The sequence below is a fragment of the Urocampus carinirostris genome, chromosome 12, assembly GCF_059441175.1.
Source record: "Urocampus carinirostris isolate Australia breed hairy pipefish chromosome 12, RoL_Ucar_1.0, whole genome shotgun sequence".
Taxonomy (NCBI): Eukaryota; Metazoa; Chordata; class Actinopteri; order Syngnathiformes; family Syngnathidae; genus Urocampus; species Urocampus carinirostris.
The window spans coordinates 39,031,255-39,319,612 of NC_142360.1; the positions used below are offsets into that span (position 1 = coordinate 39,031,255).

Sequence of the window (288,358 nt, forward strand, 5' to 3'; positions counted from 1 at the left end):
GAGACACAGAGTGAGAGAAAAAGGGAGGAAAAGAGAGAGAAAGAGACACCAAAAGTGAAAGAGAAACCCAGAGAGTGAGAGAAAAGGGAGGATAATACTAAGAATGTCTATTTTCTGCTTTTGTATATGAGAGAGAGAGAGAGATTGAAAGAAAGAGAGACAGAGTGGGAGAAAAGGGGTTGAAAGGAGAGAGAGAGAGAGAGAGAGAGAGAGAGAGTGAAAGAGACAGAGTGGGAGAAAAGAGGTGGAAAAGAGAGAGAGAGAGATTGAAAGAAAGAGAGACAGAGTGGGAGAAAAGGGGTTGAAAGGAGAGAGAAAGAGAGAGAGAGAGAGTGAAAGAGACAGAGTGGGAGAAAAGGGGTGGAAAGGAGAGAGAGAGAGATTGAAAGAGAGGGAGACAGAGTGGGAGAAAAGGGGTTGAAAGGGAGAGAGAGAGAGAGAGAGTGAAAGAGACAGAGTGGGAGAAAAGGGGTGGAAAAGAGAGAGAGAGAGAGAGAGAGAGAGAGATCTGGCCCGCGGGCCGCATGTTTGACACCTCTGCCCTAAATCAATTAAAAAGTGGCATCCAGCATCCTTTGACTTGGTTTACTTTGTCATTTATGTCTCATGGCAGTCGACCATTTCCCCCCTGATTGGCTTTCAGGGTTTTAGGGTTTCAATTAGGGTTTGGGTCGGAGTTGGGTTAGGCTTTTCCATGTTTCCCATTGCAATTGGTAATGTACCTCGATTCTGCACTTAGGGTTGCGGGTTCAATCCCAGGTCGAGTCTGTCGAAATTCTAGAGGGAAACCAATCAGTCAAACCAGCACACATTTTTGGGAGGTTATTGTTGGAGCTGTGGTTTTGGCGGTTAGGGTTGCAGCTCAGTAAGGCTGGTAGCTCAATTGGCATGCAGCCTGATTGTTGTGGGTTTGATCCCCAGTCAAAGCATTCCAAATTACCAATAGCTCAACCACAGTAGCAAGAGTCAAGTCGAGTCATGTTTATTTGTGACGCCATTTATCACAAGAAGCCTCAAAGAGCTACACAAACCACAGACTATTGCAAACCACAGACGATTATGACACCATCCCCTGATCTAAAACCGACATGAGGGCAAGGAAAAACTCAAAATCATGTCAAGTCATGTTCATTTGTGACGCCCTTTATCATAAAGAGTCTCAAAGGGCTGCACAGATCAAAGACTATTGCAAACTACAGCCTATTCTGACACCATCCCCTGATCTAAAACCTACATGAGGGCAAGGAAAAACTCAAAAACCTCAAGTCAAATCAAGTCATGTTTATTTCTCAAAAACATGTTAAATCAAGTCAAGTCATGTCTATTTGTGAGGCCCTTAATCACAAAGAGTCTCAAAGGGCTGAACAGACCACAGATGATTGCAAACCACGAACTATTATGACTCCATCCCCTGATCTAAAACCGACATGAGGGCAAGGGAAAACTCAAAAACTTGTCAAGTCCAGTCATGTTAAAATTGTATAGCCCTTAATCACGTGTCTCAAAAGGTTGCACAGACCACATATTATTGCAAACCACAAACTATTATGACATCATCCCCTGATCTAAAACCGACATGAGGGCAAATAATACACAAAAGGCTTCCAATTGGCCGAAAGTTGTGTCAATCAAAAGTTCACAGGTTAACAGCCTATAGCAAATAATTATACAAGTCTGTTTTTTGCAAACAAGAATTATGGGGCTAAACAGACAGCTAGCAACAAAGAACATCCATGGATGCCGAGATGCTTTTAGGCGGATTTTTTTTTTTTAAATCTGTCAGCATTATCGTGGTTTTTGGAGTAAATATTTTACACGGGTGGATTCACTAGAATATCGCGGATATAAGAGGCCTGCTTTCCACAAACAGGACTCTGGGTTTGATCCCAATATAAACCCTAGGGGCAGGGTTTTCGGTTTGGGGCCGTGGTTACTGGGTGAGTGAGGTTTCAGGTTTTGGTTGGAGCTTGGATTAGGGTTTTTGGTTGGAGCTGGCCTTAGCATTGAGTTGTGAGATTAGGGTTGTGGCGGTAATGCACTAAAGTGATGGATGCCGACAGCGGTTAAACTCCAAAAAGGAGAAGGGTAGGGTTTTGGTTGGAATTTTAGGTCGGAATGAGAAAAAACAAACCCCCTAAATCAATTAAAAAGTGGGTCGGCGTTAGCATCTAGCATCCTTTGATTTGGTTTACTTTCTCATTTATGTTTCATGACACATACAGGGTTGTGGGTTCTAGGGTTATGGTTTTGGTTGGGTTGGGGTTACATTTTTGGCTAGAAAGTGTAACAGCACTGTTAGCCTAAAATGCCTGCATTACCAGGATTCAATCCCCGGTCAAGGCTGTAAAAATTCTAGGATTAGCAATAAAAACCCTAACCCTAGCTCGAAACAAAACAGCAAAATTTGTACTGACTTGACTTGGGATGGAAACAAACGACCCTGTAAGTGTAATACAAGCATTTTACCAAACTCTAGTCCTAAACCTTGGGTGAACCAAATCCAGTTAGTCAAAACCCTAACCTAAGTTCCAACCTAAACCCTTACCCTGTCTTTGATTCATCCGTTGCACTGCCCAGACTGCAAACAATAGTGCCTGTGCAAACTACACACCGTTTTTATTCAAACACAGACTTCGTTCTTCGTAATAACACACAAAACCCCCCCAAACGTTTTCTCTCCGGATCTACACAATTCACACAGGTGGCCCATTTTGACTTCAAAACAACCCATTTTGACGAAAGGAGAGAGATTTTCATGCCTGTACTATACTGTATTTTTTGTATTGTGTTTATCCGCTAAGGGTTGCAGTCATGCTAAATGGAGAAGCAGAAACATGATAACCATGGAAACGAAGCTTGCGATGATCATAATAAACAAATGGAAGCACACGAATGGCTACCCTTGCTAAGTTGCATGACTTAATAAAAATATGGGGATGATTCTCACAAGTGGCCCTTTTAAAAACAGTTATCATTTGAATCTGCACCTTCATGCATCCTCCCACGACTCCAATGTGCCAGCTCAAATGAAGTCAAACCTAAGGTAAATTTGCTTTTTTCTATTCATTTAATCATATTACACATAAGTAGTACTTCATATTGTATATACTATTGTTTTAATGTGGGGTACCAAGGGTTCAGAGCTAATTACCCCATTTCACTTTGAATTTATGCCGTATCCAGAGGGTCTACTGTGGGGGTCAGCAACCTTTGGCTCCAGGGCCACTTGTGGCTCTTTATGGCTTCCTTCGTGGCTCCTTGGGCCTTTTTCAAAAATGCTTAGAAATGGAAAAAGGGAAAGGTAATGATCTCATCTCATTAGCTGCACCGCTTATCCTCAGTAGGGTCGCGGGGGTGCTGGATCCCATCCCAGCAATCACTGTGCAGTGGGCAGGAGACACCCTGAACTGGTTGCCAGCCAGTTGCAGGGCACATTGGGACAGACAACTCACTCGCTCAGTCACACCTAGGGACAATTCGGACCGGCCGATTCACCTGAAATGCATGTCTTTGGAATGTGGGAGGAAACCGGAGTGCCCGAAGGAAACCCACGCAAGCACGGGGAGAACATACAAACTCCGCACAGGAAGTCTGGAGCTGGATTTGAACCCACGACCTCAGAACTGTGCCGCACACGCGCTAACCACTGCGCCGCCGTGCTGCCCAGATAATGATATAAAAGCAAAAAATAAACATTCATAGTATTTTTCAAAGTTGTAAAAATGTTAAGAATATTCAATGAGTAACTTGTGTACGAATCCCCTTTTGAGGTGTGCGCTTGGAGCCGGCCTGGCAAAATTAGAGTGCCTTGTTGTCTTTGAAAGGAAAAGCCGAGCGATGAGCCATTCAAGCGCAACATGTTATGCCTCCGCTTAAATTTGATCACAAAATTTTTAAGTGTTAAAGCCCCAGTGTGTAATATTTGACCACTAGATAGAACTGTCTGGGGCGAACAAAGACCAAGATGCCAGACAAACATGGCGGCAACTTCTTTCCAAGAAAGAAATCCAGCGCCGATCAAAAGAACGATTCTGTCGACTTGAACTAAAATTAAGTGGCTATCTCGCTGCTAGCACATACATTGTGCTATTTTCAGCTGTTCCTATCTATTTGTGTCAATGGGCTGCTATAAACTGACATGAATTCCGCCATCCTGCCTCGACAATGCTTGCACAGCTTTACAAACACGGGAAGGGTTCTAGAGGTGTCGGGTAAAATGGAGGTGAATACAGAAGACATAAAAGAAAGTACTGTATGGAATAAAACTGAAAAATGAGCAAAACTTGGACTCATTTTAATGATATTGATTACTGTATTTTCCGCATTATAGGGCGCACCCCCAAAAACTAGTTTTTGGTCCTATATTTTCCATACATAAGGCGCACCGGATTATAAGGCGCTACAACGGGAACGTGGACAAAACAGTCAGATGATTCAGTCCAACTGATAACCCCCTCAACATTCCGGAAGCTTGCAAAGAAGCAAATACGTGTCGTAGACACGTGCGGATGCGGTGTCCGTACGATGTCACTCAAATGCATCGTTCCAAATATCATTCGGAAGGTTAAAGTCTTGGGATTCAAGAATTGCCAACCATTCCTTAGTTTCTATTTTCTTTTCTGCTGGCAACTGTGTGGACAGCAAAGTAAGAATTTGATTGTGCAGGGAAACGGGGTTCTTTACTGTGCATATGACAATAAACACAATTGAATTGAATTGAATTCACCTCAGAAACATCAGGATCGTTCTAAAACAAGATACCGGGAAAATATAAAGCCGCATCGCTCACCTAAGTTCTCTTGCAGCCATCACGTTCAATAATGATACGTAACCATGGTCTTCTTACAACCGTGAGTGTAGTAAATCCAGGAGAGTCAAATATTTACAAATACAGAATAGTAAAAAATGTTTTCTCTATGCCTTAGTGCAACCCAACTGTGATTCACATTCATCTTTTTCGGCCAATCGCAGGCTTTGTTTCGCCCCTTTAGCCTATGCCAGCCTGTAAATGATAAAAAGGATCCGCCCCCCTTTACCTCCGAATAACTTTAGCCAATAGTGACTGATTCAAATGATGATTGACACATTGGTTAGGAAATGAAATGTCGGTATATAAATCCCAGCATAGGGAAAATCGAGTCGGCGGCTGCTTGCTTTAGTTGCAAGACTTTGCGACTTAATATTGATCCATATATAAGGCGCACTGTATTATAAGGCGCATGGTCAGCTTTTGAAAAAAATAAAGGCTTTTAGGTGCGCCTTATAGTGCGGAAAATTCGGTACATTCAATCTTTCTTAGACACTTCTGATCTTTTGCCTTTTGTTTCAATTATAATTTATATTTTTTGGGATGAGCTTCTTCATTGGTTGAAATACAATTGTAAATAGTTCATTTTCTTTTCATTTGATCATTTATGTATAACACTAAAGAGTTCATATTGAAATATTTAATTGTTTTGAATTGAAGGGATTTGGTGCTGTTGTTCCACTTTAAATCGGTTCAGTGTAAAAAGCTAAAATCGTTTCGCATCGTAAAATGATTTTTGTAGATCTGTGAATATTTTCATTTCTATTCCATGTGTCCCTGCAAAACATATGTAATTACTGAATAATATGGTGCATTATGTTTTATTATTGGCGAAATATAATTCAAAACATGGAATATCTGAAGCTTGTTTGGAAGCTGAGCCAAAAGAGCTGGTTTTCTAAATAGAGCTGTCCTTCACCTTGCAATGCCGTAATGACAGGCCACTAGAGCAAGTGTCATTTTCACGCAGTTCTCGAATTTTTCATCATTTTTTGTGTGGTTTATAAAATCAGACTGCCAGGAAACACGGCAATGGCAACAATGTCAAGCATTTTCAAGCACTTGGCGCAAAATCCCAGCATTTCCCTGACCTCAAAAACACATTAAAACTCAAGCCTTTTTAAGGTTTTCAAGCCCCCGTCCGAACCCTGCATAGCGCACAAAATAAACAGACGCATGGTCTTTCCAGAACTTTATTTACATCCATTTAGAAGCCGGCAAACATCAAGTCACCTTAAACATGAAGCAGCAAATGTCGCCCGGTCGTCTCGTCTGGTAGAATCGCCGAGTCAGCTTTTCCCAAAAAATAATCCAGAAAAAAAGGCAACATTTCACAATCGGTTACACAGCTGGAACTCGGCCCGACTGGACTCAATTTGTCCACAAGGGGCGCTGTTCGGTCTCCGGTCCACGATGTTAAAAAAAAAAAAAAAGGAAGAAGCTAAAAAAAAATGGTTACGTTGCAATAGTCCACTACAGAGGTTTTATTTTGTTAAAAGGAAAAAGAAATCTTTGGAGGAATCCCGCACTTGCCCAGTTCTCCGCTCTAAAACCCCCGTTTCGGGGTCTCCTTCGTTCATTTCTCCGAAAAAAAAAGTAGTCGACTCTCTGGTTTCGGGCAGGAAAGTTCAGTAGATGACTTCGTAGACGGTGGCTTTTTTGTCTCCCGATCCCGTCACGATGAATTGGTCGTCGGGCGAAATGTCGCAGCTCAGCACGGACGACGACTCCTTGGACTGGAGGCAGACAGGAAGCGAAGGCGTTTCACAATAAAAGAAGGGGCGTGTCCAGGAAGTGTGACGCGAGCGGACATTTCACAATAAAAGAGGGGCGTGTCCGAGGAGGCTTACCTGGAATATGCTGGAGCCGTAAGGCGTCCGCCACGCGTTCAGCAAGTTGTCTTTGCCCGTGCTCACGAACCATTTGCCTGCAGGGGGCGCCAAAGAGTCTATTATTGTGGAGATCGCAATGAAACTGCTTCAAATAAATACCCTATTATCCGCTTCCATCTCTTTTCACATGTTTATCACATTGGGATTCATTTTATCTACCGTACTTTTTCATGCATAACAGATTTTTTTTTAGCTCAATAGAAGTCAAAATTTGGGTGCACTTTATACACAAGTTTTACGGTAATGTATTACCAAATTTGCGCGAAAATCAGTTGAAAACTGACCGCAAACCATTGAATGCAAAGAGATTCGAACCAAGGGCAGCGGCAGCACCAAATCCTAACCCCGAGATAACCAGTTATATTGATAACATAAGAATAGGCACACATTTTATGTCATTTTCACACTATTCTTATTCACAGTACCAGAGAGGAATGTTAGAGAATGGAGGAAGTTTGTTACGTCATAGTTTGGGTCCACGTTATACACAAGTTTTACGGTAGTATATTACCGAATTTGCGCAAAAATCAGTTGAAAATTATGACGGCAAACCATTGAATGCAAGGGGATTTGAACCCGGGCAGCTGCAGCGGGGGAACCAAATACTAACTCCGAGATAACCAGTTACATAGGTGACATAAGAATAGGCACAAGATTTTATGTAATTTCCACACTATTCTTATTCACAGTACCAAAGACGAATGTTAGAGAATGGAGAAAGTTTGTTACGTCAAAGTTTGGGTGCGCATTATACACAAGTTTAACAGTAGTATATTACCAAATTTGCGCAAAAATCAGTTAAAAATTATGACCGCAAACCATTGAATGCAACGAGATTCGAACCCGGGCAGCGGCAGTGGGAGCACCAAATCCTAACCCCGAGATAACCAGTTATATTGATGACATAAGAATAGGCACAAGATTTTATGTCCATTTTCACACTATTCTTATTCACAATACGAGAGACAAATGTTAGAGAATGAAGGAAGTTCGTTACGTCAAAGTTTGGGTGCGCGTTATACACAAGTTTTACGGTAGTATATTACCAAATTTGCGCAAAAATCAGTTGAAAACTGAACGCAAACCATTGATTGCAAAGGGATTCGAACCCGGGCAGCGGCAGTGGGAGCACCAAATCCTAACCCCTAGATAACCAGTTATATTGATGACATAAGAATAGGCACAAGATTTTATGTCCATTTACACACTATTCTTATTCACAGTACCAGAAACAAATGTTAAAGAATGGAGAAAGAAAGCAGGACGAGGGGTGTATCAGGTGATGAGTCAGACTTTGAAGGACATTGAACAAATACATTGTAAAATTTCAGGGTTCTTACTTTTTTTATGGCCTACTTCAAGCACTTTCAAGGCCAATTTTTCCAGTACCTTCAAAGGAAGGAATCCAGCGCTGATCAAAAGAATGTGGTTTTTTTTTTTTGCTGACTTTGATGACTACAATAAAGTCGCCATCTTGCTGCTAGCACATACTTTGTGCTTTTTTTGTGCTGTTCCTATTTATGATCTACAATCTTTTTGTGTCGATGGGCTGCTATAAACTGACATGAATTCTGCCATTCTGCTTCAATAATGACTGCACAATATGTTACATTTGTTTTTAAACACGAGTAAGGCTTTTATACGTTTTGGGAGTTGAATACGGATGACCAAAAAAAAAGTACCGTATGTATGAAAAGCAGAAAAATTGGGACTCATTTTGTGTTTGACTCTCCTCTTGAATTTGGATTATAAACCAGGGCTGGTTTCTGATTGTGGTTTCAAAAGGGGCTTAAACAAAAGGTCATTTTAAAGTTAGAATTAAGGTTTTAAACTCAAGTTTGGCTTTGAGGATAAGGTTTAAAATTAGCATTAAGGTTTAAAAATAGGGTTCATACTCAAATTAGGGTTTCAAAGCAGGACTCTCATCTTGAATTTGGATTAAAATTTTGGATTGTGTCAGTGTCAAATGAGAAGTCAGGTTTTAAACTTGGACATTTGGTAATAAGGTTTCAAGTTGGGTTTCATACTCAAATTCAGGTTTCAAAGCATGACTCTCATTTTGAATTTGGATTAAAAACTAGGCTGGGGTGTATTTGTGGTTTAAAAAATGTGCTAGAGGTGATTTGGTGTATAAACTAGGTTAGGGTTTCTGATGTGGTTTTATAAAGGCCTTCAACTGCTTTTATTTCAAGTCAGTTTATAATTAAAAGTAGGGTTTTAAACTCAAGTTTGGCTTTTGGGGAAGGGTTTCAAATTAGCATTAATGTTTCAAATTAGGATTGCAAAGCAGGACTGTAGGGTTGGGGCGTCTAATTGGGGTTCCTTAAAGGGCTGGGAGAGCTTTTATTTTGAAGCCTGTCTCAAGTTAGTTGGGTTTCAAACTGAAGTTGAACATCAAACTAGGTTTAAGGTTTCAAATTGGGTTTCAAAGCTGGTCTTATAGCTTGGATTTGGAGAATAAACTAGGGTTAGGGTTTCTGATGTGGTTTTATGAAGGCCTTCAACTGCTTTTATTTCAAGTCATTTTACAATTAGAAGTAGGGTTTTAAACTCAAGTTTGGCTTTTAGCATAAGGTTTCAAATTAGCATTCATGTTTCAAATTAGGATTGCAAAGCAGGACTGTGTGGTTGGGGCGTCTAATTGGGGTTCCTTAAAGGGCTGGGAGAGCTTTTATTTTGAAGCCTGTCTCAAGTTAGTTGGGTTTCAAACTGAAGTTGAACATCAAACTAGGTTTAAGGTTTCAAATTGGGTTTTAAAGCTGGTCTTATAGCTTGGATTTGGAGAATAAAGTAGGGTTAGGGTTTCTGATTGTGGTTTTAAAAAAAAATGCTTTTATTTTTCAAGGTCAGTTTATACTTAAAAGTAGGTTTTTAAACTCAAGTCGGACTTTAAGGATAGGGTTTGAAATGACGGTCGGCGTCTCAAAGGCCGGTTGGGACTCGGAGCGGGGTTTTCGGATCTCACCGCAATAGGCAAACTTGAGGGAGAGGACGCAGCTTTCGTGCAGATGCAGTTGGTACTTGTCGGGTTTGGAGACGTGAAGAACTTCCACGTTGCTGCTCTCCATGCCCACCGCCAGCCACTCGCCCGTCGGGCAGTAGCCCAAAGAGAAGATCTAGAAAGAGGAAGCGGGCGGGTGAAAACTCCAACTCTCGATTTCCCGCCCGGCCACGGGCCGTCCAATCACCTGCGAGGTGAAGTCGTGCTGCTGCAGCTGCCGGCCTTCCCTCAGGTCCCAGCATCGGACCGTGTTGTCCAGGCCGCCCGTCCACAATTTGGTGCCGTCGTTGGAGATGTCGATGCAGCTGGCCCCGTCCGTGTGGCCCTGGAACTGCCTAGAGAGGGGGGGCCCCGGGGTCGCTCGCTGTTATTAAACTCGTTATATATACGGGAGTCGGGCGATAAGAAAAAAAAAATCTCGCGAGTAGGTTTCAGAGGAAGAGAGAGAAAGAGAAGGTCAAAAGAACAAAAGCCCAAGAGAGAGAGAAAGGGAGTAAAAAGAGAAAGAAAGAGAGGAGGAGAGAAATAAAGTGAGACAGAAAAAAACAAAAGAATGAGACAATAGAAAAAGAGAGAGAAAAAATCAGCATGGGAAAGAGAGAAAGATGGAGAGAAAGTGATATAAAAAAGGAGGGAGAGAGGGTAAGAAAGAAAAAGAAAGAAAAAAGAATGTTACAAAGAGAAATACATAGAGAAAGGGAGAAAGAGAAAACGAATGAGAGAAGGAGAGATGCTTTTCCTGGCTTGGGTGACATCAAGTGGATATTATCAAAACTGCAGGTGAAAACCTTCGGTGGGCTCGATCCGGCCGGCGAACCCCCCCCCGTTTGACACCCCCCTCCCTTTCATGCCGGGAGCCCCGGGGGCCCTTTTACCTGACGAGGGTCTGGTTGTGCAGGTCCCAGACCACGATGTTGCCGTCGCTGCAGCAGGAGAAGCAGACCTTGTTGTCGGGCGAGATGGCCAGGGCGTAGCAGGCGGGGGCGGAGGAAGTTAGCTCCGCCTTAATTCGGGGGGTGGGCGTGGCCAAGTCCCAGATGGACAGCGTGCTGGCTTCGCCGCCCACGATCAGCGTCCGGCCGTCCGACAGCAGCTTGCACGAACGGATGTAGTTGTCCCGGTTCTGTTCCGGACCCAAACGCGTATCGGCAATTTATACCTTTACTAAGGAACGCTAAATACTACTATGCTACTAATTAGCGATAGCATTGGTCGGAAAAACACTCAGAGGGGGCAGTATTACCCTAGTCATATTTCTGTCACAATAATTACGGAGAAGTGTGACAGTAAATGTAGTATTTATATCGTGGTAAATATCTAGTATTTCTGTCATATTATTTCTTCAGTAGTATACTTTAGTCGTATTTTTGTCATATTTCCGTTGTATTTTTTTCTTCTTACATGATAGGAAAATAACATGTTTTAAGCACTAAATTTGATATTTTGTTTTGTAGCAATCTTGTAGTATTTTTGCAGTATTTAGTGGTAGTATTTTAGTCAGGCTAAAGAATGATAAATACTACTATGCTACTAATTAGCGATAGCATTGCCCACAGGGTCGAAAAACACTCAGAGGGGGCAGAATTACCGTAGTCATATTTTGATCATATTTCTGTCACAATATTTATGGAGAAGTGTGACGGTAAATGTAGTATTTTTGAAGTATTTATATCGTGGTAAATATGTAGTATTTCTGTCATATTATTTCATCAGTAGCATATTAGTATTTTATTTATATTTCCATTGTATTTTTTTCTTCTTACATGATAGGAAAATAATATGTTTTAAGCACTAAATTTGATATTTTGTTTGGTAGCAATCTTGTAGTATTTTTGCAGTATTTAGTGGTAGTATTTTAGTCAGGCTAAAGAATAATAAATACAACTATGGTACTAATTAGCGATAGCATTGCCCACATGGTAGAAAAACACTTTCAGAGGGGGCAGAATTACTGTAGTCATATTTTGATCATATTTCTGTCACAATATTTATGGACAGCAAATGTAGTATTTTTGAAGTATTTCTATAGTGGTAAAGATGTAGTATTTCTGTCATATTATTTCTTCAGGAGTATATTAGCATTACTTGAGAAGTATTTTTGTCATATTTCCATTGTATTTCTTTCTTGTTGCATGAAGAGAAAATAATATGTTTTAAGCACTAAATTTGATATTTTGTTTTGTAGCTATCTTGTAGTATTTTTGCAGTATTTATATCGTGATAAATATGTAGTATTTCTGTCATATTATTTCTTCAATAGTATACTTTAGTAGTATTTTTGTCATATTTCCATTGCATTTTTTTCTTCTTACATGAAAAGAAAAAAATATGTTTTAAGCACTAAATTTGATTTTTTTTTTGTAGCAATCTTGTAGTATTTTTGCAGTATTTACGCATTAGTATTTTAGTGAGACACACAGAAGGATAACGCGGACGCCCCAAGAACCTTTTTTCCGTTAGTAGTACTTTATTGTCTATCGTCATTATATTTTGACCATTTTCGTTTGCCGGGCCGCACGTGGCCCGCCGGCCGCGGTTTGAGAAACCTAGCAAGAAACGGGTACTTGCCAGACAGTCGAGCTGGGCCATGGGGCTTTTGACTCCGGTCTGCGCCACGTCCCAGACTTTGACGCATCCTTTCCCGCCGGTGTAGACGTGTCGCGTGGAGGCGCTGATGGTGACCGCGCAAACTACCTCGCCGTGGCTCAGGCTGTGGATTTGCCGGGCGTGGCGCGGGATGCCCGGGCCCACCAGGGCGTCCGGAGGGAAAGGCACCGGCTGCATCTGGCCGTCCGCGCTCACGTGGAAGGAGTACGCCCTGGTTCGGAGCGAAAGTGGATTTCGTCTCGGAAGGTTTCGAAATTGGCCGACCGGGGGAATCGCGACTTACGGTTTTCCGGAAGCGGCCGACTGCAAGCTAGCGGGCAAACCGGGCACTCTCATGTGGGGGTGCGGAGATTCATAACCCACCTGTGGGAGGCGCCAAAGGGATTTTAAACAAGGGGGGCTACTTTGATAGCGTTTGGCCATTTTGGGGCTATTTCTGGATTTTGAGGCGGGTGGAGTTGCTTTACTTGATAGTAGCAGTGGTTTGCTGCTATCTGGTGGTAGGGCTGGGTAAAGACAATCACATCTCCGTTTGATCAGTCAAATTAGTTTTGGGATGTACAGAGACCCCTCGCCATTTCACGCTTCACTTCTTCACTTCGTAGTGGATTTTGAAAAGAATCGATTTTATATCCGAGAACAATCTTTTTGAATCTATGCAATCGGGATTCAGGGCTAAGCGCTCTACTGAGACAGCACTGATTAAGGTAACCAATGATCTACTACTGGCAAAGGACTCCGGCGCTTCATCACTCTTGCTGCTGCTGGTTTTTAGTACTGCCTTTGACACTGTGGAGCATAATCAGGGTTGGGTAGGGTTACTTTAACTGAATTACTTTCAATTACTTTTGGATTACTCCAAACCAAATATGCTAATAAAAGACAAAAGAAACTAAATATGAATAAAATGACTCCATTTTGTGCAGGCTTTGGGAGTAACGGAATACATGGAAGGGCAAAAAGCTGTTTAGATTTCTTTTCATTTTGTTTCTGTGGCATTTGATGTTCGTTTTGCCGGAGATCAAAGAGATCAAAGCCAGGAGAGAAAGCTTACCACGTGTTGTGAGTCATCATTTTATTCCTATTTAGTTTCTTTTGTCTTTTAGTAGCATATTTGGTATTGGAGTCATCCAAAAGTAATTGAAAGTAATCCAGTTAAAGTAACCCTACCCAACCCTGACCATAATATCTTACTAGAACAGTTGGATTGGTCTCTCAGGAACCGTTCTCTTATGGTTCAGATCCTACCTCTCAGATAGGACGCACTGTGTTAAATATGGTGAAATGACATCTGAGCTCTTTAATGTTACCTGTGGTGTTCCGCAGGGTTCAGTACTTGGCCCCCTAAATGTTTAAATCCAAGCTTAAAACACACTTCTATTCTATATCATATGAATAACCTATAGTTTATGTTGATAATATGTGTCTTATTTGCCCTCATGTAGGTTTTAGATTAGGGAATGGTGTCATAATTAGTCTGTGGTTTGCAATAATCTGGTCTGTGCAGCCCTTTGAGACTCTTTGTGATTAAGGGTGTCACAAATGAATATGACTTGAGGTTTTTGAGTTTTTCCTTGCCCTCATGTAGGTTTTAGATCAGGGGATGGTGTCATAATAGTCTGTGATTTGCAATAATCTGTGGTCCGTGCAGCCCTTTGAGACTCTTTGTGATTAAGGGTGTCACAAATAAACAGGACTTGACTTGACGTGTTTTTGAGTTTTCCCTTGCCCTCATGTAGGTTTTAGATCAGGGGATGGTGTCATAATAGTCCGTAGTTTGCAATAATCTGTGGTCTGTGCAGCCCTTTGAGATCAAGGGCATCACAAATAAACATGACTTGAAAAACGTGACTTATCTCTAGATCATTGATTTCATTGTATTGTGCGTCGTTAAACAACAGAGGCAATTTAGGGAGGGGGCTCTGTTTGGGTGGGTGGGACTGTCTATGTCCCCGACTATGATAGGCTAGTGTGGCTGTTTGTGGCCGTGATTGGCTAATGTAACAAACTGTGTATACAACTGTGATAGGTTGCTTTGGCTGTCTATGTCCACGACTGTGATAGGCTAACAAACTGTGTGTCCGCAACTGTGATATCCTGGTATAACGTCTATGTGCGCAAGTGTGATAGGCTGACTAACTGTGTCCGCAGCCGCGATAGGCTGATAGGACTGTCAGTCAAACAGCAGGCGGGCGCTGCCTCCGTAAACAATCTCGGAAGCATAGCAACCGCTAGCTTTTAGCAGCTTGTTACATTGAAAATGAATTAATTAAATCAGACACTGAGGTAAGACAGAAGAGCGCAGGCGAATTGTGATCACCAGCAGGTGCTTCGTGGATTATTATCGGGTTCCAGAAGCACCTCGGGCGGCGTCTGCGAGAAAGCAATAATGGAACTGCTGATCCGTCCTACTGCTAACTGCTAGGCTAACAACACTCCGAAGCCAGCAGTGTTGACCCTGTATCTTGCCAGTTCCAGGTCCATTGGCCATGAAACTGATGACTTGGAGCTGCAACTCGTGGGAAACTGCTACAGTCGGGACAATTTTACTTTAATCATCACAGGATCCATTTAAGGACACTTGATGGTAGCACACAGCTCGCCAGCTGCTCTCTAAATTGCTTTCTTACACTGAATTTAGTTTGACATTCGTATCATGACAATAAAACCATCCTTTCAACTGCAATTATGTTTTGTGTATCATTATTTACGACAGTTCTGGTCCTCATTAACCGCGAAAACCGAGGGATCTCTGTATTTCCTAAAATTATCCTCACCAAACACAAATTTTGACAAAAGCTATTGGATTCAAAAATACAGCAAGTGTCAAATTCTCATCAAATAGTCATTCTTGCACAACACACACACACATCTATATGTATATGACTTATTAGCGGTACACTGCAAAAACCCCAATGGCAAAAAAAGCTTTATTGTACGTAGAATTTATTTGTGTTGCTCTTCTAGAAAAGACAATATTTTAAATAAACCAACCTTTTTCATCTCATTTTAGGTATTTTTTTGTCTAATGTGAGTGAAAAATTATTCTTAAAACAAGGAAACTCATGTAAAATCTTCTTGAAGGTGGGAGCTCCTTTTAGAGATAGAGATAGATAGTCTAGATAGATAGATAGATGTCTAGATAGATAGATGTCTAGATAGATAGATGTCTAGATAGATGTCTAGATATAGAGATGTCTAGATAGAGAGATGTCTAGATAGAGAGATGTCTAGATAGAGAGATGTCTAGATAGAGAGATGTCTAGATAGATAGATGTCTAGATAGATAGATAGATGTCTAGATAAATGTCTAGATAGAGGGATGTCTAGCTGATGTCTAGATAGAGGGATGTCTAGATAGATGTCTAGATAGATAGATGTCTGGATAGATGTCTGGATAGAGAGATGTCTAGATAGAGGGATGTCTAGATAGAGAGATGTCTAGATAGAGGGATGTCTAGATAGAGGGATGTCTAGATAGAGAGATGTCTGGATAGATGGATAGATGTCTGGATAGATAGATGTCTAGATAGATGTCTAGATAGAGAGATGTCTGGATAGATGTCTAGATATAGATGTCTAGATAGAGAGATGTCTAGATAGAGAGATGTCTAGATAGAGAGATGTCTAGATAGAGAGATGTCTAGATAGAGAGATGTCTAGATAGATGTCTAGATGGATAGATGTCTGGATAGATAGATGTCTGGATAGATAGATGTCTAGATAGATGTCTAGATAGATGTCTAGATAGAGAGATGTCTGGATAGATGTCTAGATATAGATGTCTAGATATAGATGTCTAGATAGAGAGATGTCTAGATAGAGAGATGTCTAGATAGAGAGATGTCTAGATAGAGAGATGTCTGGATAGATGTCTAGATAGATAGATGTCTAGATAGATACTTTATTCATCCCCGTAGGGAAATTCACACTTCCAGCAGTATCCTTGAATTAAAAGATAAAAGATATAGAATACAAAAATACCCAATATAACATGTTGAAATAGAGTATTTAAATAGTGCTACATGAAATACACACTGTAATAAAATAGAGCAAAATATGCAAATGTGGGGGTGAGGTTCAATGTGGGCTTTTACTCCGCCGGGTGGAGTTAAAGAGCCTCATGGCATGAGGAAGAAATGATCTCCTCAGTCTGTCTGTGGATTACTGATGAGTAAAAAATAACTACCAGTTTGATATGCATTTGTAAGATACTATATTATTATTATTACTGTTATTACCAGGTTAGAATTATTAGATGCATTCAAATAGGCTCAGTCATCCCCCCAAATCATTATATTCTATTAATAACTGAAAGATGAAATACATAAACTATAAGCTCATTTAAAAACTACTTTTTCTGTATTTAAAGACACTGATAAGGTCAATGATTTCTTCTAACGGTTAGAAATATACATTTCCTAGAAAATCACAATGAAACACTTTTCAGGCTACTGCGCTGTTTTACATAATTACTTATTGAATTTAGGAAGAAAGATCGCTTGGTTTTGAAAATGAGCAATGTTTTCTGCCAATGAGGTACATTTTTGCTGTTGCAGTGCAGTAACTACTGTTTGACGGACTTTCCATGCCGGACTTGAACTCACCACCGGGGAGCGCCCGTATCCCGCCGCCGCCGCCGCCGCAGCAGCAGCGGCCGCCGCCGCCGCTCCATTCATCTGCGGGGACACCAAATGGAGGCCGGCACCGTAGGCCGCAGCCCCCGGTAGGTCCCCGTTGACGCCTGGAGGGGGCAGACCGAAAGCACCCGGGGGGTAGGCCCCTTGCACCACCAAGGGGTTCCTCAGACCGAGAGCTGCGGGGAAGAGAATTGCGGTCATTGGATTCGACTGTGCTGGAACACGAGTGCCCCCTGGTGGCCGATGTGAATACACGACCTTTATTTTTATGATCCAATTAAAACACAATTTAGTGCAACAAAATAAAAAGGTAACCGGGTGCTAAAAGGATAAAAACATTTAAAAAAATATATATTGAGTATATATAAGAAATATGTGCATATTCATGTGTGGGTTTCCTCACCGAGCGGGTCGACGCCGGGCTTGCCGGGGATGGGTCTGAATTGTGGGGGTACACTCGGTCCGGGGGTGTTGGACTCTTGAGACATGGGGGTGCCTGGCTTCATGCCAGGGGTGCTTGATTTCTCCCTCTGCGTGGAAAAAAACATCAGAATTGTAGCAACTCTGAATGCATCTGCTGTATCTTGTGTGCTTGGATGTGGTAAGAAAAAAACAGACTTACACTATATATGGATGAATACAACTGTAGCTTACAGTAGATTAAGAGATAAATAAGAGAAGATAGCGTAACTGAGGGAGCGTGAGAACAACAGAGCAAAAGAAGAGGAGATAGAGCATAGGTGCAAAGGAAAATAGAGCAATAGAGCGCAAAGAGAGAAGATGGAGTGAGAAAACATTGGAGAGTATGAAAAGAAAATAGAGCAAGAGAGCAAAAGAAAAGCGAAAGAAGAGAAGGTAGAGTGAAAGAGAGCAAAAAGAAGAGAAGACAGAAGAGATTGAGTGACAGAGCAATAGAGCAAAACAAGAGATGATGGAGCGATGGAGCAAGAGAAAAAAAAGCGATAGAGCGAAAGAAGAGAAAGTAGAGGGAAAGAAGAGAAGATAGAGTGACGGAGGGAGCGTGAGAACAACAGAGCAAAAGAAGAGAAGATGGAGCAAGGGAAAATAGAGCAACAGAGCAATACAACGCAAAGAAAGAAGATACTGTGAGAAAACATTGGAGTGTGTGCAAAGAAAATAGAGCAAAAGAGCGAGAGAAGAGAAGGTAGAGCAAGAGAAAACATGACAGAAGAGAAAAAAGAGTGAGAGCGAGAGAGCAATAGATCAAAAGAAGAGAAGATAGAGGGTTGGAGCCAAAGAGAAAATAAAGCGAAAGAGCGATAGAACGCAAGTAGAGAAGATGGAGAGAGCGAGCGAGAGAAGAAGAGATAGAGGGAGAGAGCAATGGAGTGCATGGAAAGAAAACAATTAAGGGAGGGAGCAAAGAGAAGAAAGAGAGAGAAAAGAAAATATGGAGCGTGATAGAACGAGATAAAAAGCTAGAGCGATTGAGAGAGGGAGCAAGGAAAAGAAAGAGCGAGAAAAGAAAATATAGAGCTAAGCTAAGAAAAGCTAGAGCGCAGGAGAAAAGATTGAGTGAAAGAGAGCAAATGTAGAGAAGACAGAAGAGAATAGAGCAAAATAAGAGATGATGGAGCAAGAGAAAAAAAGCAACAGAGCGATAGAGCAAGAGAAGAGAAAGTAGAGGAAAAGAAGAGAAGACGGAAGAGAAGTACAAGTGAGAGTGCCAGAGAGCAAAAGAAGACAATATAGAGCGATGGAGCAAGAGGAAAAAGAAAAAAAAGCGATAGAGTGCAAAAAGAAAAGATGGAGTGAGAAAACAATGGAGTGAATGAAAAGAAAATAGAGCAAGAGCGAAAGAAGAGAAAGTAGAGCAAAAGAAGAGAAGATGGAAGAGAAGAACAAGTGAGAGAGCCAGAGAGCAAAAAAAGAAGATCGAGCGATGGAGCAAAAAAGAAAATAAATTGAAAGAGTGATAGAACGCAAAGAGAGAAGATGAAGAGAGCGAAAAGAAAAAATAGAGGGAGAGAGCAGGGGTAAGAAAAAGTGAGAGAAGAAATATAGAGGGAACGAAAGAAGATAGTGTGTGAGCAATAGAGCGGAGGAGAGAAAATTGAGTGAAAGAGAGCAAGAGAAAATGGAGCGAAGGAGAGAGATGAGAGAGAATGAAAGAAGAAGAGAGAGAATGAAAGAGAATGAGAGAGAGGTAGTGTCGACCGACCGCCCCGTGGCAAGTAACCCAGAGTTTGTGTACATCATTTGCCTCTGCACTACACTTCCCACAATGCTTTGGGGCATGAAAATATCCCAAATGAGGGGAAACCGCGCGTCTGCACAAGCAATCCGATCATTCGAGCGGGTATACGTGAGCACTACCTGCGAGGGCTCCTTGCCCCTAGAGGGCGATGCGGCGCTGCTGGAGGACGCCAGCGAGGTGGGGCTGGCCTGCGGGGGGACGTCTTTGCGGCAGGGCGCCATCTTGTCCAGGCCGTTTTCCCTGGACGAATACGACTGAACGCTGCGGGGCGAAGACGGGTCCTGTTTCGGCACAAATCCCGGACATTTAGGTGGCGGGGGTTACTCCGGATGAGAAAACATCGCGTGAATTGGAAGAAGGGGGGCTTCTACATAACAGCAGTATCCATAGCAATAGCACCCCCGCGACCCTACTGAGGATAAGTGGTGCAGATAATGGACGGATGGAAGTTTATGAAGCGGACATTTTTCCTGGATTTGGGTTGCAGCCTATAAATAGGGTAAGATGGTGGGAAGAAGTCAGAGCAGTTGAGAACCACTGATCCAAAGAACACAGAATATAAAGTTGAATTCAACTGTGCTGGAACACGAGTGCCCCCTGGTGGCCGATGTGTGGCAGATAAACGAGTTCACCCGAAGATGTCATGAGAAAAAAGAATACTTAAGACGATCAAACGATGTCCAATGGAGCATTATACTCGATTGACTACATTCTCTCCCTGAATTTTCCAACTCGTTAGTGCTACAAGTTACATACAGGGTTGGTTAGGGTTACTTTAACTTGATTACCTTCAATTACTTTTAGATTACTCCAATACCAAATATGCTAATAAAAGACAAAAGAAACTCAATGTGAATAAAATGACTAACTTTTGTGCAGGCTTGGGGAGTAACGGAATACATGGAACGGCAAAAAGCTGTTTGGATTTATTTTCGTTTTGTTTCTGTCGCATTTGATGTTCGTTTTGCCGGAGATCAAAGAGATCAAAGCCAGGAGAGAAAGCTTACCACCTGTTGTGAGTCATCATTTTATTCATATTGAGTTTCTCTTGTCTTTTCTTAGCATATTTGCTATTGGAGTCATCCAAAAGTCATTGGAAGTAATCCAGTTAAAGTAACCCTACCCAACCCTGGTTACAAACCGTGTGCTAAGAGTGACTTTCTATAAACGACATTTGTAACCTTCAAATAAGACCAAATTTAAAACTAAGAAATATACAAACCTCGTCCACCACCAAATTATCGTCACTTTTGTCTGCATCGCTTCCCTGGGAAAGGAAAAACATTTGTATTATTTTCTACGGATTTAAAACAAATCTCCGGTGGCGTTACTAATTCAATCCACGAGAATTGCAGTAGCGTTTCATACTTTGAATAGCAAAAATATTTGTGTAACATTACAAATAAAAAAGATACAGAGAAATATACTGTAGATCGATTTAGAGATAGACATATGTATATAGAAAGACATATTGATATAGATAGAGATAGATAGATATATGTGTGTATATATGTAGAGAGAGAAATGGATAGACATATGTATACAGATAGAGATAGATATATATTTATATATAGAGAGACAGATAGAGATAAGTAGAAAGATAAAGAGATAGATAGATGTATGTATATAGCTAGAGAGATAGGTAGACATATGTATATGATAGAGAGATAGATAGACATATGTATATAGATAGAGATAGGCATATGTGTATAGATAGAGAGATAGACATATGTGTATAGATAGAGAGATAGATAGACATATGTATATAGCTAGAGAGATAGATCGACATATGTATATAGCTAGAGAGATAGATCGACATATGTATATGATAGAGAGATAGATAGACATTTGTATATGATAGAGAGATAGATAGACATATGTGTATGATAGAGAGATAGATAGACATATGTGTATGGACAGAGAGGGATAGATGGACTTATGTATAAAGATAGAGAGATAGATCGACATATGGATAAAGATAGAGAGATAGACATATGTATATAGCTAGAGAGATAGCTAGACATATGTATATAGCTAGAGAGATAGCTAGACATATGTATACAGATAGAGTGATATATAGACATATATAGCTAGAGAGAGAGATATATGTGTATAGATAGAGAGATAGACATATGTATAAAGATAGATAGATGGATCAACATATGTATATGATAGAGAGATAGATAGACATGTATATAGATAGAGAGATAGATAGACATATGTGTATGGACAGAGAGGGATAGATGGACTTATGTATAAAGATAGAGAGATAGATCGACATATGTATATAGCTAGAGAGATAGCTAGACATATGTATAAGATAGAAAGACATATGCATATAGATAGACATGTGTATATAGAGATAGATATATGTGTATAGACAGACAGATAAAGCCATAGCTTGATAGAAAGATTATATACAGATATTGACAACAATCCTATATACATTTTTATATCGTCTGCTAGAAAGGTTTAGGGGTAAAAAGCTAAAAGGGTGCTAGATAGCTAGCTAAAAGAGTAAAAAGCCAACTGAATAGCCAGATAGAAAGCTTAAAAAAGCTAGATAGCTAGCTAGAACGAAAGCAAAAATTTAGTCGGACAACTAGAAAAAAAAGTTCAAGTTCAAGCTATATAGCAAGCAAAAAAATGTAAAAAGCGAGCTAGATAGCTTGCTTGATAGATAAAAAGGTACTTTGATAGCTAGAAAGGTTAAGAGGTAAAGAACTTAAAGGTAGATAGCTAGCTAAATGAGTAAAATTCCAATTAAATAGAACGCTAAAAACTAGATAGCTCGCTAGAAAGGAGGCCGAAATTAGCGAAATAGCATACAAAATATGTAAAAAGCTAGCTAGATAGCTTAGTTAATAGCTAAAAAGGTAGCTTCATGGTGGGCTAGAAGGCTAAACGGGTAAAAAACTTAAAGGGAGCTAGATAGGTAGCTAAAATAGTAAAAAGCCAGCTAAATAGCTAAAAAAATGCCAGATAGCTAGCTAGAATGAAAGCCAAAATTTAGCTTGATAACTAGCAAAAAAGGTCAAGTTCAAGCTAAATAGCAAGCAAAAAATATGTAAAAACCTAGCTAGATAGCTTGCTTGATAGATAAAAAAGGTACTTTGATAGCTAGAAAGGTTAAAAGGTAAAAAACTTAAAAGGTGGATAGCTAGCTAAATAATAATAATAATAATAATAATAATAATTTCCTTGTATTGTCATTCTGTGTAACAATGTACACAGAACGAAATGTCGTTTGCACCTGACCCGTTGTAGCGAGCCGATGCAGCCGCAGCCAACAGAGGGCGCCGCCGACCACTTTTTTTTTAAGTCTTAGGAATGACTCGACCGGGGCGCGAACCACCGACCTCCCAGTCTCAAAGCGGGCGCCTTACCATCTAGGCTAAATGAATACAAAGCTAACTAAATAGCCGGATAGAAAACTAAAAACTAGATGGTTCGCTAGAAAGGAGGCCAAAATTAGCTAGATAGCATGCAAAACATGTAAAAAGCTATCTAGATAGCTAGATACAAAGCTAAAAAGTTAGCCAGGTAGCTAGCTAAAAACCCTGCACATTTTTTTGCTGATTCGCTTTTGAAAACCCTAAATTGTAATTCAGTTTTTTGTATTTCCTATAAAGTCATGTCAAATAAAGCAATAAAATGATGAATACCATCATGTATTCCTTGTGTTTAATATGCAGATATATTCTCATTTTACTCTCTTAATTGCTAAAAAAAATGATTAATACTTCAAAAGATTGTTTTTGTACATGAAGCCCATAAATTGGAATGTATATATTTGAATTTCTAAATTATAAACTTATGTTATTACTATGTTATTACCAGGTTCATTTTTAGGAATGGGGTTAAATAGACTCAGTCAACCAATTGAAAACATTTTACTAGAAAATTACAATGACCCAGCACTGGCGAGCTAGGGCACCTCAGCTATCCTTAGAGACCCCTGCCAGACATATATATTTAAATTTTAAAATAATAACATTTCGTTACTATGTTATTACCAGTTTCATTTTTAAGAATGGGGTTAAATAGACTCATTCAACCAATTGCAAACATTTGACTAGAAAATTACAATGACCCAGCTGCAAAAAATATATCTCGCGTCCCCGAATGAACCCGGGCGAAGCGCAACTCACATAGTCGGTCATGAACTCCTTCTCGTCGGCTTTCCTCTTCTTGCCGTTGCTGAGGTAGTCCGCGGGCCGGCCTTTGTCCCCATTGGACAGCGAGCTCTGCAGGAGGCGGAGTCACGAGGACGACGAATTAAAGGACTCAAACCGCAGACCTTTACGAAAATAGTAACTCCCGAGTAGATAACGTATTCATGAATGTCTTTTTGCGCGACTCGCCAAACTATTTAAAACTGTAAACTTACTCGAAAATAAAGCGCCAGTGCGCTTATCAAGTGTGAAATTTAAGAAGCTAGTCGATCTTTAAGAAGAGGTGCCGAGCATAACGGTGGGACGTTTGCATAACGCTGACTCCAGACTGAATTGCTCCACTGGTCAAGATCCGGTCGTTTTAGTCTGTTGAGGTTTTTGAGTTTTTCCTTGCCCTCATGTAGGTTTTAGATCAGGGGATGGTGTAACAATAGTCTGTGGTTGGCAATAATCTGTGGTCTGTGTAGCTCTTTGAGACTGCTTGTGATTAAGGGTGCCACAAATAAACATGACTTGACATGATTTTGAGTTTTTCCTAGCCCTCATGTCGGTTTTAGATCAGGGGAGGCTGTCATAATAGTCTGTAGTTTGCAATAGTCTGTGCAGCCCTTGGAGACTGCTTGTGATTAAGGGTGTCACAATTTTAACAAGATTGGACTTGACTTGACATGTTTTTGAGCTTTTCCTTGACCTCATGAAGGTTTTAGATCAGGGGATGCTGTCATAATAGTCTGTAGTTTGCATTAGTCTGTGGTCTGTGCAACTCCTTGTGAATAAGGGCCAAACAGATAAACAGGACTTGACTTGACTTGTTTTTGAGTTTTTCCTTGCCCTCATGTCGGTTTTAGATCAGGGGATTGTGTCATAATAGTCTGTAGTTTGCAATGATCTGTGGTCTTTGCAGCCCTTTGAGACTCCTTGTGATTAAGGGTGTCACAATTTTAACAAGACTGGACTTGACGACATGTTTTTTGAGTTTTTCCTTGCCTTCACGAAGGTTTTAGATCAGGGGATGGTGTAACAATAGTCTGTAACAGTCTGTGGTCTATGCAGCCTTTAAGACTCCTTGTGATTAAGGGCCATCCAACTAAACATGACTATTTGATTTGTACATGTTTATGAGTTTTTCCGTGCCCTCATGTCGGTTTTAGATCAGGGGATGGTGTCATAATAGTCTGTAGTTTACAATAATCTGTGCAGCCCTTTGAGACTCCTTGAGAAATAAGGGCTATAGAAATATGACTTGACTTTATGTACTAAGGCTTAATAATTCACCACTAGAGGTCGCTGTAGCTTAAAACAGAGCTGAAGTGTTAGCGTTTGACGAAAGCACACCAAGGAAGCCTGAAGGATACAACAACAAGGATACACAATTCAGAGGGCTAATATGAGTGGCTAAAGGATGAAACAGTGGACATTAAGGTGACTATCACATGTAGGGGAAGGCGAGTGGCTCATAAATGCTAAAAGCACCAAAGAGACAAGCTACACAAAACACTCATCCGGGCTTCCGTAGTATCAAGATGGCGGACAATTTCTAAACCCAATAGTTAAGCTTATGAGTTTTTGCGTATTATTTTAATAAATATCGTTTTACTTAAATGAATAAGGTATTTTTTACACCACTAGAGGTTGCTAAAAATACATATTAGGGCTTTAAAATAATAAAGGCGTGCTTACATATAATACATGGCTAAATTGTGAAATGTTGTATACTCACAGGTCCTGCTTCACGGTCTGGTTCCAGCCAAAGTTGTTCATAGGTCCATAACGAAACAGACAAAAGGACAGATCCAAAATATTAAAAAACAGCGCATCCAAAGCCAACATTTGTATTCCTTCACTGCTTTGTTTAAAATGTGAGTATCAAACTGTTCATTTGACAAAGGAGGGTGCGCCCTTTAAAACTGCGCGCGCGATAGGTGTGAAAATACGCTGCTTGTCGTGTGAAGGACATGAAGTAGAATGAAGACAATTGTTTTAGTGTAAAAATGAGACCACCCCAAGTGTCCTCATTTTAGAACACTCGATGTCCACAATTTTTCATCCCCCCAGTCACTTCAGGTTCAAATCAAGTCACACGAAAAGGGTTTTTTTCCCCAAATTTCTGCTCGGACTGTCGAAGGGCCACGCGGCACAGAAAGTGACTCGAAAAATGAAGCTTGGGCGGAGCTTTTGATGTCCGAGACGGAGGATGAAGAGTTTCAAAAGGTTTGTTTAAAATGTGAGTACCAAACTGTTCATTTGACAAAGGAGGGTGCGCCCTTTAAAACTGCGCGCGCGATAGGTGTGAAAATACCCTGCTTGTCGTGTGAAGGAAATTAAGTAGAAGACACTACATTAGGGACCCCTGCTCCGAATCAAGTCATAAAAAAAGGGTTTTTTCCCAAAAATTTCTGCTCGGACTGTCGTTCGATCGTTTTCAAAATCCGGCACAATTCCCGAAGGACCACGCGGCACCGAAAGTGACTCGGAAAATGAAGCTTGGGTGCGGCTTTTAATTTCCAAGACAGAGAATGAAGCGTTTCGAGGAGTTTGTTTAAAACGTGAGTACCAAACTGGAAGGTGCGCCCTTTAAAACTGCGCGCGTGATAGGTGTGAAAATACCCTGCTTGTCGTGTGATGGAAATTACCGTAAATTCCGGACTATAAGCCGCTCCTTTTCCCCCAAACTTTTAACCCTGCGGCTTATTCAGTAATGCGGCCAATTTATGTAATTTTTTTAACAGCCGTCAGTGGCGCTGGAGTACAAAAGGTAAGATTTAGACCGGTGGAATATATGCACCGAGGAAGACCGCAACTTCTTAGCTTGTGCACAAATTAAATTAGCGTAGACATATCCTCACCATGCAAACTGCAAAAAGAAAAGCACAAGCTAAACGCAATCGAGCAGTCCGATAAAGAAGGAAACAGAGCTACTGCACGTAAACTTTAATTTGCGAGCGTGTGGCTAGTAGCGTGTTGCTACCCTTCACAGGCACGGTTTGGGATGAAAGTTATAATATTATTATTAAAGCTTTGAAAACTCTCTCGGTGTACCGTCTTTCTTTGTAAATATGTGTAACCATGTATAATATGTATTTGCAACTGTATATTTTTGTAATGTGTTTATTTTAGAGACTTATTCTGATATGTTTTGCACGAGCAAATGAGAAAGAAGGGGCGGGGCAAACGCGGGCTGACGGGAAGTGGAGTAAAGGTGAGATGTGTTTGTGGACGCGGCCGACAATATTGGGTATATATTCTTCCCACCCTTACCTTTGGAAATATACACTTTTTTCCTTGGATTACTTTCAACGGGCACCCGGACTCTGCAGGTCTGCATCAAACATTAAGTGCCGATATCATTTTCCGTTCATTATGCCGGCTGTGATTTTTGGACTGTGTCGGGTATGGGTTAATTTTGTGTTTGTGCTGCATTTTTTCAAGGTGGGCGCATGCGGCTAATATACAGGTGCGGCTTGTATATGTACAAAATCGGTTTTCCTCCCGAAATGTGGTGGGTGCGGCTTATAATCAGGTGCGCTCTATAGTCCGGAATTTACGGTAAGTAGAAGACACTACATTAGGGACCCCTGCTCCAAATCAATTCATACGAAAAGGGTTTTTTCCTTCACCTCTGTGATGTTCGGCGGCGGCGGCAGCGGCGGCGACGGCCTCTAAGTGAGCCCGCTCGTCCTTAGCGGCCAGCTGGGCCCCCAGGGCCCCCGATAGGGCCAACAACCCAGAACCCCCGCCCAGCGCCAGCCCCGGGTGGGGCAGTCCCGACGGGTGGGGGCCCAGTAGTTGGCCCTGCGCGTGCTGGGAGAGATGCTGCGCCTGGAGCTGCTGCTGCAGGGGTCGGGGGTGAGGCGGGGGGGGAAGAAAACAGGGGTGACTCACAGGAGCCAAACGGGGGAGGGGGTCGGCGGCGGGAAGAAAAGCAGGAAGTGAACCGGGAGAAATGCGCGAGTCGGGGTCGTGGGCCTAACTGGGATGTGATCTTTTTAAGTCCAATCGCAGCACTTTAGGACTGCCAATCATTGTGCTGGGAGCATCATCAATCATTTTTGAACGGGGGAGGGAAAAGGGGTGAGAAAAATAAACGTGAGGCAGAGGGGGGAGCCCACGTACCCCAATGGATGCATTTAACTCCCCCATGGTCACCTGTTTGGCGCGCTCCATCGCTTGGACCACCTGTTGCTGGTGCTGGAAAACGGGGGAGGAGGAAGGGGGGAGAAAAAGGGAGAGGTCACTCAGAGGACAAACGGTGCTCTCATTAAAATTCATTGCATGGAAAGTGGATTGATTAGCATGAAGAGCTAGTCGACATGTATGACGGGAACGTGACCGGATAGTCGGGGACGGCAAGGTTTGTACACTTTTCATGGCCAAAATCAAGCACTTCCAAGGCCAATTTTTCAGTCCTTCAAAGGAAAAAAATCCAGCGTCGATCAAAAGAATGTTTTTGTTGATTTTGACCAGAAAAAGTCTGCATCTTGCTGCTATCGCACATGCGTAAACAAGTGTGGATGCCGGTGTTTCGAGGTCCTACCTCCCGGCAATGTCTATGGGTTGCTGTAAACTGACATGAATTCTGCCAATCTGCTTCGAAAATGCATGCTCACACTTGTTAACAAACGCGGAAAAGGCTCGATAAGTGAACGGAAGACAAAAAGGATGTACTGTATGTGTAATACCCCAAAAATGAGCCAAAATTGGACTCATTTCAACGCTCTTAAGCAGAGCGCACTAAATCTTTTAATGTTAGGGACTGCCGATTGTGTTTTACTTATTTCCCATTTTCTGGTATGTTTTTCAGAGGATCTGTGTCTAAATTGGTTATAATATAATTGTAGATAAAGAGCCAGCTCTTCTTAGTAAGCCACACCAAAAGAGCCAGTTTTCTAAATAGAGCTGTCTTGGGTACAACCAGTAGGAGGCGCTTCACATGACAACGCATTAATGGAAAGCCACCACAGCAACGATTCACCAAAGCATTTTCCTGACCTTGAAAACACATCATTAAAATTCAAGCGTTTTTAAGGATTTTAGGCACCCGTACAAACACTGCATTCTTTTGCATTTACACATTACTAAAACACTTTTATTTTGAGGACATTCATTTTTAGAATATTTTGTCTTCCAACAAAAACTTTTGGACTAACCTTTCCCAAATTAGTGTATTTTTGCAAACTGTCAAACATTGTATGAATCTAATACAAATCAGAAAATCACCCAAAAAATATGAATAAAACTTGATAAATCAATGAGAGTAGAAAAAGAGAAATAGTGAAAAAGGGGGAAGAAAAAAAGAAGGAGACAGAGAGAAGGAATGACAAACGTGAAAGAGAAGAGAGAAAAGGGTGAAAGAGGAAAACAGGAGGGAAATAAAGACAAGATAAAAGAGAATAAGTGAAATGAGATTGTAAAGAGAAAGGAGATAATTGGAGAAAAGGTGAAAAGGAGTTCAAATGAAAAGGGAAAAGAAAAAAGGGGAAGAGAGAAAGCCAGCAAAAGAGAGAAAAAGAAAGGAACATCATAAAAGTAGGTAAGAGAGACAGGAAGAAAGCAAAAGGTCGATAAAGAAAGAGAAAAATAGAAATTAAGAGAAAATGAAGGTGACATTAAGAGTGAAAACAGGGGAAGAGAAAATGAGAGGAAACAAGAGAAAGGAGGGAAACACGGGTGAATATGGAAAAAAGGGAGGTAAAGAAAGAGAAAAGAAAAAACAGAAAATGGTGAAAGAGGGAAAAGGAGGGAAAGACACAATAAAAAGGATAAATAAAGGAAATGAGATTGAGAAAAGGTGAAAAGGAGTTAAAATAAAAAGAAAGGGAACGAAAAAAAGGGAAGAGAGAAAGCAAGCAAAAGAGAGAAAAAGAAAGGAACATCATAGTAGGTAAATGAGAGAGAGGAAGAAAGCAAAAGGTCGATAAGGAAAGAGATAAATGGAAAGTAAAAAAGAGAGGGGAGAGAGAAAAAAAGAGAAAATAAAAGAAAATAAAAGTGGCATTGAGAGTGAAAAGAGAAAAATTAAAATGAGAGGAAATGAGAGAAAAGAGGAAAACCTGGGTGAAAATGGAAAAAAGAAAGGTAAAGAAAGAGAAAAGAAAAAATGGGGAAAAAGAAAAGCAAAAGGTCGATAAGGAAAGAGAAAAATAGAAAGTAAGAAAGAGAGGGGAGAGGAAAAAAAGAGAAAATGAAAGTGACATTGAGAGTGAAAAGAGAAAAAAGAAAAAGAGAGAAAGAGGAAAACACGGGTGAAAATGGAAAACGGAGGTTAAGAAAGAGAAAAGAAAAAAGAAAAAGGGAGAGCAAAAGACAGAGAGGAAGCTAGCAAAAGAGAGACAGAGGAAATGAGCAACAGAGTGTGAAAGACTAAAAATAGAAAAAAAAGAGAAACAAGGAGAAAAAAAGAGAGAAAAAATAAACCGAATTGATTGAAATTGGTCAAATACGCGACAAAAAAACCCACAGAACAACACGAGCCCAAAAGGAGAAAAAGCTGAGTACCCCCCCGCATCCCCCATTTTCAGTCAACACTCGTGCACGTGCCTGCGTGTACACACGTGTGGGGTGCCGGTGTTTGAAGGTCCTACCTCCTGTGACAGGAACGGAATGAGTTGAGCGCAGATCACGTTTAGCCGTTTGGCAATCTCCGTCTGAGAGTAGGGAAAAGATAGGGGCCGGGGGAGGGGAGAGGGACACATTCCATGAATAAAGTGAAAGGAATACACCACACGCCGTGGCCGCGGCCCGCTTCTCCCCGGACCCGGGTGCTAAATATTTCAGCCGCTTACATCTGCTCCATGCAAATGGAATCTTTGCCGGGGTGTCGGACTGAAATATTCATGGAGAGCATCTGCTCTGCCCACACAAAACACACAAAAACCTTCACAATCAAAAAAAAAAAAAATCGATTTATGGTGTGTGTGCCCCCTCAAATGCTTGAACTGGACAGTAGATGCATTCTGTAGGATTTTCCATCCTTCTCTATAAAATCATAGGTACTGCATATACTAGGGGTTTTTATTGGTCGACTGTGTCTATCCATCCATCCATGATCTGCACCGCTTATCCTCAGTAGGGTCGCGGGGGTGCTGGAGCCCATCCCAGCTGTCTTCGGGCAGTGGGCAGGGGACACACAGAGACCGACGACTCACTCGCTCATTCACACCTAGGGACAATTGGTTAGGCCAATTAACCTGGCAGGCATGTTTTTGGAATGGGGAGAACATGCAAACTCCGCACAGGAAGGTTCGATCTCATGACCTCAGAACTGTGCCACACACGCGCTAAACACTGCGCCGCCCGATTGCCCTTGACTGTGTCTATTTAACCCAGGGGTGTCAAACTCATTTTAACTCTTGGGCCACACGATAGAACAAACATTCTGTCGTGGGCCGGACTAGTAGATTTAAGAGAAAGAAAAAGAGAGATAAATAAAAGAGAAAGAGGGAGGGAAAAGGAGAGAGGGCGGGACAAAGAAAGAGAAAGAGAGCGAGGGAGAGAGCGTGAGAAACAAAAGATAAAAAGTCGTGAGAGGGGCAAAAGAAAGGGAGAGGAGTAAAGAAATCCAAAGGGGAATAGAAAGACAGAAGGAGAGAAAAGAGAAAAGAAAGCGTGAAGGGTAGGAAGAGAGAAAGAGAGAAAAGGAAAAAAGTTAGAGCAAAAGAGGTTAAAAGAGACACAGAGAGAAAGAGACAAAGAGCAACGAAGGAAGGGAAAAAGAGACACAGAGAGTGAAAGAGACAGAGACAGAAAGTGGGAAAAAAAAGAGAGAGAAAGAGAGAGAAAGAGAAAGTGGGAAAAAAAAAAAGAGAGAGAGAGAGAGAGAGAGAGAGAGAAAGAGAGAGAGAGAGAAAGAGAGAGAAAGAGAGAAAGAGAGAGAGAGAGAAAGAGAGAAAGAGAGAAAGAGAGAGAAAGAGAGAAAGAGAGAAAGAGAGAAAGAGAGAGAAAGAGAGAAAGAGAGAAAGAGAGAAAGAGAGAAAGAGAGAGAGAGAAAGAGAGAAAGAGAGAAAGAGAGAAAGAGAGAAAGAGAGAAAGAGAGAGAGAGAGAGAGAGAGAGAGAGAGAGAGAGAGAGAGAGAAAAATAAATACATGTACAGTGTCTTTGTTCGAGGCACCTGGCTTTGGCAACATCAAGTTGACATATTTCAACCTGCAGCTTGTTTTTCTCTTGCGCTTCTCTGAGTGTTGTCTCGCGGCCTCCTTTCTAGATAGCTATCTAGCTTGGTTTTTAGCTTTCTATCTAGCTTTTTACTCTTTTAACTCGCTAACTAGCTCCCTATTCGTTTTTTACTCCTTTCTAGCTAACAAGTTACCTTTTAGCTGTTTAGCAAGCCAACGAGCTAAGTTGCTAATTGAAAAAATGGATATCAAACTGGGTGCCTTTTGCACTATTTAGTAACAAAAAGGAACTCGACTCTTGAAAAAGGTTGGACACCCCTGATCTATACTCATCAAATTTAAGATTCAAGAAGGATTTTAAAGATAGGGAAAGAAGAAAAGAAAAGAAAGAGGAAAGGAAGAAAGGGGGTATGACAAAGGGAGTAAGGAGGAAGTTAAAGAGGGATTGAAAAAAAAAAAGATGGAGGTAACAAAGGAGATCACAAAGAGATGAAATAAGGAATCGGGGAAGAAAAGAAATCAGGGAAAGAAGAAGTGAAGGAAGGAAGGGAGAAAGGATGGAGGGCACCAATACCAGGCAATTATTATGTGAGGGAATGAGAGAAGAAAGAAAGAGGAAAGACAGGAGGAAGAAATCAAGAAAAAGGGGAGCAAGGAAGTATGGAAACGAGAAAAGAAGAAGGAAAGAAGGATAGGAAGGAAAAATGGAATAAAGATGAAGGGAAAAGAAAAGAAGAAATGAAGGAGGGAAGGAGGGAAAAACGAGGTGTTGAAGAAAAGAGGGAAGGAAGAAAGGCGAGTAGAGAGAAGAAATAAGGAATCGGGGAAGAAAAACAGGAAGAAAGGAAGGAACAAGAAGGGAGGGAAGGATGAAAGGAAGGAAGGAAAGAAAGAGGTAAGGAAGGAGGGAAAGGAAGCAAGGAAAAGGGGAGGGAAGGAAAGAAAGCAAATAAGAATGAAGGAAGAAAAGAAACAATAAATGAGGAAAGGAAGAAAGGAAGGAGGGAAAGAAGTACGGAAATAGGGAGGGAGGGAAGGATGGTAAATAAATAAAATGTAAGAAATAAAGGAGGGAAGGCAAAAAAGAAGGAAGGACAAAAGGCAGTAGGAAGAAAGGAGGGAAAGGAAAAAAAAAGTCTCTTTTGTAGATGACAAAGCAAATGTAATAGAAATAAAGGCTGTTCGGGGCGGAACACATCAAGTAGGAGGAATGGGGGGGGTTATTTGCTGGATAGTTACATCATGCAAAAGGTGGACGTTACCTGGCTTTTAACGTAGCTGTTCGGGGCGGAAGACATTCCTACCTAATGTGTTCCGCCCCGAACAGCTTTGTTTCAATTGAGAAGCACCTCCAACATGTGCTATTTAGGTTATAGACTGTTGTTTCCAGCCTTTCCCCACAAACTGCGTTGCCACGGTAACGCCCCAACAAAACAGCCATCGGATTCGAACCAAAACCGTCCGAAAAACAATCCGGGCGGGGCCCCTTTCCCATTCTATCGATTAGCGATGCGGGCTAATGAAATGCACGCAGAGATCATGCTAACATCATTACGCCTGCAGGCTGTTTGTCTCGTTGACGGCCAGCCTGTGCAAGTATGAGCGCGCAAGCCCATTCCCTCCTAAGTGATTTATTGACGCCGGACTGAACTCGCAACCCTCTCCCTTTTCTTCTCTTCTCTGTCTCTCTCTCTCTCGCCCAACTACACCCCCCTCCTCCCCCCAATCCATCAGCCTCTCCGTCCCTCGGCCGCGCCTGCCCAGGAGAGACACAATGATTTCTTGTTAGAGAACTTCAACCGCTAAATGACATCTTCGGGGAAGGGAAGGGGGGGGAAGAAGCAGTGGATGATGAAGGAGGAGAAGAAGAGATGGAGGGGGCGATGAAATGCAAGCGGAGGGGATGGGGTGAAGCGGAGGTGTGACAATGAGGCGGGGGAGGAGGAATAGAGCGGGGCGGGCGGCGCAGAATCGACAGTGCAGGGACCTGTGACAAGTCGAGAATGAATAAATGAATGAGTGAATGGTCTTCATTGTCATCATGTCATGATTGCTGATTCGCCGACAGCCCCGGTCGCTGATTGGCTGCCTGACTCTTTTTAAACCCCCGCCTTCCAAGAGGAAGCTGTCGGGCCGTCTGCAAACCTATGCTCTCAGCTAGGCAAGCTTTTGTACTCTCCGACATTATCCTGTTTCTTCCTGCCTGATACCTGTCGCCGACCTGTTTCTGGACCCGTTCCTGCTTTGCTCCTCCGCCCCGGCCATCGACCCGTTTTGTCCTGTTTCCTGCCTGATACGTGTCGCCGACCTGTTTCTGGACCCGCTACTGCTTTGCACCTCCTTCCCGGCCATCGACCTGTTTTGCCCTGTTTCCTGCCTGATATCTGTCGCCGACCTGTTTCTGGACCCGTTTCTGCTTTGCTCCTCCGTCCCGGCCATCGTCCCGTTTTGTCCTGTTTACTGCCTGATACCTGTTGCCGACCTGTTTCTGGACCCGTTTCTGCTTTGCTCCTCCGTCCCGGCCCTCTACCTGTTTTCTCGCTGTCTACGACGACCCTCGCTCGACACGGAAGTGCCACTTTCGCTTTTCTGACATCAACTACCCGTGACCGACGATCATCTGATCGTGGAAACAAGCACTGCTCTCTTTCTCAATAAAACGGAGTAAGAACGTTACGCTATTGGGTCCCGTCTCCGTTTCTGACTTGTGACACATTATACAAGTATCCCAAAAATGGAGGGCTTATCCTTTCATTGCAAGCAATTTAAAAGGGTAAAACATTTGCAAAAGGATACAAATAATATATTAATAAGCAAATGAGTACACAGCAAGAGAGAAGTAAAAGATAGTAATACACAGAGTATGTGTTAACAATGCCACACTTTCCTTACTTTTCGTTATTTTCATGCTACACAAAAAAAATAACACTGGGGCGAGCATGAAAAACTATCCAGCAAGTTGTCCAGCCATATTTCTTTGTGACGCTTGTTCTTGTGAGAGATGAGGAAGCGGGTTTTTAATGTATGAAAATGATGGGTGGGTTGGAGATGTTACAATAAGCGAGAGAGAAGATCTGCCTGACCTGAGCGAAAATTTTAGGCCCGATCTGGACCAAAATATAAATCATGTCGGGGTTAGGGTCTGATGTAAGAATTTACTTGTAGGCTGAAAGTGGTGGACAAAACCTTTTCTCGCTTGTGAAAGGCCCACTCACTTTGGAGTTGTCCAGCCATATTTCTTTGTGACGCTTGTTCTTGTGAGAGATGAGGAAGCGGGTTTTTAATGTATGAAAATGATGGGTGGGTTGGAGATGTTACAATAAGCGAGAGAGAAGATCTGCCTGACCTGAGCGAAAATTTTAGGCCCGATCTGGACCAAGATTTAAATCATGTCGGGGTTAGGGTCTGATGTAAGAATTTACTTGTAGGCTGAAAATGGTGGACAAAACCTTTTCTCGCTTGTGAAAGGCCCACTCACTTTGGAGTTGTCCAGCCATATTTCTTTGTGACGCTTGTTCTTGTGAGAGATGAGGAAGCGGGTTTTTAATGTATGAAAATGATGGGTGGGTTGGAGATGTTACAATAAGCGAGAGAGAAGATCTGCCTGACCTGAGCGAAAATTTTAGGCCCGATCTGGACCAAGATTTAAATCATGTCGGGTTTAGGGTCTGGCGTAAGAATTTACTTGTAGGCTGAAAGTGGTGGACAAAACCTTTTCTCGCTTGTGAAAGGCCCACTCACTTTGGAGTTGTCCAGCCATATTTCTTTGTGAGGCTTGTTCTTGTGAGAGATGAGGAAGCGGGTGGGCAAGGAGGAAAAAAAGGAGGAAGATAGGGAGAAAAATCAACATCAGAGCGAAGAGTGTGGAGGGATTGGTGGTGTAGGGTGGGGGGTTGTGTCAAAAGTGAAACGATGGAGAAGGCGAAATGAACGAAGGAGTGGGAGAGAAAACGAGTAAGCAGCAGGAAGGCAGTGACCTGATTTCAAGTGAAATCCAGCATGGACTTTCCAAGTCTGCCAGGAGGAGCAAGGAGAGTGAAGATAAAGAGAAAAATCGCAAGAGGGAACCGAATTAAAAGCAGAAGAAGAAAAAAAACCGAGACAAAAAGAAATAGTAGAAGAAGCCGTGACAGACAGACAGACGGGGGCCAGAGTGATTAGAAAGGAAATTTTTTCGCCCGTGGGGAGCCCGTTTAACCGATATTTGAGGGAGGGCGGACCGACAACAGGGGAAGAGCTTGGAAAGTCTACGCAGAGGAGAAAGAACGGGAAGCTTACCTGTTTGTGCATTTCGATGTTAAGGCCGTAGGACATCTCGTAATACTGAAACACAAAAGGTGAAATCAAAGGAATGCTATTAGGGTTTGATGAATTATTGATTTCAAAATCGATATACTGTCAGGCAGGGATTTATGGAACCTAAATTAGGACCCCTGATCTATACTGCTTTACTACACAGTTTACTACCAATTTGTTCCACTTTCCATCGGACCCGTCCTTAAATTATTTCGACCATGCTAACACCGGGTGGCTAACATTAGCATGATTTTGCTTAAACATTGCTGAAGCAGATAAGCTATGGTTGCCAAGAACCCTAGAGCAAATGTTTTTGTTCCTCATGTCAGGACCAGGACGGAGACAGGACCCACTAGAGCAGGGGCGTCAAACTCATTTTGACTCGGGGGCCACACGATAGAGCAAACATTCTGTCGGGGGCCGGACTAGTAGATTAAAGGGAAAGAAAAGGAGAGATAAGGAAATAATAGAAAGAGGGAGGGGAAAAGGAGAGAGGGCGGGACAAAGAAAGAGAGAGAGAGCGTGAGAAACAAAAGAGATAAAAAGAGAAGTTGTGAGAGAGGGGGGAAAGAAATGGAGCGGAAGAAAGAAATCCAAAGAGAAAAAGAAAGACAGAAGGAGAGAAAAGAGAAAATAAAGCGCGAGAGGTAGGAAGAGAGAAAAGGAAAAAAGAAAGTTAGAGCAAAATAAGTTAAAAAGACACAGAGAGAGAGAGAGAGACACACAGAGAGAGAGAGAGCGAGAGACACAGAGAGAGAGAGAAAGAGAGACATAGAGAGAGAGAAAGAGAGACACAGAGAGAGAGAGAGAGACACACAGAGAGAGAGAAAGAGAGACATAGAGAGAGAGAGAAAGAGAGACACACACACAGAGAGAAAGAAAGAGAAAGAAAGAGAAAGAAAGAGAAAGAGAGAGAAAGAAAGAGAAAGAAAGAGAGAGAAAGAGAGAGAAAGAAAGAGAAAGAGAGAAAGAGAAAGAGAGAAAGAGAAAGAGAGAAAGAGAAAGAGAGAAAGAGAAAGAGAGAAAGAGACACACAGAAAGAGAGACAGAGAGAGACACACAGAGAGAGACAGAGAGAGAGACAGAGACAGAGACAGAGACAGAGAGAGAGACAGAGAAAGAGAGATGAATAAATACAAGTACAGTGTCTTTGTTTGAGGCACCTTTCTTTGGCAACATCAAGTGGACATATTTCAACCTGCAGCTTGTTTTTCTCTCGCGCTTCTCTGTGTGTTACCTCACGGGCCGGATTCAATCCCTTAGCGGGCCTAATCTGGCCCGCGGGCCGCCTGTTTGACACCTGTGCACTAGAGTTACGTTTCTCTCAGTTTTATTGGGAAAAAAGGAAAGGGTTGCACCCACGATCAGGTGAACGCCGGAAGCAGGTTGCTCAGACGCGGAAATGGGACTTCTGTGGCGAGTGATGTCAGGAACGGAAAAAACGGGTCAGTAGCCGGAACAGGAGAGCAAAAATCGTAGTCATGGTTGGAAACGAGTCGAAAGCCAGGAGAGGAGAGTGGTCAGGATCAAAAAAACGGGTCGAAGCCAGGGAACAGACGGGAGCAAAAAACAGGTGGGAGTCAGGATTGAAAAAGGCTTGCCTAGAGTAAACTGAGGTTCCCAGATGGACTGACAAAAGGGGACAGAAATTTTCAAGCACTTTCGAGACTGATTTTGTCATTTTTCCAGCGCCTTAAAAAGAAGAAATCAAGCGCTGATCAAAAAAATTCTGTTGTTGACTTTGATGACTTAAAAGTCGCTCTCTTGCTGCTAGCGCATACTTTGTGCTATTTTGAGCTGTTCCTAACTATGATCCACAATGTTTTTTGTGTGAATAGGCTGCTGTAAACTGACATGAATTCCTCCATTCTGCAGCTTCAATACATCACACTTAGTTACCAGTACCATAAGGGTTTTATAGTTGTTCAGTTCAATAGGAAGACAAAAAAGGTTGCACTGTACTGAAAGAAAGTACTGTTTAAAAAAAAAAAAAGTGGAAAATGAGACGAATTTGGACTCAGTTTAGTGTTTAAATTGGTCAAATACTTAATTGTTTTGCATGTTATCATTTATTCATAGCACTAAAAAGTTAATATTTTAAATTCATTATTGTGTTGTTGGACTTTAAAAGTATTCAGTGTGCGTTTTTTTGTAGATCTGTGAATATTTTAATCTGTATGTCATTTGTTTTTCAGGCATCCCCTGCAAAACATATGAAATTACTACCGGTGATTACGAAATAAAATGGCGCATAATGATTTATTACAATTGATAATAAATCATTACAATTGATAATAAATCATTAAAAAGAATAATAATCTGAGGAGTCGTTTTGGGGCCGAAAGAGCTGGCTCTTAGTGAGCAGAGCCAAAAGAGCCGGTATTCTAAATAGAGCTGTCCTTTTAGCTGCGACCAGTAGGAGCAGTGTCTGAAACTGATGAGAAAAGGTTGGCGGACACCAGAGCGGACAACTCTGAAAGGTTGCCGGCCCAGCCATAAAGTTGCCTGCCCCATTTTTCACAACTTGAAACACAATAAGAAGACTAATCATTTAAAAAAAAATACAAAAACAACATTGTTGCATCTGCCATCAGTATGCACCTGTTTTGACCCATCTTCATTCGTGCAATGTTTGCGTTGCGTCGTTTGCTACAAGCCACGTGAACTCCTCTTTCCACCATGCTTTTCATGCACGTTTTGGAGCTTCATCAGTTTTGTTAGCTTCTTTTGAATCTTTCTCCTGGGGCTGAGGTTTTGGCTCGATTCCTAACCATCATTTTTCTTGTGTTTTCTTGTGTTATAAGTCCGGGCGCCCGAAGTTATTCGATGCAGGCTTCTGATCGGCTGCCGAATATGCAAATTGCCAAACGAACCGAAATTTCCAAACCGAACCAAGATTTCGAAATCGGAATAAAGCAAACATTTGTAACAAGCTACCATTCCATCCTGTCTCAACAAAAAAAAAAGTGTTTGCATTGCGTCGTCTGCTTCAAGCCACGTGAACTCCTCTTTCCGTGATGCTTTTAATGTACATTTACGTTTTGGAGCTTCATCAGTTTTGTTAGCTTCTTTTGAATCTTTCTCCTGGGGCTGAGGTTTTGGCTCGATTCCTAACCACTTTACCATTTTTCTTGTGTTCTCTTGTGTTCTAAGTCTGGAAGCACAAAGTTATTCGATGCAGGCTTCTGATCTGCTGCCGAATATGCAAATTGCCAAACGAACCGGAATTTCCAAACCGAACCAAGATTTCGAAATCGGAATAAAGCAAACATTTGTAACAAGCTACCATTCCATCCTGTCTCAAGAAAAAAAAAATGTGTTTGCATTGCGTCGTCTGCTAGAAGCCACGTGAACTCCTCTTTCCGTGATGCTTTTAATGTACATTTACGTTTTGGAGCTTCATCAGTTTTGTTAGCTTCTTTTGAATCTTTCTCCTGGGGCTGAGGTTTTGGCTCGATTCCTAACCACTTGACCATTTTTCTTGTGTTCTCTTGTGTTCTAAGTCCGGAAGCACAAAGTTATTCGATGCAGGCTTCTGATCGGCTGCCGAATATGCAAATTGCTCAACGAACCAAAATTTCCAAACCGAACGAAGATTTCGAAATTGGAATAAAGCAAACGTTTGTCACAAGCTCCCATTCCATCCTGCCCGACGTGAAAGATGCACAACCCGGGCTACCGGACAACGCCACAATAACAAGCCACCAGAGCAGCAAGTCGGCATCCTTTCCACACACTTTTCTTAGTCGGTTTTTCAATAATTGCGTGGTCTATAGAGTCAGACTGCCAAGAAACATGGCGATGGCAACAATTTCAAGCATTTTCAATCACTTCCTGATCTCGAAAACACATTTTCAAGGAATTCAGGCACCCGTACGAACCCTGGTCAGTCCATCACACCACCTTGGCCGCTAAAAGTCACAAGCACTCGAAAGCGGGGGCCGAAGGGCGTTTGGAGAACCCGGCGTGGAATATTGTCGTACTGCTGCAATAATCACGTCTAATTTGAGCTATTTGAACCTTTCGACTCCTAAGAGGAGCGCGGTAAAGAGTAAAGGGAAAGCGTTTTGGAGTCGGGCGCCTCGGAAAGTGACAGGCTGACATTTGCTTTTCGGAGAGGAGATTGGCGAGTCGGAGAGCTGGAACGTTCTGGCAGGAGGAGACGGCCAGGGGTTGGCTCTCGGCAGACATATCTCTTGGCACGCGGCAGGCTTTTTTCGAGGGTTGTTGTGAGTCCACGCGCAGGTGTGTGTTGCGCCTCCATAAAAGATGCCTTTCCTGGCAGCTGGTAGCGCCGTTTGACAGTTAGCGTGCCAAGTTTCGCCTGTTGCTTAGCAACAGCCAAACTCTCCCAAATCGTCTGCCAAGAGAGGAGACCCTGCCTATACCCCCGCACACCCCGCCCCCCGTATTCTTCGATAGAGCCAAGACTTCCACCCCCGTCCCTCTTCCACCCATCTATACACAATTCCCGACACAGTGCCAGAAACGAGACTTAACGCTTTATTTACCGAGTTTCATGCACCTTTTCAAGGCCAAATTCAAGCACTTATCGGTTTGTTTGGCAATTTGCATACTCGGCAGCCAATCAGAAGCCTGCATCGAATAACTTCGTGCTTCCGGACTTTCCCGAGCGTTCTAAGGTCGCTCATTTGCATATCCTGTTCCAAAGTAGACGCACAGAGAACACAAGAACAATGGAGAAGTGGTTAGGAATCAAGGCAAAATCTCAGCCCCAGAAGAAAGGTTCAAAAGAAGCTGACAAAAATATATGACGCTACGAAACGTAAGCGTACATTAAAAGCAAAAAGCAAGAGAGAGAGAAAAGCAAGGGGGAGAGAGAGAAAAAAGCAAAAGAGAGAAAAAGAGAAAGGCGAGCGAGTGAGAGGAAGAGAGTGAGAGTAAGAGAGTGAGACAGAGAGAGGGAGCGAGAGCAAGAGAGAAGGGGAACGCGAAAGCGAGAGAGGCAACCGAGAGAAATAGAGAAAATCGAGAGAGAGAGCGAAAAGCAAGTGAGACAGAGAGAAAGCAAAAAGCAAGAGAGAGGGAGAGAGAGAGAGAAAAGCAAGGAGAGAGAGAGAGAGAGAAAAAAGCAAGAGAGACAAAAAGATAGAAAGACGAGCGAGTGAGAGTAAGAAAGTGAGAGTGAGAGTAAGAGAGTGAGAGTGAGACTGGGAGAGAGAGAGAGAGAGAGAGCAAGAGAAAGAGAGAAGGGGAACGCGAGAGCGTGATGAGGCAACTGAAAGAAAGAAAAAAGCGAGAGAGAGAGAGAGAGAGAGAGAGAGAGAGAGAGCGAAAAGCAAGTGAGAGAGAGAGAGAAAGCAAAAAGCAAGAGAGAGAGAAGCAAGGATAGAGAGAGAAAGAAGCAAAAGAGAGAAAAGGAGAGAAAGACGAGCGAGTGAGAGTAAGAGAGTAAGAGTGAGAGTGAGAGATATAAAGTGAGAGAAATAGGGAGGAACAGAGAGAGAGAAAGAAATACAAGTAAAGCTTCTTTGTGAGAGGCACCTGGCTTTGGCATCACCAAGCGGACACATTTCAACCTGCAGCTCGTTTTTCTCTTGCACTTCTCAGCGTTGTCTCGCGGGTCAGATCCAATCCCTTAACAAGCCTGATCTGGCCCGCGGGCCGCCTGTTTCACTTCCCTGGCATACACAATTCCCAGCTCAGTGCCAAAAAAAAAAAACACTTAAAGCTTTATTTATTTATTTAGTTTTCTGGCAGGGCCCAAGTAGGCTTCTTGGCAGCCGTCACGGTTTGATACGGTGGCGAGGGGTTCAGATGGCAGGCTCAATTCCCGCCGCACCGATCGGACTCAAACATTCAAAGGGCGCTACGCTAATGGTACTGCCGCGGCAACATTTGCATACTTTTCAAGTTCTCGGAGCCTTTATGGGTACGACCTCGAAGTTATGTTTAAAAAAACGAGGAAAAAACATTCCATTTTGCCTCAGGCGCCTCATAGAGAAACCTCCTGTGTTGTGTTTTGGATAACACTATACATCGCTGGCATAGATAGCAGAACAAATGCTGATTTTATGGACTACAAAACTGTATTTTCAGCCTAATTAAACGACGGCTTTGCTCTTTATAAATTACAGTTTTGCTTTACTATGAACTATTCTTAAAACAAATCATGTTCCAATAATTATATTTTGTTATTTAAAAAAAATCAAAATGATCATTAAAACAAGGAAAATGATCTCCAAGGGCCATATCAGATGACTTCATAATGTACTAGATAGATAGTTGGAGATAGTCAGACAGACAGAGAGTTAGAGCTAAATAGATATAGATAGAGAGTTAGAGATAGATAAATAGATAGATAGAGACAGATATAGATAGATAGATAGATAGATAGATAGAGACAGATATAGATAGATAGATAGAGACAGATATAGATAGATAGATACAGATATAGATAGATAGATAGATAGATACAGATAAAGATAGATAGAGACAGATATAGATAGATAGATAGAGACAGATATAGATAGATAGATAGAGATAAATAGATAGAGATATAAATAGATGTCTAGATAGATATACTGGACTGTCTCAGAAAATTAGAATATTGTGATAAAGTTCTTTATTTTCTGTAATGCAATTAAAAAAACAAAAATGTCATACATTCTGGATTCATTACACATCAACTGAACTATTTCAAGCCTTTTATTATTTTAATATTGCTGAATTTGGCTTACAGCTTAAGAAAACTCAAAAATCCTATCTCAAAATATTAGAATATCATGAAAAAGTATACAAGTAGGCTATTCAACTAATCACCTTAATCATCTAATTAACTCGAAACACCTTGCGAGGGTTTCCTGAGCCTTAAAAACACTCAGCTTGGTTCAGTAAACTAAATCACTGCTGATCTGACTGCTGTCCAGAGGACCATCATTGATACCCTCCATCAGGAGGGTAAGACACAAAAAGAAATTTCTCAAAGAGCAGGCTGTTCACAGAGTGCAGTTTCAAAGCATATCCACAAAAAGTCTGTTGGAAGGGAAAAATGTGGCCGGAAACGCTGCACAACCAAGAGAGATGACCGCAGCCTTAACAAAATTGTGAAGAAGAGCCGCTTCTAGAATTTGAGGGAGCTTCAAAGACAGTGGGCTGAAGCTGGAGTCCAGGTATCAAAAGCCACAGTTCACAGACGTGTCCGGGAAATGGGTTACAATAGCCGTATTCCCATGGTCAAGCTACTTCTGAACTCAAGACAACGGAAGAAGCGTCTGACTTGGGCTATGGAGAAGAAGCACTGGACAGTTGCAGAGTGGTCCAAAGTCCTCTTTTCAGACGAAAGCAAGTTTTGCATTTCATTTGGAAGTCAAGGCGCCAGAGTCTGGAGAAAGGCTGGAGAGGAGCAAAATCCAAGTTGCTTGAAATCCAGTGTGAAGTTCCCACAGTCAGCAATGGTTTGGGGAGCCATGTCAGCTGCTGGTGTTGGTCCACTGTGTTTCATCAAGTCCAGAGTAAATGCAACTGTGTACCAAGAGATTTTAGAGCACTACATGCTTCCATCTGCTGAAAAGCTCTATGGAGATGAGGATTTCATTTTCCAGCATGATCTGGCACCTGCCCACAGTGCCAAAACCACCAGTAACTGGTGCACTGACCATGGCATCACTGTCCTTGATTGGCCTGCTAATTCCCCTGCCCTGAACCCCATCGAGAATTTGTGGGGTATAGTTAAGAAGAAGATGAAAGACACCAGACCTACAAATGCAAATGAGCTGAAGGCCGCTATCGAAGCATCCTGGGAATCAATAACACCTCAGCAATGCCACAGGCTGATTGCCTCCATGCCACGCCGGATTGATGCAGTAATCCGTGCAAAAGGATTCCCAACCAAGTACTGAGTGCATCAATGGACATTTTCAAATGTTTGATTTAGTTTTGCTGTTATAAAATTATTTTTTTACTTGGTCTGAGGAAGTATTCTAATATTTTGAGATAGGATTTTTGAGTTTTTTTCAGCTGTAAGCCAAAATCAGCAATATTCAAATAATAAAAGGCTTGAAATAGTTCAGTTGATGTGTAATGAATTCAGAATGTATGACATTTTTGTTTTTTTAATTGCATTACAGAAAATAAAGAACTTTATCACAATATTCTAATTTTCTGAGACAGTCCAGTAGATGGATGTCTAAATTGATATCTAAATAGATAGATGGATAGATAGGACTGGATTATGAGGACTGGGACCACCATCTGCGTCATTTTTACGTTTTTTTTTCTTTTATTCGGTAGTGCGGTCTATTGGGTCGGACTGCCAGGAAACACGGCAATGGAATAAGTGCGAGCCTTTTCAAGCGCACCCAAAATTCAAGCATTTTCCTGACTTTGAAAACACAATATTACAATTAAAGCATTCTCAAGGATTTCAAGCACCCGTGAACCCTGTCAAGATGACTAGACTTTCCTCGAATAGTTGGTGTATTTTCCCAAACTATTCAACATACAGTGGTTTGCAAAACCATTTGTCCCCCTTGATGCTGCCACCGCCATGTTTGACGGTGCGGATGGTGTGTTGAGGGTGATGAGCTGTGCTGCTTTTAAGCCAAACATAACGTCTTCGATTTTGGTCTCATCTGACCAGAGCACCTTCTTTCACGTTAGATGTGTCTCCCAGGTGGCTTGTGGCAAACTTTAAACGACACTTTTTATGGATATCTTGAAGAAATGGCTTACTTTTTGCCACTCTTCCATAAAGGCCAGATTTGTGCAGTATACGACATAGATTCTCCCACCTCAGCTGTAGACCTCTGCAGTTCCTCCAGAGTGATCATGGGCCTCTTGGCTGCATCTCTGATCAGTTTTTTCATTGTATGAGCTGAAAGTTTAGGGGGACGGCCCTATCTTGGTAGATTTGCAGTGGGCGGATACTCCTTCCATTTCAATATTAATGATTGCACAGTGGTCCTTGGGAAATCTTTTTGTCTCCAAATCCATCTTTAAACTTCTCCACTCGGACCTGCCCGGTGTGTTCCTCGTTCTTCATGATTCTCTCTGCGCTTTAAACAGACCTCTGAGACTAGCACAGTGTAGGTGCATTTATACAGAGACTTGATGACACACAGGTGGATTCCATTTATCATGGTTATTCATTTAGATCAACATTGAATCATTCAGAGATCCTCACTGAACCTCTGGACAGAGTTTGCTGCATTGAAAGTAAAGGGGTTGAATCATTTTGCACGTCCACTTTTTCGGTTTTTATTTGTGAAAAAAGTTGAAAATATCCACCCACTTATTGTTGATGCTTCACAAGAAATGACAGTTTTATATCTTGATGTTTGAAGTCTGAAATGTGGCAAAAGGGCACAAAGTTCCAGGGGGCCAAATAGTTTCGCAAGCCACTGACTATAAAGATAGATCGATAGATTGAACCTCTTGACAAAAAATTACACATTGAAAAAAAAAAACGGATGATTGAAAAAGAAAATCTGGCGATGTTTTGCTAAGGATGACGGCATATCCGCAATTAGAAGTTCCTAAGTTCAGAGAGAAGACGCAAAAGCGTTTAAGTGCCATTAATTCCCTGACGCAACATTGTGTGTGGTCTCGCGTGCGATTCCCTGTGGGTGTTTAGCAGCTGGGAGCGAATGAAAGGGACCCAAACGACCCGTCTCACCATAACGTAGTGTCTCTGGATCTCCGTCTTCTCCGTGGCCAGTTTCTCGCATTCCAGCTTCAGACTGCGAACAGAGAGAAAGACAAAAAGGAAGCAGTTAACTTCAAGTCGAGTCATGTTTATTTGTGACGCCCTTAATCAAAAAGAGTCTCTAAGGGCTGCACAGACCACAGATTATTGCAAACCACGGACTATTATGACAACATCCCCTGATCTATAACCAACATGAAGGCAAGGAAAAACTCATAAATATGTCAAGTCAAGTCATGTATATTTGTGACACCCTTAATCACAAGAGGTCTCAAAGGGCTGCACAGACCACAGATTATTGCAAATCACAGACTATTATGACAACATCCCCTGATCTATAACCAACATGAAGGCAAGGAAAAACTCATAAATATGTCAAGTCATGTATATTTGTGACGCCCTTAATCACAAGAGGTCTCAAAGGGCTGCACAGACCACAGATTATTGCAAATCACAGACTATTATGACAACATCCCCTGATCTATAACCAACATGAAGGCAAGGAAAAACTCATAAATATGTCAAGTCATGTATATTTGTGACGCCCTTAATCACAAGAGGTCTCAAAGGGCTGCACAGACCACAGATTATTGCAAATCACAGACTATTAATCAACATCCCTCGATCTAAAACCTACATGAAGGCAAGGAAAAACTCAAAAATCCCAGCAAGAAGTCATGTCAAGTCATGTTTACTTGTATAGCCCTTTATCACAAAGAGTCTATTAAATAAATTGGTGCGCAATTTTCTTAATATAAATATTGAAAGAAATAAAGAATCTCAGGAGCCGTTTTAAACCGAAAGAACCAAACGGCTCTTTTCAGTGAGCAGAGCCAAAAGGGCCAGGTTTCCAAATAGAGCTATCCACTCGGGTGCGACCAGTAGGGGTCAGTGACGCTTCGCATAACAACGCCATAATGTCAAGCCACCAGAGCAGACGAGTGTCCGTCATTTTTAACACACTTTTTACAAAATGTTCTTCATTTATTACATGGTCTGTAGCGTCGAGACTGCAACATGGCAACAATTCCAAGCATTTTCAAGCACATCACCCCAAAATCAAACGTTTTCTTGACCGGGAAAAAAACAACAATAAAATCCAAGCATTTGAGGATTTCAAGCACCTGTACGAATCCATGAAAAAAATAAAAAGAAGGTGACAGAGGACTCTGTTACCCTTTCATCGTTGGGATTTAAAGGAGAGGTGATGACAGGCCATTAGCGCCTCCGAGAAGAGGAGAAATAGACGAGTGGCACTTAGCTCCGGGCAAAGTATCAGTCTTTTTTTATTTGATTTTTCTCCAAAGTGACCTGTTTGTCCTTGACTTTTTTTTTTTGCCAACCATTGAAGATTGAAAAAAAAAACTGAAAAAAAACATGAACACAACCTGTTGATACTGCACTGCAACAGCGTAGTATTTTCAGATGGTTTCATGTTACTGTGTTATGGGATTTATTCGTTTTTGAGAGAAATAACATGCAAGGCATTTATTTCTTATATCAACACTTTTGATATACAGACGCTGCCCTACTTATGAATGAGTTCCAGACGATCGTATGTAAGTTGAATTTGTTCGTAAGTTGATTCAGTGCTATATTTTGTATGTTTAAGGTTTGTATAAGTAACCTGTATTGTTTTGTACTAAAAGATAAACACTTCATAAAATAATGTGCTCTATAAAAATAAATAAAGTTCAACTCACTTTTGGAAGATGAGCTTCAAGAGTTAGGCGACTTCCTTCTCCGTGGTGCAAAGTGGACGAAAAAAAAAGCAATCCTAACATTTTCTCAACCGCATCAAGCTTTCTTATTCCACTTTTGTTTCGAAAGAAACGGCTCGCCTCTTTACACTTTACGCCAACCATATTCAGATTCAGATATACTTTATTGTCATTCTAGTACACGTGTATACAGAACGAAATGTCGATACATCTGACCCGCACAGTTTCCTTGAATGTACAGATATAGATAAAATGTTGTATTGAGTTGGAGTATTGAAGTACTAATAATATACTAAATAATTATGGCTATGTATAGTATTTTACAGTAGTGCAAAGAGTGCAAGAGGAGCAGCTAACCAGATATTGAAGGCAAATACGAAAAACAGAGAGTAATCAACTCAGCCAAGAAGATCACCGTCTCTCTGCCCAGTCTGGACGACATAGCAAGCTGACTGCAGCAGGGACATCAACATTATAAAGGTCTGGTCCCACACTTGCTACGACCTCTCGCGGGCCGGATACAATTCCTTAGCAGGCCTGATCTGGCCCGCGGGCCGCCTGTTTGACATCTGTGCTCTAGCAGATGCTACTACTCCCCTTAAAACAAGAGGGCACTATATAGAGAAATATTGTGTATTGATATTCTTATTTTGGAATGGTGCTACCGCACCATTTTTCCTTGCGATATTCTTCTGATGATCTTAAAATATAACTTAAAATAACATATAACATATGAAACATAACATCATAGGCAGCCTTTCCAGCAGCTCCGTGTTATTCCGCTCTTTTTGTGATTTATTGTTTTAAGTGTTTGCTTCTATCTTCGGTGTTTTTCGTCCCGTTTGACAACAACACTTTGGATGACTTTCTATCCTATGGTTATGGGTTTTAACGCACAAAATGCGTTTATTCGAGGAATCAACTCCTTGCCCTGAAGAATTCTAGTGCCGGCGTGATGAGGGGGGCCCTATCGTGGATGCAGAGCCGGAGCTAGCGAAGCGGCTAGCGGCGTTATAAGTCTTTGGTATCGTCCGTAATCATGGTAAATGTGAACTTTCTACCAAATAAGACCGACGAATTGGCTGCGCTGGTGAAACATGGCAAACGTCTAGCATTCGGGCGCTAACGTGGAGCTAACGTGGAGCTACCCGGCTTCAGCGCTGTTAAGGACAGAGACACAAAAGCCTGCGGGAAGCGGAGAGGGGGCGTACTCGCTATCTACGTGAACACGAGGCGGTGTAACCCTGGACAAGATTTCCATCTGCTGCAGGGACGTCCAACTTTTGGCCTAGCGTGTGACGTCACCCACTCCGCTGTTGCTAAACTACAACACAGCACCCCGAGGCCATCCTTTTAATCTGTTAATAAACAACAAAAGGATACTGCTGGAAGTGTGAATTTCCCCACGGGGATGAATAAAGTATCTATCTAAAATGTAGGCCAGTCTCCACACACAGTACCATGTAAAGATTTTTGATGTTTATCCTGGAATGCCCCGGTCTACTTCCTACCTATAAGCCTATTAAGGTACATAGACTAAACAATCATTTATCAAATACAGCCTTCATCATATATTAGAGAACAATATGCAATCGCTATCCCCCTCCAAATTGGCGCCCGTGTCTCTATTGACCCCTTTTCTGTTTATGACCTGGCCCAGAATGGACAAACAAAAACGCAAACAGAAACGCACAGAAACGAAGAGGCGGCCAACACATCTCCCGTGTGTCCCGTATCTTTCTGTATCTATCTCGCCGCACGGCCCAACAGTTCCCTCTTGTCTCCTAAAATCGGATAATGCTTTCGGTTGCGTTGGGACACGCTTGATTCTCTGCTGTGTCCTCAGATCGGGGGTGGGCAACGACAGCCAGAGGGGCCAATGCGGCCCCGTCAGGCTTTTGCATTGGGACTGCCAAAGAAAGCATATGATGACGATATGTATAATAGCACATTAAGTACTATCCATCCAGTCATGATTTGCACCGCTTATCCTCAGTAGGGTCGCGGGGGTGCTGGAGCCCATCCCAGCTATATTCGGGCAGTGGGCAGGGGACACCATGAACTGGTTGCCAGCCAGTCGCAGGGCACACAGAGACGGACAAATCACTTGCCAATTAATCTAACATGCATGTTTTTGGATTGTGGAAGGAAACCGGAGTGTAATACTCTATAGTTTGCAATAGTCTGTGGCATTTATATTCCTTTATTATATATATTATATATATATATATATACATATATATATATATATATATATATAGGGCAGCACGGCGGCGCAGTGGTTAGCGCATGTGCGGCACAGTTCATGTCATGGGAACCTCCTGCGTGGGTTCAAATCCAGCTCCAGACTTCCTGTGCGGAGTTTGTATGTTCTCCCCGTGCTTGCGTGGGTTTCCTCCGGGCACTCCGGTTTCCTCCAACATTCCAAAAACATGCATTTCAGGTGGATTGGCCGGTCTAAATTGTCCCTAGGTGTGAATGAGCGAGTGAGTTGTCTGTCCCCGCGTGCCCTGTGATTGGCTGGCAACCAGTTCAGGGTGTCCCCTGCCCACTGCCGGGAGATGGCTGGGATGGGCTCCAGCCCCCCCGCGACCCTAATGAGGATAAGCGGTACGGCTAATGAGATGAGATGAGAGATATATATATATATATATATATGTATATATATATATATATATATATATATATATGGCAGCACGGCGGCGCAGTGGTTAGCGCATGAGCGGCACAGTTCAAGTCATGGGAACCTTCTGCATGGGTTCAAATCCAGCCCCAGACTTCCTGTGTGGAGTTTGTACGTTCTCCCCATGCTTGCGTGGGTTTCCTCCAGGCACTCCGGTTTCCTTCCCACATTCCAAAAACATGCATTTCAGGTGAATTGGCCGGTCCAAATTGTCCCTAGGTGTGAATGAGCAAGTGAGTTGTCTGTCCCCGTGTGCCCTGCGATTGGCTGGCAACCAGTTCAGGGTGTCCCTTGCCCACTGCCTGATGATTGCTGGGATGGGCTCCAGCACCCCCGCGACCCTACTGAGGATAAGCGGTGCAGCTAATGAGATGAGATATATATATATATATATATATATATATACCACAGCCATATCCCCCTAGTGGGAGGTGGCTAGAGTCTTTTTGGGAGATTGATTTAGAGGAGGGGATTCCCAGCCCCCTCGCTCAACCCAACTGAGGTGTTCGGAGTATTATTGTTATTATTATTATGAAATGATCTGCATTTATATAGCGCTTTTCAAGTCAATGACTTCCCAAAGCACTTTACAGTGTGCTTCACATTTCCCAATAGCGGCCTTGTATTACAGCCATGTAAGACGCTAACCTGCTTATTGATGGTATTAGGGGTTCAGTGTCTTACCCAAGGACACTTCGACATGTAACACAGACAAGCCCGGGATTCGAACTGGGATCCCTTGATCCCAAGACGAGCGCTCTACCTCCTGAGCTACTGCCGCCCAAATTATTATTATTGTTATTATTATTGGGATATTCCTTTATAATGAAAACAAATTGGATAGGTCTCCAGGATTGGCCCCTCGGCCAAATTCTTTAACTTCATACGGCCTCAGACTCCAAAAAGTTGCCCACCCCTGCCCCAGGGAGTTCCACGTTTCTGGCTTTGCATTTACTCCCATTTGCTTGCAGGCGACAACTATATTGATCGGGAGGAGGAGAGGGAGGGGGGTACAGGAGTTGATGACGCGTGACTGGTGGGAGGCTTGCGTGGAAAATTAGAATATGATTAATACGGCAACATTAGCCCCTCGGCCGCAACAGGTAATAACAGCCCCATCAGCTCCCGTTTCACGCACACGCGCATAATTGACTCATTTATCATCGCCGGCTCGGTGGGAAAGGGGCACGAGGGGGAGGAAGTAAGGGGGAAGTCGGGGGGAAGGAAGAGGCGGCGGGCGAAAGGTGGAGGGGGAAAAGTGAGGATTAAATCCCTCCGACGCCATTCCCCCCCTTCACCTTATAGATTTTATTACAGTGAGATTGCCTCTTGCCTCAAGTGTGCAGGGTGTGAACCAGAAATCACATTTTGGATTGGATGCTTAAAAAAAATCAATTTTTTAAAGAGAAAGATCTCATCCCTCATCTCATTAGCTGCAGCGCTTATCCTCAGTAGGGTCACGGGGGTGCTGGAGCCCATTCCAGCAATCATCGGGCAGTGGGCAGGGGACACCCTGAACTAGTTGCCAGGAAGCACAGGGACTGTCTCACTCGCTCATTCACACATAGAGACATTTTGGACCTGACGATTAACCTGACATGCTTTTGGAATGTGAGAAGAAAACCCACGCAAGCATGGGGAGAACATGCAAACTCCACACAAGAAGGTTCGATCTCATGACCTCAGAACTGTGCCGCAAACGTGCTAACCACTGCACCGCCGTGCTGCCTGAATGTAACTTCTCATCTCATAAGCTGCACTGCTTATCCTCAGTAGGGTCGCGGGGGTGCTGGAGCCCATCCCAGCAATCATCGGGCAGTGGGCAGGGGACACCCTGAACTAGTTGCCAGTAAGCACAGGGACTGTCTCACTCGCTCATTCACACATAGAGACATTTTGGACCTGACGATTAACCTGACATGCTTTTGGAATGTGAGAAGAAAACCCACGCAAGCATGGGGAGAACATGCAAACTCCACACAAGAAGGTTCGATCTCATGACCTCAGAACTGTGCCGCAAACGTGCTAACCACTGCACCGCCGTGCTGCCTGAATGTAACTTCTCATCTCATAAGCTGCACTGCTTATCCTCAGTAGGGTCGCGGGGGTGCTGGAGCCCATCCCAGCAATCATCGGTCGCTACTTTGTGGATTTTCACTTTTCGCGGGTGGTTTTGGTCTCAATTAACCGGGTCTAAAAAATAATAATAATAAAATAAAAAAAATTTAAAAAATAAAAATATTTATTTATTTACTTTTTTAAGCATTTTTAAAGGGGCGTCGCTACTTTGCGGATTTTCACTTTTCGCGGGTGGTTTTGGTCCCCATTAACCGGGTCTAAAAAAATAATACTAATAAAGTAAAAATATACAAAAAAAATAATAACATTTATTTATTTTTTTAAGCATTTTTGAAGGGGCGTCGCTACTTCGCGGATTCATACAATCATTACACATCAAAGCGGCGCTGCCACGAGCGGCTGCCTTTTCCAGCAGCTGCCCTATTCTTTTATTGTCTGCTCCTATCTTCGGTGTTTTTTCTTCCCGTTTCGACAACTACACTATGGATTACTTCTATCCTATGGACATGGGTTTTAGCGCACAAAAATGCGTGTATTCAAGGAATTTCAACTCCTTGCCCTGAAGAATTCTCGTGCCGGCGTGATGAAGGGGCCTATCGTGGAGGAAAAGCCGGAGCTAGCGAAGCGGCTAGCGGCGTTATAAGTCTTCGGAACCATCCGTAATCTTGGTAAATGCGAACTCACGACCAAATAAGATCATCGAGTGCTGGTGGAAAACATCGAAGCGCACAGGGAGCGCAGTTGCTGTGTTTTGCGGAAACGTGGCTCACGTTTAGCGTTCCGGACGCTAACGTGTAGCCGCCCGGAGCTACCCGGAGCAATCCGGCTTCAACGCCGCTAAACAGAGACACGAAAGCCGGGGGAATCGGAGAGGAGGCGGACTTGCTAACACGAGGTGGTGTATCCCTGGATTTTCACAAAGAAAAGCTTTCCATCTGCCGCAGGGATGTCGAATTTTTGGACTAGCGTGACGTCATCCGCTCTGCTACAAGCACCCCTAGGGCATCATGTTCATCTGTTAATAGACAACGGGGTAGACTGCTGGAAGTGTGAATTTCCCTACGGGGATGAATAAACTATCTATCTATCTATCTATTTTCACTTTTCGCGGGTGGTTTAGGTCCCCATTAACCGCGATAACCGAGGGATTACTGTATCTATCTATCTACTTGATGAGTGTAGTGTGTGTTTGACCATAACGGCACGTAGATTGTGCTCCTGCGTGTTGATTTTTCTTGCACACATACCACAAAAAATGGCTTTTAAGATGGAAAATGAGTGTGCGCTCCTTTAGAGCTAGAAGAAGGGATGCGTGGAAAACGGAAAACGGTTGATAATTGGTGGGCAGGAAGCGAGGAGTGATTGGCTGTCATAATTGGACTTTAACTGGGCGCCATGTAGATGCTAAGAGAAGCATGAAAGAAGGGAAACCTGTATGTCACGTCATTCCCCGGCGGTGACAGAAGATAAGGCGATCGGCCGAATGTACGACAAATCTGCAGCCTGTCGCTTTTTCAGACAGCTGCGTTTGCGTTGCCGACGAACGCACACACAAAATCAATCAAACCCGAGAAGCGTGCAAAGCCGTATATTTTATCCCATTTCGTCAGCAACACGCCCACGTCTAAGCACCGACCTGCTGAAGGACCGCACAAAAACCCAAAGCGGGTCAAAGGGAAGCATCTCATTAAGATGCTGCACTTTAAGAAATGTCCCAGGTGTCATTTCATTCACCATCCTTTGTTGCCCTTACCTTTGAGTTCATTTGCGCGGCTTTTTAAAAGCATTTCCATGCCGCGTCCAGACGGTTCCTTTTATTATAAAAGGCGCGTGACTGGGTAGGAGCCAAGAAAAGCCCAGAAGAATTAGCAGTTTTGGCTGGGTTGCTTCAAAAACTAAAGTATTAAAATTACTCATCTGATATATATACATATATATATATATCTTGATATTTATCTCTATCTTTATACCTCTATCTTTACATCCATATCTCTATCTTGCTAAAATTCAACATTGCTAAAATGCGTCCTATGCTGTCTTAGTCGGATGTGGAGATTATAATTCACGCGTTTGTGACCTCCAGTCTCGATGACTGTAACGCACTACTCTCCGGTCTCCCGAAGTCCAGAATCAAGAGTCTTCAGCTGGTACAAAATGCTGCAGCGAGGCTTTAAACTAAGAGAAGAAAGTTTGATCACATGACCCCGATTTTAGCTAACTTGCATTGGCTCCCTGTTAGCTTAATATGTGATTTCAAGGTTCTCTTGGTATTATACAAAATCATACATGGACTTGCTCCCTAATATCTTTCCGATTTAATTTCCCCCTATGTTCCGGTCCGAAGCCTTTGTTCTGAAAGCGCCAGTCTACTGGTGATCCCAAGAGCCAAGAAGAAATCAGTAGATTCGAAAACGTTCCATATTCCGGCCCCGGTGCTGTGGAATGCTCTTCCCCCTGAGATCGGATCTGCAACCTCAGTGGAAATGTTTAAATCTAAGCTTAAAACACACTTATACTCTATAGCATATGAATAACCTATACTTTTTGTTGACAATATCTGTGTATTATTTGTCATCCTGACAGGGGGATTACCACATGTGCGGTCCCTTCTCAAGGTTACTTCATTTTCCTCATGTTGAGGTTTTTGAGTTTTTCCTTGCCCTCATGTTGGTTTCAGATCAGGGGATGGTGTAATAATAGTCTGAAATAATAGTCTGTGCAATAATTTGTGCAGCCCTTTGAGACTCTTTGTAATTAAGGGCTATACAAATAAAAATGACTTGACTTGACAATCTTTATATCTATCCATATATATATATATATATATATATATATATATATCTATATCCATTATCTGCACTGCTTATCCTCTATAGGGTCTATCCCCTGTTGTCAGTCCGTCTGTGAACCTCAGTGTATACTAGGCAAGCCTTTTTCGACACTGACTCCCACCTGTCCCGTTTTTACTCTCATCTGTCTCCGGCTACAACCTGTTTTGATCCTGACCACGTCCCGTCCCGACTTATGACCCGTTTCTGACCCCGACCACGTTTTTGCTCTCTGTCCCGTCTACTGACCTGTTTTTTCCGTCCCCGACTCCGCCATCGCTCGCCACGGAAGATCCACTTCCGCGATCGGAGTGCAATCCGAGTATCAGAGCGACCTGCTATCCGCGTCCAGCAATCACCGGATCGTGGGCACAACCCTTTCCCTTTCTTCCAATAAAACTTGTGAGAATGCAACGCAAGTGGGTCCTGTCTCCGTTCTGGTTTTGACACCTAGGACCCTAGGGCTTAGGGGAACCAGACTCGCAAATATGTAGATATACACGGTTTGCTATCATGTAAAAAAAATGGTCTCCATTTCTTTTCCCTTCTTTTTTTGCCCATATTTTACCGTTTATATTTACAATTTAACCATTCCAAGAGCTACACAAATGGAGGCACTCTTCCACATTAACAAGATTTCTTTTCCCTCGTTATAATTTTTATCTGCACAATTTGTGGCACCATCCAACCAGTGTTCCCTCTAAACTGCGCGTGTGCGCAATTGTGCACTGCTCGCACATTCTCGGCGCACAAGAAAATCTATCCAGCGCACAAAAACGAGGGCTCAAAATTACTTATTAAGAAGCGACTTAAGTCAAAGTTACAGTTCATTATGGTAAAAATACACGGGTTCCCCTGACGTTGTGTCCTAAATGCGGTATTTTGAAGTCGAGTAAAGTTGAGTAAAGTTAGTAGAGTTTGTCGAGAACCGGCCTCTTCGGCTCGGCTCACTAAAAGGAACCGGCTCCTTCTGGTCCTAAACGGCTCTTCAGGTTGTTTTTGCTTCTTTAATCCCAACATGACCAAATATTATGTAAAACTATGCACAAAATGACTTATAAGAAGGGGGGAATAGAACAAAAAAGAAAAAAATACCAAAATGAAAAAGTAATGAAAAGCTGAGAAAAAAAAGAAACAAAAGGAAGAGAAAAAAAGAAGGATTTTTTTTTAAAAAGCCAGAAAAAAAAGAAAGAAATGTAGGAAAAAAGTAAACAGAACAAAAACAAAAAAGTAAGAGCTGGGGAAAAAATAAACACAATAAGATTTTTTTTTAAAGGAATTTTTAAAAAAGTAGAGAAAAACACGAAAAAAAAAGAAGAAAAAGTTTGTGTTGCATTCAAATAATTTCCAATGATATCAAGTGAATCTTGTTGCCAACATTCCACTAAAAAATGTGATTAAGTACAGTTCTGTATCTTACAACCGACTCAATAAACCCCCAAAAATGTTAATATTATGCGACAAAATATATCAGGAAATAAAAAGAAATGGATATCTTGTGAAAGAATTGTAAGAACTAATGACATTTGTAGGCCATCGTACACGAGTCAATTCATTCAAAAGAGAAAAATCATTTTGCATAGCCGGAAACTCCGCAAAATGTAAGGTGATGTCAAGTTTTGGACATGATTGATCATGACTTAGTTGCCACACTAGGGATCGCTGTTGCTCACTGTTGTTTCAAGCGTTGCTCACCGACTTTGTGTGAACGCTCAGACCCCTAAAGAAAATTATAGGGAACATTGCATCCAACCAACCTCGTGCTAAAACCCCAATTTTGCAACATTTAGCCCTCGTTTCACTTAAAATATGGTCCTTGAGTGTTGGGAGGATCCGGGAGGTTCCTTCAAGAGTGTAATGACTTCAAAGTGGACAGCCCTTCAACTCATGTTTCGTCTCTTGACTAAATCATTCTCAATTAGGTACGTGAATTCTCATCACCTGGCAACCGCACAAAGATGATGATTTACAAATAATCCTCGTCTCGTTTTATTTTATAATTACTGAAATGACGGGCTTGTCGGTTCAGTGCGACCGGCTTTCAGGTGGCGCTAAGTGCTCTTAGACGGTAAGTGGTGGCAAGTTTAAGAAGGATGTAAACTGTTTTTGCGGGGGAAAAAGATATCAGTTGGCACTAAATCTTATTGATTGTGACATCACCGTAATCACAGAAGCGTTTAGGCCGTCGGCCTCGGGCCCTGTGAATGTTCGCTTTACATCTCATTAAGTATTGATCGCTCGCTTTCTGGCAAATCCACTGGAAAGTGAAATAAATCAAACGGCTCTCTAGCCCCCACAGTGAGAATGAGAGCCCACCAGAGTTGCTTGTGTACACTTTCATCGTCTTTCAGAAGAGTGTCACAGAGGAGCACAGGTAGGTGGAGTAGCCGAAATTTTTACTCAAGTAGAAGTACTGTTCATAGGAATGAGTGGAGAGGTGTTGTAAAAGCATGGAGGGATGTTTGGACGCATTCTAAGGGATGGGTGGCGCACCGCTATAATGCAGCAGGGGTAAACCAGTGAAAGCTGTCGAACCCTGCTGTTGAACAAAAGAGTGTGTTGTGTCACCCTGACCCATGTGACACGGCTGCTTTCTTGTGTCCCGTTTCATCTGGAAGGACGAAAGCATGACCGACTTGGGTGCCCACATTGTTTGGGTGTTTGGGCATTTGGGTTGGCCATGGTCCAAAAATGTTTGTGTGTGTTTTTTTTGCTATTTCTTCCCCCTTTTTTATTTTCTTTGTTATTGTATGTGTTTGTCTTGCTGTCAGTCACCCCTCTTGAGGGATATGACCAAGGTAGATAGATAGAAAAGTACTGTTACATGAGAATGAATGCGCCTTAGCGGAGACAGACAAACGCGTACTTACGTAGAGGGGTTTTGCCTGTCACATGACCTTTTTGAAACGCAACCCCTACAAAAACAAAGGATTGCTGTACTGTCTTCTTATACACATTGGCTATTGCCCTACAGTAAGAATCTTATATTGGCTCGTGCCTCGATAGAATCAAAACTGCTATAAGCTTGGCTATGCAGTGGAACCTCGCTAGTTCGCAGTTCCACTTTTGCGGGTTCAGAGCTTCGCGGGTCTAAAAAATATACCTTACCTTCTCAATAAAAGCATGTATTGACTTGACGCCATTGAGCGCGAGCTTATGTCAACGGAGGATACGGTGTGGACACTCTTATTGTGAAGGGGAGGGGGAGGCCATGACACAATGCTTAGTCATGGTGAGTTACCGCTTCGCTCACCTTTAACCCCTCCCACCTCACGCCCTTCTTATGTGGCGCTCAGTTTATCAAGGAGAGAACTCGGCGACGCGACATAAGTATATTCTCTTCTGTCACATTTCATCTCAAGTTTGACTTTATTTTACCAAAAGCGAGCGGTTGTTTGTTCGACCTAAACACGGCTAGCTGTGTGTGGTTTCGTGTATTTGTTTTAAAAGCCGTTCGATGGCGCTAGCTAAAGTATGTTGTTATTGTCAGAAGGTAGCTCTTTCACTTTCATTAAAATGAACACAGACCATTTTTTTAACTGTCGTTTCCCAAAACACTTCACAAACACTCATCAAATATCACATTTTCACAGTTTTCATTTTCAATATGTAACCTGTAGTGTTAACAAGCGAAAAAAACTGCGATGGCTGCATGTGGTTGAGAGCGATTAATAAAATCATACTGAATGGTTCGTAGTGGTTTCGCCGCAGTCCTATTCCGTGCACATACAACATATTTTACAGTTGTTTTTATTTTTGTTATAACATGAATTTCACTCTTTCTCTTCCCGTATTCTATATGGTGTACTGTATACAGGGGGGTATACTGTTTCCCGGTATACGTTTTTTGAAGGGGCGCCGCTACTTCGCGGATTTTCAGTTTTCGCGGGTAGTCTTGGTCCCCATTAACCGCAAAAACCGAGGGATTACTGTATCTCCGAGTGTGACAGCCAGTCAAATCCTATCAAAATCTCTCAAGATTAGAGAAATCTTTGTGAGCAAAGGCCTTTACTTTGATTTGTTGGCAAAGCCAGTCAAGAGTGTTAGTTTTCTTCCCGACTACAGTTCAATTAGCATTGAGAATCATAACCCTGGACAAAGTGGCGTTGTAATTCCGAGAATAGGCATTTATCCGTGATACTTGTTAACAGAAAATAAATCTAGTACGCGAAAGTCAAACTGCAATATGGGGAAGGAAAATTGTTCTTTTTTACCGGTTGCTTATTGCTCTTAGAGTTAGTATGTTGGCTTATACAGTGGTTCTCGACCATAATCTGTTCCAGAACCCTGTTCGAAAACCGATTTGGTCGATCATCGAAAATCGTTTTTGCCATTAAAAGTAATGTAAAATCATTTGAATCCGTTCCAACACCCTGAACGCTTACCATGCACGTAAACATGAAGCTAACCCAGGCTAATCGTACGTTCACGTTAGCGTAATCTTTTGTACGGAAGATTACGCTAACATGAACGTGTACAACTAAAAAAATCAGGTCGTTTACACGTCATTTAGCACCCGGGTCTCCACAAAAAGTGGTGAGCGGTTAAAGGATAAAGAAAAGAATTATGAATAGGATTTCTTACCTTTGTGGTGCTCAGCAGAAGCCATGCTGTATGTATAGCAAGATCGGAAACTCGCACACCTTCTTCATATTTTGCTATTATTTCTTTCTTAAATGCAATAGTTGTACGCACTACTCTTCTTTTTTCACCTGTAGCAACTTCTTCCGAGGCATAATTAGGGGCTAAAACACTCCGTTCACCGATATCTAAAGCGAAAGCAAAAAGAAGTGCGCGGTCACATGACAACAGTTCTTCACGAGGGGTGGGGGCAATCTACACCCGTACGCCGCTCAGCATCGTGCCTAGCGTACCGGCGTTCAAACTCCGATCTTTTGAACGAAAAGCGAAGCAAGAATTTCTCGAAATTTTTGGTCGAAAACCGATTTGTTCAAACACCGAGGTTCCACTGTACCTTGATAGAATAAAAAATGCTAAAAGATAGACTTTATCGTCATGTGTGGAGCTAGTCATCCAACCATCCATTATCTGCACCGCTTATCGTCAGTAGGGTCACGGGGGTGCTGGAGCCCGTCCCCTCTATCAGGCGGTGGGCAGGGGATACCCCGAACTGGTCTGTTTCGTCCCTGACTACAATTCAATTAGCATTGAGAATCATAACCCTGGACAAAGTGACCTTGTAATTCCGAGACTACGCATTTATCTGTGAAACTTCCATCCATCCATCCATTATCTGCACCGCTTATCGCCAGTAAGGTCACGGGGGTGCTGGAGCCCATCCCAACTATCTTTGGGCAGGGGACACCCTGAACTGGTTGCCAGCCAGTCGCAGGGCACACAAAGACTCATTCCCACCTAGGGACAATTTGGAACGGCCAATTAACCTAACATGCAAGATTTTGGAATGTGGGAGGAAACCGGAGTGCCCGAAAGAAACCCACGCAAGCACAGGGAGAACATGCAAACTCCACACCGGAGGTTCGATCTTGTGAAAATTAAGTACTACTAATATATATTAAAAAAACTTATTTTTTGGGGTGCAAACTTTAACCCCATTTTCCCATTGTATGTCTACAGCAAAAATACGGACGCTTACGATTTTTCGACTAACGAAATGAAATGATCTGCATTTTCTATAGCGCTTTTCAAGTCAATGACTTCCCAAAGCGCTTTACAATGTGCTCCACATTTCCCAATAGCGGCCTTGCAGCCATGTACCTGCTTATTGGGGGTATTAGGGGTTCAGTGTCTTACCCAAGGACACGACGACATGTAACACGGACGAGCTGGGATTTGAACTGGGATCCCTTGATCCCAAGACGAGCGCTCTACCTCCTGAGCTAGATACGAACATTCTTTCGGGATGTCAAAAAATATCCAGACCATGCTGTAAGTTAGATTTTGTATTGTGCACCTTTTTCCTTGACACTGGAGTACATGGAGGAAACCCATGCAAGCACGGGGAGAACATGCAAACTCCACACAGGATTCAATCTCATGACCTCAACTGTGCCGCCGTGCCACGTGGATCCAATCAAATCCTTATGAGTGCAGGTTTTTACTTTGCATTTGAATTCCGTGCAAGCCAGTCAAGTCTGTCCGTTCCGTCCCTGACTACAGTTGTTGTTGTTGTTGTTGAGACACTAAAGGCGCCTAAGGTAATCCTTAGTATGGCTAGACTCGCTCGTGGGAGGCTCCGTAGTTCTCCGAAGGAGAGGGGGCTGCGACTGTCCTGTGCCGCCAGGCCTGACGGGGTGCGACCCAAGCAAACCAAGCCTCTGAAGTCCTTAGTACGTTCGGACAGGCCGGTGCATGATTTATAGAAGCCCCGTGGGCAGGTAGTAAAGGTGATTGGGGTGTGGTCGCAGCAAATGGTTCGAAAGCACCACTGGCATTTGGACTTGGGGCCAGGGTTGCTCTCGAAGTCGCCCGCCCTAAGAAGAACAGAGAGAGGAGAGTAGAAAAGAGAAAGAGAGGGACAGATAGAAAGAGAGAAAGACAGACAGAGTAAAATGCAAAAAAGGCGAAGAGAGTTAGAGAGGTGGGTAGAGAGTAGAAAAGAGAGGATAGAGAAAATGAGAGACAAGAGTGTAAAGGGGGAAGAGAGAAAAGGAGAGACAAAGAAGGAGAGAGGACCAAGAAAGATAGAAAGAGCAAGTCTGAGTGGATTGAGTTGGATTCGTAAGGCTCCCCCGGGAGAGAGCCCTTCGCAGGACACCACGGGAAGGTTCCTAGTCTTTGTCCTGCCCTGACTACAGTTCAATAAGCATTGAAAATCATAACCCTGGACAGAGGTTTCAGGCACAAAGGCAATCTCCCCACCCCTCTTTCACTTGACATCAATTGTCAAGGTCGCGTGACACACTTCTGCAGAATGCCTGCGTTATAACATCGGTCTAGTATGCCCGCAACCGAGAGTAGGGAGGCTTCGACATGAGTGCTAGCATGTTAGTGGCGGCTGAAGAGCTTCCATGCAGACCACACACACATACCACATTCCCTGCAAACGCGAGTGGAAAGAACTGAGGTCATCAAAGCTCCCTTGCCTCGGTCGGTTGATTACAGGCTGTTTTGTTAACGTACATGAGCTCAGACAAACACACCCCCAAAAAAAAATCGGACCCACCAAAGACTTTAATTAGCCCTTCTCTCCTTTTAGTTTCCTTCTAATCTTCCCGGTCGCTACACACCTAGCGCGCCGGTGGAACCCGGCAAACATTTGTCGTCGCGGCGCACAAACCCGCCACACACGCGGTGTTAGCTCGTCGGTGCTAATCCCTTCCATTCGCTCTCGTTCCCGCTGTCTAATCCAACATCTATCGGAATACGGCTACCGTCTTGGAAGCCAAAATACACAAGTAAGCTCTGCTATTTCCAGGCATCTTCTATTTGTGTGTGCAGATAATTGGGGAGCCCTGCACATGTGTATATTCCAAGCACATGCATAATCAGCCTAGCTGGTGTCTGCAGGCAAACACAGCAGCACTAAAGAAATCCACAAGTGTGTTTTTTTCCTGCATGCGGATTTGTGGTCGAAAGACAATAGCAGAGCATTTTTTTTCACTGAGAATTGTCTTTAGAATCGTTCTCAATTACATTGTAATCAAAGGAATCACAATAATTGCAGTGTGAAACTCTGAAAATAGAACTGAAATTGAAGCTACATTTATATGTCAAGTCAAGTTTATTTGTGACGCCCTAAATCACAAGGAGTCTCAAAGGACTTCACAGACTGTTAGGACACAATCCCCTGATTTAAAACCTACATGAAGGCAAGGAAAAACTAAAAAACATGTCAAGCCAAGTCCTGTTTATTTGTGACGCCCTTAATCACAATGAGTCTCAAAAGGCTGCACAGACCACAGACTATTGCAAACTACTGACTATTATGACACCATCCCCTGATCTAAAACCTACATGAGGGCAAGGAAAAACTCAAAAACATGTCAGATCAAGTCAAGTTATGTTTATTTGTGATACCCTTAATCCCAAGGAGTCTCAAAGGGCTGCACAGACCACAGATTACTGCAAACTACGGACTATTATGACACCAACCCCTGATCTAAAACCTACATAAGGGCAAGGAAAAACTAAAAAACATGTCAAGTCCTGTTTATTTGCGGCGCCCATAATCACAAGGAGTCTCAAAGGGCCGCACAGACAACGGATTTATGCAAACTACAGACTATTATGACACCAACCCCTGATCTAAAACCTACATAAGGGCAATTAAAAACTAAAAACCATGTCAAGTCCTGTTTATTTGTGACGCCCATAATCACAAGGAGTCTCAAAGGGCCGCACAGACCACAGACTATTGCAAACTACTGCCTATTATCACACCATCCCCTGATATAAAACCTACATGAGGGCAAGGGAAAACTCAAAAACCTCAACATGATGGATGGAGTTTGTTGTTTGATTGAAGAAACCTAAAGGGACCGCACATGAGGTCATCCCCCTTCCATTCCATCTTTCAATTTAAGACATTGCTGATCTTTAGCTTTTTGTTTTGCTTATTTAACTTTCTATTTGTTGAGTGTTTTTTGAGATTTTAATAGAATTGAATAATTTCAAGTATTTCCCTGATCATGGAAACACAACATTAAAATGTAAGCATATTCAAGAAGCTTAAGCCCCCGTACGCACCCTGTTTTTACAGCGAGATCGAAAAAATACACAAAAAAGGAAAAATATTTGGAAATAATAAAAAATTTTTACATGACAGCAACGAATTGTTATACGAACAAAACCAGAAATTGGCCAAATCTGTGAAGTCGTCACATTTTTTTTTCAATTACACAATTAATTACTATTTTACATGTTGAAAGAAAAAAGAAACGTTTACAGGCACAAATAAAAGTACTGTATAAATGTTTTTTCCTGGTACAAATAATAACTGTCAAAATAATAAGTGAAAATAGCCAATCAGAATGCAGAACACAATGCACAATGTACAGGGTTGGGTAGGGTTACTTTAACTGGATTACTTTCAATTACTTTTGGATGACTCCAATACCAAATATGCTAATATAAGACAAAAGAAACTAAATATGAATAAAATTATGACTCACAACACGTGGCAAGCTTTCTCTCCTGGCTTTGATCTCTTTGATCTCCGGCAAAACGAACATAAAATGCGACAGAAACAAAATGAAAATAAATCCAAACAGCTTGCCAACATCATTTTTGCCGTTCCATTTATTCCGTTACTCCCCAAGCCTGCACAAAATGTAGTCATTTTATTCATATTTAGTTTCTTTTGTCTTTTATTAGCATATTTGGTATTGGAGTCATACAAAAGTAATTGAAAGTAATCCAGTTAAAGTAACCCTACCCAACCCTGAGTCAATGCATATCAGTAAGGTAGGGAGACTTCAAAAGGTGAACCACTTTATAGCAGGGTTCAACCATAAATATCAGATATTCATCTTTGGGGGAAGAATAGTGTTTTTTGTACTCCTCAAACAAAATAATTTTGGAAACAAATGTATTTTAGTGAAATCCACAAACTGCTATATATAACCATCCATCCATCCATCCGTTATCTGCACCGCTTATCCTCAGTAGGGTCGCGGGGGTGTTGGAGCCCATCCCAGCTTTCTTCAGGCAGTGGAGTCCACAAACTGCGATACATAACCATCCATCCATCCATTATGTGCACCGCTTATCCTCAGTAGGGTCGCGGGGGTGCTGGAGCCCATCCCAGCCTTCTTCAGGGTACACCCTCAACTGGTTGCCAGCCAGTCGCAGGGCACACAGGGACAGACAACTCACCCGCGCATTCATACCTAGGGTCAATTTGGACTGGCCAATGAACCTGACATGCATGTTTTTGGAATGTGGGAAGAAAACCCACGCAAGCACGGGGAGAACATGCAAACTCCACACAGGAGATTCGATCTCATGACCTCAGAACTGTGCCACACACGCGCTAACCACTGCGCCGCCGTGCTGCCGCTATATATAACCAAGTCAAATATATGCAGACGTCAGTTGGGTGTCAAAAGAGATCATACTGACCAGAGAAGTTGTTCCAGTCCTGCCAGAAGGAAAGTCAATAATATTTGACATCAACGTGGCTTTTCAGATATTAATGACAACCTCTATTTTTTTACAGTACACAATTAGGAATATTTAATACATAAATCATAATAGCATAGTAATAGAGCATGTCTTCGGGTGCCAACGTTTTCTCAAGCCTCTGCCCAAACCACTAAATCAATACCAATATGGCGCACTCAAAGGACCACCGTCCATGATTAAAGCGGGTTTTCGGTTTACGGTACAGCCTTGCGGGGTTGCGAATGGCATGTCATCAACTAATTCGCACAGCAGGAAAATTATATGTCGTTTCAATCATAGCTAAAAAGTATTTTGTTCAAATATAATGTCAGTGTCTGAAACTCATGTCAAAAAGTTAGCGGATACCAAAGCAGACATGTCAAGAAACGGAAAGGGAAGCAGGAAGTCGGAACTCATTTGCGTAGCCGATCTGTCACTTAGCCTAGATGGTAGTGTGCCCGCTTTGAGACTGGGAGGTCGCTGGTTCGCGCCTCGGCCGAGACATACCTAATTGGTATAATGGCGGCGCCCTCTGTTGGCTGCGGCTGCATCGACTCGCTACAACGGGTCAGGTGTATCGACATTTCGTTCTGTGTACATTGTTACAAAGAATGACAATACAAAGGAAATTATTATTATTATTAATTGAGAAATAAAAGTTGTCCAACACACAAACGGACCAAAAACAAAACAAAGCAGGTTCAAAGGCAGGCAAAATTACAATCTAGGCATTACTCAGATCAAACAGGCATGAACAGGTCTTCAACAAGGTAAAGCAATACTCGCAACGGGCAGTCCCAAAAGGAGCGTTTAAGTACTCCAAAAGCAATCAGTCCAATGCGTCTCAGCCGGTGTCAAGGGGCGGGGCCAGCTGGGCGCCATGACAACCGTGCAGTACATGACAAGACAACTCTGAAAATTTGCCTGCCCAGCCATAAGGTTGCCTGCCCCATTTTTTACAACTTGAAACACAATAAGACGACTCATTGTAAAAAACCTGTTGTTGCAAAGTTAAGGATTGATCATCAGAATATATAACAGAACAACACTTTAAAATGAAGTTTATCATAAATCTACTTATAACATTCATTGCATGAATAGGACATGGCGGTTTTCCATCTGCCATCAGTATAAACCTGTATTTACTCATCTTCATTCATGCAATATTTGCTCCAAGCCACGTGAACTCCTCTTTCCACAATGCTTTTAATGTACGTTTACGTTTTGTAGCGTCATCAATTTTGTTAAGCTTCTTTTGAATCTTTCTTCTGGGGCTAAGGTTTTGAGAAAAACGAGCTGCAGGTTGAAATGTGTCCGCTTGGTGTTGCCAAAGCCAGGTACCTCGAACAAAGAAGCTTTACTTGTATTTATTTTTCTCTCTCTGTTCCTCCCTATTTCTCTCACTTTATATCTCTCACTCTCACTCTCTCTTTCACTCTCACTCGCTCATCTTTCTCTCTTTTTCTCTTTCTTGCTTTTTTTTCTCTTTCTCTCTCTTTGCTCCTCTCTCTCTCTTGCTTTTTGCTTTCTCTCACTTGTTTTTCGCTCTCTCTTTTCTCTCTTTCTTTCTCTCAGTTGCCTCTCTCTCTCTCGCTCTCGCGTTCCCCTTCTCTCTTTCTCTCTCTCTCTCTCACTCCCACTCTCTTACTCTCACTCTCAGTCTCTTCCTCTCACTCGCTCATCTTTCTCTTTTTCTCTCTCTTGCTTTTTTCTCTCTCTCTCCTTGCTTCCCTCTCTCTCTCTCTCTCTCTCTCTCTGTCTCTCTCTCTCTCTTGCTTTTTGCTTTCTCTCTCTCTCTCGCTTTTCTCTCTTTCTTTCTCTCGGTTGCCTCTCTCGCGTTCGCGTTCCCCTTCTCTCTTTCTCTCGCTCTCTCTCAGTCTCTCTCTTACTCTCACTCTCACGCTCGCCTTGCTTTTTTCTCTCTCTCTCTCCTTCCTTTTATCTCTTTTGCTTTTTGCTTTCTCCTCTTCTTTCCACCATGCTTTTAATGTACGTTTACATTTCGTAGCGTCATATATTTTGTCAGCTTCTTTTGAACCTTTCTTCTGGGGCTGAAATTTTTCCTTGATTTCTAACCACTTATCCATTTTTTCTTGTGTTCTTGCACGACCTTATAACGCTCGGAAACGTCCAGAAGCACAAAGTTATTCGATGCAGGCTTCTGATTGGCTACCGAGTATGCAAATTGCCAAACAAACAGAAATTTCCAACCGAACGAGGATTTTGAAATCAGAATAAAGCAAACGTTTGATTTGAAAAAAAATCTTTAGCTTTTTTTTTTCTTGAAAAAGTTGTCGTCCACCTGGGCGGAGACGTTTTATAAGTTGTACGCCCGACGTAAAAAATGCACGCAGACGTTACTTCAGACACTGATTATGTTTACCGTAATTGTGAGGTAATGATACACAACGGCAACTTCCGACTCGAAATTCAGATTGTCGGAAAACGAACAAAGCTTCCTGGTAAACAAAGAGACTACTTTGTTTGTAAAAATGATTTCTATACATAAAGAGAAGGACGTCAAAATGATGAAAACCCCGCGTTTCATCGCTAGCTCATCAGCCAGCCAAAGAAACAGGTTCCTAGCCACCTGCCAGATTAAACAACCGATCCATCATCGTAAGGAATTTGCCCGTCGACCGCAAATATGCTTCAAGTCGGACCGGCTTTCGATTTTTTTTCCCTGTTTGCGCATTTTCCTGGAAAACCTGCTTAAAATGGAACGGGCATCTCGCTCTTCTATTCAATGATTGTGTATTTAGCGAGGCGTGCTTGTTTTGCAACACAAGAGGGAGGGTGCTGAAACGCTGCCAGGAGAGCAATCAACGCTGGTGACTCACTCCTCCAAGAAGGCCTTGATTTGCCAAGATCAATCCGACGGGTGCTTCGCGCATTCCCGGCAAATATTTTTTCTACTTGACATAAAAGACGTGGCCCTAACCTGAACTGCCGGCTCTGTTTGTCTGAGTAAATATTATTCCGACGTTCACCAAAGAGAGTACGCACGACCGAGTGACAATATTTGTGAAAACTGGGGAGTAAAAATCCACACAGGGAGAAGTCTATCCATCCATCCATCCATTATCTGCACCGCTTATCCTCAGTAGGGTCGCGGGGGTGCTGGAGCCCATCCCAGGCACACAGGGACAGACAATTCGCTCGCTCATTCACACCTAGCGACAATTTAGACCGGCCAATTAACCTGACCGCCATGTTTTTGAAATGTGGGAGGACACCGGAGTACATGGAGGAAACCCACGCAAGCACGGGGAGAATATGCAAACTCCACACAGGATTCAATCTTTTTTTTGCACTATGATGACTATGATGACTTTTTGCACTATGATGACTTTGCACCAAATGCAATATTGCACAACCGTTACAATACCAACGTTATCACGACAACCCTGTATGTAACATCCCACATGCCGACATTTCTTGTGTAAATACCATGTAAATTATAACTATAGCCTTATCCCCCTTGTCTTATAACATTATCTTCTCTGTTCCTTTATCTTCTTGCTCATACCTCACTATGAATGTGTAAAACTGGAGTGTCATGCCCAATTTCGTTGTCACAATATGTTAGCCCATTTGTAGCAATGACAATAAAGGTATATTCTATTCTATTCTATATTCTAATCTCATGACCTCAGAACTGTGCCACCGTGCCATGCCACGTGGATCCAGTCAAATCCTTGTGAGTGCAGGGACCATTTGGACCGGCCAATTCACCTAACATGCATGTCTTTGGAACCTCCTGTGTGTAGTTTGCATGTTCTACCCGTGCTTCCATGGGTTTCGTCCGGGCACTCCTGTTTCCTCCCAGATTCCAAAGACAGGGAGAAGTCTTCTACGAAATACAGTAGACCCACAGGATACGCCGTCCCCACCTTATAACATATTTACATCACAGAGTGGAATAAGAATTTTGGGACGCGGCACAGTTCTGAGGTCATGAGATCGAACCTCCTGTGTGGAGTTTGCATGTTCTCCCCGTGCTTGCGTGGGTTTCCTCCGGGCACTCTGGTTTCCTCCCACATTCCAAAAACATGCATGTCAGGTTCATTGGCAACCAGTTAAGGGTGTTCCCTGCCCACTGCCCGAAGATAGCTGAGATGGGCTCCATCCTCCCCGCGACCCTACTGAGGATAAGCGGTGCAGATAATGGATGGATAGTAATGAGCAGAACCATCAACTACAGATGTTAACTAAATCCATATTATTTTCGGTCCCTACTAAAAGCATGTTTTGTTACTTTCCTTTAGATTGCTCATTACATGAAACTGCATCTTCAGCAGTTTTGTCTATTCCAATCCATCAATACTTATTGATCAATCGATTGGCTACTAGACCATTAGGGCCGTTCTGGGGACAGATCCTAAAAGCCCTCATTCTCACAGGATCTTTACGCCATGGAAAAAAAACAAAGACAGCTGCAGAAGAACAGTCCGCCTCACATGCAAGGTTCAGAGGGAGGCTGCAGTAGCCACAGGGGTTAGAGGACTGTAGATGGGAGGGTGTACAAAAGAAGTTTGAAGTGGGGCAGAAAATAAAAAAAAAAGGCCGGGCGGGGATGGGATGCTGGCCAACAAAATCAAAGCAGGATGAGAGGAGGATAAGAATGGGGGAGGAAAAAGGGGGTATATGAAGGTGTGCCAAGTGGAGGGGGGTGTAACAGCTAAGCCAAAATCCCTCATTCAAAGTCCCCGGCGGACAAAACATCCAATAACCTACAAAAAGTCAAATTACCTTTTTGTGTGTGCCGACACTATTTCAGTGCGGCTGCAGCGATTAGTCGACAAAAAAAACACAATAGAAATAGTCGACAATGAATTAATTAATTAATGATTACATTATAAAATAAAAACAGGACAAAAACAATGACTCAACAACAAAAATAATTTTAACAAAACGTGTTCGAAAAGGGATAGTAACAACAGTAGCAATAATAACAGTTATGATGTAATAATAGTCACAATAACGACAAGGTTAACTATAGTTGTAAATGCAGTATTTCCAATCTCTAGTATCACTCATACCCCATTTTCTTCATCTCCGTATTCTCCCAGTCATGTTTTTTGTATTTAAATTTGAACACGTGAATAGTCGGGACATTGGTTGATCTCGTCTTGTAAATTGTTCCAAAGTTTGACTCCACACACAGACACACACATACTTTTCCTGGTGGTTCTCACCTCTGGGATTATGAATTCACTACAGCCCCTTACGTTAAAATTTCCTTCTTTCCGAATAAATAATTTATGGATGTTTTCTGGCACTGAATTCTATTGTTGACTATTATCACCGGACATGTTTTTCCAACAGAGTGAGGCATCTCTGCATGAATATAATTTTTGCTGAGAGTGGCTAATGTGCAACAGCGTCTATGGAGCGGTAATATAAACATATAGAAATGGTGGTGTCAACATCAGGTAAGTCACTCTAGATACAGCCATTAAAAAGACTGTTTGGAAAGCAGACCTTGCGTATCATGGCAGTAGCTTGGTGACACATGAATATTTAAAGAGCATATAGGGACAGTTGAACGAAACAGAGAGGACTCGCCATGGTAAGATTCAAGTAACATTCAAAGCAACCCTTTTCTCCCACTCTCTGTCTCTCTCTCTTTCACTCTCCGTGTCTTTCTTTTTCTCTTCCTTTGTTGCTCTTTGTCTTTCTCTCTGTGTCTTTTTAACTTATTTTGCTCTAATTTCCTTTTTTCCTTTTCTGTCTTTCCTCTTTCTCTCCTTCTGTCTTTCTATTTCTCTTTGGATTTCTTTCTTCCTCTCCCTTTCTTTCCCCCTCTCTTATGACTACTCTTTTTATCTCTTTTGTTTCTCACACTCTCTCTCTCTTTCCTTGTCCTGCCCTCTCTCCTTTTCCCTACCTCTTTCTCTTATTTCTTTATCTCTCTTCTTCTTTCTCTTTAATCTACTAGTCCGGCCCCCGACAAAATGTGTCGTGTGGCCCCCCGAGTTAAAATAAGTTTGACACCCCTGCTTTAAATGAACACATACACAAACAGTTTTAAAGTACAAATTGATGTGGTCATGAGCAGGCTCTAGTGGTAACCTCTGGGACTGCTCATTTCATATAAAAATTCTTGTTTTTAGAGGTACCACTGTACATGTAAAATTTCACCTGTGATACTGCGTCTGCAGGAACTGGAACTCTTCCTTGATGCGGTCCAAAGTCTCGGGGTACGTCAGTTTCAGCGACTGGGGGGTCCCCGATGCCGCGGCAGCTGCCGCCGCTGCCGCCACCACTGATGCGGAGGACCCCGGGGGTGGCTGAAGAGGTGCCTGCGGAAAACGGAGACATTAACATGCGACACGGACTCGGAAAGAGATGGCAAAGAGGCATGATGGGGGCAACCGCAAGGCGGGTGGCAAGGCCGTCTGTTCCAGAGTGTGATGGGCCAATGCTGCCAGATGTGAATGGGTCACAAAGACTGGAGAAAGGGTAAGGGGGTGAGGGGCGCTTGAGATTCTTAGCCAAATGAGCACTCATTGTTTCATTGCAGGTCCCAAAAAAGGGTGAACGAGAAAAAAAAAAGACAGGCATTGCGGGTGGGGAGAGAGGACCCCATAAAGCTGAAGAGGCTTTGGAAGTCTTTTGGCTCGCTTCCCTGCAGGGTCCGGAGCAATTAGGAGGCTACAAGCATAAGTGTAATGCTGGGGGACAAGCGGACAAAAGAAGGCTGAGCGCCGGACTGCCAAGGTAGCGAGGGTAGGGCGCGGCGGGGGCTCCCCCGTCTGTCTGTCTATCTGACTTTGTGTCAACATCACAGAGCTTCTCTAACCCGCGGGGACGGAGAGTTCTCAAGCTACCGTGCGGGGAGAGCTACAGCAAAGTTAGCACTCCACTATTTAAAGAAGAAGAATAGAATTTACTTTTATTGTCATTCTTGTGCCCATGGACACAGGACAAAATGTCAATACACCTGACCTGACAGTTCAACTGTAGCGAGCCGGTGCAGCCGCAGCCAAAGAGGGCGCCGCCATTTTAGACCCAACTGCTGTGTTGGGAGTCATTAGGTGAGCAAACCCCCCAATTCCAACCCTTAATGCCGAGCGCCAAGCAGGGAGGCAATGAGTACCAATGTCTTAGGGCTTGAACCAGCGACCTCTCAGTCTCGCAGCGGGTAGATAATTCAACTGGAGGAATGTGGTCAGGTTCTTTATTACCCACAAAAATAAGAAGGTTTTTTTGGGGGCTTTTGCAACCATACTGGAAAGCATCATGAGAGGTAGATGACCACATGCATATATTTTGTCTTTCTAAGAGATCACAGGATAACTGCAGTGTTCTGGTTTTCCCGCGTCCCTGCGTCCTAGACGCATCATTTTTGCTAGGGACGTATCGTCTCAAATCAACGTGCGTCCCCGGGACGCAACTTTTTTGACACAAAATTGTCATTATTACCCGATTACATTTTTTTTTTTTAAAAACAAAGATTTACACTATTGGCTAAAGTTATTCGGAGGTCAAGGGGCGGATCCTTTTTATCATTTACAGGCTGGCATTGGCTGAAGCGGCAAAACAAAGCCTGCAATTGGCCGAAAAAGATGAATGCGTATAGCACGTGGTTGACTGCATACAGAAAGCATTTTTTTACTATTCCGTATTTGTAAATATTTCATTCTCCTGGATTTACTAAACTCACGGATATAAGAGGACCATGGCTGCACATTATTATTGAACACAACGACTTCAGTAAGCTACTCTGGCTATATATTTTCCCTGTATCTTGTTTCAGACTGAACTCGATGTTTCTGTGATAAGCGGTGCAGATAATGGATGGAATGGAGTGTCTATTTTTAAATTAAACTCAATTCCAAGTGTTTATTGTCATATGCACAGTAAAGTTGCTAGTGAAAAAGAAAATAGAAATTAAGGAATGGTTGGCATTTCTTGAATCCCAAGACTTTAACCTTCCGAATGATATTTGGAACGATGCATTTGAGTGACATCGTACGGACACCGCATGCGCACGTGTTCTCGACACGTATTTGCCTCTTTGCAAGCTTTGGGAATGTTAAGGGGGTAATCAGTTGGACTGAACTATCTGACTGTTTTGTCCACGTTCCCATTGTAGCGCCTTATAATCCGGTGCGTCTTATGTATGTCAAATATAGGACCAAAAACTATTTTTTCGGGGTGCGCCCTATAACCCGGTGCGCCTTATAGTGCGGAAAATACGGTAATACAAGAGACCCAAATCATGGACAAATTTGGAGAGCTCAGAGGAAAACCCACACTCATATACAAACTCCGCAAGAGGAGGCTGCGGTAGCTGGAATTAAACCCTAGACCTTCGCACCGTGGAACACAATACCAACATAAAATGGACTATTTATTTATTTAATGTCCTCCAAAAACACCAAAGAGTTGTTTTCCTGGTTGTGCTCTTATGTGTTTTTTATATCTTTCAGGACAATTCCCTGTTTTCTCCATTCCACAACAAACGACTCTGGTACCATGACAACAAATGGTGTAATTATGCGCTAAAACCGGTCGCCTTTTCATACGTCATCTATATTGCTGCCGCAAGTCAGATTTAATACCCATAGCACTCAATGTTTTGCGTTGGTGGTCAGCGATCATTTATGACTAATCCAAAAAAATGCAAAAATACGGTGCAAAAATATGTTGCGCGTTTGATAAGTTTATTCCGTTTATACTATTGGACAAATGCAAACGATGGGATGCCAGTTTGTCAAAGTGGCCGTTATGGATGTGAAATCTCTCAGAAATTCAGTCTAGTGAAAATAACTTGTTTTGATATTCCTAAATACAAAAACAATCTTTCTCACACACACACACACACACATGAAACAACGTTTCAATAATCAGTCTAATTATATCTCTTGTACGTTTATCAATCTTAAATTCTTTTATTGTGAAGTCGTGCTCATGTGTGTGGTGTTTCCACTGACGCATAATAAACCACGCCCGCCCTGGGGGCGTTCTCGTTTTCTCTTTCAACCAACATGGAAGCTGCGAGTACTTTTGCTCCTGGTATCACGATTTAGTTTTTAACAATATACGTATTTTATCTGTGTAAATACAGCCACCAAAGAGTCTTAATAATGACTATCTCTGACAGAGTTCCTTATTTTGACTCACTGTTTGTTTTTTTGACTATTGCATCATTGTTGCTATCGGCCAATCATGTTGCTGTTCTTTGACCCACACACCCTTTAGGGCTGATCTGTTTTCGTAACCTTGAAGATTTAACATAGAGAGGGGACTCGGAGAAGGGCTTTAGGAAGAGATGGAATTTTCTTATCCGAGTGGCCATTACCTAGTATCTCTTAGCAAGGTCAAAATCCATTGATGTCTTCTTACCTTATTCTGTGTTTCTACTAAAGTTTTACATTATTAGCGTTATACACGAATAAATATAGTAAACTGCTAGTATTATATTGTTGTTTTACCGCTGTTGAGGGTTAGTTTAGCCCTTTTGGGGATTTATTTTACACCGATATGGTGTTACTCCAACACTGCACGACGTGGACGATCGAAACCAGGAGTCACCAAACCTTTTGAGGCCGAGTGATACTCATTTCTTACGGATTAGTGCAAAAGACCACTAGTTTGATAAGCATTTCTGAAGTAACAAGTTATCATGCTATTAACATGTTATTATTTTGTTATTGCCAGGTTTTTATGATTAGAAGTAGGGTTAAAGTAGGTCCAGCTAACCAATAAAACATCTGCTTTGTATAAGGGCATACTGTGATTTACATACTGCATATATAAGCTAGTTTTAAAAATAATTTCGAAAGAATTGATCATGTATTTGAAGACGGTGTGTAGCTTACTACCAATGGATCAGCACATTGGTGATCTCTGATCTAAACTCTTCTGATATTTGAAAAAAGAAAGACTGAAAAGTGTCATGGGTCTGATCATTTAACATTGCTGTATTATTATTATAATGCTGGCCAATTTGTTATTTGCCTAGGATAAATACAATTTCTTGTAAAACTGAGATTACCGTATTTTCCGCACTATAAGGCGCACCTAAAAGTCTTACATTTTTTCAAAAGCTGACCATGCGCCTTATAATACAGTGCGCCTTATATATGGCTCAATATTAAATCGCAAGGTCTCGCAACTTACGCAACAGCCGCCGACTCGATTTTCCCCCGAACGTAGAGTAGTCCGCGGTGTATGCTGGGATTTATATACCGGCGTTTCATTAGCTAACCAATGTGTCAATCATCATTTGAATTGTTCGCTATTGGCTGAAGTTATTCGGAGCCTCTGATAGGCTAGAGGGCCAAAACAAACCCTGCAATTGGCCGAAAAAGATGCGTCAATCATCCGTTAACTCGATCTCTATTGGCTGAAGTTATTCGGAGCCTCGGATAGGCTTAGAGGGCCAAAACAAACCCTGCAATTGGCCGAAAAAGATGACTGAATAGCAAGCTTGCTAAACTACGCCATAAAGAAACATGTTTCATTAGTCTGTATTTGTAAATATTTGACTCTCCTGGATTTACTACACTCACGGTTGTAAGAAGACCATGATTGCGTATCATTATTGAACGTGAGAACTTAGGTGAGCTATGCGGCTTTATATTTTCCCGGTATCTTGTTTTAGAACGATCTTGATGTTGCTGTGATGAGTTGAGTGAATTCAACTCAATTCCAAGTGTTTATTGTCAGATGCACAGTAAAGTTGCGAGCGAAAAAGAAAATAGAAACTAAGGAATGGTTGGCATTTCTTGAATCCCAAGACTTTAACCTTCTGAATGATATTTGAAACGATGCATTTGAGTGACATCGTACGGACACCGCATCGGCACGTGTCTACGACACGTATTTGCTTCTTTGCAAGCTTTGGGAATGATAAGGGGGTAATCAGTTGGACTGAATCATCTGTTTTGTCGACGTTCCCATCGTAGCGCCTTATAATTCGGTGCGCCTTATCTATGGAAGATATAGGACCAAAAACTATTTTTTGGGGGTGCGCCCTATAACCCGGTGCGCCCTATAGTGCGGAAAACACGGTATTCAGAATTCAAAAGAACTTTTCCTTAATTGGTTGAAAAGTATTATAACATCACATTCTTTTTAATTATCATTGATCATTTTATGATAAATGCTTTGTTTCACTCAAGGCTAACACATTAACCTTCCTTTTAATCGTCATCCTTCCTCCTTCTTCCACTCAGTCGCTTTACTTCCACATCCTCTCACATTTAGTGACCCTATAACTAGGGTTTGCGAGACCTTTCGGTCTCCCGCCCCCTTTCTTTGCCTTGCTGTAGAAGACAGCAGGAAGGAAGGAGACCGCCATTGACGTGGATGGATGGTGTTTTGAGTGCACTGCAGGAAAGATGTCTAAATAGGAAGCTCGAGCTCTTGTTGGTAATAGGAATGAGTAGAGAGGTGTTGTAAAAGGATAGTGGGGTGTGTGGACGCGTTCTAAGGGATGGGCAGGGAACCCCTAAGATGCGGCAGGGGTAAACCAGTGAAAGTTGTCAAACAGAAGAGTGTGTTGTGTCACCCTGACCCGAGTGACACGGCCGCTTTCTTGTGTCCCATTTCATCTGGAGGGACGAAAGAATGACCGACTTAGGTGTCGAGGTGCCTAACTTGTTTGGGTGTTTGGGCATTTGGGTCGGCCATGATCCAAAAATGTTTTTGGGAGTTTTTTGCAATTTTTTCCCCCTTTTTTATTTCCTTTGTTATTGTATGTGTTTGTCTTGCTGTCGGTCACCCCTCTTGAGGGATATGAACAAGATAGATCGATTATGATAAATTCTATGCTTCTCCACTAGCCTCAACATAAAACATATTTTTGAATTCGTGCTTACAAACTTCGGCTTCAAACTAAACATCAATTGGTTGTAAAAATAAATATATTCCACCCAAATGCCTGCAAAATTCATCCTTCAACGTAGATGAATCCCAAAATCATTTTGTCTCAATCCCTGTGATGCCACACACCGTCCCTATGTTTTTCCTCTCACGTTTATCTTGAAGGTCACTCACTTTAGCGCTTTTATCCGCTATGCCGGCCCCGCCCACCCTGCAGGCATTTGTTCAACGTACTTAGCGTCCTTATGAAACATGAATCATCGAGTCGGCGTGTTTGTCCAGTCGCATGAAGAGATCTTTGTGAGGATCCCTGGAAAATTTCTCCCACATGTGGCCAACAGGAACACTCTAACCCACATGTGTCAAACTCCCGGCCCACGGGCCACGTCCGGCCCGCCGTGTAATCATATCCGGCCCGCAAGACCATTTTACATTATTGTTATTAATGGCCCGTCAATATGAACACGCCATCTTATCCCTGGATATCATATTCTGACGTTTTAGTCTCTGTACCTATTCCTTCATTTATGACGTATACTATACTATATACCAGGGGTCGGGAACCTATGGCTCGCGAGCCATATATGGCTCTTTCTATGAGTACCTATGGCTCAGAGACAAATTTAAATGCATGCAAATTTTCTCCATCTCGTTCAAAACTTGAGCCATTAATCATGTTCAAAGCCAAACCAAAGCGAAATTACAAAGCAGTACTTTTCAGAATATATAGGGCACGTTTTCACTACAATTTACAGTCAGGGTGTCATTCGTTTTGGCTGTACAACGCTAAAGAATCCTTTATATAAAATCTCACTATATAACCTGTGTTCAGTGTTCAGATACTTTTTGATGAATCTGCGGAACAAATTGTAAATACGCCAAAACACCAGAAGAGAACTTCAAGTTATTTGATTGGGTGAGTGGGAGGGATGGGCGGAGCTATGCAAAAAGTGCAAGCACTCCCTCCCATCTCTCGCCCTACTCAGTCTGCGCCAAAGGTAAGCACATCAGGCTCCCTGTTCTCAGAATGTTGTGACGTTTTTACAAAATAATTTGTGAAGCATTTTCATATTACTACTTTTGACAGGAGATATATTAAGGAGAGCAAAATCTTTTGGGATATTTAAGTTTTTTTTTTAATATATACATTGACATAGGAGCAAAGGAATTTGAATGTTATTTTAATGTTAAGTTGTTTAAGTTCTAAATTGTATAATTTAACAAGATATTTTTATTCAGAGCAAAATAATAAGTACTGTATTTTCCACACTATAAGGCGCACCTAAAAGCCTTTATTTTTTTCAAAAGCTGACCATGCGCCTTATAATACAGTGCGCCTTATATATGGATCAATATTAAGTCGCAAAGTCTTGCAACTAAGGCAAGCAGCCGCCGACTCGATTTTCCCCCAAAAGCGAAGTAGTCTGCGGCGTATGCTGGGATTTATATACCGGCGTTTCATTTCCTAACCAATGTGTCAATCATCATTTGAATCAGTCACTTTTGGCTAAAGTTATTCGGAAGTTATCATTTACAGGCTTGCATAGGCTAAAGGAGCCAAACAAAGCCTGCAATTGGCCGAAAAAGATGAATGTGAATCACACGTCGGGTTGCACTACGGCATAGAGAAAACATTTTTTACTATTCTGTATTTGTAAATATTTGACTCTCCAGGATTTACTACACTCACGGTTGTAAGAAGACCATGGTTACGTATCATTATTGAACGTGATGGCTGCAAGAGAACTTAGGTGAGCTATGCGGCTTTATATTTTCCCGGTATCTTGTTTTCGAACGATCTTGATGTTTCTGTGATGAGTCTATTTTTAAACTCAATTCAATTCAAAGTGTTTATTGTCATATGCACAGTAAAGAACCCCGTTTCCCTGCACAATCAAATTCTTACTTTACTGTCCACACAGTTGCCAGCAAAAAATAAAATGGAAACTAAAAAATGTTTGGCATTTCTTGAATCCCAAGACTTTAACCTTCCGAATGATATTTGGAACGATGCATTTGAGTGATTGGTGACATCGTACAGACACTGTTTCCGTACATGTGTGAGACACGTATTTGCTTCTTTGCAAGCTTTCAGACTGTTAAGGGGGTAATAAGTTTGACTGAACTATCTGACTGTTTTGTCCACGTTCCCATTGTAGCGCCTTATAATCCGGTGCGCCTTATGTATGGAAAATATAGGACCAAAAACTAGTTTTTGGGGGTGAGCCCTATAACCCAGTGCGCCTTATAGTGCGGAAAATACGGTACTGTGTAAGTGATTTAAGGTTTAAATATAATATTCTTGTCCGTTTTTATTTATATTTATGTTCCAAAAACATTCAGTTTAAGTGTGTTCAATAAATGTTTATCCTGGTTGGCCCGCGACCTAAAGTGTGTTTTGAATTTTGGCCCCTTGTGCAATTGACTTTGACATCCCTGCTCTAACCCGTCTGACGATGAGGACGGAATATCGACGGCAAGTCGGGTTGTCATAACGGCGGCGGCTCCTTTGAAAATGTCTTCGTCTCACGTCTGAGTGTGGCGCGCATCAGCAACACATTAGCTTTAATTAACGGCAACATCGCTCAGCTAGCATGCCAAAAAAGCACGCGGTAGCTTGGGGAAAGAGCGATGGGGGAGGGATGGAAGCTGTGAAAATCGAACTTGCGCGTCGACATGACGGCATACACATATTACAGGGTTGGGTAGGGTTACTTTAACTTGATTACTTTCAATGACTTTTGTATGACTCCAATACCAAATATGCTAACAAAAGACAAAAGAAACTAAACATGAATAAAATGACTCCATTTTGTGCAGGTTTGGGGAGTAACGGAATACATGGAACGGCAAAAATTATGTTGGCAAGCTGTTTGGATTCCTTTCATTTTGTTTCTGTCGCATTTTATGTTAGTTTTGCCGGAGATCAAAGAGATCAAAGCCAGGAGAGAAAGCTTACCACGTGTTGTGAGTCATCATTTTATTCCTATTTAGTTTCTTTTGTCTTTTATTAGCATATTTGGTATTGGAGTCATCCAAAAGTAATTGAAAGTAATCAAGTTCAAGTAAAGCTACCCAACCCTGCGCATATACAGTATGATGTTAAAAGTACACACCTCTGATCTAGCTTTCTTTACGATTAATGAGACCAAAATCCACGGCTACATAATCAGAACTAGGAGTGGTGCTATTGTTTGAACAATAGTCTGATTCAAACCCTTGTAGCCAATGTTCCCTGTCATTTTCCTTACGGGTCCGAGCGTTCACACAAAGTCGGTGAGCAACGCTTGAAACAACAGTGAGCAACAGCAATCCCAAGTGTGGCAACTAAGTCATTATCAAACATGTCCAAAACTTGACATCAAGTTACATTTTGCTGAGTTTCCAGCAATGCAAACAAAATTTTCACTTTTGAATGAATTGACTCATGTACTATTGCAAAGGTTGTACGGCCTACAAACGTCATGTTTTTACAACAATTCCTTCACAAGATTTTCTTTTTTTTTTCCTGGTATCTTTTGTCGCATCATACTAACATTATGGGGGGCTTATGTCGTCGGTTGCACGATACACAACTGTATTTAATTACAGTTTTTAGTGGAAGTACAATGATGGCAACAAGATTGACTTGCTATAATTGGAAATTATTTGAATGCAACACACTTTTTCTTCGTTTTCCCAGTTTTTTTTTCAATCCCTTTTTAAAAAACCTCATTGTGTTTATTTTTTCCTAGCTGTTATTTTTATTTTTGTTCTCTATTTACTTTTTTTTCCTTTGTCTATTTTTCTTTTTTTCTGGCTTTTTCTGAATTATTCCTTCTTTTTTCTCTTCCTTTTGTTTTTTTTCTCAGCTTTTCACTACTTTTTCATTTTGGTATTTTTTTCTTTTTTGTTCTATTCCCCCCTTCCTTTAAGTCATGTTGTGCATAATTGTACATAATATTTGGTCATATAGGGATGAAAGAAGCAAAAACAACCTGAAGAGCCGTTTAGGACCTGAAAGAGCCGGTTTCTTTTAGTAAGCCGAGCCGAAGAAGCCGGTTCTCGAAAAACTCTAAAAACTCACACACGCAGTTTAGAGGGAACATTGCGCTGGCTAGATTTTCTTGTGTGCTGAATTTGTGCGGGCATAGGCATATAGGGATGAAAGAAGCAAAAACAACCCGAAGAGCCGTTTAGGACCTGAAAGAGCCGGTTTCTTTTAGTAAGCCGAGCCGAAGAAGCCGGTTCTCGAAAAACTCTAAAAACTCACACACGCAGTTTAGAGGGAACATTGCGCTGGCTAGATTTTCTTGTGTGCTGAATTTGTGCGGGCATAGGCATATAGGGATGAAAGAAGCAAAAACAACCCGAAGAGCCGTTTAGGACCTGAAAGAGCCGGTTCCTTTTAGTAAGCCGAGCCGAAGAAGCCGGTTCTCGAAAAACTCTAAAAACTCACGCGCGCAGAGGACTGGACTGTTTGTAGCTGGTTCAAAATGTTGCGGTGAGACTTTTGAATAGGACCAGGAAGTCTGATTATCAATCCGATTTTAGATAACTTGCAGTGGCTACCATTCAAGTTACGAAAAACGGTAAATGCGAACATTTTTTCGGGATGCCGAAAAATATCCGGACATTGCTGTAGATTTTGTATTGTGTGCACCTTTTTACGAGTACAGGACAGTAGTGTAGTGCTTCTTTCCGCCACTACCGGTGTGTGGCGCTGTTAGAGGTCACCCAGCATTCACCCCGAAGAAGAAATCAGGCTTCCTCTTCCTAGTTCGTGTGTAAACGTTCTGTACTGTATCTCCAGCGCGGCAAGAACATTTTTATTGTTTAATATTTCGTGCAACCATTTGATATGGACAACTATGAAGTTGCCTGCCCAGCTATAAAGTTGCCTGCCCCATTTTTTTTTACAACTTGAAACACAATAAGACGACTCATCGCAAAAAAAAACATTGTTGCAAAGTATTAAGGATTGATCATCAGAATATATAACAGAACAAAACTTTAAATTTAAGTTTATTATAAATCTCCTTCATAACATTCATTGCATGTGTATGACATCGCTGTTCTCCAACTGCAATGTTTGCGTTGCGTCGTCTGCTACAAGCCACGTGAACTCCTATTTCCTTGATGCTTTTAATGTACGTTTACGTTTTGGAGCGTCATCCATTTTGTTAGCTTCTTTTGAACTTTCCTTCTGGGGATGAGGTTTTGGCTTGATTCCTAAACACTTATACATTTTTCTTGTCTTCTCTGACTGTCTACTTTGGAAATGCACGACCCTATACACTCGGGAGAGTCCGGAAGCAGAGTATGCAAATTGCTAAACGAGCCGAAATACAGACATTTCCAAACCGAACGAAGATTTCGAAATCGGAATAAAGCAAACGTTTGATTTTTTTTTTTTTTTAAAGTTGTCGGCCACCCAGGCGGAGATGTTTTGTAAGTTGTACGCCCGACGTGAAAGATGCACGCCCCGGGTGTCCGGCCAGACGTTATTCCAGACACTGGTAAAGTGTAAAGAAGAAGCCAGCCGTTGCTTTTGAAATGAAAGTGAAATAAGGAAAGCTTGATGCGGTTGAGAAAACGGTCGGATCGCTTTTTTTCACCCACTTTTTACCCCGGAGGAGGAAGTCGCCTAACTCTTGAAGCTCATCTTCCAAAATGAAGTTAAACTTAATTTTATTCATCTTTATATGGCATATTTTTCTACTAAAGGTTTATTTTTTACGACAAAACAATACAGGTTACCTATACAAGCCTTAAACATGCTTATACAAACTACTCTCTTATAAGGGGCTGCTTGTGAGACGTCATCTCAGCAATGCTCCCCAATAGCACCTTTTTCAATTTAAGTTTATTTACGTGAAAGTTCTTTTACCGCATTTAAGTACAGTGCGAAAAAAGTTTCAGAAGTACACATAGCTTCTACAGAAGGAACAAGATGCCAGAAAAGCAACATCTCCAAGAACTGACTCTAACCCCACTTACTAAGCTCTCTGATTTATTTTATAAAATGACAAATTTATAAAAGTGCCGATAACCTGGCATCATAGACGATGATGACATGAAAGCAAAGGAGATAACAGATCCGAGGGGTGATGACCCACAAAATTGAAAGAGTGTTGGAAAAAAAAGGAACCTACAGTATCTCGACGCATAGAAACGGACGCCAATTAACCTGGAGAGGAAAGTTAATTCCAAGTTAAATCCAAGATGGCGGCACGCGCAAGTGCAGCGGCTTCACGGGCTTTAGTTCGTCTTTTGTTTTTCAGTGTTCTTTTATCCCTCATATTTTCCCTTCGACTCCTTTCGCAACTACAATAACATCAACAACATCCCGAGGGATATACAGAGACCACCGGATCTCCCTGGGTGATCTGGCTGCCGACAACGACGGAGCAAAAGAAAAAGGCTGCTAAGAAGGCGACCACACAGACCAGCGCTCCCATGTTCCTAGCCAACGCCAGATCCATCGTTCACAAAATGAGTGTATTTGAGCTGCGGATCGCCACCAACAGCTTCGTCCGAAATTGGAGTATTTTTGTCATCACGGAGTCTTGGCTTCCCCGACGCCGCAGTCCAACTAGCACGACGCACACTGCACCGGCACAAACGAGACGGAGACGCCGGTAAAAACAGGGGTGGGGGACTATGCGCTGCAATAACAGCCGAATCATTGACACACACTGCTCACTCATTATAGAGTTTCTAGCAGTATCGTGTAGACCCTTCTATCTACCGAGAGAGCCAACTGTGGTCATTGTGATTGCTGTTTACGTTCCACCAGATGCTAACGTTAGCATAGCGCTAAATCTCCTGCCTGCTGCTATCAATAAACAGCAGCTTGCACACCCCAACGGAGCTTTTATCGTCGCCGGCGACTTTAATCGGGCATGTTTATGTACTTCCCAAATCCATTTAATATGTGGACTGAGCCATTAGGGAAAAAACACTGGACCATGTGTACAGTAAGATCAATCATCTAGTTGGATCCGCCCATCTCTGTCTGTCCCTCACCACCTCATACTCCCCCCCACCGGAGGAAAACAAAGCTTATACAACAAGGACAGTACAAACATCTTCTTTGTTCCTTTATCTCTTTGTTTTCCTTATATCCTCACTGTAAAATGTGGACCTGGAGTGCCACGTCCAATATCGTTGTCACAATATATCCCATTCTGTAACAATGACAATAAAGGTATATTCTATTCTATTCTAATTCAGGCTTTTCAAGGGAGGATCCGTCGTAGGTGAACGTGCAGAACCTACTCATACTCTCGTTTAGAAAACTACCTTCCTTCCTTTCTACATTTGTCTTTTGAGAGAGACTGCAACATTGTCCTTGACACGGTGAAGGCAAAAAAACACATTTTTTAATGACGTCATCCGGCGATGTTATTTTGATTCCTCACCCCAATACTTGCGGCACAAAATTTGTCCTTGGAGTCTTGTGTGTCGCATTTTCCCGGTCATATTCTACAAAGTAGCTCTTTCTGTGTGCCGGTGTGTTATAAATGAGCTGTTATAGTTTATTTTTCACGTATCAGCACGGTTCGTAAATCTGGCTAACAGCATTTTTCTCAATTTTGGGGTGGCTGAATCATCAAATGCCAACTCAGTTAAATACAAAAACAACCTCTGTTTAGCTAGCCATGCTACCAATTCCAAACATGTATCATAGTATAATTACTCAGTAATTCTTATAGTCGGATTGTGGATTTCTCGGCGGATTTTTTTCTTTTGACGGCATTATTGCATGTTTTGGAGTGTGTAAAAATTTTCACAGTTGGATTTACTACACTCACTGACATAAGAAGACCGTGGTTGCGTATTATTATTGAATGTGATGGCTGCAAGACGACTTTGGTGAGCAACCCCGACTTTATATTTTCTCAGTATCTTGTTTCAGACTGATCTTGAAATTTCTGTGATGAATTAAATTCAATTCAATTTGTCATATGCACAGTTAAGAACCATGTTTCCTTGCACAATGAAATTCTGAAAGTCCGGTGCGCCTCATGTATGGAAAATATAGGACAAAACACTATTTTTCCATATTTTTCAAAATGTATCCTTCCAAAATGAGCAGTTTAATGCTAGACTTGTTACAGTCTCAGCTGTGTTGGCCTTTTTTCTATGTTTAATTAGAAACACCTAAACATCTGTCCTCGGATCATGGTTATTATTGGACCCTCTAAGAGGCACAAAAAAATTGCATGAGCTCACTAGTCTATTTTCTTTTGCAAAAAACAAAAGGACTACTGAATAAAAATAATGTTTTATAAATGCTAAATTGGAGGTCAGCAGGGATTAAATACAATAAAACATAGAAATGAATCAGAAATTGCTGGTTCTTAGGAATGAGCATTTTTTTCTGTACAGGGGAATTTCCCCAAATTGACTAGCATTATAGCGGGAAACTTTTTTGCACTAGTGACTTCCAGACGTGCAGCTGTCGAAAACTCCCATATTCTGCGGCGCCTTCCCCTCCCTTTTGTCCCCTGATTGTTAATTCTCTGTGTTAATAAATTGTGTGTGTGTTATTTCAATCGGCCTGGTTCATTGAATCAATTTTCTTGGGATTAGTAATTCATATCAGAACTCAAAAGACTCAAATTAATAACGTTTTTTTTATATCAGTTTAGGAAAAAAATATTTATGGTGGAGCAGCAGCAACACCTAGAGGCGAACTCGTTTACTGATTGCAGTAAAGAATAGTTCGTAAGTGAAATATCTAATACCGTAAATTCCGGACAATAAGCCGCTACTTTTTTCCCAAATTTTCAACACTGCGGCTTATTCAGGGATGCGGCCAATTTATGTAATTTTTTTTACGGGCCGCCAGCGGCGCTCGAGTATGAGAGGTAAGATTTAGACCCGTGGAATATATGTGCCGAGGAAGATGACAACTTATGAGCGTAAACATACCCTCATCGTGCAAATTGCACAAATAAAGGCTCATGACGCAACCACCATGTTAAAAGCAAACGGGCATATTGCTGGGGTGTATTGAAGTAAGGGAGCGTGGAACGACGTCATCATGATAAAGTTTCTTTCCGACATTGAGAAAGACTACTTGGACGCCTTAACAAATTAATTTGCAGGTATGCGAGCGTCTTGTTAGTAGCGTGAGGCTACCTCCCAAAGGCACGGTTTAGGATGAAAGTTATATTATTATTATTATTATAGCTTTGAAAACTCTCTCGAAGTACCGTCTTTCTTTATAAATATGTGTAATATGTATTTTTAACTGTATATTTTTGTCATGTATTTATTTGTATTTATTTGAGACACTTATTCTGCACGAGCAAATTAAAAAAGAGGGGCGGAGCAAACGCCAACGCTAATGGGAAAGTGGGGACCGGTAAAGGTGAGTTTTTGTGGACACGGCGGACAATAATGGATATATATTTTTCCCACCCTTACCTTTGGAAGTATACACTTTTTTTCCTTGGATTACTATCAACGGGCACCTAGAATCTGCAGGTCTGCAACAAATTTTAAGTACCTATATCATTTCACGTTCATTTTGGCGGCTGTGATTTTCAGACTGTGTGCTTCAATGAAGGACCTTTAGTTTCAATCGCGGGACTTGAAGTTTGGCTTGGATTAAATTCGTGTTTGTTTGATGTGGGTGCATGAGGCTTATATACAGGTGCGGCTTGTGTATGGACCAAATCAGTTTTCCCCATAAAATGCGATGGGTGCGGCTTATAATCAGGTGCGCTCTATAGTCCGGAATTTACGGTATTTTAATTATGATACCATCTACTTTACCATTGACTGAGGCTAAGGGTCCATGTCATTTAGCGAAATATTCGCAAGCAGAAAATGCAAACATAATCGCATCGCTTCAACTCTTAAGCTCCTAAGACAAAAAGAGCGGACCTTAAAACGAAAGTACTTGTTGCCAACAGTGTGGCCTTGGTTTTCATTTCAGTGAGCTCCGTACGCCGCCGGCAACAAAACCACAATGACCTCACATCCTTGCTCGCCAGCATCGCACATCCACAAAAACACGCCCGTGCAAAAACGGGAACGCGAAAACACGCAGACGATTACACGTACGTAAAAAAAAACACGTAGACGACACGCCCACACAAGACTCCTTAGATAGCGGATGCATACGAGATGCCGATGCCCGCAAGTATTTACGAGCACACGTGCGCTTTATTGCTTTTCACGTGGAGATTCGTTGCATCCACCAAATGAAAATCCGTAATCGTGCATCTCTGTTGCCAAAACTCGACGTGTGCATTGCTCTTATCACGCTGGGTGTGATGGCTTCATCATGATGTGAGGAAAATCCTTTACAGCAGGCCTGTCAGACATACAACCCGCGGGCCGCAGCCATGATAGAAAAATATGTCCCAGGGACTCGCATGCTCAAAAATCTATGGGTCCCAACAGAGATCTATGGCTCCCCAAAATTTTGTGTGCTCCATGCCCTTACAAACTGTAGTATTTTCACTCACAAAATCCCCCCAAATCTTTTTGTATGAGGGGGTGAGGGACAGACAGAGATGGGCGGATCCAACTAGATGTTTGATCTTACTGTACACACGGTCCAGTGTTTTTTCCCTGATTGCTCAGTCCACGTGTTGAATGGATTTGGGAAGTACAGTCCTTAAACATGTCCGATTAAAGTCGCCGGCGACGATAAAATCTCTGTCGGGGTGTGCAAGCAGCTATTTATTGATAGCAGCGGGCAGGAGATTTAGCACTATGCTAACGTTAGCATCCGGTGGAACGTAAACAGCAAGCACAATGACCACAGTTAGGCTTGATTCCTCACCACTTCTCCATTTTTTCTTGTGTTCTCCTAGCGTCTACTTTGGAAAATGATATGCAAATGCACGACCGTATAACGCTCAGGAAAGTCCGGAAGCACAAAGTTATTGGATGCAGGCTTCTGATTGGCCACTGAGTATGCAAATTGCCAACCGAACCGAAATTTCTCAACTGAACGAAGATTTTGAAATCAGAATAAAGTAAACATTTGGCTGTTGATTTTTTTTTCTTCTTCTTTCTTAAAAAAGTTGTCGGCCACCCAGGCAGAGACGTTTTGTAAATTGTACGCCTGACATAAAAGATGCACACCCCGGGTAGACGTTATTTGAGTAACTGATATATATTAAGACAAAATTGAGAAAAACTGGACAAAAGCAGATTTTTCAGCACATTTCTCTGTGTGTTTTTAGATGATTTGATATATGTATGAAATAATAAAAATGCCAGATGCTGTGTCCCAGATCAAGAAATAAATCACTTTAAAATTTCTCTCCCTCCCACAGTTGTTTAAGATCATTGAGGCTCATTTTTCATAAATAATGGTTTCCAAACAAGGTGCAAGCAGAGTTTTTTCGTAAATATGTCCCAAAAAACTGCAAACAAAAATGTATAGATGTATATCCCTTCAGCATGTGTGATAGAGAGGGAGTTTGTTGTGTTTTATAGCTCCGACCACTCCTACCGCTCACCACATCAAATTGTTCTGTGAGCTTGGCTAGTGTTTGTGGGTAATTACAGTTTGTTGTGTGCCCTTTATATATATTGGACCGAACGGCACGGATGATTGGAGTAGCTTTGGCTAAGCACGCACAAAACTCGACACTGAGCTTACCAGAATTGGAAAGCTGCCACGGAATTTGCATAAGTAGCATTTTATCACTGAGGCATATGTACTCATGAAAAGAGGCATATACCGTATTTTCCGCACTATAAGGCGCACCTAAAAGCCTTTATTTTTTTCAAAAGCTGACCATGCGCCTTATAATACAGTGCGCCTTATTTATGGATCAATTTTAAAATTGCAAAGTTTTCCAACTAACTTGCAGCCGCCGACTCGATTTTCCCCCGAACGCCAAGTAGTACGCGGTGTATGCTGGGATTTATTTACCGGCGTTTCATTGGCTAACCAATGTGTCAATCATCATTTGAATCGATCACTATTGGCTAAAGTGATTCGGAGGTCAAGGGGCGGATCCTTTTTATCATTTACAGGCTGGCATTGGCTTAAACGGCAACACAAAGCCTGCAATTGGCCAAAACAACGGTGTATGCTGGGATTTATTTACCGGCGTTTCATTGGCTAACCAATGTGTCAATCATCATTTGAATTGATCACTATTGGCTAAAGTTATTCGGAGGTCAAGGGGCGGATCCTTTTTATCATTTACAGGCTGGCATTGGCTTAAACGGCAACACAAAGCCTGCAATTGGCCAAAACAACGGTGTATGCTGGGATTTATTTACCGGCGTTTCATTGGCTAACCAATGTGTCAATCATCAGTTGAATCGATCACTATTGGCTAAAGTTATTCGGAGGTCAAGAGGCGGATCCTTTTTATCATTTACAGGCTGGCATTGGCTTAAACGGCAACACAAAGCCTGCAATTGGCCAAAAAAGATGAATGTTTATGGCACGTGGCTGACGGCATAGAGAAAGCATTTTTTTCTATTCTGTATTTGAAATTATTTTATTCTCCTGGATTTACTACCCTCACGGATATAAGAGGACATTGGCTGCACATTATTATGAACACAACGACTTCGGTGAGCTACTCCGGCTATATATTATCCCTGTATCTGGTTTCAGACTGAATTCGATGTTTCTGTGATAAGCGGTGCAGATAATGGATGGAATGGAGTGTCTATTTTTAAATTAAACTCAATTCCAAGTGTTTATTGTCATATGCACAGTAAAGTTGCGAGCGAAAAAGAAAATAGAAACTCAGGAATGGTTGGCATTTCTTGAATCCCAAGACTTTAACCTTCCGAATGATGGAACGATGCATTTGAGTGACATCGTACGGACACCGCATCCGCACGTGTTCTCGACACGTATTTGCGTCTTTGCAAGCTTTGGGAATGTTAAGGGGGTAATAAGTTGGACTGAACCATCTGACTGTTTTGTCCACGTTCCCATTGTAGCGCCTTATAATCCGGTGCGTCTTATCTATGTCAAAAATTGGACCAAAAAATTTTTTTTCCGGGGTGCGCCCTATAACCCGGTGCGCCTTATAGTGCGGAAAATACGGTATATTTTGCAAGTCTCATGTTCTTATACCCAGCCTAATAGTTTGAGCTGTTGTAGTCTAATCCTATTGCCCATGCACTGCTAAAACTTTTATTTTGTACAAAGTTTGCATTCATCTGAAACCAGTAAGACAATTGGATTTTTTCATAGCTCCCACTTGAGTTTGCATTGTGTAGTGAGTAGGTGCAGGTGTAAAACGGCATTTACTCAACTGTTTAAATAATCCAGGTAACGCATTCAATGCCAAACGTAAAAAAAAAAAAACATTGTTTGTGAATAAATGTGTTAGGCTTAGAATATATCCGTTGTCATCCGTGATAATACAGACGCTCCCCTACTTACGACCATTCGATTTACGAAAAGTGGTATGTACGAACATTTTTTTCGGGATGTGGAAAAATATCGGGAAATTAGATTTTGTATCGTGTGCACCTTGCCAAGTACAGGACATTACTGTAAGGCTTTTTTCCGCCGCTACCGGCGTGTGGTGGTGCTGTGAAAGCTCACCCAGCATCCACCCCGAAGAAGAAATCCGCCTTCCTCTTCCCAGTTCGTGTGTAAACATACTATACTGTATCTCCAGCGGGCTAAGACTTTGACATTGGTTTGGTGTAAAGTGTAAAGAAGAGGCGAACCCTTTCATTTGAAATAAAAAAGGAATAAGAAAGCTTGATGCGGTTGAGAAAATGATGGGATCGCTTTTTTGCCCACTTTTTACCCCGGAGGAGGAAGTCGCCCAACTCTTGAAGCTCATCTTCCAAAAGTAAATTAAACTTCACTTTATTTATCTTCATAAAACATATTATTTTGTGAAATATTTATTTTTTTAGCACAAAACAATACAGGTTACTTATACAAGCCTTAAACGTACAAAATATCGCACCGAATCAACTAACAAACAAATAAAACTTACGAACGATCGTCCGGAACGTATCTCGTTCGTAAGCAGGGGAGCGTCTGTGCTGTGTAACACAGTAAAATTGCTACGGAATTCATTATTAAAAATCTTATTTAGCACATCAAATATTCCCTTCACATTTTTTCTCTGGCAGGAAATGGAGTTAAAAGACCTTTTGCATATCCATTGTGACCCTCCCTAACCCCCCCCCCCCATTAAGCACATCTAATCTCGCATCTTTCCAAATGATTATCCCTCCGTCTAGTTATATTTCCAACCGCCCTTTCCTCCATTTGACATTTGGTTGGTGTAAAGTGTAAAGAAGAGGTGAGCTGTTTTTTTTTTTATGAAAGTGTAATAAGAAAGCTTGATGCGGTTGAGAAAATGGTTGGGTTGTTTTTTTCGGCCACTCTCAGACATGGTGGATGACGTCGCCTAACTCTTGAAGCTTATCTTCCAAAAGTAAGTTAAACTTAACTTAATTTATCTTCATATAGCATATTATTTTATGAAATGTTTATTTTTCAGTACAAAACAATACAGGTTACTTGTACAAGCCTTAAACATACAAAATATAGCACTGAAGCAACTTACGAACAAATTCAACATACAAACAATTGTAAGTAGGGCAGCGTCTGTAATATGTATGGTAGGCTACTAAGGTAGTCTGAATGCTAAAGCATAATACTGAATAATGAAGCTTAAAAAATTGGATTTTAATTATTTCATGACCCGTCAGAACATAAAGTCTGAATCCGGTCCCAGATCCAAAATGAGGTTAGCATCCCTGCTTTATAGTGAAGAATTTTATACATTTGACTATAAGGGATTTTATACGATTGAATACAAGTTACATTGATTGAGTGCAATGAAAATTTTCATTGAGTGGGCTTCAGGTCACGCTGTTCCAAATGCGGAATGTTTTGGCTGGGGAATTTTAATAACAGGACTCTTGACGGAGGACGGCAGGCGATGTTTTGAGAACAAGGCCCTGACGTGGAAACGCTCTGTGTTGTTTTGGTTAATTCCTGACATTGAGGCGCTCTTCTCCGTGATGGTGGGGCCCACGTGGGGGCTTTCCTGGCACGCCCATGGGGGGAGCCGGCACACCAGCTTGCGGAAAAACGTGGGGCGAGAGAAGGAAGCAGAAGATCGAGAGAGCAGGCTGGACAGAGACTCGAGCGACACTATCAGCTAATTCAGCCATATTCGATGGAGTTCACTTCGTTAAATTGTTTAAGAAATGAAATCTGCCCCCGCGTGGAAATGCCGGTCTCTTGTCCATCTTTTCCATCAAGAAACAAGCGCGCATTGTTAGGTGAATGTAGGTTGTGTTTGGTTAATGGAGTCAGATAACTCATTCGAACAATTTGGTAAACGCTACATTTTCATATTAAATTCCTAACAACAGTAATCCCGTTGTATCCCGAAAAGGGTCAGCGATAGTAAAAACAAAGTAGAAACCATTTATTGATTTATTTTTAATAGGGAGAGAATTCTTGTAAAAATGCCTCCCATTATTTCCACAGATGCAATATGCAAGCGCCAGAAAAACACCCGGCCACAAGAAAAACGATCAAAGATTATCCTGAGCCGCAAAACATCTTTGACGATCTTTTTTGCAGCGTGCTCGGCGTTCCCAATATTTTACGACACCGCGCACCGCAGATTTTAATCTCGCCTTCTTTTGCGCCAAGCTTTCTTTCCACAGCTTTTGGCCCATTCCTCAGGCCACTAATTACACTCCTTCACCCACAAAACAACCTAAAAACCTGCAAAATTCACTCAAAACCGGTTTCTATATGTGCCGCTTTCCCATATTGGTTTTGGTCAATTCTATAATGTAATGGCACCGAAAAAAACATGGCTCCGCTGCTTTAAAAAAACATAACGATAAAAAGTCATATTTAAGAAACTAGGTCTTAAAACACACTTCTTCATTTTCCCCATGTTGAGGTTTTTGAGTTTTTCCTTGCCCTCCTGTAGGTTTTAGATCAGGGGATGGTGTCATAATAGTCTGTAGTTTGGAATAACCTGTGGTCTGTGCAGCCTTTAAGACTCTTTGTGAGGAAGGAATATCCAAATAAACAGGACTTGACATGTTTTGGGGTTTTTCCCTTACCCTCATGTAGGTTTTAGATCAGGGGATGGTGTCATAATAGTCTGTAGTTTGCAGTAATCTGTGGTCTTTGCAGACCTTTGAGACTCCTTGTGATTAAGGGTGTCAAAAATAAACAGGACTTGACCTGATGTGTTTTTGAGTTTTTCCTTGCCCTCGTGTAGGTTTTAGATCAGGGGATGGTGTCATAATAGTCTGTAGTTTGGAATAACCTGTGGTCTGCGCAGCCTTTAAGACTCTTTGTGAGGAAAAAATATACAAATAAACAGGACTTGAAATGTTTTTGGGTTTTTCCTTGCCCTAATGTAGGTTTTAGATCAGGGGATGGTGTCATAATAGTCTGTGGTTTGGAATAAAACTGTGGTCTTTGCAGCCATTTGAGACTCCTTGTGATTAAGGACATCACAAATAAACAGGACTTGACAGGTTTTTGAGTTTTTCCTTGCCCTCATGTAGGTTGCAAATCAGGGGATGGTGTCATAATAGTCTGTAGTTTGCAATAATCTGTGGTCTGTGAAGTCATTTGAGATTCCTTGTGATTAAGGGTGTCAAAAATAAACATGACTTGATTTGACATGACTGAGTGCAAAACAGCAAAGATTTACATAAATGCTTAATCAATGATTCTCTGTGACAAGCTCATCTGGATTTACTAATTCAGTTTGACAATGATGTACTCAACATAATATATACTCCGTGTTTCATTTTCATTTATCAGTACATCAACAAGATATAGAGGCAAGCAAGCTATAATGAGTTCCTGTAGATAAGGATATTAATCACTGATTTGTTGGGGTACTGAATTCGTGACAGAAGTGCAGACGCAGCCAAAGATTCAAAACAAAAATGGTATTTAGCCGTTATCCAGAATAAAATATATAGCCCTTAAAGTTCTAAAAGTCTGTACGGACTACAGACTCTTAAGACACCATCCCCTGATCTAAAACCTAAATGAAGGCAAGGAAAAACTCAAAGACCTCAAGTCAAGTCATGTTTATTTGTGATGCCCTTAATCACAAAGACTCTCAAAGGGCTGCACAGACCACAGACTATTGCAAGCTACAGACTATTATGACACCATCACCTGATCTAAAACCTACATGAGGGCAAGAAAAAACTCCAAAACATGTCAAGTCATGTTAAAATTGTATAGCCCTTGATCTCAAGGAGTCTCAAAGGGCTGCACAGACCACAAAATATTGCAAACCACAGACTATTATGACACCATCACCTGATCTAAAACCTACATGAGGCAAGGAAAAACTCAAAAACATGTCAAGTCATGTTTATTTGTGACGCCATTAATCACAAAGAGTCTCAAAGGGCTGCACAGATCAAAGACTATTGCAAACTACAGACTATTCAAGTCCTGTTTATTTGTGACACCATTAATCACAAGGAGTCTCAAAGGGCTGCACAGACCACAGATTATTGCAAACTACGGACTATTAGGACACCATCCCCTGATCTAAAACCCACATGGGGCAAGGAAAAACTCGAAGACCTCAAGTCAAGTCATGTTTATTTACGACACTCTAAATCACTAGGAGTCTCAAAGGGCTGCACAGACCACAGAATATTGCAAACCACAGACTATTATGACACCATCCCCTGATCTAAAACCTACATGAGGGCAAGGAAAAACTCAAAAATATGTCAAGTCATGTTTATTTGTATAGTCCTTAATCACTAGGAGTCACCAAGGGCTGCACAGACCACAGATGTTTGCAAACCACAGACTATTAGTACTTCACCCCCTGATCCAAAACCTACATGGGGGCAAGGATAACCTCAAAAACCTCAACGTGAGGAAAATGAAGAAACCATGAGAAGGGACCGCACATAAGGTCATCCCCCTTCCAGGATGACCAGGCTGCAACGGATGTTACAATAACAAATAATACACAGATATAATCAACGTGAACTAGAAGTCCTTCTTCAAACTCCTAGACATCGGCTACTTTGCCCATGTGACAAACAAAACGTTTGAACACCATCAGGGGGCACATTGGACTCTTCCAAGAACCGGTGTCAACTCTGCGCAGTGGGAAACTTCAGTGGTATGGCCAGGTCAAAAGATCAGGACTGACCAAGATAATTCTCTAGGGCACAGTCCAAGGGGGCAGGAGGAGAGGAAGACCGAAAAAGAACTGGGCCCACAACATTAAGGACTGGACTGGTGCCAACTTTGCCACGAAAACAGGCCAGGAACCGTCAACAGGGAGAAAGCTGTCCAGAGTTGGGCCCTTATTAGTGCCACGACGGCCTATGCTCTTAAGGGATCCGTGAACCATCATATATATATGTATATATATATATATATATATATATATATTTATACGTTCAAGTATATAAATATTGTCTGGCTGAGCTGAGACGAAAGACAGTACCAATTACCATTTATTAAACACAAAGCGAGATAACAGCGTCCATGTTATTTTTCTGGTATTTCAGTTATGCGAGGTGGTATCAGATTTTTACATTTCTGACTCTGCACCTAAGCTGACAAGGTTGGAAAATGTTGCCCTAGGCCTAGAGTATGCTTGTTGACATTTCTCATTTGGTTGCTGAATACACTCAATTAATGAGTAGCCCAAAATGTAGAATGTCACCCAAAGGACACGGATTCATTAGAACCACAGCAAAATAGGTACTAAGAATAGAAGCTTAAGAACAAGGCAGGCAATGCGGCATAACTGGTTAGCACGCTCTACAATGTCACAGTTTAGTCAAGTCAAGTCATGTTTATATGAATAGCCCTTAATCACAAAGAGTCTCAAAGGGCTGCACAGATCAAAGACTATTGCAAACTATTATTACAGACTATTAAGACACCGTCCCCTCACCTTAAACCTACATCTGCGTCACAATGGAAACTGATATAATACTTGCAAATAATATCACCTCATGGAAGCATGTAAATGCTGAAAAGAAGGGGGCCAAGTACTGAGCCCTGCGGAACACCACAGGTAACACTAAAGAGCTCAGATGTCATTTTGCCATATTTAACACAGTGCGTCCTATCTGAGAGGTAGAATCTGAACCATATGAGGACGGTTCCTGAGAGACCAATCCATTTTTCCAACCGTTCTAGTAAGATATTATGGTCCACAGTTTACAAAACTACTATACTGCATTCATTATCAAGTAGAGTATTTCGGAATTTCCTGGAATTTACTGTATTACAATGTATTTGAATAACAGCATTCGGTTTTAGACACTTGAATTCTAAACATCTACCCAACACATTCACGCCAAGTAGGATTACAGTGGACCCCCGGGATACGGTGTCCGCTGCTTTAAGACTAATCACTTTGCAGTGTAGATGTTTTCGTCTGCCATTTGTCTATGTCATTTAATACGCTGGTCTGCCATTGGTTTACGTCACGGCATCATAAAATTCAGAGATACAATTGGCTAAATTACCTCCCACAATGCCTCTATGTTCAGAATCTCATGTACTTTGCACCTTGGCAATACACTGCATTTTCTGTATTCAGATTCAGATTCAGATATAGTTTATTGTCATTCTTGTACACATGTATACAGAACGAAATGTCGATACATCTGACCCGCAAAGTTTCCTTGAATGAACAGATATAAATATGTAGTATTGAGTTGGAGTATTGAAATACTAAATAATATACTAAATAATTATAGCTATGAGTACTATACAGTAGTGCAAAGAGTGCAAGAGGAGCAGCTGAACAGATGTGCAAAATGGGCAGTCAGGTAAACAAGTCACTCCAAAACTGTAGCGAGCCGATGTAGCCGCAGCCGAACAGGCCGTCGCGATCTTGAAATTTTATTTTTTGTTGCGAGTCGCAAGATTTACAGTGACGCTAAAGGGCTAGCCAACCAATCGACAGTCATGGCTATTATTAAATATGAGACAACACATAACGAGACAAATCTAAGACATCTGCTAATGGCAGGACAATCCTCGAAAGTGGAAGTTATAAATTAAATTTTTAATCTGTCTGCCCACTAACTCTACTCTTTGATCTCAGTACTATTTAAAGTAGTAGTACTATTCTCTTATTTTGATGTTTTTTATCCGGAGCACCGGGGGTGCAGTGCTAATTACCATAGTTTTCTATCCCCAGCTATATGCCGATTTCACTTTGTGATCCCTACCTCAGAACAGATTCATTTTGTATTCTGAAGGGTCTACTGCATTACAATTTCCTTTCTATCCTCCAAAAACGTGCAATAAGAACTATACACAGGGTAGGATATCGGGATCATACTCATATTTTATTCCTGCAGTCCAAATGATTCAAATTAGATGATTTAGTCAAATTTTTCACTTCACAACTTCTATTTAAGGTCAACAAAAACATGGTGCCAGAAAACATCTATAAATTATTCATAAAAAAGAAGGAAATTATAACTTCAGGGGCTGTAGTAAATTCATAATCCTGAAGGTGAGAACCACCAGGAAAAGTATGTGTGTGTCTGTGTGTGGAGTCAAACTTTGGAATAATTTACAAGACGAGAACAATGTCCAACTATTCACTTGTTTAAATTTAAATACAAAAAAACATTCCTGGCGGAATACAGAGATGAAGAAAATGGGTGATACGAGAGATTGGGAATAGTGCGTCTAGAACTATGGTTAACTTTGGGTTATTGTTGCTATTGTTATATCATAACTGTTGTTATTGATATTATTACAATTGTTTTTATATCATTGGTGTATTTCATAGGGAAGATGAAGGGGTAGGGAATATAAGCATCTGCTTCTTACTACCCTTTTTGTACATATTATGTAACATTATTAACTGCTGTTAAAAGTGTCGATAAAAATTGTTAGAATATGATATAATGAAATTGTGAATGTATTTAATTGCTGTTAAAAGTGTCGATTAAAAACTCATATTGCTGGGATATGATAGAATGAAATTGTGAATGTGTTTAATAGAGTGCTTCGAGGTCCTAAGATTACCCACAATGCATTGCTGGCGGGCATTTTGGAAGTCAACAAACTTCACTTCATTGTTATTGTTCAGCGAACCAGTTAGATTCTACATTGTAAGGCCGAATACGTGCGTTATTGTTGGCTGTTGGAGCCAAGGGGAAAGGGGTGGGAAGGGCTTCTTTAGACTTCCGAAGTGTGTTTACGATCAGGGGATTGAAGCTCAGGAGAAAAGTGAACGGCGAAGACAAATGTGGCTAGCAGCTATCAACCGGTCGAATTTGCCAAAGCTTGACTGTGTTCGTGTTTGTTCTGACCACTTTCTGACTGGTAAGTTGAATTATTTATGATGTAGAAATACATATTATAAAGGTTATGGGACATGTGTACTTCATGACAACAGCTCGACAACCCCAAACTACTTTTATAACATATATGTGAGGTATTTCGCCGAAAACGACATTTAAAAACCGAACAAAACTCCGTTTCTCATTCGTACACTAATTTGGTGGAGAAATTCAACGCGGTTTCAGGGAAAGAGAGTCTCCTTTCCTCAGTCAACTCGCGTCAATAGAGGATTTAAAGCCCCCGAAAGCTAAGCTAACTTAGCCACCGGTGCGCCGTTCGGAGAAGCGTTGCCTTTCCCGGGTTGTTCTCTGTCGTAGGCTTCCATACTTTTGTAATTTTGAAAATCCTTCAGTTCACAAAAGGGACTTGGGTGGAAAATAAGATGTAAGTCACACACGGCAACAAATCGGGATCAGACTTCCAGTCCTTGTTTTTAATTTTGTAGGGATCCAATTTTCCAATAAAATGCAACTTCGCAGCGTACCGCTCGCGTGCTTGCTTGTCTAAACTCTCCATGTAGTTTTCCATAGTGTTGATGGACAAAATTCGTACACAAATGAAGCTAGTTGAGGAAATAAATAGACAAACTGAGTAAATATTTGCTCCTCTCGCTATCACCGCTTGTAATCGACTGACTTCCGAAATGGCGGCACGAAGCCGTGTTACTATTTTTAGCACAAAGCTCGGAACCCTCTATTGCTGTTAAAAATGTCGACATAAATTGTTCAAACGTCATATTGTTAGATATAACGAAATTGTGAATATGCTTAATTGCTGTTAAGTGTCAATAGAATTCTTCAAACCAAAAACCCAAAAAATGTTGTTGAGTTATTGTTTTTGTTCTGTTTTTATTTTAATGTTTGAATAAAGTTTTCATTCATTCATTCAAAATCATTTCTTTGAATAGCAGCAGGTGGTTTCAGAAACCAGCACAACCAAAGTCTCAAAACCCATCCTATACATTCACTCTCCATCAAAATGTTCTCGAACCCAGAGTATGTTCCATCCCATTAGCATTAGCAAAAAAGCCCAAAAGTCAAACTCATCCCAGCAGCATCCCTTTGCTTTTCCGGTATCTGCAGAAACATGCTAATAACCTCTGGGGACTCCTTAAAAGGGAGGTGCTGGGAGCCAGTTACCTGTTTTCATTAGCGCCATACATCCCGACCGACCCCCCGCCAACTCCATTCTATGCCCGACTACTCCCGCAAGCCTACTTATTCAAATTTCCCTGCTGTCAACCCGCATTAGCAGATAGCCACAGTTTGCCCGTCAGCCGCCTTAATTGCTGGAGGTGGCTTCTTCTAAGAAGTAACCCCTTTTTCCTCCCCGACGCCTCGTTTGCCAATTCCACCGAGACGCACCTCCGTGCGGGGGGTCCCTGCGTAAACCAGAGACCCTTTCGGACTCTTCATTTTCTGACGCTCGCTTTCCTTCTCCTCGAACCGCCAGCTGAGAAAAAGGAGGTGAGATGCTGATCCATGGCCATGTGGGAAGCCGCCATGATAAAAGGCTGCAGTCGGCATAGCCGGTAAACGGTGCATTAGTGGTGAGGGAACTAACCTACTACTAACCAGCTCAATGCAGGGGTCAGGAATGAACAGTTCGCGAGCTAAGTGTGGCTTTATTCATGAGTACCGTATTTTCCGCACTATAAGGCACACCGGGTTATAGGGCGCACCCCGAAAAAATAGTTTTTGGTCCTATATTTGACATACATAAAACGCATCGGATTATAAGGCGCTACAATGGGAACGTGGACAAAACAGTCAGATGGTTCAGTCCAACTTATTACCCCCTTAACATTCCCAAAGCTTGCAAATACGTGTCAAGAACGCGTGCGGATGCGGTGTCCGTACGATGTCACTCAAATGCATCGTTCCACCGTTCGGAAGGTTAAAGTCTTGGGATTCAAGAAATGCCAACCGTTCCTTAGTTTCTATTTTCTTTTTCGCTCGCAACTTTACTGTGCATATGACAATAAACACTTGGAATTGAGTTTAATTTAAAAATAGACACTCCGTTCCATCCATTATCTGCACCGCTTATCACAGAAACATCGAGTTCAGTCTGAAACAAGATACAGGGAAAATATATAGCCGGAGTAGCTCACCGAAGTCGTTGTGTTCAATAATAATGTGCAGCCATGGTCCTCTTATATCCGTGAGTTTAGTAAATCCAGGAGAATAAACTACAAATACAGAATAGTAAAAAATGCTCTCTGTATGCCGTCAACCACGTGCTATACACATTCATCTTTTTCGGCAAATTGCAGTCTTTGTTTTGCCGCTTCAGCCTATGCCAGCCTGTAAATGATAAAAAGGATCCGCCCCTTGACCTCCCAATAACTTTAGCCAATAGTGATCGATCCAACTGATGATTGACACATCTTTTTGGGCCAATTGCAGGCTTTGTTTTGCAGCTTAAGCCTATGCCAGCCTGTAAATGATAAAAAGGTTCCGCCCCTTGACCTCCGAAAAACTTTAGCCAATAGTGATCGATTCAAATGATGATTGACACATTGGTTAGCCGATGAAACGCCGGTAAATAAATCCCAGCATACACCGCGGACTACTTGGCGTTCGGGGGAAAATCTAGTCGGCGGATGCAAGTTAGTTGGAAGACTTCAATTTAATATTGATCCATAAATAAGGCGCACTGTATTATAAGGCGCATGGTCAGCTTTTGAAAAAAATAAAGGCTTTTAGGTGCGCCTTATAGTGCGGAAAATACGGTACATCTAACACAAGGAGGTGGAGAGGTGTTGTAAAAGGATAGTGGGATGTTTGGACGCGGTCTACGGGATGGGCAGGGCACCTGTATGATGCGGCAGGGGTAAACCAGCAAAAGCTGTCAATGGAAGAGTGTGTTGTGTCACCCTGACCCGAGTGTCATGGCCGCTTTCTTGTGTCCCGTTTCATCTGGAGGGACGAAAGCATGACCGACCTAGGTGCCGAGGTGCCTAACTGGTTTGGGTGTTTGAGAATTTGGGTTGGCTATGGTCAAAAAATGTTTGTGTGGGGTTTTCTTTGCTATTTTTCCCTTTTTTATTTTCTTTGTTATTGTATGTGTTTGTCTTGCTGTCGGTCACCCTTCTTGAGGGATATGATGTTGTATGATATTGTGATGTGGCCAAGTGCGATAGTATAATCGCAAGGAATGGCGTTTTTTTTCAAGGATTTATAGTTCCAGTTTGTTAATTGAGGGATTGAGTGTTTGGCCAACAAGAATTGTCACAGTTTGGGTTTTAACTGCTCTGACCAATCAGAGGCAAGTTTTAAAGGCACTAGCCAATAGGGGCGAAATTTGCAAGCAGTGTGTGCATGACTGTGATAGGCTGGTGTAAGTTCAGTCTGCCCTTGCGCCGCCATGCTGCCCTGCTCAGGTTACATTTAATTCAATTTTTTTTTTAATCTTAATTTTTTATTTTTTTGTGCGGCACAGTTCATGTCATGGGAACCTCCTGCGTGGGTTCAAATCCAGCTCCAGACTTCCTGTGCGGAGTTTGTATGTTCTCCCCGTGTTGCGTGGGTTTCCTCCGGGCACTCCGGTTTCCTCCCACGTTCCAAAAACATGCATTTCAGGTGAATTGGCCGGTCCAAATTGTCCCTTGGTGCGAATGAGCGAGTGAGTTGTCTGTCCCCGTGTGCCCTGCGATTGGCTGGCAACCAGTTCAGGGTGTCCCCAGCCCACTGCCTGATGATTGCTGGGATGGGCTCCAGCACCCCCGCGACCCTACTGAGGATAAGCAGTGTAGCTAGAATAGAATAGAATATACCTGTATTGTCATTGTTACAAAATGGGTTAACATATTGTGACAACGAAATTGGGCATGACACTCCAGTTTTACACATTCACAGTGAGGCATGAGCCAAGAAGATAAAGGAACAGAGAAGATAAGGTTATAAAAATGAGATGAGATGAGATATTTTTTTTATTTATTATTTTGTTAGACCCGGTTTTTGGGTACCAAAACCACCTGCAAAAAGTGAAAATCTGCCAAGTAGCAACGCCTCTTCAAAAAATGTATTTATTTATTATTATTTTATTTTTATTTTAATTTTTTTAACTATTACAGGCCGCGAAGCTCTGAAGCCGCGGACGTCGAAGCGCGAAGTAGCGAGGTCCCGCTGTATTTCAATAGAACGCAAACAAAAACCACAGCTGATCTAGACAAAAGCTGGCCCGATATTTCTAAATTTGAGTGAGGGGACTGAAAACCTTACAGTTTTTGGTGACCCCGACCAAATGAAAGGATTACCTCGTCGCGGCTGATGGGTTTTAAAAAAGCTTTCACCGCATCCAAACGTAGGGAAAAATGACCTTTCCCGAGGGAACAAAGAGTTTGCGCGTAAAAACGGATGCTCTTGAGCAAGGCCGAAGCTCCAACCAAACGGGTACTCGCATTAGTGGCCATTAGCAAACATCCCCGCAACCCCCAAACGGGGCATTGTCCTGCGGAAAATTGAGGAAAGGGCGGTTGGGAATATAACAAGATGGAGGGATAGTCATTCGGAAAGATGAGAGATTAGATGTACTTAATGGGGGGGAGGGGACAAAGGCAGTGTTCTGGTTTGCCCGCGTCCCTGCGTCCTAGACGCATCATTTTTGCTGGGGACGCATTGTGTCAAATCAACATGCGTCCCCGGGACGCATCTTTTTTGACACCAAATTGTCATTATTACCCGATTCTTTTTTTTAACAAAGATTTACCGCACTCCAAACTTTTCTTCAGGCAGATCCGCCATTGTTGTTTTGGTCTCGCGGTTCGAGTTTTCGTCTGCACGCCGATCTCGGCCAACGAGATCTCGTTGTGTAGTGAAAGGAAGTCAGTCTTTTTTTAGAGAACTGGCGTTTTTGGCTCAACTCATTAAAAAGAGCCGGCTCTTAAACGGCTCACTTGCTTTGATGATTGATATTACGAATTATGTTGTATAAAGAAGTTAAGAAAAAAAAGGAAGTATAAAAGGAGAAAATAAAAAAAGATAGGTTTGTGGTTATCCCATTAATCCAGGGGTGTCAAACTCATTTTAACACGGGGGCCAGACGATAGAACAAACATTCTGTCGGGGGCCGGACTAGCAGATTAAAGAGAAGGAAAAAAAGAGATAAAGAAATAAGAGAAAGAGGGAGGGGAAAGGAGAGAGAGTGGGACAAAGAAAGAAAAAGAAAGAGAGGGAGAGAGCGTGAGAAACAAAAGATAAAATGTCGTGAGAGAGGGGGAAAAGAAAGGGAGAGGAAGAAAGAAATCCAAAGAGAATTACAAAGACAGAAGGAGAGAAAAGAAAAAAGAAAGCGCAGAGGCTAGGAAGAGAGAAAGACAAGAGAGAAAAGGAAAAAAGGAAGTTAGAGCCAAAGAGATTAAAAGACACGGAGAGAGAAAGAGACAAAGGGCAACAAAAGAAGAGAAAAAGACACAGAGAGTGAAAGAGACAGAGACAGAGTGGGATAAAAGGGGTGGAAAAGAAAGAGAAAGAGAGCGAGAGAAATAAATACAAGTATGGTGTCTTTGTTCGAGGCATCTTTCTTTGGCAACATCAAGTGGACATATTTCAACCTGCAGCTTGTTTTTCTCTTGTGCTTCTCTGACTGTTGTCTCGCGCGCCGGATTCAATCCCTTAGCGGGCCTGTTGTGGCCCGCAGGCCACCTCTTTGACACCTGTGCTTTAATCGGTATATTACCAACAATAATTTGATGCAGAAAATGAATTAGTAATTTGATGATTAAAACGGAATGAATATATAGATTTTTATTATATATTTGTCGCCGATTTACGATTTCAACCTGGATAAGACTAAATTTTGGGGAGCCATAGATCTCTGTTGGGACCCGTAGATTTTTGAGGTCAAATGAACACTGAGGGCCCCTCACTCATAGGTGAGAACCGAAGCGATGGCCCGGCTTTAAAAGCGTGCGTGCGCTGAAAAAGAAAGCGGGTCACGGCTTTTCGCCGCAGACTGCCTCCCCATACATTAAGATGCGGTTTGGAACCTCTGGCAGGAACACAGCCAGGAAAAGCCGAGATGAGAGGGATCGGGTTTTACTGCGCAAACCGCAGAGCCGCAGTCTACATACACAACTGCCGGTGGTCACCGGATCGCGCCAAAGGAAGTGCGAGGCGGCTAAAAGGCCGATAAAGACGCAGGATGCCGCTTCAGAACCGTCCGGCAATTAGCCCGGGAGGGTGGGGGGACTACAGTAATCCCTCGGTTATCGCGGTTAATGGGGACCAAGACCACCCGCGAAGTAGCGACGCCCCTTCAAAAATGCTTAAAAAAAACAAAAACAAAAACGTATACCCCCTGTATACAGTACACCATATAGAATACGGGTATATATATATATATATATATATATATATATATATAAAAAAGAAGAAAAAAAAGAAAAAGAAAAAGAAAGAAAGAAAAAGAGAAAGAAATAAAGAAAGAAAAAAAGAAAGAAAAAAAAGAAAGAAAAAAAAGAAAGAAAAAAAAGAAAGAAAAAAAAAAGAAAGAAAAAAAAAGAAAGAAAGAAAAAAGAAAGAAAGAAAGAAAAAAGAAAGAAAGAAAGAAAAAAGAAAGAAAGAAAAAAAGAAAGAAAGAAAGAAAAAAAGAAAGGAAAAAAGAAAGAAAAAAAGAAAGAGAAAGAGAAAGAGAGATTCATGTTATAACAAAAATTTAAAAAACCTGTAAAATATGTTGTACTGCAGCGAAACCACTACGAACCATTCAGTATGATTTTATTAATCGTTCTCAACCACATGCAGCCATCGCAGTTTTTTTCGCTTGTTAACACTACCGGTTACCTATTGAAAATAAAAACAGTGAAAATGAGATATTTGATGAGTGTTTGTGAAGCGTTTTGGGAAACGACAGTTCAAAAAATGGTCTGTGTTCATTTGAATGAAGGTGAAAGAGCTACCTTCTGACAATAACAACATACTTTAGCTAGCGGCATCGAACGGCTTTTACAACAAATACACGAAACCGCACACAATTAGCCGTGTTTAGGTAGTACAAACAACCGCTCGCTTTTGGTGTAATAAAGTCAAACTTGAGATGAAATGTGACAGAAGAGAATATACTTACATCGCCAAGTTCCTACATGATAAACTGAGCGCCACATAAGAAGAGGGTGAGGTGGGAGGAGTTAAAGGAAGGGGGGTGAGCGAAGCGGTAACTCACCATTACTAAGCATTGTGTCATGGCCTCCCCCTCCCCTTCACAATAAGAGTGTCCACACTGTGTCCTCCGTTGACATAAGCTCGCGCTCAATGGCGTCAAGTCAATAAATGCTTTCATTGAGAAGGTATATTTTTTAGACCCGCGAAGCTCTGAACCCGCAAAAGTGGAACCGCAAACTAGCGAGGTTCCATGTAGTTCCACCTGAATAGCTTAGAACAGGGGTGTCCAAAAATTTTCGGATTTGGTAAGCTGAAAATGTATGAGGGCCGACTATTCAGCCTGGAATTCCCTGAACAATCTTTGATAAATCCACCCTCCGTGAAAGGTTTGTAATGCTTGACGATCAGCGTTGCAACTTTGTAGCATTTTCATTTGACTTGTAAGGTCTGGTGAAAACAGTTAAAACAGCTTCCAGTTGCTTTACCTTTTCACAGCATTCGTTTCCAGTTAAATTTTTGTATGTTTCGCCTGGGAGTGCCTCTTGATCTTATATTCCTTGAAAACAGCTTCAGTCCATTGACGAACTAGGCCAGGGGTCGGCAACTTATGACACGCGTGCAAGCAGTGGCACGCGAAGGGTTAACCAGTGGCACGCGAGCGCACGGCAAAATAATAATGGTTATTTTTAAAGAATGCGCATTTTCACCTGAAATTTAGACATTTGCACTTGCGCACCGTGTTGTTTAGAGGCTTTACGATAGAGCCCCTCTTCTGCTCTGTGTGCGAGCGTGTGTCTGCACAGCGACTCGCAGAAGAGGAGAAATCTGTGTTTTGACACAGCCACAGAAACACCGGTGCGCGATAAACGAATGAATAAATACAGCTCCTTCAGCGACAAAATCTCGTTCCTTGACTGACGACTGGGGGGTGGTGCAAAAAATGACTGCGCTGTTTGTGCATTATGCCTCAAGCGTGTTGTACCTCGCACATCAAGTGTTAAATGTCATGACGAGACGAAACATGAATTCAAGGCATTAAAATTAAAACGCGCCGTGTCCAGGTACGGTAAACTAACACAGACCCTAAAAACCTTTGTCACTGCTAAGAACGCCACCACTGTAGCAAGTTATCACATTGCTCACTGCATAGCAAAGCACGGAAAACCATTTATATCTGCGCCCAAATGAGCTGTTATTTCTGTTGCACTTATTTTCAGGTAGCCTTCTGCCTTGTTTTGATATTTTCTGCAATAAGATTTCATTGATAAATGGTATGGTAGCTGTCCATATCAATTGTTTTTGATTGGAGTTCATTGTTGATGGGGAATGGATTATTCTTGTGGTAAAAAGTTGAAGTCTACAGGTCTCTCCACATGTTGCTCACATCATGTTTTAGTTTATTGATGAACAAGAATAGTGGAGGATAAATTGGTCAGTTATACTATTTCAATGTAAATCCATGTTGTATATTCGTACTGGTGTAAAATGACAGCTCTTTAGGATATTAAAAAAAATGTTGTGCGAGTCATTGATCTTGGTGTGGCACACTGATTTACGAGGACATTTGAAAATGGCACTCCACACCGAAAAAGGTTGCCGACCCCTGAACTAGGCAGACAAAACTGTTACAGATTTTGGTTAAAAAAAAAAACTCCAATTTTCACTTCTCGCGCCAGCCCTCACAATCAACTTTCCTTTTTTTATTTAAAGTCACCATGTGGGAAATGGAGTTGGATAAAATTCTCAGAGAAAGCCGATAGAAAATCTGGTAAAATATTTTTAGTTTTATACCGTGGTCATTATTCCAGGCGGGCCACATATATATTTTATGACAGAGGCAGCGGGCCAGTAAAATTTTCATCATGGGCCGTAATTGGCCCCCGGGCCGGACTTTGGACCACCCTGGCTTCGAAGAATCGAGAGTAAATTTCCATTTGCATGTCTAATCTTCCTGAACGCGGGACGGGAATGTCAAAACAGCGTCGGGGGATGGCGTGGCGGAGGCATGGAGAGGGGGGTTAGGCAAATGAGGGGGTTTTAATTGATACTTCACGCTGCTAGAGGACTCCTGTTTATGGATTTCCGTCGGCTGAAAAGCACTTTACCTAACTTGATTGACGCAAATGAAAAATCGCTCGGAGGACACACACACAAACAATGGCTCACCGGGACTTGTTTGTTTGATACCACCGAAGAAGAAGAAGTATTCGCTCAATGACATCTCAAATTTCCGAAAAATATAATTGCACAAGGCAGCACGGCGGAGCAGTGGTTATCGCACGTGCGGCACAGTTCTGAGGTCATGATATTAAACTTCCTGTGTGGAGTTTGCATGTTCTCCCCGTTGAGGGATTTTATACATTTGACTATAAAGGATTTTATACGATTGAATACAAGTTACATTTATTGAGTGCAATGAAGATTTTCATTGAGTAGGCTTAGGTTCAATGAGCAGGCAGCACGGCGGCGCAGTGGTTAGTTCTAAGGTCTTGGGAACCTCCTGTGTGGGTTCAAATCCAGCTACCGGACTTACTGTGCGGAGTTTGTATGTTCTCCCCGTGCTTGCGTGGGTTTCCTCTGGGCACTCCGGTTTCCTCCCACATTCCAAAGACATGCATTTCAGGTTCATTACTGGTCCAAATTGTCCCAGTGAGCCCTGCAACTGGCTGGCAACCAGTTCAGGGTGTCCCCTGCCCACTGCCTGAAGATAGCTGGGATGGGCTCCAGTGCCCCCGTGACCCTACTGAGGATAAGCGGTGCAGATAATGGATAATTGCACAAAACGCCAGACGAAATAAATTTGACGCAGGATAGCACCGCCTACTACAGAAAAAAAATGACCTCCACCAGGAGTCGCTATCCCTTTTGAAGCTGGGAGCTACTTTTTGGTTACATATTAGCGCAAAGGGCTACCAGTTTCTATGCATATTTCGGAGTCACCTTTAATATTATTGCATTTCTACAATAAGATTACGGTTGCACTCCGGTAGGCAAAAAAATATCCAATACAGCCCCCCCCCCCTACTTAGAGTAGACTCAACAAAAAAAAACTCTGAATGACAACAGATTATTGCAAACTACAGACTATTATGATACCATCCCCTGATCTAAAACCTACATGAGGGCAAGGAAAAACTCAAAAACATGTCAAGTCAGGTCATGTTTATTTGTTTGACCCTTAATCTCAAGGTGTCTCAAAGGGCTGTAGAGACCACAGACTATTAAAAAACACAGACTATTATTACACCATCCCCTGATCTAAAAACTACATGAGGGCAAGGGAAATCTCAAAAACAAGTCAAGTCCTGTTTATTTGTGACACCCTTAATCGCAAAGAGTCTCAAAGGGCTGCACAGACCACAGATTATTGCAAACCAGAGACTATTAATCAACATCCCCTGATCTAAAACCTACATGAGGGCAAGGGAAAACTCAAAAACATATCAAGTCAAGTCCTCGTCATTTGTATAGCCCTTAATCAAAAAGAGTCTGAAAGAGCTGCACATACAACAGATGATTGCAAACCACAGACTATTATGACACCATCCCCTGATCTAAAACAGACATAAAGGCAAGGGAAAACTCAAAAACATGTCAAGTCCTGTTTATTTGTGACACCCTTGATCAAAAAGAGTCTCAAAGGGCTGCACCGACAACAGATTTTTGCAAATTACAGACTATTATGACACAATCCCCTGATCTAAAACCTACATGAAGGCAAGGGAAAACTCAAAAACCTCAACATGAGGAAAATGAAGATACCTTGAGAAGGGACCACACATGAGGTCATCCCCCTTCCTGGATGACCAGGCTGCAACGAATGTTGCAATAACAATTAATACACAGATAGCGTCAACACGAAATATAGGTAATTCATAATCTATAGAACAGAAGTGTGTTTTAAGCCTCGATTAAAACAATTCCGTAGGTCAGATATCAATAATTATAATAATAACAGTCAGATATTTTATACACTAATCATCGTAGTACCCATCTATTAACGTTATAATGCTACTGGTCACTAAACATCATTGTGACACCAATGATGATAACAACAATAGCAATAATAACAGTTATGATATAATATTCGTAGCAATAACAACAAGGTTAACTATAGTTGTAAACGCAGTATTTCCAATCTCTAGTATCACTCATACCCTGTGTTTTTGTTGACCTTAAATAACAGTTGTGAAGTGAAAAAAAATGACTACCGTAAATTCCGGACTATAAGCCGCTACTTTTTTCCCAAATGTTCAAATGTAAGGTTTATTGTTCTATATTCTTTATCAATTATCCATTATCCGTTATCTGTTAAACCATAATACACTGCAAAGCCAAGAGGCCGAGACACTTGTTCCCAGCCAAGAGGCTGAGTCAAGGTCCGGGGGCTTTTACAAACACGTGATGCTTTTTTTTAACAGACCCGTTTACTGTTTTGCGAGCGTGTTGCTAGTAGCGTGTTGCTACCTGTCACAGTCACTGTTTGGGATGAAAGTTATATTAGTATTATTAAAGCTTTGAAAACTCTCTCGGTGTACCGTCTTTCTTCGTAAATATGTGTAACCATGTATAATATGTATTTGCAACTGTATATTTTTGTAATGTATTTACTTTGGAGATTTATTCTGTTATGTGTTCTACGGACGAATCAAAAAGAAGGGGCGGAGCAAACGCGGGCTGATGGGAATTGGGGTAAAGCTGAGTTACCGGTAGATCTGTATGTTGTCGCAGCGGACAATAGTGGATATACATTTTTCCCACCCTTAACTTTGGAAATATACATTTTGTTTCCTTGGATTACTTTCAACGGGACCCGGACTTTACAAGTCTGCATCATACGTTGATTACGGGTATCATTGTGGTTCCAGAATTGCGTACTATCTATGTAGTTATAATTGTACAACTTACAGCCTGGCTGGATTAAACTTGTTATTGTGTCACAAGTATTAATACGGGCGCGCGCGGCTTATACATGGGTGCGGCTTGTGTAAGTACAAAAGTGGCAAATCACCTAAAAAGTGGTGGGTGCGGCTTATAATCAGGTGCGCTCTACGGTCCGGAATCTACGGTAAATCATCCAATTTTAATCATTTGGATTGCAGGAATAAAATATGAGTATGATCCCGATATCCTACCCTGTGTATGGTTCTTATTTCACGTTTTTGGAGGATTTTGGCTTTATTATTTATTGAAATACTTTTAGATACCTTAGTTTGTATGTGTCTGATGTGTGTTTTCCAGCTTAATTTTTTTGTCAATTATGACCCCTAAAAACTTAATTTCTGATACAGTTATCAAAAAAAAACTGGGCCGATATCGGACTGATATCAATATCAAACCCAAATATTTTAAGTTACCGTAAATTCTGGACTATAAGCCGCTACTTTTTCCCCCTAACTTTCAACCCTGCGGCCAATTTATGTAATTTTTCTAACGTCCGCTAGCGGCGCTCGAGTGTTGCTACCATTAACTGCTCTGTCAAAGCTATATTATTATTATTAAAGCTTTGAAAACTCTCTCGGTGTACCGTCTCTTTTTGTAAATATGTGTAACCCATGTATAATATGTATTTGCAACTGTATATTTTTGTAATGTATTTACTTGTATTTATTTTAGACACTTATTCTGATATGTTTTGCACGGGTAAATGAAAAAGGAGGGGCGGAACAAACGCGGGGTGCCGTGTTTAAGTGGGGACCGCTAAAGGTGAGGGACAGACAAGGAAAGAAGAGGGGGTAAATAGTTGGTTAAAGAAAAAGGAGTTGCGTGAGTAAATGTGTCCATCTGATAAATTTTTCCCACCCTTACCTTTGGAAATATACACTTTTTTCCTTGGATTACTTTCAACGGGATCCGGACTCTGCAGGTCTGCATCAAACCTTAAGTACCGGTATCATTTTCCGTTTATTTTGCCGGCTGTGAATTTTGGACTGTGGACTTTAATGAAGGAAATTCAGTTTCAATCGCGAGACTTGAAGTCGGGTTTGGGTTAATTTTGTGTTTGTGTTACATTTTTTAATGTGGGCGCATGCGGCTTATATACAGGTGCGGCTTGTGTATGTACAAAATCGGTTTTCCTCTTAAAATGTGGTGGGTGCGGCTTATAATCAGGTGCGCTCTATAGTCCGGAATTTACGGTAAATAAAGCGATTGAAAATCTTATGGCAGCTGTGTCCTTGACCAGTGAGTGGGCGACACAGTGGGTTGCAAATAGCGCTAGCAAGCTATACTCATTTAGCTAATGTTCCAGCTCGTCCGTGCAATGTCACTGGATCATTCCCCGTCTTTTTTGCTTCCTCTCTCTGAATATTTCACTTTTTTAATTAGAGCAAATGAATTTAGGTATATGCGAGTATCGATACAAACCTTTATTAAATGATCGGATACTAGTAGCAACTGATTTCTAGCTTTTAGGATAGTTGCCATTAAACAATTAAAAATTACTGTATTGTTTTTTTAGGATTCCAATTATTAGTTAGTCTTGGTGAAAAGAACAGAAATTTTATGCACTAATGGTACCAGTACTTGGTATTGTTATCGATAACCATTCAAGATTTGGGAATTGTATTTGTATTACAGACGCTGCACTACTTACGGACAAGATAGATTCCAGACAATCGTTCTTAAGTTGAATTTGTTTGTAAGTTGGGTCAATGCTATATTTTGTAGGTTTAAGGTTGATAAGTATGTTTAAGGCTTGTAGAAGTAACCTGTATTGTTTTGTACTAAAAAATAAATTTAATAAAATAATATGCTCTGTAAAGATAATTAAAGTTGAGTTCAACTTACTTTTGGAAGATGCGCTTCAAGAGTTAGGCGACTTCCCCCTCCGTGGTAAAAAGTGGGCAAAAATAACTGATCCAACCGTTTTCCCAACCGCATCAAGCTTTCTTATTTTACTTTTATTTCTAAAGAAACGGCTCGCCTTTTCTTTACACCAACCATATTGAATGGATGCAAGAGATATTAAGCAATAAAAATGTCAGTTCTTAGCGTGCCGGAGATACAGTATAGAAATAGTATATAGGCAGTATTTAATAAGTAACCTGCATTGTTTTGTACTCAAAAATAAACTTTTCATAAAATAATATGCTCGAAAAAGACAAATAAAGTTGAGTTTAACTTACTATTGGAAGATGAGCTTCAAGAGTTAGGCACCTTCCTCCTCCATGGTAAAAATTGGGCGAAAAGAAGCGAAACAACCATTTTCTCAACCGCATCAGGCTTTCTTATTCCACTTTTATTTCAAAAGAAACAGCTCACCTCTTTACACTTTACACCAACCATATTAAATGGATGCATGAGATATTTAACAATAAAAATGTCAGTTCTCAGTGCGCTGGAGATACAGTATAGTATGTTTATACACGAACTAGGAAGAGGAAGCTGATTTTTTTCTTTTGGGGTGGATGCTAGGTGAGATCTCACAGCGCCACACGCCGGTAGTGGCAGAAAGAAGCACTACAGTAATGTCCTCTACTTGGAAAACGGTGCACACAATACAAAATCTAACATACAACAATGTCCGGAATGTTTTTGACATCCCGAAAATTTTTTTCGTATCTACGTTTTTTTCGTAACTCGAATGTTTATAAGTAGGGGAGCGTCTATCTATATCGATGACTATTCAACATGAGTATTAGTTGCAATATTAATTTGAAAAAACGGTTCGAAAAGTCAAATTGGTTCATTATCTGTGTATAGATCTATATAAAGTGCGACCATCTTGGCTCTTATAAGAGAAAATACCAGAATATAGAGCGTACCTGATTACTCCATCGACAAGTTTTTTAAAAAAAGCCGCATTTAAGTGATAAATCCAGTATTTTTGCTTATTATTTCGATTTGAAATGGTTCTCTCTTGGCCACTCTGCATCCACCCGCAACTCCACTCGACCAGCTCAAATCGCATCACACTGAGGGTAAATCCATACTATGCATTTCTCATACGATAATGTGGGTATCATTTTTGTGTACTGATACTATCGTACTGTAGGTAAATTTGTGAGTACCGAGGCATCACGGTACCCATTAAAGAAGCAGTGTGTATTAATCGACCACTACACATTGCTGTAACTGAAAAATAAATGCTACAACGCACAAGGAAGAATCCAAACTATAGAGACACAAAGTGACCAAACATTTTTACTTCTCATATTTTTTCCCGGTATTTTTGCTTATTATTTCAACCAATCTAAAATGGCTCTCTCTTCCCTACTGTGCATCCACCCGCAACTCCACTCGACCAGCACAGATCACATCACACCGAAGGTAAATCCATACTATCTATTTCTCATACGATAACGTGGGTATCATTTTTGCAGAGGGCGGACTCCGTGTACTGATATTACTGGTATTACCGTCTCTTTGCCACTCTGCATCCACCCGCAACTCCACTCGACCAGCACAGATCACATCACACCGAAGGTAAATCCATACTATCTATTTCTCATACGATAACGTGGGTATCATTTTTGCAGAAGGCGGACTCCGTGTACTGATATTACTGGTATTACGGTCTCTTTGCCACTTTGCATCCACCCGCAACTCCACTCGACCAGCTCAAGTCACACCAAGGGTAAATCAAATTATTTTTGCTTCCCTTGAATTTAATTGTAAACAGAAATTGTATACACCGAATGAATAATGACTACATACTAATTTCTTACTAAACTTTAAAATGTACATCCAATTTTTATGTTTTTACGTTGAGGACCAGGGTTTTTGAAAGGAACTTGCTATTTAGCATAGCTTACTATCCCTTTCTGTATGGCAATTCCACGCTACAATTTATACCTCAAAAGGGATTCATATTGTATCCTAAGGGTCTTATGTAGGAGAATATTTATGGAAGAATATAAAAACAATATAAAGAAATGTCTACAAAAACGAATGAATTAAAAATCATAAAAATATCTGTGTGTGTGTATATATATATATATATATATATATATACATATATATGCAGCAATTTTGAGTTCAATTTCAGTGTGTTGTATTTGAATACATTTTCATGAAGGAATATTGTGTTCACCACTGGGGGGCGCTAAATAATGCACACTGTCCCTTTAGCACAAATCCCTAAATGCACCGCGATGTGGCGAGGGATTACTTCACTATCCTTGCTAAACGTTTGTGTGGATATTTACGATTTTGGCTCACTATAAACACGTTTATGACGATATTTCATGTAAAAAGAAGCGTCAAATATCGAAATACTTGACAAAAATAAGAGTTAAATGACTTTAAATCGGAGTAAATAGGAGCGACACACGCTCCTCATCCCCATCAGCACTCTAGAAAACCAATTAAAGCGGGTTTTTTTTTTCAGGGTGAGGCAGAAAAGAAGTTGCCTCACCTTGTTTAAGATAAAAGCGTTTTAATGGAGGAATTCAGTTAAGAAGACTTTAAAACGAGTACCCGGAAATGGTGCAACGGAGCCGCTACTCACCGGTGCGCGGTTCTGAGGGAACATTCTCGCCGTCCTTCTCGTCCCCCCCACCGGCTTGTCGGGAAAGCTAGCTCGGGGAACACGAAGTAAGCCTTTTTAGAGTAGATTTATCAAGATTTTAAATGGCGTCTCCCGAGGTTTTGCTCATTCCTCGCCTTCCTTTGTTCCTTCGGACACGTGATAAGGGGGACCGAAGAATCCGGTGTCCGGAGCCCAAAGTCGCCCGGAACTTGAAGACGGGTTCCCGGTTGTGGGTGCGATATCCTTCGCTTCTCTCTCTCCTTTTTAAATATTCTTTCTTTCTTTTCTATCTTGGAAGAGGAGGAGCGGCTTGTAGACGACCACACAAGACAAGCAAGCCGCAGCCTCTTTTGTCTCCCTCGCTTTTCACACAAGGCAATCTCGCCCCCCTCCTCCCTCCGTGGGACATAACATATGAGTTTTTCGAGAAGGGGGGTGCTGGGTTCGAATCCCTCCCCCCACGACGCTCACACGCATGTTTTGATTGAAATATGTTCGTTAAACTACCGCTTTTCTCCTCTTATAGCTTAAAGCAGAGGATGTTCTACTCAAATTGAGAAACATGGTGGAAAAAACACTGGTGGGGGGTTTGGGTGGGCTGGGGGCAACAGTAGATTAAAGAGAAAGAGAGGGTGAGAAAAGAAAGAAAGAGAAAAAATAAACAGAAAGGATGAGAAAAGGTACACAGAAAGAAAGAGGGAGACAAGTAAAGGGGAAAAAGAGACTGAAAAGATAAACAGATAGAATATAAGTGGGGAGAGAGAATGGGAGAATGATCAAAGGAAAGAACAAAAGAGAGAAGAGAAAGGAAAGAGAGAAACAGAACGAATCAAATTCGTAATTTAGAAAGAAAGAATGAGAGAAAAAGAGAGGAGAGAAAAGGAGAAAGAGAAACTGAGAGACACAGAAAGAAAAAGAGAGGGATAAGAGGGCGAGAAACAGAAAGAAAAGAGATGAATATGAGAGAGAGTGGGTGATATAGAGAGAAGAAAAGAAAAAGAAATGGAAAGAGAAGGAAATCGGGAGAAAGGTAAAATAGGCTAGAAGGAAAGAGGCTGAAAGGGGGAAAAGAGAGAGAAAAGGTAAATAGATAAAATAAGTGAGGAGAGAAAGAAATAGAGAGAGAGAGAATGATGGAAGAAAAGACAGAGAGTAAGGGAAAGAACCAAAGAGAGAAGTGAAAGGAAAGAGAGAAACAGAGAAAAAAATTAGATTCGTCATTTAGAAAGAAAGAATAAGAGAAAGAGCGAAGCGAAAAGGAGAAAGAAAGAGAAACAGAGAAAGAGACACAGAAAGAAAAAGAGAAAGATAGGAGAGCGAGAAACAGAGAGAAGAGAGAGGAAGAGAAATAGAAAAAAAAGGTAGAGAGAGAGAGAGAGAGAAATGGAAGAAGAGACAAGAGAATGAGAGAGACAGAGAGAGTGAACGAAAGAGAAAAAAGAGAGAGGACAACTGTAGAAAAAGAAAAAAGGAAGACTGGAGAGAGGCAGGTCAAGGAAGAGAGAAGGGCAAGAGAGAGACAGAAATAGAGCGAGAGGGCGAGATAAGATATAATATTAGCATGGAAAAACGAAGAAGAAAGACAAAGCAAAGAGGAACACATGAAAAAGAAACATAAAAAAGGGAAAAAAAATAATAAAGAGGAAAGAAAGAAAAAAGAAGGTAAAAATAAATAAGGAAAAGGGGAAAAAGAAAAGGAAGCCAAAGGGAATATATTAAAGAAGTTTGGAAAATAGTGTCAGCTTCCTCTCGGTAAGCCTCATCTTATGTCAAAAAAATATTTTTTTTCCACTCACCAGCATTTTAAAAAAGCACCTTTTTATAATAGTTCATGTATTTCTGCTTTTCCATCAAATCGATTTTTTTTAAGTAGCAAAGCATTTTACCACTATACGGCACCAAATATTACACACTGTCCCTTTAATATTCCGTTGACGAATCGTTTCGAGCTTATAAATATAACGCGGTTTCATCTACCATTTTACCGCTCTAAATGTCAAAAATCCCACCCAAAATATCATCCAAAAATGTCTATTTGTGTTCGTTTGACCAACTATAATTCGATTTTAATCGAAAAGTTTCATTAAATTAAAATAAAAGGTTTTTAAACACCAACCTTCGTGGAATAATTCCCACTACTTGATTGAATGAAAATCTCCACGTGGGGCTCTCAGTGTACAAGCCAATCGGTGTGAAGTCACCCCACGTGGGTAACCGGTTGTCCGTTCTCTGATTGGTGAAGCACAGTCTCTCACGTCAATCAGACACAGGAAAGGAGGTGGAGGCGCTTGAGTTAACCCCTTGTTGGCAATAGAGGGGCGGTGCTTAGCGGTGCGGCGGCTTGTATATTACGATTTAGTGGTTTTCCGCTTTCCTCGCCACAAACTCGACGCTGCTTTGTTGAACATCTTTGAGTTTGTCCTCGTTGGCGTGGAAATAAGCGAAAGATGCGCATCGTCGTCACCATGTTTTCCGCGCCCCTCCCCTCCTCTTATTTTTCTTGTGTTTCGCTAATCACCACCTCGAGGGAAGGGATTGGACGGGCCCACTGGTGATAATGTAGCGAGCGCACACGAGCATCGGTGATGTCTTCATTCTATCGCGAGAAAGGGAACGTTAGAAAAGGAGAGAGAGAGAGATAGAGAGAGGGGAAAAAAGATGGAGGGAGAGAGGGGCTGAGAGAGAGAGGGAGAGAGAGAAAAAGAGAGGGGGAGGGAGTAAGCGAGAGAGGAAGAAAGGAATAGAGAGAAAGAGAGAGAGAAAGAAAGGGGTATAGAGAAAGAAAGGCATAGAGAGAAAGTGAGAGGAATAACGAAAGAAAGAAATAATAAGAGAAAGTAAGAGAGAGAAAGAAAGGGGTATAGAGACATAGAAGACAGAGAAAGAGAAAGAACAAAAGAGCCGAAAAAAGAGAAAAGAGGACAGAAAGTGACAGAGAAAAGAGACAGAGAAAAAAGAGACCAGAAGGAGAAAAGAGATATGGTGTAGAAAGCGAGAGAGGGGGGAGAAAGAGAGCAAAAAGAGAGCAAGAAAGAGAGAAGAGAGATATACAGAGCAAGAGAGAGATAAGACAAACAGATATGAGAGAAAGAGAGTGAGAGAGAAAGAGAGAGTGTACGTGTGTGTGTGTGAGAGAGAGAACAAAAGAGTGAAAGAAAAGAGAAGCGAGAGATAGGACAGAAAGTGCTGGAGTAAAGAGACAGAAAAAAAGGAGATTGGAAGGAGAATAGAGAGAGGGGGTAGAAAGAGAGAGAGAGGGTAAGGGAGAAAAAGAGAGAGCAAGGAAAGAGAAGAAAAAGAGATATACAGAGCAAGAGAGAGAGAGAGAGATAAGACAAACAGATATAAGAGAAAAAGGAGAGTGAGAGAAGAGATGCAAACAGAGAAATGGAATGAAAAAAGAGAAGAGAGTGAGTGAGCGAGAGAGAGAGAGAGAGAGAGAGAGAGAGAGAATGAAAGAGGTACAGAGAGAAAGAGAGAGGGGGATCAAGTAAGTGAGAGAGAATGAAAGGGATAGAGAGAAAGAGACCAGTTGTCTGGCATCTTGCTGCTACGCCGTGCTGATTTGGCACTTAGCATCAGTGCCACCTGGTGGTCAAGTATTACACCGTGTACCTTTAAGAATGTCCTTATAGGAAAGTCAAGGCAAGTCATGTTTATTTGTGACGCCCTTAATCACAAAGAGTCTCAAAGGGCTGCACAGATTATTACAAACCACATCCCCTGATCTGAAACCTACATGAGGGCAAGGAAAAACAGAAAAACATGTCAAGTCGTGTTTATTTGTTTGGCCTTTAATCTCAAGGAGTCTCAAAGGACTTCACAGACCACAGACTATTGGAAACGAGAGACTATTCTGACACATCCCCTGATCTGCAACCTACATGAGGGCAAGGGAAAACTCAAAAACCTGTCAAGTCAAGTCATGTTTATTTGTGAGGCCCCTGATCACAAAGAGTCTCAAAGGGCTGCACAGACCACAGATTATTGCTAACCACAAACTATTATGACACCATCCCCTGATCTAAAACCTACATGAGGGCAAGAAAAAACTCAAAAACATGTCAAGTTAGGTCATCTATGTTTGTGACGTCCTTAATCACAAAGAGTCTCAAAGGGCTGCACAGACCACAGATTATTGCAAATCACAGACTATTCTGACACCATCCCCTGATCTGCAACCTACACGAGGGCAAGGAAGAACTCAAAAACATGTCAAGTTAGGTCATCTATGTTTGTGACGTCCTTAATCACAAAGAGTCTCAAAGGGCTGCACAGACCACAGATTATTGCAAATCACAGACTATTCTGACACCATCCCCTGATCTGCAACCTACACGAGGGCAAGGAAAAACTCAAAAACATGTCAAGTTAGGTCATCTATGTTTGTGACGTCCTTAATCACAAAGAGTCTCAAAGGGCTGCACAGACCACAGATTATTGCAAATCACAGACTATTCTGACACCATCCCCTGATCTGCAACCTACACGAGGGCAAGGAAAAACTCAAAAACCTCAACATGAGGCAAATAAAGAAACCTTGAGACGTAAGGTGCTCAATGAGCCCGCGAGCCTGGGCGACGTCTCCATTGTAGGGCGAGAATTATCGCAGGAGAGGAGGAAATAAATTGTGCCGAAATTGCTATTCCGGTGGCGAGACCCCTTTAGCGGCGCTCATAATTAGAGAAAGGCAGATATTGAAAAAGCAATTTCTGACAGTGGAAATCACAAGCTGCCAGGGGTGGACTCGGAAAATAGAGATGGTGTGTGTGCGCTTGTTTTTTTTGCGTGTGGCGGAAAATATGTGGGTGAGAAAGAGAGGGGGAGGAAGGGGAGAATAAAGGATGAAGGACAGCAGGGGGGATGCTGAGAAAGACGAGTCGGAAGGGGGGAGGGAAGGAGAGAGGTTTAGTGATTGAAAAAAAAAAAGCCAGGAAGGAAAAGATGGAGAAAAGGACAGGTTTTATCGCCATTTTTTTTCGAGACCCCTGCTGAATTTTAATGCGCAGCATCTCTGATGGTGCAGAAACATTTATTAACATAAAGCTTAATGGAAAGGATGTGACCAATGGGGAGTTCCATAAGGGGACCCGCGTGGTGTCTCCGAGATCAAATTCACTTCCTTAAAGGGACAGTGTGTATTTGGAAACGGCGTTATGTCATGATTACGATCCCCGATCATTTGGCACCAACCAACGCGGGTTCTGATTGGCTCCCTGTCACTATTTTAAGAAGAAAGAAGAAGAATTTACTTTTATTGTCATTCTTTGTAACCATGCACACAGAACGAAATGTCGTCACGCCCAGTGTTCTGGTTTGCCCGCGTCCCTGCGTCCTAGACGCATCATTTTCGCTAAGGACACCAAATTGTCATTATTACCCGATTATTATTTTTTTTTTTAAACAAAGATTTACCGCACTCCAAACTTTTCGCCAGGCAGATCCTGCAGATGTTGTTTTGGTCTCGCGGTTCGAGTTTTCGTCTGCACGCCGATCTCGAGTCGTGTGGTGAAAAGTCCGTCTCTTTTTAGAGAACCGGCTTTTTCGGCTCAACTCATTCAAGAGAGCCGGCTCTCCAACGGCTCACTTGCTTTGATGCATTATATTACGAATGATGATGTTGTATAAAGAAGTTAAGAAAAAAAGGAAGTATAAAAGGAGAAAATAAAAAAGACAGGTTTGTGGTTATCGCTTTAATCGGTATACAGTAATCCCTCGGGGCGGCAGTAGCTCAGGAGGTAAAACGCTCGTCTTGGGATCAAGGGATCCCAGTTCGAATCCCGGCTCGTCCGTGTTACATGTCGAAGTGTCCTTGGGTAAGACACTGAACCCCTAATACCCCCAATAAGCAGGTTAGCGCCTCACATGGCTGCACTCTCGCTATTGGGAAATGTGGAGCACATTGTAAAGCGCTTTGGGAAGTCTTTTACTTGAAAAGCGCTATAGAAATGCAGATCATTTCATTTTATTGCGGTTAATGGGGACCAAAACCACCCGCGAAAAGTGAAAAACTGCAAAGTAGCGACGCCCCTACAAAAATGCTTAATTTTTTTTATTTTTTTTAAATTATTTTATTTTATTATTATTATTTTTGGGGACCAAAATCTCCCGCGAAAAGTGAAAATCTGTTTGAGTATGCTTTAAAAAAAAAAAAAAAAAAAAAAAAAAATATATATATATATATATATATATATATATAATTTTATTTTCTTCTTATTATTTTTTAGACCCGCGAAGCTCTGAACCCGCGAACGTGGAACCGCGAAGTAGCGAGGTCCCACTGTATTACCAACAAGAATTTGATGCAGAAATGAATTAATAATTTGATGATTAAAACTGAGTGAATATATAGATTTATATATTTATATATTTGTCGCCGATTTACGATTTCAACCTCGATAAAATTAAATTTTGGGGAGCCACAGATCTTTGTTGGGACCCATAGATTTTTGAGCATGCGAGTCCCCGGGGACACATCACTTTTCACAGCTAAAATGAACTCTGTATACCTGACCCGTACAGTTAAACTGTAGCAAGCCGATGCAGCTGCAGCCAAACAGGGCGCCGCCATTTTAGACCCAACTGCTGTGTTGGGAGTCATTAGGTGACCAAACCCCCCAATTCCAACCCCTAATGCCGAGTGCCAAAAAGGGAGGCAATGAGTACCAATGTTGTAAGTCTTAGGTATGACTCGGCCGAGGCTTGAACCGGCGACCTCCCAGTCTCGGAGCGGGCGCCCTACCATCTATGCTACCGAGCTATTTGAACCCAGTCCTGTCCGTCCCCTTTTGTCAGTCCGTCTGCAAACCTCAGTGTAGGCAAGCCTTTTTTGACCTTGACTCCCACCTCTCCCGTTTCTGCTCCCGTCTGTCTCCGGCTACGACCCGTTTTGATCCCGACCACGTCTGCTCTCCCGTCCCGGCTTACGACCCGTTTCTAACCCCAACCACATTTTTGCTCTGCCTGTCCCGTCTACCGACCTCTTTTTTTCCGTCCCTGACACCGCCATCGCTCTCGACGGAAGATTCTCTTCCGTATTCAGGTCACAATCTGAGTGTGAGAGCGACTTGCTTCCTACGTCCAGCGAACATCGGATCGTGGGCGCAACGCTTCCTCTTTCTTTCAATAAAACTGGTGGTAAACGTTACGCTATTGGGTCCTGATTCCATCCTGGTCCTGACAATAACTAATTACTTTTTTAACGTGCCCGACTCTGGTCATATTTGACCACTAGATGTCAATGTATAGTAAAATGCAACCGAAAATGGGTGCTAAAAAGCACAAAGAAGAATATAAACTACAGAGACTCAAAGAGACTCAAAACACACAATTTTTTTATTTTTCTTTTGGGGTTTTTGGGAGTACCTGTAGTAGCAAGATAGAACATATTTAAGCAGTACTCCTTAAAAGGAAATACATTTGTTATACAGGGTTGGGTAGGGTTACTTTAACTTGATTACTTTCAATGACTTTTGGATTACTCCAATACCAAATATGCTAATACAAGACAAAAGAAACTCAATATGAATAAAATTACAAAATTTTGTGCAGGCTTGGGAGTAACGGAATACATGGAACAGCAAAAATCTGTTTGGATTTATTTTCATTTTGTTTCTGTCGCATTTTATGTTAGTTTTGCCGGAGATCAAAGAGATCAAAGCCAGGAGAGAAAGCTTACCACGTGTTGTGAGTCATCATTTTATTCATATTTAGTTTCTTTTGTCTTTTATTAGCATATTTGGTATTGAAGTCATCCAAAAGTAATTGAAAGTAATCAAGTTAAAGTAACCCTACCCAACCCTGTATATATATATATATATATATATATATATATATATATATATATATATATATACATACACACAACATGAGGTTGACTTAGAAGAAGCTGAGATGATTGTCCGTCAACTCACTCATTCACCAACCCTAACCCTCACTCTCCAAAACAAAAGCTCATGCCGAGATAAAAGAAAAAAAAATCTACCTAAAAACATTCCCGCATCATTTGACGATACTCGTTGTAATCAGTTTATTTCGCTCCATAATTCCCCATTAAAAATAAGCAGACTCGTCAGATAATTTCCTATATGGCCATTAACCGCTGCACATTTGATTGACCCAATTACAAGGTTTTTTTAATGGTCCTTAGCCTGCGATAGATTATATTGAAAGAGGAAAATACATGTTTGTCTTACACATCTTTAGCCATTAGTGACTGATTCAAATTATAATGGACAGATTGGTGCACAAATGCAACCCGGGATCCATTTTGCCGCGCAATTATTACTCGCAATCCCGTTTACTTTTGCTATAGAGCAGGGGTGTCCAACTCATTTTAACTCGGGGCCCACACGATAGAACAAACATTATGTCGGGGGCCGGACGAGTAGATTAAAGAGAAAGAAAAAGAGATAAAGAAATAAGAGAAAGAGGGAAGGAAAAGGAGAGAGGGCGGGAAAAGAAATAAAAAGAGAGAGAGGGAGAGAGCGTGAGAAACAAAAGATAAAAATTTGTGAGAGAGGGGGAAAAGAAATAGAGAGGAAGAAAGAAATCCAAAGAGAAATAGAAAGACGGAAGGAGAGAAAAGAGAAAAGAAAGCGCAACGGGTATGAAGAGAGAAAGAGACAAAAGAGCAACAAAGGAGGAGAAAAAGAGAGACACAGAGAGTGAGAGACAGAGACAGAGTGGGAGAAAAGGGGTGGAAAAGAAAGTGAGAGAGAAATAAATACAAGTACAGTGTCTTTGTTCGAGGCACCTGGCTTTGGCAACATCAAGTTGACATATTTCAACCCGCAGCTTGTTTGTCTCTTGCGCTTCTCTGATTGTTGTCTTGCGGTCCGGATTCAATCCCTTAGCGGGCCTGGTCTGGCCCGCGCGCCGCCTGTTTGACACCTGTGCTATAGAGTGAGGAATCCCATCGAAATTTCATACATATCAGAATTGACTTTCAAAGTTTTACCTCCTCCGGAGCGAGGCTGTTGCAGGTCTTTCAAACTTGAGGCTTCAGCGCTGTTAGACAGAGATACGAAAGCCCAGAAGCGGACAGGAGGCGGACTCTCTAGCTACGTGAACTTGAGGTGGTGTATCCCTGGGCACAAAGATTTCCATCTGCTGCAGGGACGTCGAACTTTTGGCCGAGCGTGTGACGTCATCCACTCCGCTGTTGCTAAACTACAACACAGCACCCTGAGGCCATCCTGTTAATCTGTTGATAAACAACAAAAGGATACTGCTGGAAGTGTGAATTTCCCTACGGGGATGAATAAAGTATCTATCTATCTATAGTGGGCGGGGGCGCGGACTTGGATTGTCGTCATTGTCGACCAATGAGACGCGCCGGATTCTGAGCAATTTTGCGTACCGCTGTTACTCCTTTTTACTCGAGTTACACTGTGAAATAGTGATGGGAATTCCAGGTCGTTTTTGAGCGGGCGATACTGGGACTTTTGGTATCGATCCGATCCAAGTAAATGAATACTACCATGTAGTATTGATTTAGTCATAATTATTGAGGGCAGCGGTGCAGTGGTTAGCGCAGGTGCAACACAGTTCTGAGGTCATGAGATCGAACCTCCTGTGTGGAGTTTGCATGTTCTCTCCGTGCTCGAGTGGGTTTCCTCCCACATTCCAAAAACATGCATTTTAGGTTGATTGGCCGGTCCAAATTGTCCCTAGGAGTGAGTTGTCTGTCTCTGTGTGCCCTGTGACTGGCTGGCAACCAGTTTAGGGTGTCCCCCGCCCACTGCCCAAAGATAACTGGGATGGGCTCCAGCACCCCCGCGACCCTACTGAGGATAAGCGGTGCAGATAATGGATGGATGGATGGATGATCATTGAATAATTGAAGCCTTCCTCCCTTGAGTAAGTTTCAGGCATGAGCATCTCTCACCTTGAGGACAAATTTACCGTTTTAAAGGTAAAAAGGGTGACCTACTATGTGATTTGTATACCTGTAGACCCGAGGAGAAAATATTTTGAGGCGGGGCGGGAGGATTGTGAGATTTTTCAGAGTGAATCGGTTGTTGAGGTGGTCTGTTCGAATTAAAATCGATGTCGATTGCGCGGGTAGGATTACTGTGTTGATTCAGGCGTAACGCAAATTTGATTTGATCACATTATCACACTTTTTTTATTCGTGGTACCAGAGACCAATGTTAGAAAACAGAGAGTTGTCCTGAAAGATATGGACGCCAAAATAAAGCACAACGAGGGAAACATGCTAATTATTTGCCCTCATGTAAGTTTTAGATCAGGGGATGATGTCATAATAGTCTGTAGTTTGCAATAATCTGTTGTCTGTCCAGCCCTTTGAGACTCCTTGTGATAAAGGGCGTCACAAATCTAGATGACTTGACATGTTTTTGAGTTTTTCCTTGCCCTCATGTAGGTTTTAGATCAGGGAATGGTGTCATAATAGTCTGTAGTTTGCAATAGTATTTAATCTGTGCAGCCCTTTGAGACTCCTTGTGATTAAGGGTGTCACAATTTCAACAAGCCTGGACTTGACTTGACATGTTTTTGAGTTTTTCCCTTGCCCTCATGTTGGTTTTAGATCAGGGGATGGCATCATAATAGTCTGGAGTTTGCAATAGTCTGTGGTGTGTGCAGCCCTTTGAGACTCTTTGTGACTATTTGTGTCATAAATAAACATGACTTGACATGTTTTTGAGTTTTTCTTTGCCCTCATGTCAGTTTTAGATCAGGGGATGGAGTACTCATAGTCTGTGGTTAGCAATAGTCTGGTGTCTGTGCAGCCCTTTGAGACTATTTGTGATTAAGGGTGTCACAAATAAACATGACTTGACTTGACTTGACATGTTTTTGAGTTTTTCCTTGCCCTCATGTAGCTTTTAGATCAGGAGATGGTGTCATAATAATCTGTGGTTTGCAATAATCTATGGTCTGTGCAGCCCTTTGAGACTGTTTGTGGTTAAGGGTGTCACAAATAAACATGACTTGACTTGACATGTTTTTCTTTGCCCTCATGTTGGTTTTAGATCAGGGGATGGTGTCATAATAGTCTGTAGTTTGCAATAATCTGTTGTCTGTCCAGCCCTTTGAGACTCCTTGTGATAAAGGGTGTCACAAATCTAGATGACTTGACATGTTTTTGAGTTTTTCCTTGCCCTCATGTAGGTCTTAGATCAGGGGATGGTGTGATAACAGTCTGTGGTTTGCAACATGACTTGACTATAGGCTCTTTCAAAAATATTGATGACCTCATGACTAGCCCTCAGTGGCATTTATTTATGGTACAGTATTCGTTTTTTAATTGAAGGTAAAGAAATAACTCTGCAGCTTGTAAGGGCACCACATCCTGTGGTGTGTCTTGGGCAAGAACAGCCTGGTGGTTGCTTGCCGTTACTTACACGCGTCATTTTCCCTTTCTTCAATATAACAATTTTTACACTATTTTTTAAATACATATATATACTTTTTTAAAACTATTGTTTTCTCATTAGGTACTCCTCTCTGCTCTTTTATTCCTCTCAATATATTTTCTTACACAAAACAGATTTATTTTGTACATACAATTACTTTCTTTTTTTCTTATTTATTTCTTATTTGGAATAAATCAGGGGGGGTGCTAAGGACTCATAGTGTCTGTCTAAAAACATTGTATTTTTAATTTAATTAAAAAAAAATAATTTAAAAATTGCTGCAGGCTTTTCATTTTTTATTTTTTAAATCATTTGAGTGTTCATTTAAAGGCTGTTCATACTAATTGTTTTAAAGGGACATTGTGTTATACTTAGTGCCTCCTAGTGGTACAAACAACTTTCATTCAATTAAAAGAAAAAAACATTGATTTGGATACTAGACAAAAATACACGAACTATCATACAAATGTTAATTTTTCTATAAGAAATAATCGGTAGGGACATTTTTATTTACTTTACAAAGTGGAATCCCTACCGAGGTCGCCGCCATGTTTGTCTGCCATGTTCTTGGGTGTGTGTGTTTGCATTAGACAACAGTACCATCTAGTGGGCAAATATGTTACACTGGGCTTTGAGGGCGTTTTTAATACTTGCATGTTCCTTTTTTAAAATTGAATCATGGCACTCTTGTCCTTCCATAAAACCACTCACTGGAATACACCGGAGCCCCCACAGACTCTGCCGCTATGCCGCAAGTGACACGGGCCGAGCCAAAGAAGGACAAGAGCGGTGCTAATAATCAAATGGACGGAATCATTTCAAGGCAGTGGGGTATTTCCAGACCGGTGTTGTGCCAACGTGTGTTTTGTTTGACTTTTTTATAGATTTCATCTTGGGTTTTTCACATTATATTTAAGCCTGTCCTGTCCTTTATTAGGGAATAGAGAATTTCCAAAATGCTATAATTTTTGGGGGTGCTTGGGTGGAATTTGGGATGCTTAAAGACAGCCTGGTTACGCCCATGAAACAAATTAATTGAATTAAGGGTTGAAAAGAAGAGCATTTACTTGAGACACGGTTGATTGTGGTTTTATTTGCGACGTTTTACAATAACATATGTAACTTTACGGCAGCATTTCCTTTGCGGCAGCAAACTGTACTAGCGCAAAAACGCCACACGTCGTCACTAAAGTTTCATCTATGCAAGAGTCACTTAAAATAGTGGCAGTTTGATTTATGTTTTTAATACTTTGTTTAAAAAGTAACATATTGATAAAAGTGCATAAGTGTGTGCTTTTGAGCGGGGGAAAAGAGGAAAAAGAAGGTAAGTGTGTCACGTGATCATCAAACAAACATGAACACACGCGTCAAGTCTCGAAAGGCTGCGTGGTTTTTAAAATAGCCCCGCAATTATGGCCGTAAAAGCAAATTAGAACTTGGCTCACACCTTCACTACAGTCCAGGGAATTCTAATGAAGGATAGAATGAATAAAAACGCCATATTTGAAGAAGGTGTGTTTTCTGAGCCGCTCCACATCAACTCACAACATACACACACAGCTAGCACAGTTCTTTATGATTACTATAACGCGGCGTATTATATACTTCTTTTTTTGTTTTTGTGTGTTACATGTTTTATTTTACAATAATAAATCACTTTTTTTGTTGCGCCAGTTAATTATAATTGACATCAGTGGCGGCCATTTTGCCAGTTGCTGTTGACGTCATAGTCAGGGTTGGGTAGGGTTACTTTAACTTGATTACTTTCAATGACTTTTGGATTACTCCAATACCAAATATGGTAATAAAACACAAAAGAAACTAAATATGAATAAATTAAATTTTGTGCAGGCTTGGGGAGTAACGGAATACATGGAACGGTAAAAATGATGTTGGCAAGCTGTTTGGATTTATTTTCATTTTGTTTCTGTCGCATTTTATGTTCGTTTTGCCGGATATCAAAGAGATCAAAGCCAGGAGAGAAAGCTTACCACGTGTTGTGAGTCATCATTTGATTCATATTTAGTTTCTTTTGTCTTTTATTAGCATATTTGGTATTGGAGTCATCCAAAAGTCATTGAAAGCAATCCAGTTAAAGTAACCCTACCCAACCCTGGTCATAGTTAAAGGTGAGGTGCGGTATTTGAAAGTTTAAGGCTGCGGATATTATTTTAAGCCAGGAGATGGCGGCAGAGTAACACATGATTTGCGTCAATACTTTTCCTTTTTTTGTCTTTTGGGGGGTTTGTTCTGCCCCAAACAGGCCTGATTAAAGTGAGATAAAGGCGGAAAGCGTACAGACTTTTTGAACTTACACATACTCAATAGATAAAAAATTTAACTTTCCACTTTTTAAAATACCATAGAAAAGGGCCCGAAAAACATCTTAATCCACACCGTAACATGAAAACTTCATAAGGCGGGGTCGCCGTACCCAGGGGGGTCTACTGTCATTAGTAATTAAAAGTAATCATAACCCTTAGTCATAAAAGAAAGTCGAAAATCTCGTTTACCTTTCAAAGTACGCTTCCTTTATTCTCTTCTGGTCAACATTTTTTGGTGTGGTTTGCGGTTCCAGGTTGATTACCTTTCTCCTTGAAGACTTGCCAGATGTCGAAGCAGCCGCATGAAGAAGTCTGACTCATTTTGGCCTTTTTAGAAGACACCGGATCGCTCACCGGGTGTGCACACCAGACGCATTTACACAGTGTAAGTACACAAGTGGCCCCTCCCTGATCGTTACAAGTACATCTGACTCTGCAAGAATTACAAACAGTGGAGTTATTCACATATTAGGGCAAAAAGCCCAAAAGTTGCACTAGGGGCACTTTTGAAGAGGATCCAGGTTGGAATTGATGACTAAAATAAAGTCGCTATCTTGCTGCTAGCACATACAGTGGAACCTCGGTTTTCGAACGCCTCTCAGTTCGAACAAATCGGTGTTCGACCAAAAATTTCGAAAAATTCTTGCTTCGCTGTTCGATCAAAAATTCGGAGTTTGAATGCCGGTAATGCGTGAGTGCGTACGCTAGGGTGCGATGCTGAGCGGCGTACGGGTGTAGATCGTGTAGATCGCCCCCACCCCTCGTGACCAACTGTTATCACATGCACGCTTGCCTCTTTTTGCTTTCGCTTTTAATATCGGTGAACGGAGTGTTTTAGCCCCTAACTATGCCTCCGAAGAAGGTCGGTGCAAACAGGACAGGTGAAAAAAGAAAAGTTGTCCGTACAACTATTGCCTTTAAGAAAGACATAATAGCTAAATATGAAAGAGGTGTGCGAGTTTCCGATCTTGCTAGGGAATATAGCATGCGCCTTCTGCTGACTACCACAAAGGTAAGAAATCCTATTCAGAATTCTTTTCTTTGTTTTTTTTTACACGTTCGCGTTAGCGTAATCTTTCGTACGGAAGATTACGATAACGCGAACGTACGATTAGCCTGGGTTAGCTCTATGATTACGTTGAACATTCAGGTAAACATACAGGGTGTTGGAACTGAGCCCAAAATTCAGGGTGTTGTAATGGAGCCCCCTTTCGAATGAAGCGCTAGCCACTTGTGGTGCTAAATGACTTGTAAACGACCTGATTATTTTTACACGTTCATGTTAGCGTAATCTTTCGTACGAAAGATTACGATAACGCGAACGTACGATTAGCCTGGGTTAGCTTCATGTTTACGTTAAACATTCATGGTAAACATTCATGGTGTTGGAACGGATTAAAACGATTTACATTATTTTTAAAATGATTTCGGTGATCGAACAAATCGGTTCTCGAACAGGGTTCTGGAACGGATTATGGTCGAGAACCCAGGTTCCACTGTACTTAGAAAACAGCACAAAATAGCACTATCTACGATATTTTTGTGTCCGGTTTATTTGTGATGCCCTTATCACAAGGAATCTCAAAGGGCTACACAGACTATAGACTATTAGGACACCATCCCCTGAACTAATATGCTCTATGAAGATAAATTAAGAGAAGTTTAACTTACTTTTGGAAGATAAGCTTCAAGAGTTTAGGCGACTTCATCCTTTGTGTAAGAGTGGCCGAAAAAAACGATCCAACCATTTTCTCAACCGCATCAAGCTTTCTTAATCCACTTTCATTAAAAAAAACCGTCTCACCTCTTCTTTACACTTTAAACCAACCATATTGAATGGATGCACAAGATATTGTCACGTCAAGTTTATTTGTGACGCCCTTAATCACAAAGTCAAGTCAAATTTATTTATATAGCCTTTAATCACAAAAATGTCTCAAAGGACTGCACATGATTACAATGACACAATGACCTGATCTTAAACCAACATGCAGGCAAGGAACAACTCAAAACCTCAGCGTGAGGAAAAAGAGAAACCTTGAGAAGGGACCTCACAAGTGGTATCAAAGAGTCTCAAAGGACTGCACAGACCACAGACTATAGAGTATTATTACTCCATTCCCTGATCTAAAACCTTCAAGAGGGCAAGGAAAAACTCAAAAACATGTCAAGTCATGTGTATTTGTATAGCCCCTAATCACAAGGAGTCTCAAAGGGCTGCACAGACCACAGCTTATTGCAAACCACAGACCAATTATTACACCATCCCCTGATCTAAAACCTACATGAGGGCATGGGAAAACTCAAAAACCTCAACATGAGGAAAATGAAGAAACCTTGAGAAGGGACCGCAGATGAGCTCATCCCCCTTCCAGGATGACTAGGCTGCAATGGATGTTGCATTAACAAACAATGAAACTAAATATAAAATATAAAACAATAAGTATAATATAATGTAGAATAAAAAATAAAGTACTAAGCATGACCAGGTTGCAATGAATGTAGCATTAACAAACAATACACAGACTTTGTCATAATGGGCTGCTATAAACTGACATGAATTCTGCTTCAAAAGTTATACAACCGGTATATTGCATTTAAATCTGTAGCAGTCAACGTGACAACTGAAAAAGATTTATTTTTCAAAAAGTTATGGAAATGAGGTTAAGTGTAAATAAACAAACGATAGAAAATAAAGTCAATCACTTTTCTGCAAATGAGATACTTTCTCTGCATCTGTTTTCAGGGTTGGGTAGGGTTACTTTAATTGGATTACTTCCAATGACTTTTGGATGACTCCAATACCAAAAATGCTAATAAAAGACAAAATAAACTAAATATGAATAAAATTACTAAATTTTGTGCAGGCTCAAAGAGATCAAAGAGATCAAAGCCAGGAGAGAAAGCCTACCACGTGTTGTGAGTCATCATTTTATTCATATTTAGTTTATTTTGTCTTTTATTAGCATATTTGGTATTTGAGTCATCCAAAAGTCATTGAAAGTAATCCAGTTCAAGTAACCCTACCCAACCCTGTCTGTTTTATAATTAAGTCAATTGCACTTAAAGTAAAAACTGTACGTCGCCGGGATATTGCGCTCAAAAACTGGGGGTATTGCACTTAGAACAGGGGCCTTGCACTTTAAACTGCGGTTCGACACGAAGAGATATACAATATTCGGAAAGGTTTTAAAGGCCTTCACTTTAACTCGACTCTTCCTTTTCGTACGTCGTCTGGCATTCTTTCTCTCCCTCTCTGAGGTCCTCTACAATCCAAGTCTAAGTGAATTTCCCTTCGGGGATGAATAAAGTATCTATCTATCTATCTATCTATCTATCTAATTCAGGGCACTCGGAATCAAATTTAAGTGCAGACTGGAAGACAATAGGGTGCCAAAACGGAAGTTTCAAGTGGGTACAGGGAACAATGAGTCTTAGATTGGAAAGAAGAAGAGTCAAGTCTTGTTTATTTGTGACGCTGATAATCACAGAGTCTCAAAGTGCTGCACTGACTTATTTTTTTTCTGTTTTTTTTCCGTTTCATTTTCTGTTTTTTTTTTTTCCCGTTTTCTCTCTTCTTTTCTGTCTCGCTTTCTTTCCCTTTTCTCTCTCTCATTTTTCCTTCTCTTTTGCTTTCTCACTCTTTCCTTCTCTTTTTTCTAAAAAATGAAACGACAGTAGTACGACAAAATACTCCAGTAATATTACAAAAATACCACAAAATACAATACAGTAATGCTACAGAAATACTACAGAAAAGAAACAACATTAATATGACAAAAACTCTTCAAAAATGAAACTGAGGTAATACTACAGTAATACTACAAAAATACTACAAAATACAATACAGTCGTGTTACAGAAATACAACACTATTACTGCAGTAATACTAATATTCTTCATTCTTCCGGACTTTCCCGTGCTTTATAAGGTCGTGCATTTGCATATCATTTTCCAAAGTAGACGCACAGAGAACACAAGAAAAATGGAGAAGTCGTTAGAAATCAAGCCAAAACCTCAGCCCCAGAAGAAAGATTCAAAAGAAGCTAACAAAATGGATGACGCTCCGAAACGTAAACGTACATTAAAAGCATCGTGGAAAGAGGAGTTCACGTGGCTTGTAGCAGACGACGCAACGCAAACATTGCATGAATGAAGATGAGTCAATACGGGTACATACTGATGATATATACATGCAATGAATGTTATAAGTAGATTTATAATAAACTTAATTTTAAAGTGTTGTTATATATTCTGATTATCAATCCTTAATACTTTTTTTGCAAGGAGTCGTCTTATTGGGTTTCAAGTTTGCTAAAAATGGGGCAGGCGACTTCATGGCTGGGCAGGCAACTTTTTTTGGTGTCCACTAACTTTATGTCACGAGTTTCAGACACTGACTTTAGCCAATCAGAATACAGAACATAATGCATGACTGCAAACCATTTAGGTAGCAAAACCGTGAAAAGTGAACCTTGAGTAAGGGAGGGTATACTGTAGTAGTTTAAGGAGGTCACTAGAATCAATTTCAGAAGCGTCTTTGATCTCTAGGAAACATGTTAATAGCATTCGAACCAGAACTTCGTAAAATAAGCGCATTGCATATGATACATTATACATTTTAATATTATTAGACAAAAAGTAAGACTTTTACCATTGCAATGTCATACTGTATTGTGTATAAAACATTTAAAACTGGAGCAGGGCTGTATTGTAAGTCATGTGAAAAAAGTCAGCAAGAAAAAATAGATTATCAACTTACAAAAACGTCAGACCTATTATTTAAAAACAACCTCAAACCAGAGGTGGCCAGATTTTCCTCTAGTAAAAGTAATCAACCCTTTTACCTGTCTGCAAGACATTGTTGAAATTGAACGTTCTTCTCTGGAAGAGTGGAATGTCTTTCTGGGGAAAAATGATGAGTCCATTTTTTCTGGTGGCATTTTCACCTCTAGAGCGATCTACCTGTTTGCATGTGAAAAATAGTGATCACAAGGAGCACAGGACCTAACTTGGTATGGGAGAGTCGAATGTCTTTTTTGGAAAGCTGCTGAGTCAGCAAAACCTAAAATGCCATGTTTTTTATGGTGGTTTTCACATCCACGGTAACCTACCTGCCCGTGAAAGATGGTGTTGATTTTCAACGTTGCTCTGTCCTGGGAGAGCGGAATGTTTTTGTGGGAAAATGCTGGGTCAACAAAACCAAAAGTGCTAAATCAGCTTTTAGGCATTTTTCACATCTAGGGTAACCTGCCCGACAGCCTGTGAGGGATAGTGGTCATATTCAAACTTTTGTAGTATTACTCGAGAAGAATTTTTGTAGTATTATTGTAGTTTTATTGTTGTAGTATTTCTGCAGTTGTATTTTTCTGAAGTATTTTTCTAGTTATATTTTTGTGGCTTTTGTTGTCTTTTTCTAGGGTTATTGTATCTTGTAGTATTTCTACAGTACCTTATTTTTTAATAGTATCATTTTTGTAGTATCTGTAATATGTTTGTAATACAGTGTTATTGTACCGGTAGTTGTATTTCAGTCATAATACTTCTGTAATAGTATTTTTGTAGTATTTATGTTGGAGTATCTATGTTGCAGTATTGTGTATTAAAGTCTGACTACTGTTTTGTTTTAAGATTTCTGTAGAAGTATTTTTAAAGTATTTCCATCCTAGAATCTTTGTAGTATTTTTTTTTTCACATTACTGTAGTTGTATTTTTGTAGTATTCCTGTTGTAGTATTTCTGTGATAGTATATTTTTTTTAATCATAGTATTACTATAGTTGTACTTTTGTAGTGTTTCTATATTATTTTTTATGATCAGAATGTAGACAAAATGTATTAGGTCCCTGTTTTTAAGTCCTGAATTTGATAGTTTTGTAGTCATTTATTGGTAGTAAAACATTGCTTTTATGAGTAGTACTACTTTTACTACGACATATATTGTCATTATATTCGAAGCGTTCTTTTTTTGCTGGGCCACGTGCAACCTGCGAGCCGCAGTTTGATCTGAACCTAAAACCGCCCCCGCTTCCCACCATTGAGGAATAAAACATTTGAATGCAGATGACCATTTATTACAAACTCCACACGAAAACAACACAAAGCTCGCATTTATAAGGCACACTCGTAGCACCTCGTTGAAGGCGCTTGCTAATAAAAAACAGTTGCTGAGAACACGTAGGGTTCGAAGGGCACCGGAGGGGGAGGGGCCAATGGGGGGAGGGGCCAATGGGGGGCGGGGTCTCGCCAGTCCCTTCATCCGGCCCAATTACATTTCGGGTCCCCATCCGACCCGTCGTCGAATGCCGAGTCAGCCCTGCCGTTTTTCTGCGGCGGCGGCCATTTTGTCCAGTCGGAACACATGCGGGTGGGCAAAATGCGGGCCGGGGCCCGCAAAGGGCCGATGTCAGTCGTTTAAACCCTTTCGGAATCGTCATTTGAGAAGCTGACACAAATTAAACCTCTATAAATAAAATAATTGTATTTACCTTCTAGCCTTCTAGTCGTAAAATTCATCAAAAAATGTACATATTCATTTAAATCAAGGGTCTCAAACTGATCAACCCGGGGGCCATTGGAAAAAGTTAAAGGGACAGCGTGTATTATTTAAATGTTGTAGTATTCTGTCGTGCAACCAAAAACAAAGGCCAGGCGAGGTTCATATTAGGAAAAAGAACAGGACATTTTTAATTTTTAATTCCTTTTATTCACCACTAGGAGGCACCAAATAACACACACTGTCACTTTAGGTGCAACACTAGTTGATATGGGTTCATTTATTACTGATGGATTTATTTTCAATATCAATTCTTGATGTTTTTCTTATTTTGAGACCTCAATAGTTTGTATTCCTGCTTTTGCTTTGGAACGCTCGTTTTCAGTTGCACTACACGACACAGTGACATCTCGTGGTCAAATACTACACACTGTGCCTTTAAGCATTTGACTGATCTGTTATCGCCTTTTATTTTCGTTAGTATCAAATTGGGCTTGAATATACTGTATATATATAATATATATATATATAACATTTCGGCCTTTTCAAAACTTTAATTTAGACAACTTTAATCTAGACATTTTTTAAATGACCTGAAAATGTATTTAATAGAGCCTGGCGCCAACTTGTGGTATTTTTGTGCATAGCAAATTCATTCGTCAATACCCATGACAAGGTCTCAAACTCACGGCCTGGGGGTCAATTGTGGCCCTAAGGATCATAGTTTGAGCACCCATAAAAAAGGAAAGATGAAAGAGAGGAAAAATAAAGAAAGAAAAAGGAAAAGAGGGAAAAAGGAAAGACAAAAAGAGAAGAAAAAGGGAAAAATCTAAATGATAAAAAGAGAAGGAAAAAAGGAAGAAAAAAATAAAGGAAGAAAAGAGGGAAAAAGGGAAAGATAAAATGAAAAGAAAGGGAGGGAAAAGGAAGGAAGACGATGAATAAAAAAAGAAAAAGAAAAAAAAAAGAGTACTTTATTACTGATTTTATTTTCATTTTTAGATCTTACTCAGTGTAGGGAATTAAAAAAACGATATTTAAGAGCAGTGGAATGTTTTTATAAAAATTTTTTTTTTGCGATTTGGCATAGACCCTAGCTCTGTCAGCCCCCAGGTAAACGGCGTTTAAGACCCCTCCTCAGTTTGTTTTTCCAGAACCTTTACAATACAGAAAAAAGTACTTTTTCGCCATCTTCTCCTATAATATTATTCAGCCCCCTGGTGGCCAAAATGTGAGTAGCACAATGACTGTCTATTTTATTTACCACCCAATACATAAAAGAATCACTTCATTGCGGTAAATAAAACAAAAAAATAAGGTAAAATGTTATTTCGATTAATATCCTGGCGCGACCTAAAATGAATCATGAATTCGGCCGATCAAAAAAAAAATCCGGCCGATCGAGCACGATTTGGCCCATCTACAAAAAACACGAATACAAAATATTATCAAACAATATATATATTTTCTACATTAATGTCTAAAGACACACATCCTTCGCAGCATCCTTAAGATTGAGCACGTGTGGCTCAAAGTGGCAAGCAGGGTGATTGCACTAGCAAAGTCAAAACATACAATAAATTACAATTTTTTTTTTCCTTTTTGATAAAAGGTCTTTTTTACATTCGACTATACAAAAAGTGAAAAAAAAAAGAAAAATTGAGCTACAAGCTAGTGGTATATGCACAGAGCTTTACAAATCCACATTGCAGTCTTTTGTCACTCGCCAAACGACTGAAATCTCGTTAGGAAATAAACGAGAAAATCTCCGTGTCGGGAAAGAGCGTCAAGCGTCGGAAAATCGTGCAAAATCTCTGGTTTTAAGGCAGGTTTCACGAAATGGAGGAGTCCTTTGTGTACATAAATGATTAAGAACTTCAACTTCGAAGTAAAAAATCTGTCTTTTATTATTATTCCTGTTTTTAAAATACTAGCCTTTTACTGTACTTATATTAAAGTGACTGCCATTTACGTCACAGTATGTTTAAGAGCCAATGCATATTGTGTTAAAGTGTTTTCTTAAGTAGAATAAACCAATTTTGAAAATGACCCAATTTACACTGTAAACTGTTTTCGCAAGACTGGTACAATATGTTCATTTAAAACGAGTCATCGCTGCCATCTACTGGTGGCACTGCATTATTAATGTTGTTCCCCGGTTTATATTTTACAACGGAACAGACTACAAATCAAGGTTGCATACCTTTATGGAATGTTGATGACCCAATATCAGAGATTTTTAATAGAATGACTTTTTTAGAGTCGTCGCAAATTAAATGGTAAATGGTCTGCATTTATATAACGCTTTTCAAGTCAATGAAGACCTCCCAAAGCGCTTTACAATGTGCTTCACACTTACCCGTTCACACACACACTCACACACCAATAGGGAGTCAGCCATGCAAGGCGCCTACCTGCTTATCGGGGGCATTAGGGATTCAGTGTCTTGCCCAAGGACACTCCGACATATAACACGGAGGAACTGGGAATCGAACCTACGACCTCTTGATCCCAAGACGAGCGCTCTATCTTTACTTTTAAATGTTTATATAACATGAACCGATTTACATTGTTAAAATTCTCAAAAGGCAAAAAAATAAAGAATGACAGAGGACAGTATGCTAATTCAAAACAGGTGATCGCTGCCATCTACTGGTCGCTTTGCATTGCTAATGTTGTTCCTTAGTTTAAATGATACAATGGGACGGTATTAAACGCTGCTCCGCCCAATACCAGTTATGAGAAAAACAGAATCGACTATTATTCTCGTCGATGGTTACAAAAAGAAATAAGGTTGTGGATTTTCCTTTTTTTTTTTTTTAAAGAATGACCTGTTTTTTTGTTTTATTTTGCCGGGCGCTTCTAAAATATAAATTAATTTTGTCCATGACTCGATTTATAAAGTAAACACTCAAAAAAAGGTATAAAAAAAGAGAAAAAGCGAGATTTTTCCACATGAAAGTGACTATATGCTGAATCAAAATGGGTCATCGCTGACATCTACTGGTGGCTTTGCATTAGTGAAGTTGATCCAGAGTTTAAATTTGACAATGGAATCATCCATCCCTGTTTAAAAACAGAATGAACTATGCAAAATCTGACGTGTAACTTGATTTCCTTTGTCCCCTAACATACAAATTGCCTTTTAATTCTTGTCTTGTGTTTTCCAAAAAGCATACAAGTATACAAAACGTTTGTTTTTTTTCCTTTGTATTTTGTCGTAAAGAATAAATTTGTTCAAAATGCTGTCGCTCCCTTGCCTCTTAAACAGAATCCATGAGAGGGTGCAGACATTGTCACCGTTTCGGTTAAAAATGGCCTCGTCCACCGCAATATCGTGTCCCGTACGAGATTGCGAACATATTTCCCACTATGACTCATTCCATTGTTGGGCACCTTCAGGAAAACGGGACATCAGTGGTAGCTGAATATGGCCTGAATGTCCAGCAGGGGGCGCAGCTCGCGTCCGGATCACACCGGGTGGCAGATGTAATGGTTTCCGTGTTCCGAATCCAGGAACTGGAGGCTTGCCTTCCTTTCCGATTCCTGGCCGTCGGCATCGGCTTGCTCAGGTATGGCGCGACGGGGGGGACGCTTCTTGAAAAAGTCCGACACGAAGCGGACCTGAAGGGGGCGACAAAGACACACGCTCGGTTGGGGGGTGACAACAACAGCAAAATGAAATAGCAATCGTTTTTGCCGTTTTGGTTTTAAGTATCAAGTCAAAATTTTCTTCACTTCTGTATTCTATTTTTGTATTTAAATCTGAACAAGTGAATAGTCGGACATTGTTTGATCTCGTCTTGTAAATTGTTCCAAAGTTTGACTCCGCACACAGACACACACATACTTTTCCTGGTGGTTCCCACCTTTGGGATTATGAATTTACTACAGCCCCTTAAGTTATAATTTCCCTCTTTCCGAGTGAATCATTTTTGGATGTTTTCTGGCACTGTGTTTTTGAGATAACACTGGTCCCCATTAGGTGTGATAAACAAGGGATTAGAGTAGTTGAATGTACTTGTTGTCATTAACTTCCTTGTAATTTTGTGTATTCAGTTCAATTTTTTTTTGCATCAATTGAAGTTTGCTTCCCTTGACCATTAAAAACACATGAAAACTACTTTATACAGCGCAACAGAGCTTGCATTATATATATACACAACTCTTTTGTTGTTTTCTAGTCATATTGTTGTTTATCCCTCCGTGTTATTCTTACATCTGTTTCCAGTATGGAGTGTGAAGCACATTGTAAAGCGCTTTGGGAGGTCTTCAGTGACTTGAAAAGCGCCATATAAATGCAACCCATTTACAGTGGCTTGCGAAAGTATTTGGCCCCGTTGAATGATGTGACCTTTTGCCACATTTCTGACTTCAAACATCAAGATATAAAACTAATTTCTCGTGAAGCATCAACAATAAGTGGGACACCATCATGAATTGGAGCACACTTTATTGGATATTTTAAACTTTTTTAACATATAAAAAACAAAAAAGTAGGTGTGCAAAACGATTCAGCCCCTTTACTTTCAGTGCAGCAAACTCAGTCCAAAGGTTCAGTGAGAATCTCTGAATGATTCAATGTTGATCTAAATGACTAACGATGATAAATGGAATCCTCCTGTGTGTAATCAAGTCTCTGTGTAAATGCACCTGCACTGTGATGGTCTCAGAGGTCTGTTAAAGCTCAGAGAGCATCATGAAGAACGAGGAACACACCAGGCAGGTCCGAGATACTGTTTAAAGCTGGATTTGGATACAAAATGATTTCCCAAGCTTTAAACATCCCAAGGAGCACTGCAAGCAATATTATTGAAATGGAAGGAGTATCAAACCACTGCAAATCTACCAAGTTCGGGCCGTCCCCCTAAACCTTTAGCTCATACAAGGAGAAAAGTGACAGATGCAGCCAAGAGGCCCATGATCACTCTAGATGAACTGCAGAGGTCTACAGCTGAGGTGGGAGAATCTGTCCATCAGACAACAATCAGTTGTATACTGCACAAATCTGGTCTTTATGGAAGAGTAGCAAGAAGGAAGCCATTTCTTCAAGATATCCATAAAAAAATGTCGTTTAAAGTTTGCCACAAGCCAACTGGGAGACACACCAAACATGTGGAAGAAGGTGCTCTGGTCAGATGAGACCAAAATCAAACTTTTTGGCAACAATGCAAGATGTTATGTTTGGCGTAAAAAAGCAGCACAGCTCATCACCCTCAACACACCATGCCCAGAGTCAAACATGGTGGTGGCAGCATTATGGTTTGGGCCTGCTTTTCTTCAGCAGGAACAGGGACGATGGTTAAAATTGATGGGAAGATGGATGAAGCCAAATACAGGCCCATTCTGGAAGAAAACCTGATGGAGACTGGGCCGGAGATTTGTTTTCCAACAAGACATAACGCAAAAGCGACAATGGAATGTTCACCCAAAAAACATATCAAGGTGTTAGAATGGCCAAGTCAAAGTCCAGACCACAATCCAAATGAGAATCTGTGGAAAGAACTGAAAACTGCTGTTCACAAACGCTTTCATTCCAACCTCACTGAGCTTGAGCCGTTTTGCAAGGAGGAATGGGCCAAAATATCCGTTTCTCAATGTGCAAAACTGATAGAGACATACTCCAAGTGACTTGCAGCTGTCATCGCAGCAAAAGCTGGCGCTACAAAGTATAAATTCAATGAGGCTGAATCATTTCACACTTTTTCGTTTTTTATTTGTTAAAAAGGTTTAACGTATCCAATAAAGTGTGTTCCACTTCATGATGGTGTCCCACTTATTGTTGATGCTTCACAAGAAATTACCGTTTTATATCTTGATGTTTGAAGTCTGAAATGTGGCAAAATGTCACATAATTTACTTTCGCAAGCCACTGTGCTTATATTAACATTTTAGTTTGGCAAGCCTTTCCTTTTAGTCAATGCACTCGAGTTGGATTCTTATAAAACATACAACATTGTGTGCTACATCAAATCTGGGCTATCAAAGAGGAAACAATGAGCCAAAAAGGGGGAAAAAAAGACTGCATTGTTTTTCCCCATGTCTTGCCAAATAATTTCCCCGTGGCCTTTTTTTCATTTTCAAATATTCAGTCGGGACCGGTTTCTATCACGCGAGGTGGTTATTGGTAATAAAGTGTGATCAAGTAGGCCTGTCGCTCTGCGTTTGTTTGTATAAAGACTCCCGAGGGGAAGACGCATGCACGGGAAAGCAGAGGTGCTTGAGCGAAGGGCCCCGAAGAGAAAATCGAATCGCATGCAGCGCCGCCGAGGCCAAAGGTGGCCTCTCATTTACAAAGCATTTACCTTCAGGTCCGCATTCCTGTGAAATGACTCATTTATTGTTTGTTTTTTTTGTTCCTACGAGTACCGTATTTTCCGCACTATAAGGCGCACCTAAAAGCCTTTACTTTTTTCAAAAGCTGACCATGCACCTTATAATACAGCGCGCCTTATATGTGGATCAATATTAAGTCGCAAAGTCTTGCAACTAAGGCAAGCAGCCGCCGACGAGATTTTCCCCCGAAGGCGAAGTCGTCCGCGGTGTATGCTGGGATTTATATACCGGCGTTTCATTTCCTAACCAATGTGTCAATCATCATTTGAATCAGTCACTATTGGCTAAAGTTATTCGGAGGTAAAGGGGGCGGATCCTTTTCATCATTTACAGGCTCGCATAGGCTAAAGGCGCAAAACAAAGCCTGCAATTGGCCGAAAAAGACGTGTCAATCATCAGTTGAATTGATCACTATTGGCTAAAGTTATTCGGAGGTAAAGGGGGCGGATCCTTTTTATCATTTACAGGCTTGCATAGGCTAAAGGGACAAAACAAAGCCTGCAATTGGCCGAAAAAGATGAATGTGAATAGCATGTTAGGTAGAACTACGGCATAGAGTAAACAGTATTTTACTATTCTGTACTGTATTTGTAAATATTTTACTCTCCTGGATTTACTACACTCACGGATATAAGAGGACCATGGTTGCACATTATTATTGAACTCAACGACTTCGGTGAGCTACTCCGGCTCTATATTTTCCCAGTATCTTGTTTCAGACTGATATCGATGTTTCTGTGATACCTATTTTTAAATTAAACTCAATTACAAGTGTTTATTGTCATATGCACAGTAAAGTTGCGAGCGAAAAAGAAAATAGAAACTAAGGAGTGGTTGGCATTTCTTGAATCCCAAGACTTTAACCTTCCGCATGATAATTGGAACGATGCATTTGAGTGACATCGTACGGACGCCGCATCCGCACGTGTCCACGACAAGTATTTGCTTCTTTGCAAGCTTTGGGAATGTTAAGGGGGTAATAAGTTTGACTGAATCATCTGACTGTTTTTTTGACGTTCCCATTGTAGCGCCTTATAATCCAGTGAGTCTTATGTATGTCAAAAATAGGACCAAAAACTATTTTTTCGGGGTGCGCCTTATAACCCGGTGTGCACTATAGTGCGGAAAATACGGTAACCTCAATTTTGATCTTGCAGTTTTGCATACTCGCAATACTTGATTTAATATTATTGTCTCATTTAGTCTTTTGAAGTCCCAAAATGTATACGGAAAAAGTTGTGTGTGTAAGATGTAAGGCTCAGAGGCGTGAAGTTCGAGTGTACCGTATTTTCACGCCCATAAAAAGTCTCAGTTTCCATTCAAAACGAAGGGCGCCCCCTATCGCCCTATCCCTATAGCCCTAAACATCATAGGCGCCGCCGCGAGCGGCAGACTTTCCAGCAGCTCAGTGTTATTTCGCTCTTTTTGTGATTTATTGTTTTAAGTGTCTGCTTCTATCTTCGGGGTTTTTCATCCGTTTGACAACTACACTTTGGATTACTTTTTATCCTATCCTTATGGCTTTGAATGCACAAAAATGCGTTTATTCGAGGAATCAACTCCTTGCCCTGAAGATGAGAGGGCAAGTGGATGCAGAGCCGTAGCTAAGGCTAAGCGGCTAGCGGGGTTATAAGTCTTCGGTACCGTCCGTAATCATGGGAAATGTGAACTCTCTACCAAATAAGACCGACGAACCGGCTGCGCTGGTGAAAAACATCAAAGCGTACAGGGTTGCTGTGTTTTACGGAAACATGGCTCACGTTTAGCATCCCGGACGCTAACGTGGAGCTAGCGCTGTTAGGGCAGACAAAGACACAAAAGCCTGCGGGAAGCGGAGAGGAGGCGGACTCGCTATCTACGTGAACACGAGGTGGTGTAACCCTGGGCACAAAGATTTCCATCTGCCGCAGGGACGTCGAACTTTTGGCCTAGCGTGTGACGTCGAACTTTTGGCCTAGCGTGTGACGTCATCCACTCCGCTGTTGCTAAACTACAACAAAGCACCCGAGGCCATCCTGTTAATCTGTTAATAAACAACAAAAGGATACTGCTGGAAGTGTAAATTTCCCTACTGGGATGAAAAAAGTATTGAAGGATTTTATACATTTGACTATATGTTTTGTACGATCAAATACAAATTACATTTAAATGCAAAAGATATTCACTGGCTGAGCTGTGGGGTGAAGTCAATGCAACCTAGTTGAGAATGATGTTTACAGGAACGGCGTGGAACTGGGACAACAAAGGGCTGATAAGATAATCAGCACTTCTCGACGCAGAGGGGCCCTGGTGACGAAGAAACGCTCGGATATGTTTTGACGATTTCAGACATCGAGGCGAGGGGGCTTTCCTGGCACGCCCATGGGAGGAGCCAGCACACCAATTTACGGAGAGATGTGGGTGGAGAGAAGAAAGGAAGAAGATAGAGGAGGCTTGTCGGAGACTCAAGCGACTAATTCGGCTAATTCGATGGAGTTCACTTAGTTACATTGTTTAAGAAATTAAATCTGCCCCCGTGTGGAAATGCCGGTCTCTTGTCCATATTTTCCCATCAAGAAACGAGCGCGCATTGTTAGGTGAATGCAGATTGTTTTTGGTTAATGGAGTCAGATAACTACTTCGAACAATTTGGTAAACAGTATATTTTAATATTTAATTCCTAACAGTATCTATCTATCTATTATTTCACAGCAATAAAAGGGAAAAAAACAAAAGTCGCAAGAAAGGGTTTCACAGTTTTGTGCAATTGTTTAGGGTGTTGATGGCCATGGGGAAGTTTTCTTTTGTCATGTAAATGATGAACTTTACCCACTATGGAAGCCCAAGAGTGCCAAATTTGGTTAAAAAAATAACATTTTGATTATATATATATATATATATATATATATATTATATTTAATGAATAACAGTCAATTAAGTAATGTTGCAATTTATTCGAAAAACTATAAAATACATATTTACTATTTTTTAAACCTGTTATTTAAATGTTAGTTTATCGTTTTAAAAGAAATAGTTTTTCAATTGAACAAAAAATATTTTCCATAAAGTCTAAAAGGTCGTTTATTTATTTAATTTTGTCCCCCTTGGGCTTCCATAACCCAAACACTCTGTAATTGCCACAAGATGGTGCAGAGTGTCATTCCAAACAATAAAGACTTCCAGCTGCACAAAGTGAGAAGAGCAGTTTCAGGTCCAGTTGAGGGAGCGAGCATGTAGGTATCAGGTCACGTTCTTTCCGTCTAGATCGCAGGTGTCGAACAGGCGGCCCGCGGGCCAGATCAGGCCCGCTAAGGGATTGAATCCGGCCCGCGAGACAACACTCAGAGAAGCGCAGGAGAAAAACGAGCTGCAGGTTGAAATAGGTCAACTTCATGTTGCCAAAGCCAGGTGCCTCTCACAAAGACACTACTTGTATTTATCTCACTCTCTTCCACCCCTTTTCTCCCACTCTGTCTCTTTCTCTCTCTGTGTCTTTTAACCTCTTTTGCTCTAACTTTCTTTTTTCCTTTTCTCTTTCTCTCTTCATACCCTTTGCGCTTTCTTTTCTCTTTCCTCTCCTTCCGTCTTTCTATTTCTCTTTCGATTTCTTTCTTCATCTCCCTTTCTTTCCCCCCTCTCTCACAACTTTTTATCTTTTGTTTCTCACGCTCTCTCCCTCTCTTTTTCTTTCTTTGTCCCATCCTTTCTCCTTTTCCCTCCCTCTTTCTCTTATTTCTTTATCTCTTTTTCTTTCTCTTTAATCTACTAGTCCTGCCCCCGACAGAATGTTTGTTCTATCGTGTGGCCCCCGAGTTAAAATGAGTTTGACACCCCTGGTCTAGATGTAAAATGTAACCCTGTTAAGCACACTCTGATATGGCCGATCCCCGCCCAGTATCGCTTCTCTTAGAGCAGAGTAAGCATGAAATATCTTTGCTTCGTCTCAAAAATAAAATAGGGAGCAATGGCGTTTGGTTTATATCTAGCATCGGTGCTTTGCACATAGCACAGTGGATGAAGTGCACAGGTGGGTAGAAAAATGGTACTCAAGTAAAAGTACTGTTACTTCAGAATAATACGACATCCAAATAAATACTTGTGAGGCCCCTTCTCAAGGTTTTTTTTTTCCCTCATGCTGAGGATTTGAGTTTTTCCTTGCCCGCATGTTGGTTTAAGATCAGGGGATGGTATCATTGTAATTCTGTGCAGTCCTTTGAGAAATCTTGTGTTTAAGGGTGGGATTTGACTTGAGTCATGGTAAGAAAATACTCAAGTACTGAGTAACTATAGCAACGTCTTAGTTTTTGTTTTGTTTTTTCGACAATTTTCCAATCAGATCATCAATAAGTTCCTCCGAACAACAATAAATTACTTTTAATTTAATGTACTTTAATGATAATAATATAACTCATAGTATTAAATTACAAGTAGCACATTTAAAGCCCCAGTACTTTTTCAACAGGCTCTGCAGACAGAACAACAAGCTAGCCCAGGGGTCGGCAACCCAAAATGTTGAAAGAGCCATACTGGAGCAAAAAACTGTTTTCAAATAATTTTTTTTCTGAATCCCTACACAAAATAAGATCTAAAGATTAAAAAAAGATCATGTGAAAATCCATCAATCAGTAATAAATTAATCCATAATATACTAGGGCTGTACTTAAAGGGACAGTGTGTATAATTCAGTGCCTCTTAGGGGTAAACATGTCACTCTTAAATCACAATTTTGATTTAAATAATGCGAACAATTACATGAATAATCATAAAAATGTGCATTTTTAAAATACTGTTAAACTGAGATATTGGCCCTCATTTTATATAACATGAGCATCACCAACAGGGAGCTGACATAATTGTTCAACATCTTGCTGCTCTTGATACCCCCCAAAAAATCTGGCGAAAGGCTGGGCAAAAAAAAAAAAAGAAAAGAAAAATGTTTTACTTACTTGTAACTTCTAATACTTATTTCAGGTTGCACAACTGACAGAGTTGGGTAGGGTTACTTTAACTTGATTACTTTCAATTACTTTTGGATTACTCAAATATCAAATATGCTAATAAAAGACAAAAGAAACTAAATATGAATAAAATGACTCCATTTTGTGCAGGCTTGGGGAGTAACGGAACACACGGAACAGCAAAAATGATGTTGGCAAGCTGTTTGAATTTATTTTCATTTTGTTTCTGTCGCATTTTATGTTAGTTTTGCCGGAGATCAAAGAGATCAAAGCCAGGAGAGAAAGCTTACTGCGTGTTGTGAGTCATCATTTTATTCATATTTAGTTTCTTTTGTCTTTTATTAGCATATTTGGTATTGGAGTCATCCAAAAGTCATTGAAAGTAATCCAGTTAAAGTAACCCTACCCAACCCTGACAACTGAATACTACAACATGTAGCGGTCAAATAACACACACTGTCCCTTTAACTTTCTCTCTAAGGCGGGGGCATCAAACTATCATCCTGACTGTACCACGTTGTAATAATTAGAAGAAGGTTGAAAATAGCCTCAGTCAATCACTAATAAATCTCTCATGAGAGTGATTTCAAAATATTAATTATTGGCTAATAGTATTTTGAAAAAAAAAGATCTATTTAAGACACTGATCATGCAGTTAGAAATGAAATTCCCAAGAAAATATCACAATAACCCATCATCCGTGAGCTATGATCAGAACCGGTCGGTGAGCTCCTCCGGTGTTCTTAAAGGGGGTGCCTGCGAGCCCCACGTTGGCGGTCCACGGTATGCTAGCATTACTCACGTTGAGCACAGCCACTAGCGCCCCCTGCAGCAGCCCCACCAGCACGTCGCTCCAATGGTGCTTGTAATCCGAAACGCGCGTGTAGCCCACGTAGACGGCGAAGGCCACCAGGAAAAACTGCACGGTGGGTCGCAGAAGTCGGGCCCACTTGGCCACCAGCCGGGCCTGCACGTACAGCTGCAGGCAGAGGGAGGGCGCCGTTATTTGGACTGACGCTATTGGCTAATAGGAGCAATCAATTGCTGGTAAAATACTTTATCTTCAGCATTGCATCATAAAGAATCCACATAGAATTCAAACTACAGTGAGACCAACCGTAGCCACGGTATGATACTGCAGACGGTAACTGTTCCGCCTTTGAGAAACATATAGAGTGTACCATCATGTGGTTAACATGATACCTGTTAATTGCTCAAATTAATTTCACTGGGAAAAACAAATGGCATGATGGTAATTTATGTTCTATGAACTGATTTATGGATTTAAATGTCTCATCTCATCAGCTGGCTGCACCGCTTATCCTCAGTAGGGTCGCGGGGGTGCTGGAGCCCATCCCAGCAATCATCGGGCAGTGGGCAGGGGACACCCTCAATTGGTTGCCAGCCAATCGCAGGACAAACAGGGACAGACGACTCGCTCGCTCATTCACTCCTAGGGACAATTTGGACCGGCCAATCCACCTGAAATGCATGTCTTTGGAATGTGGGAGGAAACCCACGCAAGCACGGGGAGAACATACAAACTCCGCACAGGAAGTCCGGTAGCTGGATTTGAACCCACACAGGAGATTCCCAAGACCTTAGAACTTTTTTTTTTTTTTTAATTTTATGCAACCCTAGCTTTTACTGTAGTTTGAATTCCATGAGGCTTATAGTCCAGTGTGTTTATACAAGAAAAATATATGCCAAAAGACTATTTTTTGGGCGTGCGCCTTTATGGCGTGAAAAATACAATACAGACGCTCCCCCACTTACGCAAAACGGTAGGTACGAACATTTTTTTTCGGGGGCGTCGAAAAATATCCGGAGATTTCTATAAGTTAGATTTTGTATTGTGTGCACCTTTTTCCGAGTACAGGACGGTACTGTAGTACTCCTTTCCGCCTCTACTGGTGTGTGGCGCTGTGAGAGCTCACCCGGCATCCACCCCGAAGAAGAAATCCGCCTTCCTCTTCCCAGTTCGTGTGTAAACATACTATACTGTATCTCCAGCGCGCTAAGAACTTTGACATTTTTATTATTTTATATCTTGTGCATCCGTTCAGTCTGGTTGGTGTAAAGCAGTGGTTTTCAACCAGTGTGCCGGGGCACACTAGAGTGCCGTGAGACCTTGTCTAGTGTGCTGCTGGAATTTGCCCAACTTTATCTTTCCAAAAAATCAGGCCATTATTCAGTATTTTTGCTATCTTCAGACGAGGAACTGTAATAATTATCCATATCAGTAGGTGGCAGTATATACTTTTTAATATACTAGCTATCTGCTCATGAGGTAGCACAGTACATTTAATAACTTAATTTGTTTAACAAAGTGGTTTAAGATTGCACTGTAAAACATAAAAAACAAATAAAGCACACCATTCTTTTTTATTTGAAGTATTATTTTAATTCTTTTTATATACTAATTATCTGTTTATAAGGTAGTATAGTAAAATACTTCACATAACTTCATTTTCGACGAATGGTCTGCCTTGCAACCTTTTATAATGTGTTAAATATGGTGAAATGACATCTGAGCCCTTTAATGTTACCTGCGGTGTTCCGCAGGGTTCAGTGCTTGGCCCCCTTCTTTTCAGCATTTACATGCTTCCATTAGGTGATATTATTCGCAAGTACAATATCAGCTTCCACTGCTACGCAGACGACACTCAACTATATCTTCCGTTGGAGGAATCTCCCACACTAAACTGTGGAAATTTGGAGGCCTGCCTCATTGAGATAAAAGAGTGGATGTCACTCAATTTCTTGCGTCTTAACTCTGAAAAGACCGAAATGTTAGTCATTGGTCCATCTAAATGCCGTGACTTATTCTCAAAAACTGCTGTGAACATTGACAAATGTCACATCACACAGAGTGACTCAGTTAAAAATTTAGGTGTCATATTTGACCCTGATCTATCCTTAGAAATGCATGTCAAGAAAATGACTAGAACCGCTTTCTTCCATCTTCGTAACATTGCTAAAATCCGTTCAATACTGTCTCAGTCTGATGCGGAAATTATAATTCATGCATTTGTTACCTCCCGTCTCGATGACTGTAATGCACTACTCTCTGGTCTCCCGAAGTCTAGAATCGGGTCACTTCAGCTGGTACAAAATGCCGCAGCGAGGCTTTTAACTAGGACAAAAAAGTACGATCACATCACACCGATTTTGGCTAACCTGCATTGGCTCCCAGTTAGCCATAGATGTGATTTCAAGGTTCTCTTAGTATTGTACAAAATCATACATGGACTTGCTCCCTCTTATCTTTTAGATCTGATTTGCCCCTACGTCCCGGTCCGAAGCCTACGATCTGAGAGTGCCGGTCTTCTGGTGGTCCCAAGAGCAAAGAAGTGTTCCACTGGTTCGAGAGTGTTCTCCATCCGGGCACCGGTGCTGTGGAATGCTCTTCCCCCTGAGATCTGATCTGCAACCTCAGTGGAAATGTTTAAATCTAAGCTTAAAACTCACTTCTACTCTATAGCATATGAATAACCTACTCTTTTCGTCGGCTCCAGAGCAGGGCAATTTATAATAATATTCTGAAAAATAGTCTGTGTAACATAGTGTAATAATCTGTGAAGCCCTTTGAGACTCTTCATGATTTAGGGCGTCACAAATAAAAATGACTTGACTTATCCTCAGTAGGGTCGCGGGGGTGCTGGAGCCCATCCCAGCAATCATCGGGCAGTGGGCAGGGGACACCCTGAACTGGTTGCCAGCCAATCGCAGGGCATAAATTGACTTGAGTAAATAGTACGACACAGACAGTGCAGACACACAAGTTATAAATTGCGGAATCACAATTCATTTGTCTTTTTTTCTCTTTATTTTCTTTCCTTCTTTCTTTTACTCCATTTTCCTTTTTTGCTTTCTTTTGTCTTAATTTTCTTTGTATTACAGTTTTCCTTTTTTATCTCTTTTTCTTATTTTTTCCTACCTATTTTTTTCCTTTTAAAACCCTTTTCCCCTTCTTTTTGTCTTTCTTTGAAAAAGGCTGGGTAAAAATTGAAAGTAAAATGTTGCCTTTTGCTTATTTTCAGTTTCCGTAGTATGTAGTCTACCTTGGCTGCACTACGCATGGCAACATCGAGTGGACGGATATAAAACACTGTCCCTTTAAGAACGGCGGAATCTTTTTAGCAGCGCTGGTTTTGCAGAAAAGCCCATTTGGCCCAATGACTCTTGGACACTGGCTTCAGCGGCCCCTGACTCAATTGACTTTGAGTCTCCTGGTCTAGACTGAATAGGGCTGTTGGCGAAGGTGCAAAAGTTGGCACGACACCTACTCATGCCAATAAAAAAAACTAGCCTCATTATTGATAAACAACACTAGCCACTTATTAAACCGGACCGAAGCTTTTTGAATCGCTCTTGCTGCTTCGTCCGAGAGTGTGTTCTCGTCAGTCTGCTCGACTATGTTTTTTGTTTTTGCGCAAAGGGATAAAGCCAAGGCCGATGGAGCGGAACGTCTCGTCTCTGCCGGGAAGGAAGCGGCAACGGACACATTTTTCCACTCGACTTATCGGCATGTCGGGGGAAAACAAACAAAAGCAAAAAAAAAAAATGTCTGTACGTGGACACCAGTGCGAAGGTAGTCTCTTGTGATACAGGGACACAAAGTTGTGAGTACGGGGTTCCTACAGGTTAAGGCAAGTTTTTAATACCATTTTGAAACGACTGTTAAATGGTCAATCAAACACATAGTAAGTCTAAACTGCTGCTAATCTGTACATCTGTTGGTTTTGTTTGACTTTTTTGCACTACTGGCAGTTCTTATAGCTAGCCACTCCTTGCACATCTGTTCTCCTCTGCACTATCGTACTACAGTGTTATTGTTACTGTTTACCTGACTTGTTTACCTGACTGCCCATTTTGCACATCTGGTTAGCTGCTCCTCTTGCACTCTTTGCACTACTGTAAAATACTATACATAGCCATAATTATTTAGTATATTATTAGTACTTCAATACTCCAACTCAATACAACATTTTATTTATATCTGTACATTCAAGGAAACTGTGCGGGTCAGATGAATCGACATTTCGTTCTGTATACACGTGTACTAGAATGACAATAAAGTAGATCTGAATCTGATCTGAATCTGAAATCAAATTGAAGTCCACAAATGTTTTTGAAACAAAACAGAAAACACCATATGAATTAGAAGCCATTTAAAAGAAAATGTTTATATATTTGAATCAGATTTTGGTCCGGTTGAAAACATTCCATTTGAAAAACTCAAGTTTCGGATATGGAAAACAATAAAAAGGATGTTTACAGTATATCATGGATCCTCAGTCAAAACGGGCCAAAAAAATACGCATTCATTTTTATTGTGATGCATTCAATATTTTTAGTTCAAACAGTGTCTGAAACTCGTGACAAAAAGTTACAGGACACCAGGGCAGACAACTCTGAAAAGTCGCCTGCCCCATTTTTCACAACTTGAAACTCAATAAGACGACTCATCGCAAAAAAAAAAAAACATCGTTGCAAAGTGTTAAGGATTGATAAACAGAATATATAACAGAACAACACTTTAAAATTAGGTTTATTGTAAATTTACTGATAACATTCATTGCATGGATATGACATGGCTGTTTTCCATCTGCCATCGGTATGTACCTGTATTTCCTCATCTTCGTTCGTGCAATGTTTGCGTTGCGTCGTCTGCTACAAGCCACGTGAACTCCTCTTTCCACGGTGCTTTTAATGTACGTTTACGTTTTGTAGCGTCATCAATTTTGTTCGCTTCTTTTGATACGTTCTTCCGGGACTGAGGTTTTGGCTTGATTCCTAACCACTTCTCTATTTTTCTCGTCTTCTCTGTGCGTCTACTTTGGAAAATGATATGCAAATCAATCATATGCAAAGTATCTATCTATCTATCTACCTTATAACGCTCGGGAAAGTCCGGAAGCACAAAGTTATTCGATGCGGGCTTCTGATCGGCTACCGAGTATGCAAATTGCCAAACAAATCGATCGAAGATTTCGAAATCAGAATAAAGTTAACGTTTGATTTGAAAAACAAAAACAAAAACAAAAAAACGAAAGATTTTATCATTTTTCTTTCTTGGAAAAGTTATCAGCCACCCAGGCGGAGACGTTTTGTAAATTGTACCCCCGACGTAAAAGATGCACGCCTCGGGCAGACGTTATTTCAGACGCAGTTTCAAACAAATGTAAATATCAATAATGGGTTCTCATTTCTAAGAATTTCGAATATTGGATTCAAGACATTTTAATGCTGATGAAGGGCTCATTTTTAGAATAGCGAATTGAATGCCTTTTTAAGGATTCGCGGGAATCCTGCACATCACCGTTTTGATAGTTCCATTATTTCGGTTGTTATACTGCCAGGGAAGCAAATCGGTGATTTGCTAAAAAAGACATGATAAATGTGATCATATACAATACAAATCTCATTAATGTGCTCACATTTTTAATACTTTCGAAAATTGGATGTAATGCCAAATATTTACAGTAATTAATGCAATGACTTTTAAGACTTTAAGGACCCGCAGGAACCCTAGAGTACCTAAAACCACTTTTTAAAGGGGGGGTCTTCCAAAGTTACATGAGACAGGACGCTTCTCATATTTAACTCGAGTACCGACTATAAGTCGCCGTTTTTTTATAGCTTGGTGACGTATTTGTGAAATTATTAACACATTACCTGTATATTATTTCACATGTTATTTTCACTTTGAACCGCAAGAAGGCGCTCTAGGCCTACATTGATGTAATGTAAAGATCTTCTGCTTTTACATGCCCACACTTTGTGCACGTATATATCCAAATTCTTTTTTATCATTTGATCATTTTATCTTATTACTTTTCCTTTTTGTTTTTTTTATCTTTTATCTTACACAGGCTATATGTGCAAATGGAGCGCTGCGTCTAATTTTGTTAAAACAATATTTTCATCTCATTTTTTAACAATGATAATAAAGGTATATTCTATTCTATGTATAAGGCGCACTGAACTATAAGGCACATGTATTCAAAACTACAGTAAGAGCGACTCATTGTTCGGAAAATACAGTACTGTATTTTTTAAACTTTAAAGGCACACCAGATTATAAGGCACACATCCAAAAAATAGCTTTTGGTCATATATTTATCATGTATAAGGCGCACTGAACTATAAGGCACATGTAATCAAAACTACAGTAAGAGCGACTCATAGTCCGGAAAATACCATACTGTATTTTTTAAACTTTAAAGGCACACCAGATTATAAGGCGCACACCCAAAAAATAGCTTTTGGTCATATATTTATCATGTATAAGGCGCACTGAACTATAAGGCGGATGTAATTCAAACTACAGTAAGAGTGACTCATAGTCCGGAAAATACAGTACTGTATTTTTTAAACTTTAAAGGCACACCAGATTATAAGACACACACCCCAAAAATAGCTTTTGGTCAAATATGTTTCATGTATAAGGGGCACTGGACTATAAGCCTTCAACCCGTCATCCATTTTTTTTCTTGTCAGGTGATTTGTTCATTTTGTGATGTTTGTTGTGACACGATTGAAAAGGAAAAATCAAAAGGAGATGAGCATAAACGTTGCTTACCGCCAGGAAGAGCATGCAGTACATGCCGAAAGACGAGTGACCCGAGTAGAAGGACAACCTGGAACCACAAAAAAAAAGGAAAATCACAATCATCACTCCATCAAAATGGTGTACGAAAGGTAAATACAATTTAGTTTTTCCTTTACATCTACATTTATTTCCATCCATCCATTATCTACACAGCTTATCCTCAGTAGGGTCACGGGGGTGCTGGAGCCCATCCCAGCTATCTCTGGGCAGAGGGCAGGGGACACCCTGAACTGGTTGCCAATAAACTTGACATGCATGTTTTTGGAATGTGGGAGGAAACCGGAGTGTCCGGAGGAACCCACGCAAGCACTGGGAGAACATGCAAACTCCACACAGGAGGTTCGATCTCATGACCTCAGAACGGTGCCGCACAAGCGCTAACCACTGCGCCGCCGTGCTGCCATTTATTCTCAATATTATTTAAATGTGGGGCGCGTGGTTTGAGGTGCTGATAAAACCCTTGAAAGTTCAATGTGTTCTCCATGAAGTATGTGTTAAGATGCCCAAGTGAGTTCAAAGAGCCCTTGTGCTTTATTTTCCACTTTGCTGATCTGCTTTTGTCTCTGTTTGGGGCGGAACACATTGGAATGGAGGAATAGGGTTAGGGCGGGGTTTTCTATTCTATTTGTTAGTGTAGTGTGAAAATGGTGAAAGTACAAAAAGTAGAGTCCAAACTTCAACCCAAAAGCCTAAAAAAAGAAAGAAGAGTTCATTGGAGCGTGTCAAAGAAATGCACATACTTGCACGCGCATCGTGAACGAGCTTACTGAGGCTACAACACGGGTCTCAAACTCAAACGACCTGCCGGAGTTAGGGTCCGGGTGAGGTAGGGCCGATTTGGGTTTTCCACAAGAAAACTTATTAAAAAAAAAAAAAATCTACAGTTCTCCAATATCTTTAAAAAATGGTCCACAAAATAAGATCTAAAAAATAAAGAATTAATGTGAAAATAAATCAATGCGTAATAAATTAATCAACCATTTGCAAGGGCTGCCCTTGTATTAAAGGGACAGGGTGTCTTATTTGACCGCTGGATGTCGCCTTTATTGTGCCGTACAACTGAAAACGAGTGCTAAAAAGAAATATTGCAAACTACATAGACTTCAAGTGACCATACAAAAGCATGTTTCTTTTTTTTGCCCAGCCTCTTACAAAGAATTAGTAAAAAAGGAAATAAAAAAGACAAACAGGGGGAAAAGAAAAAAGAAAAAAAAAAAGAAAGGAAAATTACAAAGAAAAAAAGAAAAGAAAATATGACAAAAAAGAAAGGAAGAAGTTTGCATTTTTAAATACACACACTTGCTTGTCTGTGTTGTTGTAACGGGGCCGGAGCAGAGGGCACCCGCTCCCGATAGTGCGGTGCGCCATGTATTGTGTTAAATACAAAAATCGAACCACTGCTCCACACTGTACATTTTTATACTCAACCTATTTAAGTCAACAACACAGAATCCCTGGCTGCACGGTTTCTCATTGTTGGTAAATACACAGGATGGTTTTACCTGGACTCGGTGACGTCCTGAGGATTGCCCGTACAGTTGATGGTCTGCATGTATCCCGTGCAGACTTTGGGCGCGCACACGGCCATGAAGTTTGGCCTGGGCCGGCCGATGGTGTATTTGGCCAAGTCGGTGAGCGATTGGCTGACGGCGGCGCCAAACAGGAAGGTACCCACCACCTTATAAAGGGCGGCCACGTACTGGTTGAAGTCGGAATTGGAGTAGATCCGTTTGCTGTACACCAGATACGCTTCTCCCGATGAAATCTGGATAAAGACAACAGAGTTCATGGCCAAATTCAAGCACTTCCAAGGCCAGTTTCTCAATTTTTCCTCTTTCTTTCAAGGAAGGAATCCAGCGCTGATCTAAAGAACGTTTTTTTGTTGATGACTAAATCCAAGTTGCTATGTGGCTGCTGAAATGAAATGAAACGATCTGCATTTCTATAGCGCTTTTCAAGTCAATGACTTCCCAAAGCGCTTTACAATGTGCTCCACATTTCCCAATAGCGGCCTTGCAGCCATGTAAGGCGCTAACCTGCTTATTGGGGGTATTAGGGGTTCAGTGTCTTACCCAAGGACACTTCGACATGTAACACGGACGAGCCGGGATTCGAACTGGGATCCCTTGATCCCAAGACGAGCGCTTTACCTCCTGAGCTACTGCTGCCCCCGCTGCTAGCACATACTCTGTGTTATTTTGAGCTGTACCTATTTATGATCTACAGTCTTTACGCTGCTATAAACTGACATGAATTCTGCCATTCTGCTTCAACAATAGTTAGTCTCACTTGTTTACAAACACGGAAAGGGCTTTATAGGTTTTGGGTAATAATAGATTTCAATATGGAAGACAGATAAAAGAAAGTACTGTATGTGTAAAATGCAGAAAAATGAGACAAATTTGAACTTGGGATCCCAGTTCGAATCCCAGCTCGTCTGTGTTACATGTCGAAGTGTCCTTGGGTAAGACACTGAACCCCTAATACCCCCAATAAGCAGGTTAGCGCCTTACATGGCTGCAAGGCCGCTATTGGGAAATGTGGAGCACATTGTTAAGCGCTTTGGGAAGTCATTGACTTGAAAACCGCGATAGAAATGCAGATTATTTCATACGGGTGGATGCTAACGAGTACATGCTGATAGATGCCAGCTAACGACTTTCTCAAGGTTTCTTCATTATCCTCATGTTGAGGTTTTGAGTTTTTCCTTGCTCTCATGTAGGTTCTAGATCAGGGGATGGTGTCATAAATCAGGGTTGGTTAGGGTTACTTTAACTTGATTACTTTCAATTACTTTTGGATGACTCCAATACCAAATATGCTGATAAAAGACAAAAGAAACTAAATATGAATAAAATTACTAAATTTTGTGCAGGCTCGGGGAGTAACGGAATACATGGAACGGCAAAAATGATGTTGGCAAGCTTTTTGGATTTCTTTTCATTTTGTTTCCGTCGCATTTTATGTTCGTTTTGCCGGAGATCAAAGAGATCAAAGCCAGGAGAGAAAGCTTACCGCGTGTTGTGAGTCATCATTTGATTCATATTTAGTTTATTTTGTCTTTTATTAGCATATTTGGTATTGGAGTCCTCCAAAAGTCATTGAAAGTAATCCAGTTAAAGTAACACTACCCAACCCTGGTCATAATAGTCTGTCGTTTGCAACAGTCTGTGCAGCCCTTTGAGACTCCTCGTGATTAAGGGCTATACAAATAAACATGACTTGACTTGTTACAGGAAGACGAGCAGAAAACGTACAATGACGACGGTGCAGGAGATGGTGACGGCGGCCAGCATGGCGTGGCTGATGGTGTCGGTTTTCAGCGGGTATTGGATGCTTTCGTCGTCGCAGTAAACGCCCCTCTGGTAAGGTTTGTAGACGATGGTCATGATGATGAAGGGCAGTGCCGCTGCAGTTGAGAAAAAAAAAAGGAGTATTCATCTCATCTCATTAGCCGTACCGCTTATCCTCAGTAGGGTCGCGGGGGTGCTGGAGCCCATCCCAGCAATCATCGGGCAGTGGGCAGGGGACACCCTGAACTGGTTGCCAGCCAATCGCAGGGCACACAGGGACAGACAACTCACTCATTCACACCTAAGGACAATTTGGACCGGCCAATTCACCTGAAATGCATGTTTTTGGAACGTGGGAGGAAACCGGAGTGCCCGGAGGAAACCCACGCAAGCACAGGGAGAACATACAAACTCCGCACAGGAAGTCTGGAGCTGGATTTGAACCCACGCAGGAGGTTCCCATAACATGAACTGTGCCGCACAAGCGCTAACCACTGCGCCGCCGTGCTGCCCCAGGAGTATTCATATTTTTGGAAATCCAATTTGAGAGTAATCATCGCAATGAAGGAGACAAATACATCAAATATTGTAGTGAAAATCAAGTGCACGTAACTCAAAATCATAATAAAATGTTTTGAGTACCAATCAACTCAGAATTGATCAAATATGTATTTTAATGACAATATCCTTATCAGTGTGAAAACTATATTTGCGGTTTTTGCGGTTAATGGGGACCAAGACTACCCGCAAAAACTAAAAATCCGCGAAATAGCGGCGCCCCTTCAAAAATGCTTAAAAAAACCTATACAGTATACCCCCCCCTGTATACAGTACACCATATATAATACGGGTAGAGAGAGAGAGAGAGTGAAATTCATGTTATAAAAAAAAAAAAGTAAAATATGTTGTATGTACACTGAATAGGACTGCGGCGAAACCACTACGAACCATTCAGTATGATTGCATTAACCGCTCTCAACCACATCGCAGTTTATTTCGCTTGTTAACACTACCGCTTACATATTGAAAATAAAAACAGTCAAAATGTGATATTTGATGAGTGTTTGCGAAGCGTTTTGGGAAACAACAGTTAAAAAACTGGTCTGTGTTCATTTTAATGAAAATGAAAGAGCTACCTTCTGACAATAACAACATACTTTAGCTAGCGGCATTGAACGGCTTTTACAACAAATACACGAAACCGCACACAATTAGCCGTGTTTAGGTCGTACAAATAACCGCTCGCTTTTGGTATAATAAAGTCAAACTTGAGATGAAACGTGACAGAATAGAATATACTTAGGTCGCGTCGCCGAGTTCCTCCTTGATAAACTAAGCGCCACATAAGAAGGGGGTGAGGTGGGAGGAGTTGAAGGAGGGGGGGGGGCGGCAATGACTAAGCATTGTGTCAGGGCCTCCCCCTCCCCTTCACAATAAGAGTGTCCACACTGTTTCCTCAGTTGACATAAGCTCGCGCTTAATGGCGTCAAGTCAATAAATGCTTTTATTGAGAAGGTAAGGCATATTTTTTAGACCCGCGAAGCTCTGAACCCGCAAAAGTGGAACCGCAAACTAGCAAGGTTCCACTGTAATTAGTTTTTAACCAGAGTCTTGAAATATATACTAAAAAAATACTACAATGAAGTCTTGATAAAAGAAAAACCTTTTTTTCTTAACAGATTTCGAAGCGGAGAAACAATATGTACACATATACAATAGAATTCAATCCATCCATGATCTGCACCATTTATCCTCAGTAGGGCTGCGGGGGTGCTGGAGCCCATCCCAGCTATCTTCAGGCAGTGGACAGGGGACACCCCGAACTCGTCGCAGGGTACACAGGGACAGACAATTCCTTCGCCCATTTCCATCTATTTATGTCAGTTTATAGCAGCCCATCGACACAAAAAGATCAAAAATAATGGATGGGAATAGTTCAAACGTGCACAAAGTATATGCAAGCAGCAAGATAGCGACTTAAAAAAAAAATGTTCTTTTGCATTTCTTCCTTTGTGGGTACTGGAAAACTTGACAGTGCTCGACTTAGGTCATGGAAAAGGTGTGCAAACAATGTGTAAAACAATTTCAATTCAATTTCTGCTGGGAGCTGCTCAAAAATGATCAGTGGACTGAAAACGGCCCTAAGGTCATAAGTTGGACTATTTTACACCGTCTTACTTGCGTTGCCAATATATTTTTATAATATCAATTTAGCTGTGAAAAGTGATGGGTCCCTGGGACTCGCATGCTCAAAAATTTATGGGTCCCAACAGAGATCGATGGCTCCCCAAAATTTAGTCTTATCCAGGTTGAAATTGTAAATCGGCGACAAATATATAATAAAAATCTATATATTCATTCAGTTTTAATCATCACAGTTTATTGGTAATACAAATCAGTTATCACTTCAAGATGTTTCAGTTCACAACAATATTGTACATTATACAAAATATTATTGCTGAAATCATTATATGAATCTATATTTTCATTCAGTTTTATCCATCACACTTAATTGGTAATAGAAAGCATTTATCACTTCAGATTTTTCAGTTCACAATATTGTACACTATACAAAATAATATTGCTGAAATATTTATATATTCATGCAGTTTTAATCATCACAGTTAATTGGTAATACAAAGCAGTTATCACTTCAAATTTTTCAGTTCATATATTCTTTGTGGTTTGCTGTCCCGCCATAGTTGTAATGCCTTCTCAAAGTCCAATCCATTATCATCCTCCTCATAGCGTCACCAGGAATAGAATTGAGTCCATTTGGGCAGTAAAGTCCTTTTCTTGCTCGGAGTATTCTTTTGTTTATTTTCTTTGGTCGAATCGTTCGCTTCAACACGCGTGTTTTCCTTGCCTTCGCGGTCATCTGATGAATTTCTCCACTGTTTTTTTGTGCCGGAATTATTGCCGTTGTTACCACTTTCTGTGTTATGTTTCGACTTATTACCGACACTGAAGAAATTACCAATTATTTGTTGATTTGCACCTAATACCAACGTTTTTTTCGGAGGCATACTTCTCTTTCCCTCGACAACCGCCACAACAATGACGTCATCTCGAAGATGGGTGCGAGACCAAAACAACAATGGCGGATCTGCCTGACGAAAAGTTTGGAGTGCGGTAAATCTTTGTTTAAAAAAATGTTATCGGATAATGAGGACAATTTTGTGTCAAAAAAGTTGCGTCCCGGGGACGCACGTTGATTTGACCCAATGCGTCCCCAGCAAAAATGATGCGTCTAGGACAGGAGAACACTGTAATATACGCATGAACTTTTCTTGAAGAAGTGGTTCAAATGATGCATAGCTGTTTTGACTAAAAGACTTATTGTCTGTTGAGCGTGACCTATCCGAGCAAAGCCGAAGTGCATCGCCGCAAGGTTTCCCCCGTGACACCATCAAACCCCATAAAGGACTCATTGTTTGCTCTCCTTGAGCTCCTGTTTTGCTCTTTTGGTCTCGATAGCGTCTGAGGGACGCTCGTGCTTTGTCCCTAATCAAATGTCAGCAGACAAACACAGAACAGACGTTTATTTTCAGGGCCATTTTTTTTTTAAGATTATGATGATCTCTCTGAAAGGATATTATAGTAGACCTGAGGAATAAGACATCCACCTGTTCTGGGGTGGCGATTGTAAGATGAAAGTCCTGTATTGAAACTAGCTAATGCGTTTGAAAATCCTTTGATGTACCGTATTTTCCGCACTATAAGGCGCACCGAGTTATGGGGCGAACCCCGAAAAAATAGTTTTTGGTCTTATATTTGACATACATAAGACGCACCGGATTATAAGGCGCTACAATGGGAACGTGGACAAAACAGTCAGATAGTTCAGTCCAACTTATTACCCCCTTAACATTCCCAAAGCTTGCAAAGAAGCAAATACGTGTCTCCGACATGTACGGAAACAGTGTCTGTACGATGTCACCAATCACTCAAATGCATCGTTCCAAATATCATTCAGATGGTTAAAGTCTTGGGATTCAAGAAATGCCAACCATTCCTTAGTTTCTATTTTCTTTTTCGCTCGCAACTTTACTGTGCATATGACAATAAACACTTGGAATTGAGTTGAATTTCAAAATAGACACTCCATTCCATCAATTATCTGCACCGCTTATCACAGAAACATCAAGTTCAGTCTGAAACAAGATACAGGGAAAATATATAGCCGGAGTAGCTCACCGAAGTCGTTGTGTTCAATAATAATGTGGAAACATGGTCCTCATATCCGTGAGTGTAGTAAATCCAGGAGAGTATTTAGAAATACAGTACAGAATAGTAAAATACTGTTTTCTCTATGCCGTCAACCCAACTTGCTATTCACATTCATCTTTTCGGCCAATTGCAGGCTTTGTTTTGCGCCTTTAGCCTATGCGAGCCTGTAAATGATAAAAAGGATCCGCCCCCTTAACCTCCGAATAACTTTAGCCAATAGTGATCGATTCAAATGATGATTGACACATTGGTTAGCCAATGAAAGGCCGGTAAATAAATCCCAGCATACACCGCGGACTACTTTGCGTTCAGGGGAGAATCTAGTCGGCGGCTACTGCATTAGTTGCAAGACTTTGCGACTTAAGATTGATCCATAAATAAGGCGCACTGTATTACAAGGCACATGGTCAGCTTTTGAAAACAAATAAAGGCTTTTAGGTGCGCCTTATAGTGCGGAAAATACGGTAACTTGCTTTTGAGCTGGTCCAGTGGAGTTAGCGAGTGAATGAAGAGAGAGGAGGAAAAGGAGGATTCAAATGAATATGCCCTTCAAAGATTTTGTTGGTTAAATTGCTCTCTTATGTTTAATAATCGACCCGACTGTTGATTGGTTACATACTTTAGCAAAGGTAACCATTTGTGTGCTCTCTTCATATTTATTGATATTAGCAAGCCGTTTCCACAATTAGCATGTTTTTGCTTCTCTCCTTAGCATCACTCTGAGACCTGGGTCCCATTGAGAAAAAATACAGTACAAAAAGTTAGGGATCTCACGAGTTTCTTTTACTTTTAAAAGGAAATTTTGAGACATATGCATATGAATAACCTATACTTTTTGTGGACAAATTTCTCTGTATTATTTGTAATTGCAACATCCTTTGCCTGGTAATCCTGAAAGGGGGATTACCACATGTGTGGTCCCTTCTCAAGGTTTCTTCATTTTCCTCATGTTGAGGTTTTTGAGTTTTTCCTTGCCCTCATGTTGTTTCCAGATCAGGGGATGGTGTCATAATAGTCTGAAATAATAGTCTGTGCAATAACCTGTGCAGCCCTTTGAGACTCTTTGTGATTAAGGGCTATACAAATAAAAATGACTTGACTTGACTAGACAAAACAGACTGATTACAACTTCAAACTATGCAGAAATGCTTTTAGGCGTATTTGATTGTCTGGTGACACCGTAAAGACACGGGTTTATCAACAGTCTGACGGGTCGCCGTCGTAACGTTAAGGGGTTAAAAGCTCGAATGCTTTTTGTCCAGTAAAGGACTTGGCGTTTTGTATATTTTTGTATTCCAATTATTTATGCGTTGAAATAAACCAATAGAACTGTATTACAATTCTTAACATGCTACCCCACCATGTTTTTTTTCCTTATCACATCTTATGTTTTGTGTCCGGTCAGCACGGCGGCGCAGTGGTTAGCATGTGTGTGGCACAGATCTAAGGTCTTGGGAACCTCCTGTGTGGGTTCAAATCCAGCTACCGGACTTCCTGTGCTGAGTTTGTATGTTCTCCCCGTGCTTGCGTGGGTTTCCTCCGGGCACTCCGGTTTCCTCCCACATTCCAAAAACATGCATTTCAGGTGGATTGCCCGGTCCCAATTGTCCCTAGGTGTGAATGAGCGAGCGAGTTGTCTGTCCCTGTGTGCCCTGCGATTGGCTGGCAACCAGTTCAGGGTGTCCCCTGCCCACTGCCCGATGATTGCTGGGATGGGCTCCAGCACCCCCCGTGACCCTACTGAGGGTAAGCGGTGCAGCTAGTGAGATGAGATGAGATGTTTTGTGTCCTAAAATCTTTAGTACTGTATGTTAAAAGTTCTGAGTTCTAAAGCTTCACCATACGGATTGGTGCGAGGGTGGAGTTCCTAGAAGCCGGGATGTTTATTTTTCTTTGCTCTTGGCGGTGTTTTAATCAATGCATTCTTTCCCCCTTTCCTTCCCCTTTTCATCGCGTCAGCCGCACAGCAGTTGCGGAAAGAATGGGAGGGCTCCGTTTCATAGAGGAATTCAGATTGGAGGGTCACGCCGAGTTGCTTTTCTTGCTCTGGCATTTCCTGTCAGCTCTCGTGATGGTTTCCATTTTCGAGCTTCCTTTGGACTTTTATCGGGAATAACGGCACAAATACACTATGATTGGCGGTGTTTTCTGTCTGTCAGACAGTTTAGGGGGGGTCCGGGTGGCTTGCCCCCGCAATCTTTAACCTCTCATACAAAAATTATTATGCAGCGCACACGAATTGAAATGATCAAAAAACGTATCAAATATAGTCAAGTCATTTTTATTTGTATAGCCCTTAATCACAAAGATTCTCAAAGGGCTTCACAGGTTATTACACAGACTATTTTTTCAGACTATTATTACACCATCCCCTGATCTGGAACCAACATGAGGGCAAGGAAAAAAACTCAAAAACCTCAAAATGAGGAAAATGAAGAAACCTTGAGAATATAGGAAAACGTATCCATCAAAAGACAGGTCTGTTATTGTAGAGCGCGACAGATTAGTGTTTACAAACACGAAAAGGGCTCTAAAGGCGATGGGTAATAATTGAGTTCAATACGATGGGCAAAAAAAAGTACTGATGCATATAAATTGGCCTCATTTTAATGATATTAATTGCACCGAAGCAGAGTGCATTCGATCTTTCAAGCATAGAGACTGCTCAGGTGTTGTTCCAGCAGCTTTTAAGTCCGCTGTTGTTAAACCTACTCTTGATCAACCCAACCTTGACCCAGAAAACTTAGGTCATAACAGACCTGAGTCACACCTAACGTTTCTTTCTAAAGTACTTGAAAAGGTTGTGGCACAGCAGCTGAATGATTTTAAGAATAATCTTTTTGAATCCATGCAATCTGGATACAGAGCTAACCGCTCTACCGAGACAGCCCTGATTAAGGTAACCAATGATCTTCTACTGGCAATGGATGCCGGTGCTTCATCACTCTTGCTGCTGCTGGACCCTAGTGCTGCTTTTGACACTGTGGACCATAATATCTTACAAGGACAGTTGGAAAAATGGATTGGTCTCTCAGGAACCGTCCTATTACGGTTCAGATCCTACCTCTCAGATAAGACGCAATGTGTCAAATAGGGTGCAATGACATCTGAGCCCTTCAGTGTTACCTGTGGTGTTCCGCAGGGTTCAGTACTTGGCCCCCTTCCTTTCAGCATTGACGTGCTTCCATGAGGTGATAATATTCGCAAGTATAATATCAGTTTCCATTGCTACGCAGATGACACTCAACTATATCTTCCAATGGAGGAATCGGCCACACTAAACAGTGGAAATTTGGAGGCCTGGAGATTGATGTCCCTTAACTTCTTGTGCCTTAACTCTGAAAAGACCGAAATGTTAGTTATTGGTCCTTCTAAATGTCATGACTTGTTCTCAAAATCTGGTCTGAATATTGACAAATGTAATATCACCCAGAGGGACTCAGTCAAAAATGTAGGTGACCCCAATCATACATCTTCGCAACATTGCTAAAATTCCCCCTTAATTGTCTCAGTCTGTGGAAATTATAATTAATGCGTTTGTGACCTCCCATCTCAATGACTACTACTCTCCCGCCCCCCGAAGTCCAAAATCAAGAGCCTTCAGCGGGCACAAAATGCTGCAGCGAGGCTTTTAAGACAAGAAAGTTGGATCACATGACCCAGATTTGAGCTAACCTGCATTGGCTCCCTGTTAGCTTAATATGTGATTCTAAGCTTCTGTTGCTAGTATACAAAATTATGCATGGACTTGCTCCTTCTTATCTTTTAGATTTTGTTTCCCTTTATGTTCCTGTCTGGAGCCTTCCTCCTGAAAATGCTGGTCTACTAGTGATCCCAAGAGCCAAGAAGAAATCTGCAGGTCAGAGAGCGTCTCCATTGGGTCGTGGTGCTGTGTATTTCTCTGAATTCTGAGATTCCATCTGCAACCTCAGTGGAACCGTTTCAACCTAGGCTTAAAACACACTTCTATTATATAGCTCATGCAATACAAACAAACATGACTTGACCGATCTGTCGCTTTTTACTTGTTTTAATTTTGCGTGTTTTTCAGAGGATCTGTGTCTAAATTAGGGTGTTTCTTAGAGCGTTCCAATGATATTTTGGCATGACTTATTTCAGTGACTGGTGACATCGTGAAATCACGAGTTTAGAGTGTGTGGAAAAAGTAGCGGTTAATGACCTATGCGACTATATGTGACCAAGCAAGCTGAAGACGAAGAGCTAGCAAAACCGCCTAGCAAGGACTCCATCATGCGGCTGGCATTCAAAAAACATATAAACAATGTTTTGTTAAAAGAAACCACAGTGCTGACTGCATTTTGACATATATTAGCGCCACAGGACTTTGCAGCAAACATCCCCTCCACCCATCAGTCGTCTCGTTTTCCGTAAATGTTTGCTTTAGCGCCGCCAGCTTCCTGTTAGCGCCACAATGTACAGTAGAAAGCTCCGACGCGACCTCCCGCCTGCAGGTAGGCCCGACGGGGAATTTCCGCCGTCGATTTTGGATGCTAACCCCCCCAAGCTCTGCATCCTCCGTCTCCAGCTGGCTAGCGAGGACGCAGACCCGTCAGACGGGTCATAAAACGATACCGGAGCGGCCCGATTTTGCTTTCTGACGCTTTTTCGTGAGCACCAAAAAATGACTTCAGATATTTCCAGACTGCTGACCGTGGAACTGTCTTCTGTCAAAACATGACATCAGCCAACACTAATGTGGCCCGTTTGCCTTGAAACACAACGCTTTTTAGCACATCATTTATTAAAATGCGCCCTTGCCAGTTGGCCAGCGCTGTTTATTAGCTTTTTAAAAGCATTGTAAATGTCAGGGGAAAATTACGACCGCATCTAAAAATAATTCACGTTTTTCTGTAGAATAAATAGTCTCGTCTCGCGTCATCTCCACGAAAGGCACTATTTACCCTTTTTCCAGAATATAAAATTGTCCAAGTCAAGTCAAGTTTATTTGTGACACTCTTAATCACAAAGAGTCTCAAAGGGCTGCACAGACCACAAATTATTGCAAACCACAGACTATCAAGACACCATCCCCTGATCTAAAACCTACATGAGGGCAAGGAAAAACTCAAAAACCTCAACATGAGGAAAATTAAACCTTGAGAAGGCCCAGTCTCAAAGAGCCGCACTGACCACAGACTATAGCAAACTACAGACTATTATGACACCACCCCCTGATCTAAAACCGACACGAGGGCAAGGAAAAACTCAAAAACCTCAACATGAGGAAAATGAAAAAAAACCTTGAGAAGGGACCGCACATGAGGTAATCCCCCTTTCAGGCTGAAATGGATGTTGCAATAACAGATAATACACAAATATTGTCAACATAAAATATCGGTTATTCATATGCTATAAAATAGAAATGTGTTTTAAGCCGAGATTTAAACACTTTCACCGAGGTTGCAGATCGAATCTCAGTTGGCAGAGCGTTTTACAGCACTGAATGGAGAAGGCTCTCTAAACCTGCGGATTTCTTCTTGGCTCTTGGGATCCCTAGTAGACCAGCATTTTCAGAGCGAAGGCTCCGAATAGGAACATAGGGAGAAATTAAATCTGAAAGATATGAGGGAGCAAGTCCATGCATGATTTAGTATACTACCAACAGAACCTTCAAATCACATCCACAAATGTAAAAGTTCGCCTTACAACCCAGTGCACCAAACATACCGCAAAATACGGTCGATACGATTGGAAATTCAGTTTTTATACATGTGTGTTTAACAATATACTACGACACACGAGTTTTGGGGTTTCTGGAACTCGGAGTAAAAAAAGTGATGAGTTCAAATTCAATGCCTTTTCGTATGTCATCACTGGTGGTCTAGTGATTAAGTTCTGGCGCTTTCACCGTCGCGACCCGGGTTTGACTCCCGTTGCATACAATGGTTTGCGATTTTGGTCAGCCTGATACATTTCTGCACTAATATATATTCCAAATGTATAAAATGTGCAGTTTTAATGGTTATATAAATAGGGCTGCAACAACGAATCGATAGACATTAAAAGCATCGCCAGCGTATGTCATCATCAATTTATGCGCCACTCAGCACGTTAAATAAATTTAAAAAAAGAGTGCATTCGATTGAATTGTGATGTTGAGAGGTCTTGTAGTACCACCTTAATCCAGCAGAGTGCGACAGGTACCCACATTTTATTGTGCAATGTCTTATCAGGCTGCAATGAACCTGTAGAAGCACTTTGATCTCAAAACCCTATTTTGATGCATGAATAAATTGGAAGGATTCTTTCAGTGCAAATGAAATAAATTAAAAATCATAAAAATGTTAAATATACATGGGGTCCTCCTGTTCTGACAAACTGACCTCAGGTTTTATGTACTTTATAAAAGAGTATTTTACATTTATTTGAGGTGTATTGCATACATCTGTATGTATTTTTCTTTATTATTAAGCTAGTTGACAAACACTTCCATACTATTATGTAACAAGGGTCTCCAAATAATTCGGTTGATAAAGCTTTTATTATTTTTGATAATATATCATTGAAAAAACAAAAACCTGAAGAGCTTAGTGAGCTGAGCCAAAAGAGCTAGTTTTCCTAGAAGAGCTGTCCTCTTGGGTGTCCACAGTAGGGGGTGGTGGCGTTTCACACGACAACACCTTAAAGAATCCATCAGAGCCGGTGTGTCAGCATCATTTCCACATACTTCTTAAAACGTTTTATTTATTTATTACGTGGTCCATAGATTCAGACTGCCAAGAAACACGGCAACAATTTCAAAGATTTTCCAGCACTTCACCCGAAACTCAATATTCCTGACCTTGAAAACATAACATTAAAATTCAAGGATTTCAAGCCCCTGTATGGACTCTATTGCATATGAAAATTATCTGATTTTTGGGGGGCTCGCCCTATAGTCTGGTACGCCTTTTAGTTCGGAAAATACGGTACTTTTAAATGCTTTTGTTGGCACGAAGGAGCCAAATTAAACGCGCCATCTCTTAGCAAGTCCTCCAAAAAGCTTGCACAGACGCGCAGAGCGGAGGCAGGTCAAAAATAGCCACTAATGTAGACAAACCGGGCCTCGGGGAGACCACCAGACAAGCCCGCAAAACGGAACGACACCACTTGAAGAGTGAAAGTCCCGTCTCCTTTTCAGCTCGGCTCAGACAGCGCAGGCAAAACTTGATTGGGATGAAAAAGAAAAAGCCAACAGTCTTTAGTTTGAAGACTGCTTTTGGCATCTGCGGCCAAGCTAACCTGCAAAATGGAGGACTGTTTGAAGACGCAGGATGTTGGGATCAGGATTTCCTTCCTGGACTCATTTTTAATTGGATTTTGGTGCTTGGAGCGATTCAAACAAGAATATATGATATATAGATTAAAACGCAGGGCGTGGTAAGTTTCTCTAAGGGTTGGTGTTAAAACAATTTTTACATATTTATGATTACAGTAGGAGGGATTAGTCGCCATTGTCAACAAAATTTGATACGTTTTTCCAACAGAGCAGGGGTCGGGAACCTATGGCTCACGAGCCATAAAAGGTCCTTTTCATGAGTACATATTGCTTGGAGATATTTTAATCGTAGCACATTTCTCTGTAGGGCAGCGCGGCGGCGCAGTGGTTAGCGCGTGTGCGGCACAGTTCTGAGGTCATGAGATCGAACCACCCGTGTGGAGTTTGCATAATCTCCCCGTGCTTGCGTGAGTTTCTTCCGGGCACTCCACATTCCAAAAAGATGCATGTCAGGTGAATTGGCCGGTCCAAATTGTCCCTAGGTGTCACTGAGCCAGTGGTTGTGTGTCTGTCTCGGTGTGCCCTGCGACTGGCTGGCAACCAGTTGAGGGTGTCCCCTGCCCACTGCCCGAGGACAGCTGGGATGGGCTCCAGCACCCCCGCGACCCTACTGAGGATAAGCGAATAGATGGATGGACATTTTTCTGTCGCGTTCCAAAGTAGAGTGGTTGAAACCCAATGTTGGTACAAGCAAGCCCAAGGAACTGAGATTTGTTCATGGTTCAGTCCAATATATAGCAGGCAGATTTTCAACTACAGTTTACAGTCAGTGGGTTGTTAGAAAATCTAAATGGAAGATCATTAAACCAAGTATGTTCACTGTTGAGCTACTTTTATGAAAACCCAAGAACAAACTATAAACAGATGAAAATGCCAGCAAACTACTCAGAGCAGTTTGATTGGGTGAGCAGTAGAGGTGGAGGCACTTCTCTCATGAACTGGAAAACACCGATAGCTATTAGGGGCTCAAGTAGCCAGGATACATCAGGCTAGCCGGCTGCTAAAAAAAAGACGAACTGGGACCGATCGGTGGAATAAAACCATGCAGTAAGCAGCCAAGATAACTGGGAGCCAAAAACAAAAAAGATTACTGCGGTAACAAATACAAACCCAGCCATAAATGTACCAAATGATCATAGCAGGCTAACTGGGTGCTATAAGGAGCAAGGTAGAGAGTCTCAGTTGCATCTGAGACTTAATAACCAGCCCATTGAATAAATAAAAAACCTGATACCGATAGCGGTCAAATTCCCAAATATCCCCCTGCCCGGTAATCGGTTGAGCTCTAATTTCTAGCAGCTGTTGGAAGCCTGGAAATAGATTCTATCTTTAATCCAATGATTACACGAGTATCGAAACGAAACACAGTTGCTGGAGGCCGTGAGAAACAGGGTAAAGAAATTGACTTGTGTCTTTCTTTCATGTTGATATCCCATTTTTACTTCGCCCAACCTCCCGGCCTCCCGTTATCTTTTTTTCGGTTTTTGTTTTCGACCCTCGCTGTTGTTAATTCAGCGCCGTCCCTGTTTAAAAACACAAGTGCAATGGCCCCAGACCTCTGGGACAGAATCGGCACCCGGCAATCTGGATGTTTACTCCGATTTCCATCTGGACGCGCCGTACTCGCCCAACCTGCTGCACCTGCAGGACCGTTTGAAGGATTTTCTATTCTCCCTTTTGCAGGCAGGCAGCTGTTGTTTTCATTTGTTCCCTTCTTATGCGTGCCAAAGTATTACTTGAAGGCCACATGCGTGAGAGCGCCAACTCTCGTTTTCCCGAGTTCTTGGCGGCGAGGAGGTCAAACAATCCTGGTCGCAAAGACTTGAAAAATACCACTTTCACTAAATATCTAGGGCTTGAACTAACGCTTATTTGCATAATTGATTTTTTTCGATGAATCGTGGGATTTATTAAAAAATATATATATATTTTTCTCCTCTTTACTCAAATATTGAAGTCATGGACTTATAGAAATATAGTGCACAAAACACCAGAATATTCTGTAATAGAAAACAATAAAAAATCCAAGTGTTTGTCAATTAACTTGACAATGAACAAAAATACAAATATGATATATAGATAGATGCTATACACCTGAAAATATGTACGATGTACTTATCCAGTGTTCTGGTTTGCCCGCGTCCCTGCGTCTAAGACGCATCATTTTTGCTGGGGACGCATAGTGTCAAGTCAACGTGCGTCCCTTTTTGGAGGTAAAATGAACACTGCTTATCCAACGACCGTATTGTATTTGAACTCATCATACTAAACAAAAAAGAAAAAGAGCTACATTTTATTTTATGTGTATCAATTTTTTTATGCAGAAAAAATAGATCGCTACGTTGTTTCAAGATGACAGTCTAACACAAAAATGTTGAACATTTTATGCCAATTTAGTTTGTAATGAGGCAGTGTTCAATAAAAAAATATTTAAAAAAATGAGAGAACCTCTTTTTAAATAACAGTCTTGGCGCCCTCTGCTGGACCAAAGGGGTACTTCAACCTTCAGCGTCACAACAGAATTGTGTGCATTCGTATTCATATTGATTCCGCGTATTCAGTGGTTCATAAATGAGGTGATACGACGAATTGATGATCTTATTAGTTGCCGATGCTTTCAATATTTGATTTCGTTCACTAGTTGTTGCAGCCCTAAAAACATCAACTCTACTACTAGCTTTTACATTAAATGGTGTCCTATGATCCAAACTAGAGGTACGACCGATTATTGGGCAGGCTGAATATAGGCACCGATATTTGTCGGATATCAGTATCTGCATTCTGCAGCATCTATACTTCCTACAAAAGATGGCAAGTGTTCACATCGATATAATTAGTCGATTAAATACGAGCTAAATCCATTTTTTTCGGTAAATACGCATTCATATCATTTAAAAACTTCCAATTTTTTTGTTTTCTACACATAGTTTAACAGAAAACTTCCATTGGCAGTGTTCTGGTTTGCCCGCGTCCTTGCGTCCTAGACGCATCATTTTTGCTGGGGACGCATAGTCTCAAATCAACATGCGTCCCCGGGACGCAACGTTTTTGACACCAAAATTGTCATTATTATCCGATTACTTTTTTTTTTAACAAAGATTTACAGCACTCTAAACTTTTCGTCAGGCAGATCCGCCATTGTTGTTTTGGTCTCGCGCCGATCTCTGCAAACGAGATCTCGTTGCTTCGAGATGACGTCATGGTTTTGGTGGTTGTCGAGTGAAAGAGAAGTATGCCTCCGAAAAAAACAGTTGGTATTAGGTGCAAATCAACAAATAATTGGTCATTTCTTCAGTGTCGGTAATAAGTCGAAACATAATACAGAATGTTGTAACAACGGCAATAATTCCGGCACGAAAAAACGGCGGAGAAATTCTTCAGAAGACCGCGAAGGCAAGGAAAACACGTGTTTTGAAGCGAACGATTCGAGGAAAGATAATAAACAAAAGAATACTCCGAGCAAGAAAAGGACTTTTCTGCCAAAATGGACTCGATTATATTCCTGGTTACGCTATGAGGAGGATGATAATGGAGGCTACATGTTCTGTGATGCGTGTACCCAGCGTGACAAAAAAACTGGACTGCATAAATCATTTCGCAATACGAACTTTCAGAAAAGCACATTGGATCGGCACAACGACGATGAAAACCACAAATTAGCTATGGAAATTCCGTTGCTGCAATTGGACCTTGAGAAGGCATTACAACCGTGGCGGGAGAGCAAACCACCAAGAATATATGAACTGAAAAATCTGAAGTGATTAAAACTGCATGAATAGATAGACTCATATTTCAGCAATATTATTTTGTATAATGTACAATATTTTTGTGAACTGAAAAATCTGTAGTGATAACTGCTTTGTATTACCAATTAAGTGTGATGATTAAAACTGACTGAATATATAGATTTTTATATTTATTTATATATTTGTCGCCGATTTACAATTTCAACCTGGTAGTAAATCTATGCCGATAACTTTAAAAGTATAAAGTATCAATATTTGGAAATCTCCAATACGGATTAAATCATAAGCATCGCTTTAAATGACCTTCTAAACACACAAAGTCATAAAGGCAATAAGGTAAGTTGCAGTCAAGGTAACGTTAGCCGTGCCATAATATTTGTAATCCTTTTTGTGTTTTGACTGAAGAATGTCAGACATCTTTTATGAAAGACATCTGGAAAGTGTTTTGAACGTGGTATGAAAGGGGAGAGCCCAAAATCAGAACCGCTTAAAAGCAGAAGGTTCCAAATGGAAGAGCAGAAAAACCAACTTTTCTTGTTATCTCGGCAGATGCTAATTGCTAACGTGCTAAAGGAAAGACGCGTCTGTTGAGGACTTGTATATACACCACATTTTGTTACCTTGTTCTCCGGACTCTAAGAACCGCAAATTGGTCGGATGTTCAACTCCAGCGATTTCTAACCCAGTGGGTCTATATATAGATAACATTGGAAATGGGTACTGGTAAATGACCATATTTTTTAAAGAATTGATCGGTCGAAAAATGTCGCTGACCACAGCATTGAGAGCACTGTATCCTAACCACCAGGCCGCAGGGGACATCGTACGAAAAGGCATTAGGTCTTCTCTCGATATCACACTTTTTTAGTCATGGTACCAGATACAAATGTTAGAGAATAGAGAAAACAGGATGATTGAAAATAAGGAAACACTTTTCTTTCATTGTTTTCTCAGCTCAAAATAAGCATTGTAAGGGACAATGGTTGAATATGTGCAGCCATGATTGAAATCATTTATTGACGACGTAAAACTATCACCACGACGCCAACAAAACAGTTCAAATTCATTTCTTTAATGTCCTTCAAAGTCCAATTCATGATCAGACGCACTTGAGTCCTTTCTCTAGTCGTGCTTTTTTGCGTTTATTCATATCTCTCAAGACGACGTTCTGTTTTCCCCACTCTCTAACATTGGTCTCTGGTACTGTGACTCAAAATAGCGGGATGATTAGAGCTGCCGCGACTGGGGATTTCTGGAGAGGATAAATTGTCACACAAATGATCAATATCGACGAATGTATTGTCTATTTTTCCCCTCTGCATTATAGATATAGAGATAGATAGATATATAGATATAGATAGAGAGATATATAGAGACTTTATTCATCCCCGTCGGGAAATTCACACTTCCAGCAGTATCCTTGAGTTGAAAAATAAAATAATAAAATAAAAAATATAAAATACAAAAATACCAAATATAACTTGTTGACAGTATTTAAATAGTGCTACAAAAAATACACACTAATAAAAATAGGGTAATGTGCAAATGTAGGGGTGGGGTTTAATGTGGGCTTTTACTCCCCCGGGTGGAGTTAAAGAGCCTCATGGCATGAGGAAGAAATATATATGCTACTATGATAATATGAGCTTAATATGACATACACTGTACCACAGTCTGGTACCACAGGTGATGTATCAGGGGCTTTAAGGTCTTTGACTCCATTTTTCGGTCATAAAGTTTTGGAACTAATTTCAAAAACGAGGACAAAAATACTTAAAGTGAATACAGCAGTAGAACAGACAAATGTCTCTTTGCTTCAAGTTCTTGGGCTTAAAAAACAAAGACTGGTACATAGTAGAAGGGTGTATGGAACCAAGTCAAAATACAGTTTCTCATAGAAACTGTAAACAAACAATGACCCAGCTTAAGCTCTGTTTACATGACATCAGCACTTTAGTCGCATAGTCCCGTGTAATACTATCTGTTAGCATGTAGCATTCTTCTTTGTCTCATAACCCGGGTGGAAACTTCACGAAGCCCTTCTTCCTTAGCCGGCGAGATCGGCGTATTCTACCGGGTGGCGTGCCTGGACTTCAAAAGTCTGGTGTAAACCCAAAATACTAAAGTGGTTTTGAAACTAAAACTTGACCTGCTACGATGACTACGCACAGAGAAGCCGGTGTGGTTCCTTCGCTGTGTGTCGACGTCATTTCCTGGACATTTCGGTGATGTCTAGCATCAAAAGTTTGCAGCTGGTTCAGAATGCAGCAGCTAGACTTTTGACTAATACCAAAAAGTTTGAGCATATTACTCCTGTATTGGCCAACTTGCACTGGCTCCCAGTCCACTTAAGATGTGACTTAAAGGTTCTCTTATTAACATATAAATGTTTGCATGGACTTGCACCCTCTTATCTCTCCGATTTGACTTCCCCCTATGTTCCTGCACGGAGTCTGCGCTCGGAAAATGGTCTACTTGTGACTCCGAGAGCCAAGAAGTCTGCGGAGCACCGAAACGACCCGAGGCCAGTGTTATGCCGAAAAATGCATCCCTGCCGAGATTTGGATCCCCTCGCTACTACAACCACTTTGACCTGGTTTCATCTCACTTTAATATCACTTTTCGGGAATGTAAGTGCGAACATATATCCAAGACCACTTCGTCTTGCATTTGTTGGGAATGTAATACAACTTAACCATTCCGTCTTTGTATTTGTTGTGAATGTAATCGAACGGTAATGCACACCGTAAATAAATGACTTTTGGGAACTGTTAGCACTCTACCATAAAGCTTAATATGCTGAAATAAGCTTTATGGTAGAGTGCATAACAGTTTCAATACGAGCGATTTGCATAGAAAAAGGCAAACATGTTACCTGCCCAAAAGTGATTTATATACAGTGTGCATTACCGTTTGATTACATTCCCAACAAATGCAAGACGAAGTGGTTTTAGTTACCGTAAAATCCAGGCTATAGAGCGCACCTGATTATAAGCCGCACCCACCACATTTAGGGAAGATAACCGATTTTGTACATACTCAAGCCGCACCTGTATATTAGCAGCATGCGCCCACATTGAAAAAACACAAACACAAAATTAACCCATACCCGACACAGTCCAAAATTCACAGCCGGCAAAGTGAACGGAAAATGATAATGGTACTTAAGGTTTAATGCAGACCTGCAGAGTCCGGGTGCCAATTGAAAGTAATCCGAGGAAAAAAGTGTATATTTCCAAAGGTAAGGGTGGGAAAGATATAGTATATCCACTATTGTCGGCCACGTCCACAAACACGTCTCACCTTTACTCCACTTCCCGTCAGACCCTGTTGTTTTTGCCCCTTATTTTTGATTCGCCGGTGGAAAACATATCAGAATAAGTCTCTAAAATAAATACATTACAAAAATATACAGTTGCAAATCCATATTATACATGGTTACACATATTTACAAAGAAAGACGGTACACCGAGAGAGTTTTCAAAGCTTTAATAATAATATTATAACTTTCATCCCAAACCGTGCCTGTGAAGGGTAGCAAAACGCTACTAGGAACACGCTCGCAAAACAGTAAACGAGTCTGTTAAAAAAACATTCCGTACTTGTAATGATCACGGTACACCTTCCTCATCTTCGTTCTTGGAACGACGTCTTCAAAGTCGCCTTGCCCAGTAGGGGTAAGAGACTTTGTCATATAGAGGTCGTCCCACGCTCCCTTAGTCAAAAACACGCTAGCGGCACGCTCGCAAAGTAAAATTTATGTGCAGCAGCTCTGTTTCCTTCTTTACCGGACTGCTCGGTTGCATTTAGCTTGAAAGCTGCGTCATGTGCCTTTCTTTTTGCAATTTGCATGATGAGGATATGTCTACGCTAATTTAATCTGTGCATAAGCTAAGAAGTTGCAGTCTTCCTCGGCGCACAATTCCACCAGTCTAAATCTTACCTTTTGTACTCGCGTGCCGCTGGTGGCCGTTAGAAAAATGACAAATTGGCCGCTTCACTGAATAAGCCGCAGGGTTGAACGTTTGGGAAAAAAGTAGCGGCTTATAGTCCGGAATTTACGGTATATGTTCGCCATTACATACCCGAAAAGTGATATAAAAGTGAGATAAAACCAGGTCAAAGTGGTTATAGTAGCCAGGGGACGCAAATCTCGGCAGGGATGCATTTCTCGGCATAACAGCGGCCACCCCCTCTCGAGTGAGCCTGACTCAGAGGGAAAGTATGTGCTGAGCCTTCACTGCCGGCCTGTGGAATTCCGATTCTGTGGAGGAACGCCCGGCTTCTACAGTCGCGCCGAATCCTGCTGATCTTGCTGAAGTGTCCGTGCCGGAGGGACAAAACCGAATCAACGGACCACACGGGTTTAAAACCAAACCATAAAGTCAAAACGGTCGGCTTGAAGGAATTTGACTTTAAAGATTGGCAACGCACATTGTGTGGCCTCGTGAAACTATGTCTGAACTCTTGCTGCTGTCATAATCATCGTTTTATTTTTCCTTGGTGGCGAATAAAAGCAACAAAAATGTGCAAAGTCGCCATGATAAAGGAAACAAGACTGTGCAAAGAAAACTTAGCAAGAGCTAGCTACAGCATCTAAGTAGCAAGCAAGAACTTCCAGAACAGCTCGCAATAACAAGCCAGAGCAGGAGCTGAAAACTGGAGCTAGGGTCTGGGTAAGGTGGGGCCAAATTGGGCTTTCCACAGAAAAGGTCTGAATAAAAGCATTCCAGTTTTCTCTTAATAATAACTCTTAATCCCCTACACAAAAGGAGATCGTAAACATTATGAAATCATATGAGAAATTTACAAATCAATCAATCTAATAGAAACTATTTGAGAGATTTATGCAAGTGTGCATGCGTATATGTGACTTATAGGCTCCAAAATGGCTGAACTGATTTTTGTAAAAATGTTCACAGTTCAACTTTAGGCTACTGCTAGTGTCTTTAGCTAAGGGTCGTCTCAAGGCACCCCTAATAAATCCCAACAAATCATCATCTGCTCTTGTGTGGTCTGCTTTCATGAAGTCTCTAACGCCCCCCGGCGGCTAAATTAGATCCTGACCACTCCAAGCAGCCAAATGCTATCTTCTACCAGCTACGCTGGGCCATTTTGCTCGTCAGGAACAAAATAATCCAAAAGCAGAGAGGGTTGCACATAAAATGACAGTGTTTTATTCAGTGCCTCCTAGAGGTCAAAAATGTCGTTCATTTATAAAAATAAATAAATAAATAAATAAAAGTTTGCTCTGTTTTACGGAAACACGCCTAGCATCCCGGACGCTAAAGTGAAGCTACCCAGAGCTACCTGGCTTCAGCGCTGTTAGACAGAGACACAAAAGCCTGCGGGAAGCGAAGAGGAGGCGGACTTGCTATCGACGTGAACACGAGGCGGTGTAACCCTGGGCACAAAGATTTCCATCTGCCGCAGGGACGTCCAACTTTTGGCCTAGCGTGTGACGTCATCCACTCCGCTGTGGCTAAACTACAACACAGCACCCCGAGGCCATCCTGTTCATCTGTTAATAATCAACACAAGGATACTGCTGGAAGTGTGAATTTCCCTACTGGGATGAAAAAAGTATCTATTTGATCAGCAGGTCGAACTGAATAGTCTGCCCTCACACATTTTCAGCTTACCAAATCTGTCCTGCTTTCGAAAAAAATGGACACCCTGACTTAAATGAAGGGGATAATCCGTCAACCTCTCGTTCTTTGGATATTTTTGGGGAATATCTGCAAACCACTGTGTGAGGAGATGCCTGATCTTTATGTACTCACAAACAAGTCCCATATTCAGACCAAATAAAGAACTTTAAGACAGCAATCCAAGACGGTAACGACTGCATAACAACAAACGACATAGCCCAACCCAAAACATGATGAGAACACCATCATTAATGACATGGGCGAGTATGCTATGTGCCAAGACATTTGGGATAGAATAGAATAGAATATACCTTTATTGTCATTGTGACAACGAAATTGGACGTGGCACTCCAGGTCCACGTTATACAGTGAGGATAGGGAAAACAAAGAGATAAAAGTACAAAGAAGATGTTTGTACTGTCCTTGTTGCATAGGCTTTGTTTTCCTCCGGAAGGGGGTGAGGGACAGACAGAGATGGCCGGATCCAACTAGATGTTTGATCTTACTGTACACACGGTCCAGTGTTTTTTCCCAAATGTCAAATTTGAGATGATGTGCAAAATGTCACCCCTAGTTTTTAGTACCCTATTTTATATAACCCGAGAATCATTTTGCATTTTGTAAAAACAAGCACGCACCATCATGAGCATAAAAAAACGAATTTGGGCCCCAGAGGAACATACGTGAGTTCATTTTCCATGATGCTACTCTCCCGGGGAAAAACTGTTCCCGCCAGACCATTCCCTAAGAACTTTGGATGTTCCATCCCTCATGGAAAGCGGCAGTAAAACGAGGATTAAACCTGGAAATATTTGTATTTTAACGGCGGTGGGTCGAGAAACACCAGAGGGAAAACATATACAGTGGAACCTGGGTTTTCGAACGCTTCTCAGTTCGAACAAATCGGAGTCCGACCCAAAATTTGGAGAAATTCTTGCATCGCTGTTCGGTGAAAAAATCAGAGTTCGAACGCCGGTAATGCGTACGGGTTTTTTAGCCCCTAATTATGCCTCCGAAGAAAGTCAGTGCAAGCGGCAAAGTTGCTACAGGTGAAAAAAGAAAAGTAGTGCGTACAACTATTGCATTTAAGAAAGACATAATAGCAAAATATGAAGGAGGTGTGCGAGCGCCTTCTGCTGACCACCACAAAGGTAAGAAATCCTATGCATAATTCTTTTCTTTATCCTTTTTTTTAAAAATTTTACACGTTCATGTTAGCGTAATCTTTCGTACGGAAGATTACGATAACGCGAACGTACGATTAGCCTGGGTTAGCTTCATGTTTACGTTAAACATTCAAGGTAAACATTCAGGGTGTTGGAACAGATTCAAACGATTTACCGTATTTTCCGCACTATAAGGCGCACCTAAAAGTCTTAATTTTTTTAAAAAGCTGACCATGCGCCTTATAATACAGTGCGCCTTATATATGGCTCAATATTAAATCGCAAGGTCTCGCAATTTACGCAACAGCCGCCGACTCGATTTTCCCCCGAACGTGGAGTAGTCCGCGGTGTATGCTGGGATTTATATACCGGCGTTTCATTGGCTAACCAATGTGTCAATCATCATTTGAATCGATCGCTATTGGCTGAAGTTATTCGGAGCCTCGGATAGGCTAGAGGGCCGAAACAAACCCTGCGATTGGCCGAAAAAGATGACTGAATAGCAAGCTTGCTAAACTACGCCATAAAGAAACATGTTTCATTAGTCTGTATTTGTAAATATTTGACACTCCTGGATTTACTACTCACGGTTGATGAGTTGAGTGAATCCAACTCAATTCCAATTGTTTATTGTCATATGCACAGTAAAGTTGCGAGCGAAAAAGAAAATAGAAACTAAGGAATGGTTGGCATTTCTTGAATCCCAAGACTTGAACCTTCCGAATGATATTTGAAATGATGCATTTGAGTGACATCGTACGGACACCGCATCCGCACGTGTCTACGACACGTATTTGCTTCTTTGCAAGCTTTGGGAATGTTAAGGGGGTAATCAGTTGGACTGAATCATCTGACTGTTCCCATTGTAGCGCCTTATAATCCGGTGCGCCTTATCTATGGAAGATATCGGACCAAAAACTATTTTTTGGGGGTGCGCCCTATAACCCGGTGCGCCCTATAGTGCGGAAAATACGGTACATTATTTTTAATGGGAAAAATGATTTCGGTGATCGAACAAATCGGTTTTCCAACGGGGTTCTGGAACGGATTATGGTCGAGAACCCAGGTTCCACTATATATGTTTTCGATAAAAAGAGTTTTTCAGCACTAACATGTGCAACTCCATGCCTCATCCTTTGGAATGTGGGTGTGTATGTATTCTCTACTACTGTGACGATTATGTGACAAACAAACCCTGGGAGAGGTAAACCCCGATGTTGTCTCTGGTAGCCAACACCCAAAGTGACTCTATATAATCTCTAACTCATTTTTATGACTATCTTTGAGGGCGGAAAAAATAATATAATAATAATAATTTCTTTTGTAAAGCACATTACATGATTTTGCATTTAAAGGGATTACAAAAGACCTTTTTTTCAAATTAGGTACAGAACGTTTCGTGTTCCTTCCCGCAATCATGCAGATATCAGTGTTCTGGTTTGCCCACGAACAAGAAAATCTGTACGGAAAAAGAAAATTTGTCAATTATGGGTACCACCCGGACGGAATACATCGACTATCACGAAACGGCAAATCAATCAAACAAGTTGTGCAGTGAAAGTCCGTCTCTTTAGAGAACCGGCTTTTTCGGCTCAACTCATTCAAGAGAGCCGACTCTCAAACGGCTCACTTGCTTTGATGCATTATGTTACGAATGATGATGTTGTATAGAGAAGTTAAATAATATAAAAGGAGAAAATATATTACCAAAAAAATGAATGCAGAAAATGAATTAATAATTTGATTAAGAACATTTTATTATTATTCTACTTGATTATATTTGCATGTATTTTTTCTTTCTACAATGAACGTCCGTCCAAGCTCCTAAATTTTTGAACTTTTTTTTATAATAAACCTCATTCAAGTCGAGCAAGACAGTTAGTATTAGGTGAAAATCGACACAAAATTGGTCATTTCTTCAGTGCCAGTAATTATTCGAAACATAATGCAGAAAGTGATAACAACAGCAATAATTCCGGCACGAAAAAACGGCGGAGAAATTCTTCGGAAAATCGCGGAGGCAAGGAAAACACGCGTGTTGAAGCCATCGAGTTGACGAAAGAAAATAAACAAAAGAATACTCCTGGCAAGAAAAGGACTTTTCTGCCAAAATGGACTCAATTATATTCCTGGTGACGCTATGAGGAGGATGATAATGGAGGCTACATGTTCTGTGATGCATGTACCCAGCGTGACAAAAAAACTGGACTGCATAAATCATTTCGCAATACGAACTTTCAGAAAAGCACGTTGGATCGGCACAACGGCAATGAAAACCACAAATTAGCTATGGAAATTAATTAAAACTGTGGCGGGACAGCAAACCACCAAGAATATATGAACTGAAAAATCTGAAGTGATTAAAACTGCATGAATATATAAACTAATATTTCAGCAATATTATTTTGTATAATATACAATATTTTTGTGAACTGAAAAATCTGAAGTGATAACTGCTTTGTATTACCAATTAAGTGTGATGATTAAAACTGAATGAATATATAGATTTTTATTATATTTTGTCGCCGATTTACGATTTCAACCTCGATAACACTAAATATTGGGGACACATAGATCTCTGTTGGGACCCATAGATTTTGGAGCATGCGAGTCCCCGGGACCCATCACTTTTCACAGCTCAAATCAACACTGCCCCCCTCTCGCGTGAACGCGCTTCCGACAATAGCAATTGTATTCTATATAATAAGCTTATTAAAACAATAAAGCACTTCAGCGCTGTTAGACAGAGACACAAAAGCCTGCGGGAAGCTTAGAGGAGGCGGACTCGCTATCGACGTAAACACGAGGCGGTGTAACCCTGGGCAAAGATTTCCATCTGCTACAGGGACGTCGAACTTTGAAGTTTATTATAAATCGACTTCTAACATACATTGCATGTATATGACATGGCCGTTTTCCACCTGCCTTTATTATGTACCCGTATTGACTCGCCTCCTTTCCGGCAACGTTCGCGTTGCGTCGTCTACAAAAACTTCGAATCGTCTTTATTGTCACGGGTTACACCGTAGTGTACATTATTCACCATGAGATTAGACGTGGCACTCCAGGATAAACGCGTAGCAGACTCAAAAGACAAACAAAGAATTAGAAAAACTATCACTAGGGAAGGTAGGTGATGTTTACAAGCTTGTAGAGTGGTCTAATATTGTTTGATTTTTCAAATATTGATCAACAGGGTTGGGTAGGGGGCAGCACGGCGGCGCAGTGGTTAGCGTGGGTTCAAATCCAGCTCCAGACTTCCTGTGCGGAGTTTGTATGTTCTCCCCGTGCTTGCGTGGGTTTCCTCCGGGCACTCCGGTTTCCTCCCACATTCCAAAAACATGCATTTCAGGTGAATTGGCCGGTCCAAATTGTCCCTAGGTGTGAATGAGTGAGTGAGTTGTCTGTCCCCGTGTGCCCTGCGATTGGCTGGCAACCAGTTCAGGGTGTCCCCTGCCCACTGCCTGATGATTACTGGGATGGGCTCAAGCACCCCCGCGACCCTACTGAGGATAAGCGGTGTAGCTAATGAGATGAGGGTTGGGTTACTTGAACTGGATTACTTTCAATTACTTTTGGATTACTCCAATACCAAATATCCTCATAAAAGACAAAATAAACTAAATATGAATAAAATTACTAAATTTTGTGCAGGCTTGGGGAGTAACGGAATACATGGAAGGCAAAAAGCGGTTTGGAATTCTTTTCATTTTGTTTGTCGCATTTTATGTTAGTTTTGCCAGAGATCAAAGCCAGGAGAGAAAGCTTACCACATGTTGTGAGTCATCATTTTATTCATATTGAGTTTCCTTTGTCTTTTATTAGCATATTTGGTATCGGAGTAATCCAAAAGTAACTGAAAGTTATCAAGTTAAAGCAACCCTACCCCACCCTGGCCGTCTGGAAGGGAGGTCTGGTGCGGGTCAGCATGGTTTTGTGGAAACTGACCTTGTCTAGAAGCTATACGTGGTATAACCATCACAGCATTCGTACGGGTGCTTGAAATCCTTAAAAAGGCTTGAATTTTGGGTGAAGTGCTTGACATTGTTGCCATTGTCGTGTTTCTTGGCAGTCTGCAGGGTTGGGTAGGGTTACTTGAACTTGATTACTTTCAATTACTTTTGGATTACTCCAATACCAAATATGCTAATAAAAGACAAAAGAAACTCAATATGAATAAAATGACTACATTTTGTGCAGGCTTGGGGAGTAACGGAATACATGGAACGGCAAAAAGCTGTTTGGATTTCTTTTAATTTTGTCTCTGTGGCATTTGATGTTCGTTTTGCCGGAGATCAAAGCCAGGAGAGAAAGCTTACCACATGTTGTGAGTCATCATTTTATTCATATTTAGGTTCTTTTGTCTTTTATGAGCATATTTGGTATCGGAGTAATCCAAAAGTAACTGAAAGTTATCAAGTTAAAGTAACCCAACCCAACCCTGTTGATCAATAGAAAATGTTTAAGATTGTAGATGATAAAAGTCTACCGTTTAGCCATGACGTTTTTGAAGTATCCAGTGATCTGATGTTCCTCATACAGTGGCTTCATGTTCCATAAATATCAAGAATTTGTTTCCGGTCGCCACATCCGGTCAACCCTGTCTCAGTGGCATCCTCCTCCACACCGCTATCATAATAATCCGAAGCGAGTTTGAGGAAACCGTCCAATGGTGGCCTGACGTAGCGTATAATTATACTGACCGTCGACTCTCGTGGGCACAGAAGACTTTTCCGGTTCGTAGTTTTGTTTGAGCGCGTTTTCTCACTGTGAGATATTTTTATTGTTCTATTACATTGACCGTATTTTCCGCACTATAAGGCGCACCGAGTTATAGGGCGCACCCCGAAAAAATAGTTTTTGGTCCTATATCTTCCATACATAAGGCGCACCGGATTATAAGGCGCATGGTCAGCTTTTGAAAAAAATAAAGGCTTTTAGGTGCGCCTTGTAGTGCAGAAAATACGGTAGCTTTATTTTTGCAACAATTTGCATTGTGAGGGAAGTTATATAAATCTGGGAGTGATTCATTTGTGTTTTTGTAGGTGGCCCTGCCCTTGTCAAACACTTGTACTGTTCACAAGCATACACGGAAAAGGAAAAAAATACATTTGTGTTTCATTTCTTTATTTCTAGATATCAGTGTTCATTTTACCTCTGAAAAGTCACATGCTCAAACATCCCAACAGAGATCTATGGCTCCCCAAAATTTAGTCTTATCGAGGTTGAAATTGTAAATCGGCGACAAATATATAATAGAAATCTATATATTCATTTAGTTTTAATCATCACACGTAATTGGTAATACAAAGCAGTTATCACTTCAGAATTTTCAGTTCACAAAAATATTGTACATTATACAAAATAATAGTGCTGAAATATGAGTCTATCTATTCATGCAGTTTTAATCACTTCAGATTTTTCAGTTCATGTATTCTTGGTGGTTTGCTGTCCCGCCACAGTTGCAATGCCTTCCCAAGGTCCAATTGCAGCAACGGAATTTTCATAGCTAATTTGTGGTTTTCATCGTCGTTGTGCCGATCCAATGTGCTTTTCTGAAAGTTTGTATTGCGAGATGATTTATGCAATCCCGTTTTTTTGTCGCGCTGGGTGCACGCATCACAGAACATGTAGCCTCCATTATCATCCTCCTCATAGCGTCACCAGGAATATAATTGAGTCCATTTTGGCAGAAAAGTCCTTTTCTTGCTAGGAGTATTCTTTTGTTTATCTTTCGTGGAATCGTTCGCTTCAAAACACGTGTTTTCCTTGCCTTCGCGGTCTTCTGAAGAACTTCTATGCCGTTTTTTTCGTGCCGGAATTATTGCCGTTGTTACCACTTTCTGTATTATGTTTCGTCTTATTACCGACACTGAAGAAATTACCAATTTTTTTGTTGATTTGCACCTAATACCAACTGTTTTTTCGGAGGCATACTTCTTTTTCACTCAACAATCACCAAAACAATGACGTCATCTCGAAGCAACGAGATCTCGTTTGCCGAGATCGGCGCGAGACCAAAACAACAATGGCGGATCTGCCTGACGAAAAGTTTGGAGGGCGGTAAATCTTAATGACAATTTGGTGTCAAAAAATTTGCGTCCCGGGGACGCACGTTGTTTGGACACTATGCGTCCCCAACAAAAATGATGCGTCTAGGACGCAGGGACGCGGGCAAACCAGAACACGGGGGCGGGGGTTATTCTGCAGGGGATTGGAAATTGGGCACGACACCGGAAGACTCCTCAACCGCGGCAGAAGTGATGTTTGGTCATTTCTTGTGTTTATTTTTTCCGAGCTGTTACTTTTTTCTATTTACTTTTTTCCTACATTTCTTTCTTTTCTTCTGGCTTTTTTTTAAAATTTTTCCTTCTTTTTTACTCTTCCTTTTGTTTCTTTTTTCTCAGCTTTTCACTACTTTTTCATGTTGGTATTTTTTTCTTTTTTGTTCTATTCCCTCCTTCCTTTAAGTCATTTTAGAATATAATAGAATGTACCTTTATTGTCATTGTTACAAAATGGGTTTACATATTGTGACATCGAAATTGGGCATGACACTCCAGTTTTACACATTCACAGTGAGGTATGAGCCAAGAAGATAAAGGAACAAAGAAGATAAGGTTATAAAACAAGGGGGATAAGGCTATAGTTATAATTTACATGGTATTTACACAAGAAATGTCGGCATGTGGGATGTCACATACAGTGTTATCGTAATACCGTTGGTATCGTAAGGGTTGTGCATAAATTTACATAATATTTGGTCATGTTGGGATGAAAGAAACAACAACAACAACCTGAAGAGCCGTTTAGGACCCGAAAGAGCCGGTTCCTTTAAGTGAGCCGAGCCGAAGAAGCCGGTTCTCAACAAACTATACTAACTTTACTCAACTTCGTTCTACATCGACTCGACTTCAAAATACCGCATTTAGGACACAACGTCAGGGGAACCAATGAATTTTGACCTTCATGCACTGTAACTTTGACTTAATTGGCTTCTTAATTAGCAATTTCGAGCCCTGATTTTTGTGAGCTGGCTCGATTTTCTTGTGCGCCGAGAATGTGCGAGCAGTGCAACTTAGAGGGAACACTGCAAGCATCAACGGTTGATATTGTGTTTTAGTTTACAAAATAATAATGCCAACTCCTTTTTTTCCCTCCCAAAAATATCTTTATTTACAAATTTAAATTTAAAGTGTTATTAATGGATATTTTAGCTACGCTGATACCAATTGTTACGAAAAAATTGTACTAACGACATAAATAAACACTTTTGAAAAAAAAAATATGGTCTAAGATTATTTCGTATTTTGTAAGGGAAAATACGACAGTTTGCAAGGGCCTGGAGCGCGACCGGTATGAGTTTCCCATTTTTTAACTTTACCGCCTACATAATAACACAATACAAATATAATACTGTACAATAAGTTGAGTTTGTAGGCTGAAAATAGAACATTCCCGGTTAAGATTTCTTCGCCAAGAAAAAAAGAAAGAAGTATCGCATGACCATAAACAAACATTCCAACTTCCTGCTCTGTCCACTCAAGCGAGGAGAATGGAAATCATTTGCGTCAAACAGATCACTTTTTTTTTTAAATTTCGACCTTCTATCTTTGGATACATGATGAAATTCTGTTTTATTGTATTGCAGTTGTTTTTGTGCAAATAGTTCACAGTTTTCCTTCTTTAATGAATGATTAATAGGGTTTTTCTTGTGTGTCTTAAAAAAAAGCACTATGCAAAACGCCCATAGCGTAAAACCAGGGTTGGGTAGGGTAACTTTAACTGGATTACTTTCAATGACTTATGGATTACTCCAATACCAAATATGCTAATAAAAGACAAAAGAAACGAAATAGGAAGAAAATGACTACATTTTGTGCCGGCTTGGGGAGGAACGGAATACATAGAACGGCAAAAAGCTGTTTGGATTTATTTTCATTTCGTTTCTGTCCCATTTGATGTTCGTTTTGCCGGAGATCAAAGCCAGGAGATAAAGCTTACCACGTGTTGCGAGTCATCGTTTTATTCCTATTTAGTTTCTTTTGTCTTTTATGAGCATGTTTGGTATTGGAGTCATCCAAAAGTCATTGAAAGTAATCCAGTTAAAGTAACCCTGCGTAAAACCCTGACATACGGCAGCAACGGCCTGGGTTGTGGAACCCAGAAGGGAGAGGACCCACGCAGAAGGGAGAGGACCCACACAGAGGACTGGTATAATGCTGCTTGGGAGGGTGGGATGGCAGAGCTATGCCCTTGCACAATAGTATTGCCTTTTACACGCTGGTTAACTACTGTTAAAAGAAAATAACTCTGAAATTGTTTAATTGATGTTGAAAATGTCAGGAAAAAATGTTAAAACGTCATATTGTCACGTCATATTGTCAGATATAAAAAAATTGTGAATATGCTTGATGGCTGTGTTTTGCTGCTGTTGGTGTCGGTGGATTTGTTCAGACCGAGGACAATCGACTTTGGCCTGGACGGATCTATTGACACTAACAAAGATGTTATATAATGAAATTGTGAATATGTTTGATTGCTAATAAGATTTTCGAGAAGGTCTGTTCAAACCTCACTTTGTGTTTGCTGTTAAAAACGTAATATTGGAATATAATATTGTGAATGTGCTTAATTGCTGTTGAGATTGTCATGATTGTTTTACTGTTTTTAGTGTCAATAAATTTGTTCAAACCAAAAAAATAATGCACGAAAATAACACTTTTTTTTGGTGTATATTTTTTTTTTTATTTATTTATTTATATATATATATATATATATATATATATATATATATATATATATTTATTTCTTTTTGTATGGATGATTGTATGAACATGTATTCTTCTTTCCTATTAATAGTATTTTTTCTTCTCTGTTGTTCCTTCTGTTATTTATGAGTGTGTCAAGTGTATATATTTTGTGTTGATGTAAGATGGTGGAATCAAACCTCTGTCAAAATTGGTGTGAGAAATAAAAAGTTAAAAAAAAATAAAAAATAAAAATAACACACTTTTCGACTCAAAAACTAGAAGAATTTTGCAGCCAAACTCACCCACGAGCACGCAGAGAACGTCCATAAGCACGTAGAGCTTCCTCTTCACCCCCTTCATGTTGTTCGGCCGTGGTTTCAAAGTCACTTTCGGTGCATCGGTGCGTTAAAAAAAGGGAGTTTAAACAGCACTTGTCAACAAGTCCATTGAGATCTTCTTCGCTTCATCGCGAGGAAAAAACACAACCTGCATTTCGGGTTCTTCCGGGGTGATGTGTCGCTTTTACCTGTGCGAGAGGAAACGCGACACTAGTGCTTGACTAAAGGGGAGAAAAAAGTCTTAAATGTATTTCATAAAATGAAAACAAATCGGGGATAGTTTACTCCAATCTCGACATGTTTGAGTCCACGCCGTATAGTGAGGAAAGCCGAAGATTCCGAAAAACAGTACACGGGCGCACTAGGCCCCTCCCACTTTTACGTCACGATTTCCCTCCTCCCATTTTCCCGTTTCCTGTTGTGGGGATGGGAATTCCGACTCTTTTTAGAGGAACGGCTTTTTCGGCTCGGCTCACTAAAAGGAGATGGCCCATTTTGACTCACTAACGGCTCTTGTGATTTGTTAAGTTTTTATTGATTTACTGTATAGTATTACCAAAATTAAAGAGACTTTAGAAACCAAATTATCATTATTAGTTTTTGTTTTAGAGAGAAAGTGATAGTGAGAGAGAGAGAGAGCAAGAAAGAGAGAGAGAGAGAGAGAGAGAGAGAGAGAGAGAGAGAGAGAGAGAGAAATGGAGGGAGGATGAGAGAGAGTGATAGGGAGAGAGAGAACAAGAGGGAAAAAGAGTAAGACAGAAAGAGAGAGCTGGAAAGAGAGAGTGTTAGATCAAGAGAAGAGGGTATGGGAGAGAGAGAGAGAGAAAGAGAAATAGAGAGTGAGGGTGTTACATCGAAAGAGAAAGAAAGAGGGAGAGAGAGAATCAAAGAGAGAAAAGGAAAGGGAGGGAGGATGAGAGAGAGTGACAGGGAGAGAGAACAAGAGGGGAAAAAGAGTTAGACAGAAAGAGAGAGCAAGAGAGAGAGAGAAAAATGGAGGGAGGATGAGAGAGAGTGATAGGGAGAGAGAGAACAAGAGGGGAAAAGGAGTAAGACAGAAAGAGAGATCTGGAAAGGGAAAGAGTGTTGGATAAAGAGGGTATGGGAGAGAGAGAGAAAAAGAGTAAGACAGGTTGAGTGAGAGAGAAATATAAAGAGAAATGGAAAGAAAGAATACGAGAGCAAGGGTGTTACAGCAAAAGAGAAAGAAAGAGGGAGAGAGAGACACACAAAGAGAGAAAAATACCAAGAGAGAGAGGTAGAGAGAGAGGGAAAGGGTGGGAGGATGAGAGAGAGTGATAGGGAGAGAGAGAACAAGAGGGAAAAAGAGTTAGACAGAAAGAGAGAGCAAGAGAGAGAGAAAAAAATGGAGGGAGGATGAGAGAGAGCGTGATAGGGAGAGAGAACAAGAGGGAAAAAGAGTAAGACAGAAAGAGAGAGCAAGAGAGGGAGAGAGAAATGGAGGGAGGATGAGAGAGAGTGATAGGAAGAGAGAGAAGAAGAGGGAAAAAGAGTAAGACAGAAAGTGAGAGCTGGAAAGAGAAAGAGTGTTAGATAAAGAGAAAGAGGGTATGGGAGAGAGAGAGAGAGAAAGAGAGAAAAAGAGTAAAACGGGTTGAGTGTGAGAGAAAGATAAAGAGAAATAGAAAGAAAGAAAAAGAGCGAGGGTGTTGCGGCGAAAGAGAAAAAAAAGAGGGAGAGAGAGAGAGACAAAGAGAGAAAAAAACCAAGTGAGAGAGTGAGAGAGGGAAAGGGAGGGAGGATGAGAGAGAGAGTGATAGGGAGAGAGAACAAGAGGGAAAAAGAGTAAGACAGAAAGAGAGAGAGCAAGAGCGAGAGAGAGAGAGAGAGTGTGTGTTTTGAAGGGAGCCGGCTCTCAACCTTTTCTTCAAAGACTCGGATCATATAGCCACTTCGTTCAGGAACGCCACATCAGGAGGTCTTAGGAAGACATAGAAAACTGTGGCAAAACTTAAAAAAGGACAAAATTAAACTAAGTTCTGAAAAATAAAAACAACGACTAACAATAGATTATGTACGTATTGTTAAATTTTACGAAAGGGTAAAAAACGGGCGTCAGAATTGGTCGCAACACCAGGTAGGGGGTCGCACTTTGATGACGTCAGATAGCGCAGATATACTAGAAATATCCTACCACGGAATAACTACAAATTTCTACAGAAATACTACAAAAAGAATACAAAACTGAAAGTATGAAAATACTATAAAATACTACTACGGAAATACTACAAAATTAAATATCAATTGCTTAAAACAGGTAAATTATTTTGCTTTCACTGTGAGTGTTTAAAAAACAATAAATGTATTTAAAAAAAAACAAATGAAAGCACCTAGTATTATTTGGACCCTCTTTGTGTTTTATTGTCTTTTTTCCTCCAATACTGTTTGGTTTTTCATCTTTACACTTACTTCTTCACTTAATGTTGCAATTAAAAAATATAAGCCTAGTGCCCCCTAGTGGTACAAAGACCTTCATTCAGTAGTAAAACACATTGGTTTGAATACTAGGCAAAAAAAAACTATTATACCAATGTTCATTTAGTGAATATGCATAGGTGGAGAAATTTGTATTTCTTTTACATTATGGAATCCCGACCTAGAAGTCGCCTCCGCGTTTGTCTGGCATCTTTCTGCTACGCTGTGCTTATTTAGCACTGGTTTTCGTTCACGTTAGATAATACAGTGGCATCTAGTAGTCAAATATTAAAAACTAGGGCTTAAAAAATGTCACAGGGGTGTCGAACTTATCCAAGCGCCACATGGTAGAAAAAAAAATTCTCACGGGGTCGGGCTAAAAGAGAGAGAGAAAGAGAAAGAGAAAGAGAGAAAGAGAGAGAGAGAAATGAAGAGAAAGATCAAGAGAGAGAACAAGAAAGCTAGAACAAGAGAGAGATAGAAAGATAGAGGAGAGAGAAAAAGAAAGGAGAAAGACAGTTTGAAAGAAAGAAAAGATAAAGGGGGTGAGAAAAAAAATAGGGAAATAATAATAATAATAATAATGATATCCTTTGTATTGTCATTCTTTGTAACAATGTACACAGAACGAAATGTCGATACACCTGACCCGTTGTAGCGAGTCGATGCAGCCGCAGCCAACAGAGGGCGCCGCCATTATACCAATTAGGTATGTCTCGGCCGAGGCGCGAACCAGCGACCTCCCAGTCTCAAAGCGGGCACACTACCATCTAGGCTACTGAGCTGGTAAGAGACAGTTCTAGAGAGAGAAAGGGAGAAAAAGAGAATGAGAGAATAAAAAGAAAGAGAAAAATAGAGCACAAAACAAAGAGAGCGAAAGAAAGAGAAAGTAATAACTCCAGTTGCTATGTGAGTGGCACCTGGTATTCTCTTTCACTATCTCTCCCTTCTCTTTTTCTTCTTCACTCTCTTTTTTCTCTCTATCTCTCGTTTTTCTCTCTTTTGCACTTTCATTTTTCTCTTCTCTCACTCGTTATTTATCTCTCTTTCAATCGCCCTCTCTGGTCTCCCTTTCTTCCCTTTCTCTGTTCTCTCTTTCACCATCCCCCTCACTCACTCTTTATATTTCAATGTATATTCTCTTTTTTTTCCCCTTTCACCGTTTTTTTCTCATTTACTTTCTCACTCTTGTTTCTCCGTTTTTTCTCTGTCTATATTTTATTCTGTCTTTTTCTCTCTCCTTTACTCTCTTTCTCCCCCCTCTCTCTCTTGCACTCATTTTCTTTTCTCTCTTATTTTCTTTATCTTTTTCTTCCGAGCATGTGGCCCCCGATCTCTAACGTGCTTGATTTGGATCAAGTATGAAGCTTTCTTAGCACCAAATTGAAGGCCCGTTTTTTCCCACAATCAACGTGTTTGCGGTTCACTTGGGTCAACATTCCACAAATGTTCGAACCCTAATTACATGTTGCTGGAGCGGAACCTTAATGTCTGCCCTCTTCTGGGCTTTCCCGGTAATGACAACTCCTGCAAAGGGACTATTAAGAGACAATCGTGCAAAGTAGTACTGAGAAAACCATGTGATTTCTGAACTGTTTACACGCATTTTCCTCAAAGCTCCTTGGAAAATAGATTGAATCGACACAACATTCAAAGGTTAGACTAACATGTCCGAAGTCCGTCTCGGGGGGCAGTTACGGCCCGTGGTTAGCCCTTTGGCCCCCTTGCCCTTCTTTGAGAATATAAGCCCACCCCATTTGCGTCATGGCGTCGTAAAAAAAAAAAAAAAAAAAAAAAAAAAAAAAAAGGAGAGTTGACTGTGAGGGCCGCTGCTTCCAGGACAAGTGGAAAATGGAGTATTTTTTCACAGAAATCTAAAACAATAGCTTCTGCCTAATTTGCCAAGAGACTGGCTGTTTTCAAAGTACCGTATGTGCGTGGCCAACCCGTTCAAGCACCCACTACATTATAGTATTTTTTTTAAACTCTTTTCCTTAATAAAGGACAGGATAGACTAAAATATGATGAAAAACCCTAGATAAAAAAGAAAAAAGTAAAACAAAAAAAAAAACGAGTGTGATTAACTGTGTCGGAAATACTCCACTGCCTTGAAATGGTTCAGTCCATTTGATTCCTAGCACCTTATCATAGTATTTCTGCAGGTTTTTTTTTGGACAGCAGGTTTCTAATATCTGTAGTATTAGGGTAGTCGTAATTTTGTAGTATCTCTGAAGTCATAATGTTTTAGTACTTTTGGTAGTATTTCTGCAGTCGTATTTTGGTAGTATTACCATGGTAGAATATCTGTAGTGTTTTTGTACAATTACTTAAGTTGTATTTTAGTAGTATTTGTGTAGCGTTTTATAGTATTACTGTACTTTTATTTTGTAGTTATTTCAACAGTACAATGTTTGTAATATTTCAGTAGTATAATTGATGTAGTATTTCTGTCACAATATTTCTGTCGTAATATTTATGGAGCAGTATTTTTGTTTTGTAGTGTTACTGTAGTGGTATTTTTGTAGTATTTTCATAGAAGTATTTGGAAGTATTTCCATATTTGTATCTTTGTAGTACTTCTTAGGTATTTTTTTAAATATTACTGTAGTTGCATTTTTGCTGTAATATTTCTGTAATAGTATTTTTGTATCATAGTATTACTGTAGTAGTATTTCTATAGTATCTTTTTTCTAATCAGAATGAATACAAAAGAAAGTTAAACCCCGTTTTTAAGCAATTCATTTGCACTTGTATTTTTGTTGCAGACACAAAGGGACAATATGGACAAAGTTGGCAGCAAAAAATATATTACTAGTACAATATAATTATACAGAATATATATCTTTATATTTTGACCACGTTTGTTTTGCGGGCCGTAGTTTGCCCACCCCTGATCTGGGTGCTCAGCACCCCCAAAGCTCTGAACCTAAATGATTTTTCATGCCAGTTAGAAATCAAATTACCTTGGAAATCACAATGACTCACGGCTGGTGAGCTATTTTTAGAACACGTCTGCAGGCACCTCAACTGTCCATAGGGGGCACCCTGGTGCCCGCGAGCACCACATTGGAGAGCTCCGATTTAGATACTAAACATGTTAATGAATATTTCATGGCAGTTAGAAATCCAATTACCTTGGAAATCACAATGACTCACTGCTGGTGAGCTATTTTCAGATCTGGTCCGCAGAACCTCAACTGTCCATAGGGGGCACCCTAGTGCCCGCGAGCACCATGTCGTAACGCTCCGATTTAGACACTAAACATATTGATTTTTTCATGCCAGTTAGAAATCAAATTGCCTTGAAAATCACAATGACTCACGGCTGATGAGCATTTTTTAGAACACATCCGCAGGCACCTCAACTGTCCATAGGGGGCACCCTAGTGCCCGCGAGCACCACGTAGGAGAGCTCCGATTTAGACACTAAACATATTAATGATTATTTCATGCCAGTTAGAAATCCAATTACCTTGGAAATCACAATGACTTACTGCCGGTGAGCATTTTTTAGAACACATCCGCAGGCACCTCAACTGTCCATAGGGGGCACCCTAGTGCCCGCGAGCACCACGTTGAAGAGCTCCGATTTAGATACTAAACATGTTAATGATTTTTCATGCCAGTTAGAAATCCAATTACCTTGAAAATCACAATGACTCACCGCTGGTGAGCTATTTTCAGATCAGGTCCGCAGAACCCCAACTGTCCATAGGGGGCACCCTGGTGCCAGCGAGGACCATGTTGGAGAACTCTGATTTAGACACTAACATCTCATCTCATCAGCTACACCGCTTATCCTCAGTAGGGTCGCGGGGGTGCTGGAGCCCATCCCAGCAATCATCAGGCAGTGGGCAGGGGACACCCTGAACTGGTTGCCAGCCAATCACAGGGCACACAGGGACAGACAACTCATTCGCTCATTTACACCTAGGGATAAACATGTCAATTTTTTCATGCCACTTAAAAATCAAATTACCTTGGAAATCACAATAACTCACCACTGGTGAGCTATTTTCAGATCAGGTCCGCAGAACCTCAACTGTCCATAGGGGGAACCCTGGTGCCAGCGAGGACCATGTTGGAGAACTCTGATTTAGACACTAAACATATTAATGATTTTTTTATGCCAATTAGAAATAAAATTACCTTGAAAATCACAATGACTCACCGCTATTTTCAGAATAGGTCCACCAGCCACTCGGGTGTTCATTAATTGCTTACATAGCGCCTTCAATTCAACAAACCTTGAATAATAAATGCTTTTTTTTATCATTTATCATCCAACATTTTTATTTGCACAAAATAGAACAATTATCAACAAACGAGCGCATCGGCACAATATTGCAAAAACAAACTAAAAAAAAAAAAATGAAAGTCAAGGAAGCTTTCCTGCTCATATCGAGGCCTTGTCCGTCGTCTCGGCTCTCTCGGGAAGTTCAAACGAGCGCAAATGGCGAAAAACAAACAAATAAATACACAAAGCGAAAGGAAAACGACATTTTTCGGTTCTTTCGCTTCCGCAAACGTTTCTGCGGATGTTTTCGGTTCGGAATGCGGAAGAATGATAAAAGATGGAGGGATAAAAGCGAGAGGAATCTTTCGGAAAAGAGGGGACATCGTACAGTAACTTGGATTGTTTATAAGCTCCACAAACTGCGGAATGTAGTAATATATACATACAGTCAATGTTCCCTCTAAACTGCGCGCGAAAATCTAGCCAGCTCACAAAAATCAGGGCTCGAAATTGCTAATTAAGAAGCCAATTAAGTCAAAGTTGCAGTGCATGAAGGTCAAAATACACGGGTTCCCCTGACGCTGTGTTCTAAATACGGTATTTTGAAGTCCAGGTCAAAATCGAACGAAGTTGAGTCAAGTCGGTAGAGTTTTTCGAGAACCGGCTTCTTCGGCTCGGCTCACTAAAAGGAGTCCTAAACGGCTCTTCACGTTGTTTTTGCTTTTTTAATCCCTACACGTCCAAATATGATGTAAAATGATGCACAACATAGCACGGCGGCGCAGTGGTTAGCACATGTGCGGCACAGTTCATGTCTTGGGAACCTCCTGCGTGGGTTCAAATCCAGCTTCAGACTTCCTGTGCGGAGTTTGTATGTTCTCCCCGTGCTTGCGTGGGTTTCCTCCGGGCACTCCGGTTTCCTCCCACGTTCCAAAAACATGCATTTCAGGTGAATTGGCCGGTCCAAATTGTCCCTAAGTGTGAATGAGCGAGTGAGTTGTCTGTCCCCGTGTGCCCTGCAATTGCCTGCCAACCAGTTCAGGGTGTCCCCTGCCCACTGCCCGATGATTGCTGGGATGGGCTCCAGCACCCCCTCGACCCTACTGAGGATAAGCGGTGTAGCTAATGAGATGAGATGCACAACATGACTTAAAAGAAGGGGGAAATAGAACAAAAAAAAAATAAAAAAATAAAAAAATGAAAAAGTAGTGAAAAGCTGAGGAAAAAAAGAAACAAAAGGAAGAGAAAAAAAAGAAGGAAAAAATGAGAAAGTCAGAAAAAAAGAAAAGAAAGAAACAAAGGAAAAAATGTAAATAGAAAACAAAAAGAAAAAAGTAACTGCTTGGAAAAAATAAACACAGAGATTTTTTTTTAAAAAGGAATTTTAAAAAAAAAAAGGAGAAAAAAACAGGGAAAAAGTGTTGCATTCGAATCATTTCCAATGATATCAAGTGAATTTTGTTGCCAACATTGTACATTGCCCACTAAAAAATGTGATTAAATACAGTTCTGTATCGTGCAACCGACTCAATAATCTCCCAAAAATGTTAATATTATGCAACAAAATATAGCAGGAAAAAAAAATGGATATCTTGTGAAAGAATTGTTAAAAACAAATGACGTTTGTAGGCCGTACAACCTTTGAGTCAATTCATTCAAAAGAGAAAAAAAATTTGCATTGCCGGAAACTCAGCAAAATGTAACTTGATGTCAAGTTTTGGACATGTTTGATAATGATTTAGTTGCCACACTTGGGATTGCCGTTGCTCACTGTTGTTTCAAGCGTTGCTCACCGACTGTGTGAAAGCTCAGACCCGCGGAAGATTAGAGGGAACATTGCATACAGTTGCTTGCGAAACTATTTGGCCCCTTGAAATTTGTGACCTTTTGCCACATTTCAGACTTCAAACATCAAGATATAAAACTCATTTCTTGTGAAGCATCAACAATAAGTGGGACACCATCATGAAGTGGAACACACTTTATTGGATATTTTCAACTTTTTTCACAAGTATAAACCAAAAAAGTGGGTGTGTAAAACGAATCAGCCCCTTTACTTTCAGTGCAGCAAACTCGGTCCAGAAGTTCAGTGAGGATCTCTGAATGATTCTATGTTGATCTAAATGACTAGCGCTGATAAATCTCAAGTCATTTTTATTTGTATAGCCCTTAATCACAAAGAGTCTCAAAGGGCTGCACACAGGTTATTGCACAGACTATTATGACAGCATCCCCTGATCTGGAACCAACATGAGGGCAAGGAAAAACTCAAAAAACCTCAACATGAGGAAAATGAAGAAACCTTGAGAAGGGACCGCACATGTGGTATCCCCCTTTCAGGATTACCAGGCAAAGGATGTTGCAATTACAAAAAATATAGAGATATTGTCCACAAAAAGTATAGGTTATTCATATGCTATGGAGTAGAAGTGTGTTTTAAGCTTAGAGTTCAACATTTCCACTGAGGTTGCAGATCGGATCTCAGGGGGAAGAGCATTCCACAGCACCGGGGACCAAATAGGGAACATTTTCGAATCTACCAATTTCTTCTTGGCTCTTGGGATCACTAGAAGACCAGCATTTTCAGAGCGAAGACTTCGGACCGGAACACAGGGGGAAATCAAATCTGAAAGATATGAAGGAGCAAGTCCATGTATGATTTTGTATAATACTAAGAGAACCTTGAAATCACATCTTAGGCGAACAGGGAGCCAATGCAGGTTAGCCAAATGTGGAATCAAGTCTCTGTACAAATGCACCCGCACTGTGCTAGTCTCAGAGGTCTGTTTAAAGCGCAGAGAGCATCATGAAGAACGAGGAACACACCGGGCAGGTCCGAGATATTTTTGTGGAGAAGTTTAAAGCTGGATTTGGATTACCCAAGATTTAAACATCCCAAGGAGCACTCTGCAAGCAATAATATTGAAATGGAAGGAGTATCAGACCACTGCAAAACTACCAAGATCGTGTCTTCCCCCTAAACTTTCTGCTCGTACGAGGAGAAAACTGATCAGAGATGCAGCCAACAGGCCCATGATCACTCTGGATGAACTGCAGGGGTCTACAGCTGAGGTGGGAGAATCTGTCCATAGGACAACAATCACTCGTAAACTGCACAAATCTGGCCTTTATGGAAGAGTGTCACGAAGGAAGCCATTTCCAGAAAAAGATATCCATAAAAAGTGTCGTTTAAAGTTTGCCACAAGTCACCTCGGAGACACACCAAACATGTGGAAGAAGGTGCTCTGGTCAGATGAGACCAAAATCAAACTTTTGGGCAACAATGCGGGACGTTATGTTTGAGGTAAAAGCAGCACAGCTCATCACCCTCAACGCACCATCCCCACCGTCAAACATGGTGGTGGCAGCATCATGGTTTGGGCCTGCTTTTCTTCAGCAGGGACAAGGAAGATGGTTACAATTGATTGGAAGATAGCTGGAGCCAAATACAGGACCATTCCGGAAGAAAACCTGATGGAGTCCGCAAAAGACCTGAGACTGGGACGGAGATTTGTCTTCCAACAAGACAACGATCCAAAACATAAAGCAAAGCTACTATCGAATGGTTCACCAAAAATAATATCAAGTCAAAGTCCAGACGTCAATCCAATTGAGAATCTGTGGAAAGAACGAAAAACTGCTGTTCACAAACGCTTTCCATCCAACCTCACTGAGCTTCATCTGTTTTGCAAGGAGGAATGGGTCAAAATATCCGTTTCTCCATGTGCAAAACTGATAGAGACGTACCCCAAGCGACTTGCAGCTGTCATTGTATCAAAAGGTGGCGCTACAAAGTATTAACTCATTGGGGCTGAATCATTTTGCACGGCCACTTTTTCGTTTTTTATTTGTTAAAAAAGTTGAAAATATCCAATAAAGTGTGCCCCACTTCATGATGGTGTCCCACTTATTGTTGATCCTTCACAAGAAATGACAGTTTTATATCTTTATGTTTGAGGGCTGAAATATGGCAAAATGTCACAAATTTCAAGGGGGCCAAATAGTTTCGCAAGCCACTGTATATACTGTATATATACCGGTGCCATACCCCTCAGAGAGAGGTGGCTAGAGTCAAGAACACATTCACACTTTTGACTCTTTCTGGAAGATGGATACAAAGGAGGGGGTTCCCAGCCCCTCACTCAATCCAACTGATGTATTACAACATATCATTGAGAGTTATTAGGTGACCAAAGCCTCCAATTCCAGCTCCAAGCATGGAGGCAATAGGTAAATCTTAGGTCAAACCAGCAACCTCCCAGTCTCAAGGGGGCGCCCTACCCCCAAGGCCACCGAGCTGGTTTGTAGAATGTAGTATACTTTTCTATTTTAACCTGAGAAAAAAGAAATCTAGTTATTCATATCGGATTGGTGATTGTTCTTATTTTACTGTCATTTAGAAGTTCAGTAAAAAATAAAATTAAAAAAATACTTAAAAATGAGCAAAATAACGCCTGCTATTCGGATCATTTTGTGATGATTACTGCCTCGGACTCTGATTGGCTCCCTGTCACTATTTAAACCCTCGTCTATCTATCACCTGTTGTCAGTCCGTCTGCAAACCTAAGTGTGGGACCTCCGTGGCGAGCGATGGCGGTGTCGGGAACGGAAAAAAGGCAAAAGCCAGGAGAGGAGAGTAGACGTGGTCGAGGTTAAAAACGGATCGTTATTCGGGACGGGAGAACAGACGTGGTCGAGATCAAAACAGGTCGTAATTCGGGAAGGGAGAGAAGACGTGGTTTAGCTCAAAACAGATCGTAACGGGAGACCAACTCGAGCAAAAAGGCGAAAAAGGGCTTGCCGTGTAAAAACGGGGATTCGCAGACGGACCGACAAGAGGGGACTGACAGGACAGAGTTTAAATACTGACAGGGAGCCAATCTGTCAACAAGCTGCACTTGGCGCCACACGGGCGGGGCCAATTGGGCGCCATGGCAACCGTGACAGAAGCTGGCGCCACATGGGCGGGGCCAATTGGGCGCCATGGCAACCGTGACACATTTCCCCCCAATTGTTTTTATAAAATGTATCTACTCGAGAGTTAGTGTAGGGAAATTGTTATATCCATTATAATGATGATTGATTTATAATGGATATAACAATCGTTATATCCATTATAAATCCATTATGATTATTACACAAAGGATATCAAATGTTTTGAAACCCTATACTCTCCATTTTTTACGTTGGTGATAAAATCATTCCGAAAAATATAATCTGGATTTCTAATTCAACCCTGGTTGTAGTACGACAATCTGAAATACTTAAGGGACAGTGTGTCATATTTAGAAGTCGTTTGACTGGCATCTTGTTGCTACGCTGTGCTCTTTGCACCGGTTTTCATTCGCATTAGGCCATACAGTGCCATCTAGGGGTTAAATATTACACACTGGCGCTTTAAATCCAGAAAATCAAAGACAGAAAGCAGACAAGAGAGAGGGGACGTTTGCCGTGAAATAAAGTGATCTTTGTGTGAAAAGACGAAGAGCAGCAAAACGAGCAACCGGGACGGCGTCAAGAGCCGGGAGAGGATTCTGGAAGTCCACTTGTTTGTAGTTTGTTCTGCTGGCTTTTTAGCAGTCTGAGGAAAAATTTCCATTCAAACACCACGTGCTCTCGACGGAACCGAGGAAAAAAAGAGAGCACGGGGAATAACGGGAACAAGCGGGACAAGTCTTTGTATGGTGAGGGAAAGGAGTCAAAAGCGGCAGGTGAGGCGGTCCTATTACCTGCCTCACCGCAATCCTCTGGAGCAAGGGTGTCAAAGTCATTTTAGCTGGGGGCCACAGAAAACAAAAACAGTCCAACGGGGGGCAGACTGGACTAGTACCAGTCGGTTCAAGAGAAAGAGAGAGATAAAAAGAGAGGGAAAAAAATAAAAGACAGAGATGAAACAAGGGAGACAGAGTAAGAGAGAGGAAGAAGGTAAGAGAGAGAAAACAGGAGAAAGAGAGCACATTGGAGGAGAGAGAGAAGAGAAAAAAGAAGAGAAAGACAAACAGAAAATAAAGACAAATGAAAGGGATAAAGAGACAGAAAGATCAAAAGGAGGCAAGCGAGAGACAGAGAGAAAAAGAATGAGCATGAGAAAGACAAAGAAAAGGAGTAAAAAAAAGAGAGAAAACAGAGCAAGAGAAATAGTAATACAAAGGGAGAAAGAAAGGGTCAGAAAGAGTTAGAGGAGAAAAAGAAAATAATCAAGAAAGACAGACAAATAGATAGAAAGAGGGAGATGGAGGGAGAGAGAGAATGAAAAAAGAAAGGGAGAGAGAGGTAAAAAAATAGGTAAAAAACAAAGAGAAAAGAAACACAAAAAGGAAGAGAAAAGGGGGTGAGAAAGAGAAAAAATAAAGGACAAATATAAAGAGAGAAAAAGTGTGTGAGAGGGAAAAACAGGGAGTTAAAAAAAAAGCTAAAAACAGAAAAATGAGAGAGAGAGCAAGAGAGAAAGAAAGAAACACTGCTGCAGTGTCTTTACAAGGGTGACACCAAGTGGACATACTTAAAACTGCAGCTCATTGTCCTCCCGCGCTTCCCTCAGTGTCGTCTTGCCGGCCGGATGAAAACCCTCGGGGGGCCCGATCCGACCCGCGGGCCGCCTGCTTGACACCCGTTCTCTGAAGCGAAAGGAGCGCAGATCTGCAAAAAACCCGGCAGGCGCCGGGCCGGGCAAGGGTCCCCCTGTTCCGACGGGTTTTGGGGAAGAACGGCGCCGCTTCCAGTCGGCAGTTCTTCATCTGGATGCGTTATATAAAGACACAAGCACGTGAGCAACGAGAGATAATGGAAAGCCTTGTGCCACGTTGTATTAGTGTCCTTTGTCCCAGTCAGTGGTTACATTGTGTCACAAAGTTGCACTATTTTGCATAGTTGACATAAAGCCAGCTCAGCATTTACCACCCACGAGGTATAAAGACCCCCTTGTACTATGATGGTTCCATTTTTATCACGGTTCGTACATTCAAGCACTTATTAAAGACTTTCAAAGCCAATTTTCAAAGTTTTCCAGTACCATTAACAGAAGAAATCCAAAACTGGTCATAAGAACGTGAGCCTTAACCCCTCTTTCAAACCCTAGCTCCAGCCCCGACTTAATTTTGGAACCCTAAAATCAGTTTAAAACCCTACCTTACAGCCCAAGCCCTACTTTCAAACACTAGCCCTAGCCCAAACAGAATTTTGGAACCCTAAAATCGAGTTAAAACCCTACCTTACAGCCCAAACCCTTGTTTTAAACCCTAGCTCTAGCCCCAACCTAATTTTGGAACCCTAAATTCGGTTTAAAACCCTGCCTTACAGCCCAAACCCTAGTTTTAAACCCTAGCTCTAGCCCCAACCTAATTTTGGAACCCTAAAATTGGTTTAAAACCCTACCTTACAGCCCAAACCCTAGTTTCAAACCTTAGCTCTAGCCCCAACCTAATTTTGGAACCCTAAATTCAGTTTAAAACCCTACCTTACAGCCCAAACCCTTGTTTTAAACCCTAGCTCTAGCCCCAACCTAATTTTGGAACCCTAAATTCGGTTTAAAACCCTGCCTTACAGCCCAAACCCTAGTTTTAAACCCTAGCTCTAGCCCCAACCTAATTTTGGAACCCTAAAATTGGTTTAAAACCCTACCTTACAGCCCAAACCCTAGTTTCAAACCTTAGCTCTAGCCCCAACCTAATTTTGGAACCCTAAATTCAGTTTAAAACCCTACCTTACAGCCCAAACCCTAGTTTCAAACCCTAGCCCCAACCTAATTTTGAAACCCTATAATCGGTTTAAAACCCTACTTTACAGCCTAAACCCTAGTTTCAAACCCTAGCTCTAGCCCCAACCTAATTTTCAATCCCTAACATCGGTTTAAAACCTTACCTTACAGCCCAAACCCTAGCTCTAACCCCAACCTAATTTTGGATCCCTAAAATCTGTTTAAAACCCTACCTAACAGCCCAAACCCTACTTTCAAACACTAGCCCTGGTCCCAACAGAATTTTGGAACCCTAAAATCAGGTAAAAACCCTACCTTACAGTCCAAACTCTAGTTTCAAACCCTAGCTCTAGCCCTAACCTAATTGTGGTGCCCTAAAATCGGTTTAAAGCCCCACCTTACCACCCAAACCCTAGTTTCAAACCCTAGCTCTAGCCCCAACCTAATTGTGGAACCCTAAACTCGGTTTAAAACACTACCTTACAGCCCAAACCCAAGTTTCAAACCCTAGCCCTAGCCCCAACCTAATTTTCAATCCCTAACATCAATTTAAAACCTTACCTTACAGCCCAAACCCTTGTTTCAAACCCTAGCTCTAGCCCCAACAGAATCTTGGAACCCTAAAATAGGGTTTAAACCCTACCTTACAGTCCAAACCCTAGTTTCAAACCCTAGCTCTAGTCCTAACCTAATTGTGGAGCCCTAAAATTGGTTTAAAGCCCTACCTTACAGCCCAAACCCAAGTTTCAAACCCTAGCTCTAGCCCCAACCTAATCGTGGAACCGTGAAATCGGTTTAAAACCCTACCTTACAGCCCAAACCCTAGTTTCAAACCCTAGCCCCAACCTAATTGTGGAACCCTAAAATCGGTTTAAAACCCTACCTCACAGCGCAAACCCTAGTTTCAAACCCTAGCCCCAACCTAATTTTGGAACCCTAAAATCGGTTTAAAACCCTACCTAACAGCCCAAAACCCTAGTTTCAAACCCTAGCTCTATCCCCAAACTAATTTTGGAACCCTAAAATCGGTTTAAAACCCCCAGTGCCTACCCTTGCCCCACACCTAACCCAACCTGTAACCCTAACCTTGTTTAAAACCGCTCTAAACCCATTTCGGAACCCTAGATTCTATTTAGAACCCTGATATGGAGCTCAAACTCTGGTTTCTTACCCTAAACCTAAATAAGGGAAACACAAATAAACATAACCCAAACCCTAGCTGTTACACTAGCCCTAACCCTGTCTCAAACCGTAACCCTTGCTTTAAACCCAAACATCTAACTCTACCTGTAACTCTCGCCCCAACCTTGATTCAGAACCCTAAATTGAGTTTAATACGCTAACAGAGAGCCTAAACCTTAGTTTCCATCTCCTGCCCCAAACCTTTGTTGGAACAATAAAATAGTTGAAAACCCTTGTTTGACCACCTCACCTAAGAAACATGGCAACAAGTTCAAGTATTCACAAGCACTTTTTCTAAAATTCAAGCACTTGAGCAACCTGGTAAACACAACATTGAAATTCAAGCATTTTCAAAGGTTTCAAGCACCCGTCTGAACCCAGGAAGTGTCTTTAAAAAAGTTGAAAGTAGAATATCTTTTATATTAAAAGATGCCCAGTTCAAAGAGCCTTTATATTTGTTTTTACTGTTCCTATCTGCTTTTATCTTAATTTTATTATTGGTGCTCTGTTGCCGGAGGAAACGGGGCGGGGAGGATGTGGGGGGATAGATTTCAGGCATGGGCTTGCGGTTTTATTTTATCCTAGGGTGAAAATGGTGAAAGTAAGAAAAGGACCGTTTCAAATACAGTTCAAATCCCGAACAAAACCCCCCAAAAAGATGAAAAAGGAAAAGTTTAATGAAGCGCTTCTAAGAATTTCACATACTTGCAGACTCAACAAAAGGCGCTTGACAGAGGCTGCAATGATGATTTTAGCCAGAAGATGGCGTCAGTAAGTACTATATTTTGAAGTTATGGACACCAGCTTTAAGAAACCATGATTAATTTGTTGCCTGACCAATGTCTAAAAAATTTCATAGGACTAGAATGCCGTTGAATAGAAAAAAAAGTTTTTTTTCTAAAGTTTTATGAGAACCTTGTACATCTGATAGTACTCTTCGCCAGAGCAAATAGGTGCGAATTAAAAATAAGATCTTAAACTAGATTCAAGCCCAACTCGAGGCAGAACCAAAATTCAGGTCGGGTCCGGCCTTAAGTGTCAATCATTACTTCGGGTTGAGGCAGGGCTTCTATTTTGCTACTTTTTAAACAAAATTATCCGCCAGTTGTTGTTCTCTGTTGTTTTTCTTTGTGTAGGAACCAGTGCCAAAGATTCATGATTTAAAATAAGGAATTTTCCATGACTAAATTCTTATTTTAATATCATGAACTATCAAAATTCAAATCGCTACTTTCATCAAAAAATTAAATAAAATAAAGCATGGGAGTGGAGCGATGGTATCATATGAATGGTTGGAAGACAAGTGCAATACAATGATTATCAATATACTTGTGAGATAATTGTCCAAAAAGTATTTTTTCTCTTCTAAATACACAAAAATATAATATAATGTTCTTTGTTTTTTTATCACAATCGTGAGAGTTCACTCATTGCTCTCTCAAGCAAACACGGAGGTGCCGTTGCATGATAATTGTAATTCCCTGCTCTCTGGATTTTCCCAAAAAGTTCGTCACAATTTTCTTTTGGTACGTTGAATTTCCTTAAAGCACTTTGATTTGCATTTCAATGTCCGAAATACTCTTTGATTTGATTCTGTATACCGGGTTCGTACGGCTTTTTCATGGCCGAATCCAATCACTTTGCAAGCACTTGCAAGGCCAAGTTTTCTAATTTTCCAGTACCTTCTATAGTGGAATAAAACTAGAAACATCTAGAAGGTGCCCAACTGACAGGACTTTGGCTGGGTCAGGGCGACTCCACCTATTTGCTAAACTGATAAGAATTTGGACTCCAACTATTTGCTTAACTGATAAGAATTTGGCTGGGTCAGGGCAACTCCAACTATTTCTGGGAAATCGAGTAATTTCAGAGAATCGAGCGCCCGGCTAGAGAAAAACAACACGTCATCGCTGACCGAACACAGTAAAATGCGACGGTCGCCCGGACAACTCGGAGAACAGGACTGAATGTTTGGATGAAATAAACAACGTGTCCCCTCTCATTTCAACTCTCTCTGCTCTGTTGTGTATGTTTTGGGGCGGGAGCCGATATACGTCCTGCACCGAAACCTCAAAGGAAGAAATCAAAAGATTTTTGTTTTGTCGACTGTGATGACTAAAATAAAGTCGTTATCTTGCTGCCAGCACATACTTTGTGTTATTTTGAGCTGTTCCTATCTATGATCTGTTCGTGTCAATGGGATGCTATAAACTGACATGAATTCTGCCATTCTGCTTTAAAAATGCATGTGAATAGTGGCTACGTCACACTTCTTTACAAACAAAAAAAAGGGCTCTATTAGGTTTTGGGTAATGTTGGAGTTGAAAACAAAAAAATGAAAGAACTGTATGCATAAAAACAGAAAAAAGGAGCCAATTTTGGACTCATTTTAATGATATTGATTGCTCCGAAGCGGTGTGCATTCAATCTTTCCATCGATAGCTGATCTTTTACTTGTTGTTTCACGAATTTCCATTTATATTTTGTGCGTGTTTTTAGAGGATCTATGTCTAAATTGGTCAGAATGGAATTGTAATTAGTAAATTGTTTTGCATTTTATCATTCATTTATAGCACTGAAGAGTTCATATTTGAAATTCATATTTTATTGTTTCGCCTTTTGAATGAATTCCGTGTTGTTGGTTGACTTTGCATCTGCTCAGTGTGTAAAAAGCTAAATTGGGTTTGTATTTTAAAGATCGTTTTTGTATATCTGAACATATTTTAATTTATATTTCATGTGTTTTTTGAGGATCCCCTGCAAAACATATGAAATTACTATTTACTAAATGAGTGTGTGCATAATGTATTATTATTTTGGATTACATATAATCAAGATAGAAAAAAAATCTGTGGAGCCGTTTGGAAACCAAAGGCCCAGCCAAAAGAGACAATTTTCTAAATAGAGTCGCAGCCTCTTGGGTATGACCAGTAGGGGGCGGTGACGCTTCACATGGCAACACCAAAATGACAAGCCTCTAGAGCAGTGTTTTTCAACCAGTGTGGCGGGGCACACTACTGTGCCATGAGAGATCGTCAGGTGTGCCGTGTGATGATCCAATCTCACTTTTTAAAATGTCAAATTTGATAAAACATTTAGGAATCTCTTTCTGCAAATATGATGTCACTGTCAAGTGTCTGTGCTGTAAAAACTGGGGGTATTATAAATTATATTGTAATTAAACATACTGTTCAGTGTCATTTTATAACATTTTTGGCCAATGGTGTGGCGCAAAATTTTTCCAATGTAAAAAAATGCCCTGGTTCAAAAAAGTACACTGCTCCAGAGGGCAGGCATGTTGGCATTATTTTCATGCACTTTAAAATAAAAATCCTTTATTGAATGGTCTATAGAGTCAAACATGGCAATAGCAAAATCTTCAATACATTTTCAAGCACTTTACCCAAATTTCCTGACCTTGCAAATACAACGCTTGAACCGCATTTTCAAGGATTTCAAGCACCCGTACAAACCCTGCGTACAGAATATAATTTCCGATCTCGGTTTTCATTTTGCACATTGTCATTTTTTGATTTTTTGAGAACTCTAAGAGCAAGAACAGAATAAACGGGCGTTCTACTCGTTGTTTACCTGCCGGCTGCAGCCTGCTTTCTCACAGACCGCATGGATGTCACGGTTTTAAGAGAAAGCGAGGAGTCCTTCTGCGCCGAGGGCGGCCGTCCTCCTCTGCGGCGCCGTGTCAAAAAGGGGGATGAGCCATGCAATGCGTGGCCATACACAAAACGAGAATGAGGAAAAGATGCATAAATGATTCCGAATATTCTCAATGTGAACAAAAAAGTGTGATGTGATGTGAAATATGGTATGTGAATGGTTTGTTTACAAAGGGAGTGGCTGTAACACATTTCAGACATTTATTGATAATTTTAAGAACTCGTTGATAAAACGAAGTGCAGTAATCCCTCGCTGTATCGCGTTCTACGTTTCGCGGTTTGGCTACATATTTTCATCGGGCATTGTGTTCTGCATTATGATTGGCTAAACAAGGGGTTGGAAACCATATAGTGTCATGATTGCAGATTCAGGGCACCCGCGACTACCCTAGCCCTGGTCGCTGATTGGCTCCCTGACTCTTTTCAAACCCCCGTCTTCCAAGAGGAAGCTGTCAGAACGTCTGCTAACCTATGCTCTCAGCTCGGCAAGCTTTGTACTATCCGACATTCTCCTGCCCTGTTTTCTCCTGCCTGATACCTGTTGCCGACCTGTTTCCGGACCCGTTTCTGTTTTGCTCTTTCGTCCCGGCCATCGACCCGTTTTGCCCTATTTCCTGCCTGATAACTGTTGCTGACCTCTTTTCTGGACTCGTTACTGCCTTTGCTCCACTGTCCCGGCTACCGACCAGCTTTCCTGCCACCCACGACTACCCTCGCCCGACACGGTAGTGCCACTCCCGCGTTTCTGCCATCAGCTACCCGTGACCGACGATCATGGGATCGTGGAAGCAAGCACCGCTCTCTTTCTCAATAAAACTGAGTAAAACGAACGCTATTGGGTCCTGTCTCCGTTTCTGGCTTGTGACAAGAGAGATCTCTTCAATGGTGCATATGGCTGGAGATCAAATCAAACTCATGCATATTCCATCCGAATTTGGCCAAATCTGGTAGACACAGTCTTGGAATGGTTCTGTATATAGAGGGCATATGTATGTTAGGACCAGAACGGAAACAGGACCCAATTGCGTAACGTTTACTTCAAGTAACGATCCGGTGTTCGCTGGACGCGGAAAGCAAATCTCTCTCTTCCTCGGGTTGTGATCCGAACACGGAACCGGATCTTCCGTAGCGAGCGGAGGCGGTGTCGGGGACGGAAAAACAGGTCGGTATCCGGGACTGGGAAAGCAAAGCGTGGTCGGGGTCGGAAACGAGTCGTAAGCCTGGAAAGGAGAGTAGACGTAGTCGGGACCAAAAACGGGTCGTAGCCGGAGACAAACGGAAGCAAAAACGGGACGGACGGGAGTCAGGGTCGAAAAAGGCTTGCCTTGTATAAACAGAGGTTTGCAGATGGACTGACAACAGGGGATTGGCAGGACTGGGTTTAAATGGGGACAGGGAGCCAATTAGAACCCGCGGCGGTTGGCGCCAAATGAGCTTGCACGGGTGATTCACATCGGTAATCATGACAACTTACCACTACGGGATAAAGTCAAGGTGTTACACCAACAGACCTGGTTTTGGCTGAACGGTGCTAAGGAATCTGGAAGCTCATTTAACAATTTAGGTTCACCGTTGAGACACTTAATAATAAAAACCCACATAAAAAAATGTAATCAGCCAGAAACGCCAGCCAATATGATTAGGTGAGTGGTAGGAGTGGGTGGAGCTATGCAGACAGCGCACTTCTGCCTGCCCGGCGCACCAAAGGTAAATACGTCCGTACCCTCGTTTGCAGTATTTTTGACATTTTTACAAAATCACCTTGCTTGCACCTTGCTTTGTTGTAATTGGCCTTTGCAGCCCTTTGAGACTTTGTGTGATGAAGGGGTATACAAGTGACTATGCAAATTGAAACATTTACCAAATTTTCCGCACTATAAGGAGCGCATAAAATCTGATTTTTTTTTAAAAAGCTGACTATGCGCCTTATAATCCAGTGCGCCTTATATATGGATCAATATTGAATTACAAGGTCTCGCAACTTACGGTAAGCAGCCACCGACTCCATTTTTCGCGTAGAAGAAGAAGTGCGCTGTGCATACTGGGAAATATTAAACAACGATTCTCTTTTATTTGTGCGTTTGTATAAAGACCCTGAAAGGGCTCCTATTAAGAGACACGCTTACAACGCAGAGTTTAAACTCAAGGCGATCAGTCACGCAGTAGAACACGGGAATAGAGCAGCAGCGAGAGAGTTCGACATGAATCGATGGCCAAGTAAGGAAGACTAAACAAAGTTTCCGTGGCAATAAAGCGAGATGTCCACAGTTAGAGGACACACTTGACCAGTGGGTTGTTAAACAAAGAGCAGCAAGTAGAAGTGTCAGTACAATAACTATTCAAATGAAGGCAACAACGCTGGCACGGGAACTTAACATTAAAGAATTCAGAGGTGGTCCTACTTGGTGTGTGTTTACGTTGTAGCGGGCAGAGACGGGAGTCGTAGGCGGAGTGTCAAACAAAGGTGCCAACGAAAGCTGCTTTAATGACATTTAAACTTGCAATCGAAACTTACAAAACAAAACAAAACACGAGAGTGGCTCGAGCCGGCAGAATTAAAATGCCCCTTAGGAACTCGCTAACTGAACAATGGTTCCATGGGTGAATTATGTAAAACCCACTACAACGTTTTACATTTTACAGTTATTATGTTATTGCTTTACTGTTATTGTTTTGCACATTACGAGTGTCACTATATTGCGATTGCACTAACGTTTAATTTACCATAACAGTATTAGACGTTTTTTTGCGTGTTGACTAAATGGAGGAAAAGTAAAATGTTATGCCTTGCTGTTGTTCAAAGATGTTAAAGATGTGTCACCAAAATGCTTTACCTCAGAGAAAATAATAAAACGGCTGTTTATTTATTTTGGAAGTGAATGGATAAGCTTGTTTGTTATCTATTAATAAAGTTTGACTGACCTATCTGACTGTTTTGCTGACATTCCCTTTAGCCCGGCACCATCTAACAGTTGCATAACGTAACTACATCCTCTACTGTAGCCAAGTCAAGTTAAGTCACATTTATTTATGACGCCCTTAATCACAAAAATGTCTCGAAAGACTGCACAGGATTACAATTACAAAATTGCACAAAGACCTGATCTTTAAACCAGCATGCACTTATAGCGCCTTATAATGGGGTGCGCCTTATGTATGGAAAAAGTTTAAAAATATATCATTCATTGAAGGTGCGCCTTATAACACGGTGCGCCTTATAGTGCGGAAAATACGGTAGTTCTTTTTCAAACCACTAGAGGGAGCCAGAGTGCGAGTGGTAGTATGTGTTGATTGCTGTTAATTACTGAATAAGGATTTGATAACAACTGTTTACTCAACTGAAATAATTCAGTACGAGAACTATTTCTATATAAATTCAAGTATGTTATCTTACTTTAAATTTTAAATAAGCATTCTGGAATATACCTTGTTTGTCCAGTTCCAGGCTCGATCGCCGCCGTAAAGGTGGCGCCAGTTTACCGGGGCTACTGCGAGACAGTAAAGTGGAATTATTGCTTGCTTTCATTTGGCCACAGTACTCATCCTGGTCTTTTTCTTCCCTGTAACCCATTTCAGCTCGTTTCAGGATCAAGTCGCTTTATACGAGGACTGGTAGGTTCTGACGAAACTCACAGTAAAGTGTACTTCTTGCGAGTGATCCTGGTGGCTTGTTGAGTGAAGTAATCGTGGCGCTCCGATTTCTTCCACATGTAGTAGTACTCCACGCACTCCCCCACAGAGCGGGTCCTTACCTGCGTAGAAAGGGGATTATGGCGGGCTGTCAGAATCTCATAAACTTCTATTTATTTACCATAATATTTTTAGAAACAGAGATCCCTTGGTTTTTCGTGGTTAACGGGGACCAGAACCAAAAAAGTGAAAATCCGCAAAGTGGCGGTGCACCCTCATAAAAGCCCCCGGAAGGTTAAACTTACATCGACTACTACCGACTGAGAGTAACAACAAAATAACCAGGGTTGGGTAGGGTTGCTTTAACTGGACTACTTTCAATTACTTTTGGATGACTCCAATACCAAATATGCTCATAAAAGACAAAAGAAACTAAATATGAATAAAATGATGACTCACAACACGTGGTAAGCTTTCTCTCCTGGCTTTGATCCCTTTGATCTCCGGCAAAACTAACATAAAATGCGACAGAAACAAAATGAAAATCAATCCAGCTTTTTGCCCTTCCATGTATTCAGTTACTCCCCAAGCCTGCACAAAATCAGAGTCATTTTATTCCTATTTAGTTTCTTTTGTCTTTTATTAGCATATTTGGTATTGGAGTCATCCAAAAGTAATTGAAAGTAATCCAGTTAAAGTAACCCTACCCAACCTTGAAAATAACACACAACACATAATGGCAGCAGAAAAGGAAAATTGGAGTGCTTCTCCTCTCAGAGTAAGAAAGCAATTTAGAGAGCGGCTGGGTAGCTGGGTGCTAACATCAGGTCTCCTTGATTTTAGCCAAGTCTCTTCAAGCTAACAACAGAGCTGACAACAGACATCTGGCAGGATTTTATGAAACAATGTTGATACAAGAAATCACATGTTGCTGACTAAGCGAGTCGATTCCGGAAAAAAAACTTTGGAATCCGAGAAAAACATCACGTGATCTTGTTGAGCACAGTATAAATGCCAGCGTCTCTCGGACGGACATCGAACGTGGCTTGAAGGTGGACAAATGAACAGATGCAATAAACTTGTGTTCCCTCTTTGCCATGTTTCGTCTCTGCGTATATTTTGGGGGGACGCCTCTCCAAAAGTTTCCCATGAGTTGTAGCTCCAGGTCATTGATATCATAGTTAATTGAGCTGGCGATGCTGAAATACAGGCTCTGCAGGGGTAGCTTGTGTGGCTTAGCCGTAGCAGTTGGCGGGACCTCCAGCCTGGCTCTTGCTCACTGATACAATACCTTAAAACACTACAGAATCGGAACAACACTAGTTATTTATAGTCTGATTAAATGACGCACAGGGCGGATAGGTGGCAGCCCCACAGTGCGGAGGTCCAGGGTTCAATTCCAACTACTGCAGCCTCCCCGTTAGCATGTTCTCCCTGTGCCTCAGTAGGGGGCGGTGAGTCTTCACACGACAACGCCAGACTGACAAGCCACCAAAACAGACGTGCGTCACACAGTTTTAAAACAGTTTTCTTCATTTATTGCGTGGTATTTAGAGTCTGACTGCCAAGAAACATGGACATGGCAACAATTTCAAGCATTTTCAAGCACTTCACCCAAAATTCAAGCATTTTTCCGAGCTTGAAAACATTAAAATTCAAGCATTTTCAAAGATTTCAAACAGCCGTACGCACCCTGACAAGGGCACACATTCATCATCGATCTAGCTTCTTGTTTTTGCTCTAAAAATGCACCAGATTGATGTGTTTGAATTTTATTTGCATAAAATTATCTTGCGAGGAAGGCATGCTCACAAATCCTCCCTCGAGTGTCCATCCGCTAGGGTCTCACAAGATTCTATGTGAGACACTATTGTGTGTTACGCTTACTCAGAATGTATAGTTTTTATTTTCTTTTTTGTACTAAAATATTAATGCAAGAGTTCTCTACTCTTAGAATTGCCTTATTGGAAAGCACAGGCTTCGATTTTATGTGCATAGGTAGAAGGAATCGTAAACGATAAAAGCATACATGCATGTGAAAAAACGAAATGTACATGATGTACTTTGACATTTACTTGGACATCTGTTGTGGAGAACCACAGGGGTCTATCCTGGGTCCAAGGTTATTTAATTTATATACCAATGATATTCTTAATGTTTCAAAACTATTAAAATTAGTAATATTTGCAGACGACAATAACATTTTCTATTCAAATGATAACTACATTGATTTGGTAACCTGCATTAATCGTGAATTAATTAACCTAAAAGTATGGATGGATATGAATAAGTTATCTTAAAATTCAAATAAAACCAAAATAATATACTTTGGTAATCGCAAGGCAAATAAAGATTTAGAAGTAAAAATGGATGGTGCTGCAAAAGACACTGTATCAGAAGTTTTTAGGGGTCATAATAGACAATAAATTACGCATTTCAATAATTAATAAAGTCAAATTCCTATTAAATTATAATGCATTGTATTTGTTATATTGTTCTCTAGTTTAGTCAAACTTAACATATTGTGCAGAAGTCTGAGGCAATAATTACAAAAGTTCACTACAGCCCCTTTTTATCCTCCAAAAACGTGCAATTAGAACCATACACAGGGTAGGATATCGGGATCATACTCATATTTTATTCCTGCAGTCCAAATGATTAAAATTGGATGATTTAGTAAAAATGTTCACTTCACAACTGCTATTTAAGGTCAACAAAAACATGGTGCCAGAAAACATCACAACAATTATTCATTCGGTAAGAGGGAAATTATAAGTTAAGGGGCTGTAGTACATTGAAAATCCCAAAGGTGAGAACCACCAGGAAAAGTATGTGTGTGTCTGTGTGTGGAGTCAAACTTTGGAACAATTTACAAGACGTGTTCAAATATAAATACAAAAAAACATTCCTGATGAAGAAAATGGGGTATGAGTGATATGGGAGATTGGAAATACTGCATTTAAAACTATGGTTAACTTTGTTATTGTTGCTATTATATCATAACTGTTATTATTAATATTATTGCTATTGTTATTATCATTGGTGTCGCAGTGATTTTTGGTGACCAATCGCATGACGTTGAGGGAAGGGTACAACAATGATTATGTGACTATTGTTATTATAACTATTGATATCTGACCTCTGTAATGTGTGTATCCTTGAGATTGTGTTGTTTTTCGACACTAAAAGAGGAGCTATCTATAGAATGTACCGTAAATTCCGGACTATAGAGCGCACCTGATTATAAGCCGCACCCACCACATTTTAAGAGGATAACTGCTTTTGTACTTACACAAGCCGCACCTGTATATAAGCCGCATGCGCCCACATTAAAACATGTAACACAATCACAAAATGAACCCAAACCCGACCTTGTGTCCCGCGATTGTAACTTAAAATAAAGTACACAGTCCAAAAACCACAGCCGGCAAAATGAACTGAAAATGATACCGGTACTTAAGGTTTGATGCAGACCTGCAGAGTCCGGGTCCCGTTGAAAATAATCCAAGGAGGAAAAAAATGTATATTTTCAAAGGTAAGGGTGGGAAAAATATATATCCACTATTGTCCGCTGCGTCCACAAACACGTCTCACCTTTACTCCACTTCCCGTCAGCCCCCGTTTGTTTTCTCCCCTTCTTTTTGATTCGCCCGTGGAAAACATATTAGAATAAGTCTCTAAAATAAATACATTACAAAAATATACAGTTGCAAATACATATTATACATGGTTACACATATTTACAAAGAAAGACGGTACACCGAGAGAGTTTTCAAAGCTTTAATAGTAATTTATAACTGTCATCCCAAACCGTGCCTGTGAAGGGTAGCAAAACGCTACTAGCAACACGCTCGCAACACAGTAAACGGCTCTGTTAAAAAAACATACCGTACTTGTAGAAACCACGGTACACCGTCCTCATCTTCCTCCTTATAACGACGTCTTCAAAGTCGTCTTCCCCAGTAGGGGAAAGAGACTTTGTCATATAGATGTCGTCCCACGCTCCCTTATTCAAAAACATGCTAGCAAAGTAAAATTTACATGCAGTAGCTCGGTTTCCTTCTTTGTCGGACTGCTCGATTGCTTTTAGCTTGAAAGCTGCGTCATGTGTCTTTGTTTTTGCAATTTGCATGATGAGGATATGTCTACGCTCATTTAATTTGTGCACAAGCTAAGAAGTTGCAGTCTTCCTCAGCGCATATATTCCACCGGTCTAAATCTTACCTTATGTACTCGAGCGCCGCTGGCCGCTGTTAGAAAAATTACATAAATTGGCCGCATCACTGAATAAGCCGCAGGGTTGAACGTTTGGGAAAAAAGTAGTGGCCTATAGTCCGGAATTTACGGTAATTAATAGGGAAGATGAAGGGGTAGGGAAAATAAGCGTCTGCTTCATACTATCCCTTTAAGAATATGTTATGTTAACATTATTTTGTTATTGAGTCATAGATTTTGTCCCGTTTTTATTTTAATGTTCAAAATAAAGTTCATTCATTCATTCATACTTTTGCCTGCAAGGAAAATGTGGGCTGGCGATGCCCTTGCAAATCAGAAATAAACATGCCATGTCTTTGGGCACTTACCTTGTTAGCCTGAATGAGGTGGAAGTTTTTCCCGTAAACTTTATAGCCGTTTTCAAAATTCCTACACTCGTCCTCGCTCCAGCCACACAGCTCTTCTAAACGGAAAAAGGTGAGCAAAAGCACATTGGGAATTAGAAATATATTCGATATCAATATTTAGAGGTGGGTTCAAAATATTGAGACAATCTATCCATAGGACTAACGGGCACAGAGACAGATTCTTACCCAAAGGCATCATTGACTTGAACAAGCGCACAAAATTGAGGAAGACATCTTGCTTATTTATGGAAAAGTATTTGTTTATATTACTTTATTCCTATTTTTCTCTCAATGTTGCTGACAATGTCATAGCACTATTTTGATTGCACTATTTCCTGATGCACTTACAACCCAGGCCAGTCTACAAGCATTACATTATAATAATAGATACAGTGTTCTGGTTTGCCCATTTTTGCTGGGGACGAATAGTCTCAAATCAACGTGCGTCCCCGGGACGCGACTTTTTTGACACAAAATTGTCATTATTATCCGATTACATTTTTTTTTTTAAACAAAGATTTACCACACTCCAAACTTTTCGTGAGGCAGATCCGGCAGATGTTGTTTTGGTCTCGCGGTTCGAGTTTTCGTCTGCACGCCGATCTCGAGTCGTGTGGTGAAAAGTCCGTCTCTTTTTAGAGAACCGGCTTTTTCGGCTCAACTCATTCAAGAGAGCCGGCTCTCCAGCGGCTCACTTGCTTTGATGCATTATATTACGAATGATGATGTTGTATAAAGAAGTTAAGAAAAAAAAAGTATAAAAGTAGAAAATGAAAAAAAGACAGGTTTGTGGTTATCCCTTTAATCGGTATATTACCAACAATAATTTGATGCAGAAAATGAATTCATAATTTGATGATTAAAACTCAATGACTATATAGATTTTATTATATATTTGTCACCAATTTACAATTTCTACCTGGATAACAGTAAATTTTGGGGATAGATCTCTGTTGGGACCCATAGATTTTGGAGCATGCGAGTCCCCGGGACTCATCACTTTTCACAGGTCAAACGAACACGGCTTTATTAAATATGATAGTTGTTAACAGATACATTAGGTAAACAGAAATGTTAGTCTTACCATTAAAAACTTTCACATTAAAGCGTAGACGTCGGAGTGCCTCCTCCGCATTGAAGTTACATTTCAGCAGTTCATACAGTGCCTGGTAGGATAGCAGAGAAGCAAAATGAAGCATGATCGATGTTTTCCTGCTTATTGTTAGCTTTAAATCACAGAAGGACTTGAATATTTCCACAATATCACAATTTATAACATCCCTTTCATTTTAACATCACAGAAGTGCAAAGAAAACTGGGTTTTATAGGAGAATGGATAACCAGCTTGAACAACAAGGGCTGAGTTACTGTACCATGCAACCAGCAATCAGCAGTAAGGCTTGACGGCATACACTGGTTTACCCCCTCCGCATCATAGGCGTCGATATCAGTCATTCTTAACCATCCTTTGGAATTTACATCCATTCCTAGCACACACTCTTGCATCCATTACATTAACCGACCTCACATCCAGAGCGCGTTTCTGTCATGATTACTGATGCGAGGCACCAGAGCCTGCTCCTTTGGCGCCAACTGCCCTGTCACTTTTTAAACCCCGTCTTTCTGTCACCGGTTGTCAGTCCGTCTGCGAACCTCGGCTTGCGCTAGGCAAGCCTTTCGACCCTGACTCTCTCCTGTTCTGATTCCCGTCTGTTTCCCGGCTCCGACCCCTTTTTCTCATCTCGACCACGATTTTTGCTCCCCCGTCCCATCTACTGACCTGTTTTTTCCGCTCTCGCCACCGCCATCGCTCGCCACGGAAATACCACTTCCGAGTCTGAGAAACCTGCTCTCCGCGACCAGCGATCTACGGATCGTGTGTACTATCCCTTCTTCCCAATAAAACTAAGAGAAACGCACGCAAGTGGGTCCTGTCTCCGTTCTGGTCCTGACAGTTTCACCCCATTCATCCAACCCTATTTGAGCCTTCCTCTCATTCTATTTCCCACCACTTCTGCACTATAAACTCTTTTAGTCAAACGGCCTTCATCCATTCTTTCCATTTGTCCAAACCATCTCAAAACATTTTCATCCACCCACTCAGCAAGGTCTCTCGCCACACCAGTTCTTCTCCTTAGTTCCTATTCCTTAACCTATCCAGTTGTAGTACTCCAAACATACTATGCAGACATCTAATTTTAAAGAGATTCAACCTACTATGCTCATTTACTCTCGAACACAGTATGTTCAATAAAAGATGTATTGTTTGTGTTTATTATGATTCGCCACATAATGAACTTTGTGATAACTGTAATAAAAAAATAATAATTATCCGTTTCAATAGTCAGCATCATCTCCAAACAGAAGAGCAGCTTCAGCGACAGACTGCTGTCACAGTCTTGTTCCACGGACAGACTGAGGAGATCATTTCTTCCTCATGCCATGAGGCTCTTTAATTCCACCCGGGGGAGTAAAAGCCCACATTAAACCCTACCCCTACATTTGCACATTACCCTATTTTTATTACAGTGTGTATTTTCCATAGCACTATTTAAATACTCTATATCAACACGTTATATTGGGTATTTTTGTATTCTATATCTTTATTTTTATTTTTCAACACAAGGATACTGCTGAAAGAGTGAATTTCCCTACTGGGATGAATAAAGTATCTATATATCTTTATATCTATCTAGATTCTAGAAAATACAAGTGAAAAAGAAAGAGCGAGAGAAAGAGGCAGAGCAAGAAAGATGGACAGAGAGAGAGAAATAAAGGAAGGGAGAGTAAGAGAGACCAAAAAGGGCAAAAGAGAGGGGAAGAGAAAGAGAAACAGAGAAACCAAAAGAGAAAGGGAAAACTTAAAGGGAAGAAAGAGAGAGAGAAAAACAAAGATATAGAAAAAGTGACGAGTAAGAGACAGAAAGAGACAGCAAAGAAAGAAAACAGAGCAACAGAGAAGAGGACCTAACTAGTCAACTATATAGTCGGTAAATGAGGCCTTAGTTTTAGGCTTGGCTGTTAATTAGGGACGTGCAAAAAAATACAATTCTAACTTTTAACATACACAAAAATTACCTGCTCATTGTCTCGCACAGTGTCGGCACTTGTTTGTTTGCAGACTAGCCCTTCTTGGCCGCGGGGCCTTTGTACATTCAACAAGAAGCGCTCCACTTCCAGCAGCGACAGGTCATCTGGTCTCCACAACAACTGGTCCTCACTGTTGTATGCTGGAACGAAGTGATGCCAGAGATGTAGAAACAAAATGAGTCAGGAGATTGTCACAATATACCGTAAATTCCGGACTATAAGCTGCATGCTCCAATTTAAGAACCAAAGTCAATTGATATTTCGTATGGCCTGCATCCAATTTAAAGCTGTAAGCCTGAACAGGCATAAAAATTAGAAGCCGACCGATTATCTGCGCCGATATCGGTATTGGCAGTTAAATTTATTCAACAGGCTCAGATGCAGCAGAGTCTCTCTTCCCCTCTCTGTCTTGGACGCTACTCACCCTGCGCCTTCTGATAAGATAAGCAACCAGACGCACTGAAGCAGGAAGAAAAACATTACATCGGAGTAAACAACAGCAGCTCTGCTAACTCCTGAGTCCCAACATGCCTGGAAATCGAGACCCCCTGATAATATTGAGATTTTTAGAAGTCCGTGGTAGAAAAATGTGTGATTGAAAAGTGTAATTAATTTGTTTTAAGGAAGCACGTGCAATTAGCTCTTATCATAACATTACTTTGTCAATCAAGTGTGTGTGTGTTTGTAATTGAGAGAAAGCATAAAAAGCATGCTAAAAAGGAACGATGAGTGATTAGCTGTTACCATAACATTAGTTTATTAATCTGGCTCTAAAACAGGAGGGCTCAAACTTTTTAATGCGGAACTTCCGATCCACTTTTTGGTCTAAACTTATTTAGGTCATGTTGGTTGTATTGGCATTTTTACTTATTTACTGAAAAAAAAAATTATGGGAGCTAATTAGGATTTTATGTACCCATATACGAGTTGCTGCTAAACATACTGTAATGTTACTTCCTGTACTGTTAGTTTTTGGTTTATTTAAAAGATAAGTCATGTTAGTTGTGTTGAAATTCTAATTAGTTTACTAAAAAGGTTTTGAACAGCTAATAAAGTATTTGTATTAGGAACATATTTTTTTGTTTCTTTTTTATTACTAAAAATTAATTACAGTAAGACCTCGGTTATCGCGGTTAATGGGGACCAAAACCACCCGCGATAAGTGAAAATCCGCGAAGTAGCGGCGCACCTTCCAAAAAAAAAATAAAAATAAGTATTATTTTTTTAGACCCGGTTAATGGGGAGCAAAACCACCCGCAAAAAGTGAAAATCTGCGAAGTAGCAACGACCCTTCAAAAAAAAAGTGGGGTGAAGCGGAAGCCGCACCGAAACCGTGCTAGGGTCGTTGGCCTAGGGGGATTCCCGCAAAAAGTGAAAATCTGCAAAGTATAAAGAGCGGGTTATATATAGCTTTGCTTAGTTACTACATTGATATATTCTCTACAGCTAGTCTACTCTAGTCCTAATAAACTGGTGAGGAAAGCGAGCTCTGTTGTGGGCACAGAGCTGGACAGCCTGACAACAGTAGCTGAGAGACGGGCACTCAATAAGCTGCGGTCAATCATGGACAATTCATCACATCCACTACACAGCATCATCTCCAAACAGAAGAGCAGCTTCAGCGATAGAATGCTGTCACAGTCGTGTTCCACAGACAGACTGAGGAGATCATTTCTTCCTCATGCCATGAGGCTCTTTAACTCCACCCGGGGGAGTAAAAGCCCACATTAAACCACACCCCCACATTGCATATAACCCTATTTTTATTACAGTGTGTATATTATGTAGCACTATTTAAATACTCTATATTGGGTATTTATGTAATCTATTCCTTTTACTTTATTATGGTTATATTTTCAACACAAGGATACTGCTGGAAGTGTGAATTTTCCTACTGGGATGAATTAAGTATCTATCTATCCATCTATCTATCTATATCTATCCTCCAGAGCAGCTTAACAACTAGGAACGACGACTGTCATTCATGTGAAAAAATTAATGAGTTCTAAAGCATACCCATGGTATTTCCAACATTTACTACTGTGCTGAAAGAAAAACACGAATGAGGGCTGGGTCGTGTAAAATATGAGCCATATATTTATAGACAGCACCAGGGCAACCATACTGTAGAGAATAGTGCCAGATTGCAACACAGAAGTGTAGTGGTTGCCGCCTTAAAGTGAAAACCTTACCCAAAATTGTTTTGAAGCCAACAGAGACGGACAATTACAACAGAATAACTGGCATGTATGAATATCTTAACACGGCACATGATGTAAACAAAGATCAATATTCTTCATGATTCATACATAATCATGAGTGTTTAAATAACAATCACAAGCTTCATCTTATCTGGGTACGTTTAAAAACTGTCCATCAGGGGCCACAGTCATTCCACCCATCCCAAAGGCCTGAGTGATTTGAACTCAGGTGGAATGCGAATGTTCAGTTTGTTCTGTCCGTGGTATCAAAAACGGGTGGAAGAGTAAATAAAAGTGGAAAATGTGGTCCTGACAAACCAAAGACATACTGTACTTCTTTCGATAATCCGGACGAAAACAAGGAGTCTTTGAAAACAAAAAAAGGGAAAAGTCCCTAGGGTAAGCATGAGTATTTTTGGGGAAAAAGAGAGAAAGCAAAAAATAAAGTACCGTATTTTCCGCACTATAGGGCGCACCGGGTTATAGGGCGCACCCCCAACAATTAGTTTTTGGTCCTATATCTTCCATACATAAGGCGCACCGGATTATAAGGCGCTACAATGGGAATGTGGACGAAACAGTCAGATAGTTCAGTCCAACTTATTACCCCCTTAACATTTCGAAAGCTTGCAAAGACGTGTCGAGAACACGTGCGGATGCGGTGTCCGTACGATGTCACTCAAATGCATCGTTCCAAATATCATTCAGAAGGTTAAAGTCTTGGGATTCAAGAAATGCCAACCATTCCTTAGTTTCTATTTTCTTTTTTCGCTCGCAACTTTACTGTGCATATGACAATAAACACTTGGAATTGAGTTTAATTTTAAAAAAAGACTCATCACAGAAACATCGAAATCACTCTGAAACAAGAAACTGGGAAAATATATAGTCGGAGTAGCTCACCGAAGTCCTTGCGTTCAATAATAATGTGCAACCATGGTCCTCTTATATCCGTGAGTGTAGTAAATCCAGGAGAGTAAAATATTTACAAATACAGAATGGTAAAACATGTTTGCTCTATGCCATAGACAACCAAACTTGCTATTCACATTCATCTTTTTCGGCCAATTGGAGGCTTTGTTTCGCCCCTTTAGCCTATGTGAGCCTGTAAATGATAAAAAGGATCCGCCCCCTTTACCTCCGAATAACTTTAGCCAATAGTGATCGATTCAAATGATGATTGACACATTGGCTGGGAAATGAAACGCTGGCATATGTATCCCAGCATACACCGCGGACCACATCGCCTACGAGGAAAAATCTAGTCGGCGGCTGCTTGCCTTTGTTGCGAGACCTTGCGACTTAATATTGATCCATATATAAGGCGCACTGTATTATAAGGCCTATGGTCAGCTTTTGAAAAAAATAAAGGCTTTTAGGTGCGCCTTATAGTGCGGAAAATACGTTAGTCATTGTTGTGATGGGTTTATTTGCCATAGGCATTATATGATTGATGCAAAAACATGGACTAATTTCTCTAGAAGGGCATCATAAATGCATCCAGACGTCACCGCAGTGTTTCTGTATTTGGATTATGGAAAAGAGCAGCCTGCCGTCTTACTGAGTGTCTCACCGTATTTAAAGCCGGAGTGTTTAAAATAGAGCTGAAAAGTAGCGACTTGTAGTACGGAATTTACAGTCATATAAAAGGTTCCTACCTTGGTCCTTAAATGTGTAGGGACTGAGAGGAGGGATTCTTGCCTGGTAAATGGAACCCACCATGATTTGCTGGTGAAACACGGCAAAGTCAGAAGGCTCAAAGTATGCCAAAAATGAGTGAGATCATGTTCCTATGACTGACCTTGTGTTCTTCATTGGAAGGAAGGGAGATATCATCGGAATCCTCGTCGGATGAGCAGACGGATAGGTCTTTGTTTTCAGCTGAGCGGATGGAAAGTTCATTTCATGTTTAGGGAAAAGAGGAAATCGAAGCAAATGCAGAAGAACCCGGGATACGACATTTGTCCTTAGGTGTGAATCACGATGCGAATTTGCCGTAAAGCGGGGAACAGAAACTTAATCCAAACCTCCAGTACACCTCTGATGAAAACATTAAAATAACTATAAAGTCTATGATAAGTAAACCTATGTTTAATATACATGTATGAGATTATACAACTTCATTGAGAAAAATACATTTAAAGTAAAAATGGCATTTTATTTACCTTTGGTGTGACATGACCTAAGCTGGTAAAGTGGAGTTAGCGGGTGGATGCAGACGGGGGAGGAGACAGCAACGGCAATTGAAAATAAATCCGATCATAAAAGTTTACCTTACGAGGATTTTAATGCCCTTAGATAATGTCTGGAATTTTAAGACTAGTCTTTATTGTTGATTGGTCACAGCCATGAAACTTAGCAGGGGTGGTGGTTCGCGTGCCTCCTTCCCATTTTATGATATTCTGAAACTACGTTTCCGCGGTTATCATGCTTTTGCTTCCCACTTTAACATCACTGCAACCCTCGCGACCCATAACGAATAAATACAGTACAAAAATACAGTATTGTAGATAGCTAAGCAAATAGAATATAAGCATTTTCATGATGCCGTGAAGCAAACCTATAGAAGAACAATTACATGGCGTTGACCGAGATAACTTATTGTTGTTGTATAGTGAGTAAAATAACATAAAGAGGGGCTGAAAAAACATCTTATTCCACATTGTTACAGAAAAAAGCAGTAAGGTTAGGGACGTAGGAACCCGGGGATCTATTGCAATCAATGTTCCCTGTAATTTTGCACGGGTCTGAGCGTTCGCACAAAGTCGGTGAGCAACGCTTGAAACAAAAGTGAGCAACAGCAATCCAAAGTGTGGCAACGAAATCATTATCAAACATGTCCAAAACTTGACATCAAGTTACATTTTGCCGAGTTTCGGCAATGCCGTTATTTTTCTCTTTTGAATGAATTGACTCATGTACTATTGCAAAGCTTGTACGGCCTACAAACGTCTTTCACAATATATCCATTTCTTTTTTTTCCTGATATATTTTGTCGCATAATATTAACATTTTTGGGGGCTTATTTAGTCGGTTGCAAGGTACAGAACTGTACTTAATCACATGTTTTAGTGGAAGTACAATGTTGGCAACAAGATTCACTTGATATCATTGGAAATTATTTGAATGCAACAGAAACTTTTTCTTCTTTTTCCGTGTTTTTTTCCACTTTTTAAAAAATTCCTTTAAAAAAATCTTATAATTTTACATAATATTTGGTCATGTTGGGATTAAAGAAGCAAAAACAACCTGAAAAGCCGTTTAGGACCCAAAAGAGCCGGTTCCTTTTAGTGAGCCGAGCCATAGAAGCCGGTTCTCGAAAAACGGACTTTACTCAACTACGCTCTACTTGGACCTTGACTTCAAAATACCGCATTTAGAACACAGCGTCAGTGGAACCCGTGTATTTTTACTTTTATGCACTGTAACTTTGACTTAATTCGCTTCTTAATTAGCAACTTTGAGCCCTGATTTTTGTGAGCTGGCTCGATTTTCTTGTGCGCTGAGAATGTGCGGGCACTGCGATTTGCGCACGCGCGCAGCTTAGAGGGAACATTGATTGTAACGGAAAAAGGACCGCTGTATTCTGGGACAATAAAATATTCTGTCACACTGGCAGGTCCTACTCTTACTATTGCAGTGATTCTACCTTAGAATGGTGGAAAATTGCCGGTTGGGTTTTAATGCAAAACAATGTCCTGTGCAAAGCAGGAAAATATCACCCTATAAAGGCAACATAAATCGGAAGCATTGGCTTGCAGAGTCAGATTCACTTTGTAAGACTGCTTCAGCAAATCCCGGGGGTCTACCATATTATATTTGGGTCAGAGACCATCTAAAGCAGGGGTGTCAGACTCGTTTGGCCTCGGGGGCCACATGGTAGAAATAAACTCTCACGAGGGCCGGACTAGTAGATAAAACAGAGAAAGAGAGAAGACAGGAGAGAGAGAAAAAATGTAAGAGATAAAAAACGAGAGAGAAAGAGAGAACAAGCGAGAGATAGAGAACGAGGGAGAACAAGAAAGAATAAATGGAAAAGAAAAAGCAAGAGAACAAGAAAGAGATCAAGAGATAAAGAACAAGAGGAAGAGAGAACTAGAACGAGAGAACTAGAGCAAGAGAACAAGAGAAATAGAGCAAAAGAGAGAACAAGATATAGAGAACAAGAGAGAACAAGAGAGAGAGAACAAGAGAGAACGAAAAAGTGAGAAAAAGGAGACAGAGAAAGCGAGACAGTGATAAGTAGAAAGAAAAAGATCAACAAAAAGAGAAAGAAAGAAAGCAAGAAAAAGAAAAAAAGAGAAGGAGAGACAGAAAGAGAGAGAAAGAGAAATACAGATACGGAGAGAGATAAAGAGAGAAAAACAGAGTGAAAAGAGAGAAAGAGGAAAAGAAAAAATGATGGAGAGGAGAAGTGAAAGAAAAAGAAAGAGTAATATAGCTCCGGTTGTTTTGCGAGGGGCGCCTGGCTTTGACAACATCAAGTAGACATATTTAAATCTGCAGATCATGTTTCTCTTGTGCTTCTCTGGGTGTTGTCGTGCGGCCTAAATAAAAAACTTTGCAGGACAGATCGGACTAGTGGGCCGCATGTTGGACACATATGATATCACTTGATATTCAGAGAAAAGTGGACAATGTTGTTTAACTTACAAGGCAGAAGTTGGAGCTGATCTGAGGTGCTGGAGGTGAGATCATGAGCTCCATCACCTCCTCTTGCTTGAGCGAAGATGTCCTCCGTGATCTGCTTCTGGAGAAGACGAGAACTGTTGTTGCGTGTGTGCATGTTTTGTTAAGTTATCCTCAGGTAATCTTCACCTTGGTCAGAGTCATTTCTGGTAGGATGGCGGAAACGTGACAGCTCTGCTTGGTTGTTGGATCAGGCACTGCGTAGCCATAAAGAGCCAGAAGCTCCTCCAACGGCAGCTCGCCAGCCTATGACAATTAACAGAGACCATTAGGAGTAGGGTAAGAAAGACCCAGATCCCATAACACAGCTTATGCCTACAGCCTGGGACTTGGCCGCCATTTCCTCGAGAAGAGGAGAGACACTCCTTCAACTCCGGGTAAGACTTTTTCTCCGGTCCAGCGTCTTCATCGCCGTACCTCAGGATCTCCAATAGAATGGCACCTCGGTGACCAGGTCAGCAGGCCCTTGGCACACCTTTGGACAAGAACACAGCCGTATACAGCATGTCACGTTTCTGCAGGAATTTCATGACAATGTTTAATGGAACAACACTGAAGAGACATCAAAAGAAGTCTGTGTAAAGCTTATATAGCAGAGTAAATGTATTTTCCCCTTAAAAAAACTCAAAATATAACCATCCATAACTAAACCCCTGGCAACCAAAGTGAGTACACCCCTTTTATATCCAAACAAAGCACCACTTGTCAATTTTCACGCCAAAAATCACATAACTTGTTACTCTTACTAGGTCTCAGGTATGAATAGGGAGCAGCAGTGTTCAATTTAAAGTAAACTCTGTCATATTGGACACTGAAACTCCCAAAATGACACACCATGGCAAATAACTCTCTGGTTACCTGAAACAATGAATTGCGGCACTACAAAACTTTTTTCTCATATCTAGTCATTGAAACCCCGTCAAGACTTATAAAGTATGTGGATCAATTTGTAGCATAGTCTTCCTGGAAGGAACCCCATGTGCGGCCATTTAAGGTTTCTAAATTTTCGACACGCTTCCAAAATCACAGAGACCGTCTTTTTGGAGACAGAGGTTCGGTGCACCATCTTCTTTCAAAGCACTAAAGACAGGACCTACGCTCAGACAATTTTGAGACACTGCAGTGTTCTCGTTTGCCCGCGTCCCTTCGTCCTAGACGCATCATTTTTGCTGGGGACGCATCATGTCAAATAAACGTGCGTCCCCAGGACGCAACTTTTTTGCCCCAAAATTGTCATTATTAGCCGATTACTTTTTTTTTAAACAAAGATTTACTGCACTCCAAACTTTTCGTCAGGCAGATCCGCCATTGTTGTTTTGGTCTCGCGGTTCGAGTTTTCGTCTGCACGCCGGTCTCGGCCAACGAGATCTCGTTGATTCGAGATGACGTCACTGTTGTGGTGCTTGTCGTCGAGCGAAGGTTAAGTATGCCTCCGAAAAAACAGTTCGCATTAGGTGAAAATCAACAGAAAATTGGTAATTTCTTCAGTGTCAGTAATAAGTCGAAACATAATGCAGAAAGTGATAACAACGGCAATAATTCCGGCACAAAAAAACGGCGGAGAAGTTTATACCTGTCAACCCGTTTTTGCCGTACAAAGTACGTTTATTATGCATTTTAAGACGTGTACGATGTAAAAACCCAAATTTGTTAATTATGGGTACCATCCGGTATACACTGACGATCACAAAACGGCAAATCAATCTAGTCAAACGCGTTCGAGTTGTGTGGTGAAAGGAAGTCCGTCTTTTCTTAGAGAACCGGCTTTTTTTGGCTCAACTCGAGCTGTCTCTCAAACGGCTCACTTGCTTTGATGATTGATATTGAGAATGAGGGCAAGGAAAAACTCAAAAACCTCAACATGAGGAAAATGAAGAAACCTTGAGAAGGGCCAGTCTCAAAGAGCTGCACAGACCACAGACTATTGCAAACTACAGACTATTATGACACCATCCCCTGATCTAAAACCTACATGAGGGCAAGGAAAAACTCAAAAACATGTCAAGTCAGGTCAGGTATATTTGTAACGCCCTTAATCACAAGGAGTCTCAAAGGGCTGCACAGACCACAGACTATTATGACACCATCCCCTGATCTAAAACCTACATGAGGGCAAGGAAAAACTCAAAAACCCCATCATGAGAAAAATGAAGAAACCTTGAGAAGGGCCAGTCTCAAAAATCTCCACAGACTATTGCAAACTACAGACTATTATGACACCATCCCCTGATCTAAAACCTACATGAGGGCAAGGAAAAACTCAAAAACATGTCAAGTCAGGTCATGTATATTTGTAACGCCCTTAATCACAAGGAGTCTCAAAGGGCTGCACAGACCACAGACTATTATGACACCATCCCCTGATCTAAAACCTACATGAGGGCAAGGAAAAACTCAAAAACCCCATCATGAGAAAAATGAAGAAACCTTGAGAAGGGCCAGTCTCAAAAATCTCCACAGACTATTGCAAACTACAGACTATTATGACACCATCCCCTGATCTAAAACCTACATGAGGGCAAGGAAAAACTCAAAAACATGTCAAGTCAGGTCATGTATATTTGTAACGCCCTTAATCACAAGGAGTCTCAAAGGGCTGCACAGACCACAGACTATTATGACACCATCCCCTGATCTAAAACCTACATGAGGGCAAGGAAAAACTCAAAAACCCCATCATGAGAAAAATGAAGAAACCTTGAGAAGGGCCAGTCTCAAAAATCTCCACAGACTATTGCAAACTACAGACTATTATGACACCATCCCCTGATCTAAAACCTACATGAGGGCAAGGAAAAACTCAAAAACATGTCAAGTCAAGTCATGTTTATTTGTGACGCCCTTAGTCACAAGGAGTCTCAAAGGGCTGCACAAACTACAAACTATTATGACACCATCCCCTGATCTAAAACCTACATGAGGGCAAGGAAAAACTCAAAAACCTCATCATGAGGAAAATGAAGAAACCTTGAGAAGGGACCGCACATGATGTAATCCCCCTTCCAGGATAACCAGGCTGCAATGGAGGTTGTAATAACAAGTAATACACAAACATTCCTTATCTTTTTGTATTATTCAACTGTATACCTCCTAGCATGATTTGGGGAGTGCAGAGGAAAGTTCTAAGCCACCAGAGCAGCGAAAACAGGGGGAAACCACGTCAAGTTGCTAAAGCAATACCAGAAAAGAAGCCGAATTCCTTTCTTTCGCTTTTGTTTTTGGCAAAATATGAGAAAAGTTATCCCGCTTGTGTTGCGTGTGACTCGGGGCGCTTTCCTGCCACTTGGTGCTGAACGCTTCTTCCTTCTCGCGAGAGAAAAAAAGTCAAAATGTCCCACTTCGAGAAAAAAAAACAGAAAGACGACGAAGACTACCCGGATAACTTTTTTTTTAACCGCGTGTAAAAAAAAACTTCCCCCGGCACTCCTATCCCCCTCTTTCATTTTTCTCCGCTTTCTTCCTTTTGTTTTCGAATCGTTCGATTTCCACGTCTCCGAAGGGAGGAGGGGGAAGGAATAGCCGGAGAAACGCCGAGCGAGTGGCTCCAAACGCCGGGGGAGCGTCTCCATTCCTCCCCCTCTAGCGCCACTTCCCCGACGGTTCACCCGAGGAAGCGTCGCTTCGTTTCGCCTCCTCGCGGTAGTTCGCCGGGAGGTCTTAGGACAACGACGCCGCGTCGTAGTGGCCGAATACGGGTTTTATGGGGTTTTATTCGAGAGGAGCCTCGTTTTCGTCCACTTACCTCCGCCGCCATTCCGTTCCTGCGTGAGCCGACTAGCCCGGATGTTGAAGGTCTGTTGTGTAGCGCTGAGTAAGAAGACGTGTTACTGACTCAGGTACCTTATAACTTCACTTTTTTATCTTCTTTTTATTTAAAAGTCATTATTTTAACCCCCTAACCCTCTTAAAATGTGATAGTTGTCGTGTAAAACCTACTATGATATCTGCTAACTTCCCTCTTTTACATTGTTTAGCAATATTTATCTCCCGTAACTATAAATACGCTTTTGTTATTTACAATAATGTTCGAAGAAAAATATATAAAAACACTTAAATCTTATAAAAGCAGTCAAATATTACGATAGCTACCAGTATAAGTTACCCAGGGTTGGGTAGGGTTACTTTAACTGGATTACTTTCAATTACTTTTGGATTACTCCAATACCAAATATGCTAATAAAAGACAAAAGAAACTAAATATGAATAAAATGATGACTCACAACACGTGGTAAGCTTTCTCTCCTGGCTTTGATCTACGGCAAAACTAACATAATATGCGACAGAAACAAAATGAAAATAAATCCAAACAGCTTGCCAACATCATTTTTGCCGTTCCATGTGTTCCGTTACTCCCCAATTCTGCACGAAATGTAGTAATTTTATTCATATTTGGTTTCTTTTGTCTTTTATTAGCATATTTGGTATTGGAGTCATCCAAAAGTAATTGAAAGTACGGTAATCAAGTTGAAGTACCGTATTTTCCGCACTATAGGGCGCACTGGGTTATAGGGCGCACCCCCAAAAAATAGTTTTTGGTCCTATATCTTCCATAGATAAGGCGCACCGGATTATAAGGCGCTACAATGGGAACAGTCAGATGATTCAGTCAAACTGATTACCCCCTTAACATTCACAAAGCTTGCAAAGAAGCAAATACGTGTCGTAGACACGTGCGGATGCGGTATCCGTACGATGTCACTCAAATGCATCGTTCCAAATATCATTCGGAAGGTTAAAGTCTTGGGATTCGAGAAATGCCAACCATTCCTTAGTTTCTATTTTCTTTTTCGCTCGCAACTTTACTGTGCATATGACAATAAACACTTGGAATTGAGTTGAATTCACTCAACTCATCACAGCAACATCAAGATCGTTCTAAAACAAGATACCGGGAAAATATAAAGCCGCATAGCTCACCTAAGTTCTCATGTTCAATAATGATACGCAATCATGGTCTTCTTACAACCGTGAGTGAAGTAAATCCAGGAGAGTCAAATATTTACAAATACAGACAAATGAAACATGTTTCTTTATGGCGTAGTTTAGCAAGCTTGCTATTCAGTCATCTTTTTCGGCCAATTGCAGGGTTTGTTTTGGGCCTCTAGCCTATCCGAGGCTCCGAATATCTTCAGCCAATAGCGATCGATTTAACGGATGATTGATACATTTTTTTCGGCCAATTGCAGGGTTTGTTTTGGGCCTCTAGCCTATCCGAGGCTCCGAATATCTTCAGCCAATAGCGATCGATTTAACTGATGATGGACACATCTTTTTCGGCCAATTGCAGGGTTTGTTTCGGCCCTCTAGCCTATCCGAGGTTCCGAATCACTTTAGCCAATAGCGATCGATTCAAATGACGATTGACACATTGGTTAGCCAATGAAACGCCGGTATATAAATCCAAGCATACACCGCGGACTACTCCACGTTCGGGGGAAATTCGAGTCGGCGGCTGTTGCGTAAGTTGCGAGACCTTGCGATTTAATATTGATCCATATATAAGGCGCACTGTATTATAAGGCGCATGGTCAGCTTTTGAAAAAAATTAAGACTTTTAGATGCGCCTTATAGTGCGGAAAATACGGTAACCCTACCCAACCCTGAAGTTACCTTAATTAGAATTTGAATTATTTATATTTTTTGTTATTGTTCACGACGAGGTTAAACGTGTCACACGATGATAAAAAGTTAGCTAAAGACTCAAACAAAGAATATAAGGAGAAATAAGCAATATTTTTAAAATAGTACAAAACGGTTCTTTTTCAATAATTGGACCGTTTTGAAAGTGTTTTTTTTATATATTGAAGGATTTTATACATTTGACTATAAAGGATTTTATATGATTGAATACAAGTTAGATTATTGAGCACAATGAAGATTTTCACCGAGTAGGCTTTAGTTCAATGACAGGTCGCGCCGTTCCGAATGCAGAATATTTTGTCTCGTTCTGTTGATAACAGCTCTTCAAATCTTACTTAACTCTAATCTTATTTTCGAAACCCTGCTATACAGCCTGATTTTACGGATTCTGAAACGTACTGAAGGATTTTATACATTTGACTATAAAGGATTTTATAAGATTGAATACAAGTTACATTATTGAGTGCAATGAAGATTTTCACCGTGTAGGTTATAATTCAATGACAGGTCGCGCCGTTCCGAATGCAGAATATTTTGTCTAGTTCTGTTGATAACAGGACTCTGACGGAGGACGGCAGGCGATGTTTTGAGAACAAGGCCCTGATGACGTAGAAACGCTCGGTGTTGTTTTTGGGTTTTCCAGACATCGCGACGCCCAGGTTGGGCTTCATTGGCACGCCCGTGGGAGGAGCCGGCAGACCATCTTGCAGAGAGGCGTGGGCCGAGAGGGGAAGGCTGGAGTACTTCAGAAAAAGCTTTCCAGAGACTCAGACGACGCTAATTCGGCCATATTCGATGGAGTTCACTTCGTTAAATTGTTTAAGAAATTAAATCTGCCCCCTTGTGGAAATGCTCGTCCTTGTTCGTCTTTTCCAACAAGAAACGAGCACTCATTGTTCGGTGAATGTAGGTTGTGTTTGGTTAATGGAGTCAGATGACTCATTCGAACAATTTGGTAAACGCTACATTTTAATATTTAATTCCTAACAATATATTGTATAGACTTGGGCCAATCTACAAGCATCCATCCATAAATCCATCCATTATCTGCACCGGTTATCCACAGTAGGGTCGCTGGGGTGCTGGAGCCCATCCCAGCTATCTTCGGGCAGTGGGCAGGGGACACAGAGACAGACAACTCGCTCGCTAATTCACACTTAGGGACAATTTGGACCAGCCAATGAACCTGACATGCATGTTTTTGGAACGTGGGAGGAAACCAGAGTGCCCGGAGGAAACCCACGCAGGCACGGGGAGAACATGCAAACTCCAGAACTGTGCTGCACACGCGCTAAAAATGACTTCGAAGCCCCAGTCTCTAGTGGTAACGTCTGGAAACTCTCGTAATTTAGATTTTTATCGGATTCTTTGTCCCACAAGTTAAAGCAAAAGTATATTTAAGTCAAGACTACTTAAACTACTTCCAATCTTCTTTCAAAGTCAAGTCAAAGTTTGAAATCAAATTTAAAGCCGCTTGAAGGGTTTGACTTTAAGCCTTAAAGCTGATTTAAAGCTTTAAAGGGACAGTGTGTAATATTTTGTGCCTCCTAGTGCTACAAAATTGTCATGATTACTGGTGCGACTCAAATTTGCCCGCGGGTTCTGATTGGCTCCCTGTCTCTATTTGAACCCTGTCCTGTCAATGCCCTGTTGTCGGTCCGTCTGCGAATCTTCGTGTATACTAGGCTAGCCTTTTTTTGACCCCGACTCTCGCCTGTCCCGTTTTTGCTCCCGTTTGTCTCCAGCTACGACCTGTTTGGATCCTGACCACGTCTACTCTCCCGTCCCGGCTTACGACCCCTTTTTGATCCCGACTACGTCTACTTTCCCGTCTTGGTTTACGACTCGTTTCCGACCCCGATCACGCCTTGCTTTCCCTGCCCCGTTTACCGACCCGTTTTTCCGTCTCCGACACCGCCATCGCTCGCTACGGAAGATCCACTTCCGTGTTCGGATCACGAGAGCGACATCGTGGGCGCTGCCCTTCGTCTTTCTTTCAATAAAACTTGTGGTAAACGTCACGCAAGTGGGTCCTGTTTCCGTCCTGGTCCTGACACAAAATACTCAGTAAATAAAACAAAAAATTGATTTGAGTACCAGATAAAATGAAATTATCTGCATTTATATAGCGCTTTTCAAGTCAATGACTTCCCAAAGCGCTTTACAATGTGCTCTACATTTCCCAATAGCGGCCTTGTATTGCAGCCATGTAAGACGCTAAACTGGGTGTATTAGGGGTTCAGTGTCTTACCCAAGGACACTTCGACATGTAACACAGACAAGCCGGGATTCGAACTGAGCTATTGCCGCCCCCAAAAATACATGAACTATCACACTAATGTTATTTCTTATAAGAAAAAATCATAGGTCAAGAAATTTATATCACCTTAGGTCGCCGCCATGTTTGTCTGGCGTCTTGCTGCTTGCTGCAGCACTGGTTTTTGTTCCCATTAGACAACAGTGCCATCTAACAGTCAAATATTACACACTGTGACTTTAACGTTTACGTCTATGTTTTTCTGTTGTTCTATGGGTTTTTTTCTTTTATGGAGGTTGAAAAACTGATTAAAAGAAGTATGTTTGAAAAAATGACCCTAATGGGAAATACCCAAAGGCTTGAAATGAGTCCAAATACACATACTATATAATACGCTTACGTATGTGGAAAGGGAGGGGGACACGCATGGCCGAAGGAGATAAAGATAGAAGCTGTTCTCTTCACACGTCTACGGTAGAAACACTCTGTAGCTTACTAGTAAAGTACAGGAAGTACCCGGGACGAGAGTATGCATGAAGTAAATAACAGCGAAAAAAACACAGAGTTAGTGTATCTGCATAAGTAAACAAGTATTGTCATTGAAATCAAGGATATACTTTTAGATGAAATAGAATAGAATATACCTTTATTGTCATTGTTACAAAATGGGTTAACATATTGTGACAACGAAATTGGGCATGACACTCCAGTTTCACATGTAGTTGTCCCAAACACCCACATCGCCTGCTACCGGCTTCTCATGTGACAATAAATAAAAGAACATACCAGTACGTTTGCCTGGGTTCTCCTTTCTATGGTATATCTTAAATAACCACGGAGGCCTTTAGATGTTTTTCAAGAGCGTGATTGAATGTGTTTGTTTGATTTTTTTGTTCGTGTATCATGAAAATGGTGAAAGTAAGAAAAGGGCCGTTTCAAATACAGTCTAAACGCCAACCCGGACCCCCAAAATGAAGAGTTTCTTAATTTTGATACCTCACCCAATCGACCTGAATGGATTTGATGTTGCATGAAAGTGGAGGTGGAAAGGAAGACTTAAAAACAGGAGGGCAATAGTTTGTGTAGCTTAGGGGTGTTATACTCATTTTAGCTTGGGTGCCACATTGTAGAATAATAACTCTCAGTGGCTGGACTGGAATTATTTATTTATTTATAGATTTATTCCTCATGCCATGAGGCTCTTTAACTCCACCCGGGGGAGTAAAAGCCCAAAAAAGGGGCAAAAAGAGAGGGAAAGAGACAGAGAATCCAAGAGAGGAAAAGAAAACTCAAAGAGAGAGAAAAACACAGATATGGAAAAAGTGACAACGAGTAAGAGAGACAGAAATAGACAGCAAAGAAAGAAAACAGAAAGAACAACAGAGAAGAGGAAAGAGAGCAAGAAAGATGGACAGAGAGAGGGGGGAAATAAAGGAAGAGAGAGTAAGAGGGACAAAAAAGGGCAAAAGAGAGGGGAATAGAAAGAGACAGAGAAACCAAGAGAGGAAGAGAAAACTCAAAGAAAAGAAAGAGAGAGAGAAAAACACAGATATAGAAAAAGTGACAACCAGTAAGAGAGACAGAAATAGACAGCAAAGAAAGAAAACTGATAGAACAACAGAGAAGAAGAAAGAGAGCGAGAAAAAGAAAAAGAGCAAGAAAGATGGGCAGAGAGAGAGAAATAAAGGAAGGGAGAGTAAGAGAGACCAAAAAGGGCAAAAGAGAGGGGAAGAGAAAGAGAAACAGAGAAACCAAGAGAGAAAGAGAAAACTTAAAGGGAAGAAAGAGAGAGAGAAAAACGCAGATATAGATAAAGTGACAACGAGTAGGAGAGACAGAAATAGACAGCAAAGAAAGAAAACAGGTAGAGCAACAGAGAAGAGGAAAGAGAGCGAGAGAAAGAAAGAGAGCAAGAACGATGGGTAGAGAGAGGGGGCGAAATAAAGGAAGAGGGAGTAAGAGGGACAAAAAAGGGCAAAAGAGAGGGAAAGAGACAGAGAAACCAAGAGAGGAAGAGAAAACTCAAAGAGAAGAGAGAGAGAGAAAAACACAGATATAAAAAAAGTGACAAGTAAGAGACAGCAAAGTAAAAAAAAAGGTAGAGCAACAGAGAAGAGTAAAGAGAGAGAGAGCGCGATTAAGAGAAAAAGAGAAAAAAGAAAGACAAATACACAGAACAAGAGAAGGAGAAACAAGAAAGAGTGCTAAAGGAGAGGAAGTGAGAAAAATAGAAACATTTGAGGGAAATAGAGAGAGACAAGGAGAGAGCAAGAGATTGAGACGAAAAAGAGAAACAAAGAAAAAGACCAAGAGAGATGACAGAGAAAGAAAGAAATAGAGCAAGATAGAGAGAGAGACAAAGAGAAAGAAGAGGAAAAAAAGAAACAAGAGAGAAAGAAAAGCAGTTACAGTCCACCAGCCCAATGACCATTTAGATGATACAGAGGAGTCATTGGATAAAGTTTTGTGGTCAGATGAGACCAAAATACAACTTTTTGGTCATAATTCCACTAAGCGTATTTGGAGGAAGGAAAACGAAGAGTACAATCGGAAGAACACTATCCCTACTGTGAAGCATGGGGGTGGTAGTATCATGCTTTGGGGGTGTTTTTCTGCTTACAAGACGAGTGCACTGCATTAAAGAGAGGATGACTACTGTGATATTTCAGGGAACAACCTCCTTCCCTCAGTCAGAGCAGTGAAAATGGGTTGTGGCTGGGTCTTCCAACACAACAACGACCGAAGACACAGCCAGGAAAACCAAGAGGTGGCCCTGTAAGAAGCATAGCATGGTTCTAGCATAACCCAGCTAGTCTCCAGACCTGAACCCAATCAATAATCTTTTGAAACCTGACTGATCTAGAGAAGATCTGCGTGGAGGAGTGGGCCAAAATCCCCCATTGCAGTGTGTGCAAACCTGGTGAAAGAGTTGGGTAGGGTTACTTTAACTGGATTACTTTCAATTACTTTAGGATTACTCCAATACCAAACATGCTAATAAAGGACAAAAGAAACTAAATATAAATGAAATGATGACTCACAACACATGGTAAGCTTTCCCTCCTGGCTTAGATCTCTGGCAAAACGAACATCAAATGCCACAGAAACAAAATGAAAATAAATCCAAACAGCTTTTTGCCGTTCCATGTATTCTGTTACTCCCCAAGCCTGCACAAAATTTTGTCATTTTAGTTTCTTTTGTCTTTTATTAGCATATTTGGTATTGGAGTAATCCAAAAGTCATTGAAAGTAATCAAGTTAAAGTAACCCTACCCAACCCTGAGTGTTCTAATACTATTTGCAGTTATATCACACAAATAAATCTCATCTCATCTCATCTCATTATCTGCACCGCTTATCCTCAGTAGGGTCGCGGGGGTGCTGGAGCCCATCCCAGCAATCATTGGGCAGTGGGCAGGGGACACCCTGAACTGGTTGCCAGCCAATCGCAGGGCACACGGGGACAGACAACTCACTCGTTCATCCACACCTAGGGACAATTTGGACCGGCCAATTCACCTGAAACGCATGTTTTTGGAATGTGGGAGGAAACCGGAGTGCCCGGAGGAAACCCACGCAAGCACGGGGAGAACATACAAACTCCGCACAGGAAGTCTGGAGCTGGATTTGAACCCACGCAGGAGGTTCCAAGACATGAACTGTTGCGCACATGCGCTAACCACTGCGCCGTGCTGCCCTCACAAATAAATCGTTTAAAAAAATCATGCATTGTGATTTCTGGATTTTTCTTTTTAGTTTAGCTCTCTCACAGTGGACATGCACCTACGATGAAAATAAAAGACCCCTCCATGATTTCTAAGTCAGAAAAATAGCAAAATATAGCAGTGTGTTCAAATACTTCTTTTCTTCACTATATATACCAGGGATGATTAAAATACTTTCCCCTAAAAAATACCTAGTATTTATAAAGTATACAGCAAGATTACTGCATTATTCTTAATGTACATGCTGTGTCCACCATAATATTAGTATTCATTTTTTGTATAATATACAGTATATGATATTACTATATTCACATGTCGCTACTCTGAAGAGCGCGATGATGCCTTACTTACACCGAAAAACAACGGCGACCAGATGATGAAGGTGCTGCATCTGAGTCAAATCAGGAGGCTTCTCCTGCTACTGGTAAAAATGGAAACCAGTACTATCTGTTTCATATAGGGGAGCTAACCCCTACCCAAAATAAAAGAGAGGGATGGGCACTAACAGGCTGTATTTACCCAAAACACACCACAGGAAGTGGTGCCCCGACCACCCTGGTGGTTAAGGGATCCGTAAACGTTTGTATCATTTGTCTTTTCAGTGTAGCTTCTTTGTCTTTCCACAAGGGGGCGCAATTGTAATGTTTACGCAGGGGTCACCAAATTTTTGAAGTCGGTTGCTGATATACGAGAAGAACTACAAAAATGGTGTACATTTCTAAAACGCCATTTTAGTTTATTACTATGTTATTACTACGTTATTACTAGGTTATTACTAGACAATCATACTCCAGGTCGCCCCCTATTGACAGTTGAGGTGCCCGCAGACCTCCCCTGAAAAAAGTCCACTAGTGCTGGGTTGGGTCATTGTGATTTTCTAACGATTTTAACCCTATTTCCAATTCTTAACCTGGTAATAACATAGTAATAACATACGTTGTTCTTTTAGTAATTTAAATAGATATATTCGAGTTGATGGGCTTTATGGACAGAAAACGAATTAAAAATAAAATAAATATAATATTTGTAACAGTTAATTCAGAGAATAGAATGATAATTTATTCATGTATCAAAGACATTTATTTGTTCATATTTTTATTGATTCATTGAATTCCTTATAGCTTTGCCGCTAGCTATTCAGCAAGCTATCTAGCTAGTTTTGTACTTTTTTGTTTGTTATTAGCCATCTAGCTTTTTTTTTAGCTTTCTATCCCGCTATTTACTTCTTTTTTTACTCTTTTAGTTCATTTGCCTGTTTACCTTTCTAGCTTTCTTTCTCTCTCTCTCTCTCTTTCTTTTCCACCCCTTTTCTCCCACTCTGTCTCTGTCTCTGTCTCTTTCACTCTCTCTCTCTTTTTCTCTCTCTTTCACTCTCTCTCTCCTTTCAACCCCTTTTCTCCCACTCTGTCTCTCTTTCTTTCAATCTCTCTCTCTCTCTCTCTTTACTTTCAACCCCTTTTCTCCCACTCTGTCTCTCTTTCAATCCCCCCCCCTCTCTCTCTCTCTCTCTCTCTCTCTCTCTCTCCCCCTTTCTTTTCCACCCCTTTTCCCCCACCCTGTCTCTGTCTCTTTGACTCTCTCTCTCTCTTTCCTTTCAACCCCTTTTCTCCCACTCTGTCGCTCTTTCTTTCAATCTCTCTCTCTCTCTCTCACTCTCTCTTTCCCTCTTTCTTTTCCACCCCTTTTCTCCCACCCTGTCTCTGTCTCTTTCACTCTCTCTCTCTCTTTCTTTTCCACCCCTTTTCTCACACCCTGTCTCTGTCTCTTTTACTCTCTCTCTCTCTTTCCTTTCCACCCCTTTTCTCACACCCTGTCTCTGTCTCTTTCACTCTCTCTCTCTCTCTTTACTTTCAACCCCTTTTCTCCCACTCTGTCTCTCTTTCAATCCCCCCCCCCCCCTCTCTCTCTCTCTCTCTCTCTCTCTCTCTCTCTCTCTCCCCCTTTCTTTTCCACCCCTTTTCCCCCACCCTGTCTCTGTCTCTTTGACTCTCTCTCTCTCTTTCCTTTCAACCCCTTTTCTCCCACTCTGTCGCTCTTTCTTTCAATCTCTCTCTCTCTCTCTCTCTCTCTCTCTCTCTCTCTCTCTCTCTGTCTCTTTCACACTCTCTCTCTCTCTCTCTTCCACCCCTTTTCTCCCACTCTCTCTCTCTCTCTCTCTCTCTCTCTCTCTCTTCCACCCCTTTTCTCCTACTCTGTCTTTGTCTCTTTCACACTCTCTCTCTCTTTCTTTTCCACCCCTTTTCTCCCACCCTGTCTCTGTCTCTTTCACACTCTCTCTCTCTCTCTCTCTCTCTCACCCCTTTTCTCCCACTCTGTCTCTGTGTATTTCACACTCTCTCTCTCCCCCCTCTCTCTCTCCTTTCCACCCCTTTTCTCCCACTCTGTCTCTGTCGTTCTCTCTCTTTTTCTCTTCCTTTGTTGCTCCTTGTCTCTTTCTCTCTCTGTGTCTTTTAACCTCTTTTGCTCTAACTTCCTTTTTTCCTTTTCTCTCTTTTCTCTTTCTCTTTTCATACCCCTCGCGCTTTCTTTTCTCTACTTCTGTCTTTCCATTTCTCTTTGGATTTCTTTCTTCCTCTCCCTTTCTTTTCCCCCTCTCTCACGACTTTTTATCTTTTGTTTCTCACGCTCTCTCCCTCTCTCTCTTTTTCTTTCTTTGTCCCGCCCTCTCTCCCTTTCCCTCCCTCTTTCTCTTATTTCTTTATCTCTCTTTTTCTTTCTCTTGAATCTACTAGTCCGGCCCCCGACAGAATGTTTGTTCTATCGTGTGGCCCCCGAGTCAAAATGAGTTTGACACCCCTGGTTTAAGGCGTCCAACCAAGCTTTTATAGTGTAGCTCCTTATATTTTCCAGTAGAGGGCGCTGGCGCTATGTTGATGACTTATTACAAGTCAGTACTTGGCAGTTTGTGTGGTCTCCTTTATCAAACATTTCCCATCAAATCTGCACAACTTCCGGTAAAGCAGTGGGCCCGGGGCCAATTGCGGCCCCTGGGATGATAGTTTAAGGCCCCTGCCTTAATATATAACCTTTAAAGGGACAGTGTGCATTATTAAATCGTTCATTCATTTTAAAAAATACACAAACTATATGTATAAATATTTGTAAATCGTGTTTATTTGATATTAGATAAGGCTCACCTTTAGATAAGGCTCACCTAGAGGGATTCAACTACAATTTCAGCCATCTTGCTGCTACGGACACCCTTAAAAAACACAAACCTGCCTTTTTTTTCTCTGAATACTTTCTTCTTTGTTTTATATTTTCTTTTTGACTTATTTTCTTTCTTTTTCCTTTATTCATTCCTTTTTAAAACGTTACTTTTTCAGCTTTTTCCCCCTTTTTCTTTTTTTCTTTACCTTTTCTTTTTTCAGCTTTTTTTCTTTTGTTTTCTATTTTCTTTTTGACTTATTTTCTTTCTTTTTCCTTCTTTTTTAAAACTTTTTCAGCCTTTTCCCCTTTTTCTTTTTTTCTTTACCTTTTCTTTTTTTCTGCTTTTTTTTCTTTTGTTTTCTGTTTTCTTTCTTTCTTTTTTCTTCACAATATAAAAGAGGAGAAAACTTTGAGTGTCTACAACTTTGTGTTCATTTTTGGTTGTGCTACACAATAAACAGATACCCAATGGTCAAATAACACACTGTCTCTTTAATTTCGGAGCAAATTAAGAATTCACCTTTTACTGACTGATTATTTGCATATTTTTTATTCATGTTTTTATTTTCGGATCTTATTTTGCGTGGAAATAGAACAAACGAGAAAAATAGAGAGAACAAGGGAGAGAGGGAGAGGATGAGAGTAAAATAAAGAGAAAAGAAGGAAAGAGAGAAAGAGAGAGTAAGACCGTGATATAGAGAAAGAGAGAGAAAGAAAAGAGAGGGTGAGAGAAGAAGAGAGAAAGAGAGAAAATTTGAGTGGGACTGAACGAGAAAGAAAAAGAGAGAGAAAGGTAATTAGGGAAAGACAGGAAAATAGAGAGAGTAAAACAGAGAAAATCATAGAAAGAGAGACGGAGAAAAAAGAATACAGTGATTGAGAGGAAGACAGAGGAAAGGGAGAGAGAGAGAAAGGCAGAGAGAAAATGAAGGAGAGAGAGAGTAAATGAAACAGAGAAAAAAGGAAATAAAGACAGAGAAAAAAGAAGAGACAGAGACATAAGGAAAGAAAACAAAAGAGAAAAAGAGAGAAAGAGAGAGAAAGGGGATAGGTAAAAATAAAATACAGTGAAAAGAGCAAGAGAAAGCAATATATAAAAAGAGAGGGAGAGAGAAATTGAGAGAGAAAGGCAGTGAAATATGGAAAGAAAGGGAGAGAAGAGAGAGAGTGAGAAAGAGATAGGAAAAAGAGATAGTAAACAAAAAAGAGAGACAAAGGAGAGCGTGAAAAAGAAAAAGAGAGACAGCGAGGGGAAATGGAGGTAGAGAAAGAGAAAAAAGTGAGAGTGAAGGAGAGAGAGAGCAAAATAAAGAGAAAGAGAAATTGAGAGAAAGACAGTGAGATAGAGAAAGAAAGGGATAAGAGAGTTAAAAAGAAATACAAAAGGAAGAGAGAGATAAAAGAGAGTGAAAAAGAAAGAGAGAAAGCAAAAAAAATAGAAAGAAAAATAAAGGAGAGAAAGAGGGAAAGGGAAGTAGATAAAGCAAAAAATTGAGAGCACAAAAGAGAGAAAGCAAAATAAAGAAAGAGAGAGACAAATTGAAAGAGAAAGACAGTGAGACAGAGAAATAAAGGGAGAAAGACAGAGCGAAATAAAGAGATAAAAGAGAGAGAAAGAGTGAAATGGAGAGAAAAGGAAATGAGAAAAGGATGTATAGAGAAATAGAGAAGAAAGAAGGAAAAGAGAGAGAGAGAAAAATTGAGAGAAAGACAGTGATAAGGGAAAAGAATGAGGATAAGGATAAGAGACTTAAAATTACAGATAAAAGGAAGAGAGAGATAAAAGACACTGTGAAATGGGGAGAAAAAGAAAGAGAGAAAAAAAGAGAAAGACAAATCAAGAAGAGATAGAAAGATAGGGGGGAAGGGAAGTAGATAAAGCAAAAAAAGTGAGAGTGAAAAAGAGAGAAAGCAAAAAAAGAGAGAGAAATGTAGGGAAAAAGACCGAGATAGAGAAATAAAGGGAGAGAGACAGAGCGAAATAAAGAGAGAGAAAAGAGAGAGAGAATGAAATGTAGAGAAAAAGAAAGAGAGAAAAGGAAGTAAAAAGAAATAGAGAAGAAAGAAGAAAAAGACAGAGAAATTGAGAGAAAGACAGTGATAAGGGAAAAGGATGAGAATAAGGATAAGAGAGTTAAAATTACAGTGACAAAAGGAAGAGAGATAAAAGACAGTGTGAAATGGGGAGAAAAAGAAAGAGAGAAAAAAGAGAAAGAAAAATCAAGAAGAGATAGAAAGAGAGGGGAAGGGAAGTAGATAAATTGAAAAAAGTGAGAGAGAGAGAAATTGAGAGAGAAAGACATTGAAATAGAGAAATAGAGGGAGAAAGACAGCGAAATAAAGGAGGGATAAAGAAAGAGAATGAAATGGAGAGAAAAAGAAAGAGAGAAAAGGAAGAATAGAGAAATAGAGAAAAAAAGAAGGAAATGAGAGAGAGAGAGAGGGATACAAATAGGGCCTGAGAGAAAGAGAAATTCATAGGGCTCCAGTTGCTATGCAAATGGCACCTCCCTTTGTCGACATCAAGTGGACATATTTCAAACTGCAGCCTATTTTTCTCTTGTGTTTCTCTGGTTTTTGACACTTGAGTTTCAGTGGCTCTTCCCAGTCTGCTCCACTTCTCCCCCCGCATGGGTCCTCCCTCCGCAAACAGGATGTTTGTGTCTCCCAAAATACAAAGCCGATCGTCCGATATGGAAATACTTCCTCTCCGGATCCCGTCTTAAAGAGACAGTGTGTATCGTTTGACCGAAAGACCTCGCCGTATGGCAGGGGTTTCGAACCACGCGGCGTGGGGGCTGATTGCGGCCCTCGAGATGGTCGTTTGAGGCCCCTGTCTTAATATGTGAGTTAAAGGTGCCGGTGTCAAACAGGCGGCCCGCGGGCCGGATCAGGCCCGCTAAGGGATTGAATCCGGCCCGCGGGACAACACTCAGAGAAGCGCAAGAGAAAAAGGAGCTGCAGGTTAAGATATGTCAACTTGACAAAGCAAAGACACTGTACTTGTATTTGTTTTTCTCTCTCTCTCACTCTCTCACTCTTTCAATCTCTCTGTCTCTCTTCCACCCCTTTTCTCTCTCTCTCTCTCTCTCACTCTTTCAATCCCTCTCTCTCTCTTTTCCACCCCTTTTCTCTCTGTCTGTCTCTCTCTCTCTCTCTCTCTCTCTCTCTCTCTCTCTCTCTCTCTCTTTCCTTTCAACCCCTTTTCTCCCACTTTGTTTCTCTCTCTTTCAATCTCTCTCTCTCTCTTCCACCCCTTTCTCTCTCTCTCTCTCTCTCTCTCTCTCTCTCTCTCTCTCTCTCTCTCTCTCTCTCTCTCTCTCTCTCTCTCTCACTCTTTCAATCTCTCTGTCTCTCTTCCACCCCTTTTCTCTCTCTCTCTCTCTCTCTCTCTCTCTCTCTCTCTCTCACTCTTTCAATCTCTCTGTCTCTCTTCCACCCCTTCTCTCTCTCTCTCTCTCTCACTCTTTCAATCCCTCTCTCTCTCTTTTCCACCCCTTTTCTCCCACTCTCTCTCTCTCTCTCTCTTCCACCCCTTTTCTCTCTCTCTCTCTCTCTCTCACTCTTTCAATCCCTCTCTCTCTCTTTTCCACCCCTTTTCTCTCTGTCTCTCTCACTCTCTCTCTCTTTCAATCAATAAATACAAGGCAAAATGGCTTTGGCAAAATCAAGTGGATGTATTTCAACCTGCAGCTCGTTTTTCTCTTGCGCTTCACTCAGCTTTGTCTTACAGGCCGGATCTAATCCCTTAGCTGGGCCCGCGGGCCGCATGTTTGACACCTGTGCTCAATGTCTTTCACTCTCTCTCTTTTTTCTCTTTCTTTGTTTCTCTTTGTCTCTGTGTCTTTTTCCCTTCTTTTGCTCTTTCTTTTTTCCCTTTCTCTTTCTCTCTCTCTCTTGCTTTCTCTTTCTCTCTTTCTCTCTCTTTCTTTTTGGATTTCGTTCTTTCTCTCTCATCGGTTTTTTCTTTTATTCTTTTCTTTCCCTTTCCCTTTCTTTTTCTCCATTTTTCTTTTTTTCTTCTTTTCTTTTTCCTCCCGTTTTTTTGCACCTTTTTCTTATTTCTTCTTCCCTATTTTTCATTTTAAAAAAAAATATATTTCATCCTTCTTTTTATCTGAATCAAAAATGCTCATTTTCAGTCTTTCCTTGGAATCATTTTTGGTTGCACTACACATGACTGCGACATCTAGTGGACAAATATAAAACACCGTCTCAAAAGTGAGCGAGTCGAGGTAGCAGCAGATCCCCCGATAACCGCAGGGCAGGCCGGGCCAGACTTTGATGTTTTTGGCTGCAATGATAAGTCAACAACAGGGACTCCAAGTGCACGTGACAGGACTCAGGAGACTGGCGTTTCCGCGCATTGTAACCACACTGAACTCACCACACTTCGTCACGGCTGGCTGGACGGTGCGTTTGGGGAACGTGGGAATTTGGATTGCCACGGGAGAAAAACAAGTTGCGTATTGATCGTAATCATTCTGATACTTTGTCCATGTTAATCAGGGGTGTCAAACAGGCGGCCCGCAGGCGGGATTAGGCCCGCGAAGGGAGTGAATCCGGCCTGCGAGACAACACGGAGAGAAGCGCAAGAGAAAAACGAGCTGCAGGTTGAAATATGTCCATTTGATGTTGCCAAAGCCAGGTGTTTCTCACAAATGCTGTACTTGTATTCCTCTTTCTTTCTCTCTCTCTCTCTTCCTTTGTTTCTCTTTGTCTCTTTCTCTCTCTGTGCGTCTTTTTACCTTCTTTTGCTCTCTCTTCTTTTTTCCCTTTTTTCCTTATCTCTCTCTCTTCCTTTGTTTCTCTTTGTCTTTTTCTCTCTCTGTGTGTCTTTTTACCTTCTGTTGCTCACTCTTCCTTTTTCGCCCTTTTCTCTCTCTCTCTCTGTCTTTACCTTCTTTTGCTCAATCTTCCTTTTTCGCCTGTTCTCTCTCTCTCCCTCCCTCTCTCTCTCTCTCTCTCTCTGTGTCTTTACCTTCTTTTGGCCTCTCTTCTTTTTTTTTCTTTTCTCTCTCTCTCTCTGTCTTTACCTTCTTTTGCTCACTCTTCCTTTTTCGCCTTTTCTCTCTCTCTCTCTCTCCCTCTCTCTCCCTCCATCTTTGTATATCTTTTTCTCTCACACTCTGTCTGTGTCTCTTTCACTCTCTCTGTCTCTCTTTTTCTTTGTTTCTCACTGTCTCTCTCTCTCTCTCTCTCTCTCTCTTTATCTTCCTTTGTCTCTTTCTCTCTCTGTGTGTCTTTTTACCTTTTGTTGCTCACTCTTCCTTTTTTGCCCTTTCTCTCTCTCTCTCTCTCTCTCTCTCTCTCTCTCTCTCTCTCTCTCTCTCTCTCTCTCTCTCTCTCTCTCTCTACCTTCTTTAGCGCTCTCTTCCTTTTTTCCTTTTCTCTCTCTTTTCTCTGTGTCTTTTTACCTTCTTTTGCTCTCTCTTCCTTTTTTCCTTTTCTCTCTCTCTTTCTTGCGTTCCCCTTCTCTCTTTCTCTCCTTCTCTATTTCTCTGTATCTTTTTCTCTTTGGATTTCTTTTTCTTTCTGTCTCTCACTATTTCTCTCCCTCTCTCTCTTTCTGTGTCCCACCCTCTCCATTTTACTCCCCCTCTCCTTCTCTTATTTCTTTCTCTCTCTTTTTCTTTCTCTCTAATCTACTCGTCCGGCCCCCATGTCACGATTACCGATGTGATGCACCTGTGCCCGCTTCTTTGGCACCAACTGCCTCGGACTGTGATTGGCTCCCTGTCACTATTTAAACTCACTCCCTTCTGTCACCTGTTGTCAGTCCGTCTGCAAACCTCAGTGTACTCTAGGCAAGCTTTTTCGACCCTGACTCCCACCTGCTTTTGCGCCCGTCTGTTTCCCGGCTTCAACTCGTTTTTTGATCCTGACCACCTCTACTCTCCTCTCCTGGCTTCCGACTTGTTTCCGATCCCGACCACGTTTTTGCTTCTGTCTGTCCCCGGGCTTCAACCCATTTTTGTCCCCGACCACGTCTACTCTCCTTTCTTGGCTTACGACTCGCTTCTGACTCTGACCATGTTTTTGCTCTCCCGTCCCGGCTACTGACCCGTTTTTCCATTCCCGACACCGCCATCGCTCGTCACGGAAGATCCACTTCCGCGTTCAGAGCGACCTGCTTCCCGCGTCCAGCGATCACCGGATCGTGGGTGCAACCTTTTCTCTTTCTTCCAATAAAACTTAACGTAACGCCATTGGGTCCTGTCTTCGTTCTGTCTTCGCCAGTGTTTTGTTGTCTCGTTTCTGTCACGGTTGCCATGGCGCCCAATTGGCCCCGCCCGTGGGCGCCAGCTGAAGCTGGTTGACGGATTGGCTCCCTGTCAGTATCTAAACGCTGTCCTGCGAGTCGCCTTTTGTCGGTCCGTCTACGAATCTCCGTTTTTACACAGCAAGCCCTTTTTTACCTGTCCTGTTTTTTTACTCTCGTTTGTCTCCCGCTACGATCTGTTTTGATCTTGACCACGTCTCCTGTCCCGAATAACGATCCGTTTTTTTGGTCTTGACCACGACTCCTTTCCTCTCCTGGTTTTCGACTCGTTGCTGATCTATACCACGTTTTTTGCTCTCCTGTCCCGGCTACTGACCTGTTTTTTTCCGCCCCCGACACCGTCATCGTCCGCCACGGAAGTCCCACTTCCTCGGTTGAGCCACCTACTCCTTGCAACCAACGCTCTCCATTCCAATTGTGCGCTCCTTTCTCTTCTCCCCAATAAAACTGTGAGTAACGTTACGCGAGTGGGTTCTGTTTCCTGTTCTGTTCCTGACAGTTTCCTTGCTTCCCTGCATATGGGTCCACCGTTCTAACACGAGTTTTAAATACAGAATCATTTCCCTTTGCTGTTCATTTAGGGAGACAGGAAAACGACAAACATATGTAAACATCCTTTTGAAGGTTTGTTTACTTTCGAAAATGTCTTCAATGACACATGTCCGGATTACGTAGTAAAGTGGTGGCTTCCAAAAGAATGGTTCCCGTCCTGAGTGATAAAGTATCGTGTGATTTTTTTTCGTTCCCGACGTCATTTTGGATTTATTATTAGCCGTTTTGGCTTTGGCTCTACGAGAACAAGACGGCCTCATGGGAAAATACAATTCCAGTGAGATACTAGGTCAGGACCAGAACAGAAAACAGAACCCACTCGCGTAACGTTACTCATAGTTTTATCGGGGGAAAGAGAAAGGAGCGCACACTCGATACGGAGATCGTTGGTCGCGGGGAGTAAGTTCCTCAGCCGCGGAAGGAAAAAACAGGTCAGTAGCCGGGACAGGAGAGCAAAAAACGTGATCGAGATCAGCAACGAGTCGAAAACAGGGAGAGGAGAGTAGACGTGGTCAAGATCAAAGAACGGATTGTTATTTGGGATGGGAGAACAGACGTGGTCGAGATAAAAAACGAATCGCTACAGGAGCAAAAAACAGGACCGGTTAAAAAGGGCTTGTTGTGTAAAAACGTAGATTCGTAGACGTACCGACAAAAGGTGACCGTCAGGACAGCGTTTAAATACTGACAGGGAGCCAATCTGTCAACCAGCTTCAGCATGTCGTGGTCAAGATAAAAAAACGGATCGTTATTCGGGACGGGAGAACAGACGTGGTTGAGATCAAAACAGATCGTAGCGGGAGACAAACAGGAGCAAAAAACAGGACAGGTAAAAAAAAAAAGGGCTTGCTGTGTAAAAACGGAGATTCGTAGACGGACTGACAAAAGGTGACCGTCAGGACAGCGTTTAAATACTGACAGGGAGCCAATCTGTCAACCAGCTTCAGCTAGTCGTGGTCAAGATAAAATAACGGATCGTTATTCGGGACGGGAGAACAGACGTGGTCGAGATAAAAAACGGATCGTTATCCGGGACGGGAGAACGGACGTGGTCGAGATCAAAATGGATCGTTATTCGGGACGGGAGAACAGACGTGGTCGAGATCAAAAACGGATCGTTATTCGGGACGGGAGAGCAAACGTGGTCGAGATCAAAACAGATCGTAGCGGGAGACAAATAGGAGCAAAAAACAAGACCGGTAAAAAAGGGCTTGTTGTGTAAAAATGTAGATTCGTAGACGGACCGACAAAAGGCGACTGTCAGGACAGTGTTTGAATACTGACAGGGAGCCAATCTGTCAACCAGCTTCAGCTAGTCGTGGTCAAGATAAAAAAACGGATCGTTATTCGGGACGGGAGAACAGACGTGGTCGATCAAAAACGGATCGTTATTCGGGACGGGAGAACAGACGTGGTCGAGATAAAAAACGGATCGTTATTCGGGACGGGAGAAGAGATGTGGTTGATCAAAATCGGATCGTTATTCAGGACGGGAGAGGAGACGTGGTTGAGATCAAAACAGATCGTAGCGGGAGACAGACGGGAGCAAAAACAGGACAGGTAAAAAAGGGCCTGCGGTGTAAAAACGGAGATTCGTAGACGGACCGACAAAAGGCGACTGTCAGGACAGTGTTTGAATACTGACAGGGAGCCAATCTGTCAACCAGCTTCAGCTAGTCGTGGTCGAGATGAAAAACGGATCGTTATTCGGGACGGGAGAACAGATGTGGTCGAGATAAAAAAACGGATCATTATCCGGGACGGGAGAACGGACGTGGTCGAGATCAAAATGGATTGTTATTCGGGACGGGAGAACAGACGTGGTCAAGATCAAAAACGGATCGTTATTCGGGACGGGAGAGCAAACGTGGTCGAGATCAAAACAGATCGTAGCCGGAGACAAATAGGAGCAAAAAACAGGACCGGTAAAAAAGGGCTTGTTGTGTAAAAATGTAGATTCGTAGACGGACCGACAAAAGGCGACTGTCAGGACAGTGTTTGAATACTGACAGGGAGTCAACCAGCTTCAGCTAGTCGTGGTCAAGATAAAAAAACGGATCGTTATTCGGGACGGGAGAACGGACGTGGTCGAGATAAAAAACGGAACGTTATTCGGGACGGGAGAACAGATGAGGTCGATCAAAAACGGATCGTTATTCGGGACGGGAGAACAGACGTGGTCGAGATCAAAAACGGATCGTTATTCGGGACGGGAGAACGGACGTGGTCGAGATAAAAAACGGAACGTTATTCGGGATGGGAGAACAGACGTGGTCGAGATAAAAAATGGATCGTTATTCGGGACGGGAGAGCAAACGTGGTCGAGATCAAAACAGATCGTAGCGGGAGACAAACAGAAGCAAAAAACAGGACAGGTAAAAAAAAGGGCTTGCTGTGCAAAAACGGAGATCCGCAGACGGACCGACAATAGGACAGGATTTAAATACTGACAGGGAGCCAATTTGTCAACAAGCTGCAGCCGGCGCCACAAGGGCGGGCCCAATTGGGCGCCATGGCAACCAGGACAGTTCTCTCCAATTTTAGCTAAACTTTGGATCTGTCCTCATCCATCCAACCCTAATTACAAACTGCGACTCAAATCAAGAAAATAGTATCTCAAATTTTTTGAATGAGCATCGAAGATTACTTCAAGTACCATATTTCCTGGACTATAAGTCGCAGTTTTATTCATAGTTTGGCCAGGTGGGTGCGACTTATACTCCAGTGCGACCTATATATGTTTTTTCCTTCCTAATTATTATAATTCAATCATTATAAACTATTATTTAGCTTTTAACAAAAGGTTGCCCATAGATGTGCAGAAAATGTTTGAAATCCAAGAAAGGGTTCATCATTTGAGAGGATGCTGTCAGGACCGGAACGGAAACAGAACTCGATTGCGTTACGTTTCTCTCAGTTTTATTGGAAGAAACCACGATCCGGTGAAGCAGGTGGGAAACAGGTCGCTCTGAACGCGGAAGGTGCCGGGAACGGGAAAACGGGTCAGTTGCCGAGACAGGAGAGCAAAAAAACCTGGTCAGGATCAAAAAAACGGTTGGAAGCCGGGGAACAGACGGGAGCAAAAACAGGTGGGAGTCAAGGTCGAAAAGAGCTTGCCTAGAGTAAACACAGGTTCGCAGACGGACTGACTGTGATTGTTGTCGTCTCGGACGGAATACTAGCATTAAGAAGAATTCTTGGAGCCCATATTCACTTCTGTCAAAAATTGGCGTAACAAATTTTCAATAACGACCAAAAAACCCCCAAAAATATTTGTTATAAATTTTAATAAAACTTTAATAACTCTCATTTTCCAGTAAATAAATTAGAATTTAAACGCAGCTAAAATGACTAAACCAGAAACCGACAGCGGAGGAAATAAAATTGGCCTATAAAGGTACACAAAACTTTAATAGCAGCCGGGTCAGTAGCTGGGACAGGAGAGCAAAAACGTGGTCGGGGTCGGAAGCAAGTCGTAAGCCAGGAAAGGCGAGTAAACGTGGTCGGGGACAAAAAGAGGTCGAAAGCCGGGACGGGAGAGTAGACGTGGTCAGGATCAAAAAACGGATCGAAGCCGGGGAGCAAAAACAGGTGGGAGTCAGGGTCAAAAAGAGCTTCCCTAGAGTAAACCGGGGTTCGCGGACGGACTGACTGTGATTGTTGTCGGCTCGGACAGAATACTAGCATTAATTCTTAGAGCCAGTATTCATTTCTGTCAAAAATTGGCGTAACAAATTTTCAATAACGCCCCCCCCAAAAAAATAAAGAATATTTGTTATAAATTTTAATAAAACTTTAATAACTCATTTTCCAGTGAATAAATTCGAATTTCAACGCAGCTAACATGACTAAACCAGAAACCGACAGCGCAGGAAATAAAATTGGCCTTAGGAGCAACTCCTATAAAGGTACACAAAACTTTAATAGCAGCCGGGTCAGTAGCTGGGACAGGAGAGCAAAAATGTGGTCAGGGTCGGAAGCGAGTCGTAAGAATAACGTAGTCGGGGTTGGAAGCGAGTCGTAAGCCAGGAAAGGCGAGTAAACGTGGTCGGGGACAAAAAGAGGTCGAAAGCCGGGACGGGAGAGTAGACGTGGTCAGGATCAAAAAAACGGGTCGAAGCCGGGGGACAGACGGGAGCAAAAAACAGGTTGGAGTCAGGGTCGAAAAAAAAACTTGGCTAGTGTAAACTGAGGTTCGCAGACGGAACAAGTCCATGCATGATTTTGTAGAATACTGACAGAACCTTGAAATCACATCTTAAGTTAACAGGGAACCAATGCAGGTTAGCTCAAATCGGGGTCATGTGATCAAAATTTCTTGTCTTAGTTAAAAACCTCGCTGCAGCATTTTGTACCAGGCTCTTGATTTTGGACTTCGGGGGACCGGAGAGTAGTGCGTTACAGTCATCGAGACGGGAGGTCATAAACGCATCTGCAAAGGGCGAATTTTAGCAATGTTGCGAAGATGGAAAACATTTATTTTGTCTTCAACCGTTTTGCTTTTAGCACTCGTTTTCGGTGGAACGCCACAATACAGCATTATCTAGTGGTGGTCAGGATCAAAAAACGGGTCGAAGCCGGGGGACGGACGGGAGCAAAAAACGGGTTAAGGTTAGATGTGCTCGGGGACAGAAATGAGTCGTAAGCCAGAACGGGTGTGTAGACGTGGTCAGGATCAGAAACGGATCGAAGCCGGGGGACGGACGGGAGCAAAAAACGCGTTAGGGTTGGATGTGGTCAGGGACAGAAATGAGTCGTAAGCCAGAACGGGTGTGTAGACGTGGTCAGGATCAGAAACGGATCGAAGCCGGGGGACGGACGGGAGCAAAAAACGCGTTAGGGTTGGATGTGCTCGGGGACAGAAACGAGTCGTAAGCCAGAACGGGAGAGTAGACGTGGTCAGGATAAAAAAACGGGTCGAAGCCGGGGGAGACGGGAGGTCACAAACGCATCAGCATAGGACGAATCTTAGCAATGTTGCGAAGATGGAAAACATTTATTTTGTCTTCAACCGTTGTGCTTTTAGCACTCGTTGTCGGTGGCACGACACAATACAACATTATCTCGTGGGCAAATAATACACACTGTCCCTTTAACTTTCATATTAAGGCAGGGGGCTCAAACTATCGTCCCGGGGCTCCGAATTTGACACCCCTGTTTCAGAGGGGTCTTGGCAAACCTGTGCCCAGTTCAAACCCAGGTTGGGGCCCTATATAGGAAGTGTGTCAGGCCCTGGTGTGAAAAAATAGCTGTCAACTTACATTTGAAGTTCATTATCGCCATCTACTGTTCAGGAGTGTAATTGCCCCCCACCCAGTTATAATTTTTTCTTTTTATTTTGCCTGGGAAAGGGTCTTTGAGCCACTAAAAACTGGTCCCACTTTCGTATCCCAACCCACATTTTGAGAAACCCTGCGTTAGCTCACCCCTGCGGTTCTCCAAACCAACTCGCTTTCTTCCCGTTTCTGACCTTCAAAAACGCAGCTGTGTTAGCTTAAAACACATCCGTTTTTTTTTCTTCTCTTGGAGAAACGAATTCTATTTTGGATCAAAGAGATCCGAAACTCCGTAACGGTCGAGGGCGACACAACCGCTTCAGTGTTTGCTGACATTTCCTGGCGTGTTTTCAGAAAGGCGCGAGAAAAGCTAGCATAAAACCGGGCTGGTAAGTGGCCTCATTAAGTCGCTGACACTCGGGTCTTTGAGTGCACACGCGTGTGCTAGAGACGGCGCGCACAAGCGCACGTCTGTTCAAACGGGAGAGAAAACCCTAACCCCGACTCCGTTCGGTATCGTATGACCCTCGGGCGGGGGGTCGGCTGTGCGACGTGACAAAAAAAGGTCGAAAGCCGGGACGGGAGAGTAGACGTGGTCAGGAGCAGAAACGGGTCGAAGTCGGGGGACAGACGGGAGCAGAAAACGGGTTAGGGTTAGATGTGGTCGGGGACAGAAACGAGTCGTAAGCCAGAACGGGAGAGTAGACGTGGTCAGGATCAAAAAAGGGGTCGAAGCCAAGGGACAGACGGGAGCAAAACACGGGTTAGGGTCAGATTTGCTCGGGGACAGGAACGAATCATAAGCCAGAACGGGAGAGTAGACGTGGTCAGGATCAAAAAAGGGGTCGAAGCCAAGGGACGGACAGGAGCAAAAAACGGGTTAGGGTTAGATGTGGTCGGGGACAGAAACGAGTCGTAAGCCAGAACGGGAGAGTAGAGGTGGTCAGGAGCAGAAACGGGTCGAAGTCGGGGGACAGACGGGAGCAAAAAACGGCTTAGGGTTAGATGTGGTCGGGGACAGAAACGAGTCGTAAGCCAGAACGGGAGAGTAGACATGGTCAGGATCAAAAAAGGGGTCGAAGCCAAGGGACAGACAGGAGCAAAACACGGGTTAGGGTCAGATTTGCTCGGGGACAGGAACGAATCATAAGCCAGAACGGGAGAGTAGACGTGGTCAGGATCAGAAACGGGTCGAAGCCGGGGGACAGACGGGAGCAAAAAACGGGTTAGGGTTGGATGTGTTCGGGGACAGAAGTGAGTCGTAGGCCAGAACGGGAGAGTAGACGTGGTCAGGATCAGAAACGGGTCGAAGCCGGGGGACAGACGGGAGCAAAACACGGGTTAGGGTCAGATTTGCTCGGGGACAGGAACGAATCATAAGCCAGAACGGGAGAGTAGACGTGGTCAGGATCAAAAAAGGGGTCGAAGCCAAGGGACAGACGGGAGCCAAAAACGGGTTAGGGTTGGATGTGGTTGGGGACAGAAACGAGTCGTAAGCCAGAACGGGAGAGCAGACGTGGTCAGGATCAGAAACGGGTCGAAGTCGGGGGACAGACAGGAGCAAAAAACAGGTTGGCCCAACGGTTACATGAGTGTCTTTGATGATTTTGGCATGGATTTAAATTAGAGATATTCGATTCAGATGTTCTGTTTTGAGGCGGGCCGGATCGGTAAAAGAACTTCAAATATTTAGCTTGATTTTTCCAGTACTGCGGTACCTCTACTCACATATGAAAGTTTCAGGTTACAAAGGACCTGAACGGGGAAAATATTTGTTACGTAGTGAAAAACACAATGGAGTACATGCTACATTTGCCGCTCCCAGAGTTTTCCCCTCGCTTCAAATCTGCCCGGTGAAGGATTTTATACATTTGACTATAAAGGATTTAATGCGATTGAATACAAGTTACATTTGTTGAGTTTAGGTTCCGGAGGGCTTTGTGTGTGATGGGTGGGCACGACTGTGATAAGCTATTTTAAGTGTGAAGCACATTGTAAAGCGCGCTGGGAGGTCTTCAGTGACCATTTGACATCCCCTTGAAATATGGGGTTGCATAATTGTGCACACCCTTTTGTAATGGGGATACCTTATATACACTAGCTATATTTAGAAAGAACCAATAGAAACCTCAAATAAAGGCTTTGTTGGGACTCCCATTTTGACCTCGCACCGTTTCCTTGACCGCGTCGAAGGCCAGATGTCGAAAAACAGATATTTGAGTACACAGTCCTGTTCTTTTGCTAAGATTCTGCCCAAACATACTTTTGGGGATTAATGACCCAAAAAACTGAAGCTGGGTTTCATCGGACCACCGCACATGTGTTTAGGAGAGTGCGTAGACTCTTATTATACATTTCCATACCACCCAAACATCCAGTTTTCCCACCCAGGTTTTTGGCGGTGTTCCCGTAGTATTCTTACTTTTTTCAGACGAGAGGTAAGATCTGGTCTAAAAATATCCAGCCCGACCCTACTTGAGGATATACAAGGCCCGAGCCCGATAGATGCACTTGATTCGTGCAACCTAGCTTGACAAAAACCCCAATTTTCACATTTTGTTTTTGGGAAAGGTGTCAGGACAGGAACGGAGACAGGACTCACTTGCGGTAGGTTTCTCTCAGTCTTATTAGAAGAAAGGAAAGGGTTGCCCCCACCATCCGGTGATTGCTGGACGCGGGAAGCAGGTCGCTCTGAACGCGGAAGTGGGACTTTTGTAGCGAGCGATGGCGGTGTCGGGAATGGAAAGAACGGGTCAGTAGCCGGGACGGGAGAGCAAAAACGTGGTCGGGGTCAGAAGCGAGTCGTAAGCCAAGAAAGGAGAGTAGACGTGGTCGGGGACAAAAATGGGTCGAAGCCGGGGGACAGACAGGAGCAAAAAACAGGTGGGAATGATGGCAGTGTCAGGGGCGGAAAAAAACGGGTTGGTAGCTGGGACTGGGATAGCAAAGTGGGGTCGGGGTCGGAAGCGAGTCGTAAGTCAGAACGGGAGAATAGTCAGGGACAAAAAGAGGTTGTAAGCCGGGATGGGAGAGCAGACGTGGTCGGGATCAAAACGGGTCGAAGCCGGGACTGGGAGAGCAAGGCGTGGTCGGGGTCGGAAGCGAGTTGTAAGCCAGAACGGGAGAGTAGATGTAGTTGAGGACAAAAAGAAGGCGTAATCCGGGACGGGAGAGCAGACATGGTCGGGATCAAAATGGGTCAAAGCTGGGACTGGGAGAACAAGGCGTGGTCGGGGTCGGAAGTGAGTCGTAAGCCAGAACAAGAGAGTAGACGTGGTTGGGGAGAAAAAAGAGGTCGTAAGCCGAGACGGGAGAGCAGACGTGGTCAGGATCAAAACGGGTGAAAGCCAGGACTGGGAGAGCAAGGCGTGATTGGGGTCGGAAATGAGTCGTAAGCCAGAACAAGAGAGTAGACGTGGTCGGGGACAAAAAGAGGTCGTAAGCCGGGACGGGAGAGCAGACGTGTTCAGGATCAAAACGGGTGGAAGCCGGGGGACAGACGGTAGCAAAAAAAAAAAAAACGGGACAGGTGGGAGTCAGGGTCGAAAAAGGCTTGCCTAGTGTTCGCAGACGGACTCACAAAAGGGGACAGACAGGTCTTTTCAAATCAGAACCTGCAGCAGTTGGCGCCAGATGAGCGGGCACAGCTGAGTCACATCAGTAATCAAGACAATATGGGACCCGAAAGAGTCGGCTCTTTTTAGTGAGCCGAGAAATCCGGTTCTCTAAAAATAGTCGGAAATCCCCTTCCTACACTTAAACTCAAGACATCACTGCGGTGTTTCGAATTTCCGCAAATTTTTTTTTCTCTAATTTCTAAAGTAACAGAAATAGTACTTTCCTCGGTAAATAGTTACTTTGACTATAGAGTATTTCAGTGATTTAACTATAAATAAAAGCGTTTTTAAAGGTTTTGTGGCCAACACCGGTCACGAAAACCCTTTTAGGACATTTCCCCAAATCAGTGATAAAAGACCAGAAAGGCCAAAACAAAGCACACAATGGCCGACTCATTTGCCAGCTCCGGTTATATGGAGGCCGTAATTCTGAGTCTCGGCGTTGGCAGCGGCCGTTAAAAGTAATGGATTTTAGACATGTGCTGAGTTTCCTGTAAGACGAGACTTTCTCCACATTTTCGGACCAAAAAATCCGGAAAAAGATTCTGGGGAAATAAATACTCGAAAATAATCTAGTGGTCCAGTTTAATCATCAAAACTCCAAAAGATATCTTATAACTTTAATGTCTCTCTTTTAGAGTGATTCATGTCACTTTACAATGTGCATCACACTTCCCCATTCACACACTCACACACCGAGAGCAGCATCCTTAGATATTCAGTGCCCAAGGACACGGAGAAACCGGGAATCGAACCTGCAACCGCTTGATCCCAAGACGATACCCTTTACCGATGTACCTGTGCCCGCTCTTTTGGCACCAACTGATTGGCTCCCTGTCCCTATTTATACCCAGTCCTATCTGTCCCCTTTTGTTAGTCCGTCTGAGAACCCCAGTTAACACAAGGCAAGCCTTTTTGACCCTGACTCCGACCTGTTTTTGCTCCTGTCTGTCCCACAGCTTCGATCCGTTTTTGATCCCGACCACGTCTACTCTCCCGCCCCGGCTTTCGATTTTTTTTGTCCCCGACGACGTCTACTCTCCCGTTCTGGCTTACGACTCGTTTCCGACCCCGACCACGCCTTGCTCTCCAAGTCCCGGCTACCGACCCGGTTTTCCGTCCCTGAAACCGCCATCGCTCGATCAAAATCCGAGGACAAGAGCAACTTGCTTCCCGCTTCCAGCGAACACTGGATCGTGGGCGCAGCCCTTCCCTTTTTCCTTAATAAAAACTTGTGGTAAACGCTACGCAATTGGGTCCTGTTTACGACATGGGGTGGAATAGCGGGCCCTTTAGGGCAGGGGTGTCCAACTCATTTTGACTCGGGGGCCACACGATAGAACAAACATTCTGTCGGGGCCGGACTAGTAGATTAAAGAGTAAGAAAAAGAGAGAGAGAGAGAAACAGAGTAAGAAAAAGAGAGAGAGAGAAAGAGAGTAAGAAAAAGAGAGAAAGAGAAAGAAAAAGAGAGTAAGAAAAAGAAAGTAAGAAAAAGAGAGAAAGAAAGAAAAAGAGAGTAAGAAAAAGAAAAAAAGAAAAAGAAAAAAAGAAAAAGAAAAAAAGAAAGAAAAAAAAGAAAGAAAAAGAAAAAGAAAGAAAAAAAGAGAAAGAAAAAGAAAAAAAGAAAGAAAAAGAACGTAAGTATTTAAGTAAGAAAGAAAGAAAAAAAGAAAGAAAGAAAAAAAGAAAGAAAAAAAGAAAGAAAAAAAGAAAAAAAGAAAGAAAAAAAGAAAGAAAAAAAGAAAGAAAAAAAGAAAAAAAGAAAGAAAAAAAGCAAGAAAGAAAAAAAAGAAAAAAAGAAAAAAAGAAAAAAAGAAAGAAAGAAAGAAAGAGAGAGAGAGAAATAAATAAATACAAGTACAGTGTGCTTGTTCGAGGCACCTGGCTTTGGTAACAGCAAGTTGACATATTTCAACCTGCAGCTTATTTTTCTCTTGCGCTTCTCTGCTGAGTGTTGTCTCGCGGGCCGGATTCAATCCCTTAGAGGGCCTGATCTGGCCCGCGGGCCGCCTGTTTGACACCTGTGCTTTAGGAGATCTAGGGGACTTTGGAGTAACATCCTTAGAATCTCAACAGATTCCCTGAGCTGCTGTTTTGAATAGCGATCCAAAAAATATGAAGAATAATTATCGTGCGTATTCTTATATCTTGCCATTTTTGACTTTTTTGTATTAAAAGAAGAAAATGATAAAAACGATCCGGTACGACAGAAGGTAGCGTTTTGTACTTCCCGGCCGAAGTACAACACAGGTTAAATGGTAAATCATCTGCAATGATATAGCCCTGAAGACCTCCCAAAGCGCTCTACAATCTACTTCACACAAACCCATTTACACACACTCTCTTACGCCGATACCAGCCATGAAAGGAAAGGAACCTACCTGCTTATTAAGTGCAGTCGGGGTTCAGGGTGGTATTTAAAAATAAAATCAGGAACAAAGTAACAAACAATGTCTGAAACCAGAAATGGAAGGAACCAACTACCAAACAAACAAATTGTCAAAACAAGAAACCAGAAAAAAACCAAGAAACCAAACCTGGCACAGCAGTGGTAATAAAATGAACCGACCCAATGTGCTGTCCAAAATGTCCTTATAAAGGGTCAGGTTAATTCCAGACAGGTGTGTGGTGATTCGACACACCTGTGCCCAGTTTCAAATTTCATTGGCGCCCTCTGGTGGAAGGAGGCATACCAGACCTGTAGTTTGTATTCTTCTTTGTGCATTTTAGTACTCGTTTTTAATTGCACGACAAATTAGAGCCACGTCAAGTGGTCCGATAATAGACACTGTTCATTTAAAGCACAGGTGTCAAAGAGGCGGCCCGCGGGCCAGATCGGGCCCATGGGATTAAATCCGGCAAGCGACACAACACTCAGAGAAGCGCAAGAGAAAAACAAGCTGCAGTTTGAAATATGTCAACTTGATGTTGCCAAGGAAAGGTGCCTCGAACAAAGGCACTGTACTTGTATTTCTCTCTCTCTCTCTCTCTCTCTCTCTCTCTCTCTCTCTCTCTCTCTCTCTCTCTCTCTCTCTCTCTCTCTCTCTCTTTCTCTCTCTCTCTCTCTCCCACCCCTTTTCTCCCACTCTGTCTCTTTCACTCTCTGTGTCTCTCTTTTTCTTTTCCTTTGTTGCTCTTTGTCTCTTTTTCTCTCTCTCTTTTCCACACCTTTTTTACCACTCTCTCTCTCTCTTCCTTTGTCTCTCTCTCTCTCTCTCTCTCTCTCTCTCTCTCTCTATCTCCTTCTCTCTCTCTCTCTCCCACCCCTTTTCTCCCAATCCGTCTCTTTCACTCTCTGTGTCTCTCTTTTTCTCTTCCTTGGTTGCTCTTTGTCTCTTTCTCTCTCTGTATCTTTTAACCTCTTTTGCTCTAACTTCATTTTTTCATTTTCTTTTTTCTCTTTCTCTCTTCATACCCTTGGCGCTTTCTTTTCTCTTTTCTCTCCTTCTGTCTTTCTATTTCTCTTTGGGTTTCTTTCTTCCTCTCCCTTTCTTTTCCCCCTCTCTCACGACTTTTTATCTTTTGTTTCTCACGCTCTCTCCCTCTCTCTCTTTTTCTTTCTTTGTCCCGCCCTCTCTCCTTTTCCCTCCCTCTTTCTCTTATTTCTTTATCTCTTTTTCTTTCTCTTTAATCTACTCGTCCGGCCCCCGACAGAATGTTTGTTCTATCGTGTGGCCCCCAAGTTCAAATGAGTTTGACACCCCGGATTTAAAGGGACAGGGTGTAATATTTAGTGCCTCCTAAAAAACATTGATTTGAATACTGTACTAGAGAAAAATACTAGAACTATCATCTATCAATCCATTATCTGCACCGCTTATCCTCAGTAGGGTCACAGGGGTGCTGGAGCCCATCCCAGCAATCATCGGGCAGTGGGCAGGGGACACCCTGAACTGGTTGCCAGCCAATCGCAGGGCACACAGGGACAGACGACTCGCTCCTTTCCACCTAGGGACAATTTGGACCGGCCAATTAATCAGACAAGCACAAGAAGGCTGGGAGCTGGATTTGAACCCATGACTCCAGAACTGTGCTGCACACACATACCCACTGTTCTGCCGTGCCGCCCCTGGAACTATCATACCAGGGTTAATTTTGATCTGAAAAAAAAATTCCTGGTTGAGAAATTTGTATTTTTTTTACATAGTGGAATAATAGGTTGAAAAATATTCGGTAATCCATTATCCCCAGTCGCATAATGCTGCGAGTCGGGCCGGCAAAGTGCACCTATTTCAGACCTGGCGGCACTTTATTTGCCCTTACTGTATTTCTACTTAAACTGGACTCCACTCGTGCAGCCGTGATCCATTATCCCCAATCCTATATTTCTACCAGCACTTTTGCAGGAGTTTTGCCATTCTGGCCCGCCTAAAATGAAATGCACGGCTGTGGCCGCGTTCCATTATCCATTATGTAAGGCTCTGTTTATTCCCCCGCTACATTCCTGATAGGATTTAGCTTCTTCCCTCTCGCCCTTGTTCGTTTTTCTTTTGATAAACTGAAGGCCGAGCGAGGTGGGAGGCCAAGGAAGGCCGCCATGTTCCTGTTAACAAACCGCGGACCACACCGTCATGCAGCGGTCTCATTAAAGCTAGCGTGCCACAGTGAGGCAAAACCACACATCGCACATGTAGCACAGATTCCTTCGATTTCACCATTAGAACGTTCACTTGTAATTACTCAAGCTGGACCTGATATCAAGACCAGAACGGAGACAGGACCCACTTGCGTTGCGTTTCTCACAAGTTTTATTAGAAGAAAGAGAAAGGGTCGCTCTGAACGCGGAAGTGGCTCTTCCGTGGCGAGCGATGGCGGTGTCGGGAACGGGAAAACGGGTCATTAGCCGGGACAGAAGGGCAAAAACGTGGTCAGGGTCGGAAGCGAGTCGTAAGCCGGGACGGGGGAGCAGATGTGGTTGGGAACGGAAAAACGGGTCAGTAGCCGGGGCAGGAGAGCAAAAAAGTGATCCGAATATTGAAGTGGATTTTCCGTAGCTGGCGATGGTGGTGTGGGGAACGGGAAAACAGGTCAGTAGCCGGGACAGGAGAGCAAAAACGTGGTCGGGGTCAGAAACAGGTTGTAAGCCGGGATGGGAGAGCAGATGTGGTCGAGAATGAAAAAAACGGGTCAGTAGCCAAAACAGGAGAGCAAAAACGTGGTCGGGGTCGGAAGCGAGTCGTAAGCCGGGAGGGGGGAGCAGATGTGGTCTGGAACGGAAAAACGGGTCAGTAGCTGGGACTGGAGAATAAAAAAGTGATCCGAATGTGGAAGTGGATCTTCCGTAGCTGGCGACGGTGGTGCCAGGGACGGAAAAACAGGTCGATAGCAGGGACGGGAGAGCAAAGACGTGGTCGGGGTCAGAAGCAAGTCGTAAGCCGGGACGGGGCAGCAGATGTGGTCTGGAACGGAAAAACGGGTCAGTAGCCGGTACTGGAGAATAAAAAAGTGATCCGAATATGGAAGTGGATCTTCCGTAGCTGGCGACAGTGGTGTCAAGGACGGAAAAACAGGTCGATAGCAGGGACGGCAGACTAAAGACGTGGTCGGGGTCAGAAACGGGTCATAAGCCGGGACGGGGGAGCAGATGTGGTCCGGACCGGAAAAACGGGTCAGTAGCCGGGACAGGAGAGCAAAAAAGTGATCCGAATATTGAAGTGGATCTTCCGTAGCTGGCGATGGTGGTGTCAGGGACGTAAAAACAGGTTGATAGCTGGGACAGGAGAGCAAAAACGTGGTCGGGGTCAGAAACGGGTTGTAAGCCGGGACGGGAGAGCAGATGTGGTCGGGAATGAAAAAACGGGTCAGTAGCTGGGACGGGAGAGCAAAAACGTGGTCGGGGTCGGAAGCGAGACAGGAGCAAAAAACAGGTGGGAGTCATGGTCAGAAAAGGCTTGCCTAGTGTTCACTGAGGTTCTCAGACAGACTGACAAAAGGAGATTGACAGGACCGGGTCCAAATAGTGACAGGGAGCCAATCAGAACCCTCGGCGGTTGGCGACAAATGAGCGGATACAGCTGAGTCACATCAGTAATCATGGCAGTCAGACTGTCAGTGTAAGTTTTGGATTGAAAAGGTGAGTCTGAATGAATTTGTTGTCGATGTAAAATATTATTTTAACACAAATTCGGAACACAAATCTTATACAAAGCATGTTAAAATCATATTTTACCAAGACAACAAATTAAAACCTTTGTGCTCGGCACAAAGCTTTTTTTCCACCGTTGTCAACCCCTCATCGTCTAACGCGCCGCGAAATGTGTTTTTAGCTTTTATCCCAGCCGGCTTTCGGGATAGTCCCCCCTGTCTCAACGCCGTTACCGGTTCAATGGTCACCAGAGCGCTGCGGATCTCCGCCCGCCATGGCGTCACCCCGGGTTCGATTCCGTTAGCCCGCTAGTGCGCATTCAGCATTTGTTTTCTTTCGCTAGCGCGTTTTATTCTAGGGGAACGCCTCCGATACTGCCGAGGTCAGCACCGGTTTTTTTTTCTAAACTTTCAGCAAGTTTAGGAGTCATGGTGGACCACGAGGAGGTCAAATTGAAGAAAGGTCTGATGATTAAAAAGGGGAAAATAGACTTTTGAAGAAATGACAGGCTTAAAATGTGTTTAATGCATTGCATTTTATATTATACCTTCATTATTTGATATTTTATTTTTTAACTTTATTGTTTGTTAATGCAACATCCATTTTGGCCTGGTCATCCTGAAAGGGGGATGACCCCATGTGCGGTCCCTTCTCAAGGTTTCTTCATTTTCCTCATGTTGGGGTTTTTGAGTTTTTCCTTGCCCTCATGTAGGTTTTAGATCGTGGATTGTGTTATAATGGTCTGTAGCTTGCAATAATCTGCGGTCTGTGTAGCTCTCTGAGACTCGTTGTGATTAAGGGATATACAAATAAACAGGACTTGACTTGACATGTTTTTGAGATTTCCCTTGCCCTCATGTAGGTTTTAGATCAGGGGATGCTGTCATAATAGTCAGTAGTTTGCAATAGTCTGTGGTCTGTGCAGCCCTTTGAGACTCCTTGAGATTAAGGGCTATACAATTTTAACATGACTTGACATGTTTTTTTTGTTTTTCCTTGCCCTCATGTAGGTTTTAGATCAGGGGATGCTGTCATAATAGTCAGTAGTTTGCAATAGTCTGTGGTCTGTGCAGCTCTTTGAGACTCTTTGTGATTAAGGGCCAAACAAATGAACATGACATGTTTTTGAGTTTTTCCTTGCCCTCATGTAGGTTTTAGATCAGGGGATGGTGTCATAATAGTCAGTAGTTTGCAATAGTCTGTGGTCTGTGCAGCTCTTTGAGACTCTTTGTGATTAAGGGTGTCACAAATATAGATGATTTAATTTGGCATGTTTTTTTAGTTTTTCCTTGCCCTCATGTATGTTTTAGATCAGGGGATGGTGTCATAATAGTGAGTAGTTTGCGATAATCTGTGGTCTGTGCAACCCCTTGAGGCTCCTTGTGATTAAGACGTGGTCGGAATCAAAAACAGGTCGTAGTCGGACACAAACGGGGAGATCAGGAACAGACAGATGGGAAAAACGGGTGCAAAAACGGGACAGGCGGGAGTCAGGGTCAAAATGCTTGCCTTGTACCAACAGAGGTTCGCTGACGGACTGACAACCGGAGAGTGACAGGACTGGGCTTAAAAACGGACAGGGAACCAATCACGTTTGGCGCAAAATGAGCGGGCACAGGTGATGCTAGTCAGTAGTCATGACTCATCATAGTTCTAGTTCACTCTAACTGGACTGGGCTAGCGCTAGCAAATGGACACAATCATCTTATGTTTATGTTTTAGTGTAATTGAGTTCACTTCATCAGATAGTTAACTTAAATACACAACAAAATGGCTGTTCTCTTCTTGTGTTATGTAGCATAGCATTAGCATTTACTTACGGTAAACAGTGTCGCTAGATAATTAATGGCGCTTATTCTTTTTCAGTATTGTATTTGAGGGTAGACTGACGTATTTGTAAAGTATGCTCGAGTTGTAAGTAAAATATTCCCACATGCTAGCTTGCGCTAGGTGTAATTATCACGATTTTCACAATAGAATGTAAAACAGGATCAAGAAACGTACGGTAACATTCCCGATAGTGGTTTCTATTTGAGTAAAACTGGGATGATATTTTTATTAGAATATTTGGTATTGGAGTAATCCAAAAGTAATTGAAAGTAATCCAGTAAAGTAACCCTACCCAACCCTGATTGTAATATTATGTAGTTGTATTTCAGTGGTATCATATTATGTAGTATGTAGTAGTATTTTAATACAAATGTAAATTATATTTTTGTCATATTTTTATGGTATTTCAATAAGAGGTATTTTTTGTAATACTTCTTAAGTATTATTGTAATCAGGGTTGGGTAGGGTTACTTTAACTGGATTACTTTCAATATCTTTTGGATGACTCCAATACCAAATATGCTTGTCACGAGACCGGACCAGATCGGAGGCAGGAAGCAGGAAGGATGAACCCATTCGCGTTAACGATCAGTACTTTTATTTAGCAAAATAAAAGTTGTCCAACACTCAGGGACAAAACAAAACAAAAACAGGCTTACAGGCAAACAGGAACTCAGACTAGGAATACTCACAAAACAGGCTTTAACTCAGAACGTGCAAACACAGGTTTCCTCAAGGACAAACAGAACAGATTAATGCAGAACAGAAAACGCAATGAACCAGCAACCCGCAATACGTTTTTTTGTCTTTTATTAGCATATTTGGTATTGGAGTCATCCAAAAGTAATTGAAAGCAATCCAGTTAAAGTAACCCTACCCAACCCTGACCACAATTCAGTCTTCAAGCATGAAGCTAAAAGCTGAATATACTCTGACACCAAATTTGAACATTTGACATCGTATTTACAACGAAAAAACTGCAAAGTAGGTGTTGAAAAAACATTTAGTCTCTCGGCTCAGTCGACAGACTCTAATGTTACCTGATGACTTCTGAATGATCCAATGTTGACTGAAGGATTTTAGATATTTGACTATAAAGGATTTAATACGATTGAATACAAGTTACATTTATTGAGTGCAATGAAGATTTTAGCCAAGTAGGCTATCGTTCAATGACAGGAAGGGTTGGGTAGGGTTACTTGAACTGGATTACTTTCAATGACTTTTGGATGACTCCAATACCAAATATGCTAATAAAAGACAAAAGAAACTCAATCTGAATCAAATGATGACTCCCAACACGCGGTAAGATTTCTCTCCTGGCTTTGATCTCTTGGATCTCCGGCAAAACGAACATCAAATGCCACAGAAACAAAATGAAAATAAATCCAAACAGCTTTTTGCCGTTCCGTGTATTCCGTTACTCCCCAAGCCTGCACAAAATTGAGTCATTTTATTCATATTTAGTTTCTAATGCAGAACAGAAAACGCAATGAACCAGCAAACCCGCAATACCCACAACCCACCCTTAAGAAGCCCACACGCAAATTAGACGATCTGCCCCAGCCGGTGCCCAGGGGGCGGGGCCAGCAGGTCGCCACGGTGACCATGCTGGACATGACAATGCTAATAAAAGACAAAAGAAACCAAATATGAATAAAACGATGACTCACAACACGTGGTAAGCTTTCTCTCCTGGCTTTGATCTCTTTGATCTCCGGCAAAACTAAGATAAAATCCGACAGAAACAAAATGAAAATCAATCCAAACAGCATGCCAACATCATTTATTTGCCGTTACTCCCCAAGCCTGCACAAAATTTAATTTATTCCTATTTAGTTTCTTTTGTCTTTTATTAGCATATTTGGTATTGGAGTAATCCAAAAGTAATTGAAAGTAATCCAGTTAAAGTAACCCTACCCAACCCTGATATTCATTATAGAATGCAAAACAGGATCAAGAAACGTACGGTAACATTCCTAAATGCCAGCCCTGTGGTTTATATTTGAGACAAACTGGGATTTGATAAACCAAAGCTAGCTAGGCTAACCGCTAAGCTACTTGACAACAACCCTATTTTGGTCGTCTCAGACGAACGCAGACTTTTAAAGACGGCGGGAGACGAGGTAAGCAAATTCTCTTAAGTCTTCTGCAAACAACACGGTAAAAACAACTTAGCTTGATGTGGAGCTAACCAATCAGCAGAAACCTAAAAAAGAAATCAAAATGGCCAAAAATACTCCCACGATACCTGAAAAATCCGAAGCAACCGACGACTCGGTTCCTTCCCGCGTTTCTGTTTGCTCTCTACTTTAACAGTCGCTGGTTAGCTTAGCTTGGCACAAAGACTGGAATGAAGTGGCAGCCTACGCAGGAAATAGCATTAGCCGGCGCTATCTTGTAGCATTTATCAGAAAAAAAATACTTTGTGGTTGCGGTCTTGGCCCGCCGGTGAAGCTTTTGTTCACTCTGTTCTCTGTTTACGGGAAAAATATGCAACTATTCTCTTGAAGGATAGTCTTGTTTTTGTCAGAGGTGGCCCCTAGTCACAGTACCCGAGAACGTTTTGATATGTGGCCGTAATTCAGGCTTCAAACTCATCGAGAAAAACTCATATTTTGTAAGAATCCACGACATGGGAGACACAATCGTGAATATAATATACATTTATTCAACATTTTATATTGTGCTAAAAAAAGGAGAAAAGGAAAAGTAGGTGTTGCAAAAATATTGCCCCCCTTTAGGTTATTTTGGAAGATGCGCTTCAAGAGTTAGGCGACTTCCTCCTGTGTGTTAAAAAGTGGCCAAAAAAGAGTGACCATTTTCCAACCGCATCAAGCTTTCTTATTCCACTTTCTTTTCAAAAGAGACGGCTCGCCTCTTCTTTACACTTTACACCAGGGGTGTCAAACTCATTTGAACTCGGGGGCCACACAATAGAACAAACATTCTGTCGGGAAAGAGAAAGAAAAAGAGAGAGAGGGAGAGAGCGTGAGAAACAAAAGAGATAAAAAGAGAAGTTGTGAGGGAGAGGGAAAGAAAGGAAGAGAAAGAAAGAAATCCAAAGAGAAATAGAAAGACAGAGAGAAAAGAGAAAAGAAAGCGCGAAGGTTAGGAAGAGAGAAAGAGAAAGGAAAAAAAAGGAAAAAAGGAAGTTAGAGCAAAATAAGTTAAAAAGACACAGAGAGAGAAAGAGACAAATAGCAAAAAAGCAAGAGAAAAAGAGAGACACAGAGAGCGAAAGAGACAGAGACAGAGACAGAGAGTGGGAGAAAAGGGGTGGAAAAGAAAGAGAGAGAGAGAGAGAGAGAGAGAGAGGGAGAGAGAGAGAAAGAGAGAGAGAGAGAGAGAGAGAGAGAGAGAGAGAGAGAGAGAGAGAGAGAGAGAGAGAGAGAGAGAAATAAATGCAAGTACAGTGTCTTTGTGAGAGGCACCTGGCTTTGGCAACACCAAGTTGACATATTTCTACCTGCAGCTTGTTTTTCTCTTGCGCTTCTCGGAGTGTTATCTCGCGGATTCAATCCCTTAGCGGGCCGCCTATTTGACACCTGTCCTTTACACCAACCGTATTGAACGGATGCACGAGATATTAAACAATAAAAATGTCAGGTCTTAGCGTGCTAGAGATACAGTGCAGTGTGTATACACACAAACCGGGAAGAGGAAGCTGGATTTCTTCTTCGGTGCGGATGCTGGGTGAGCTCTCACAGCGCCACACGCCGGTAGAGGCGAAAAGGAGTACTACAACTACTGTTCTATACTCGGGAAAAGGTGCGTAAGTCGAATGTTCGTTAGTAGGGAGAGCGTTTGTAAATGAAAAACCACAGGATGCCAACTTGTTTGGAAAGAGACGATTAGCGAATTTGTTTTCACACGGAATTACAGAAATGAGCAACATTTCCTCTCCCGGCTCACGCAGGGCAAACGAGTGCCGCGAACAGGAGGCTTTTATAGAGAGTTGGCCCAGGGTTGGGTAGGGTTACTTTAACTGGATTACTTTCATTTACTTTTGGATTACTCCAATAGCAAATATGCTAATAAAAGACAAAAGAAACTAAATATGAATAAAATGATGACTCACAACACGTGGTAAGCTTCCTCTCCTGGCTTTCATCTCTTTGATCTCCGGCAAAACGAACATCAAATGCCACGGAAACAAAATGAAAATAAATCCAAACGTAAAACAAAAGTAATTGAAAGTAATCCAGTTAAAGTAACCCTACCCAACCCTGCAGACTGCCAGGAAACAATGTCACGCACTTCACCCAAAATTCAAGCATTGTTAAGGATTTCAAGCACCCATACGAACCCTGTGATTTTCATGCCTACCTGCACCAGACCTCCCTTCCAGACTGCCAAGAAACACGACAATGGCAACAATGTCAAGCAATTCACCCAAAATTCAAGCATTTTTAAGGATTTCAAGCACCCGTACGAACCCTCTGATTGTTACGCCACGTATAGCTTCTAGACGGGATCAGTTTCCACAAAACCATGCCTACCTGCACCAGACCTCCCTTCCAGACTGCCAGTGTTGGGTAGGGTTACTTTAACTAGATTACTTTCAATGACGGAAGCAGAACCCACTCGCGTAACGTCACTCACAGTTTATTGGGGAGAAGAGAAATTAGCGCACGCTCGATCCGGAGATGGTTGGTCGCGGGAAGTCGATTGCTCGGAACGCGGAAGTGGTCAAAATTAAACAGATTGTGGCGAGATCAAAACAGGAGCAAAAACACAGGGAAAATAACGGAGATTCACAGGGCTTGGCAAAACAAGAGCAAAAAGACCGGAAAAACAGATTCTCAGGGCTTGATGTGTCAAAACGGAGTTACGCAGACGCTCCGACCGAAGGCGACTCACAGGACAGTGTTTAAGGAGTGACAGGGAGCAATCCGTCAACGAGTTTCAGCTGATGTCCATGGGCGGGGCCAATGGGGCGCCCTGGCAACCGTGACAGAATATGGCGCCACGCGGGGTCTAAGCGCTTTGGGAAGTCATTGACTTGAAAAGCGCTGTAGAAATGCATTTCATGTGCAACATCCCGGTTTTAAGACTGACTGAGTCGCACATAAATGAGCAGCCGATGACGTGAGCTCTTCCAAAACGCCGCCGTTTGTTTCCTATACGGTCGCGTTGAGTCATCGGCGTGAGGGAATGGAAAAGCTGCATTCCGACACGCAACGAAAACACGTGTTTCGGTTCTGGGTGGGAGGAATTTCCTCGTTTGGCAGGCTTTTGCATCTGAATACAAGGGTGCAGGTGTCTCCTTTAACCACTAGGGTCGTAGGGGCACCACTTCCTGGGGTGTGTCTTGGGCAAGTACAGCCTGGCGGCGCCCATCCCTCTACTGGCCAACGCATACCATCATCTCATTAGCTGCACCGCTTATCCTCAGTAGGGTCGCGGGGGTTGCTGGAGCCCATCCCAGCTATCTTCGGGCAGTGGGCAGGGGACACCCTGAACTGGTTGCCAGCCAATCGCAGGGCACACAGGGACAGACAACTCGCTCGCTCATTCACACCTAGGGACAATTTGAACCGGCCAATCCACCTGAATTGCATGTCTTTGGAATGTGGGGGGAAACCCACGCAAGCACGGGGAGAACATACAAACTCCGCACAGGAAGTCCGGTAGCTGGATTTGAACCCACACAGGAGGTTCCCAAGACCTTAGAACTGTGCCGCACACGTGCTAACCACTGTGCCGCCGTGCTGCCCATATATATATATATATATATATATATATATATATATATATATATATATATATATATATATATATATATATATATATATATATATATATATATATATATATAGGTTCAAATCCAGCTCCAGACTTCCTGTGCGGAGTTTGTATGTTCTCCCCGTGCTTGCGTGGGTTTCCTCCGGGAACTCCGGTTTCCTTCCCACATTCCAAAAACATGCATTTCAGGTGAATTGGCCGGTCCAAATTGTCCCTAGGTGTGAATGAGCGAGCGAGTTGTCTGTCCCCGTGTGCCCTGCGATTGGCTGGCAACCAGTTCAGGGTGTCCCCTGCCCACTGCCCGGAGATGGCTGGGATGGGCTCCAGCCCCCCCGCGACCCTAATGAGGATAAGCAGTACGGCTGATGAGATAAGATGAGAGGATGAGATATATATATATATATATATATATATATATATATATATATATATATATATATATGACGGGACCCAACTGCGTTTGTTTTACTCAGTTTTATTTAGAAGGAGAAAAGGACTAGCATCCACAATCCGATGATCGGCGGTCACGGGTAGCAGATAGCTGGAACGCGAAAGTGGCACTTCCGTGTCGAGCGCAGGCATTGTCGAGACCAAGAAAAAACAGGTCGATGGCCGGGACGGAGGAGCAAAAACATAAACGGGTTCAGAAAAGAGGTCGGCAATGGGAATCAGACGGAAAACAGAGCAGGATAAAGTCAGGAGCCTCAAAAGCTTGCCTAGCGTGTAGCGTAGGTTCACAAACGATCCGACAAATGTCGACTGGGGGCGATTAACAATATAGTTTAGTGACAAAACTGGCAAAATGGCTGCCATCTTCTACCTAAGAATTGCAAACAAAAGTCTTTTTGTCCCATTCAGGGTTTAAATGCCTTCACTTTCTCAGACTGTCTTAGGTCTGTTATCCGGGACGGTCCTTAAAGGGACATAAAAACACACATACTCAAGCACACTATTATTTTTATAAGCGTTCCCAGGGGCCACAAAAGCACTTGTGAGAAAGCGAGGGACGCTTGTTTACTTTTGCCTTCTATTTCCAAGATATTCATGGGCCGTATTTATCTTTCCTATCAGGAGAAAATAAGTGACGCCATCAAGGACTTAAGTGACAGAGTGCCTGCCTGAGACCAGGGAAACTATGGCAGATTTATGGGCACCCCCCCACCCAGAATTCCCCTTTATTTCCAAGGCCCTTCATGTTGGAAATGTGTCCCATAAATAAAATAGAGTGTATTGGAAACTTTGAAAATTCAAAGTTCCTTTAAACTGCAATGTTTTCTTAAAAATGGCCCAACAATTCCCATTTCCATCCATCCGCTTATCCTCAGTAGGGTCACGGGGGTGCTGGAGCCCATCCCAGCCATCTCCGGGCAGTGGGCAGGGGGCACCCTGAACTGGTTCACAGTCAGTCGCAGAGCACTCATTCACTCATTTACACCTCGGGACAATTTGGATCGGCCAATTCACCTGACATGCATGTTTTTGGATTGTGGGAGGAAACCCAGGGGAGAACATGCAAACTCCACACAAGAGGATTCAAACCCATGACCTCAGAACAGTACCCCGGACGCGCTAACCACTGCCTCACCGCGCCGCTCTTCAAAATCATATTTGTCCAATACATCTACAGGAAAAAAGTTTTTTTTTTCATTTCTGTCTTTTCAGTGTATTTTATCTATTTTTGCTGCATTGGATTGGGCTTTTCCAAATTCTGTATTTAAAATAATGAGATTTTTTTGCGTTTCGGATTCATTTCATCTCATCAGCTACACCGCTTATCCTCATTAGGGTCGCAGGGGGGCTGGAGCCCATCCCAGCCATCTCCGGGCAGTGGGCAGGGGACACCCTGAACTGGTTGCCAGCCAATCGCAGGGCACACAGGGACAGACAACTCATTCACACCTAGGGACAATTTGGACCGGCCAATTCACCTGACATGCATGTTTTTGGATTGTGGGAGGAAACCCAGGGGAGAACATGCAAACTCCACACAAGAGGATTCAAACCCATGACCTCAGAACAGTGCCCCGGACGCGCTAACCACTGCCTCACCGCGCCGCTCTTCAAAATCATATTTGTCCAATACATCTACAGGAAAAAAGTTTTTTTTTTCATTTCTGTCTTTTCAGTGTATTTTATCTATTTTTGCTGCATTGGGCATTTCCAAATTCTGTATTTAAAATAATGAGATTTTTTTGCGTTTCGGATTATAAAAAGGAAAATGAATTTCAATTTGGACAGGACATGGGTGCGGTTTCCACGGCTTTTTAACATATTTTTGAATATTTTTTGCTGTGCCGGTTGGGCATTCCAAATTTTATTTTTCGAATTTATCAACCAGGAAAAAAAGACAAATAAATGAATGAATGAATTTTTCTCTTCTATGTCGGATTATTTAAAAGGAAAATGAATCTATTAGAACCGAACTTTTTAAACATCTTTTAATTGAATTTTCTGTTGATTTGTGCTTTTTCTATTAAATCTATTAGGGAAAATTACAAATAAATGATAACAGTTTTATTTATTTATGTCAGATTATATAAGGGAAAATTATTTTCTATTTGGATGGAACATTGACATATATTTTATATATTTTCAATATCTTTTGGTTGGGCTTTCTAAACGATATTTTCCAATAAATCTACTAAAAGGCGCACGCTAAGAAGGCCATAAGCAACTGACCATTGGTATATATTTTAAAATAAGGATCTGTTTAAAGCGGAAGTTCTAAAACCAATTGGAATTTGAGTCTGCCGTTTTCTCCTCCCTGTGCATCCACCCACTAACTCCAATGAACCAGCCCAAGTAATGCCACACCCAAAGTAAATGAAAATTTATTTTTTACACTTAGATTTGTGATCCTCAATTTCAGAACAGAGTAATGTATTTGAGTTTTTTTTTTAACTTCTGTGACAATTAGCTATGTCGTTTTCATTCTTCAGCTCTTCTTGAATCTTGTTTTTTGTTTTTCTCATGAAAATGTTTCCTGGTACATCACGCAGGTCACAGGTGGAGAACCTGATTTGTAAAGTCCATGTGAGAGTTCAAAAACGAAAACTTCCTGTCATCCATCCTTCCTTCCTTCAGCAAAAGACTCTATTTCTTGCAGAGTTTCGGCAGAAGATAAAAAAGGTTATCTGAAAGATGCAGACTCGGCTGATAAACGGCCAGGAGGTCCCACCGGGTCTGATACTTTATCAGGTCTCAGGTCTTGACTCGCAGACCCCCGACAGATGGTGTTTCCTCTAGAACCCTGATACAGGTACAAAACCATCTCAGTTTTCAGGACTTAGTAGTACCTTCTCTATTCATGTATAATGTGCACAAGGTAGTATATGATATTTGTGCAATAACAGATCAGCTGAAAATATCACCGACCGCAATAGGATGCAATGGGAATTAAGCCCGGGTTGCGGGAGTGAGTGAGAGCAACAAATCCTAACCACTAGATCACCAGTGATATAGATGCAGGGTTGGGTAGGGTTACTTTAACTTGATTACTTTCAATGACTCTTGGATTACTCCAATACCAAATATGCTAATAAAAGACAAAACAAAACTAAATATGAATAAAATGACTAAATTTTGTGCAGGCTTGGGGAGTAACGGCAAAAATGATGTTGGCAAGCTGTTTGGATTTATTTTCATTTTGTTTCTGTCGCATTTTATGTTCGTTTTGCCAGGGATCAAAGAGATCAAAGCCAGGAGAGAAAGCTTACCGTGTGTTGTGAGTCATCATTTGATTCCTATTTAGTTTCTTTTGTCTTTTATTAGCATATTTGGTATTGGAGTCATCCAAAAGTCATTGAAAGTAATCAGGTTAAAGTTACCCTACCTAACCCTGTATAGATGACATATAAAAATACTGTCACGAACCAGGACAGGAAACAGGGAGCAGAACCCACTCGCGTAACGTTACTCACAGTTTATTGGGGAGAAGAGAAATGAGCGGACACTCGATCCGGGGATCGTCGGTCGCGAAAGTAGATTGCTCGGTACGAGGAAGCTTTTTTTCGGCATGGCGGATAACAAAAGTTTTTACAGAAAATAAATACGACACAAGATGGTGGGAGTATGCAGAATTTGCATGAAGTACAATAGAAAAGTGCATGAGTATATTCTACATAAAACAAAATAAAAAATAAAACACACACACACACACAGAGCTTAAAAACGCTACATAAACCCATAAACTGTTTTAAATTAAAAAAAAATTCAAAAAGATAACATCAGTTGTGCATAGTGGCTTACAATCTAAAATGTGGATTGAATTGTTCCATTCTCATTTTAACGACACTGTAGTGTCATGATTACCGATGCGATTTACCTGTGCCAGCTCATTTGGCACCATCCGCCGCTGGTTCTGATTGGCTCCCTGTCACTATTTGAACCCTGTCCTGTCAATCCCCTGTTGTCAGTCCGTCTGCAAACCTACGTGTATACTAGGCAAGCCTTTTTTGACCCTGACTCTCGCCTGTCCCGTTTTTTGCTCCTGTTTGTCTCCCGCTACGACCTGTTTTGATCTCGACCAGGTCTGCTCTCCCGTCCCGGATTACGATCTGTTTTTTGATCCCGACCACGTCTGCTCTCCCGTCCCGGCTTACGACTCGTTTCCGACCCCGGCCACGTCTTGCTCTCCCAGTCCCGGCTACCGGCCAGTTTTCCGCCGGCTTAAAGGTCTTGGATGGAACACGAGGCTGGGTTCAGAACCGTGTCGAGTTTTATGAAAGTTTATGGAGCGGAATGTGTTTTATGAGTGATGTTTGGTTTCAGTTCAGGATTTGAATTCCTGGCTTTTAGGTCAAAGTCGAGGACAAGGCCTACATGGGTGAGATTGTAAATGGCCTGTCAGAGTCCGTTCGCATCCGTCGCCTCCCGCTCAGGGTTAAATCAACACCCCCGAGGGTCGTTTTTCTTGCTACGGTGTTCTGAAATTCCTTCCGACCCCAGTGCCCAGTGCGCACGCGCAACACTGATAGCGATTTTTGCCTCTGAAAGCGATGACTACTTATCATTTTCCTTTTTATTTATCAATATTTGACTCTTTCATTGCTTTAAAATACCGTTTTTTTTAGCATGACTATTTATGCATGCCAAGCAATGTTCCCTCTAAGCTGCCTGCACATTCTCAGCACACAAGAAAATCTAGCCAGCTCACAAAAATCAGGGCTCGAAATTGCTAATTAAGAAGCCAATTAAGTCAAGGTTACAGTGCATGAAGGTAAAAATACACGGGTTGAGGAGAACGAAGTTGAGTAAAGTCAGTAGAGTTTTTGGAGAACCGGCTTCTTCGGCTCGGCTCACTAAAAAGAACCGGCTATTTTGGGTCCCAAGCGGCTCTTCAGGTTGTTTTTGCTTCTTTAATCCCTATATGACCAAATATTATGTAAAATTATGCACAAAATGACTTAAAGGAAGGGGGGAATAGAACAAAAAAGAAAACAATACCAACATGAAAAAGTAGTGAAAAGCTGAGAAAAAAAAGAAACAAAAGGAAGAGAAAAAAATAAGGAAACATTTAGAAAAAAGCCAGAAAAAAAGAAAAGAAAAAAACAAAGGAAAAAAGTAAATAGAGAACAAAAAGAAAAAAGTGACAGCTAGGAAAACACAATGAGATTTTTTTTAAAGGAATTTTTAAAAAAGTAGAAAAAAACAGGGAAAAAGAAGAAAAATTTTGTGTTGCATTCAAACAATTTCCAATGATATCAAGCGAATCTTGTTGCCAACATTGTACTTCCACTCAAAAATGTGATTAAGTACAGTTCTGTATCTTACAACTGACTCAATAAGCCCCCCAAATATTATGCGACAAAATATATCAGGAAATAAAAAGAAATGGATATCTTGTGAAACGATGTTTGTAGGCCGTACAACCTTTGCAATCGTACACGAGTCAATTCATTCAAAAGAGAAAAATCATTTCGCATTGCCGGAAACTCCGCAAAATGTAACTTGATGTCAAGTTTTGGACATGTTTGATCATGACTTAGTTGCCACACTTGGGATTGCCGTTGCTCACTGTTGTTTCAAGCGTTGCTCACCGACTCTTGACCGTTTTTGTTGTTGTCGTCTACTGTTCACTGGCCTCATCCAGTTCTGTTTGGAATAATTCCCGATAAAAAAATGGCCGATGTCGGGAATTTCATGACGCAAAATCAGGATTTCCGCATTTACGATCTTTTTTTTAGTGGTCTTTTTGCTTACGAAGACGGGGGTATCGAAAAACCTTCAAAAGGACTTTTCCTCTCTGGTATTTTCCGATGCAAGAGATGGACGTTACCCGGCTTTTAACAGCTGTTCGGGGCAGAACACATGAGGTAGGAGGAATGGGGGGTTATTTGCTGGATAGTTACTTCATGCAAACGGTGGACGTTACGTGACTTTTAACAAAGCTGTTTGGGGCGGAACACATTAGGTAGGAGGAATGGGGGGGGGGGGTATTTCCTGGATAGTTACTTCATGCAAAAGGTGGACGTTACCCAACTTTTAACAAAGCTGTTCGGGCAGAACACATTAGGTAGGAGGAATGGGGGGGTATTTGCTGGATAGTTACTTCATGCAAAAGGTGGACGTTACCCTGCTTCTAACAAAGCTGTTCGGGGCGGAACGCATTAGGTAGGAGGAATGGGTGGGGGGGTATTTGCTGGATAGTTACTTCATGCAAGAGGTGGACGTTACCCTGCTTCTAACAAAGCTGTTCGGGGCGGAACGCATTAGGTAGGAGGAATGGGGGGGGGGGGTATTTGCTGGATAGTTACTTCATGCAAGAGGTGGACGTTACCCTGCTTCTAACAAAGCTGTTCGGGGCGGAACACATTAGGTAAGAGGAATGGGGGGGGAGGTATTTGCTGGTTGTTACTTCATGCAAAAGGTGGACGTTACCCTGCTTTTAACAAAGCTGTTTGGGGCGGAACACATTGGGTAGGAGGAATGGGAGGGGTTATTTGCTGGATAGTTACTTCATGCAAAAGGTGGACGTTACCCTGCTTTTAACAAAGCTGTTTGGGGCGGAACACATTAGGTAGGAGGAATGGGGGGGGGGGTATTTCCTGGATAGTTACTTCATGCAAAAGGTGGACGTTACCCAACTTTTAACAAAGCTGTTCGGGCAGAACACATTAGGTAGGAGGAATGGGGGGGTATTTGCTGGATAGTTACTTCATGCAAAAGGTGGACGTTACCCTGCTTCTAACAAAGCTGTTCGGGGCGGAACGCATTAGGTAGGAGGAATGGGGGGGGGGGGGTATTTGCTGGATAGTTACTTCATGCAAGAGGTGGACGTTACCCTGCTTCTAACAAAGCTGTTCGGGGCGGAACGCATTAGGTAAGAGGAATGGGGGGGGAGGTATTTGCTGGTTGTTACTTCATGCAAAAGGTGGACGTTACCCTGCTTTTAACAAAGCTGTTTGGGGCGGAACACATTGGGTAGGAGGAATGGGAGGGGTTATTTGCTGGATAGTTACTTCATGCAAAAGGTGGACGTTACCCTGCTTTTAACAAAGCTGTTTGGGGCGGAACACATTGGGTAGGAGGAATGGGAGGGGTTATTTGCTGGATAGTTACTTCATGCAAAAGGTGGACGTTACGTGACTTTTAACAAAGCTGTTCGGGGCGGAACACATTAGGTAAGAGGAATGGGGGGGAGTTATTTGCTAGATAGTTTTTCATGCTTGCCCCAGTGTTATTTACAATATTACCGACCCGCACAGGCCACCGACTTCCTGTAAATGGACACAAACACACCAGTTCTTCATTTTTTGTTCCCGTTCAGACTCAGATAAACCAAATCGATGAAGAAAACCATTTCCGTCCATTGGAATTTCTGGGAGACGTCACATCTGTCTCACATCTGTATTAAGTTTAGTAGTGCGGTCGAACTCTGTTGCGACGAGAGCTTCTTTTAATAGTTTGGTTACCGTAGCAACCAAACACAAGACAGGGTCCTTACAGGAAAGTTCAATTCGAGACTTTTAAACGGCTTTTGAAATCAAATTTTGGAGAAAAAAAAATTGTTTATTGGTTTATTTTAATTGTAATATTTGTATTTTTATGTACGACAGGTTACGCCTCTAAGATAGCCATCTGTTTTATTAGCAGATGTCAGGAAAGAAAATACAAATATTGTGTTGGCTAAATTACCTCCCACAATGGCTGCCTTTCTCTCCCTTCATTCGGTTCAGAATCTTGTGTTCTTTGTAAGATTCTGGTCTTCTATTGGTTGACGTCGGATGAAATGCTGATATGCTATTGGTTTGCATCACAGCATAATGAAATACTGTAACTAATATGCTGTTGGGTGAACTACCTCCTACAATGCCTCTTTCTCTTTCTTCGGTCCAGAATCATGTGTTCTTTGTAAGATACCAGTTTGCTAGTAGTTGAAGTCATATGAAATGCTGATATGTTATTGATTTGCATCACAGCAACATGGAAATACTGATTTGCTTTTGGTTGAACTACCTCCTACGATGCCTTTCTCTATTTGCATTTAGTTCAGAATCCTGTGTTCTTTGTAAGATGCTGGCCTTCTATTGGTTGAATTCATATGAAATGCTGATATGCTATTGGCTTGCAACAAAGCATCATGAAAATACTGATATGCTGATGGTTGAACTACCTCCTACAATGCCTCTTTCTCTTTATTCAGTTTAGAATCTTGTGTTCTTTGTCAGATTCCAGTCCGCTATTGGTTGAATTCATATGAAATGCTGATATGCTATTGGCTTGCAAGAAAGCATCATGAAAATACTGATATGCTGATGGTTGAACTACCTCCTACTATGCCTCTTTCTCTTTATTCAGTTCAGGATCTTGTGTTCTTTTTACAATTCCGGTCTTCTATTGGTTGACGTCATATGAAATGCTGATATGCTATTGGCTTGCAACAAAGCATCATGAAAATACTGATATGTTGTAGGTTGAACTACCTCCTACAATGCCTTTCTCTCTTTTCATTCGGTTCAGAATTTTGTGTTCTTTGTAAGATGCTGGTCTTCTATTGGTTGAGGTCATATGAAATGCTGATATGCTATATGCTTGCAACAAAGCAACATGAAAATACTGATATGCTGATGGTTGAACTACCTCCTACAATGCCTCTTTCTCTTTATTCAGTTCAGGATCTTGTGTTCTTTTTAAAATTCCGGTCTGTTATTGGTTGAAGTCATACTAAATGCTGATATGCTATTGATTTGCATCACGGCAACATGAAACTACCGATATGCTTTTGGTTGAACTACCTCCCAGAATGCCTTTCTTTGTCCTTTTCAATTTATAATCGTGTGTGCTTTATCAAGACTTTGCGAGTGGACGGCACAACACCGCAGTTTATTTTCGTGCTGTCATTTTTGCACCGGATCTCAAAACTTGCAGTGACTATAGAGTAGCTCACTGTTGTTTCGGCCGCCCTATTTGCTCCTCGTGTGATACACGGATACCGTCACTATGGTGGGCGTGGCTTAGAGCGCTGTCGGATCTATTTACTCGGCAACTCACTTTTAAGTTACTGTGGCTTTTCTTTTTTAATGTATTTTATTATTTTACATTTCTTTGAGAGGTTAATAAATCCTATCACACATCTGTCCTAAAATATAATAAACAGCGTAAGAAATGAAGAAATATCAGAGTAAGGGGAGGAGCCTAAGTCAAAGGCCCCGCCCACTAACGCTGAGAGCGAACCTCTGTTTGCAGCAGCAGAAAGAAAACTTCTCCCCCAAAAACTTCTCACAATTTTTGCAACCACACGGACCGGACTGGAAAACCGTTACACTCCATTTTTTTTTAAGAGAAAATGCATCTCTAAATAAAGCGGAACATGTTTACTCGGAGACGATAAAGAAACCTCGAGTTTTATGCGCCAATGGTGTATTCCAATATGGTGAGTACTGTATTTTTTTTTTCCTCTAGGAGAATTTTTTCTTCTTTGTTTGTTGTTTTGAAAGTTAGAGATGTATTTGAAGCGTCAATAAAACTTTTATTTTCATACTTTGAGTTGATTTAGTTTTTCACAATAAAGGCGAGTTAGTTATTAAGTTTAAAACCATCATTTTAAGGATTATTTCAATTTTTTCTTCTTACGCTCTTGGAAATGCTTATAAAGGGTCAATTAAATTAACTAGCTCTATCGAATACATTTGATTTATCTGTGTAGACGAAAATTAACTTTATTTTCTTGTTATTTAACAATAAAAACATTTTTACGTAAATAAGATTAGGGTTCATTTCGATATTAGACTCACTTAAAACACACAAAAAGAATAAAATTAACTTTAAATATGGTTGGGTACAACATAATCTAATTTTGGTATATATATTTAAAAAAAATATTGAGTTAGGTAGCTAACTTTGGGTCGTTTTGACGCCACACAGCTACGATTTATTTTGGGACTGTCATAACCAGGGCAGATACAGGACCCAATCGCGTGACGTTCTCACACAAGCCTTTGTTTTATGGGAAATAGGGGAGTCATGCAGGTTAGGAAGGCGGTCTGGCGTGGAAGGACAGGAAGCCAGAGAGCGACGAGAGCGATAACGAATCAGGGTAACGAAAATAAACAGGAGAACCTGGACGGGAACGAAAGCTGGAGAAACTAACCAACAGGACAAAAGTAGACGGAAAACAAAACTGGAAGCCGAAATTAATCAGTACAAAAATAAACGGGAACAATACTGGACAGGGAATACCAACAGGAAACAGGATCGAGTCAAAACCCACGTCTTGCGGGGCAGAGGTTCCTTGACGAACCGACAAAGGAAGAATGAGAGCACTGAGCTTAAACAGATGGAAATCCAATCTGTCAACGAGCCGCAGCTGGCACCACACGGGCGGGGCCTATTGGGCACCACGGCAACCGTGACACACACGGGCGTGGCCAATTGGGCGCCATGGCAGCCATGACAGGGACGTCATGTTCCTAATAATAATAATAATAATAATAATAATAAGTGACCTAATTAATGTATTTATTTAATTTTGTGGAACAAACAAACCCTAAACAACAGTAAAGATGTTTTATATTAGACAAAATGGACCGATATTGGTGACAAAACATAAAAATTCAGAAGTGGGTCCATCCATTTTTAACAAAAGATGGCTGAGATATTTGAAGTACTAAAGAATACTTGTCATATAATAGAAAAAAGAACTAATAAAGCCCAAGTTTCTTATAGTATGGATCATATTAATTCCTAAATTGTTTTCACTTGAATAATGGATAATATGTTTGTCAAGAACCGGAACAGGATCAGGACCCAAACGCGTGACGTTAATCACACAAGCCTTTTATTTAACGGGAAATAGGGAGTCATGCACGTTCGGCAGCAATCTGGCGTGGAATGATAGGAAGCCAGAGGCTGAGGAGATCGATACCAATTGTCCGAGCAGATATCGGACAGATGGGGTCGATACCTGACAGGACGGGACAAACAGGATTGATATCAAAACAGGATATCGAAATTAAACAGGACAAACTAGGCGGGAACGAAACTGGAAACCGATATTAAACAGGACAAAAATAAACGGGAACCATACCGGACAGGAAATACCAACAGAAAACAGGACCGAGTCAAAACTATGATTTGATCTCGACGCAATTGGGTCCTGCTTCCGTTCTGGTCCTGACACTAAGGTCTCACTGGAATCAAATAGGAATTAGCTTTTGTCTGGGGAGCTGGTTTAGTCTTAAAATACATGGTACGGCTCTCTCTCCAAAAGCAAAATCGAAATATTTTTGCTTTTGAGGCTCTTTAGGTCAAACTTGGTTTGGATTACTTTATCATTGCTGAATTGCTTTCACCTAGAAAATGTGTCAAGACCAGAACGGAGACAGGACCCACTTGCGTTGCGTTTCTCACAAGTTTTCCTGGAAGAAAGAGAAAGGGTTGCGCCCACAATCCGGTGATTGCTGGACGCGGGAAGCAGGTTGCTCTGAACGCGGAAGTGGCTCTTCCGTGGCGAGCGATGGCGGTGTCGGGAACGGGAAAACGGGTCAGTAGCCGGGACAGGAGGGCAAAAACGTGGTCGGGGTCGTAAGCGAGTCGTAAGCCGGGACGGGGGAGCAGGTGTGGTTGGGAACGGAAAAACGGGTCAGTAGCCGGGACAGGAGAGCAAAAAAGTGATCCGAATATGGAACTGGATCTTCCGTAGCTGGCGATGGTGGTGTGGGGAACAGAAAAACAGGTCAGTAGCTGGGACAGGAGAGCAAAAACGTGGTCGGGGTCATAAACGGGTCGTAAGCCGGGACGGGACAGCAGATGTGGTCGAGAATGAAAAAACGGATCAGTAGCCGGGACAGGAGAGCAAAAACGTGGTCCAGGTCGGAAGCGAGTCGTAAGCCAGGACAGGGGAGCAGATGTGGTCTGGAACGGAAAAACGAGTCAGTAGCCGGACTGGAGAGTAAAAAAGTGATCCGAATATGGAAGTGGATCTTCCGTAGCTGGCGATGGTGGTGTCAGGGACAGAAAAACAGGTTGATAGCCGGGACAGGAGAGCAAAAACGTGGTCTGGGTCAGAAAGAGGTCGTAAGCCGGGACGGGAGAGCACATGTGGTCGGGAATGAAAAAAAACGGTCAGTAGCCGGGCAGGGGAGCAAAAACGTGGTCGGGGTCAGAAGCGATTAGTAAGCCAGAATAGGAGAGACGGGGACAAAAAGAGGTCGAAAAGCCAGGACGGGAGAGTAGACGTGGTCAGGATCAAAAGCGGGTCGAAGCCAAGGAACAGACGGGAGCAAAAAACGGGACAGGTGGGAGTCAGGGTCGAAAAAGGCGAGCCTAGTGTTAACTGAGGTACATTTTGAACAATGCAAGAATGTTAAAATGACAGCAATTGGTTAGGATCAAAAGCGGGTCAAGGCCGGGGAATAGACGGGAGCAAAAAACGGGACAGGTGGGAACAGGGTCGAAAAAGGCTTGCCTCGTGTTAACTGAGGTACATTTTGGAACAATGCAAGAATGTAAAAATGAAAGCAATTAGTTTAGATCAGGGGCCAACAAACTTTCTGAAGAATTTTGTTCCTGATTATCACAAATGGCTACTACTTTGATACCTGTTTCTAAATATACTTCAATGGCTCAGTCAAACCCTAAAATATCATGCCAGAAAATAACAATTACCCATAACTGCTATTTTCAGGACTAGTCTATAAATGACTCAGGCCTTCTTAGGGGAATACCTGGTCCAACCTGAGAACAGGGGTCTCCAACATGGTGCCTCCTAAGGAAAGCTAAGGTGCCCGCAGACCTGTTCTGATAATAGCTCATCAGTGCTGGATCATTGTGATTTTTTTGTGAGTTTCTAGTAAATTTATTTTTTTAGTGTGTATTTGAACCCATTTTTATAAAAATAACCCGGCAATATTTTAGTATCAACATAATAATAACAAGTTGTTCTTTTAGAAATTCTAAACAATAAATTTCAGTTGATGGGATTCATGGACAAAAAATGTATTCAAGTTTTGATAATTATTTTGAAGCAATTAATTAAGAGAATATAATGACTAGATATTAAAGAAATTTATTTCTTCACATTTTTATTGATTTATTTTACTTCATTTAATTTGGCTAGCTAAATAGCTACATTTTTACATTCTTTCCTAAATATCAAGATAAATTTAGACCTCATTTCTAGCTAGCTATCTAGCTTCCTATCTGGCTTTTGAGTTGGCGTTTTACTCTTTTAGCTAGTTAGCTAGCTAGCTAGATCCCTTTTCTTTACCCGTACTTTATCTAGTTATCTTTTTAGCTCATTAGGAAGCTATCTAGCTAGCTTTTTACATGTTTTTGCGTGCTATCTTGCTTGAATAATAACTTTTTTTGCTAGTAATCAAGGAAATAAGTTGTTTTGTTAGACTTAACTATGTTTGGCCATTTTGTCGCGGTTGCCATGGCGCCCAATTGGCCCCGCCCGTGTGGCGCCAGCTGCAGCTTGTTGACGGATTGGCTCCCTGTCAGTATTTAAACTCTGTCCTGTCAGTCCCCTTTTGTCTGTCCCTCTGCGAATCTGTTTTTAAGTCCTTTTTTTGCCTGTTTTTGCTCCCGTTTGTCGCCTGTTACGATCTGTTTTGATCTCGACCACGTCTGTTCTCCTGTCCCGAATAACGACCTGTTTGATCTCGACCATGTCTGCTCTCCCGTCCAGAATAACGATCCGTTTTTGTTCTCGACCACGTCTATTCTCCTCTCCTGGCTTTCGACTCATTTCCGATCCCGTTTTTGCTCTTCTATCCCGGCTACTGACCCGTTTTTTCCGTTCCCGACACCACTTCCGCGTCTGAGCAACGTACTCCCCGCGACCGGCGATCTCCGGATCGTGTGTGCGCTCCTTTCCCTTCTTCCCAATAAAACGGTGAGAAACGTTACGCGAGTGGGTTCTGTCTCCGTTCTGGTCCTGACACATGTCTGCTCTAATCTCTCATCTGCTACGTATAATCAGCAACACTGAATTTGCTTGGAGTAGGAAAAGAATTAAGGAAGAAGCTGAAAGAATCGTTTGTGTTGTTTATTTGCCAAATAAAATAAACTTGTTTACACAAGTTATCGGTGTTTCTATTCCACAGTTTATCTTGCTGTGAGTAAATAGGTTCCGCGTTGTGTCTGTTATTTTCAGGTTTACTCCAAAAACACTAGCAAAAGATAATTACAGTAATATTTAAAAATACTAAAGAAATATGACAAAAATACTGCTATGGAAATAATACTACTAAAATACTGCTTTTGGAAATGCATCAATAATACTTCTAGTGAAATAATTAAAAATATAAATACATAATACTATAATACTAATAACGACTAAATAAATACTACTACAAAAATACTACGATAAGAGGATTACAACAGAAATACTGATACTACAAAAATTCCTGTGGAAATATCACAAAAATACTACTAAAATAAACAAACTGTGAGTAACGTTACGCGAGTGGGTTCTGCTTCCTGAGATAATTTAAGAGATATATTTGCAGGATGTGGAAAAGTGTGGAAAAGTAATCGAAAGTAATCCAGTTAAAGTAACCCTACCCAACCCTGGTTACTACAAAACTACGACTACAGTAATACTATATTACAAAATACTACTACAGAATGATTTACTCCAAAAACACTACCAAAAGATAACTACAGTAATATTTAAAAATACTAAAGAAATATGACAAAAATACTGCTATGGAAAAAATACAAAAATACTACTAAAATACTGCTTTTGGAAATGCATCAATAATACTTCTAGTGAAATAATTAAAAATATAAATAAATAATACTATAATACCAATAACTACTAAAGAAATACTACTACAAAAATACTACGACAAGAGGATTACAACTGAAAATTACACCTAGGGTGATACTACAAAAATTCCTGTGGAAAGATCACAAAAATACTACAAAAATAAATCAACTGTGAGTAACGTTACGCGAGTGGGTTCTGCTTCCTGAGATAATTTAAGAGATATATTTGCAGGATGTGGAAAAGTGTAGAAAAGTAATTGAAAGTAATCCAGTTAAAGTAACCCTACCCAACCCTGGTTACTACAAAACTACGACTACAGTAGTACTATATTACAAAATACTACTACAGAATGATTTACTCCAAAAACGCTACTAAAAGATAATTACAGTAATATTTAAAAATACTAAAGAAATATGACAAAAATACTACTAAAATACTGCTTTTGGAAATGCATCAATAATACTTCTAGTGAAATAATTAAAAATATAAATACATAATACTATAATACTAATAACGACTAAAGAAATACTACTACAAAAATACTTCGACAAGAGGATTACAACAGAAATACTGATACTACAAAAATTCCTGTGGAAACATCACAAAAATACTACAAAAATAAATCAACTGTGAGTAACGTTACGCGAGTGGGTTCTGCTTCCTGAGATAATTTAATTTAAGTGTGGAAAGGTAATCGAAAGTAATCCAGTTAAAGTAACTTTACCCAACTCTGGTTATTTTTGTTATCACTTCCTGAAAAGAATTGAGATGAATCAGGGGAAGAACTTGCTGATCCTACCTTCGCATTTGATCCGCAGATCCTCCGGAGGCGGCTGGAGTAAGATGCCAGTCCCTCAGCATCCGGTCCTTTAGCGCCCCCTGCCGCGTGACAAGGGAAGTGTCTGTGTGAGGATGGGCGCAGTTCCAGAAGAAGGCATGAACATGGTGATCGTGGCCCACTACAACCACTCGGGCAAATGGGAGCGCGCCCGAGGGGCTGGAACCTGCAAGACGGCCATCTTGCTCCTCATCTGCGTTCTGATCGTCCTGGAGAACCTGACGGTTCTACTGGCTTTGTGGCGGAACAAACGATTCCACAATCGAATGTATTTCCTCATCGGCAACTTAGCGCTTTCGGACCTGCTGGCGGGCGTGGCCTACGTGGTGAACATCTTCACTTCCGGGAGCCGGACCTACTTCCTAACTCCGGCTCAGTGGCTGGCCAGGGAGGGGAGCATGTTCGTAGCCCTCAGCGCCTCCACCTTTAGCTTGCTCGCCATCGGAATCGAACGCCACATGACCATGGTGAGGCTACGCCCGTGCGAAACGGCCGGTAGAGGCCGCTTGCTAGGTCTGTTGGCTGCTTGCTGGATGGTTTCAGTTCTACTCAGTGCTTTACCCAGCTTAGGCTGGAACTGCCTGGGTCAACTGAACTCCTGCTCCACCGTGCTCCCCCTGTACGCTAAAAGCTACGTAGCCTTCTGCATTAGCGTCTTCAGCGCCCTCTTGGTCGCTATCGTGATCCTCTACATCCGCATCTACCGGTTGGTGACGTCCAGCGGACGCCGGGTGAGTAGCAGGCCTTCGGAGTGCTCGCTCGCCCTGCTGAGGACGGTGGTGATCGTCCTGGGGGTATTCGTGGTGTGCTGGGCGCCCCTGTTCCTGCTTTTGCTCCTGGATGTAGGTTGCAGTCCCAACGGGTGTCCGGTGCTCTACCAGGTGGATTGGTTTATCGCTCTGGCGGTGCTCAACTCGGCACTCAACCCTCTCATTTACACGCTGTCCAGTCGGGAGATGAGAGCGGCGTTCTTTCGGGTGTTGTGCTGCTGCCAGGCGGGCGGAGACGCCACGGGGACGCCGATGCCGGGGAACCCCCACTTAGGAACGGAAGGGCCCACGGCGGAGAACAGCAAAAGCAGCGTGGGGGGCAAACCCACCCAAAGCAGGGGCGTCAACACGGACGGGAAGCACCCGGATCCGGTCGGCAACGCTCTAGCGCACCCTAGTGGACCTGCCGAGTTGCTCTCGGCAGTACTGGTTAAGGCGAGCGCCCTCAGTAAATTCTAATAAGGCCCCAACATTAGGGACTGCACCCCGAACTTTGCATTCAATGTACAATGAGCAGGGTTGGGTAGGGTTACTTTCACTGGATTACTTTCCATTACTTTTGGATTACTCCAATCGCAAATATGCTCATAAAAGACAAAAGAAACTAAATACGAATAAAATTACTAAATTTTGTGCATGCTTGGGGAGTAACGGAATACACGGAACGGCAAAAAGCTGTTTGGATTGATTTTCATTTTGTTTCTGTGGCATTTGATTTTCGTTTTGCCTGAGATCAAAGAGATCAAAGCCAGGAGAGAAATCTTACCATGTGTTGTGAGTCATCATTTGATTCAGATTGAGTTTCTTTTGTCTTTTATTAGCATATTTGGTATCGGAGTCATCCAAAAGTCATTGAAAGTAATCCAGTTCAAGCAACCCTACCCAACCCTGACAATAAGACACTGAACAACCTGCAACATCCAATACACAGACTCACAAAACGGTTGTCTCATCTCATCTCATCAGCTGCACAGCTTATCCTCAGTAGGGTCGCGGGGGTGCTGGAGCCCGTCCCAGCAATCATGGGGCAGTGGACACCCTGAACTGGTTGCCAGCCAATCGCAGGGCACACGGGGACAGACAACTCACTCGCTCATTCACACCTAGGGACAATTTGGACCGGCCAATCCACCTGAAATGCATGTTTTTGGAACGTGGGAGGAAACCGGAGTGCCCGGAGGAAACCCACGCAAGCACGGGGAGAACATACAAACTCCGCACAGGAAGTCCGGTAGCTGGATTTGAACACACGCAGGAGGTTCCCATGACATGAACTGTGCCACACATGCGCCAAAACGGTTGTAATTAAAAAAAAAAAAAAATCAATAATGCAAATGAAATATAATTAGGGCAAGGCACAGAATAACCATGTGAGGATAGGGACCTATGAGAAGCTTATCCACAATGATAGGGATGTTACCAGGAAAGGATTTTGATTGATTAAGCAGCAAAAACTCAGGGTTATTCATTCAACCAGTCATTCAATTGTTGGGTTATCGTGTGGGTTATGCTTACCTTCTTTTTCAAAACATTAACTTTTTTATTCAAATGAACTAGTTGCTTGGGCTCCAGCACCCTCGTGACCCTACTGAGGATAAGCGGATAATGGATGGATGGATGGATGAATGAGTTTTTTCTTCACTATTCTTGGAAGCAAACTGTCCCAAACTTTCCGAAAGCAGAAGTGGATCCTCCGTAGCGAGCGATGGCGGTGTCAGGGGCAGAAAACTGGTCGGTAGCCGGGACGGGAGAGCAGACGTGGTCGGGATCAAAACAGGTCGTAAGTCAGAACGGGACAGCAGACGTGGTCGGGATGGCGGTGTCAG

General features: G+C 41.6%; 4 protein-coding genes and 1 long non-coding RNA gene across 12 annotated transcripts; 2 read left to right on the forward strand and 3 right to left on the reverse strand.

Moving 5' to 3' along the window:
• Positions 1–5,986: 5,986 nt before the first annotated feature.
• Positions 5,987–114,928, reverse strand: tle2a (TLE family member 2, transcriptional corepressor a). Of its 5 annotated transcripts, none has more exons than XM_088349330.1 (20): positions 114,521–114,928; positions 70,957–71,117; positions 45,386–45,449; positions 35,731–35,775; positions 29,922–29,984; positions 27,487–27,528; positions 26,958–27,168; positions 25,061–25,077; positions 23,317–23,412; positions 20,388–20,432; positions 19,285–19,446; positions 17,351–17,477; positions 16,915–17,123; positions 12,591–12,670; positions 12,269–12,518; positions 10,576–10,823; positions 9,888–10,035; positions 9,665–9,815; positions 6,658–6,734; positions 5,987–6,543 (listed from the first exon to the last, which is right to left on the reverse strand). In XM_088349330.1, exons 1-20 carry the CDS (start codon positions 114,542–114,544, stop codon positions 6,436–6,438), a joined length of 2,328 nt encoding a protein of 775 aa, XP_088205456.1. In that variant the 5' UTR covers positions 114,545–114,928; the 3' UTR covers positions 5,987–6,435. The 5 variants fall into 5 exon arrangements, with proteins under 5 accessions (XP_088205456.1, XP_088205455.1, XP_088205454.1 ...); XM_088349329.1 differs by having other exon boundaries at positions 26,958–27,171; XM_088349328.1 differs by having other exon boundaries at positions 27,454–27,528.
• An 11,687-nt stretch (positions 114,929–126,615) lies between these two features.
• Positions 126,616–150,575, forward strand: LOC148355928 (uncharacterized). 2 transcript variants are annotated; one of them, XR_015852270.1, is made up of 3 exons: positions 126,616–127,246; positions 128,501–128,631; positions 150,454–150,575. It is a non-coding gene; the product is annotated as an uncharacterized LOC148355928 (long non-coding RNA). The 2 variants fall into 2 exon arrangements; XR_015852269.1 differs by lacking the exon at positions 150,454–150,575 and adding an exon at positions 143,295–143,529.
• On the reverse strand, positions 137,348–188,450 carry plpp2b (phospholipid phosphatase 2b). Its single transcript, XM_088350176.1, has 6 exons — positions 188,051–188,450; positions 156,888–157,039; positions 155,133–155,395; positions 153,601–153,658; positions 146,815–146,991; positions 137,348–138,363 (listed from the first exon to the last, which is right to left on the reverse strand). Exons 1-6 carry the CDS (start codon positions 188,106–188,108, stop codon positions 138,211–138,213), a joined length of 861 nt encoding a protein of 286 aa, XP_088206302.1. The 5' UTR covers positions 188,109–188,450; the 3' UTR covers positions 137,348–138,210.
• Positions 188,451–200,675: 12,225 nt separating this feature from the next.
• Positions 200,676–229,346, reverse strand: mier2 (mesoderm induction early response 1, family member 2). Of its 3 annotated transcripts, XM_088349630.1 has the most exons (13): positions 229,286–229,346; positions 225,863–226,018; positions 225,673–225,789; positions 225,508–225,604; positions 222,656–222,735; positions 222,513–222,582; positions 218,642–218,793; positions 216,648–216,729; positions 215,525–215,619; positions 210,945–211,063; positions 210,738–210,871; positions 207,229–207,324; positions 201,354–201,496 (listed from the first exon to the last, which is right to left on the reverse strand). In XM_088349630.1, exons 2-12 carry the CDS (start codon positions 225,881–225,883, stop codon positions 207,269–207,271), a joined length of 1,023 nt encoding a protein of 340 aa, XP_088205756.1. In that variant the 5' UTR covers positions 225,884–226,018; positions 229,286–229,346; the 3' UTR covers positions 201,354–201,496; positions 207,229–207,268. The 3 variants fall into 3 exon arrangements, with proteins under 3 accessions (XP_088205755.1, XP_088205754.1, XP_088205756.1); XM_088349629.1 differs by lacking the exon at positions 207,229–207,324 and having other exon boundaries at positions 200,676–201,496; positions 225,508–225,601; XM_088349628.1 differs by lacking the exon at positions 207,229–207,324 and having other exon boundaries at positions 200,676–201,496.
• Positions 229,347–279,432: 50,086 nt separating this feature from the next.
• s1pr3a (sphingosine-1-phosphate receptor 3a) lies at positions 279,433–287,485 on the forward strand. The gene is made up of 2 exons (XM_088350189.1): positions 279,433–279,581; positions 285,743–287,485. Exon 2 carries the CDS (start codon positions 285,837–285,839, stop codon positions 286,989–286,991), a length of 1,155 nt encoding a protein of 384 aa, XP_088206315.1. The 5' UTR covers positions 279,433–279,581; positions 285,743–285,836; the 3' UTR covers positions 286,992–287,485.
• Positions 287,486–288,358: the final 873 nt, after the last annotated feature.

Coding starts and splice junctions, on each gene's coding strand:
- tle2a (XM_088349327.1), bottom strand. CDS start 114,544: ATGTTCCCTCAGAACCGCGCACCG. Junction 12,671..16,914: donor GATACGGGCGCTCCCCGGTG/GTGAGTTCAAGT, acceptor CGCCTCCCACAG/GTGGGTTATGAATCTCCGCA. Junction 10,824..12,268: donor TGGCCCAGCTCGACTGTCTG/GCAAGTACCCGT, acceptor GGTCCGGAACAG/AACCGGGACAACTACATCCG.
- plpp2b (XM_088350176.1), bottom strand. CDS start 188,108: ATGAAGGGGGTGAAGAGGAAGCTCTACGTGCTTATGGACGTTCTCTGC. Junction 157,040..188,050: donor CGTTCTCTGCGTGCTCGTGG/GTGAGTTTGGCT, acceptor TCTCAACTGCAG/CGGCACTGCCCTTCATCATC. Junction 138,364..146,814: donor CGCTAGTGGCTGTGCTCAAC/GTGAGTAATGCT, acceptor CGCCCCCTTCAG/GTCCGCTTCGTGTCGGACTT.
- mier2 (XM_088349628.1), bottom strand. CDS start 225,883: ATGGCGGCCAAGTCCCAGGCT. Junction 218,794..222,512: donor CTACACATTTAAGGACCAAG/GTAGGAACCTTT, acceptor ACTTCGTTCCAG/CATACAACAGTGAGGACCAG. Junction 201,497..210,737: donor CCTGGAACTGGACAAACAAG/GTATATTCCAGA, acceptor TAACGCATCCAG/ATGAAGAACTGCCGACTGGA.
- s1pr3a (XM_088350189.1), top strand. CDS start 285,837: ATGGGCGCAGTTCCAGAAGAAGGCATGAACATGGTGATCGTGGCCCAC.